At 43.7% G+C, this 288,358-nt stretch overlaps 1 protein-coding gene and 2 pseudogenes across 2 annotated transcripts; 1 reads left to right on the top strand and 2 right to left on the bottom strand.

Moving 5' to 3' along the window:
- Positions 1-433: 433 nt before the first annotated feature.
- Positions 434-207,475, bottom strand: EYA2 (EYA transcriptional coactivator and phosphatase 2). 2 transcript variants are annotated; one of them, XM_063958925.1, is made up of 17 exons: positions 207,112-207,475; positions 128,390-128,508; positions 116,601-116,645; positions 114,046-114,094; positions 110,954-111,096; positions 102,771-102,887; positions 67,921-67,988; positions 66,991-67,168; positions 66,456-66,598; positions 60,898-60,981; positions 27,579-27,668; positions 16,152-16,210; positions 14,997-15,157; positions 4,092-4,206; positions 3,673-3,794; positions 3,229-3,329; positions 434-1,237 (listed from the first exon to the last, which is right to left on the bottom strand). In XM_063958925.1, exons 2-17 carry the CDS (start codon positions 128,496-128,498, stop codon positions 1,157-1,159), a joined length of 1,665 nt encoding a protein of 554 aa, XP_063814995.1. In that variant the 5' UTR covers positions 128,499-128,508; positions 207,112-207,475; the 3' UTR covers positions 434-1,156. The 2 variants fall into 2 exon arrangements, with proteins under 2 accessions (XP_063814995.1, XP_063814996.1); XM_063958926.1 differs by lacking the exon at positions 102,771-102,887.
- LOC134897139 (5S ribosomal RNA) lies at positions 144,115-144,234 on the bottom strand (annotated as a pseudogene).
- On the top strand, positions 145,569-145,688 carry LOC134897141 (5S ribosomal RNA; annotated as a pseudogene).
- Positions 207,476-288,358: the final 80,883 nt, after the last annotated feature.

Below are 288,358 nucleotides of genomic sequence, written 5' to 3' on the forward strand. Positions count from 1 at the left end.
TACTGAGTGGTGGTCATTTATTTATACTTTACTTGACGTACAGGCAAGAGCCAGGTGCTATAAATGGAACATATGTGGATTATACAATATAGTCAGGGCAACCATTAGACCAGAGTTTCCCAAAGTCCTCCATTACAGTCCAGGTTATAAGGATAACTACGGTTGAGCGCAGGTGAGTTAATTAATACTCAGTCATGGATATCCTTAAAACCTGGAATGTAATGGCAGAATTAGGGAAACTCTGTACTAGACCATTATGTCACGCATTCAGTATTTAGCCACTGCCTAACCACTGGCCTAATTTTACCCAAGGGTAGCGCTAAACCTGAATATTGTAAATTCTATATAGTTTTATAAATTCTGGGACAGTTTTGACAGTTTTTGTTGTAGCCTCTCAGTACATAAACGTAAATATAAAGACACAAAACAGGTGTAGCTTCCCCCAAAATGTAAACGTAGTTTTTTATTTAATGCCTTTCTTTCATGACAACACACTGCTTTTATATATACATATAAAAACCAGAGATGGTCGCATAAGGCACAGAGCAGACACATGCGGAGTCCACATTCCATCTATACAAGTGTGAATTATAATCATCAACCAGAACTAATGTACACAATGCAGCTAATCTCAGTTCTTGCCATGAAGAAAAGATTTATTAAATAAGATCCATGTACACCTGCCTGCCCCATGTGACAGGTAAAAGGGGCATAATAACAGGACAAAAAAAAAAAAAAAAGAGTCCATAAATTAAACAAAAACAAAAAAATACAAAAAAATCATCTATTTGACTCCTCTGTCCATCATGTCCTATGAAAGGTAATTGAGTAGTAGAGAGAATCAATGAAAGTGGCCTTTCCTCGTCATATCTTGAACATGTCTGACCCGTGAAATCAAGTCTCTTTGTGCTTATAAATAGTCTTAGTGGCAAAGAAACAGCTCACTTTTAGTCCGGGTTCAGCTATAAGCATTTCATTAAATAATCAATTGCAGGATCCAATATGGTGACACCAGGCAGGCAGTGCCCGTCAAATGGACGTGGATGTTTTGTCCTGGGCTATGTAGGAAAGGAATGCCCCCCCGGGCTCCTGTGCTGGACTTCTGCAGTCAGTTGACATGTTTGAGTGCTCGGTAGATATCGGTGAGGAGAGCGTGCTACAAGTACTCCAGCTCCAGAGCATGTTGTAAGGCCTCCAAGTCAGCATGGCAGGAGATTCGCCAAAATGGCATGTTGTGCTGTGTTGGGAAAGGCAAACACGTCATGAATTACATTCCAGATCGGAAGACAGTTCTTCCAGAGAGACTAGAACAAGCAAGAAGGACAATGATGGTGTCTCTCCTGTATAGCATCATAATAACACAATGCATCATCACTATTAATGATTCCCCAGAAGAATTGTGAAAAATAAAATTTTCCTAAAGAATTCTAACATTTTCTCCTCAAAATGTTTCCATTATTTACATGAATGGTGATCTTCCTTCTATTTACAATGAACCACTAATACAAATGTGTTTACTTCACCAAAATTCATAAAGAAACTAACTGGTAGACTAAAAAATGTACTTTTACAAATAACTTTGTATGTGTAGAAACATTACTCCCACAGACTATTCACACCCATTTTTAATGGATACATTTCTAAACTGTCTTCATTTCCGATTTGTTTTACAAATACCTTTATTATTTGTCAATTCTTTGTTAAAGAAGAAAACATATAATATTGTCCTACATTGTACTGTACGGGGGATAGGTTTAAAAAGTTGAGAAATCTGGAAAAATTCTAAAGATGGGGAATCATTTAAAATGATTTTCTAGGTATTGTTATATCTGGGATATATAGGATTATGTCTCATTGTATTACATGTCTGGAGAAACAATTTTTGTTTCCCTGTTTACGGATATGGGGGCACAACTTCACTTACTGCAGCAGAGACATTAGTCTAACCTTGTACTTAATATAATAAGTTATTCTGTATGACCAAAGTAAATGGATTACTTCTGACACCAAAAGTAAATATTCTCAGTTCTTACAATCATTATTTGTCAACCATACCAAACACCAGGCAGCAAGAAGTGTAACAGTTTATTTATGCTAATGATTTAATGATTGAATTACTATCGGGGGGAGATTATCCACATTATTAGGCTCACCCTGTCCCGGTAAATCGCAAGTCCACAAGAGTGGGGCTAAAATAACCATGGTCTGCATTATTTTAGTCCCACCCCCTCCATACAGACCAGGATTTAAGGCATTCGGGCAGATGTATTAAGCCTGGAGAAGTGATAAAGCAATGATCAAGCAGTGTAAGTGCAAGGTGATCACGCACCAGCCAATCAGCTCCAATGTGTAAATTAACAGGTAGGAGCTGATTGGCTGATGCATTATCACCTTCCACTTATCACTGCTTTATCACTTCTCCAGGATTGATACATCTGCCCCATTATCTCCCTATACTGCCCACATTACTAAGAAGTGAGCAGGATGCAGGAGAAGTACCCACAGAGTAGGTAAGTATGATCTACCAAGCTTTAATACATTTCCCCCTCTATTCTAACAGTCTGGCAAGCTATTACTGAATACAGTATGAAAAGAATAAAAGGTACAGTATTCACTAGAAATAGAGACTGAGCTATGCGGAATGATAAAGAACCTGTACATCCTCTCCACTCCCAGCAATGTATTAACAACAGTATGCAGCCAAACTGGTGGGATCTGGTTAAATGAACATAACTAATAAAGTTACAAATAGAGTCTAGGGGATCTGGGTTATAATATATTGTTTAATAATACTGAACAGTCCCCAGTCAGGAAGTGCAGTGAACTGTTGTGACGCTCAGTAATGCAGCAACTACATGTGTTGTGTTACATGTGGGGAGCCGTAACAGAACATATCAGAGTAGTTTCATGGTTCCTGGGGGAGCTGCTTTTGTAGTAATACAGACTTTTGTGCGTGTTTAATAATATTGTTTTATTTTGGGGGGAGGGGCGGTAAGTTGGGTTTTAGGACACTGAAAAGTACCTGTTCTATTCTGGGAATGACCTGGTAGGAAATGGGCGTCATCAGGGGACAGCACAAAGAAAGTAGAGGGATTTGCTAGAGGAAATTGCTCAGGATACTCCTGGAAGTGCCACTTTTTACAACAGAAGGAACCAAATCATCATGTTTCAGGCTGAGGTTAGAAATTAGAGTTTATCGCTATGAGAGATCATGTGGCCGTAAATTACCTTTTTCGCTGCCTGTTCCTCTTCCACACCATCTCCAATTACAACATACACTGCTTTCCTTCCAAATCTCTGCATTATCCGCTCGAAGCAGCACTCCTTCCCTGCAAAGACATGCAGACATTTCAGCACTTATGGAACTATAGAGGGAGCAACCAGCCAGTGCAAATGGGGCAGGTGTATGACACAGAGCAAGCAGAAGGTGCAAGTTTCTGTTTTCAGACTGCTCAGTTTCTACATAGATTTCAGTGAAATGTTTTTATACATGAGCCTTAGTACATAATAAATCTACTGGTAATCAGAATTCTGCACGTGTGAGCGCTGATGTCACACAACAGATGTCATATTATATATATATATATATATATATATATGTACAGTACACACACACACTTGCTCTTTATCGGTCACCAATGGGCAGCCTACTGTAAAGGACACAAAACATACCTGTCTTTGTTGCACTGTAAATATTTTCAATGGGGAAGACGGCTCCCAGCCCGTACAGCAGGACTTTGGCAATGGCCGGTATGAGCTGGGTGGTGGTGACTAGCACATTCACACAGTTTGGCCTGCAGAGGAAACACGACAGATGCAAATTCAATCAATAACATGATATCTTCATACCTTAAATACAAATTCACATGACAGAACATAAATGTCTGAGCTAATTCAGGCCTGAATAATTCTGCTTGTACAGCAGAAGTAGGAAACTTGTGGCTCTGCCAGCGTTTGGCATACTGGGATTTGTAGTCCCATAACAGCAGGGAAGCCAAAGGAAATCCCACACTATCCCACAGCATGACAGCTTAAGGACTGCATGCTTTCCATGTACAGTGTACAGTATATAGTTTTTCAATCCTGCTCACCTGGAATGTATGAGATTCAGGGCCTTCAGAGCGTGCGTCAGCCATAGATCAGTCAGGGCTTCCATTTCTGCCCGTAATTGAAGCCACGTTTCTCTTTTCGGGGCACCTATTAAACCTACGGTGACAGAAAACTGTCAGACCAGAGTTACCACTGTCAAAGTCAGAAAAATATCATGCTACACATTGCCATATATTCACCTCATGCGCGTGCCTGCTGCACGTGCACATTCTCTCCCGTGCGTGTGGATATACGCAGCCGTGTGATGGCGCCTCGGCCATGCGCTCGAGCGCGTGGTATGTGCATTTACGGTAGAGTTTGTGTGCGTCTAGCGGGCGACTTAATCGTTTAATAATAGAACCAAATAGCATGTTTTATAGATAATGTTCCCCTTAATAATGACTGTAAGTTTGTTTAATGTAAATGGTCGCTGGACAGAGGAATTCCTCTTTGTATGGTACGAAGGGTCAGACAGGGTTTGAACAGCTGTGTCTGGTACCTAACTAAAGAACATTTTATTAGAAAAAATCCGGTGTTGGTTAGGTAAAGATTAATCGCTCCTGCGTATAGTTATGGCCATTAGTAGATTCTGGACATTTCATATATTTGCGATTCATTACCCATGCGGCGGGAATCTTCAGATTCCCTCCCACTTGAGCAGTTTGATATAGTCACAGCCCACCTGTTCAAACTAACCTATGACCTTTTGTTATGATGCGAGGAGACATTCCTGTGTCCAATGAACAATGAGATTATAGGTCCCTTTGTAGTATACTGTACTCAGTGTATATAAGATCAGCCAGCCTGAGCAGCTCTCGCTCACTCCACAAACGGTTTTCATATTGACTAACTCGGAGCTGGTACCAGGCTGCGCAGCGATCATTCCCAGTGTGTGTAAGTAATTCTCTGTAATCATCTCGCTCTTTGTTTGTATTGGCCACATTCTCTCTCTCTCTCTGTTTAGTATAAGATTGTAACAATATTGTACATTTCTGTCTAGATAATCTGTTAGAATTATATGTTAGTCTGTAGTGTATGACTTGTAACTGTTTACCTTTTTCAATATAACTAAAAGCTTGTTAGTAAAGGTGTTGGATCCTTAGCACGGTATCGTGTGTTCATTACATTGCAGTGGGTAATAGGAGCGTCTCGATCGCTCAAACAGCTTTAGTGTTAACAAGGTTAAGCAGCGTTATATCGCTACAGTGTTTCAGTACAAGGTTTACAGTATAAGAGTATCCTTTCTGTGTGTTACATTCAAGGTTTATTGATTGTCATCTTGTAAGCGTCTGCGCCGCTCGTGACCTCCTCGTGGTCCCGAGCGTCCGCTACGCTGGTAGCGTAGCATTACGGTAGTCGCTCGCCTATAGCGTGCTCGACACCACACATTAAGCTGTGAGCGAGCGTGCCGCATGTGCGTCTCGATCACGGCCGAGCGTATGCTACGCTAAGTGCGTACCCTTACGGTACCCCATACGCCAATTGCGTACTCTGTCTCTTACCCATTATTGTGAAGCTTATAAGGTAATTTAAATCAGCATTATCACCACAAACCCAGTTCTTAAGATGAATTAGATTCTACAATAAGGCTTTTTAAGACCTTTAGGGGCAGATGTACTAAGCCTTGGAGGTATATTTACTAAAAGTCGATTTTGATTTTCAGTCGATTTTCAGACGATTGTGTGTGACAGGTATTTACTAAAGTCAAAATCGACTGAAATAGAACTTTACACTTAAAAAGAGCTACAATAAAACCTTCAGTACTTTAACACAGAGTTCAATTCATAACCCATTTTTACTAATAGTTGATTTGAAAATCAACCCAAATTCACTGTTTTCAATAGAACGATCAGAAATAGCTCTATTTGATTTTTTTTTTTTTTTTCATGTAGAATTGTCTGAAATCTCAATATGATGGAAAAAAAACCCTATGCTTTATGGTAAGAAACGTGGAGCACTCTGGATGTATAAATCATGACATTGTAAGGCACAACAATGTTTTTAAAAAAATAGTGGATATGCAAATTATCCCAGGAATGAAGGTGTTTGTGGGTATTGCAGTGCATGTAATCTGTTTTGACCAATAGAAATGCTTTTGTCTATTTTTTTAAAATTTTTGATCGATGTTGTCAATTTTGGGTCGATTTTTGCTGAATAGAAAATCTTTAGAACTTTAAAATAGAACTCACATCATACACCAATTTTTACAAAGAACCCCAAATCGACTCTTAGTAAATGAGCTATTTGGAATAGAACCACTGTACTCAATTTTGTGGGGATGTTAGTTCTATTCTGGTCGATTTTTGAATAGAACCAAAATCAACTTTTAGTAAATGTACCCACTGGAGAGAGATAGAGTGGGGAGAGATAAACTACCAACCAACCAGCTTCTAACTGTCATTTTTCAAACACAGCCTGTAACATGGCAGTTAGGAGCCGATTGGTTGGCACTTTATCTCTCTCCACTTTATCACTCTCCAGGGTTTAGTACATCTCTTTAGATTTTCTAGTGATTTCCTCAAAATCAAGCCTGCCTTGCAGTGTCCTCCTGGGCTGATCTCACTGTGCTACTAACTTTACTCCAAGCAGACATCTGCCATAAATCGGTCTCTGTTTTTCTTCATAATTCTGTCAAAAATATCACATAGCAACACTATTTTATCTGAGGATCCCGGTACAACATTCTACATAAGTGTCAGATGCACAGATGGCTGACTAGATACCCTTTCCCAGTCATCTGTGCAATTTCATCAGACTCTGTTGAAGCTGCAGTATATGGTACATTGTCAAGGGTCAATATAAGTAGACAGAGATATTGAGATGGAACTTGGAAGGGGAAGTAGCAATAATCCTTGTAGTATGACAGTGACAAGAGCTTGCGTGTAATAATGAATGTTTAGAGTACTGATGAGATCTAGCCATGAAATACCTGTGCAGTGAATCTCGGCAATAGCCATTTAATATGCTAATTAATGGAGTTAACCTCTCCATTGCTGGCTAATGGTATTTGGCTTCCAGCAGCGAGATTTCTTGCCGCTGCACCCTGGTCTAATAAATCCATTACAGGTTGAGTATCCCATATCCAAATATTCCGAAATACGGAATAGTCTGAAATACAGAATTTTTAGAGTGAGAGTGAGATAGTGAAACCTTTGTTTTCTGATGGCTCAATGTACACAAACTTTGTTTAATACAAAAAGTTATTAAAAATATATTGTATTAAATGACCTTCAGGCTGTGTGTATAAGGTGTATATGGAACACAAATGCATTCTGTGCTTAGACTTAGGTCCCATCGCCATGACACTGTATCTCATTATGGTATGCAATTATTCCAAAATACGGAAAAATCCGATATCCAAAATACTTCTGGTCCCAAGCATTTTGGATAAGGGATATGGCATTTAAAGTGTACTAGACACAAATGAAATAAAATCAATACAGGTTTGTAACATGCAATAAAAATACATGGAACCAATTAAACACAATAATTACATTTGTACGTATTTCTGGAGTTTTTACAGCTTTGGCAAAGGTATTTATTGTTTTGGTAAAAGCAATTGAATACTATAAATTTGAAGCTGATCACTAGTTGGTATAAACAATGTCAATATTTAATGATGTTCCAAAACCCTAATGTTATTACATGGAAAAATTACCTTCTTAAACTAGATTAATTAGATTAAGAATTTAATATAATACAATGCAATATAATTTGCATGTGCTGACTAAAATGAACTATTTACAGATAGTACACCTTTTCTTAACTAATGCTGTGCTGCAACAGACATTAGTGATATAATGTATAAATAATGCTGTTCTGCAACAGCTGACAGTGATATAATATATAACTAATGTTTTGCTGCAACAGACGGCAGTGATAATAAGAATTTACTTACCGATAATTCTATTTCTCGGAGTCCGTAGTGGATGCTGGGGTTCCTGAAAGGACCATGGGGAATAGCGGCTCCGCAGGAGACAGGGCACAAAAAAGTAAAGCTTTACTAGGTCAGGTGGTGTGCACTGGCTCCTCCCCCTATGACCCTCCTCCAGACTCCAGTTAGGTACTGTGCCCGGACGAGCATACACAATAAGGGAGGCATTTTGAATCCCGGGTAAGACTCATACCAGCCACACCAATCACACCGTACAACTTGTGATCTAAACCCAGTTAACAGTATGACAACAGAAAGGGCCTCTTAAAGATGGCTCCTTAACAATAACCCGAATTAGTTAACAATAACTATGTACAAGTATTGCAGATAATCCGCACTTGGGATGGGCGCCCAGCATCCACTACGGACTCCGAGAAATAGAATTATCGGTAAGTAAATTCTTATTTTCTCTATCGTCCTAAGTGGATGCTGGGGTTCCTGAAAGGACCATGGGGATTATACCAAAGCTCCCAAACGGGCGGGAGAGTGCGGATGACTCTGCAGCACCGAATGAGAGAACTCCAGGTCCTCCTTTGCCAGGGTATCAAATTTGTAAAATTTTACAAACGTGTTCTCCCCCGACCACGTAGCTGCTCGGCAGAGTTGTAATGCCGAGACCCCTCGGGCAGCCGCCCAAGATGAGCCCACCGTCCTTGTGGAGTGGGCTTTTACAGTTTTAGGCTGTGGCAGGCCTGCCACAGAATGTGCAAGTTGAATTGTGTTACAAATCCAACGAGCAATCGACTGCTTAGAAGCAGGTGCGCCCAACTTGTTGGGTGCATACAATATAAACAGCGAGTCAGATTTTCTGACTCCAGCCGTCCTTGCAATGTATATTTTTAAGGCTCTGACAACGTCCAACAACTTGGAGTCCTCCAAGTCGCTAGTGGCCGCAGGCACCACAATAGGTTGGTTCAGATGAAATGCTGATACCACTTTAGGGAGAAAATGCGGACGAGTCCGCAGTTCTGCCCTATCCGAATGGAAGATTAGATAAGGACTTTTATAAGATAAAGCCGCCAATTCAGATACTCTCCTGGCAGAGGCCAGGGCTAGTAACATAGTCACTTTCAATGTGAGATATTTCAAATCCACCTTTTTCAATGGTTCAAACCAATGGGATTTGAGGAAATCTAAAACTACATTTAGATCCCACGGTGCCACCGGAGGCACCACAGGAGGCTGTATATGCAGTACTCCCTTGACAAAAGTCTGGACCTCAGGGACAGAGGCCAATTCTTTTTGGAAGAATATTGACAGGGCCGAAATTTGAACCTTAATGGATCCCAATTTGAGACCCATAGATAATCCTGATTGCAGGAAATGTAGGAAACGACCCAGTTGGAATTCCTCCGTCGGAACCCTCCGATCCTCGCACCACGCTACATATTTTCGCCAAATGCGGTGATAATGTTTCACGGTGACTTCCTTCCGTGCCTTAATCAAGGTAGGAATGACTTCTTCTGGAATGCCTTTCCCTTTTAGGATCTGGCGTTCAACCGCCATGCCGTCAAACGCAGCCGCGGTAAGTCTTGAAAAAGACAGGGACCCTGCTGTAGCAGGTCCCTTCTCAGAGGTAGAGGCCACGGTTCGTCCGTGAGCATCTCTTGAAGTTCCGGATACCAAGTCCTTCTCGGCCAATCCGGAACCACTAGTATTGTTCTTACTCTTCTTTGCCGTATGATCTTCAATACCTTTGGTATGAGCGGCAGAGGAGGAAACACATACACTGACTGGTACACCCAAGGAGTTACCAGTGCGTCCACAGCTATTGCCTGTGGATCTCTTGACCTGGCGCAATATTTGTCCAGTTTCTTGTTGAGGCGAGACGCCATCATGTCTACAATTGGTCTTTCCCAACGGTCTATTAACATGTTGAAGACTTCTGGATGTAGACCCCACTCTCCCGGATGAAGATCGTGTCTGCTGAGGAAGTCTGCTTCCCAGTTGTCCACGCCCGGGATGAACACTGCTGACAGTGCTATCACGTGATTCTCCGCCCAGCGAAGAATCTTGGCAGCTTCTGCCATTGCACTCCTGCTTCTTGTGCCGCCCTGCCTGTTTACATGGGCGACCGCCGTGATGTTGTCCGACTGAATCAACACCGGCTTTCCTTGCAGGAGAAGTTCCGCCTGGCTTAGAGCATTGTAGATTGCTCTTAGTTCCAGAATGTTTATGTGAAGAGACTTTTCCAGACTCGTCCATACTCCCTGGAAGTTTCTTCCTTGTGTGACTGCTCCCCAGCCTCTCAGGCTGGCGTCCGTGGTCACCAGGATCCAATCCTGAATGCCGAATCTGCGGCCTTCTAATAGGTGAGCCTTCTGCAACCACCACAGAAGTGACACCCTTGTCTTTGGTGACAGGGTTATTCGCAGGTGCATCTGCAGATGCGACCCTGACCATTTGTCCAACAGATCCCTTTGGAATATTCTTGCATGGAATCTGCCGAATGGAATTGCTTCGTAAGAAGCCACCATTTTTCCCAGGACTCTTGTGCATTGATGTACTGACACTTTTCCTGGTTTTAGGAGGTTCCTGACCAGATCGGATAACTCCTTGGCTTTTTCCTCTGGAAGGAAAACCTTTTTCTGAACCGTGTCCAGAATCATTCCTAGGAACAGCAGACGAGTTGTCGGGATTAAATGGGATTTTGGAATATTCAGAATCCACCCGTGTTGTCTTAGCACCTCTTGAGATAGTGCTAAAGCTGTCTCCAGCTGTTCTCTGGACCTTGCCCTTATTAGGAGATCGTCCAAGTATGGGATAACTAATACGCCTTTTCTTCGAAGAAGAATCATCATCTCGGCCATTACCTTGGTAAAGACCCGAGGCGCCGTGGACAATCCGAACGGCAGCGTCTGAAACTGATAGTGACAGTTTTGAACAATGAACCTGAGGTACCCCTGGTGTGCGGGGTGAATCGGAACGTGTAGATACGCATCCTTGATGTCCAAGGATACCATAAAGTCCCCTTCTTCCAGGTTCGCTATCACTGCTCTGAGTGACTCCATCTTGAACTTGAACTTTTTTATGTAGAGGTTCAAGGACTTCAGATTTAGAATAGGCCTTACCGAGCCATCCGGCTTCGGTACCACAAATAGAGTGGAATAATACCCCTTTCCTTGTTGTAATAGGGGTACTTTGACTATCACCTGCTGAGCGTACAGCTTGTGAATGGCTTCCAACACCCTCTCCCTTTCGGAAGAGACGGTTGGTAAGGCAGACTTCAGGAAACGATGAGGAGGATCCGTCTCTAATTCCAACCTGTACCCCTGAGATATTATCTGCAGGATCCAGGGGTCTACCTGCGAGTGAGCCCACTGCGCGCTGTAATTTTTGAGACGGCCCCCCACTGTCCCCGAGTCCGCTTGAGAGGCCCCAGCGTCATGCTGAGGTTTTTGCAGGAGCCGGGGAGGGCTTCTGTTCCTGGGAAGGAGCTGCCTGTTGGTGTCTCTTCCCTCTTCCTCTGCCTCGTGGCAGGTACGACAAGCCCTTTGCTCTCTTATTTTTGTAGGAGCGAAAAGGCTGCGGTTGAAAGGTCGGTGCCTTTCTCTGTTGGGGAGTGACTTGAGGTAAAAAAGTGGATTTCCCGGCAGTAGCCGTGGCCACCAAGTCTGATAGACCAACTCCAAATAACTCCTCCCCTTTATACGGCAAAACCTCCATGTGACGTTTTGAATCCGCATCGCCTGTCCACTGTCGTGTCCATAAGGCTCTTCTGGCTGAAATGGACATAGCACTCACCCGAGATGCCAGTGTGCAAATATCCCTCTGTGCATCACGCATATAGATAAATGCATCCTTTATTTGTTCTAACGACAGTAAAACATTGTCCCTATCTAGGGTATCAATATTTTCAATCAGGGATTCTGACCAAACTACTCCAGCACTGCACATCCAGGCAGTTGCTATAGCTGGTCGTAGTATAACACCTGCATGTGTGTATATATTCTTTTGAATAACTTCCATCTTTCTATCTGATGGATCCTTAAGTGCGGCCGTCTCAGGAGAGGGTAACGCCACTTGTTTGGATAAGCGTGTGAGCGCCTTGTCCACCTTAGGGGGTGTTTCCCAGCGCGCCCTAACCTCTGGCGGGAAAGGGTATAATGCCAATAACTTTTTTGAAATTATCAACTTTTTATCAGGAGCAACCCACGCTTCATCACACACGTCATTTAATTCTTCTGATTCAGGAAAAACTGTTTGTAGTTTTTTCACACCATACATAATACCCTGTTTTACGGTATCTGTAGTATCAGCTAAATGTAACGTCTCCTTCATTGCCAAAATCATATAACGTGTGGCCCTACTGGAAAATACGTTTGAATTTCTACCGTCGTCACTGGAATCAGTGCCCGTGTCTGGGTCTGTGTCGACCGACTGAGGCAAAGGGCGTTTTACAGCCCCTGACGGTGTTTGAGGCGCCTGGACAGGCATTAATTGATTGTCCGGCCGCCTCATGTCCTCAACTGACTGTTTAAGGGAAGATAAACCATCACGTAATTCCACAAATAAAGACATCCATTCTGGTGTCGACCCCCTGGGGGGTGACATCTGCATATTTGGCAATTGCTCCGCCTCCACACCAATATCGTCCTCATACATGTCGACACCACGTACCGACACACACCGCAAACTCACAGGGAATGCTCTAATGAAGACAGGACCCACTAGCCCTTTTGGGGAGACAGAGGGAGAGTCTGCCAGCACACACCACAAAGCGCTATATATACAAGGGATATCCTTATATTAAGTGCTCCCTTATAGCTGCTTTAATATATATATATATAGCCATTAATGTGCCCCCCCTCTCTGTTTTACCCTGTTTCTGTAGTGCAGTGCAGGGGAGAGACCTGGGAGCCGTTCTGACCAGCGGAGCTGTGACAGAAAATGGCGCCGTGTGCTGAGGAGATAGGCCCCGCCCCTTTTTCGGCGGGTTCTTCTCCCGCTATTTTTCCAGTCAGGCAGGGGTTAAATATCTCCATATAGCCCCTATGGGCTATATGTGAGGTATTTTTAGCCTTGTATAAGGTTTATATTTGCCTCTCAGAGCGCCCCCCCCCAGCGCTCTGCACCCTCAGTGACTGCCCAGTGAAGTGTGCTGAGAGGAAAATGGCGCACAGCTGCAGTGCTGTGCGCTACCTTATGAAGACTGAGGAGTCTTCAGCCGCCGGTTTCCGGACCTCTTCACGCTTCAGCATCTGCAAGGGGGTCGGCGGCGCGGCTCCGGGACCGGACTCCACGGCTGGGCCTGTGTTCGATCCCTCTGGAGCTAATGGTGTCCAGTAGCCAAGCAGCAAATCCACTCTGCATGCAGGTGAGTTTACTACTTTCCCCCTAAGTCCCACGTTGCAGTGATCCTGTTGCCAGCAGGACTCACTGTAAAGAAAAAAACCTAAACTAAACTTTCTCTAAGCAGCTCTTTAGGAGAGCCACCTAGATTGCACCCTTCTCGTTCGGGCACAAAATCTAACTGGAGTCTGGAGGAGGGTCATAGGGGGAGGAGCCAGTGCACACCACCTGACCTAGTAAAGCTTTACTTTTTTGTGCCCTGTCTCCTGCGGAGCCGCTATTCCCCATGGTCCTTTCAGGAACCCCAGCATCCACTTAGGACGATAGAGAAATAATATATAACTAATGTTGTGCTGCAACAGCTGGCAGTGATATAATATATAACTAATGCTTTGCTGCAACAGATGGCAGTGATATAATATATCACTAATGCTGTCCTGCAACAGCCGGCAGTCATTTGCTATAATATATAACTAATGTTGTGCTGCAACAGCTGGCAGTGATATAATATATAACTAATGTGCTGCAACAGCTGGCAGTGATATAATATATAACGTGCTGCAACAGCTGGCAGTGATATAATATATAACTAATGTGCTGCAACAGCTGGCAGTGATATAATCTATAACTAATATTTTGCTGCAACAGACGGCAGTGATATAATATATCACTAATGCTGTGCTGCAACAGCCGGCAGTGATTTGATATAATATATAACTAATGTTGTGCTGCAACAGCTGGCAGTGCTATAATATATAACTAATGTGCTGCAACAGCTGGCCGTGATATAATATATAACTAATGTTTTGCTGCAACAGCTGACAGCGATATAATCTATAACGAATGCTGTGCTGCGACAGTGGGCAGTGATATAATATATCACTAATGCTGTGCTGCCACAGCCAGCAGCGATTTGATATAATATATAACTAATGCTTTGCTGCAACAGCTGACAGTGATATAATCTATAACGAATGCTGTGCTGCGACAGTGGGCAGTGATATAATATATCGCTAATGCTGTGATGCAACAGCTGACAGTGATATAATCTATAACGAATGCTGTGCTGCGACAGTGGGCAGTGATATAATATATCACTAATGCTGTGATGCAACAGCTGGCAGTGATATAATATTTTACAAATGGACCAGCAGGCAATGATATTTTTTATTGTTATGTAATGTCAATATCTTATACTCCAATGCAAGTGTATATTTGTAAAAAATATTCAGGCAATTATTGTCTCCTACACATTAATAGTGTTCAGTCCTGTATTTTCTAGTTGGCATCAGCCACTTTACTTTAATGAGCTTTATAATTGACAGAGTGTATTATAATAGTATTCCAAAATATATAGATTTGCGTTTTCTGCTTGGCAGGGATATTATGAATACATGGAATTTTGGCGGCACTACAACTCGCGCTGCTCACGGTCTGATCTTATCCTGGACTTGTGGCCACATTGTGGGGTTTTCCTGGAAGCTGCAGGCAGACTATAAAGGCCACATTTAGCCTTCATACAGGTCTTTTCACGCATTGGCTCAGAAGACAAAAAGATCAGACCCACCGTTACATTATGTTAGTGTTAGCTTATAAAATTAAAATGGAAACTAAGGTATGGAAAGGAAATGCACCATATTTAAAATAGTCTCCTCTAACATGAATTATATATTTAACCCACCTCCAACATTGTTTTTGTAGGTGCTGTACATCTCCTTCACTCTTCGGTAGCGAAACGCTAATTTCCTCATCCAGTCAACTCCCCCATGGACCCCTGATCCCAGACAGAGATTTGCTCCAGCAGCTGAACTGTGGAAACCATCTGCGGAAAAGTTATATGTGCTGGGGAGAAAAAATGGGAGGAGAGTGTTAGTTCAATTAAAATCCAGACAGAGTGAACACATATTCTCTGAGCTCCATCTAGAACTATAATAAGTGTCTAACAATGCCGGTATCACACCTTGCTCTTTTCTGACTTCTAATAAGAAAAATGAAAACACATGATTATTAATGAGAGTCACTAAGCATATTAATAGCTAGGGTTATCATACAGGTGTAACTATTGCGATCATTAAGCAAACAGGTTCGTACACTTGATGAATAGCACTCTCGATTGTTTGCGTTTGAAAAGGTCATTCATTCTGACGTTTCAGTCTGCAAATAGCACTTCATGTTTACAACCGTTATTATCAGTCACTGCTCAGTTATAACAGGTGCCTCGGGACACTTGCAGGGGTGCCCTGGGTTGGTGGTCCAAGACCAATTCTAATTATTCATGGTCAATATAATAGGCAAAACCAGTGCTGGTGGCTGCCAGTCATAAAATATGTGGCCAAACAGAAGCAAAGCTTGTCCCTCACCACACAGCTGGCCCTATGTTATGACATATAAACACAATTTACTTAATTTAATATTACTTTCTAAATTTCTCAGTAAAAAACATTTGGCCTAGGGGTGCCGTGAAAAAATTCTGAATCTCTAGGGCGCCGTGATTCAAAAAAGTTTGAGAACCACTGAGATAGACATAACCGGAGATTTACAATGGGTTCCAATGGCACCTCCCATATAATGGCCATCATTACTGCAGCATTTCAAATGGAAAAAACCCCCACATATAATTAAACAAATGACATCATAATGTTTCTTATACGATGTGAAAATGAATCAGTACATTTTTCTATGAATTGGTTGAGTGAAGAATTTGCATGTTCAGAATATGTCATTTATTTTAGGGACCTTTTTCTGGCAAATGATTTATTTGTAGATGTTAATTTAAATAATAAAGCATAAGGATGAGTTTCATGGTAACGTCCTATTAGATTCCCAACTTTCTCACCTCAAATCTTGTCCATTGTCATCTGACGAGACGTCGTCTATGTGTATCTGGTCACATTCCTACAATGCAGGACAGCAAATTAAATATATCACATATCTATTACTATACATTATCACCATGTCAATAAAATAATTGTCCTAAATAAAGAGTAAAAAGAAATATGATCACACATCTTATATTTCTATGTCCATACAGGGCCGGGTTATCCACAAGGCCACCTGGGGCCTTCCTCTCTATCGCCTGCGGCATAGTATATGCTGACAACAAGGTTGACGGCACATATCCTAACCTTAGTATCGTACATACGGCTGCCCTGTTGGCGACAGCAAGGGAGCATTATTCACTGTGCATCCAGGGGAGGAGCATGTTGTGGATGGAACTACGCTTTTGGTTCCTGCTCCACCCACACCACGCCTCCTGTCTGGAGGCACTACTCTCTCTCACAGCAGTGCAAGATCTGCAAGCTCAAGGAAGGGATATTTGTATAGAGGGGGGATGAGATCTGTGTGCGTGTGAGGGAGGACAGAATGTACATGTCTGGGAGTGCTGGGGGGGGGGTCTGTATGAGGGGGCTTGGAATACTGCATGTGTTTATATATGCATTAATACGGGACTCTGAGTCAGTATCCTAGGGCCCTGAGGGGTCTTAATACGGCATTGTGTCCATATAAGGAAGATATTCTTAAATTTCATTCACTATTCACATTCAATGTATTTATTAGTACAATGGCCATTAGATGAAATTTAGTAAAATATCCCATTTGTGACACTGTTAACAAAGTCTGTAGCTTGGCATCTTTTGATTTCTCAACATAGGTTGAAAAGTTAAATTATAGCTCTTTCTTATTTATTTTCATAAAAAATACCAAAGTCTTTCAATACTGTACAAAGTGTTGAGCTAAATTATCAAATAGAAGTTTCCTCTACATAGGGTGGTGGATGTGCGTGTGACAAGTACATTTTTTGTTAAGGGGGGTACACACGGAGAGATCTGTGCTTGAAATCTAAGCAATCTGACTAGATTGCTTAGAAGTTACACACGGATCTCTCCGTTTGTATGCCTCACAGCGATAGCGATGCGCGGCCTAGCGCGTCGCTATCGCCAGTGCAAGATTAGCCTGCATGTAGGCACAATCTAGCACATTGCTCATTTCACCCGGCGGGTGAAATGAGTGCCCCCCCCCCCTTGCTCAGCACACATCTCTCCCCGTGTGTACTGCCTTTTATTGTGTTTGGTATTATGGTATTATATAATTGTTTTCTACCTAAAAGATAAGCCTAATTAGGCACTTCGATATTACATCCATCTTTTTAAAATAATAACTTTCTCGTGTTAAGTTTGAACAAAAATTGATATGTTAAAGCTTGTACAAATATCCCGCACGTGACAATGGGATAACCCCAATTCAGATCAGATTGCGTCTGCTGAGTTCAAATCTGCCAGAATCCAGCATTATAAAGAATGGTAAAATATTCATCAACAAGTCATATGCTTATATTTGTATAAAATATAATAATAATTTAGTATAATGTCTTAGCAAAAAAGCTTAATTAACAGAATACAAACACAATATGGGAAATCTAGCGATTTCAGCACATACAGGGGGTAATTCCAAGTTGATCGCAGCAGGAATTTTGTTAGCAGTTGCGCAAAACCATGTGCACTGCAGGGGAGGCAGATATAACATGTGCAGAGAGAGTTAGATTTGGGTGGGGTGTGTTCAATCTACAATCTAATTTGCAGTGTAAAAATAAAGCAGCCAGTATTTACCCTGCACAGAAACAAAATAACCCACCCAAATCTAACTCTCTCTGCACATGTTACATCTGCCTCCCCTGCAGTGTACATGGTTTTGCCCAACTGCTAAAAAATTTCCTGTTGCGATCAACTTGGAATTACCCCCACTATTGGACTGTCTAAAACAGTTATTATAGTGACAAAGGAAAATAAAGCAGATATTACAGTTTGGCAACGGGTATAATTTTATATTTATGTACTTGGAACAATGGATGCGGAGTTGTGTTTAGATGAAATAATTGTACTGGGTTTGTGGTGATACATGCTCCCGCCCTCCCAAGGGGGTCTGGAAAGATTCTAGGGGGTTCCAGATTGTTCACTTTAAACCAAAATAACAGTTTTACATTTTAATACAAAATAAAGTATGTACAAAAAAAAATATTTTTACAAAGACAAAATAAAAACGTAATGGCATAATTCATAAAATAAAATACGTCAAAAGAGAGGATTATTAAATAACAGGTTGTTGAAAGTGACCTTTGTAATGAACTTTAGGTATCCCTGAAACACATATGGCCCTGGGACTGGCAGGTAGACAACTGCCAGCTGATTGGATCAGTGCGTTCTTTATACAGGTCTGGCACATGCACATTTCCTGGCTGCACTATGTAAGGGGAAAGGTATTTGTGTGGACAGCAATCTGCTTTTCTCATTTTCCAATTGTTGAACACACTAATGTGCGACAACACTAGCTATCACATATCCGGGTTAATAGAATACCATGACACTGGGTGAGACACTACCTCATAGCCCACGGCTGGCCCTATCATGTTACCAAGTTAAACACGGCGCTGGATGTGGTTGGACAGAATCACTTCTCATGTGTACAGTGTGGCTGGAGCGTTGGGGGGGATGTAACACATGGTCCACTCTGGTCTGGTAAAGCCAATGCTTACACATTAGAGCTGAAATATCCGCTCTGCTACAATAACAAATACTGATAAATGGATAATAATCAAATAAAATACTGAAGAAGAAAAAAAAAAGATTACAATTAGAGGAACCCTAAAGCGAGAACTTTGACACACATTTTTAGTTGACTGTGCAGCTATCTAAAAGTTCTAGACTAGATATTATTTATTTATTTATTTATTTATTTATTAACAGTTTCTTATATAGCACAGCAAATTCAGTTGCGCTATAGATATTAAGTGACTTCAGTCAATGGTTTTCTTCCCACGTATACAGCGGTGTAATCAGCGTACTGGTCAGTTTAGTGTAAAGTGCGTGCAAGCATCAACCAACCATGACTGTTGAGAACGGATCACATAAAGCTGCTAAGAACTAATTGTTATCCCTTTACTCAAGCACAATGGCTGCCAAGTGGCTAAACAATTCTCTTCTTAAATACGAAAATACCACTGTCCCTACCTTCAGATTTATTAGTCTATTGCCATTTTATATTTGTAAATATCAAACTTGTGCCACATGGCTCATTATGACTGTTCTCAGTGATGACTAAACAACTATATATGATGCTTTATACAAGTACATAACATAGCTTGTATAACATACAGTATAAACCTCACATGTAGGTGTTTAGTCATACTTGTTCACCAAGCCCAGCCAACTCTCTTCCTAACCCACTGTTCCACGCTCACTGTCTACCCCATCTGTGTCACCCCTTTCTTTCTGCCCTTCCCCTTTAGAATGTAAGCTCTCAAAAGCAGGGTCCTCTTCCCTTATGTGCTTTTCCTTCTCTTACTTAAACTATCTTCTACACCATACTCAATTCAACAGCACCAAATGCCTTGGTTTTCTGCCAATTTGATACTTATTTCAGTGTTGTCTGCTGATGCAACTATGTTTATATACCCTGTACTTTGCTTATTTGTTTAAGCTTTGCTTATTTGTTTATGTACTCTGTAATTGGGCGCTGCAGATACCTTGTGGCGCCATATAAATAAAGGATAATAATAATACCTCCCAACATCTTGGAAGAGGGAACCGGGACATCTGCGCACGCCAAAGGTGCACACCCAAAAGCAGGGGGTGTGGCTCCTCAGCTAGGAGGCATAGCCTCATGGTAAAACTGGATCACGAGCCATGCCCCTGATTTTCATTACTGTGGGGGCATGCCCGATGCTCTGGGAGCTGCTGACCATGCCGCCTGTCTCTCTCTCTCCTGTAAATAGATACTATGCACACAGCATCGATCCCCCCCCCCCCAATGCAAGACACTGCGTTCCCATGGGTGGGGTGACTAGACAGTGCCTGAAAACCAGGCCTTTCTGCCAAAATTGGGACAATTGGAAGGTGTGGTATAGTCCTTACTGAGAATATTCATAGTGAGTGATGTGGCACAAGGTGGCGGAAAATAATGGGGTGATTTATTAAGCCTTGGAGAGAGATATAGGGTCTATTTACTAAGCCTTGGATGGAGATAAAGTGGACGGGAATAGAGTACCAGCCAATCAACTCCTGTCATTTTTCAAATCCAGCCTGAGACATGAAAGTAAGGAGCTGGTTGGCTGGTACTTTATCTCCGTCCACTTTATCTCCATCCAAGACTTAGTAAATAGACCCCATAGTGGAGAGAGGTAAGTACCAACCAATCAGTGCCTGTCATTTATCAAACACAGCCTGAAACATGGCAGTTCGGAGCTGGCTGGTTGGTACTTGGATCTCTCCAAGCTTTGATACATCTCTCCCATAGTTTTCAAAACAAAAAATGTTGGTGAGTGTAACCAATGCCCAGAGGATGAACTGGACATATTAATCTAGCTGTTTGAGATTATAGGAAAAAAAACTTAATCTATATTGTATATAGGTTTATCATTGGTGTAGCATGAGTGGCCGGCGACTGGGATCCCGGGGGCCAGCATACCGGCGCCAGGATCCCGACCGCCGGCATACTGACAGCTGGACGAGTGCTAATGAGCCCCTTTCGGGCACGGTGGCGCGCTACGCGAGTCATGCTGTTTATTCTCCCTCCAGGGGGGCCATGGACCCCCAAGAGGGAGAATATGTGTCGGCGTGCTCGGTCGGCATCTCGACGCCGGTATGCTGAGCGTCGGGATCCCGGTTGGCGGCATACTGAAGACCACCCGTTTATCATATCCAACAGACGGCAGCACTAGAGTTATGTGTAGATCATTTTTCCTCCTTATGTCACTCAGAAACACAAGCAATTGTTTAATAATACACTGTGGAAGATGACCATCAATCCTAGTGACATATGTGTACTCTGGGGGGCTCCTGGCAGCCAGATCTCTGAGTAAATTCTTGCCAATAAGGGTAATTTCAGGAGACAATAGTGTTTTGGTAGCCAGTAATTAAAACGTCTCTGTGAACTGGCACAGAGCCCAGAGTAAAGCTGTTCCTGCAGGTAGTGAGCGTTGTGTAATACACAAAGTAGGTACATTATGTGTTTAGTGGATAGAAAAACGCCAGGAACATTTTTTTTTTTGCTCTCTCTATTTTCATCTAAAGAGATTTTTTTGGTGCTGTATTTTTTTCAGAGTCTAGTGTGACCCTTCTTTGGGTATGCCAATATCCAAGTATTATATATCATTCTCTTTACCCACAGTTTATTCATGAATAAGAGAAAGATGTGTCGGAACAACAAACACATAGCAAGGAAACACTATTATTTATAAATAGCATATGTTAGTAAATATTGTCAAACTGAAGTATTTCGTTTGTCTCAGAGACGTTTTCATTATCGTCTTGAATTAGTGTTCTACACAGTCCATGAGCAACTGGTTCCTGGTAAAATATACCAGGCAAATGTGGCCTCCAGGTGGCACTTCTTCAATGAAATACGTCCATATGTTTTGCTGAAAATGTAGAAATACAAAATACCCATAGACTATGGGGAGCAGGTTATTTCTTCAGTTATCAGACTTAGGGGTCTATTTACTAAGCCTTGGATGGAGATAAAGTGGATGGAGATAAGTTCCAACCAACCAGCTCCTGTCATTTTTCAAACACAGCCTATGGCATGGTAGTTAGAAACTGATTGGCTGGTACTTTATCTCCGTCCACTTTATCTCAATCCAAGGCTTAGTAAATAGACGCCTAACTCATCTGTTTACCTGGAAAAATAATTTTCTGATAGTAAACTTAATTTGAAGCTTATGAAGTGTTCCAAATTCAGCAAAACACAGGTTTATACAAAAGACAATCCTCTCTATCCTGCAGAGTTCTCTATAACCTAATGCAGTGACCGGGAACCTGACTAATTTAATAACGTGAATGCGCAGGTCATTATTGAATTACACTGCTCACAGCTGTTTGTTTAAAGAATGTTAACTCCCCACTGGTCAGGTCTTCATTGCAATTATATTAAGTGTGGATACATGTTGCAAGGATTAACTCACTCTGTGCTGGAGGGTCCTGTGTCATATGCTGCAGTGTACCATAATAACTGCATGTGATGTCACCTAAATGTGACATATCTATAGCTAGTATCTGTTCATGTACAGTAAGAGGAGTTTTCTGTGCAGATTTTCTTATTACAAGCTATGATACAAGCTGTAAGTAGGCTTTTTTCCTAAATGACAAATAAGATATATGGGCATTAGATCATATACAGATGACCATATTTTTGTTAGTTTAAATTTAATGTTGCTGATTTGTATAAATTACGTCAGAAGCCACCCTTATCAATGTTAGGCAATGAGGCCTAGCCCAAACCATCTAGACAATATCCACATTTAACATTATTAGGTCATGACCGGATGCATTCTGATAAGCATCCTATCTCACATGAAACCATACATAAACCATCTAAAAAAAAACACAGTTCTGCAATGAACCCATGCTCAAACATGCTCCAATACATCTAGATAACACGTCAATTCACCAAGAGACCATGCCTAAACCACTTCCCAATACATCTAGACTCACTCATTTTCTAGGAGCCAATGCCCTTTATGAACTCTGAAAATCCCAGCTGTTGGGACATATGATTCAAAATATGAATGAAAGCTGCCATCTTGCTAAGCTCACAAGAGCAGGGCCTTCTTTTCTCATTTGCCTTTCCTTTTCTTACTTAAACTTATACTCCATACTGCCTTTGATGGAACCTAACCCTGGGTTTTCCATACCTGTCCTATATTGTCTTGAACTGTAAGTGCTGTTTTCTTGTTTGCTCATTTGATTATGTAATGTGTAATGGGTGCTGCGGATTCCTTGTGGTGCTATATAAATAAAGGATAATAATAATAATAATAATAATAAAGTGAATTAATGGGCAGCCTAGTCATTCATTTTCATATAGCTTCAAGATGGCTGCCTCCACTAGTCACGTGACCACTGAGATTATAGTTTGTACACAGCACACATACACAAGAAAGCTGCTACAGTCACAGTGCATTAGCTACAGAACAGAAACCACCGTCCGTGAACTCTGAAAAAAAAAATTCTTTTTCCACCCACCTATAACATTATTGTAGAAATAACAGGAACATGCTGGCCGGCTGATATCATATGCAATTAATTTACATCACACTTGTTGTTAATTGGCCCTATCCCTCAATCCGCTGGAAATCCTATTTCCACAAGTTTTTACAGCCTCAGCCCACACATCTGTGTGTACACTCTCCCAGTTGTATGATGCAGGTACTTGGCACTCAAACACGTCTGCAGGGCAGATGTCTGGACAATGTCTTTAAAGAATTAGGTCTACTAGTGCATAGGCGTTTCTCAGTGTCCAGCACAGTGTTAGACCACACGATGGAGCTCTTCATCACGCGGATAAAATCCCCAGCCAATATCCCAAAGTCTCCCCTAAACCATTCATTCCTAGCTGAGCCGTCTTTGGCAGATGTATACAGCAACTAAATCTGACCTCAGGCATTCCTGAGAGTTCACAGGTCTAGTTGGTAAGATTTTCGGTTATATGTTGGCAAAGTAAGAAAGAGCTTTAAGACATTAACTAGGGGAAAGATCATAATGATGTAAAGTTTATTTGATGAAATAGCAAGTGCCAAAAAGTCACAAAATAAGTCTTTTTAGGCACAGACTAGCTAAAGTTGACAAATAAACAAAGTGAGCCTCTAATGTCCAAGAAACACAATTTAAAAGCCCCCCCCCCCCCCCAAAATAAATAAATAAATAAAATAAAATAAAAATAGCCAAACACAAACGCTAGAAAGTATCACGAAAACACAAACAATGAGGTTTTATCATTTCGCTTTCCGGCAGTGAAATAATAACATTGTCCAACCCCGAAGAGACTTTCTGGAATCCGTCCAAGAGAAAACAGCGTAAATACATAAACAGACAACTGCGCTGAAACAAAACAGTTTGATTGGTGTGTGTACTGCTCAGCAAACACTGCCAGGAGCTGGCTTGTAATTTGGCATTTGTGTGATCAGATGGTCAGTGACTTAGAAGAGACTATTTTATCTGGAATTAATCCGGAATTTGGGACACTAAAAACAAATCACAAATAAGGTTTTGGTGATTATTCCCAAAATAAAAGATCTCTGAAACAATAACTCTTGATTAAATGTAGTGTTTTAGCAACTAACCACTATGTCTTGCGGCTGTTTTCGTGTATTCTGAGAAAGTTGACTCTATGTAATCCGTGGATGGAGAGATTGACATCAAGCAGTCAAGGAATTTTTTTTTAAGAGTATGAGTATCCTAACACAGGGGCTACCATTATTCTGGGGTAAGAGGTTGGAACACTGCACAACAGCGGTTTTAAACTCTGATTCATGAACCAGTAGTACTTTGTTTAACTACTAATTTGGTTAGGTCTCTCTATCATTACATCAACACCCAGATGCCCCCTGTTAAAGGCTGGCCACCAATGGTCTGATTAATTGCTGACCACTGAAACACATGGGAAATAGGAAAAGTCACTTGTCCATTTCTGGGCAATAAAGAAGACTGAGCACTGTGTAGAACGTTGCATCAACTACAAGTCCTTGGTAAAATGGTATATAGTAGCATTGTGTTAGTCTTTATCCAGTAACAGAGGAAGGCCAGCCTGGTAAAGGTCAGCTAGTTTTTGTATAACAAATCACATTATAAAGTTCTCTTCCCCCTTTAGTATGTAAGCTTTTACATGCAGGGCCCTCCTCCCTCTTACTCTTCCTTAGCACACTCCAGGGCTGATTGTGGGTAGCAGGCAAAGTTGCTGTATTTGCAGGGAGCAGTGGAAGACTAATTTACTACCTACTACCTTATGCAAAAGCCAGTATCCGCATTAGCATAATGTAGTAGGTAGTAAATCAGTCTTCAGCAACCATCATCATGCTAGGTGCAAGAGATCCGTCAGAAATGGTCTTCCCTTCCCCAAACACATGACTCAGAATTGCATGGAGCATTGGACACTCTCCCACGACACTCCAATAAAACTCCCATGGCACTCCCACATGACAGGGTAGTGTAGTGCGCTTACATTGTCACACCCACAAAACGCCCAGTTTCACGGAAAGACAGATGCAGCAGAGCTCTGTCCAACTCAGAATAGGACGGACATACGCAAAACGTGGAAATTCGTATTTGTGCTGTATGCAGAAACTCCCACTAGGTTCTAAATTGATGCCCACCCATAATTTGCTTCTGTATGCTCCTGCTCGCTTCTGCATGCTGCCCTTCCCCTAACCAGCCTGTGGTGTGATATGAGTATTTGGTACTCATGCTATGGTCTGCCATTCTGTATTGTACTAGCGCTCTAATACACAGTTACTGTGAAATGTTTGCTATGTTTATCCTGTATGGCGCTGCGTACTCTTTGCTCATAAATAAAAGCTAACAACAATAATGGTGTAAATTAAACCATTCATCTACCATGATCTTTCAGGAACAAATCAGTCCCAGATTAGTAACTGGTCACCTCTAGTGCCTGCCTATCAGAGTGGTGAACCCTCGGGTGGTCTACACTCACAACTTTTGTTAAAAAGAGCCATTTACCTATCAACCCTACTTACAAGAGTTTTGGCTTCAGCTATTACAGGCTATGGCCTAGATTTATCAAGCCTTGGAGAGTGATAAATTGCACGGTGATAAGGCACCAACCAATCAGCTCCTAACTGACATTTTTCAAACACAGCCTGTAACATGGCAGTTAGGAGCTGATTGGCTGGTATTTTATCACCATGCTATTTATCACTCTCCAAAGCTTGATAAATGGGGTCCTTAGTGCTCTATGGTTTTATGCTAGATTTTAGTATATTTTGCTACGTATTCTTGCCCTCAGTTCTGTGTGTGTGGGGGATGGGGTACCTCTCACAGATCTCTAAAGAAAATTAAAAATAAAAATACTGTTTTCTGGATAATGGTTGTGATGTAAGTTAGTGGCAGTGAGCAAACCATCTGCAAGTATGTAATGCAATAGATGATCAGGCTAATAACACATGGCAGCAGAACATTACACGTGCATGTTACTTGTGGACTGTATTTGGGTAATGTATATTACAATCACATTGTGTTTAGTATTAATCTGGATTTCTTGCAGATGTGATTTTAAAGTTGTTTTTTTTAACGGATTCAACAATGGGATCATTTATTTATTATTTGCATTATATAAAGAAGTCCATTTAGTCTGCATGCTGCCCTTATACATGATATATTGTTAGTTTATCCCAGGTGTATATTAGGAGGCTCATAAACATCCGTTTTGCAGATTATTTCTATTATATCCTTCATATGCTGTGTAGTAATTGCTGGGGAGACATGTTTATCCTGGGCAATTTATGACGAAAGGCTGAGGCAGGCCTCCAGTTAAACTGAGAAGGAAGGAAGGTTCTGAGTTCAGCAATGTAATTACAAAAAATTGGGAAGAACTGGTGGAAATGAAAAATACAGGAAATATGGTTTACTAGCAGTGTTTTCTTAGTGCTGGACAAACATCAGGTTCATTGCCTGGTGAATCCCTATGTCTGCACAGATGGTCCAGCTAAGACTTTTCACCTGCACAAATCATTAACCTTCATTTCCCACAATTAGATTCTACTCATCTGCAATTCACTTCCCCCACTCCCGCTCGCAAGGCGTCATGTATGACTCACACATATAGCCTTATAATCGTGTTCCTCACTAGGGTCGTCAGGCCAGATATTTAAACATGAACAACAACAAATTACACAAATTGCCTGGATGCATTGTGCAGCTGATACTATACAAACATACAACCTGCATCTTATATAGTTCTGTTTGGTACGTATCCATGTTATTATAGACTGACCAATATCAGAATAGCATTTTGGACAAGTTTCCACACATTACCCCACCGCCTAAAATCATCTTCCTTGAAATGTTGGTTTAAGCAAATAGGTCAGTATTAAATAAAGAAAAAAAAAATAACCAGTGAACTCCCTACCTTAATGTAAGCCGAGCTACAGTATCTTGCAATGCTGAACGCTTCACTGTCTACAAAGGTACATGCCACCAATCTTGGAGTTATGCATGCTACCCCATTCACTTGCTAAGCGTATTTGGGGATTGTATCTAGAAAAATGCTACTTATCAATAACATTGTAAAGTCTTTTTCATGTGACATAAGTATACTGACGTGAGAGAGCAAGACAGATATCTTAAGATACTGGGACACTGGGATTTTCAATGAATCAATCATGATTAAAGAACGATCCCTTGCCTTCAGCAAGGAGCTACAAAATCCCCTCCTCCCACTACAAACAGATGCAGGTGAGGAGTTGGCAAGCACTTACCTCCAAGTCATTAAAGAACAGATGAGTATCAGCAAGGTTGAAGATCATCTCCTCCATCATCAGACCTATCCTGACCGATGTGGTGGTGTCCTGGGGAGACAAGTAGAAATAAATCATTAATGTCAGCATAGGAGAAGCACTTGTGAGACCATACTAAGGGATCTATTCATGAAGCAGTAAAAAGTGTGAAGAAGTGAGCTAGAGGAAAAGTTTCCCATGGCAACCAATCAGCTGCTCTGTATTATTTTATAGTAATCAAATTATAAATGTTACTTCAATGCTGATTGGTTGCCAAGGGCAACTTCTCCACTGGCTCACTTCTCCACACTTTTCACTGCTTCATGAATAGACCCCTAAGTCATTCTTCAATTCTCTACTTCAGGACTTAGAAGCTGTTTTACTGTTCATAAGGCACCGTATTTTATAATAAACGCAAATGAAACTGCTATATTAAATAGGACATGACTTCTCAGTCAGATTTTTCCAACTCTAGGATGGCTATAGCTCAAGATAACCCGAGTCAATGTGTTGGAATGCTGAAAGTACTTGTGGAGTATTTAGAAACTATGACCGTAACATCAGTTTGTAACATTGAAATTACATTTCTAGAACAGTGGTTCCCAAATTTTCTTTAATCATGGCGCCCTAGAGTATCAGCATTTTTTTCATGGCACCCCTAGGACATTAGTTTCATATTGAGAACTTCTGTTTCTCCGCATATTTTATGATTAGCAGCCACCGGCACTGGTTTTGCCTATCACATTGACCATCAATAATTTGATTTGGACCTGGACCACCAACCTGTGGCTCCTCTGCAAGTGTCCTGTGGTACCCCAAGGTGCCACGGCACCCAGTTTGGTGACCATTGTTCTAGTATTTAACATTAACAGGGTACAACAGTTAGAAGGTTACAGAATAATAGCTGTTTGTTTTTTTTTAATTACTAACACATTTATTTTTAGAGGTTTAGAGGTAGTGACATTTATTTTTATAAAGAAAGAGAATAATGTAAAAGAAGCCCGGAATTAGTATCAATAATAATTCATTATATAGCATAGCTATTATACCCCACTATAGAGAATATAAGCAAGTATAATTATTTAAACAGGTAATAAAAGTTGCCTGTTAGCAGTGGGCTCCATGCCTTTTCAGAGTGTACTCTGTAACCCTAAGGATAGTACTGTAGAACTTTCCATGAATTAAGTTTGGTTTCAACTTGCAAAACTGTACAGGTTATAACTTGCAGAAACAGGTTATAATCTTATTAGAAGCTATAAAATATGGGAAGTATAGGGCTACCATAAGCTTTTAAGCACCCTGCCTGAGAGGGTCAAATATACATCATTACCATGGATGCTAATTAGACTTGGCATTCACAACCTTTCACAGACAATACTTTGTACGAGACGTCCTGTTACAGGTATACAGAGAGTTACCAGGAAGTCACTAAGATTATCTGTACATCGCTGCCCCTGCATTGGTGACCAGTCATATTGTATAATACCACAGAAAATCTGTAAATTAAGATTATAAAGAAAAAAAACTTTACTGTTGCAGAACACACAATAAATAGAACTCAGTTATAAATACAATGATGGAAAGACTAATAAGGGACCTATTTATCCAGACCCTTTTTACCTTAAAGTCCTGTGAAAACAACAGTTCCTGCGTTATTTAGGGATGGGGGTTATTCAACAACGGCCTATTGCAGGAGATATCAGAGACACTGGGACTAATTCAGCATGGCTTACAATTGCAAAGATGCTTGCAGCAATTTTGCAAATGCAATCCATAGCAATGACAATGCAGCAGGAGGTGCATACAATCTCCTTCCTGCATTTGCCATAGCAATACTGCAATGTGATTGCAGTCCGGGATGAACATAGTGACCGAGCGTACGCGACGCAGTCCTTGGCCTCGCCACTCCCATAAAATGGGGCGACACGCAATTGTCTATTCCTTTGAGCGCCTCTGCCCATCAATCAGGTATAGGTGTTCACAATACTGCAATATGATCGTAGGACCCATTCTGCCTGCTGGCATGCGCAATTTCCCAATTATCGGGAAACTGTACTTTGGATCCCATAAGCAATCCAAGCTGCATTAGCCCCATTGAGTGATCCGTTGTGGGCATATGTCTCCCTTTTTCCATTGTAAGTTTGCTCCAGAACAAACATCCATAAAAGGAACAGGTCCAGTTGTATCTGACCTTTTTTCCATACCCATCTTCGTTCCTACCTCCCGTGATTTTTACCTCCACTGTGTTCCTTACTTTCCCCCAATTCCCTCCACCCCACAAACTTATCGCACCTTGGTCCTGTCTTTGTTTTCATTGATGAATATGATGAAAGTTGCACTTACACCGTAATTGTGTTGGAGAATGCTTCTATTGTATGTGCAATTTTGTGACTGCAAATAAACATTGATCATATACAAAAAAGAATAAAGCTAAGCGGTGATAAAAATGCTATCACCACCTAAATGTGCGCGCTTTCACGCTGTTAGTGTCCATTAGAAAAAAAACGCCACAAGATTCAAACAGCCTTGGGGGAAGAAGAGCGGACAAATGTCAGTGACATGTCTAGGAAGAGCCTGATGGACGCACAGGCGCTTATTGCAGGGACTTCTCGCCAGCAGCGTCAGATTGCCAGCAAGTGTGAGAGAACCACGATTAAGGGGGAGATGTACTAAGCAGTGATAAAAGTGGAGAAATGAGCCTGTGGAGAAGTTGCCCCTGGCAACCAATCAGCATTGACGGAACATTTATCATTTGCATACTATAAAAGTATACAGAGCAGCGGATTGGTTATCACGAGCAACTTCTCCACTGGCTCACTTCTCCACTTTTATCACTGCTTAGTACATGTCCCCCTAAATCTATAGATTAATAGCTGTGAAAATACATTTCAAATCGCTGTGCACAGAAATGTAAAAGCCACAGTGGTAATCATAAAAGCCATGTGACATTAACTGGAGCAAATCTGAGCTTCAGTGACACTGCACAGGTTAGATGAACAGGTATGTGATAAAGAAATACAGTATATACTGTAGCATATCAATGTACTGTATAGGTAAAACTAGCTAAAAAAAATATGGATGATTTTGTCCTGTATACTTTTCTTGTAAACATGCAGAACAAATATTTGTCTCTATAATTCTGCAATGTTAGGTTTCAGCTATTCCATGTAAATGCAATCTTTACAGTACATCTTAAACATTTGTTTCATGGTTTGTATAAATGTATGGAACAGTTACCTCAAAGAAAAGGGACAGGAGGAAATAGTAAAAGATGAAACACACTTATGAATATGTGCAGCATGTATAATGTATGTGACAACTGAAAAGCTCTATAATATACCAGATGTATGTAGTCAGTAGTCGGGGCAGCACAATGGCGCGTGTGCTTCCAGTGCACTGTGTGTGTGGGCAAACAAAGCGAGCTGTATATCTCCTCTGTAGTCATGTATCCGATGAGTGGGGTCACCAGAGAATTAGCCCCGTATGTTTCAATCAACCTCTGTGGCAGAGTCTGCTGATACGCCGACTACAAACTGCACACTAACCTAATTATTACGCATTCTTGGCGGAGTGAACTTTAATTAGAGAAGAATGGTTGTGATTTAAGCACATGGATGAGTCACAAAGACTGTGGTGAGGAGCAGAGGGGAAACCATACAGGTTCTAGGGCTGAAGCAGGAGACATGATTTCCACTTTAATTACATTGGTACAGCCTCTCAGAAGGGTAACACAAGTGAGTTGCAGCTTTTCATTGACTCCAAAAGCAAACCACAAACTTATACTTATATCAAGTCTACAAGAAGCAGAATGTGCCTTTGAGGCAGTGCCTGAGAGTGGAGTTATGTGGGGCTGATGCAGAATTGAAGTTACGTCCATTAGCGTAACACATGTTAGGGGAGATATATCAAACCTTGGACAGCAATAAAGTGGAGAGAGATAAAGTACCAACCAATCAGCTCCTGTCATTGTACAGGCTGTGTTTGAAAAACTGACAGGAGCCAATTGGTTAGTATTTTTCTCTTTCCACTTTATCTCTCTGCACTGCACATGCTCAGAAAATTAGGGCAAGCAAATAAGACAAGTATACAGATCATATCACTATTTATGACCGGAGAGGCATACAGGGGTGTGTAGAGTCATTCTATGTAGGCATACATGGCCAGATTAGGGTTAAAGTGCGTCGGGACAACAAAGTGAGTTTAAAAAATCTGAAATTCTTTGTCACGGGATTTCACTATAAAAGGAATGAGAGCTAAAATGGGATGCCAGCCATCATGTGACTGATGCCATAATCCCGCCACCACTTGGGGGACTGGCGCCGGAACACAGACAGATGACATCCCAAGGTATGTATCGTGGTAACTGTTAGGCTTAGGGCCCAGGGGGGGTTGGGATTGAGGGGGTAATAGGGCTACATTTTTTGCTGCTCTGCGATCACATAGTCGCCACCTACAGGGGGAGGGAGAAAATGCTGTGCAATTGTGCGTTCGCTTCATGAGCAGAGCTCCACAAACATCAGTTTATGCAGCTTCTACTCAGCCCAGGACTTACTCTGCCGCTGCGATGTGATACTGCTGATCGGGGATGGAGCGGACATCAGACGCCCTCCCTGAAAACGTCAGATCCCGCCTGCGTTTTTCCAGACACTCCTGTAAGACAGTCAGTTGTCACCCACAAATGGCCTCTTCCTGTCAATCACCTTATGATCGCCCCTGCGATTGCTTTTTCCGCACCATCCTGCCGCTAGGCACCGATGCAGCGATCAGGTTTGAATTACCCCCTAGGTGCAGGGGGTTTAGGGTTAGGCACTGGGGGGGGGGGTAGCCCTTGCTGCCACCCCCAGAGGGTTAGGGGTAGGTGATGGGGGGGTTGTAAAATACTTACCCCCTCCTACGTTGGGATCCCGACAACCGGTATCTCATACCTGGTAAAATGATTGCTATAAGACAGTGTATGGTCATCTTCTGGCAGAGCTAACATGCTGCAAAGTGCTGAGTGAGGAATGGCAAGTGTGCCACCCGTTCAGAGTTCTTCCTGATTAGGTTTAATGGCCGATACAAAGACTATGGAACCTAAAATACAAGAGCTCCCTTGCCATGACAGGAGTTACAGTTATAGACAGATGGATGCTTGTGTATATTTACAGGCTGAAGTTTATTGTGAAGTGCATTGTCTGATCATTTCTGTAGGACACACAGTCACACTCTCACTGACACCCTGAGTACCAGCGACGTCTCACATCCAGTGTTCAGACTTGCTCTGGTGACTGAGAGTCCGGAGTAGTTTCAGTAAATATGCGTTCCGTTGTCTGAGTTCTCTCCTGTTTACTTATGTTCCAATTACTCTGACATTCAAATAGCAAGGACAATACAGAGATAAGCCCACATCTTGGATATGCTTTTATAACCATTTCAAGTAACTCCCCCCTTTTTTATTCTCTTGCCAACTACCTGTTGAGTATGTGAGCAAATAATGACACTGCCACAAGGATGAAGGTATTAATTATGTGTATTTATTAAATCAGACTGCTATTCTGTGGGGTTTATCTCCTGGAAATGTCAGCCAAGGGTTAGAGACGGATTAGGAGACAATTGAGGGCTTTCTGTGTAAAAGCCTCCTACTTGCGGTTTTACCTGCACTAATAAAAGTGCTGGAAATCACAGAGAATGTCATGTATTTAATTGCATTTAATTACTTGGGAACTGTTAGACAATACAGCTGTCTGCCGGGTTGGGGCATACATGTTTATAACATATGTTAAATGCTAAATATATTTATGTATATATCTTTATTTTATTTACAAAAATCTCTTTTACGTTTTATTTTATATTTAGTTGTAGAAATCATGACAGTGTATTAGAAAAGGATTCAGGGAAAAAAAAAACATAAAAAATTATTATAGGGGGTGTGGCCTGGCTGCTGTGGAGGGTGGTTGTGCTTCTCCTCTGCTCCTGCAGGCATAGCCCTTTTAGTGTTGTTTAACCCCCCCTATATGCCCCCTAAGTTTGCCAGAGACCCCCCTGTGTCCTTTCCTGCCTGGCTGCTGGTGTCTGGGGGACCCGCGGAGTCGGGGAGCGCTTTTAAGCGCTCCTGCGGATTGCGGCCTTTCCCCCAGACGGAAGCCGGGGCCTGGAGTTCGGTGAAGGCCCGGACCGGCCTTCCGGAGGTGCATCCCTGCCGGGAATCGAGTGTTGGCGGACCCTGCCCTCTTCTGCGGAGCTGCCCGGACCCCCTGTGAGTTACCTGGGGAGCGGAGATCCGGAACTGCCTGCCGGGGTGAGTGTGCTCCACGATTGGAGCTCCGTCTGCGGCCTCCGCGCCTGTTGTCCCTCCGGAGCCGCCGGGACGCCTGACGGGCTCCCCCCCCTGCCACCTCCTTCCGCCCGGCCGCCAGAGTCCCGCGGTGCTGTGAGATCTGCCGCCCGGACTCCTCGGCTTCCTCTCTACCAGCCCGCTCGGCTCCAGCTGCTCTGAGGTGAGGGCTTCATCAGCGGGAGACGCGGCTGTCGTCTGGCGCGCTGCTGCGGGGGTCCCGTGGGCTGCCTGCGGGGGGAGACTGTGCTGGTGTGCTCCACGGCCAGCTGCCAGTCATTGCATGCCCGGGTCCTGGATGAGCGTGGGCAACTGCTAACACTTACTGTGCCAGGTTGGGCCCTTTTCCCCATAGGCTGCCTGGTCGTGCTGTGCGCCCCCTACTGCTCTCCTTGCTGGGTCGGCAGACACTCAGCGCTCCCAGGAAGGCCCTTTGGTGTCGGCACTGCTCCCGCCACCCCCCGCTATCTGCTTGATCTCAGCCTTCCGAGTGGCACCTGCACTTGGTGGTCTGGTGGGGGCTCAGTGGTGCCCAGCTGCCCCTCTGTGTGTCTGCACCCCCCAACGCCTGGATACCCTCGCGGGGTACTACGCTGGGGCCCCCACCTCATCCTGTTGCTACTGTATCCGCACCTCACTATAACTGGACTGCTCCTCATTTACATGCTTATGTGCTCCTGCCCCGGACTCGCTGACGGGATGTGAGTGCGGCCGCTCTCCACTGGCTATGCTGTTCTACTAGTGGGGGAAATGTGCCCCCCGCCATCAGCCCTGCTGCGAACATGGTGTTGTCCTCCTGATATGGTCCTTCTCCACCCCCTCTTCTGATGGCCAGAGGCAAGAAAAATCAACAGGGAAAATCCGCTCGGTCTACACGTAGTACCTCATCTCAGTCGAACCTCCGATCCTACTTATCTGTACCGCCGGTTGCTGATCCCTCTCCACCTGTACCTGCTGTGGGTACTGACCCGGCTACGATGGCTTCCTCCCCCACAACAGGTGACCTTCGGGCTCAAATGACCCAATTGAGGGGTGAGATAGGGGAAATTCTGACTCATGTCCGCTCCCTTCCTTCCAAACAAGATATGCAAGCCCTCGAATGCCGACTCCAGAACTCCATTCAGGCCCAGATCTCGTCGGTGCAATCTGACATTAAACACCTGGGCACTAGAGTCGTCTCTTTGGAAGAGGAAAGGGACACAGTCGAAGACCGACTTATCCAGCTTCGAGATACGGTCGCTCAGCAGGGAGCGGACATGGCAACGATGCAGAACAAGCTCGACGACCTGGACAACAGAGGCCGTCGGAATAATATTAGGGTCCGGGGCCTTCCGGAAGAGGTGCCTCCATCCGGCCTCGTCGATGCGCTCACCAAAATATTCGGTGAAATCCTGGGCCTGGATCCCTCTGATACGATTGAATTTGACCGTGCACACAGAGCCCTTAGGCCAAAAGGCACGTCCTCTGATCTGCCGAGGGATGTCATCTGTAGGCTCCACTATTTCTCACAGAAAGAGGAGATTCTTCGCAAGGTGCGTGACTTGGAAGGAGTCGATTTTAACGGTACCCGCATCCAAATCTTTCAAGACCTCTCCTGGCGTACGCTCCAACAGAGAAGGATGTTGAAGCCTTTGACCGAAGCATTACGCAAACATGGCCTAAAGTACAGGTGGGGATTTCCGTTTTCCCTGCAAGTCTCCCATGCTGGCAAGGCCCTCCATCTCCAATCTCCGGAAGATCTACCTGGATTCTGCTCCACACTGGGACTAGGGGATGTTTCCCTTCCGGACTGGCGAGCTTTCACTCTTCCCGCCTTGGCCTCTACCAACCCATCCAGGAGAGAACGGTGGCATAAAGTCCAGAATCCGAAGAGGAAATCCAAGGGCGAAGACCCCCCCCAAGTGTTCGACGCTACCCGATGAGGGCCCGGCTGTAGGGTCGTGTTGGTTCTTTTTTCTTCATGTCACGACCTTGATGGCCTCTTCTGCCGGGTTTGAGGTCAGACCCTCCTTGCCGGACTCCACTGTTTAGTTTCTCAGTTGATTTTTGCCTCTTGACCCCTGTTTTATTGTGCTTTTCTTTTGCTGTGGTTCACAGGTTGGAGGAGGGGAGATGCCTCGTACTTGTTTGTTCAATCTTCAACACAACTTTTACCATTGTCAACATATATGCTCCTAACCAAGGTCAATTTGCCTTCCTCGAGGCTGTTTTGGACAGGGTGGACGCGCTGAAACAGGGGATCCTGATTGTGGGAGGCGACTTCAATTTGACTCTTGACTGCACCCTTGACACTTCCTCCGTGCCCACGCCACAGCAACGCCGCTTGTCCGGGAAGGTGGGATGCCTGTTACACCTCCATCAACTGGCAGATATCTGGCGTATTCTCCACCCGTCTGACCGGGATTACACGCATTTTTCAGTCCCTCACCGCTCTTATTCCAGACTGGATCTTATTCTTCTTGGTCATAGACATCTGTCCCTGGCCTGTGACGCTACCATTGGCCAAATAACATGGTCCGACCACGCCCCAGTGCGACTTGACATTGCCTTCGGACCCTCATTCGCCCAGCGACGTTCGTGGCGCTTCAACGAATCTCTACTGCATGACCCGTATTGCAAAGCCCAACTTGATGAAGCCCTTGATATGTATATCACGTGCAACGTCTCTCCCGAGTTTTCTGACTTGACGGTCTGGGAGGCCCATAAATGCGTAATCCGGGGTAAGTGCATCCAGTTGGGCTCCTATCTAAAGAAACAACGTCTGGGCCAAATTGAGGGACTCCTGCGGCAAATAGAGTCACTCGAGGCTGCCCACAAGGCTACCCTCTCCCAGGATACCTATATAGATCTGCTCTCTGCCCGTTCGTCTCTGAATAAATTGCTTTTGGATAAAGTGAAATTCTCCTTTCAGAAGTGTCGCAATCGGTATTATCGATGGGGCAACAAGCCGGGCAAAATGCTTGCCCGGGCTCTCCGGAGCCGGAGAGCGCTCTCGTTCATCCCCTCCATAAAAGATGCGCATGGGCGCTCCCTCCATGACACGGATAAGATCGCGGAGACTTTCTGTTCATACTACACTTCCCTCTACAACTACAACTACACTTCCCTCCCTTCTTCCGACCCGACCGGAGCTAGATCATGCGACGTGGGCGCTTACCTCACAAAGACAGGCTTCCCTAAACTCTCCGAGGAGGAGGGGGAGGCGTTGGAAAGGCCCTTTACTTCCCAGGAACTTGAAGAGGCCATCAAATCTACTCCTTCTGGGAAGAGTCCGGGCCCTGACGGATTCCCCATCACTTACTATAAGTCCTTTCGGGACAAACTGCTTCCTCTTCTCTTAGACGCGTGCAACACGGTATCTGATACTAATCCTTTCTCTAAGCAGTCTCTTGAGGCTCACATTGCAATTATACCTAAGGAAGGCAAAGACCCCACCCTGTGCCCCAGCTACAGGCCCATATCTCTTCTTAATGTGGACGTCAAACTTTCCGCCAAACTCCTAGCCAATAGGATCAGGTCCCTCCTACCCTCCCTTATACATAGCGACCAAGTGGGGTTTGTCCCTGGCCGGGAAGCAAAGGACAATACGTCCAAGATCATTGCACTCATGCACCATGCCTCCCTACAGGGCTACCCGGCAGTCCTCTTATCCACTGACGCTGAAAAAGCGTTTGACAGAATAGATTGGGGCTTTCTGGCCGGAGTGCTGCGGCACATGGGTTTGGGTCCGATCTGCTTGCATCGCATCTTGGCTCTCTATACCTCCCCTTCGGCCAGAATCGTGATTAACGGTTCCCTGTCGGGGTCGTTCGCTATTAATAATGGAACTCGGCAGGGCTGCCCTCTGTCCCCCATGATTTTTATTCTCTGCATGGAGGCCCTAGCTAGGTCTATTAGGTTGAACCCCGACATTTCTGGGATCAGGCTTCAGGATACTGACTATAAGCTTGCCCTCTTCGCTGATGACCTACTGACTATAGTCACGAATCCTGTTGTTTCCTTGCCTAATCTGATGGCCGAGTTCAAGCTCTTTGGCGAGCTCTCTAACTTTAAAATCAATTATTCGAAATCTGTGGCCCTGAACCTTACTGCCCCGCCTGCCATGGTATCGGGGCTCCAAGCGGCACTCCCCTTCACCTGGCACACTTCTCAATTGAAATACTTGGGGACCACTATTACCAGGGACCTTTCCCGTCTCTTTGACACCAACTTCACTCCTCTTCTAGCCAAGCTCCGTGCGGACCTCCAGTCATGGACTTCCAAATCCTTTTCTTGGTTGGGTAGATTGGGGGTCCTCAAGATGAACTCTCTCCCTAGGATCCTATACTTACTGCAGACCCTGCCGATTTTGATCCCTTCCACTTGGTTTAAGGAGATCCAACGGTTATTCAGAGAGTTCATCTGGGGGGGCAAGAGACCTCGCCTGAAGTTCTCCACAATGGTTTGGCAGAGGGGTAGGGGCGGCCTCCGTCTGCCAGATATCCGCGGTTATTATCAGGCCTGCCACCTCCAACGGATTCTTTGGTGGTCCAGAGCCGCTTCATCGAAACAGTGGGTGCAGATTGAGAGCCAGGCGCTTTCCCTGCCTATCGTCGTTGCTCCGTGGCTAATCACCCTCCCAGCCACCTCCCATCCCACTGTTGGCCCCACTTTGGCATGCTGGAAGGTGGTGAGGAAACTCCCCTCTGTGTCCTCGCCTACTTCCTCCTACATGTCTTTCTTATTTAATGAACGATTCCCCCCGGGAATGGATCCGCGGGCCTTTCAGCACTGGTTTAGCCTAGGCCTCTGTAGGGTCGGCAGCTGGTGGACAGGGGCGGGGTTGTCTCCTTTTCGGACTTACAGGCGAAATGGCACTTGCCACCTGGGGACTTTTGGCGCTACTTACAGGTCCGGCACTTCTTGGTCTCCCAAGGTAACCTGGGAGGGAGGCCCACGGCCCTTACGCCGTTCGAGCGCCTCTGCGACGGTTCATCACCCCCGACTAACTCTATCTCCCTGCTATATAACCTTCTCTTGGCTGACTCTAGCACAACTCTCCCATCCTATACTGAGACGTGGGACAGAGACTTCGGACGGGTGCTCGGGGATGATGTCTGGGAGAAAATATTCAAACTGGCCCATGCTTGCTCTCCTAGCACACTGGTTGTTGAGACCCAGTACAAATTGATTTCTCGATGGTACAGGTGCCCTGACATTCTTTCTCAAATGGGCCTGGGCCTCCCTGACACCTGCTGGTGTTGCTCTTCGGGCCCAGGGAACCCGCTCCACATATGGTGGTCGTGTCCCTTACTCCAACCGTATTGGAAGGAGGTACTTTCACTCACTGCTGACATAACGGGGGAGACGGTGCCAAAGGATCCTCTGTTTTGGCTGTTCCATTACTCGTCCAGACCTGTCTCGGGCTACAAGCACTCCCTGCTATGCCATCTCAACAACGCTGCCAAAGCGGTGATCCCTGTCCGTTGGCGCTCCTCCTCTCCTCCAACTGTTAGGGACTGGCTGACCAGGATAGATTTATACATGGACTTAGATGATATAATGACCTCCGCTGATGGAGACTACACATCCTTCAGGGACAAGTGGGCCCGCTGGCTACTTTTCAAAGACTCCCCAACCTTTAGGTCCACCCTCGCTTCCTGCTCGCCCCCGTCTTCATAGACGCTTCCTTCCCTCAATGTACTGCTCTCCACTCTATGGCTAGCATGAGGTCCGCGCATGGACCAGGTGAACTTGACTCTGTACCTGACCTGAACCTGATTTGAGTTTGCTTCTGATGCTCCTTCTTTTCTTTCCCCTCGTCTTCTTCTTTTTCTCTGTTACTCTCTGTACCTCTTTTCTTTTTCTTTCCTTTTCTTCTCCACGTAGCTTTTTGTTTTTGATTAACACGACCAACATGATGTGTTTGCCTCCAAATAGTATATATCTGTGTGTAGTGTTGTTATATTACCTTGATATAGGCCTTTCTGCTAATGGCTAAGGTGGCTTAACAGTCCTCCAGTTATTTTACGACAATGTTCTCCGCCACGATTGTCTGTATGTTACTGTTTGTTACTGTAATTGGTCTTTCAATAAACACATTTTGCACTAAAAAATTATTATAATGCCTTTTTATATAATAAACCATGTCATGCTGACATCCCTCATGTTATAATTTTATATTTACCATACAGTCTATTTATGTCCTGAAGTCAATCACATTATTATTATTATTATTATTATACTTTATTTATATGGTGCCACAAGGGATCAGCAGCGCCCATTACACAGTACATAAATGAGCAAACAAGAAAACAGCACTTACAGTTCAAGACAATATAGGACAGGTATATAAAACACGGGGTTAGGTGCCATTAAAGGGAGTATGGAGTATAAGATTGTGTAAGTAAGAAAAGGAAAGGCACATGAGGAAAGAAGTCCCTGCTCTTGCGAGCTTACAATCTAAAAGGCTTGTCACATCTGTAAACATTGATTGCCCATTGAGAAATATGGATGCCCCTTTGTCATACGGTGTGAATGAATTATCTGTGGTGTGATGTGACTGAGGGGGAGCTGTACTAAGCCTTAGGGAACGATGAAGTGGGAAGAGATAAAGTATCAACCATTCAGCTCCTAACTGCTATGTTATAGGCTGTGTTTGAAAAATGACAGGATCTGATTGGCTGGTACTTTATCATTTTCTACTTTATCACTCTCCACGGCTTAGTACATCTGACCCTAAACTTGGAGACTAGGAAAGATTCACATTTTGTCTGAGATTTGTTGATGATGAAGTATTAGCAATATCCTGAGGTTATAGTAGTAGGACCTGTTAAGCTGGCCACTCATAGTAACAGGATGTTTTGTGGTGTTAATGAGGATCAATAAAAAAAAATAAAAAAAAATAATAATAATAATGTACAATTCTGCAATTTCTGGTATTGAGAAAAAAAAGAAGAAAATAAAAGTAACTCTAAATAATAGGGGGGTATTCAATCATACTTGACAACTTTCTGGGTGCCCCCTATGGGGACATGGCATGGCCAACTGGGTGGCAGCGGCATAACGAGAGAGAGGCAAGCAGGGAATGTGCCCTGGGCACCAGGACAGAATGGGCCGCACACACACACACTGGGGGGAAGATGGAGAGCCAAATGGGGGAAGCAGAGGGCTGGAGGCAGCTTGCACCCAGTAAGAAATCCCTGGTATTTTGCAGCTTGAAGCCATAGCCTCCTTTCCAACTTGCTGCACCCTTACACTACTTGTCGCTGCCACACGGTGATGACTTGTGTGTGTGTGTGTGTGTGTGTGTGTGTGTGTGTGTGTGTGTGTGTGTGGGGGGGGCGGGTCAAAGTCTCCCCATTCCCTGTTTAGTCTAGTGTGCCAGAGCTGCTATGTCAACACTGCATATGTGTGGAGGGAAATTCTGGCTGCTGCACCTGGCAGTCCCACCATGGAGCCAGTGGAAGACAGAGGCAGCAGGTGCAAGGTAATTCTCTGACGGTGAGTGATGGCCTGAGAGGCACCCTCCATATGTACCCCGCTCTCCTATCATCTATATGTATCCTGTACTCCACCCTCATGCATATGTATCCCCCCCCCCCAAGAGGCTTCCTGCTTCCCACCACTCATCCCCTGCTCTTCCCTAATCCATATGTATCACCCCTACTTCCCTCTCTCTGAAACCATGCCCCCCTCCCCATGATGGCCATGCCCCCTTTTCAGAAGCACACGTGCAAGGATACTTTATTTTCTTTCTTTTAAGTGTGAAGGGGGGGGGGGGGGGGGAGCACCATTTCTCATCTCACCCTTGGCAAAAAAAGTTCTAGTTACACCTCTGCTGGGTGGTGCAGGGGAACGTAATGGTGCAGTTTCATCATTGTGTCCCTGTCCCCTCTACACACTGCCGCTATTACATGCATTGAAAAGCAGGGGTGGAGCCACAATGCCATGTTTTAGCAAGACTTATCACGGACCGCCCACCTAACTAGGGAAGTAGGCAGCTGCGAGGTGATAGGGAGAGCAACCCAAGATTCAGGAGCTTTCGGGATGTACCGGGATCTTACGCAAGTGTGATTCAATTAGCAAGGTGCTGGCATTCTGATTGTTTCTATAGCCCCTTATGATCACCAACAGATTTTGTTCCCACATCTTATAGAGGTGTGCAGTAAAATATGTGATGTTACTGTAATGGAATTATTGGTGATGTTGCACGATAGCTTCTATTATATTGTTCTCCACCCAAAAAAAAGTTTGTTACACTTGTATTGTATTGGATATATGGCGCATTTATATTTACCACTGATTTGTTTTAGCATTACCTACAACTCTGTCTAGCCGCTTTTGTTTCAAAGCTATCCTGAAAAGTTTACCCATCATGCACCATGGCACCCGATACATGGGAATGGATACATGGCAGTGGATACACTAAGAACTTGAAGCTGAGGGTGGTCGAAGCACTGTGAAATACAAATGTATGTTTTGTAGCGAGGCCAGAACACAGATTTTAAATCTATGTAGTATGTTCACAGACTACAGGGGTGGTTCAGTCGCTGACCAGCTGTAAATTCTTACCATTATTTGAGTGTGGACGCTATAACTTATAAGTACACCAAATTCTACAAAGCAGCCAGCACAGGGAGGCCATAGATAACATTTCCCATTGATTTATGCCGTGGCTTGAACTCCAAATATCCTTTAAAAAGCATAATTAATAAAAAAAGGAGAGAAATAGCTGTTTTTTTGGTGCCTGGTTTTTTTGAGCTTGATCCCAGTTCTAGAAAAGTGCTTTTTGATTTAGTTCAGAGGAGTTTGCAGTTGTGCTGCCCATTAAAACACACACACATAAAGTTGAGTGACATCTCGCCGCTACATTCCTGCAAGCCTCTTGCCAAGAGATAATTTCACTCGATGTTTATGGGACGGCAAGCTTTGGGACATCATTGACACCCTGCTAATGCACTCTGGCAGGTAATGTTTGACTTTTTGGGCTGGCTGCTGGCCAGGAGAATACTTTAGAGCAGCCGTACTGAAAGAATGAATCTATGCCCGTGGCATTTCACAGTTTAAAGTACCACTTGTGGGCGCCTTCGACAACAATTTGGTATGAGGGGAGAAATAGAGATAAACAATACCGTTGGTGGATAGTATATATATTAGACTCATGGCTCTAACATCTCTAACATGAAGTCTGATGTATGTTTAACTCCATTCTCTTTCTCTATGGCAATATTATTGGAAACTGTGTGGATTTTATATATAGTCCAAGTTAGTTACAGCTGCTTTAAGTGTTCTGCCCTCCTGGGCTGTACTCACAGCCAATCCCATAAAAATACATATGAAAGAAGAAATAACATGTAATACATTAATAACAACACATGCAACACCCATAATTTTGCCAAGACTGGGCCTGTATGGACACACTGAATAAATTTGGGCCTGGACACTTCTTGGAGGTCATGCATAAAGATCCGTATGACAGAGAAACAGCAGTAATTAGTCTCAGTAGTCAATGAGCCCAATTGACGACTGGAAAAGTTTTCCATGGAGTGAGATCCTAAAAGTGTCATGTTATTATAGATCAGTATACTCAAGTTACGCATAGGACAAACTTCTGTTCATAGAAGAATCAAATAAGGATAAACCTTAGACATGAAGTTATACTTCTCCCTTTAAATTAACCGGAGAACATATTGGTCTTCAATGAGTTAAACTTGAAGGTGTAAATCCTATTGTTCTTCTCCTTAAATAAAAACAGGTAATGAGCACATGAGAGGATTAACTTAAATGTTTTCCATCCTTCAGAGAGATAAGATGTGAGCAAACAAAGAATTACCCCAGATCTAGGCTCTGCCCTTTAAAGGGACATCTTCCTTTATAGAATATTCCCTGGCAGCCATGTTTACCGGTGCATATAGCCAGGAAAGTATCATACACATTATCATCAGGTACACAAATTCCACCTGCATATATAGCCAGTTTGAGCCATTTTCCATTAAGTAATGGATAACAAGAAGATAACCTGATAGATTATTGGGCTGGAATGCCACACATCAGAAGCCATGTACAGTGGGGGTTAATTTAATGCACTGACCCTCATATGCACTCCATTATTAAGCCAAGCTGTACTTTCCTCCAGAGAGTAACAAGATTTTCTTCCATTTACGCATAACTGTGGCACACAGCCTATCTGCTGTTACATTCTTTTTTCAGTTTTTTTTATTACGTGTCCCTCCGCTATTTATCCAGCCAATTTCTAATTACTCATTGCCAAAGGACCTAGCTAGACAGCTTCATCTCATATGATGGGTAACACTTGCCTGTTGTAGAAACCTCTGTAGGCAACATGGGCTAAAGAGGTCAGAAACCCAACTAATAATTGTTCAGGATGGTGCCAGTGCAAAGTGTTTTTTTTTTAAACTTCTGGGTAAGAGCCTAGACTTGTGTTTGCACCTGCTTGTGTGGAGAGCTGGTCAGCTAATTGGGTGTGCAGTTTTTGCAGCTCACAATTGATCCTTAGTGACAGAGGAGGAATAATCACAAAACTAATACTGTATACATTATGCATTGTTTCCCTGATTTTTATACAGCATATTTTGATTATGGTTATCCTATAACAAAGATATGATTAATGCAGAGGTGTATTAATAGAGGAAGGAGCTCCGCCACTCTCCAGCAGGTAGTGGTGTGTGTGTGCACTAGCAGACACTAGCGCTGTGCTAAAGTCTACTAGAAAGGTGCAGGTCTCTGGGAAAATGGCACGGTGGCCATTTTCCTGGTGATTTCCCTACTGAGCATGATCAAAACGAAGGGAAAATGGCTGCCACAGAGTGGTAAGCATAAGAGAAACAGGTGCCTGATTTGTGGTGTGGGCACCCTCGGACCCTGGTGTCCCGTGTGCACCGCACACACTGCACCTATTACGGATACGCCATTGATGGCCTGTTATAGTGGAATACATGGAATGGGTGGCACTCGATATCCCGGCTGTCGGGATCCAGGCGCTCAGCATACCGGCTCTGGGATCCCGACCGCCGGGATACAAACAACTATTTTCCCTCTTGGGGTGTCCACGACACCCCTGGAGGGAGAATAAATAGCCCACCGTGCCCGCAAGGGGCTCTTTTGCGCTCGCCCCGCTGCCGGCATTCCGGCGGTCAGGATCCCGCCAGCCGGCCAAGCGTATTAGACCCCATGGAATAAATGTATTGGATAAATGTCTATGACCTACAAGTGAAGTGTTCTCTCTCTGCACACCGCGCTCTCTATGTTGCAGTGCATACAAGTTATGACTCTATTGATTGGAGACGATACAAGATTATTTGGCATTGCAGCATTGCATAAAAAGTTTTTTCATCTGTGCACACTTTCCTCTACTAACCACTACACTGTATATACAGTATATGTGATGCGTTTCAGATTCTATTTAAGGTTATATGGCCCTAAAATCGTCTGTAGTACACAGGATTATACACAAATGTAATTATGTATTAAGTCCCAATCCACAAACAAATATACAGTTTTAAGGAAACATTTATATAGATGTGACATTTCCACTAGTTAAGAGTGTTGGGGTCTATTTATTCAGCTGTGACCAGCCAGAAAGCCCAGATGCTGGTATTCTCTAGAGAATGACTATCATTCATAGAACTTTTATGAAAGGGTAACATTTCTCCAAAGTTTTCCTAGTTGCAAGAGCTTACCCATGTCCCCACGGTCCTCTTTTGGGACGAAGAAATGACTCAATTTGTAAGTTTTGCTTTTGATGCATGAAATATCAGGATGGCTTTACTCACTGTTTATACGAGGTCCTGCACCAACAGAGAGGCTTCCCTGGACCCATTACAAGGTCATTTCAGCCACGTATGGGCATAGTGTAAAAAAGGAATAATGTTTTCCTCTGTTGCTACAGCGTCAGGCTGACAGCAATAGGAGAACTGTCATCACTAAATTTCATATGGTATTATACAAGTTTAGGATGGCTGATGATCTCCACCGGTGCATGTGTAATGTCATAGGCTAAACCAGAACTGGTAATAGAGCATGTGGTACCGAATTTCATTGTGAACCATTCATGGCCTACATGATCAGATCTGATACAGGCCCCCATTTATCAAGCCTTGGAGTGTGATAAACAGCACAGTGATAAAGTACCAACCAATCAGCTCCTAACTTCCATGTCACAGGCTGTGTTTGAAAAATGACAGCAGCTGATTGCCTGGTACTTTATCACCGTGCAATTTATCACTCTCCAAGGCTTGATAAATCTGAGCCACAGTATCAGCCTCCACACGAGCAACTTCTCCACTTTAACTCTATCCAACATTTGATTAAGAGATGGGATGTACTAAAGCAAAAATGCGGTAAAACCCCCGAAAACGGGGGTTTTACCGCATTTTCATATTTACTAAGACCCTACCGCAGCGTTTTCGGCGTCCAGGGTTTCGCCATCTCTGGATGGCGAAACCCTATAGAAGCCTATGGGCTTCTTTTCGCCGACCGCCGCAACCCGCCGACACCGTCGCCCCCCGCCGCAGACGCCGACCCCCCTTCCCCCTGGCTTACCTTCCTCCAGGCTGCCCTGGACCCGGAAGGTAGTGTCCTCCTCCCCCTAGCAACGCAGCCGGACGTCCTTCCGGCTGTAGGGGGGAGGAGGAGGTGCCGGGGACAGCCTGCTGCTGCTTCCCGGCATCTAGCCTGTGTGGGGACCCCGGGGAGGTGACGGAGACCCCCCGCAGACCACCTAACAGGTATCGCGGGGGGCCTCCGTCACCGCATCGCGATGTTGATCGCATATGTTAGTACATATGCGATCAACATCGCTGCGGTAACCGGCGAGGGGCGGCGATGTATGTTAATACATCCCGCCCAAAGTGAGAAGTTGCACAAAGCAATCAATCAACATCTACCATTTATCTAGCACAGTCTGTGACAGGACAGAAGTGTGTTTCACTGAAGAGTCAGGAATTACACGATTACAATGCAAAATTTATGGATTCCATTTAACACTGCAAGCCAGTCATTTCCCACCAGATAGTATGAAGTGCACAAACTGCATCAGAAAGATCACAGATATGTTGGTTATTGTGCAGAATTCTCGGAATCTCTAAAGCAATATAGTACCATAACTAGAGTTATGTTTGAGAATTCATGCTTAGAAATAATTCTTCAAATAAATTGATTTAACCTAAAAATAAGCAGTAATTGCTATGCAGGTGGTTATGATAGGGTGACCATATTATCCCTTTTACCTGGGACGCTCATAGATTACATCGGTTCTGTGGCTGATTAAACCAGCTGAAATGTAGGCTTGAAGTCAGCCAGCCACAGAACCTGTGTAATCTATGAGCATCCCAGGTAAAAGGGATAATATGGTCACCCTATAATAACCACCTGCATAGCAATCACTGCTTATTCTTAGGTTAAATCAATTTGTTTGAAGAATTATTTCTAAGCATGAATTCTCAAAACATGAAAGGAAAAAATACTGACGACTTTATTGAGTTGTAATAGCCCCTGCCACAGGGGTAACAAACTCTGCATAGTAATCATGGGCCTCAATGTACTTTTGCCACTGTAGTGGGGGAAGATATCAGCAAAAACTCTCAGGAGAATTTAAGCTGTGCACTTGCCAAACCAAGCAGCCTATTATTCTTATTCCAAAACCCATAAAATAATGGAGAGGTACAGGATATGTAACCTGCTATTTAATGCACAGGGGAATTATCCAGGTATGCAGAAAGAGGGTGAGGGTTGGACATTTATCCGTGACCAACACTCTATTTAGAAAGCACAAAAGCAGCCCTGCTCTCCAAACAAGCAATTTGCTGTACGTTCTCAGCCGACATTTAAATCACACTTATTAATCTTAAGAGCCCAACGGAATATAATTGAAAGGTACTTTGAGTAAGTGGGGAGGACGGAAGAGCCAAAAGTCTAACTGAGTGATTCTCTTGGCATAGTATAATTAAGGCTTCAGAATGCATTCTTAGGGTCCTTTCATAGGAAACTTTCTACTGTATATCCACAGAAATCTATGCTGCGAGTGGTGGAAAAAGTGCAATGCATTGCAGGCATTTCTGTAAACTATAACCCAACAGATTTCTAAGCATGAAATAGTAGCTTTTATCGTTGTAGTGTAAATTACATTTCTGAAGGTGCACAAGCCCAGGGCACATGCTGTTTAGTGATGTCACGCAACCTATTTTTGCACAAAGGCGCCCGATTATAGAAAGGTTCATAGATTTGCAGGCAATATGGTCTTATCAGACTGGGAATATTACTTGCAGTAACTGCAAACATGGTGCATTTAGGTAGGTGTACCCTACTCTACAGGTAGGTGCACAGCCGTTTCCTGACTGTATTTTCTGGCTCTTCAGAGGTATAGTAAGTTTTTATACCTAAGGGGACGCACTTTGCGCTTACCATTTCCACTGTTGGGAAACATATTTCTACACAGATTTTTTTTTTTACTAATAAAAGCAATTGAGACAGTTGGGGTTGGGGGGATTTATTTATTTTAAAAAGCCTTAGTAAGTTTGTGAATGGTTGTTGTGGTTGATAGTCAATGTTGTACCCTAATGCAATGTTAGCAAATGAGTCTTAGGGCCTGAAATTGAGGTGGACACAGAAGCTCCCAAAGTAGCATCTATTGGCGGTCACCCATCTGCAACATTATGCATGCAGTAATACTGTTTGGTGCGTCCTTAGATGCCACCATCAGTCTCACCATATCCATCATGTATGGCCTCCTATGTGAGAGGCCCAGCATCTGTGTATGCAACCACTTTCACTGACACACTTGTGACACTTACATAACACGTCCATACCCGTGCATGCACTAAGTCACCTTCCTGTCACTGCCAAGGAACACTTTCTTCATTTTCAAAGCATATCTTCCTCTGGGGAGAGAGATAAACTATCAACTAACCAGCTTCTAACTGCCTTATTTCAGGATGTGTTTGGTAGGAGTTGGTAGTTTATCTCTCTTCAAGCTTTGATAAATCTCCCCCTGTGTGCGCCTGAAATTACAGCTGTGACTCTGGGCCTAATCATGTTTGTACACTAATGCATGTGTAAGTGCGATTGTCTGGGCTATGGAACCGCTAATGTTAGCAAGTGAGGCTGCTGCCAATAAATGAAAAGAGACGCCTACCGGAGCTATCATAATCTCATTCGCAATTGCATACACATTTGTAGCTCACACGCAAAACCTAGGAACATCGGAGCTAATGGTTGGTCTATGGCTACGCAGACTGGACACAGCAGTAGCGACTCAGATTCCATGTTTTTGTACATATGAGCTCACAGCTGTCAGCAGATACACACCCCGACAACGGCCATGACACACCTGTACTTTCCCACCCACTCCCTGTAAAAACCTCCAAAACTGTCACTTCCTGTCAATCACTTTGCAACAAAAATCCTCTTGCAAGCGGGATCGTAGTGGCACCTTCGCACATGCGCATGCCGTTCGCAGCGCATGCTGATTATCACCCTGTTGCGACAACATCAGTCATTGTGTACAAACATGAATTAGGCCCTCTGTACGGATACAATCATCACACATCCTCGGTGGAACTTAGGGGATAATTCAGTCCTGATCGCTAGGAAGCGAATTTTGCAGTCCTGCGATCAGATAGTCGCCGCCTACAGGGGGGAGTATATTTTTGCTGTGCCAGTGTGCGATCGCTTGTGTAGCAGAGCTGCACAAACTGATTTTGTGCAGTCTCTGCGCAGCCCAGGACTTAGCCGCTGCAATCACTTCAGCCTGTCCGGGACCAGATGTGACGTCACACACCCTCCCTTCCAACGCTTGGACACGCCTGCGTTTTTCCAGACACTCCTTGAAAACGGTCAATTGCCACCCACAAACGCCCTCTTCCTGTCAATCTCCTTGCGAACGCCCGTGCGTTCGGGTCTTTTGCACCATCCCGTTGCTGACCGGCGATCGCCGTTACTGCGGTCCGTCGCGCCTGCACATTGTGGAGCATATGCATGCGCAGTTCAGACCTGATCGCCCGCTGTGCAAAAACGCACAGCAGCGATTAGTCGCATGCACAGTAGCAAAACATTGCTCCACTAAGCTCCACATCGGCACTGTGTACAGGAAAGAGGCAACACAGAGAAACTGGTTATAAACAATCTTTGCTTTATAAATAAAGCAACGCCCTCTACAAAGACAAAGACACACACAAAGAAAATGCAGTATGGAGATCTACTTAATGGTGCTGGTAAAATGAGATGAAACTGAGCCCCCATGCATGTAATTTATTTGTAGTCAAATTAGCCACAGATGTTCAGCAATTAAAGGGTCAAGACATTGAGTATATTATACGTGGATCTTGTAAATAAAACATGTTGCACACTTGACAACACATAGTTTAAGCATGCAGTATGCAGATTTCTAGCATACAATTCTATTTGTGCTTCTTAGGAGAAATATATACTGGTATAATATCAGTAACAATGGCCCTCATTCCGAGTTGATCGGTCGCAAGGCGATTTTAGCAGAGTTACACACGCTAAGCCGCCGCCTACTGGGAGTGAATCTTAGCTTCTTAAAATTGCGACCGATGTATTCGCAATATTGCGATTACTAACTACTTAGCAGTTTCAGAGTAGCTCCAGACTTACTCTGCCTGTGCGATCATTTCAGTGCTTGTCGTTCCTGGTTGACGTCACAAACACACCCAGCGTTCGCCCAGGCACTCCCACCGTTTCCCCGGCCACTCCTGCGTTTTTTCCGGAAACGGTAGCGTTTTCAGCCACACGCCCCTGAAACGCCGTGTTTCCGCTCAGTAACACCCATTTCCTGTCAATCACATTACGATCGCCGGAGCGAAGAAAAAGCCGTGAGTAAAAATACTTTCATCATAGTAAAGTTACTTGGCGCAGTCGCAGTGCGAACATTGCGCATGCGTACTAAGCGGATTTTCACTGCGATGCGATGAAAAATACCGAGCGAACAACTCGGAATGAGGGCCAATGATTTAATGTTGTGAAAAGATAGCTGTACCAGCCACCGCAAACTTGTTCCTTACATACTCGCTCTTTTACCACAGGCAGAGCCTCGGTCGGTTACATTTGTGCTGTTTCCTAAACGGTTTAATATGACCATAACTGAACTCATTAAACTTTCTTTTTGGTGAGCATGAAGGAACAAGTGAAGGGTTTAAATCATTTTAGAAAACTCCCTGCTTGTAATCTAGCTGTATAGAAATACAACACAGACGACATATAAAATGTCTTAAGGGGGGTACTCACCGAGCGATATTCTAAGCAATCTGACTAGATTGCTTAGAATTTCAGCATTATCACTCCGTGTGTACCCCCCTCAGCGATAGGGCTGCGCATCGCTATCGCTGCTGCTAGATTGACCTGCATGCAGGCCAATCTAGCGGTTGCTCACTTCACCCGCTGGGTGAAGTGAACTCTCCCCCCGCATGCTCAGCACAGATCGCGCTGTGCTGAGCGGCGGGAGAGATGTGTGCTGAGCGGTTCGCTCAGCACACATCTCTCCTGCATCGGCCCGTCCTATATGGGCCTTTACAGTTATTCCATTTAAGATAGAGATCCGCAGGATTGGATTAACTCCGATTTTTCTTATTGGCTATCCAAAACACGTGACAGCCAGATAGCCAATAAGGTTCCATTTTGAGATCCGAGTAATTCTGAAGTGATCAGTAAGATTTACCGGCGGCCTGGATGCCAGCCGTCAGTATACCGACAGCGGCATCCCGGCCGCCAGTGGGGTGAGCGCAAAGAGTCCCCTTGTGGGCACGAGTGGGAATAGACCCTGCGCGTCAGGATTCCAGCTGTAGGCATTGCCGGCTGTTGGGATTCTGGCGTTGGTATCCTGCCCGCGGGATCCCGATAGCCCGCAAATTAATTGTATCCCATTACGAACCTGCACATTTGTGCTTTTACTAGAATGGGCAATAAGCTCCAAATGAATCACAATGATTACTTTATTTTCTAATTCATACAGTATGGAATTTAGATCTTAAGCTCTGTTGGATCAAGAATGAAGTTGCTAAATTGTCTCAATAAAATTATGCAGAATGTGTTGGTGCTAAATAAAAAGTGAATGTTTGAAAATTATTAAACGTGTTTTACTATTTTGTGTAAATCCTGTTTTATAATCACCAGGTAAAAAGCTCACAAATCCTAAACCTGTGGTGTAGTTAAATGCTATAAAACTGACGGAACAGATATTTTTAACTGCAAAAGAATTGCCTGCTTTATATTTTATGACATACCAGAAATACCCTCGGCGTGCACAGAAAAACCTTCAACTTCCTGGAAAATCCTTTCCAAATTGTATTCATCTTGTCCTAATCTGCAATCTATGAGTGAATTAAGCCATATTTGTTTTTGGAGACCTGTTTCTGTAGGATTTGGAGGGTCTGTGTTTATCTACGGAAGGCCTTACCCTGACTTCCAGGCAAAACTGAGGCCTGAGCAGGCTGGGGGTGTCCCCAGGTACTCAGCACAATGTAAATAAACACAGCTGAGAGAGGAGGAACTTAGGAGGTTTTCTCATCAGAGAAATAAAATAAACAGATGTCCTTAAGCACTTTGGCCTGTGTTTGTCAAAGGAATTGGAAATGCTTAGATGTATCTACAACAGAGGTGAGACAGGGCTAAATCTCCAGTATGCTTTATACAAAGCGACCCTACCACGCTCAGAAGGAGCAGCGACCCTGTCGCAGACATCTTTCTATAAGGACACTGCAGAGTCTGCATACAGCAATAAACCAAAAGCTGTTTATAAGTAAGATCAGGGCCACCATCAGAAATTGTGGGGCCTGGGACAAAATAGGCAGCCCCCCCCCAAAAAAAAAAAAATATCATGCCCCCACAGCTATGCCCCTGTTACCATATTATGCCCCACACAGTAATGCCCCTGTCACCATATTATGCCCCACATAGTAATGCCCTTGTCACCATAATATGCCCACACATTAATTATGCAGTACCTGCTCATTGTCAGGGGGTTCTGCTTGCTAATTATCAAGGGATGTTGCTCGTTGTTGGGGTAAATCGCCACCGCCCCCCTCCCCCGCCGCTGCTGCCGCCGCTGATGCCTGTTCACGCTTGCCTGCTTCCTTTCAGTAGTTAGAACTATTGAAGACGTCCCTCCCAAAATGGCCACTGCCTCAGAGGAGACTGTTATTAAAGATACTAGAGTCTCCTCAGTCGCTATGGAGCTTACAGTCTAAAATAAACTACCAAATAAACCCACTGGTATCCATTCTGCACATCCAGTTTCACTTCCAATATATCTGTAAACTGCTGGAGGAAATGAAAGCAACTACATAAAAACACAAGTAAACATACAAACTCCACACTGATAATCCTACCGTACCACCTATGCAAGCAACTCTCTGATCAGCTGCTACCACGGGATGCGGTCAACATCCCGCTGGATGGGATCCCGGCGGTCGAAATACCGACGCCGTTATCCCGACCGCCACAATCCCGACATATTCTCCCTCCGTGTGTGTCCACGACACCCATAGAGGGAGAATATAATAGTGTGCCGAGCGCAGCGTGGCGAGCGAAGCGAGCCTGCAAGGGGCTGCGTTCCGCTCGCCACCCCTGTCGGGATTGTGTGGTCGGGATTCCGGCGTCGGTATTTCGAACACCGGGATCCCGTCCAGCGGGATTACTACTGTGTGATATAAAGTGAATAAGGGACACTACTGTGTGATGTAACTTGAATAAGGGGCACTACTGTGTTACGTAACATCAATAAGAGGCACTGCTGTGATGTAACGTGAATAAGGAGGGGGGGGGGGAAGAGTAGGCTTAAGTTTTGCCTAGGATGCCAAGAAACCTTGCACCGGCCCTGATTACTGGTTTAGACTGACAACCAGTATGTGAACCATACCACCATTGTATAGACAGAAACACAAGGAAACTCGCTCAGGATAAGTGCACAAGTTCTACAAGTTCTTAGGGTCCTGACATATAATTGGCTTATATCTAACTGGAGATGAGCCTCAAAGCATATTTTATTAGCTAATGGGCAAAACCATGTGCACTGCAGGTGGGGCAGATATAACATGTGCAGAGAGAGTTAGATTTAGGTGGGTATTGTTTCTGTGCAGGGTAAATAGTATACTGGCTGTTTTATCTTTACACTGCAATTTCAATTTCAATTTGAACACACTACACCCAAATCTAACTCTCTCTGCACATGTTATATCTGCCCCCCCCCCCCCCTGCAGTGCACATGGGGGGTCATTCTGAGTTGATCGCTCGTTGCCGGTTTTCGCAACGGAGCGATTAAGGCAAAAATGCGCATGCGCATGGTACGCAGCGCGCATGCGCTAAGTATTTTAGCACAAAACTTAGTAGATTTACTCACGTCCAAACAAAGAATTTTAATCGTTGAAGTGATCGGAGTGTGATTGACAGGAAGTGGATGTTTCTGGGCGGAAACTGACCGTTTTCTAGGAGTGTGCGGAAAAACGCAGGCGTGCCAGGATAAAACGCCGGAGTGTCTGGAGAAACGGGGGAGTGGCTGGCCGAACGCAGGGCATGTTTGTGACGTCAAACCAGGAACGAAACGGGCTGAGCTGATCGCAGTGTAGGAGTAAGCTACTCAGAAACTGCTAAGAATTATTTATTCGCAATTCTGCTAATCTTTCGTTCGCTATTCTGCTATGCTAAGATACACTCCCAGAGGGCAGCGGCCTAGCGTGTGCAATGCTGCTAAAAGCAGCTAGCGAGCGAACAACTCGGAATGACCCCCATGGTTTTGCCCATTGGCTAACAAATTTGCTGCTGCGATCAGATCTGAATTAGGCCCTTTAACACCTGGGGAAACCCATAGATTCCAGCATTTTGCGCTAAGAGTTAGCGCGTGTTAACCCATGGTTTACTGTATGGGAAAAATGCTGATTCATTTCATAAATCCGGGGGAGAAAAATGGAGATATTCCACCTTACTGTACGGTGGGTTGCTTCATCACAGATACTTGGACAAATGTAGGCATGGGTTACCAGAGAGGGAGGTGTCCGCTGTGCCAGAGCCGGCCCTAACCAATATGATGCCCTAGGCAAGATTTTGGCTGGTGCCCCCTAGCACCACCGCTAGTTCCGCCTCTGACCCTGCACCCCTTTCCTAGCACCATCACCCCCACCCAAAGCAGTCCTTTTTTCTTTTTTTTCCTACCCCCTGTAATTTAAATAAGAACAGTGTGCACATTCGGCGCACTGCCCAAAAAGGTATGTGTTTTTGCTGGCAAGGGGCATGGCCACACAATAGTACCCTGAATTCAAATTATGCCTCACAGTAGTGCAACTTTATTCACAATTTATCATGCGATAGTGTCCCTTATTCACATTACATCACACAGTAGTACCACTTTTCCTTATATACGTTACTCCTCACAGTAGTGCCCCTCATTCACATAACATCATACTGAATTGCTCCTTATTCACATTACACTACACTATATTGCTCTTTATTCTCATTACACCACACCATATTGCTCCTTATTCACATTACACCTCACCATATTGCTCTTTATTCATATTAGACGACACAGTAGTGCCCTTTTTATACATTACGCCGCGGCCACACAGTAGAGCACCTTATACACATAATGCCACACATTGGTAATGCATTTATACACATAATACCACACAGTAATTCCCCTTACACATATGCCGCACATTATTAGTGCCCTTATACAAATAATGACACACATACAGTAGTGCCCCTTACACATATGCTACACATTAATTCCCTTATACACATAATGACACATATAGTTCCTGTCGTGAGTCAACTGGCAGCTCTGCTAACGTCGGGTGCCTATTTTTTATGAAAATGCATCTTATTTGCATTGCTATGTGGGTAGGATGCACAAGCAGCTGATGCTGAATAAAATCATATGCGGCATGCCTATATACTGTGTGCGACTGTGGCTGTATCTGCATACGAAATGCTACACACAGAATATAGGCATGCCGCATATAATTTTAATCAGCAGAAGCTTGTGCCCCTAGGCTTACCAGATGCCCTAGGCAATTGCCTAGTTTGCCTATGCCTAGGGCCGGCTCTGCGCTGTGCACATTAGGCCCCATGTGCACCCACTCGATGACAGAGTGGCCCCCAGTGCAGCAATTGGTGAAAAAGAGAGCCCATGGAGGAGCAGGTATTGAGGCTAAAGCTGGGTACACATTAGACGATATGTATCCAGCACGACATCGTGGGCGACGGGACCCAGCGGGGGAGCCAGCATCGGCAAGTGCACACACACTTGTGATGACAGGAGCGATGGCGGGGGCCATGCTGCCCTGACTAGTCATAATGCTAGACTGAGCTGCATGCAGGTACGATGGGCGATGTCTCGCATCATCAGCGACATAGTGGGCACACACTCGACGATTTCAACTATTTGTCATTTAAAAAATCATGTAATGCGTACCCAGCTCAAAAGTGAAAGTCAGCGACAGAGAGGTAAGAAGACAGACATAGGGGTAAAAAAGAGCAACAGACTGAGGGGCAGGTGGGACACAGAGGGGCAAGAGAGTGATGGGGGCAGGATGACAGAGAAGGAGAAGACATCCTTTTATATATAGAAAAAGGGCAGTGGGAGAGAAAGAAAGAAAGAAAGAAAGAAAGAAAGAAAGAAAGAAAGAAAGAAAGAAAGAAAGAAAGAAAGAAAGAAAGAAAGAAAGAGACAATATGAGGAGAAAAAGAGTAGTGTCAGATAAAGGGAAACGGAGAGAGATGGGTTAAGGCCAGTACTGACGGGAGAGATGTGTGCTGAGCGATCTTAACACAGACCGCTCAGCACACATCTCTCCCCCCGCTCAGCACAGCGCGATGTGCTGAGCGAGGGGGAAAGCCGACGGGGGGCCGCTCACTTCACACAACGGTGAAGTGAGCGACCCGCTAGATTGAGCCTGCATGCAGACTCAATCTAGCACTGGCGATAGCGATGCGTGGCTATCGCTGGGGGGCATACACACAGCAGATCCGTGCTTAAAATCTAAGCAATCTAGTCAGATTGCTTAGATTTTAAACACCGATCTCTCCGTGTGTACCCCCTTAAGAGAGAATATAGGGGTAAAAAAGAGGAACAGACTGAGGGGCAGGTGGGACACAGAGGGGCAAGAGAGTGATGGGGGCAGGATGACAGAGAAGGGGAAGACATCCTTTTATATATAGAGAAAGTGCAGTGGGAGAGAAAAAGAAAGAAAGAAAGAAAGAAAGAAAGAAAGAAAGAAAGAAAGAAAGAAAGAAAGAAAGAAAGAAAGAAAGAAAGAAAGAAAGAAAGAAAGAAAGAAAAGAAAGAAAATACTGTATGAGGAGAAAAAAAATTGTGTCAGAGAAAGGGAAACTGAGAGAGATGGGTAAGAGAGAACATGGAAAGCAGAGATGAAGTAAGCTGGAGACAAATACATTGATAAATATTTTGTCCTTGAACCATGGCCCTCATTCCGAGTTGATCGCTCGGTATTTTTCATCGCATCGCAGTGAAATTCCGCTTAGTACGCATGCGCAATATTCGCACTGCGACTGCGCCAAGTAATTTTACAATGGAGATAGTATTTTTACTCACGGCTTTTTCATCGCTCCGGCGATCGTAATGTGATTGACAGGAAATGGGTGTTACTGGGCGGAAACAGGCCGTTTTATGGGCGTGCGGGAAAAAACGCTACCGTTTCCGGAAAAAACGCAGGAGTGGCCGGGGAAACGGGGGAGTGTCTGGGCGAACGCTGGGTGTGTTTGTGACGTCAAAACAGGAACGACAAGCACTGAACTGATCGCACAGGCAGAGTAAGTCTGAAGCTACTCTGAAACTGCTAAGTAGTTAGTAATCGCAATATTGCGAATACATCGTTCGCAATTTTAAGAAGCTAAGATTCACTCCCAGTAGGCGGCGGCTTAGCGTGTGTAACTCTGCTAAAATCGCCTTGCGAGCGATCAACTCGGAATGAGGGCCCATGTCCTTACACAGGCTTGTTTTACTGGCCATGATACATGGTAAATAGACGTTCCTTATAGCACCAACCAAGTTTCATTCTTACACTCGCACTCCTGGCACCTCTTAATGCACATGCAGGTTTTAATGAAGTGTTAGTATCATGATTCATTTGGTTCAGTTTGGTTTTTCAGTCTATAAATAGATACTCATTCCCTTTACGGTTACGAGCAGTGAAACAGCTATATTAGTGTTTTAATTGATGGCTTGTGATGATAACAGCAGACATGTTACCCATTTAAAAAGCTGCTAAGCAGGATTAATTGGAAGCTGTTAAAATAGGAAATAAGTCATCACATTTTATGCACTTGACTTAAACAGAACTGGCTAAAAAATGCATATTGCAAATCCTCCTGTATATATGTATATATTTTACTCATTATGTGGCTGATTCTGAGTTAGAAGAAACAATAAAATAAAAAATAAAATAAAAAGTAATTTTGCACCTGGATAAACCATGCTGCACTGCAGGTTGGGCAGATTTACAATGTGCAGAGAGATTTAGATGCAAGAGGGGCATGTCCAAACTTAAATCTAAACAGCAGTGTAAAACTAAAGCTGTCCAGCATTTGTGGGCTACATGCAAAAGCTGGCAGTAGGAATGGGCATCAGTAGAGTAACATTGATGTTCACCATCGATTGTCCCATTGACGGTTAACTTTGATGGTATAAAACCATCTGCAAGGAAACCATCATTGGTTTTGCCAACCGATAAGTCATCCCTGCTTTACTATTCACTAGGCTTAGTGCCAATTAGAGCCAGGGGGTGGGACTTAGTGGGTATTGGAGGCGGAGCTATACTCTGTAGAAAGGAAAAACATAGGTTGGTTCAGTATCATTGATGGCAGGAACCCATCTGCTTCTCCCCCAACAATGGTAAAAGTATTGAACATCGGTTATAGACCATGAATGTTTACATGGGAAAATATGTATTTGCAGCATGTCTTCCTGAGGTACAGAGTTACATGCTTTTTTTGGTTGTGGCCAAATTCAAGTAGGCTAAAGGACCTCTGACAACACAACCACATGACCTGCAAAGGCAGGGGGAGGAGCAAGGTCGGCTCAAGTTGTACCCCCGGATCTTGCTTCGCTTGCCACACTTCAGGCATGGTGGCTTGCTCCACTTTGCTCACCACAGGTTCCTATTCCCAATAGATGTTCACATGGATACTAAAAGTGCTAGCCCACTGACCTCATCTCTCCCCCTGCTGTCACTGGTCACATGGTGGGGACATCAGAAGTCCTTTAGCCCACTTGGATCTAGCATCTACCTGCTTTTTATTTACTTTGCTCCCAACTCAGAATAAGGACCTACTGCATATCTGCAATATTGTTGACTCAATGGCTTTATTTTAACATTTCCTTATAACCAGAGAAATACAGTAACAGTCATAAGAATAGATTATTGCCAGTATGATCAGTTAAAAAAACAACAACAACTTGGTGCTTCAGTAACACTTAAGGCATTTCCCAAGGCCTTATTCAGGATTGTTAGAAAACCAAAAAAGTACAGAACTGGGTAAAACTATGTGCACTGCAGGTGGGGCAGATGTAACATGTGCAGAGAGAGTTAGATTTGGATGGGGTGTGTTCAAATTGAAATTGAAATTACAGTGTAAAAATAAAGCAGACAGTATTTACCCTGCACAAAAACAATATAACCCACCAAATCTAAATCTCTGTTATATCTGCCACACCTACAGTGCCGCATGGTTTTTCCCATTAGTGTGCTTTTTTGGTTTGCTAACAAACCTGTGTAACCCCCTCAGTTTAGATGTGGAATACATGTTTTTCCATATACGATCACCCTATAAGATGATATATGGAGAAGGAAAGCAGAACATTACACATTACTAGGACCATCTCAAACCCCGCACAAGAGAAGTTATTCTAAAGATGTATAATTATTAGGGTTGCCACCTCATCCCTTTAATTCTGGACACAGGTTCTGTGGCTGATTAAAACCAGGTGAAATGGAGTATTGAAGTCAGCCAGGGATCTATGGAAAACTAAGGTATAACAGAGGCACATGGTGCTGGGTGGCTTTGTAGTAGGCTTACCATGTAGTAGGTCAAACAGGAAAGCTATAGGGTCTGTTCATGATTAGAAACAAAGTTTTTATTTCTGGCTTATTGTGAAATACACAATTGCATACCGTTTAATTATTTGTAGGATGATGTAGTCTTCAAGGGATCACCTAAACCAGAGGTTCCCAAACTCAGTCCTTATAGCACTCTAACAGTTCACGTTATAAGTATATCTGTGCTTGAGCACAGGTGACTTAATTAGTACCTCAATAATTTTGATATAACCATCTGTGCTCAAATCCTGGACTGTTTTGATGCATTGAGAACAATGTGGGAACCACTGACTCAAACACAGTAGAGGTAGATGCTTTGTGGGTTGTACCAATATTTATACTATCAATTCAGAAGAATCAAGGCACATCATTATGAGGCACCTTGAACCTAAAACAGAGGTTCTCAAATGCAGTACTCAAAGCCCCCAATGGTCCAGGTTTTAAATACATGTATATCCAATGGTCAGCACAGACGGTTAAATCAAATTGACTGAAGTACAAATTAAGTCACATGTGGCCATGCATGGATAAAACCTGGACTGTTGGGGTGCCTTCAGGACCGTGTTTGAGGACCTCTGGCCTAAAGCCACACTGATGTTACTAGTTACTTGACAGGTTTCGTTATCATGAATAACTGTTCAATATACAAGCTTACTGCATTAACTGTGAGTAGGTGACACATTCACTTAGGACTAACATATAGCTCCATTTTCCCCATATTGTTCTAGAGTAAATGAAACAAGAATGAGACAGAAGCTACGCCCCTGACGCTGGAAACATAGGTACTGTACATTTGTAGCATCAGAAAATAAACTCAGGGTTATGGATATAAGTGTACTAAAGAGGTGCAGCCCCTATACTTACAGTAAATGCAGATGGGGAAGAAGCAGAAACAAAAATGATTTGCATTATTTACACTTACCTTTCCATATCTGGTGGCAAAAGTTCCCGTGAGTAATGAGTGGAAAATTATTATTGTCTCATCCAAATCCCACACGAACACGCGCTGTGACAGATGAGAATAGGACAATTTAGTACAGGGGCAAAACAATTCCTCTGTTAAACATTTTACATAAACCAGCGGCATGAATCTGGCAGCTGGGTGATTGATACTATAAAGACACAGGTTACAAAGCATTATGTTGTCAACTGAATTTCCATACATCATACTGGCTAATGTTTCCCAATCGCCGGTGAGGCAGCTAAGTTATTACCAAAACCAGAACTCCTGACTCATTTACATGTATGTAGGCCATATTAAAAAAAAAGTAGCATCTTATAGGATATTTTAAGCACATACTGTATTATCCCAGCATATGTACAGTGGGGATATTATGAAGCATATGTTTACAGTGCTGATTTCATGGACGCCAACATATTGTGAACATAAGGCTTTTGTCACACACTATGCTGCATCAATAAGGCTAGTGGTAGTTGTTTTATTCTTTCTGTGTACATTTATTTCTGAGCTATCCCTTCAATAAGGGACACATATGAATTACACAGGTTCTGTGGCTGATTAAAACCAGCTATAATGAAGACTTGAAATCAGCCAGCCACAGAACCTGTGTAATCCATATGTGATCTGGATTCTCTAGCTACGGGCAGTACTAATGCATGTAAACGTAACTGTAGAACATGAAGAATGGGGTTAATTTAGAACTAATGAGGGGCAAGCAGGATTCAAGTCATCCAGAAACAACTCAACTAAGGCTGGTGCTTGCTAAATAGAAACAACGCACACTTGTCACATGTGTACCTGCATAAGCTATGAACAAAACATTTCATCATGTTCTTATACTGTTGTGCTGGTATAACTAAAGTAAAGATATGTAGCTTACTCTGGACTAGTGGAAAAAAACAAAACAGTTCTTTTAGTGAACATATAAGAGAATACAGGTTGAGTATCCCATATACAAAATGCTTGGGACCAGAAGTATTTTGGATATTGGCTTTTTCCGTATTTTGGAATAATTGCATACCATAATGAGACATCATGACGATGGGGTCTAAGTCTCAGCTCAGAATGCATTTATGTTTCATATACACCTTACACACGCAGCCTGAAGGTTATTTTTGCCAATATTTTTAATAACTTTGTGCCTTAAACAAAGCTTGTGTACATACATACAAGTAATTTATGTTTCATATAAACCTTATACACACAGCCTGAAGGTCATTAAATACAATAGTTATAATAACTTTGTGTAACTATTAAACAAAGTTTGTGTACATTGAGCCATCAGAAAACAAAGGTTTCAGTATCTCACTCTCACTCAAAAAATTCCATATTTCAGAATATTTGGATATGGGATACTCAACCTGTAATGGGTTATTTTATTGATGCATGTTGGAGCCTTAGAAAACATACACTATAAACTGGCCTTTACTGTACATCTGAATTTAAATCTATCATTTCCTACTGTAGGTTCTAGTAACTATTGTTGGTCATTTAGAAAGGATAATGTAAAATTGATAGGGGAAAGTTGCATAATAAGCGAGAGATTAAATGTACATTGAGCAGTTTATCAAGCTTCGGCTAACCACTTCACCCTAGGGTGAGATCACTGTGCGTCCACTGAATCTCTGACACAGGGATGAGGTCAAAGTAAACAAAATGGCCGAACATTCATGAAGCTTTCTCATATGACATTATCTGGCCTTATGGTGATCAGTAAGTGGACAGGATTATGGTCACATGATCCACAGATGACTGAATATAGTCAGTCACATGACACTGCCCCATTCATGATGGTGATAAATACACAGGTATTTGATTAAAACTAATTCAATGAAAAAGCGTTATTGTTTCTTGTCTGTTTAAGAAAATAAAAAAAATAAAAAAACTTTCAGCATGTTGCAGAAACAAATCAGTGCAGGTAGTAGAAGTTTTGCTATAATCTTCACAATTGCTGCCAAGCTCACTACAGGACATTTATTCAAATACATACAAGGCTTTTCAAGCCATAATATATTTAAAAATAAAAATCCTTTGTTAGCTGGCCAATTTTTCGTAAGCTAGTTTGCAAAATCTTGTCTACAAAAAAGAAGCCATGTGGAAAACGCATTAAAAAAAAATGGGATTAGTTTGATGTAATGACAAACTGTCTTGCCTTACTTTCTATTGTCTGTGAAGCTGATGTATTACACTGTGTCTCATTTTATTTTGTAGATCTGTGGAAATACAGTGGAAACATTTCTATACAAAGCCGCATTTATGCAAAAATGTGTGCAAATCCTTAATAGCAATTTAAGTGACAACTGTTTGTGTGACACACTAAACAGAGACGTATATGTGACTTACTATGAAGGCTGGAAGAATGGAACCAAGGGGGTCTATTTACTAAGCCTTGTATAGAGATAAAGTGGATGGATATAAAGTACCAGCCAATCAACTCCTAACTGCCATGTTACAGGTTGGGTCAACTCCTAACTGCCATGTTACAGGTTGGGTCAACTCCTAACTGCCATGTTACAGGTTGGGTCAACTCCTAACTGCCATGTTACAGGTTGGGTCAACTCCTAACTGCCATGTTACAGGTTGGGTCAACTCCTAACTGCCATGTTACAGGTTGGGTCAACTCCAGTCCTAACTGCCATGTTACAGGTTGGGTCAACTCCAGTCCTAACTGCCATGTTACAGGTTGGGTCAACTCCAGTCCTAACTGCCATGTTACAGGTTGGGTCAACTCCTAACTGCCATGTTACAGGTTGGGTCAACTCCAGTCCTAACTGCCATGTTACAGGTTGGGTCAACTCCTAACTGCCATGTTACAGGTTGGGTTTGAAAAATGACAGGAGCTGGTTGGCTGGTACCTTATCTCTATCCACTTTATCTCCATCCAAGGCTTAGTACATAGACCCCCTAGTCCCAGCCAGTCAGCTCCTAACTGTCATTTTTAAAACCTAACCTGTGACATGGCAGTTCGGAAGCTGATTGGCTGTTACTTTATCTCTGTCCACTTTATCTCTTCCCCAGGCTTAGTAAATAGACACCACAAGCCCTGGGGTGTGATCCATTGATTGAAGGGCTTTGTGAGGTGCTCAGATATCAACCCCATATGTCTGATCATTAACCCTAATTACAACTCCAAACCAGTTATTTACAGTAACTTACATATTCATTAAAACACTCAGGGGGAAATGTATTAAACTTTGGAGGGAGATGTACTAAGCCTTCCAGTGTGGTAAAGTACAAGGGCCTAATTCAAACCTGATCGCAGCAGTAAAATCTTTCTCTAATGGGAAAAACCAAAGTTAGATTTGGGTGGGTTATTTTGTTTCTGTGCAGGGTAAATACTGGCTGCTTTATTTTTACACTGCAATTTAGATTTCAGTTTGAACACACGCCACCCAAATCTAACTCTCTCTGCACATGTTATATCTGCCCCCCCCCCCCCCTGCAGTGCACATGGTTTTGCCCATTAGAGATATATATTGCTGCTGCGATCAGGACTGAATTAGACTCCAAGTTAGAAGGTGATTGGTTGGAACATCATCTCTCTCTGCTTTATAGGCATCCCCCACAGTGAGCCCTAACCCTACAGTAGACATGCCCTTACATTAACTTATTGCTTGTCATACTTACACAACCAAGTTTTAAGCATAAAGGTTTACCTCATCAACCATTCTCCTTATTATCTGGCACTGACATGACACCATTACTGTGAAGCACACAATGAAATCCGGATGTAGCATGCTTGTAAGTAACCCCATAGCGGGCCAACGCACACTAATTTCAAATCAGTAAAGCAGAAAAATGTATGTAATAAAATACTTGCCTACTCTCCCAGATCGGCCGGGAGGCTCCCGAAAATCGTGTGGCGCTCCTGGCACCACAGAAAGGTAGGCAGCCCGCAGCCCCCCCACAATGCCTGTGAAAGTAGGCGGTCTAAGGAGGCTGATGACACAATCCATTGTGAATTACGTCATCGTAGCCCTGGCCCCTGCTTTGCAATGCCGGCAATGTGGGCATTGCACAGCGGGGAACGTGGCCGCGATGACCTGATTAAGTCTCTAGGACCACAGTCCGCCCCCTTTTCCATAGCCCCGCCCCATGTTCAGCTGACCAGGCTGCTACCTCCCGGAAGAAGCAAGCCTGGTACACAGGTGTATTCATTATTGTCTGACACATTTTGAAAGATCCACAGGTGGAGATAATGACTTCACTTGTAATATTGAGGAGACCTATAACACATGCACTGACCCTAAGGGCTGCAGTTGGGAAACACTGGGTTACAAGATAATTACACACAAACATGATACAATTGATTTTTTTTATCAGATTTATGTTATCAGGCATTGGGATTAATGTAGAATATGCAGCATGCGTACTGAATTTAGGAGACTGCAAAATGTAAACAAGATCCATGGATTGCAATATGTAACACTGATTAGCGTGGCCAGAAGTCTGACAGGCTGGATTCTGGTTAAATGTCTTTCATGTCTTTCTGCACAATAAAGAACGCTTAACTCTAACAAAGTCAACCAGGTAATTTATAGTATCCCATAGATCCCACTTCAATCTAAGTCAACGGTAGATAAGGTAAGTCTCATAGCAGATGGATTTTCATCTTCAGCTGTTGAGTGTGCCAACATTTCCCTGCAGGTCAGTAAATCACAGCTTATTATTTGTTTCTGCACATTTCAGACATTGTTTGGCATCCGTTGTAATCCGGAACATCTGGATTGCTTTGGCACCAATGTCTGTTGCAAGATTACAACTGTCTTCACTGGCAGTAATGCCCACTGAAAAACACCTGCCCCTGTTTCTTTAAAAATCCCTGGGCACATTTGTCTATTGTTTGGTGCAATATTATACACAAATAGTCTAGCAAGGGCTCCTGTCACTTATTCATAAGAAAACAAAATGAAATACATCTATTTATAACCATGATGGACTCAGTGGGGTCATCTAGAAGTCCTTATGGAGTTACTGATTTTGTGCATCTTCAGAAATTAGTTCAGGTACGTTGCTTCCACTCATTCATAGCCTTAACTAATGTTTCCCAAATGTAGTTCATAACGTACCCTAATGGTCCAGGTTTTAAAGATATCCATGGCTCAGCACAGACGGTTAAATCAAACTACTGAACTACTTATTAATTCACCTGTGGCCAAGCATGGATATACTTAAAACCTGGACCATTAGGCTGCCTTGAGGACCACATTTGGGAACCTCTGGGCTAAACTGATACATGCAAATGACGTGCTAGTTGCACAAGCTTTTGGTGCAACAACACACAAATGTGATATAATAATTAGCACAGATGGTTAAATCAAATTGACTGAGGCACTAATTAAGTCACCTATGGTCAAGGATGGATATACTTAAAACCTGGACAGTTGGGGTGCCTTGAGGACCGTGTTTGAGAAACTCTGGTCTATTCTCAAAAAGTGTCCCATTTTACTGGGCTTCTTCCTCCATGAATTGTCTTTGTACAAAAGGGTAATTTCATAGCAAGAGGTGTAAGTATGTACCTCAATTTCATTGTCCACTGCAGGCGATGGGTCATTATTTCGTTTAGACCTGCCTCGTAACTTTACATCAGATCCTCTTTGTTGGCGCTCAGTTTCTGAATCTTTAATTGGAGTGGAGGGACCATTGTGAGCATTGTATTCTCCTGCAGATAAATCATTTTATTTGGTAAATATAAAATATATTGCCTCTTCTACACATGGATATAGTTGGGGTGTCACACAACCTGGATGCAGAGTGAAACTAAAACAGCAAATTACAGTTACATTAATAGAAATTACACAAATTAGCATCCTGGAACAGCCACTGCCACAATCTATTTGTGGAAGAAATTTAAACATGGCAGACTTAAAGGTTGCGCTGCGCATCCATTACACTGTGAAATGCAGCGCAAGGCTCTATAGAAATGAAATCGTTTTACTCGTTTCATGCAAAACCATGCTGTAAAACGTGTCTAGACTGCTAAATAATGCATAAGATATTTCTTTCACTGTTACGTATTACCTACAAAGAGATGAATTGCAGACAGTTACCTACCTGACAGTGAGTCGGAATTCTGGTTGGAAATATGGTGCGACGTTTCCTGCAGGGAGTACGTGGAACTGGAGATGGCTGTTGGACTGATGCTGTTTGTGGGTACGTATGGGGAGTTGTATGACGTGCTGTAATACTGTGTATATTGGCCTTGGCTAAAGCCAGGATAGGATGAATATTCCTTCAATCAGAGAAATGAGACATATTATATTTTCATTCAGACCAGCTGATTTATTTATTTTAAATGAGCACACATTTTTTTGTATAATAACTAACGCATCAGTTATTTATATTATTACAATTTCAATGCATTTATCTGCATGGGAATACTTAAAGTGTGCTCCGTGGTACACACGGGAGAGGTAGAACATGTAATTTATCCATAATATAGCACAGTCTATGTCCTGGTACCATATTAGTCTCCCCGTACTATAAACCCATATCAGCATATTCTGCATCCTGAAGGGAACTGGAGTGTTGGCTGAATTCAATCACACTGTCTGCCAAAATCTCTCTTAGAGGGGAGGTATTTGCTTTACCAAGATGAAACCAGGATTCTTATAAAGCGGTCACTGGGCCAGAGGAGCTCACAAGGAGTTATTGTGCTTTTAGAACAGCACAAGTTCCATGCAGTATTGTACAAGCTTACACTCTTATTGAGGGACACACATTTTTATCTACTGTGTGGTAGGCAAACTAATTACAGACTGGACATAAACTTAGAACATTCTTAACAAAAACAAAGAGTATTGTTATATAGGGAGAGAGTTATCAAAGCTTGGAGAGAGATAAAGTACCTACCAATCAGTTACTGTAATTTTACAGGCTGTGTTTAAATGACAGTTATAAGCTGATTGATTGGGACTTGATCTCTCTCCAAGGTTTGATAAATCTTCCCCCAGTCTGTTGGAGAGATTAGTGTGAATAGCTCACCTGATGCACACCGCTGAAGGCTCCAGAGTTAGTCAAACCATTGGTTCCTTGGTAGATACCTGATGGACCTAGTGGGAAACAATACAATTCAGAAATTTACTTACATATATATATATATATACATACACAGTATACACCTGTATACATATTTAGACATGCACATAAGCCGAGCAGTGTACCAAGTGTTGTACTTAGTTACTGACTTGAAGCTTTTCTTTTTATATCTTAAGATCTTTGAATGACACGTTGACCGCTGCAACTTGCAGGTTAATGTATGCACAACATGCATCCTATTTCCAACAAAGATTTCATATATTTAAGTATGCCCCAGTTATTCTGAGTCTCTAACTCTGCTCCGTTCTGTTCTGAGGTCACAGTCTCGGCAGGAATCCCTGTGGAATAACTTCAAAGTATAATCAACAGCCTGAAACTCTAGGTGAGCACAACGTGATCAGACTTTTAAGTTCTAGTAGAAGGAACCCCATAGTGCCCAGAGAACTGAGATCTAACACAGAGGAGGGATAAGATAGTCTAATATAATCTGTACAGAAATAGTTACATCTGTAAGACTTTTCTTAATAACCTGAAAGGTTGCTATGTCTTACAAAAAATATATTTCTGTCCAGCACAAGTCAGCGTGATAAATTCGTTTTTTCGGGCTACAATACATCAGAATTTTGACATGATATAAAATCTTACTGTATATTGTATTATTGGAGTCTTCACTGTATTCAAAATGACAGTTAGGAGCTGGTTGGCTGGTACTTTATATCCGTCCACTTTATCTCTCTCTAAGGCTTAGTAAATAGACCCCTTAATAACCAAGCAGCATGTTTTTGGACAATGTGGGACAAAACCCACACAAACACAAGCAAAATATACAAACTCAACATAGATACAGCCCTAGTGGGAGTCGTACCCAAGACCCCTGTGCTATGAGGTAGCAATGCCAACCACTGTACCAATATACTGCCAACCCTTCTAAGGCGCATATGTAATAGGGGCTGAGTTTGCTGGATGAGCAGGATGCCAACTGATCTCTGAGATTTTTTTTAAGCGTCAATCGTTTACAAGGTATGGTTTTGCCTTCTAAATGATTGCCGCTTTAAAAAAAAAAAAAAGTTGAGACTGGCCAGTATCCAGCACCTTCAGCAAACTCAGACCCTATTACATATGCCCCTATATGTTATATGTATGCATCTGTCTCTCATGTATTTGTTTATCCTCTCATACAAAATGTTGCCGCTTTACAAATAAAATGTATTAATAATAATAATAACAATAATAAAAATAATAATAATAATAATTCATCTTAGTTCTTGAACTGCTCTAAGCAGTCAGGATAGATGTCAGTTCTTAGATATGCGTCTATTTAGCAATATCGTATAAGAGGATTGCTCTTCTATCACCATTTATGGCAAAGATAGAAAAAAACACATTGCCAACATTTATCAATACTCAACTACTTCTGAAATCCTGGCCCGGAGCACTAAGGCATGACTTACTGCCCCATCAGGCCTGTCTCAGGAGATATATACATGCTTGACGAGGCTAGCTAGACTGGACTTTCAGTTCTATTTAGTGTACAAAGACAAAATATTTAAAAAAAAACACATCAAAATATAAAACATATTTTAATATAATTTGCAGTTGATATATATTTATATTTACCATTGGCAGGGATCACCTTTACAGTGAGTAATAAACAAAACCCTCAGTTCTAAGCATGTGAGACAGAGCCCTAAATAGCACAGAACAGAATGCCTGTAGTCAGTATCTGTAGCCCCACTTTCTTAAGAATGGACAGGGCCTCAGTGTCTTCTCTCGATGTCCTTTTCCTAAAGAACATGTTTGTTTTTATATAAGATGCTAGATTAGCTGGAGAATGAACAGCTGAACAAATGCTGGCATGCCAGGGACCGTCGCACACAACTCACACTAAGGGACGCTCTTTGTCAGCAGGGATACGGTTCTAGAGCTGATCTGCTACCACATGTACTATAGCAGGCGAAGCATAGAAAATGGAGCATTTGAAATGCTAGACCGAGCCACTCTTCACGGGGGTATCTGAAATGCCTAACGTAGGACAATGAAAATGAATGCTCTATTGTCTTGCAGGCTAGTGATAATTTGTTTCTCTATGGCTGCATATTAGTTTTACGATGTTGGCAGGAACTACACTGCTCACAGCAATTAGTAGTGCTTGTATTTGGCACATAAATCCAGAGATATTCAGCTATAAATCCCTCATTCAACACAGTCACTTTCAGATCTATTTACTTTACAGAATGAATAGCTAAAGGGGCACTATACATAAACTATAAGGGCTGGAAATACCTCCAAAAAAGGTGGAGACGGCTATTTTGATGTCTGAACTAATACTGAGTGCAGTGTGCCTCATGCCTCAGAGATGCTACAGGTTCCTAGTGAACTGATCAGCTGTAGTCTCATGAACAAATGGTCTAGACCACAAAATAGCCATCTCCAGAGTAGAGACTTCCACTCTAAGGTCTGGTACACACCTGAGCGGCGGCCAGTCGTCCCGATGGTCAGGCTAAATACACCTTCGGCCCGGACTAAGTGGAATTTGCTGTACACATATGTTGGACGGAAGGACATATTGTTCTGTCATTTATTTGCACTGCTTCAGGTCGCCAGCGATATCTTTCGTCGGCCCTGCAGCGGGGCCGACCGGAAGAGGTCGCTATTGACATCAGAAGTTTGCAAATCAAAGGTACACACATAGCGTTGTAGACAATTTGTCTTGCCGACACAACAAATCGTGCCAACACCACTGTAGTGAAATAATGTTATTAACTTGCAAAACTTTACCAGTAGTAGGCAACCTGTGGCAATCCACCTACTGTGGAACTACATATCTCAGTCTGCTCTGCCATAGATTTAACATGCCCTAACAGAATACCTGTAACAGGGCAGGCTGAATGTGTAATTCACAGCAGCGGAAATGACACAGGTTGTCTACCCTGGTCTAGACCAACATTCTGCAACAGTGTACATATATACAGGCCAGCACAGCAACGTACAGAAACACAAACTTGCCATCTACACTCAAAGGAACTATCAACTATGTTCTCTCTTCCTCACCAGCCCAGCATTTGTGGAATACAAATAATTTTGTGTTTTCAGCTTTACAATATAATAATATACATTAATCTCTTGTTCTCTAGCTATATATATATTTTATTAATAGAAAACATATGCTCTAATAGTCAAAAATAACACAATGTGATTGGAAAGAACTTTGTTTATTTTCAATTAACTATATATCTTTGAGAAAAGTTACTGCTTACATAATGAGCGCTATAGTCCCTGTAGAAGAATGTTCGGTGGAGAGCACATTCTGCTAGGATGTTGTGTGATTTTGGCAAGATCCCCCACCCTTTCTCTAAAGTGATGTGTAATGAAAGATATGAGCAATCTGCTAATTCTTCTGGACGCTGTTCTCGCTAGGCTGTACCCCTCTAATTTAATTAATAGGGTATGTTACTTATCCGCAGGACTGAGTCCTATTCTCTGCTCACATTTTTCTCTTTACATTTCTACATTTGGAACATGTTAACCAAAGCCGTGTAAGCCATATTATATTTTCTAAATACTAAATGGGAGTAAATTAGGGCTCAATACAAGCTTCAATACAAGCCTCTGTAAATGAATTCATTCAAGAAACTGCTTGCCGAGTACCCCAAATCTACACAGAATATTGGAACTAACCAGAGCATAGTATTACCCAATATCCTGCAGAGAACACAACAGGACATGAAAGCATGTAGAGTACAGGTGGATTGAGATGGAAAACCAGCCCGGGAAATTTATGGAAGCAGCCCTAATGAGGGTGGGGTCTGCTGTGGGGGTGGGGTCTGTTGAGAGGACGGGATTACGCCTCATAGTGTCTGTTTCTGAGTTGGACGGAGTTGCGGCCTTCCTTGCATCTTTTGCTGCAGTTGCATCTGTGACTATATGCTAATGACGATACAATGCAGTTCCCTGGTGTATATCTGTGCATCCAAATATGAAAAGACTGAGATGCCCACTTTCAGTGTCTACAGATGCTGCAGTCACGCTTTGTGCATCTTTAGACACCACCATCGGCCTCACCATTTAAACTTTCACCAGCCTTATGCTAGATGCAGATCATGCCTCTGAGTATGGCCTCCAATGTGAGCAATTCAACGTTTCTTTATGCAGCCATTTTTAGCAACACGCCCACACTACGTTACATTTGTATCTGATTAGCCAGCCCCCTGTAAACACACAGGAATGACCAACAAATTTCTAATACACTTCTTGGGGTGTGTGTCTGACTTTGTACTGCAACTCTGTACAAACACCATTGCGGAGCATGCATGTACGGTGCAACTCAGACACAAGCACAGATGGAAAACATTGCACAAGAGAAAAATAAAACACATTGGCCCCCAGAGGGGAAAAAAGATTAAATGTATAATATAGTTTTTGGTATTACAATTTGTTTTCAATTTGCATTGCTGTTTGAAAGACCCAGTGACACCAAGAGGTTTTATCATTCTTGGCTGTAACATCTATATATCTATTTATTTATTAACATTTATGTAGCGCTAGCATGTTCCATTGCACTTTCTTTCAAGGACGGGCAGGGGCGGATTGGGAACTGAAAGTGGCCCTGGAAAAATTTGTAGAAGTAGCCAAACATGGTCAGCACCAGAGATATACCGTGTAACCATGGCGGCAGCACCATCCCTCACATGTACAAACAAAACAGGCCCCACATGTACTTCGGCCCACCAGGAATCTTCCCTAATACCCCTTTCACATCGCACAAATAACCCGGTATCGACACGGCATATTACCGTGTCGAACCGGGTCAGTGTGCGATGTGAAAGGTCCTTTCACGATTTAGCGGGTCGCCTGACCCGGTAATTGAACCCGGTAAAAAAGAAGGGTTTTACCCGGGTTGATTACCGGGTCAGGTGCGGTGTGAATGGGAGCCGTGTCGATGCGACACGGTTCCCATTCACAGCATAGGGAGAGGCGGCGCAGGAGATGAGCTCATCTCCCGGCGCCGCCTCCACCCCCGCCCCTGCTGCTGGTGCTCCCTCCGCTGCTATGGCAACCGACCCGGTATATTGCCGGGTCGGAAAGCCAGCAGCGGAGCGCAAATGCCGGATCCCACCCGGTAAGTACACGTTTGTCTTACCGGGTAGGATCCGGCATTTGCGGTCTGAATGTAGTATAAGAGTCCTATGGCCAATCCGTCCCTGATACAGCCTACAGAAGGTATGCAAATAGGGCAATGCCTCAACACAGTTGGGACAGCCTTTCCTTTTTCATTTAGGTGAAATACATTGCATTCAAGTGATTTTATTGCAGTAAATTTATAGAAAAAAAACAACAACTATATATTGTTTTATGTACAACTGATCAAATAAATGGGTTAGGTAAGTGGTTCCCAAACTTTTTTGAATCACGGTGCTCTAGAGTATCAGAATTTTTTCACGGCACCCCTAGGCCAAAAGTTTCTTAAAGATATTTAGAAAGTAATGTTAAATTAAGTTAATTGTGTTTTATAATTGACAACCACCAGCAATAGTTTTACCTATCATATTGATAATAAATAATTGGAATTGGTCCTGGAGCCCCAAATCAAGGCACGCCTGCAAGTGTCCTGAGGCACCCCGGGGTGCCTAGGCACACAGTTTGAGAACCACTGGGTTAGGGTCTCTCACTCTCCCTGCCTCTGTATAGAAGTGTCCTCACTCAAACTTGTTTACTGTACTATCATCGTCACTGCAAATAGTCTCAATATATCTGTGCACTATTTATACAACCTTCACATTTTAATGTGATACAATATTTTTAAACTCAACATATTTTGTACATATTGTACAAGCAGGTAGAATTCTCATACGCTCTTACATCAACTAATAATGGATTCATAGCGTGACAATGTTTAACGAATAAGTCATTTACCTCCATGTAAAGACCTTCAAGCTAACATATCACTTGCAGAAAACAATAGCTGGACTGGCGTGGCACAGAAACACATTAGAAAGTACATATTATTTCTGGAAAGTATAGAACTGAAGAAACTTTGAAAAAGAGAGATCTCACGCACCATTATTTGTGAAACATTAATTGTACTGTAGGACGTGTGATATGACCCCTAACAAATGAGGCCTCCTTATACCCGTAGGACTTTCTCTGGGGCTAAGATTCAGCTATGCCGCCATAATCTTAGACTAAAACTAATGTAAACCATATGTGCTTTTAAAAGTCTGAAAAAAAGAGGGACTTATTTTATGGAGAGTTTGATTTTATGAAGCAAACCTTTTTTTAATTTTTATTTGTAGTTGTTAAGGGTATGTATATCACATCACAGTTGTTTCAAGATTCATTCTTGCACATTGTTTTGTAGGCAAACATTCTATGGCATAGCTTTGTCTGCATTAAAAACCTGTGCACAGGAATGCATTTGCTATATTGTTGGCTCACTGGCAGGACCCTTTTCTGTATATAGCATATATCTTAATTAAAATGTCTTAGAAAATAGTGGTCCACACAACGGTATCACACAACGTATAACTTATAATATTGATCAAAAATATAATGCAAACTGTATAATATTGCATCATGATTATCCAGTACTGCCTCTATGTAGAACAAGGAAGCAGCATTGCTAGCTAATCCAACCGCACCTGAATGACCCACAATGTATAATATTTTATAAGAATAAGCAGCACTGGTGATATATAAATATTGCGCAATGGCAGCTAAGCATATAAAATACTAGCTGTAAAGATTGGCATTGCCTGGCTTTTATTTATTATTATTTTTCTCTCTGTCCACCAACACTTTCTATTTCTTCATCATCTCTCTCCTCCCCCACTCTCTCCCTTCTCGCAACTCTTTCTCCCTTCCTCACTTTCTCTCTCTATCACAGCTCCCTCATTTTCTCTTGTGAATCTCTGACACTAATGGGATTTGGTCAGACTTCAATCCAACTGTCATTACATTCCAATGTGATGACATCATTTTTATCAGTAGTCGATTCTATTATATAGATTGTGTAATGATAGTCCAGCATTGGTATTACAATGTTTAGAAAATTCTGTAATGATAGTCTAGCATTAGTGTTATATATAAAATTGTGTAATGTCAGCCAACAATGCTGTTTTTCTTAGAATATAGGGCAACAATAGCCCAGCACTATTTTTAATATAGAATATTGTGTAATGACTATCCAGCATTGTATAATAAATAATAGCATTAGTGCTCAGGCATTGATAGTAGAACACTGATAAGTGAGGTGCGGTAAGGTCAATGGCCTCCCCTGCCTACCCTGATTGCACGTCATTGACACTGGTGTTATATAGACTACAGTGTAATGGTACTGCAGCATTGATGTTATATAGAATATTGTGTAATGTCTCCAGATTGCCATCAACTGCACCAAACCTCTGGGTTGCACTCGCATTGCTTTTGTGGATATTATGACTGCATGTGCAGCAGTGGTTATATACTGTAGCTTGTATCTTAAGTTCCGCAATGTTTTGTACTGTTTTGTTTTTTGGACTTTTTTGTTTTGTTTGCACTGCTTCTGTTTATGTATAAGGGGGTCATTCAGATCTGATTGCTGGGCTGCAAATTTTGCTGTTCTGCGTTCAGTTAGTCGCCGCCTACAGGGGGAGTTTATATTCGCTGTGCAAGTGTGCGATCCCATGTGTATACCGAGCTGCTAAAATCCACTTTGTGCAGTCTGTGCACAGCCCAGGACTTACTTCTCCAGTGTGAACACAACAGGCTGATCGGGGCCGGAGCTGACGTCAACCACTCTCCTTTAAAACGCTTGGGCACGCCTGCGTTTTTCCGAACACTCCCGGTAAACGGTCAGTTGCCACCCATGAACGACTACCTCCTGTTAATCACCTTGCAAACGCTCGTGCGAATGGAAATTTCACACCATCCCATCGCTGACCGGTGATGACCATTGTTGTTATCCGACTTGTGAGCGCATTGTGGTGCATACGTATGCGCATTAAGTACCTAATCGCCTGTTGTCCGAAAACGCACAGCAGCGATCAGATCTAAATGACCCCCTATGTAAGGCACTGCAGACCATTTGGGGGGTATCCAATAAGCCCCTTTTCGGCCAATAATAATGGGCGTTTATCGCAATTAATGACTGATTAGACCCGCGATCGTGCAATAACACATGGGAACGGGGATAAGTCCCCAATCCCATGTGTCATCGTGGCTCTGGCAGGACACTTATCACGGATTATGCTTCGGGTGTCTAAGGCACTGAAGCATACTGTAATCCCTGATAAATGCCGGCATCGGTAGAAAGAGCGCGCCACATTAGGGCTAATTGGATAGCCCTTGGCGATACAATTACCCGCGGTCATTGACAGTGGGTAATTGGATAAACCCCTTTGTAGTACCATATAAATAAAGCATAATCATCATCATCATCATCATACTTTTAATAATGTCCATATTATATACAAAGATGCAAAATATCTGGAGCTACCTAGAGCCTTGTGGAACTGCATACCACCATAGACAAATTCCAATAGTCAGTACATCACAGCTTTCCTTCAACATCTTACATATCCTATAACTGAATAGTGACACTCTAACTAGCTCCTAAGAGTGTTGTTTGTATCAAACCAAACGTACAGTACATTATTACACAGAGGGATGTGTAAGGATGCTGGCATGCTATCGAATACCGCACATTTCATTTTTTTTTTACTAAAACACACAACTGGGTTTCACTAGATCAGATTTGCAGCCACCATGGCTGTTTTGCATTAATGCAGGGTCACAGGTTAAATACAGCAGAAGCAAAGGAATTTTTCCTTCAATTTCATTTATTCAATGTGCTTGACTAAGGATTCTGCCATAACACAGACTCACAGAGGAACAGTGAGGTTAAGTAACTTGCTAAGACCCATGAAGTTAGTGTCAGGAGCTGATTTTAAACTGAGACATCAAGTCTTTGTTCTAAATGAAGAGACGCATCACTGGCAGCTTGTCCAGTTGATTTGTTGTGGTTTGAAACTGAATAAGAAGGTGGTGTAAGTGTAGTAACACACATTCAAAACTCTGCAACATGGCTACATTGCCTTTACACAGGCCAGCTAGCTCCGTGCAGCCAATCACGAAGCAGACCCAAAGGCAATGAGTCGTTAAAGGGATCTGGGTTATGCTGCAGGATGTAATGGAGTCCAAGCTTGCTGGAGATGCGGATGCCGGTCAATATCTGACGTTTTTTTAAAGAGGCAAACATTTACAAGGAAAAATCATGCCTCTATATATATATATATATATATATATATATATATATGTAGCAATAGAGGAATAGGCGCCCTTGGGGTGTACTTCCTCCCAATAGTAAATAGGATTCAGCAGGAATCTCTAGACATGTATAAATATATATTTGCTCAATATTTTAGAGCATAAAAATCACATTAACATGTTCCATATAAAATTTATTAAAACATAAAAACACAAGCAATGGTATCCATCCTTGACAAATGACACCAAACAATTATACAGAGGACAAGTAGAATAACTTTTACAGACTCCTCCTTCTCCTTATAGCAAGTTTGGAGATTGGTGTGATAAATAGAAAAACCCAACGCGTTTCATCTTGCTCAAAGACTTCATCAGGGGTATATCTTGAATGCTTGATAAATATTGATAGTGTGTCAATGAAATAACAAATAGGCGTTCAGGATAATTGAATACCACCCACACATCAGTGGGATATATAGGTGAAAATTAGATTGGGCCTTGTGGTTCAAATGCTTGACTGACAAGTTCAAATACACAGGTCTAACAAAGGTTCATATAGATGTGTGACCCTCCAGCAGATCAGCAGTGTTAGCTCAGTTCCAGTATATATCTACTACTTAAAAGTGAAAATGTGCCCTTCTGTCTGTCTTTCTATACAAATCCACAGTTTACAAGCGAAGATTGTGAAATTTGGCATACGAGCGTATTAAAACACGGCGGAGGCAACTAAAACAATTAGAAATCCCTAGCACCCCTAGGAGGGCGGAACAGCAGCACAGAGTATATCAGGGCACAGCATAACTCCGGAATTGCTGGACCCATGTACTCCAAAATCGGTACACATCTGCCTTACACTTTGGAAACATTCACTGTGGGGGGAAGATACCCCTAGCACGCCTGGGGGGGACCGCAGCACAGCGTATGTCAGCAGACAGCATAACTGTGGAAGGCCAGGAGCACTTTACACCAAACTTGGTACAATCTGGGAACAAACTCTGCGGGGGTTAGACACCACTAGGCAGCACAGAGTATTTCAGGAGACAGCATAACTCCGAAATGCCTGGACCTATTTACAAAAAACTTGGTACACATATGACTTGCAAGCTGGGAACAAACACTGTGGGGGAAAGACAACCCCTAGCATCCCTAGGAGTGAGGCAGCAGCACAGAGTTTTTCAGCAGACAGCATAACTCTGGAATGCCTGGAGCAATTTACACCAAACTTGCTACACATATGACTTACACTCTGGGAACAAACACTGTGAGGGTAACACACCACTAGCACCCCTAGGGGTGGGCCAGCAGCACACACTATATCAGGACATGCATGATATGTCAGTGATGACAGGGCTTCATGTGACAGGGCCAGTGACATGATGTGAGGAGGGGAATGGAGGTAGCACAAACCCACACACTGACAGTTATATAGTGGAAGTAGCACGGTCCCCCAGCAGCACAGAGTATATCAGGAGAAACATAATGTGCTATGCTATATAAGAAACTGTAAGAAAAACGATAATTTCACTGGGGCACTGACATGATGTGAGGAGGGGAATGGAGGTAGCACAAACCCACACATTGAGAGTTATTTAGTGGAAGTAGCACGGTCCCCCAGCAGCACAGAGTATATCAGGAGATACATAATGTGCTGCGCTATATAAGAATCTGTAAATAAATGGATAATTTCACAGGGGCACTGACATGATGTGAGGAGGGGAATAGAGGCAGCAGGAAGCCACAGACTGAGAGTTGTATAGTGGAGAGAGCAGGGTCCCTTGGGAGACCAAAAAGGGGTCCGGCCACTACACAAAGTGTGTCAGGGAAGCAAGATATGCCTATATACAAGATCTCCAACCAACATAAATGAACAAACAACTATCATTCTAATTTACCATCCTCGTCCCGTAGCAAAGCACTTGTATTCAGCTATCTACAATGTTATTTATACTGTGTTTAATATTTACATTTATTTTTGTAAACAGACATTCTTAAAATCCCGGGCAACGCCGGGTACTCTAGCTAGTACAGTATATACACAATAACAACTTATTTGGACACTTTACCTTTAGGTTTATGACATTGGTGACCAGTGTTGGTTATCTGCACCATGGGGGGTGGGGTGGCTGCACTGAGGAGTCGCTGCTGAAGTGAGTGAATTGGTGCTCACTCAATCAGCTTGGATCAGCTTGTGTCGAAGCAGTCGCGTGGCTCTGGACAGTCAAGGTCTCGCGGGATTTGACATCGTTATCCCATGATACTCTGAATGCACTGAAGTTCCTCGGCACCACAGCCACTGAGGAGAGAATAGATAAACCCGAGCCACCGGAGAGGAATTAACCAGAGACAGCAGCTAAATGCCGTCTCCGGTTTTATGTTAATAGCAGTCTTGAGTCTCGGGGGTAGTGTGTGGGCCCCTACTATAATCTGGCCCTGCTATTCAGGGATCACTAACTGCTTTTCAGAGCAGTGGTGATCAAAGGCTCCTCCAACCTTCCCTCTGCCCGTGGGACACTGAGGCCCGCAGGTGGAACAGTGGGACAATGTCCGAATAGCGGTATTGTTCCACTGGAATTGGGACAGATGGGAGGTGTGCCTTAGAGTGGCTGAACCAACTGCTTGACCATCTTGGTTCTTGTCCAACATATAATACTTGATTTTCTTCCATCTGTCATGCTCTAATTGAGTCTCTCTTTCCTACAAAATTCTAATTTGAGGTACTGGAGCCAATCCCTCCCCTCCTCCTGTTTTATACAGTATGTAAAGATTTGGTGCATGCTTTTGTGTCCATGATTTCTATTTGCCATGTTTTTCCTGGGCCTACCAGACTGTACAATTTTTCATAACAAAAAAAGAATATCTGTCTATCTATCTATCTATCTATCTATCTATCTATCTATCTATCTATCTATCTATCTATCTATCTACAAGGCTTTTTTCAGGGAACAAGTAATGTGGTAAGAACTTATAGTAGCAATAAAAAAGAGGACTATGAAGCACCACCAGTAAACTCAGGTGCATATTAAGAGAAGAGTGGCCCATGTGCAGTCTCTAGCAGGCAGTGGCAGTGACTCTGAGCACTAGGTGTTGCACACCGGTCTCCAGGAAAATGGTGCGGCGGATATTTTACCAGCAATTTTCCCTACTGTGCATGTGTAAAGCAATTCCCTCTGATATATGCCTAGTTGGTCAGGGGGTTCATCCTACAGCAGGACCCAAAACCAGCACAGTCTCCATATTTACACCCTATCAAGCTGGTTTGGATGAACTGGATAGAAGGGTGAAAACAAAGCAACCTACAGTAACATAGTAACAGTTTCTGAGGTTGAAAAAAGACAATTTGTCCATCGAGTTCAGCCTATTTGTGGTCTCCTACTTTGTATTATTTTTAGGACTAATTTTTTCTGTTGCTAATGTCGGCCATTGTGTCTCTACATGTGCCTCATATATTTGTGGGAACTTCTGCAAGAGTGTTGGAAAGAACTTCCTGAACAATATTTGTATCCCATTGTAGAAAGAATGCCATAAGTGTTTTCAGAGGTTACATCTAAAATATAAGATTTTACTCACCGGTAAATCTATTTCTCGTAGTCCGTAGTGGATGCTGGGAACTCCGAAAGGACCATGGGGAATAGCGGGCTCCGAAGGAGGCTGGGCACTCTAGAAAGATTTATGACCACCTGGTGTGCACTGGCTCCTCCCACTATGACCCTCCTCCAAGCCTCAGTTAGGACACTGTGCCCGGACGAGCTGACATAATAAGGAAGGATTTTGAATCCCGGGTAATACTCATACCAGCCACACCAATCACACCGTACAACTCGTGATACTATATCCAGTTTGACAGTATGAAAACAACTGAGCCTCTCAACAGATGGCTCAACAATAACCCTTTAGTTAGCAATAACTATTTACAAGTATTGCAGACAATCCGCACTTGGGATGGGCGCCCAGCATCCACTACGGACTACGAGAAATAGATTTACCGGTGAGTAAAATCTTATTTTCTCTGACGTCCTAGTGGATGCTGGGAACTCCGAAAGGACCATGGGGATTATACCAAAGCTCCCAAACGGGCGGGAGAGTGCGGATGACTCTGCAGCACCGAATGAGAGAACTCAAGGTCCTCCTCAGCCAGGGTATCAAATTTGTAGAATTTTGCAAACGTGTTTGCCCCTGACCAAGTAACAGCTCGGCAAAGTTGTAAAGCCGAGACCTCTCGGGCAACCGCCCAAGACGAGCCCACCTTCCCTGTGGAATGGGCTTTCACTGATTTAGGATGCGGCAGTCCAGCCGCAGAATGCGCCTGCTGAATCGTGTCACAGATCCAGCGAGCGATAGTCTGCTTAGAAGCAGGAGCACCCAGCCTGTTGGGTGCATACAGGATAAATAGCGAGTCAATTTTCTTGACTCTAGCCGTCCTGGAAACATACTTTTTCAAGGCCCTGACTACGTCCAGTAACTTGGAATCCTCCAAGTCCCTAGTAGCCGCAGGCACCACAATAGGTTGGTTCAAGTGAAAAACTGATACCACCTTAGGGAGAAACTGGGGACGAGTCCTCAATTCTGCCCTCTCCATATGGAAAATCAGATAAGGACTTTTATATGACAAAGCCGCCAATTCTGATACACGCCTGGCCGAAGCCAAGGTCAATAACATGACCACTTTCCGCGGGAGATATTTTAGATCCACGGTTTTTAGTGGTTCAAACCAATGCGATTTTAAGAAACTCAACACCACGTTGAGATCCCAAGGTGCCACTGGAGGCACAACCGGGGGCTGAATATGCAGCACTCCTTTTACAATGTCTGAACTTCAGGTACTGAAGTTAATTCTTTCTGGAAGAAAATCAACAGAGCCGAGATCTGTATCTTAATGGAGCCTAATTTTAGGCCCATAGACACTCCTGCTTGTAGGAAATGCAGAAATCGACCTAGTTGAAATTCCTCTGTTGGGGCCTTTTGTGGCCTCACACCAAGCAACATATTTCCGCCATATGCGGTGATAATGTTTTGCAGTTATATCTTTCCTGGCTTGAATCAGCGTAGGAATGACTTCCTCCGGAATGCCCTTTTCCTTTAGGATCCGGCGTTCAACCGCCATGCCATCAAAACGTAGCCGCGGTAAGTCTTGGAACAGACAGGGCCCCTGCTGCAGCAGGTCCTGTCTGAGCGGCAGAGGCCATGGGTCCTCTGATATAATTTCTTGAAGTTCTGGGTACCAGGCTCTTCTTGGCCAATCCGGAACCACGAGTATCGTTCTTACTCCTCGCCTTCTTATTATTCTCAGTACCTTTGGTATGAGAGGCAGAGGGGGGAACACATAAACCGACTGGTACACCCACGGTGTTACCAGAGCGTCCACAGCTATCGCCTGAAGGTCCCTTGACCTGGCGCAATATCTTTTATAGCTTTTGTTGAGGCGGGACGCCTTCATGTCCACCTGTGGCCTTTCCCAATGGTGTACAATCCTTTGGAAGACTTCTGGATGAAGTCCCCACTCTCTCGGGTGGAAGTTGTGTCTGCTGAGAAGATCTGCTTCCCAGTTGTCCACTCCGAGAATGAACACTGCTGACAGTGCTAACACATCGGAGAATCCTTGTGGCTTCTGCCATCGCCATCCTGCTTCTTGTGCCGCCCTGTTGGTTTACATGGGCGACTGCCGTGATATTGTCTGATTGGATCAGGACCGGCCCTTTGAAGCAGAGGCCTTGCCTGACTCAGGGCATTGTAAATGGCCCTCAGTTCCAGAATATTTATGTAGGGAAGTCACCTGACTTGACCAAAGTCCCTGGAAGCTTCTTCCCTGTGTGACTGCCCCCCAGCCTCAAAGGCTGGCATCCATGGTCACTGGGACCTAGTCCTGTATGTCGAACCTGCGGCCCTCTTGAAGATGGGCACTCTGCAGCCACTACAGTAGAGATACCCTGGTCCTTGGAGACAGGGTTATCAGCCGATGCATCTGAAGATGTGATCCGGACCACTTGTCTAACAGGTCCCCCTGAAAAGTTCTTGCATGGAACCTGCCGAATGGGATTGCTTCGTAGGAAGCTATCATTTTTCCCAGGACTCGCGTGCAATGATGCACCGATAACTGTTTTGGTTTCAGGAGGTCTCTGACTAGAGATGACAGCTCCATGGCTTTCTCCTCCGGGAGAAACACTTATTTCTGGTCTGTGTCCAGAACCATCCCCAGGAACAGTAGACGTGTCGTAGGAAACAGCTGTGTCTTTAGACTGTTTAGAATCCAACCGTGCTGTTGTAGCACTTTCCAAAATAGTGCTACCCCGACTAGCAACTGCTCCTTGGACCTCGCTCTTATAAGGAGATTGTCCAAGTACGGGATCATTAAAAACTCCCCTTTTTCGAAGGAGTATCATCATTCCGGCCATTACCTTGGTAACACCCTCGGTGCCATGTACAGTCCAAACGGCAGAGTCTGGACTTGGTAATGGTAATCCTGTACCACAAATCTGAGGTACTCCTGGCGAGGATAGTAAATGGGGACATGCAGGTAAGCATCCTTGATGTCCCGGGATACCATGTAATCCACCTCGTCCAGGCTTGCAATAACCGCCCTGGGCGATTCCATCTTGAACTTTAATTTTTTTATGTATGTGTTCAAGGATTTTAAATATAAAAAAGGGTCACACCGAACCATGCAGTTTCAGTACCCCAAACCGTGTGGAATAGTAACCCCGTCCTTGTTGAAGTAGGGGCACCTTAAGTATTACCTGATGGGAATACAGCTTATTAATTGCCTCTAGCACAGCCTCCCTGCCTGAGGGAGTTGTCGGCAAGGCATATTTGAGGAAACGGCGGGGGGAAGACATCTCGAATTCCAGCTTGTACCCTTGAAATACTACTTGAATGAAACAGGGATCCACCTGTGAGCGAGCCCACTGATCGCTGAAATTTTTGTGACGGCCCCCCACCGTACCTGGCTACACCTGTGGAGCCCCCGCGTCATGCTGTGGACTCAGGGGAAGCGAGAGAAGAATTATGATTCTGGGAACAGGCTGACTGGTGCAGCTTTTTCCCTCTTCCCTTGTCTCTGTACAGAAAGGAAGCGCCTTTGACCCGCTTGCTTTTCTGAAGCCGAAAGGACTGTACCTGATAATACAGTGCTTTCTTAGTCTGTGAGGAAAACTGAGGTAAAAATATTTCTTCCCAGCTGTTGCTGCGGATACGAGGTCCCAGAGACCATCCCCAAATAATTCCTCACCCTTATAAGGCAGAATCTCTATGCGCCTTTTAAAGTCAGCATCACCTGTCCAGTGACAAGTCTCTAATACCCTCCTGACAGAATGGACATTACATTCATTTTGGATGCCAGCCGGCAAAATATCCCTCTGTGCATCCCTCATATATAAGACGACGTCTTTAATATGTTCTCATGTTAGCAAACTAGTATGTTTGACAGGGTCACCGACCACACTGCAGCAGCACGCTCTGCAGGTTTCAGTCTAGTACCTGAGTGTGTAAAAACAGACTTCAGGATAGCCTCCTGCTTTTTATCAACAGGTACCTTCAAAGTGGCCGTTCCTAAAACGGCAGTGCCACCTATTTTGACAACCGTGTGAGCGCCTTATCCACCCTAGGGGATATCTCCCAGTGTAACTTATCCTCTGGCGGGAAAAGGTACGCCATCAGTAACTTTTTTGAAATTACCAGTTTCTTATCAGGGGGAACCCACGCTTCTCACACACTTCATTCATTCATCTGATGGGGGAACAAAACACTGCCTGCTTTTTCTCCCCAAACATAAAAACCCATTTTTAGAGGTTAATGTCAGAAATGTGTAACACATTTTTTATTGCCGGGATCAAGTCACGGAAGTTCCTAGTGGATTGTGTATATGTCTCAACCTTGACGACACTGGAGTCAGACTCCGTGTCGACATCTGTGTCTGCCATCTGAATGAGCGGGCGTTTTTGAGCCCCTGATGGCCTTTGAGACGCCTGGGCAGGCGCGGGCTGAGAAGCCGGCTGTCCCACAGCTGTTACGTCATCCACCCTTTTATGTAAGGAGTTGACACTGTCGGTTAATACCTTTCACCTAACCATCCACTCTGGTGTCGGCCCCACAGGGGGCGACATCACATTTATCGGCATCTGCTCCGTCACTATATAAGCCTCCTCCTCAAACATGTCGACACAGCTGTACCGACACACCGCACACACACAGGGAATGCTCTGACTGAGGACAGGACCCCACAAAGCCCTTTGGGGAGACAGAGAGAGAGTATGCCAGCACACACCAGAGCGCTATATAATGTGGGGATTAACACTATAACTGAGTGAATTTTCCCCAATAGCTGCTTGTATATACAATATTGCGCCTAAATTTAGTGCCCCCCCTCTCTTTTTAACCCTTTGAGCCTGAAAACTACAGGGGAGAGCCTGGGGAGCTTTCTTCCAGCTGCACTGTGAAGAGAAAATGGCGCCAGTGTGTCTGAGGGAGATAGCTCCGCCCCTTTTCCGCTGCCTATTCTCTCGCTTTTTTCTGGATTCTGGCAGGGGTATTTACCACATATATAGCCTCTGGGGCTATATATTGTGGTATTTTTGCCAGCCAAGGTGTTTTTATTGCTGCTCAGGGCGCCCCCCCCAAGCGCCCTGCACCCTCAGTGACCGGAGTGTGAAGTGTGCATGAGGAGCAATGGCGCACAGCTGCAGTGCTGTGCGCTACCTTGGTGAAGACTGATGTCTTCTGCCGCCGATTTTCCGGACCTCTTCTTGCTTCTGGCTCTGTAAGGGGGACGGCGGCGCGGCTCCGGGACCGAACACCAAGGACTGGGCCTGCGGTCGATCCCTCTGGAGCTAATGGTGTCCAGTAGCCTAAGAAGCCCAATCCGGCTGCAAGCAGGCGAGTTTGCTTCTTCTCCCCTTAGTCCCTCGCTGCAGTGAGCCTGTTGCCAGCAGGTCTCACTGAAAATAAAAAACCTAATTCTATACTTTCTTTCTAGAGGCTCAGGAGAGCCCCTAGTGTGCATCCAACCTCGGCCGGGCACAAGATCTAACTGAGGCTTGGAGGAGGGTCATAGTGGGAGGAGCCAGTGCACACCAGGTGGTCATAAATCTTTCTAGAGTGCCCAGCCTCCTTCGGAGCCCGCTATTCCCCATGGTCCTTTCGGAGTTCCCAGCATCCACTAGGACGTTAGAGAAAAGGTAGCTAATGATTATAGTTTTTTTTTTAATCTCCAATTGTTAATTTGTTCTATGCTTTCATTTAATTTGTTCTATTTTTTAATTTAGTACACTGAGGCATTAAAGTGCATTCATTTTAATAAAAACTGGAAACGTGGGTATGTTCTAAAACTTTTGAACATAGAGTAGATTCAACTATTTATCAAGAATTACAGTTCTCTTGACCCAGCTATGTTCTTGTACATCTGTACCACTGAATAAGAAAAGGGAGCTACAATATTGTCTTAAATTTAAATTTTTCAATGTTAATATAATCATTGTATCCCTACAGCACTGATATGTGTTTATTTTCTGATGTATTCTCCTCTCAGATGAGCAAGTAAGATTATAAAATACACTTTCTGTGCTGTAGAGGATAGAACGGAAAGGGTTTACCCCCCAAGAACCGAAATAAAACCAGCAGAAAGAATTCCACGGCTTACATGTCATGTTTCCTATAAGCAATCTCTGAGCTTTTCTTGCATGAAACTGAATAGTTAGCATATGTTTTTAAACCTCTAAATATGCTCAAAACCATCCCCTCCTGAAACCTTTGAGAATAGATTTTACACCCTTCCCCACCCCTTCCCAAAACCAGCAAGGTCGGGTAAACCAATGTCTTGGATGAATTAAAACCACAGTTCTATTCCACAAGCAGAAATAAAACCAACCATTGACCTTATCAAGATGGGCCCCCTACCATCAATGAGCTCCCACCCAGTGAAGTGCACAACCAGCTTGTAAGATAAATCTTTCTCATGATCAGATGTCATCAGCCGAACCTATTAATGCTTTGTGTGTCTATTTGATCATTTATTGATTTACTTATATTTATTTACACACACACACATTCACACTAGGGTTAATTTTGTTTGAAGCCAATTAACCTACCAGTATATTTTTGGATTGTGGGAGGAAAGCGGAGTACCTGGAATAAACCCAGGCAAACACGAGAGACTATACAAACTCCACACAGTTTGGGCCATGGTGGGAATCAAACCCATGACCTCAGTGCTGTGAGGCAGTAATGCTACCATTACACCATCCGTACTCACTGGCGAGGATAGGTGGGAGCAGAATTAGTTGTGATAGATGACAATAAGGACTCATCAGTGAAGTGGATACATTTCTCTGTACGAGGCAATGCAATTATGTGAGTGCTAGGGAGAACTGCGCTACTAGGGAAACCATGTGTTCTCTGTCCTAAAGCGGTCTCACATTGCTTTCTTTCCACTCGTCCCAAAACAAAGGACATCATTGGTTTCTATGCAATAGCTACGGATGGGCGGAACTAAAGTTGCCGGCTGCCGGGATCAGGATACCGACGTCGAAATCCTGAAACCTGGTGAAATACTGGCGGTTGCAATCCCAACCGCCGCCCGGAATCCCCACTCAGGTGGTGGTCCATGCCACCAACCGAGGGGGAATATCCCTGTGAAGACACTTGCATCAATATATAACCCTTCTGGTTTTATTTATATGTATAAAATACATCTAATAAAAAAACAATACTCACATTGGTGTATATTGTATTGTTTTTTTATTAGATGTATTTTTATACATATAAATAAAACCAGAAGGGTTATATATTGATGCAAGTGTCTTCATTCATAAACGCACCTGAACAAATCAGCGCAATCAGTCACTTTTCTTTTTTATTTCAAAACATATATGAAATGCCCACGGAGACATATTACTATGGGGGCAATTCAATTCATAGGATCTCTGGCAAATGTCTAGTGTGCACTGTAAAAATATTAGTGATGTGCACCGGAAATTTTTTGGGTTTTGTGTTTATGTTTTGGATTCAGTTCTGCGGCCGTGTTTTGGATTCGGACGCGTTTTGGCAAAACCTCCCTGAAATTTTTTTGTCGGATTCGGGTGTGTTTTGGATTCAGGTGTTTTTTTTACAAAAAAAACTCAAAAACAGCTTAAATCATAGAATTTGGGGGTCATTTTGATCCCAAAGTATTATTAACCTCAATAACCATAATTTCCACTCATTTCCAGTCTATTCTGAACACCTCACACCTCACAATATTATTTTTAGTCCTAAAATTTGCACCGAGGTCGCTGGATGGCTAAGCTAAGTGACCCAAGTGGCTGACACAAACACCTGGCCCATCTAGGAGTGGCACTGCAGTGTCAGACAGGATGGCAGAATAGTCCCCAAACATCACATGATGCAAAGAAAAAAAGAGGTGCAATGAGGTAGCTGTGTGACTAAGCTAAGCGAACCAATTGGCCAATACAAACACCTGACCCATCTAGGAGTGGCACTGCAGTGTCAGACAGGATGGCAGATTTAAAAAATAGTCCCCAAACAGCACATTATGCAAAGAAAAAAAGAAGTGCACCAAGGTCGCTGGATGGCTAAGCTATGCGACCCAAGAGGCCAACACAAACACCTGGCCCATCTAGGAGTGGCACTGCAGTGTCAGACAGGATGGCAGATTTAAAAAATAGTCCCCAAACAGCACATGATGCAACGAAAAAAAGAGGTGCACCAAGGTCGCTGGATGGCTAAGCTAAGCGACCCAAGTGGCCAACACAAACACCTGGCCCATCTAGGAGAGGCACTGCAGTGTCAGACAGGATGGCACTTCAAAAAATAGTCCCCAAACAGCACATGATGCAAAGATAAATTAAAGAAAAAAGAGGTGCAAGATGGAATTGTCCTTGGGCTCTCCCACCCACCCTTATGTTGTATAAACAGGACATGCACACTTTAACAAACCCATCATTTCAGCGACAGGGTCTGCCACACAACTGTGACTGAAATGGCTGGTTGGTTTGGGCCCCCACCAAAAAAGAAGCAATCAATCTCTCCTTGCACAAACTGGCTCTACAGAGGCAAGATGTCCACCTCCTCCTCATCATCCGATTCCTCACCCCTTTCACTGTGTACATCCCCCTCCTCACAGAGTATTAATTCGTCCCCACTGGAATCCACCATCTCAGGTCCCTGTGTACTTTCTGGAGGCAATTGCTGGTGAATGTCTCCATGGAGGAATTGATTATAATTCCTTTTGATGAACATCATCTTCTCCGCATTTTCTGGAAGTAACCTCGTACGCCGATTGCTGACAAGGTGAGCGGCTGCACTAAACACTCTTTCGGAGTACACACTGGAGGGGGGGCAACTTAGGTAAAATAAAGTCAGTTTGTGCAACGGCCTCCAAATTGCCTCTTTTTCCTGCCAGTATACGTACGGACTGTCTGACGTGCCTACTTGGATGCGGTCACTCATATAATCCTCCACCATTCTTTCAATGGTGACAGAATCATATGCAGTGACAGTAGATGACATGTCAGTAATCGTTGGCAGGTCCTTCAGTCCGGACCAGATGTCAGCACTCGCTCCAGACTGCCCTGCATCACCGCCAGTGGGTGGGCTCAGAATTCTTAGCCTTTTCCTCGCAGCCCCAGTTGCGGGAGAATGTGAAGGAGGAGCTGTTGACGGGTCACGTTCCGCTTGACTTGACAAGTGTCTCACCAGCAGGTCTTTGCACCTCTGCAGACTTGTGTCTGCCGGAAAGAGAAATAAAACGTAGGCTTTAAACCTAGAAATCGAGCACGGTGGCCAAAATGTAGTGCTCTGATTTCAACAGATTGACCACCCGTGAATCCTGGTTAAGCGAATTAAGGGCTCCATCCACAAGTCCCACATGCCTAGCGGAATCGCTCCGTTTTAGCTCCTCCTTCAATCTCTCCAGCTTCTTCTGCAAAAGCCTGATGAGGGGAATGACCTGACTCAGGCTGGCAGTGTCTGAACTAACTTCACGTGTGGCAAGTTCACAGGGTTGCAGAACCTTGCACAACGTTGAAATCATTCTCCACTGCACTTGAGTCAGGTGCATTCCCCCTCCTTTGCCTATATCGTAGGCAGATGTATAGGCTTGAATGGCCTTTTGCTGCTCCTCCATCCTCTGAAGCATATAGAGGGTTGAATTCCACCTCGTTACCACCTCTTGCTTCAGATGATGGCGGGGCAGGTTCAGGAGTGTTTGCTGGTGCTCCAGTCTTCGGCACGCGGTGGCTGAATGCCGAAAGTGGCCCGCAATTCTTTGGGCCACCGACAGCATCTCTTGCACGCCCCTGTCGTTTTTTAAAAAATTCTGCACCACCAAATTCAATGTATGTGCAAAACATGGGACGTGCTGGAATTTGCCCACATGTAATGCACGCACAATATTGGTGGCGTTGTCCGATGTCACAAATCCCCAGGAGAGTCCAATTGGGGTAAGCCATTGTGCGATGATGTTCCTCAGTAAGAAGTTGTCAGCTGTGTGCCTCTTATGGAAAGCGGTGATACAAAGCGTAGCCTGCCTAGGAACGAGTTGGCATTTGCGAGATGCTGCTACTGGTGCCGCCGCTGCTGTTCTTGCTGCGGGAGGCAATACATCTACCCAGTGGGCTGTCACAGTCATATAGTCCTGAGTCTGCCCTGCTCCACTTGTCCACATGTCCGTGGTTAAGTGGACATTGGGTACAACTGCATTTTTTAGGACACTGGTGACTCTTTTTCTGAGGTCTGTGTACATTCTCGGTATCGCCTGCCTAGAGAAGTGGAACCTAGATGGTATTTGGTACCGGGGACACACTAACTCAATAAATTGTCTAATTCCCTGTGAATTAACGGTGGATACCGGACACACGTTTAACACCACCCAGGCTGCCAAGGCATGAGTTATCTGCTTTGCAGCAGGATGACTGCTGTGATATTTCATCTTCCTCGCAAAGGACTGTTGGATAGTCAATTGCTTACTGGAAGTAGTACAAGTGGTCTTCCGACTTCCCCTCTGGGATGACGATCGACTCCCAGCAGCAACAACAGCAGCGCCAGCAGCAGTAGGCGTTACACTCAAGGATGCACCGGAGGAATCCCAGGCAGGAGAGGAGTCGTCAGACTTGCCAGTGACATGGCCTGCAGGACTATTTGCTTTCCTGTCTAAGGAGGAAATTGACACTGAGGGAGTTGGTGGTGTGGTTTGCAGGAGCTTGGTTACAAGAGGAAGGGATTTAGTTGTCAGTGGACTGCTTCCGCTGTCACCCAAAGTTTTTGAACTTGTCAATGACTTCTGATGAATGCGCTCCAGGTGACGTATAAGGGAGGATGTTCCTAGGTGGTTAACCTCCTTACCCCTACTTATTACAGCTTGACAAAGGCAACACACGGCTTGACACCTGTTGTCCGCATTTCTGTTAAAATAATTCCACACCGACGAGGTGATTTTTTTTTGTAATTTGACCAGGCATGTCAATGGCCATATTCGTCCCACGGACAACAGGTGTCTCCCCGGGTGCCTGACTTAAACAAACCACCTCACCATCAGAATCCTCCTTGTCAATTTCCTCCTCAGCGCCAGCAACACCCATATCCTCATCCTGGTGTACTTCAAGAGTGACATCTTCAATTTGACTATCAGTAACTGGACTGCGGGTGCTCCTTCCAGCACTTGCAGGGGGCGTGCAAATGGTGGAAGGCGCCACCTCTTCCCGTCCAGTGTTGGGAAGGTCAGGCATCGCAACCGACACAATTGGACTCTCCTTGGGGATTTGTGATTTAGAAGAACGCACAGTTCTTTGCTGTGCTTTTGCCAGCTTATGTCTTTTCATTTTTCTAGCGAGAGGATGAGTGCTTCCATCCTCATGTGAATCTGAACCACTAGCCATGAACATAGGCCAGGGCCTCAGCCGTTCCTTGCCACTCCGTGTCGTAAATGGCATATTGGCAAGTTTACGCTTCTCATCAGACGCTTTTAATTTAGATTTTTGGGTCATTTTACTGAACTCTTTTTTTTGGATTTTACATGCTCTCTACTATGACATTGGGCATCGGCCTTGGCAGACGACGTTGATGGCATTTCATCGTCTCGGCCATGACTAGTGGCAGCAGCTTCAGCACGTGGTGGAAGTGGATCTTGATCTTTCCCTATTTTACCATCCACATTTATGTTCTCCATTTTTTAATGTGTGGAATTATATGCCAGTAATAAATCAATAGCAATGGACTACTGTACCGTACTGCTATATATATGCTGGTGGTCAGCAAAATTCTGCACTGTCCTCCTACTATATACTGCGCACAACTAAAATGCAGCACAGCTATGGATGGATAGTATACTTGACGACACAGAGGTAGAGCAGTGGACTACTGTACCGTACTGCTATATATATACTGGTGGTCAGCAAAATTCTGCACTGTCCTCCTACTATATACTGCGCACAACTAAAATGCAGCACAGGTATGGATGGATAGTATACTTGATGACACAGAGGTAGAGCAGTGGACTACTGTACCGTACTGCTATATATATATACTGGTGGTCAGCAAAATTCTGCACTGTCCTCCTACTATATACTGCGCACAACTAAAATGCAGCACAGGTATGGATGGATAGTATACTTGACGACACAGAGGTAGAGCAGTGGACTACTGTACCGTACTGCTATATATATATACTGGTGGTCAGCAAAATTCTGCACTGTCCTCCTATTATATACTGCGCACAACTAAAATGCAGCACAGGTATGGATGGATAGTATACTTGACGACACAGAGGTAGAGCAGTGGACTACTGTACCGTACTGCTATATATATACTGGTGGTCACAGCAAAATTCTGCACTGTCCACCTACTATATACTACAATGCAGCACAGATATGGAGCGTTTTTCAGGCAGAGAACGTAGATATTTTCAGCACACTGAGCACAGATATTTTCAGCACACTGAGCACAGATATTTGCAGCACACTGAACACAGAAACTGAGAGAACGCAGCCACATCCTCTCGCTATCATCTCCAAAGCACGAGTGAAAATAGCGGCGACGCGCGGCTCCTTATATAGAATACGAATCTCGCGAGAATCCGACAGCAGGATGATGACGTTCCGGCACGCTCAGGTTAACCGAGCAAGGCGGGAAGATCCGAGGCTGCCTCGGAACCGTGTAAAATGGGTGAAGTTCGGGGGGGTTCGGATCCCGAGGAACTGAACCCGCTCATCACTAAAAAATATTCCACCATAATGATAAATTAATCTAAAATATCTTCATTTTTACTCCTGGAACGGTTATATACTGTATAGTATATATTTGTAAATATTATTGCAGGCTTTTTAACAACAACCACAACAACACAACATCAACATCAAAAGCAATAATAATAATAATAATAATAATACTATTATTTGGGATGTAGTTGAAAGGTCTACAATGACAATGTAGAAATTCATCATGTTGACACTACAATGCTGAAAGTAAAAATGTCGATAGACAATGCGTCAACATTCTCACTGTTGACAGACTGCAGGGGAGGTTAGGGTTAGGCACTAGAGGGAGGGTAAGGGTTAGGTATAGGGGAGAAATACTTACCAGAAAGCCAGAGTATTGGAGGTCTGACCTGGAAGTGACGATCATGACCGCTGGAACCCAGAAGATGCTGCTGTAGCTGCTGCAGGTTAGTCAATGTTGGATCACCATGGACAACATGTCATCTGTTGACATGTCCTACCACACCCCTTTATTTACATTGTTCCCTTGTCCACACAGACCCTGTTACATTAGCCTTATCAAATTTTCCTTTCTTTTAATCAGCTAATCAACAATGATTTCTAATTTCTAGCTTCACTGTACAGATGAATTGAATGCTTGCAACTTTGCCTAAGCAAGCATATAATACATCAAGGGTGACTCCAGCAGCTAAAGGGTCAAAATAAAAAGAAAAACTAATGGTGATCATTCTTGCTTAATCAACATTCTCTAAGAGTCAGCGACAAAGCCAAATATCAATAGCAAGACTGCAGGGCATGCTTTCCTAATGGGTCTAAATTATTCTGTCAACTGAAAACAAGAGCTTGTAACTTCAGCGCCAAAGGCAACACGCATTCCCGGCCTTATTACCATTTCACAAGGTACAAATAATTCATGATTCAGTATCATCGCAGGAATACAAGTCACTGCCACCCTTTGCACTGCTATTAATGCTAAAAAGACACAGAAGAAAAAAGTTTCAAAACCCACTCCCTTCTCAAACAAGTGAAACTAATCTAATGCATTTGAAAAATGGTTCCATATTGTCACAAAAATTTCTATGACATTGTATATAGAAAATGTATACTAACAGCACCGGGTCGCCTGCTAGGCTATGTAGGCGGGAGCCCAGGGCCTGGGGGCCAGGCCAACACTTACTGCCTGTGGCTCCCTGGATTATCTTTTTACAATTTTATATTACTGCACTGTGATTCACGCTGTCTCACCGCAGGCCCCAGAGTGAGGAGGTGAAGTGCGGGGGATGGTTGGGGGACATGCGGCATGACATGAGGACCTTTGTTGCACACTGGTGATTATCTGCCGGCGGTGCTATTCCCCCCCCCCCCCCCCCTCCTCTCCATCAATGTGCATGTATGTAAAAATAGCTCAACATTAAAGTAATGTCTGCTATTAATAAACACCTTAAGTAATTAAAATACTTGCTCTCTAAAAATGCTGCTTAAGACTCCGTATTTGTTTCTAATTTCAATATTTTTATTTTTAGTCTTCAGTTACAGTATAATGGTAATAAATGTATTTCCACTATCTGTGCTAAACAAAGATGCAGCTAGGGCTAAGGTAGTGTCATAAATCTACCAAAAATATGAGAATAAAATGAAGACGAGTTCAGTACTTTATTGTTTTCATCTATTAGTCAAAAACTATAAAGAATAACTCCCCTGGAAATGTAACTTATAGACAATGACTATCTGCTGGAATATGATACTCCTTTGCCACCAAAATCCCGGACAGAGCTGAGATTTGGAATACGGTTCCAATCCAGGGCAGACCCAGGACAGACAGCATTCACACTGCGGCTCAGACCCGGGTTATTCCCAGGCCGGTGCCAATAGTACGTCACATGGGTCAGAGGCGCTTTACATAGAAACATAGAAACATAGAATTTGACGGCAGATAAGAACCACTTGGCCCATCAAGTCTGCCCCTTTTTTTTTTTTTATCCTTTATGTAATCTCAACCCTTTTTGAACCCTAATTCTTTGTAAGGATATTCATATGCCTATCCCATGTTTAAATTGCTCTACAGTCTTAGCCTCTACCACCTCTGATGGGAGACTATTCCACTTATCCACTACCCTTTCTGTGAAGTAATTTTTCCTTAAATTTCCCCTGAACCTCCCCCCCTCCAGTCTCAGTCTATGTCCTCGAGTTCTAATATTTCTCTTCCTTTGAAGAATGTTTCCCTCCTGAACTTTGTTAAGACCCTTGATATATTTGAAAGTTTCTATCATGTCCCCCCTTTCTCTTCTCTCCTCCAAACTATACATGTTAAGATCTTTTAGCCTTTCCGGGTACGTTTGTGATGTAGGCCATGCACCATTTTAGTTGCCCTTCTTTGTACACTCTCTAATGTATTTATATCCTTCTGGAGATATGGTCTCCAGAACTGGACACAGTATTCCAGATGGGGCCGCACCAATGACCTATACAGTGGCATTATCACTTCTTTTTTCCTACTACTGATTCCTCTCCCTATGCAACCAAGCATCTGACTTGCCTTTCTCATTGCTTTGTTGCATTGCTTTCCTGCCTTTAAGTCACTTGAAATAGTGACTCCTAAATCCCTTTCCTCCTCAGTAGTTTCCATTATAGTACCCTTGATACTATATTTAGCCTTTGGGTTTTTGAGACCTAAGTGCATGATTTTGCATTTTTTAGCATTAAACTGTAGTTGCCACGTTCTTGACCATTTCTCAAGCCTACCTAGGTCATCAATCATTTGTTTTACCCCTCCCGGTGTGTCTACCCTGTTGCATATCTTTGTATCATCTGCAAAAAGGCATACCTTCCCTTCAATACCATCTGCAATGTCACCAACAAAGATATTAAAGAGAACTGGACCAAGTACAGATCCCTGGGGTACTCCACTGGTAACATTTCCCTCCATAGATTGCACTTCATTAACTACAACTGTCTGTTTCCTATCCTGCAACCAGGCTCTTATCCATTTAACCGTTTTATAATCCACCCCCACGCTTTCAAGTTTATTTAGCAGTCTGCGATGTGGGACAGTGTCAAATGCCTTACTAAAGTCTAGATATGCTACATCTACAGCTCCCCCTTGATCTATTATTTTCGTCACAGAGTCAAAAAAGTCAATAAGATTTGTTTGGCATGATCTACCACCAGTAAATCCATGCTGTTTTGGATCCTGTAAGTGGTTTGATTTAAGATATTCCACAACTCTTTCTTTTAATAGCTTTAAGAGAGGAAGGGGCCTGCGTGCAATCTCCGATTGGGCCTCCTCCTCTCCGGCCGTACAGTAGACTCTGGCATTGTCCCAGACCCTACTGCACATGCGCAGGTCTCTGTGAACATGTTGCCTGCGTCGCATTCCAGGGACATCTCTATAGCCGCAGTGACTATTTTTCGAGTGATATTTGCCACTCTGCAGCCAGCACCGGGCCAACGGAGAGGTGAGTTTAATTAAATGGGTGCAGGGTGTGCGGTGTTTGGGCCCCCCTGGACCCAGGGGCTCGTGTGCACTAAACACCTTGGACCCATTATAATACGCTAGTGACATGGGTGCAGTCTCTCTCTTCTGTCAGCACTGTGAGATAACATCTCCAAGCACCGGAAAATCCAGAACTCCCCAGGATTGGGTAAAAATTGGAAAGGACTGGACCCCAGAACACTGGCTGTAATCTCTCCCTTCCCGGTGACAGCTGTCACAGACACGGTTACATTTTGTACTCAATCCCCATGATGTAAACGGGACCCGTTTACACTGCCCCTTAACCTGGGTCCTTCCTGGGCACAACCCTGGGTGCTACCTAGGTTGGATTCCCAGTTCACTGGGGGTTTTTTTTTGGGAGTCGTTTCCACTGAGCCGCATCCTGGGTTATCACGGCAATCACCCGGGTTTTAGTTGCAGGTGTAAAGGGGTTTAGTGGCATGACACTGACTGTATGGGTCAGAAACAAGGTGGATGACGACCATTATGCAGAAACCATTATCCTGACTCTACTGACAACAACTATCAAGGTTTAGATAAATAAAAAGAAAGCACTACAATTCAATTATTTGAAACATGCTGTTTAATATTAAATGTCACAGCATATTCTATAGTTTCTGGCAATAATTTGAAAAATCAAGGGGAAAGGATAGGATGACAGCTTGATGGGGACAGCATATGATTGGACAGAAGCATCACCCATCCAGTTATATGCAGCTAAGATCCACATTACTTGCTACTCCAACAAACGCCATCAATTTTAAAAGGGGGAGTTTTATAATAGCTTGGAGAAAGATAAAGTACCTACCAATTAGTTTCTTACTGTCATTTTACAGGCTGTAGGGCAGATGTACGCATAGGTGTAGAATGGGTGCAAGGTGTGCAGTACACACGGGTCCCTGGGTCCAAGAGGGCCCACACACTGCACACCCTGCACCCATATAATGATGCTTACCCCTCCAGAGTCCCACGGTGGCTGACACTGCAGACATAAATTACTGGTAAAATGGGCACCATGGTCATTTTACTGGTGATTTGGGCATGCTCAATAGAGATGCCCCCAGGAACAAGGCACAGGCGCAGTAGACTCTGGCTTTACTGTTGCCAGAGAAGAGAGGGTCCACACGAAGCCTGTATATGGGCCCTCTCCTCTCTTACAATGCCCATGGTACTAGGGGGTCTATTTACTAAGCCTTGGATGGAGATAAAGTCGCTGGAGATAAAGTACCAGCCAATCGGCTCCTAACTGCCATGTCACAGGCTGTGTTTGAAAAATGACAGGAGTCGATTGGCTGGTACTTTATCTCCAGTGACTTTATCTCCATCCAAGGCTTAGTAAATAGACCCCTAAGCCTTGGATAGTGGTAAAGTGGAGAGAGATAAACTACCAACCAATCAGCTTCTAGCTGTAATTTTTAAAATGCAGCCTATGACATGGTAGTTAGGAGCTGATTGGCTGGTACTTTATCTCTTTCCACTGTATCACTCTCAAAGGCTTAGTACAGTGGTTCCCAAACTCAGTACTTAGGGAACCCCAGCAGTTCACATTTTCCAGGTCACCCGGCAGGTGCACTGTGTATCACCGGCTGTCACATTTTAAAAATCCACAGGTAACCTGGAAAACATGAACTGTTGGGGATCCACGAGGACCGAGTTTGGGAACCACTGTCTTAGCACATCTACCCCTGTGTTTGAAAAATGACAGTAAGGAACTGATTGGTTGGTACTTTATCTCTCTGCAAGCGTTGATAAATATCCTCATAATGCTGTATAATACTTTCTATTCCTAGTCCTTATATGATTGACATTATTCTCCTTGAAGTAAATAATGCAACCATTGACTTAGGGGCAGTATGTATAGAGGCTAGCAATTCCATCTGCTATATTTTAATACAGTTGTACATTTCCATAAATGATAACATGTGAATTTCAAATGTTATTATGAGAGGCTGGCTGGCAAACCATAGGGGGTATTTTCTTTCAAAATAGTTTTAGTCTCCTTTTAAAACTTCAGGCTCCATCAGGGGTTAAAAGTCAAACACTAAAAAAAGCCCCCACGGGACTAAGTTAAATATATAAATATGTCACAGAGCTTTCAGCTGTCGGTGGCTGTCAGTCAGACATATAGTGGTCTCATCCCAGAGAGGCGGAAATGAGGGGGAAAAAAACTTGGTTTATGGTAAAAAAATAATGATTTATTTTTCTCTCACCTCAGGGAACATGCTTCCCTTAGCAGCAAAGGGTAAAGCCTTGCAGCACAGAAGCGTGGGAAAGACAGTGCATTTATGTCACGTTGCATACCATAACAGGTATAACATCACCTTCCCAACCTTGTTACAGAACTGCACTACCTCAATGACCTGTATTTAGCCACAGGAACATCTTACTAATATTCTCAGCGACTAGCCCTAACCATGCATGAGTACACGTCCACATGAAGCAGATTCACAGCCACGGAGCAGGAGCTGGTCACACTGCGTGCAAGTCTGAACAGTGTAGAATGACAAAAATGTAAAGAAGATCATTCATTCAATAGCCTCTTAGCTGTATTGCTGAGAATTCAGGTGCTGTATAAATCACACCACAAAACAACTTGTTTCTTTAAATGAGCCTCAATGGTCCGCCAAGAGCACCTCAAGCTGTATGCATCCTTTCCACACTTTGGGAGTAGCCCCTGCAAACTGAGGGCACATCATTATGTGGAATGATGGGGAAAGCTTTAGGAGGCATCACATCCAGGGCCATCTTAACAGCAGTATAGGCCCCTGGGCAAAGCAGTGCACTGGGGCCCCTACCCATCCTTCAGCGGTCGGGGCGGGGGTGCTATCAGCGGCAGCTTTGATGTCACGTGGGCGGTAGGGGGTGTTCTTGCTTCCAGTCAGCATGTAGGACCTGCAGCAGTAATTTCTGCTAATTACTCCTTTACTGCACAGATGGTGGGAGATGGGGCGGGAGGGAGAACACTAAACTGTTAAAGGGGGCACTGGACTGAATGAAGGGACCCCGGTAAATGACTTCCAGGGTTGTAGGGGGTGTTTAATACACAGGTGAGGGGTGGAATTTTCCAGGGGGAGAGCAGCTTGCTTGACTGCAGATATCTCCAGATCCTGGAAATCGATTTCTTAGCTTTCAGTGGGATAAAAAGCAAGAGAGCCCACCTTTCAGGAGGTACTGGGGACTTGGGGATCATATGGAGTACTGTACTGTAAATGCAGCATTGCACTTTGTAGATGCAGAACTATGTAGACACCAGATTTCATTATTTGGAGGGAGATTATTGTAATGAGATAAACGGGTGGAAAGGGAGCATTGTCAGTGGCATGCCTTGCTGTACATGATCATTAGCCCTTCCATTATAGTGGAAATCCACCTCAGGCTGTCTACCATGGAGATGATGCAGAGGTCAGAGACACACAGGCTATTTTTTATTTAAGCAGTGTACTGGACAATGTTCTAGTTTAGATTGTTTACTACAGGTGCAAGTGCGCCTGCAAATGCGCTTTTCCACCAAATAGATCTTATTTAGTTCTAAGACTTTGACAGAGAATGTATTTTTAAGTGCACTCAGTGTAATGGGATAAAAAAGCTTCACGCACATAGCAGACATGTGATAAAAACAGCTTGGATGTCCTGCATCCCATGATCAATTTGAGCCTTGCATAGGGCTAAACAGATCAGAAGCTATCAAAAACACTGAACGCTTGATCCAATATAAAGGGGTGGCGCTAATAGGTAGTAGGAAGTTGCACTTGGATGTGATAATTTTCTTATTGGCTTAATGGGCAGTTGCCCAAGGGCCCCAGGAGTATAAGGGTCCAAGTCTGATAGCTGAGGGTCCCCTTTTTCCAGGGGTACCAGATTTTTTTTAAATTGTCCCTGGGGAACCGTAGATATCCGACTTCAAAGCAGTGGTCCCTATCTGAGCCAGTTAATTGCTCTTCCCAGCCGGATGTCTCAGATTCTGCCTGACATAAGGTGGGTACACACTGATAGATATATCTGCAGATCAATCGATCGGCAGATATATCTATGGACGGATTGGACAGTGTGCTGTGCATACACACTGTCCGATCCGTCGGGGACTGACATCATGAATTGGGTGCGCGTGTACACCCGCCCGCCCAGTTCAGCTGTCAATCACCGCCGGCTGCCGCAGCATGTGTATGGGCGGTAGGCTGATCGCCCGTACACACACAGCGATGCGCCAATATGTCGGTAGATACATTAGCCGTCGGCTGTGTTGCAGGGTCGATGCGATATCTCTGTGAACGACAGAGTTCACAGACATATCGCCCGTACACACTGGCCGACGGACCTGCAATATATCGGCCGTTCAATAGATATATCGGCCAGTGTGTACGGGCCATTAGAGTTTGCCTGAGGGTATTCTCCAAAAGCTGGGACTCTCCCCTTTTGGTGGACACTGGCAGCTTGTCTCTACTATGCCCAGAACCAGAGATATCAGCCTTCCAGCAGCTGGTCCCTGCTCCAGCTCCACACACCTTTTATGCAGTTTTATACACCAACAGCATATGCTATACTTGTCGTGCTGCATTCCTGACGATGCTGGGCTGCCCCCGAAGACTCTGCCTGCGCTGCTGGCTCCTCTTGAGTGACATGAGCTGGGTGCTGCACTATAATTCACAATGCAGCACCTTGCTCCCTGTCACTAAGGAGGAACTGGCATTTTGGTGCACTCCTTGGTAGGGTGACACCCTGGTGCAGTCTTCACCCCCTTAGAGATGCCTCTGTATCTACATACAAGTACAACTTATGAAATACAATTGTGAAGCAATGTATTCATGAGGTTTGCCCCAAACACTGATGTAAGTTTGCAATTAACAGACTAGACACACAGCTGTACACAAACTCTTTTGGACAGAACTTGACACAGTAATAAATAAATAAAAATATTAACAAGGATTAGAAAATCAATGAAGAAAATGCTTATTTAACAACATCACCTTTCCACACGTAATTTTTTATAATATTCCTTATGGGCAATACGGACGGTGTAATGGTTAGCATTACTGCCTCACAGCACTGAGGTCATGGGTTTGATTCCCACTGTGGCCCTAACTGTGTGGAGTTTGTATATTCTCTCCATACTTGCGTGTGTTTCCTCCGGGTGCTCCGGTTTCCTTCCACAATCCAAAAATATACTGGTAGGTTGATTGGCTCCCAACAAAAATTAACCCTAGTGTGAATGTGTCTGTGTGATAGGTAATATAGACTAATTTCCACTGGAGCAGGGGCTGATGTTAATGGGCAAATGTTCTCTCTGTACAGCGCTGCGGAATATGTGTGCGCTATATAAATAAGTGGTAATAATTATGTTTTTAAATATTTGTACACATCTTTTTTTTGTAACAATTGGAACCAAAAGCGCAAAGTTATCAATTCCACTAAACATGCGTTAACCAGCGAGCTGGGTCACACACGTCCATATCGCCTGTGATTGGCCTGACAGTAGTAAGTTGAGACGTACCAGGGTGAGACAATATTGCTGTTGCTGTAAGGTTCTGTGCTTCTAAACTATTATTATAGAGTAGTTCAGTCAAAGCCAGCTCCTACTGCCCCAACCACACCAATACCCAATTCCCAGCCCCTCACATGAAATCGCATCTTATAGATTCCACAGTCACTGCCTGCATAAAGCACAACAAGGATGCTTCTTTCAGAGACAGCCTTCATTTTGTGACAGGCATACTCAGTGGTGCCCCCCAGATCCCGGTGCTCTAGGCAGGAGCCTTCAGCTTCCTAATGGCAGAGCTGGCCCTGAGTGCGGTGTAATTGGGATGTTGTCTATATGACTCTAGATCAGATTAAATAACGTATATAGCGAGAACCGCTGAACATACCGTGCATCTGATACGTGTATGGAGCCTGGCCTGGGGGTGGCGTGCTGAAACTTGAGCTATAGCTGATAAACCCGCTTTGTCCGGGAGAGTGGCTTAAACTGTCTTCTGTTTTGATACCTAAAAAACAAGGGGACAGAAATCGACATGAATACCTGCCCTAGTGTATACTCTTACAGTAATATGTAAGAAAGTCCCCTGGGAAACTGTACTGCAGAATGACGTGAGCACCTGTCCTGTTTCTACAAGAAGACAGATACTGTAACAGGCACAGCAAGCCTTACACCCAGTGGGGCAGATGTATTAAGCCTGGAGAAGGGATAAAGAAGTGATAAACGCAAGGTGATAATGCACCAGCCAGTCAGTTCCTAACTGTCATTTTTAAAATCCGTAATGATTGGCTGTTGCGTTATCACCTTGCGCTTATCACTGCTTTATCACTTCTTTATCCCTTCTCCAGGTTAATACATCTGCCCCATTGTCTGCACACTGCAGGTGTCATCACATGACCCTTCATGCTAAGGCATTATCTGAAAAACCTAACTCCAAGTTCTTATTGTTAGGAGTGTTATCATTACCATTAAGAAAATCACCTTTGTATCATGTATATAATATAATTTGACATATATTAAAATATAATATGTATGACAGGGAAATAAGATTCTTTACATTTTCCAGGAACTAAGTATTAGTTAAACTGCTTTTTACTGTTATCCTGGGAACTTGGTAAGTACTGTAGCCCATTTATTATTTATTATACAATACTATATACATTAATGACTAATGTGAGGACATTATGTAATTATTAATGTTCTAGGTCTCTCATAAACCATTTCCACTATAATATGCAATTGGAAAGCACCTAATAAGAGTAAGCTCAGAACATAGAACGTTTTGAAGAATGACAGTTAGGAGCCGGTTGGTTGGTACGTTCTCTCTCTCCAAGCTTTGATAATATACCTTTCACACAAAAAACCTGGGTCCATCCTGGGCTACTGACCACAGTTTCAAGCCATGTCGCAGCTGCTTGAAACCGTGGTCACAGGCTGGACCCGGGTTATTGCCAGTCATCCCTTTACCAGCTCTTGGAGATGACATCATTTCCTAGCGCCGGTGATCGGGCTCTCTGCTACTTTTAGCATGTTTGAGCCTGGTCATGACCTGGGTCGAATTCCAGAGGCACTGAACCCATTTAGTCTCTCTTGTACCAAGGCAGGACCTGGGTTGCCCTGGCAGGGGCTTGGTGTGAAATGGGTATAAATCTCCCACCTAGTTACCTACCTCACACACTACTGCTCTGTTTATTGTTTTTTTTACTCAGGTATGGGTCGTTGGGTAGACTCAACTTAGGTCGACAGTCATTAGGTCGACCACTGAAGGTCGACATGGGCATTAGGTCGACATGCACTAGGTCAACACAGGAATTAGGTTGATGTGTACTAGGTCGACAGGCGAAAAGGTCGTCATGAGTTTTTGGACTGTTTTTGGTGTCGTTTTATTCGTAAAGTGACGGGGAACCCCATTTAGTGGACCGTGTCCCCACGCATGGCTCGCTTTGCTCGACAAGCTTCGGGCAAGGTGCCTCACTCCGCTACCGCTTCGCTCGGCACAGGTTACCGTTCCAATCGTAGTCCATATGGATCGTCAACTATGGAAAAATCCCAAAAATGAAAAGAAAAATTTGAAAAATGCATGTCGACCTTTTGACCTGTCGACCTAGTACATGTCGACCTAATGACCATGTCGACCCAATGCATGTCCACCTTCAGTGGTCAACCTAATGACTGTCGACCTAAGCTGTGTCGATCTAACAACCTAACAACCGTATCCCTTTTATTGTATGTCTGACATTATTCATGGGAGCAAGGAAACATTGCTTTATCTCAATTACAGGTGTCACGTAAGAGAGTATGAATGTGTTAGGCACAACAGTATGTCATTTAAAGTTGTACCCTACATGTAAGAAAAAAACATCTATTGGCTGGAAAAAATGTCTCTGCCCCAAATCCCAATTAAAACAAACAGAAAGCACTCAGAAAATGCATCTTTCCCACCCCTGTAATCTCTTCTGAATAACCTCTTTCCACATAATATAATCTTGGTTTTAAAAATGGGGGTATAACTACATTTACACAATAAAAGGCACATCTGATATTTGTATTACAGGACGCACATACATATTGTAATGTGTCACACCCATCCTACAGTACTAGCAAGTGTGACATTCTCACTGGTGGCTCTTCCTAATAGTAACAGATTATCCCTTGCGCAGGATATTTTGACATTACTCATCTCCAGAGACAACACATGTTCACAGAATTCAAGGAACAAGTATCTGATTTGACATCTGAAGGAGGAAGCTAATATCAGTGGTTGAGCACATGGCTGTAGAGAGCCACGCCCGGGCCCCGGCAAAGGGGAGGCGTGGCTTAAAAAAGGGGCGTGATGATGACACCCTTTACTATAAAAATATGAATATAAAAATATAATTGCGTGCGCTCCACAGGGGGGGTACATTCAGTAAATAGTAAATAGTAATATTAAATAGAAAAATATATATTACTTAAGTAATACCTCCTAACTGTCTCGATTTTCATGGACAGTCCCATTTTTTTGTGCCTGTCTTGCTGTCCCACCCACAGCAGCAGTGTCCTGTGGTGGTGGTGGTGGTGGGAGGGTAGTTTGGAGGCTCCTGTCACTCACTGCACTGCAGCGGTGAATAGATGCTGTGCGCATGCTCACAGTGTCTATATGGGCATGCCAGCTTCTCATAAAGTGCTGGGTATGCCCCCTAAATTATGAAAATGGGGGTGTGGCTCACGATCATGGCTCTTGTGAAGCCACACCCCTTTTGCCCAGGCCATGTCCCTTTTGTCTGTGTGAGGGTGTCCTGCTTTGGCAGCAGCTGATGTTGGGAGGTATGATTAAGTGTATTTTTATATTTCATGTGTAATTCACGAACGTCCCAGTTTAAGGGATATATTAAGCCTATTTTTAGGGCATACTAAAACTGTGGCATGGAATGCTGTTATGTGTAGTTCAGCAACAAATGGAGTGCAACAGGTTGTATACCCCTGGTCTATAAAATGACAGTGAAGAAGACCCACTCTTTGATGCCAATACTAATGTTTCCTATTTTAGTTAATGCAGAGGAATATTGTGCTCCTAATGTCCAGTAAGTGGTAGAAGAAGCCTGAGGATTACTGGTAACATAGAAAGAAAAAGCTTAACACCAAATTAATTTTCCCCACAATGCTGTGTTTTGTCTAGGAAAGAGAGCTGAATTTAAATTGTTCCGTATAAACAATAACACCTCATTGTTCTGGATTAGCAGCCAGGTGGGAGTTTTCATATGCATTGCATGAGCAGTGACCCTAATAGGTAATCTGCACGATTTCTAAGCAACATATGGGGCTGCCATGTGTCCGCCCTAAAGACACAATCCAGTAGCAAATGGTTCTACTTTCACCTGCTCTATGAGAAACAACTGCTTGGTATTTTCCCTGGAAACTTTCCAGTCCTCAAACAGTAGAGTAACTCTAAAATAACTAAAAATGGATCGTCTACAGAATCATGCTGCAGCTTCACAATTTACTAAACAAATATAGCAACACATCCACTTCTATATCTCTATAAGTCACAGCAGTAGAAACCGCATTCATTCAACGCTAACAGTTTCATTACAATAGTGTAATTTGCACAAAAGTTTTATATATATATATATATATATATATATATATATATGTGTATATATAGCAGTGCTGGACCGGCACGCCGCATAAAATCAAACTGTGCCGGTTGCCCTAACATATACCAATGTATAGATATAGGAGGTAATTGGTGTGGCACTCAGCGTCAAAAAACACACAAACGGGTTACTGTGTGTTTTTTGACGCCGAGAGCCGCACCAATTGCTTCCTATATATATATATATATATATATATATATATATATACACTGTACACTGTACACACACACACATACATACAATAAGAGGTGACATTTTATAGATCTGTTACCCTGTTGGCTAAAATAATATGGCAGCCTCGTATAAGAAGTTCACTTATTCCTACTGTTGACTCTTTGAATCAGGATTTCATTTTCTCATGCCTCTGCACTGATTTAAAGGACGATTTCCCTTGAGCATGATTAGCAGTACACACTACACAATTTAATGAACGATGGAATTATATATTAGCTTATATCAGGTCGCATGCAAAATCGTCTGTTTGGCCCTGCAGCAAGCCAACTGGATGGCGTTACATGTGACCATGGGAGCGCGAAAATCACCCGTACACACTAGGCGATATCGCTCCAGTGTGTACCTGGCTTTAGTCATTTAAAAGTTTCCAACAGTGGAGGTTATTCACTGACCAAGTGCAACAAAGGCAGTAACCTATAGCAAGCAGCCTAGTCCAATATATAAAGCAGATGTCTAATTGGCTACTATACACTTTGTAAGTAGAGGATAACATGAAATGTATGAAAGCATTGGTAACAAGACAGATGTCTATATACATTATTTACTCTGGTTTTATTTTTAACATTTGCAAAACAACTTTTAAAAAATAATTTTAATTTTCTGTTAGTGTGAACCACGGCCATTTTTGTCAAAAACAAAACACATTTAACAAATGAGATGTTCTGAGATCTGCCATTCTGTCAGACTAAATTCTCCTGATCCACTTCAGGCTAGTTCACACTAGCCAATCCCCGCCAATATTGGCGGAGGCGGGGGTCCGGCATCGCCAAGTGCATACACACTTGCTGATGCGGCCGGGACATCTGCAGCATGGCATCTGCAGCATGGCTGTCGTTGATGAGGACCTCCCTCGTCTGTACATGTTCAGACGAGGGAGGGGGTCGTTAACGATTCGTGGGAGCGCGCCTCATTAACGACATTGAGTGTACACACTGGAGGAGATTGTGAAAGAACTCGCTCAGGTCGGCCCTCCCGAGCGAGATCTTTCACTTTTTCGTCTAGTGTGTATGGAGCTTTAGACCAACATCCAGTCTGAAGCCGTGCAGTCTCAGTCATTGCAGTCATGGCTGGATTAAGCATTTGGGGGGCCCAGGTCACTTAAGACAGGATGGCACACTCCCACTTGTAAGCACCGCCCCCATGGCTGTGTCTCCTCCCCCCCCCCGCACCAACATGATGCAGCAGCGCAGGCCCTACCTGCACTCCTGCAGCAAGGGATGACACTGGAGCATCCTCTCGGGCAGTGCAGGGACCCATTCTGCTCTTCTCCAACCTCAGACTCCAGCAATAGCTCTCCTAGCAGCAGAGTGGCAAGTCATTCGTTACCACCCTGTTTGTCTCCCTTTTCTAAGCCTCCCACTTCACGTCTCTTCTCGGTCTCCCACCTTCCTGCATATCTTTTTACCATAGGTCCTTACACCCACCCTTTCGCTGCCCTATTGGTCACTTACTTAGCACTGAATTCTAATTAGTTCAAAACAGTGCTTTGGAAAGTAGGTGATTCGGCAGAGCGGCGGAGGCTACAGACAAGCAGAATTATACCCAGAGAGCAGTGCCAGAACTGGGTTAGAGCAGCTCCATCTGAGCGGTGAGGAAGGGTGTGGGTAGTGACGGGGAGACTCACCCCTAATGCCTCTCACAATTCCTAAGTATACAGGATTTAGCTGTGTTTCTAATCTATCCTTTCACTTTGTTTTAGGGATAAAAAAATATGAAAAACGTTTAATAAAAGCTCTGCCTCTCTACCAAAAGTATTAGTCCAAATATTGCCTATATTTTACAGAGATATTTCTCACAATGTAACTTTTTATGTACCCTTCCATTTGTGCAAAGAACACAGCAGAGCTTCACATTGATTCATATGTACTGTAAAAACAAATTCCAGCGTTTAAGTCATTGGTCCCTGGAAGTCTAAACAAGTTCCAAAGTGATGCCCTACTAAGAAGAACACTTGATAGGTAAAGGGGTTATTCCAATTAACCGTGAAAGGGGCAAGTTACCATTGCAGTGGCGTAGAAACACCGTCAACGGCACCACAATTTTCTCCCCTTGTAGCTCGGTCTAACCCCAGACTCGCAGATTTTTGTATGTAGCCCTATGTAGCTGGTCCATATGACTGAAGGATATTAACATAAAGTGTTATTTCAACTCACTTGTTGCTGCCACATTGTCCCATACTGTCCAAGGGGATGCGGTCAAGATGCCGCCGGCCGGAATCCCGGCGGTCGAAATACCGACGCCGGAATCCCGACCGCCACAATCCCGACATATTCTCCCTCCGTGGGTGTCCACGACACCCATAGAGGGAGAATATAATAGTGTGCCGAGCGTAGCGAGGCACCGTGCCCGCAGCGTGGCGAGCGAAGCGAGCCCGCAAGGAGCTGCGTTCCGCTCACCACCCCTGTCGGGATTGTGTGGTCGGGATTCCGGCGTCGGTATTTCGACCGCCGGGATTCCGACCGGCGGCATTTAGTACTGATCCCTGTCCAAGTGTTGGTCAGCATTGCCTTGTATATTCAGTGTTAGTGTGAGGCAGAGGCACTGTCTGAGTCCAGCCATCCAATTAGCTGGACAATATTTACAAATGAAGCAAGCAAGCCACATGCATACCTTCAAACATGACCCATTCCAGGAGGGAAAAAGGGGTCTATTTACTTAGGCAGACATTTACTAAGCAGTGATAAGAGTGGAGAAGTGAGCCAGTGGAGAAGTTGCCCCATCAACCAACAGCAGCTCTGTATAATTTTATAGTATGCAAATTATAATGCTGATTGGTTGCCATGGGGACTTCTCTACTAGCTCACTTTTCCACTCTTATCACTGCTTAGTAAATGTCCCCCAAAGACTTGGATGGAGATAAAAAGGACGGAGATAAAGTACCAGCCATTCAGCGCCTAACTGTCATTTTTCAAACCCAGCCTATGACGTGGCAGTTAGGAGCTGGTTGGCTATTACTTTATCTCTGTCCTCTTTATCTCCATCCAAGGGTTAGTAAATAGACCCCAAAATGCGCTATTCCTGGACTAAGAAATGTGTATCACCACAGTTGATGGCAATCATACTGTACATTAAGAGAAAGTCCAGGAACAGTGCATTTTGTCCCTCCTGGAGAGGGTCATGTTGGGAGGTATGCACATGCCTAGTACTGCACTATTTAGTTGTCACAACAGAAATGGCTTCTTATTTTCCGTTCTATGTGAGGAGGAGGGTGTCTTGTATAGAAGGGCTTACTGACTTAGGATTTATTCACAAACCCTTGGGATGTAGCACCACTAAATACAGCCCTGATTTCAGGTCTAGTGTTTCTTCAATGCTGAACCATTTGCCATTGCTCCTAACACTCTTTAGCTGTGTGTGAGATTTGGCATCCTCTGATTTGTAGGACTAATGGAATGAGGGCTCATCAGCTCTGCCAGGAATGAAAGCAGCAGTTTCCCTTGGCAAACGCCTGCGGTCGGATACCAAACATTGTTGCTGGTCAGTGAAATCTTGATTCCATTCTCCAACCTGGTTTCTTTAAATACACTGGAGCTAGAGGTTTAAGGAGGGATGGTAACCCTTTGTGGTCTGAACCATCATCAAGAATATAAGGGGCTGCAGTTCCCAGCTGAACATATCGCATAGTATCACAGATGTATATCCAGAAATGCTGCCATCACACAATTGCAGTTTGTACTTCCCCATCTGTTTTATCCTCAGCCAATGTGAGAGTTCCACTCTGTCACAGACTGTTCTGTCATGTACTCACGCTGCCTGAGGCTAAATTACAAATCCTACTCTTTCTGCAGCACTTCTTTGCATAGGGTGGTATTCAGTATGACAGCTGTTGGGATCCTGGCGCTCAGTATACCGGCACCGGAATCCCGACACCCGGCATACCGACAACTATTCTCCCTCTTGGGGGTCCACAACCCCCCTGGAGGGAGAATAAATAGCGCGGCGCCCGTGCCCGCAGCATGGCGAGCACAGCGAGCCCGCATGGGGCTCATTTGCGCTCGCCTAGCTGTCGGTATGCCGGCGGTCGGTATGCCGGCGGTCGGGATCCCGGCGCCGGTATGCTGTTCGTCTGGATCCCGGCCGCCGGCATACTATACTATACCCCTTTGCATAGGATAGCATTAAATTGTATGCACTATATGAAAACAAGTAATAGGTTACTAATAATGACCATACAATTGCAGACTTGATATGGCGTGTGACTTACTGTATGAGGGGATGCCATACGTTTGTCCTGGGGGAGGGTATGTGGAGTACGCTGCTGCTTGCTGGATTCCTGCACTGTACTGGGTCTGTCCATAGGCGGCCATCGCTTGAATGGATGTGGGTGACACTATATGGGGATAGTGCCTAGCAACAAAACAACCAGATTGTGACTTTTCATCTCAAATAGGTACACAGCTTACATACTACACATGATACATTGATACATATCTTAAGGGATCAGTTTCAATGATGACAAAAAGGATATGAGATGTGAAAAACAGAACGTCATTCATTGATCATATCATTCATTCACTGGGCTACACTCTAAATCAGTGGCTCTCAATCATTTTCCAACTGGGTACCCCCTGCCAGACCATTTGTATCACTTGTACCTCTAACAATTGCAAAGCTAAACATCTGTAATAAATATAATTGCAATTATAATAATAATAATGGGAAAAAAAAAGACACAAGAATAAAATTAATTGTACGACTATAGGGGGTCATTCCGAGTTGTTCGCTCGGTAAATTTCTTCGCATCGCAGCGATTTTCCGCTTAGTGCGCTTGCGCAATGTCCGCACTGCGACTGCGCCAAGTAAATTTGCTATGCAGTTAGGAATTTTACTCACGGTTTTTTCCTCGTTCTGGTGATCGTAATGTGATTGACAGGAAGTGGGTGTTTCTGGGCGGAAACTGGCCGTTTTATGGGTGTGTGTGAAAAAACGCTACCGTTTCTGGAAAATACGCGGGAGTGGCTGGAGAAACGGAGGAGTGTCTGGGCAAACGCTGGGTGTGTTTGTGATGTCAAACCAGGAACGACAAGCACTGAACTGATCGCAGATGCCGAGTAAGTCTCGAGTTACTCAGAAACTGCACAGAGATGTCTTATCGCAATATTGCGAATCTTTCGTTCGCAATTTTGATAAGCTAAGATTCACTCCCAGTAGGCGGCGGCTTAGCGTGTGCAAAGCTGCTAAAAGCAGCTTGCGAGCGAACAACTCGGAATGACCCCCATAGTCCACATCTGCTTTCTTTTACAGGGATAGACTTTTTAGTTTTGTAATCAGGGTCCATCTGTGATATATGGGGTTATAGATCCCTAGCACACTGCTTGCCTTATGTGTCTAATTATCACCTGGGTGGGACACCTTAATAATGAACATATACTGTAGTATATGCAAAGCTAGGGCCAGATTTAGGCAGGTGGGGGACCAGGGCATCCAAGGTTGTGGGGGGCCCCCACTATTGTAGAGAGACAGTGCGTTGGAGTATGGGGGTGTGGCTTCCAGCCCAATGCAGAGCCAGAAATCCAACACCCCCGGAGCTGCTGGACAGCTCCCAGCCTCTCCTGGAGCCGTCAGAGTCTGTGGATGACGGGCGAATGTGCCCGTCATCCATTCTTCACTGTTTTCCAATGCAAAGTAGCGGTGTCAGACTCAGAGTGTCTATCCCAACCTCATGTTACATCTGCCCCACCTGCAGTGCAACATGGTTTTGCCCAATTGCTATCTTTTTTTAGTTTGCTAACAATTCTGAATAACCCCATAGTGTTCAAGGTGCTTATTATTAGTATTTTTGGCACAAGGAATTAGGTATAAAGTTGCAAATTAGGCATAACAATGTGTGGCGCATCCTTAGGGTTGTGCAGATGTCCAATGCTGCATTTTTGTACACAACCAGAGGATCTCAAAAGCAGGCATTGGGCTTCTTTTTACAAAAGACACCTCCTGCTGCATTAACGTCAGATCACCGATCACTTCTGCGCCCACCTCAGAATAAGGCCCTAAGTACTATTGGGATGCAGTCAGGATCCCGCCTGTCGGGATCCTGGCAGTCAGATTACTGATGCAGGAATCCCTACACTATTCAGAATGCCGACACTGGCATCCAGAATAGGTAGACATCCCGGCGTTGAAATCCCAACAGCCGGGATGCTGAACATCTTGAAACCCCGCAGATGAAAACGTAAGCCGGGAAGGGGGAGGTTAGGTTAGGCTGCAGGGGGAGGGTTATGGTTAGGCTGCGCCCCGGGAAGGTTAGGGTACGAGGAGGGGGGGGGGGGGGGGGTTAGGTTTAGGCACACCCTCTGAGGGTTAGGGTTAGGCTGCAGGTCGGGAGGGTTAGGTTTAGGCAGCGGGGACGGGAGGTTGGGTTTAGGCACTTACGAGGCGAAGGTTAGGGTTAGACACTAAGGGGGAGGTTAGGGTTAGGCAGCGGGTACGGATGGATAGAGTTAGGAGGGTAGGGGAGAGGGTATAGCACCCTTTACTCACCCCTGTCGGCTTCTTCGTGATCGGGATCTCAACGTCAGTATTTCAAACGCAGGGATCCCGGTCGACGGCTTTCCTTACCGCACCCGTACTATTAGTACTTTTATAGCATATGAATTGGTATAATGTTGCAGATTAAGACGCATAGTTTAAGAAAAAGTCATATGTAACGGCTAAGTGGCAAAGTCTGTGGCTCAAGAGGCTTTTTGGCACGATTTGAGTGTAGGTATATGTGAACACATCTGTATATGAAGAAACAGTCAAATACTGTATCCCTGCAGTCAATCAGAGTAAAAAATATCCTTCCCACACTCCCAGAATCCCTTCATCTATCTAATCTTGGCCGTCTATGTTTATTTCCACTGAACATCACCATGCTAGTGTAGTAATGTTCCATACAAATGGATAAACATGACATCATACCGGGGATTGGAAAAGGTTACCACAGGCTTCCAGCCAAGCTCTATACAGAATATGTAGGGACATATGTTACTTACATATAGTATGTGTGCTCTCTTGCAAAAATGGCTCTACTCAGATAATTATTAGTTAACTCGCAATGGGAATGATGAGATTTCCTGAGCCATAAAGACCTCCATATTGAATGAGGCATGCCAAACCCCTCAGATCATCTGTTTTTTCTAAGAATATTGACGGAATCTACTTATCTGCAGCTAACAGGTTGCAGCTTACTTTCTGTCACTCTGGGAATACATCTACGTTTATACTGTATGAATAATTGGAGGTCTCTGCACATGCTAACACCTCCACATCGAAGCCTACACAGGATATTTAACATTATCCCCATAAAGCAAGTCTTACCTAGGATAATTCACTTCAGATGCAAATTGCTGGAACTGTTTGCTGTTACCTTAGAGTACAAATAAATATAAATTAGTAATAACTTACATAAAAAAAACTCCTGCTGAACTTCAGTAGTCACTAGATTCTTACTCGGAGTATAAAGCAACAGTATATCCTGTACTGAAAACAATATATATCCTGCAGCCATTACTGAATAAAACAAATATAGCAGAGTATTTAGCAATAGGACCCGTTCTCCTGCAATAAGGCACAAAATATATATAAAAAATGAATTTTACTGGAGCAGCAGATTCCCCGTGAATTGTGCTTGGCAGACATTAGGTGTACCTCACAAAGCAGCAATATGGGGGTCTGCATTAGTTTGTAGTGTGTTGTTTGGTTGTAACAGACACATCGCTCTGCATGTGGGAATTCACATTTTATAAGACAATAACCATGTCAGATGCGGCTTCATTGTTGTCTTTGACTCATCCGCAAATATAGCCTTCAGATAATATTTATCTTTTTGTGTGTTTGTTTGTATGTATGTATGGAACCTCTGGGAAATCAGTCCAGCCACGGAAGACCCACATCAGAAGCAGTCAGATGACAGACTATGGCATTTCATCCAGTGACCGTGGTAGTCATTCCTGGCTGCTCTCCCTCCTCACCATATGTAGCAGCGTGGGAACCAGGAGATCCCCCATATCTGCCCCAATCCTTTCTTTTACATATTTGTTTCAACCTGGATTAATAATTAGTCACAGAAACATGGCAATGCATTGAATGAATATAAAACTGATAGCAAAATGTATCAAAACCTGGAGAGAGAGAAAGTGGAGAGAGATAAAGGGCCTAAGGGGTCTGTTTACTAAGCCTTGGATGGAGATACATTTTCTGGAGATAAAGTACCAGCCAATCGGCTCCTGTTATTTTTCAAACACAGCCTGTGACATGGCAGTTAGGAGCCGATTGGCTGATACTTTATCTCAAGCGAATTTATCTCCATCCAAGGCTTAGTAAATAGACCCCTTAGTCATGCAATTGCAAGTGCGACTTTCTAGGCTACGGAGCTGCTAACGATAGCAAGTGAAGCTGCCGGCCAGAAATGAAAAGAGAGTCCCACCGAAGCCATTGTAAACAAATTTGCAAATGCATACACATTCACATCCTATATGCAAAAGTAAGGAACGTCGAGATTAAGGGTAGCCCTATGGCAGAGGCGTTTTAAGAGAAGAGGGGACCCGAGTGTAACCTTTGTCATGGGCCCTCTCTTCTCCGGCAGCAGTAGACTCTGGCATATTGCCAGAGTCTACTGCGCATGCACCATGTTCCTGGGAACTTGGCATCTTCGCCTCGTTCCCAGGGAAATTTCCAGTGTGCATGCATAAATCACTCGGAAATGGCTGCGGCTTACCCGGAGGGGTAAGTATACTATATGGGTGCAGTGCGTTTGGCGTGGACTCGCCCCCCCCTGTAAGTAGGGACCCATGTGCACCGCACACACTGCCCCTGTTATAGATACACCTATGCCCTATGAATATGCAGACTGGACACAGCAGTAGCGATGCAGGCGAGAAGTTGTTGCACGTATGAGTTTGCAGCTGATGGCAGATACACACCTCAAAAATGTCCATGAAGCGCCTATGTTTTTTTATCCACCCCCTGTTAACACCTTCAAATGGTCCCTTCCTGTCAATTACTTCTCATGAAATCCTCATTGCAAGCTAGCAGTTTGACGCATGAGCATTGCGATCGCAACACATGCACAGCTGGCTGATAATCACTGTGTTGCATGAACATTGGCCATTGCGTACAAACCTGAATTAGGCTCAAAGAACCATCCAATCACCTTCTGACTCTCTACTTTATCTCTCTCCAAGGTTTGATACATTTCCCCTAAATTGAATTAAACTAAATAAAATTCACCAACAATAGAAATTTGCAGAAAAGGTAATTCACATGTATAAGAGATGCATGCTTAAGACTATTCAACCATGTTTGATGGTCACTGAGGGGTCTATGTACTAAGCCTTGGAGAAAGACAAAGTAGACAGAGATAACGCACCAGCCAATCATCTCCTCACTGCCATGTTACTGGCTGTGTTTGAAAAATGACAGGAGCTGGTTGGTTGGTACTTTATTTCTCTCCATGGCTTAGTACATAGACCCTTAGTCACAATGGGAAAGGATTCATGCCAGTTTATGCCAATAAATGTAACGATCTTGATAATAGGGATAGAAAAATCTATTTTTTCATGAATCACGGTTATAACAGGAAGCTGCAGTATTTGTTGGATCCAAAAGTTAAAATAGATGTATGTTATACAAGAGGCTGCTATATTTATCAGGGCTTGATTCAGCACCAGTTACAATGCTTTATCTCTATCCTACCTTTAGAAAAGATATACGTGACATGTACAGTATATTGTTTTAGGTGTCACAGATTGCAGAAGAAGCAACCATCATCTTGGTTATTAATGCATTATCAACAGGCTAGCTGGGAGGGTACTTTACATTCACATATAATTATTTTGAGTTTGAATCTAGATCATCTGAACCTATTTTCTTACCTGAATGTGTGAAGCTGTCTTTGGAAGATACTTTTCTTGCCTTATCTGGAAAAATAATTTAAAGAAAATTAAACTTTGCCCTCAACAAAAGCAAAAAAAAATAAAAAATCGCTTTAATTGCTTATTTCGTTTACAGAGGACGACTGCCAAGAGAAAGTGGAGAATTCCAACTAATTGAGGTTGTGGTTTGGAAGAGATTCATACGTAACCTCTTCAGCTGCTCTTTCATACTGATAGAATTACAGTCATATTTGGTTGTGAAGAACTACAAAACTTTATTTAATAGCAGTTTGCAATGAGGTCATGCCAGACATGGGGGGTATTCTATTAGCTCCGATGATTTCGGAGCTATTGAATTCACCCCCCTGCGTATTCAATTGAGGGCCATTTTCGCCCATTTGTAAGGCATTTTCAAAAATGCTTTTCCACTTTTTTTTTGCGAAAAGGCATTGGCGAAAAATGCCTCAAAATTGGCAAAAATGGCACATGTTTTCGCCCTACAAAAAATAGTGAAAAGTGCAATTTTTTTTGGCGTAGTCGAAAAGCAGTCCTAATTGAATACCCCTAATAGAAATCAATTGTGAAAAAAGTGAAACTTGTGTATTAAAAAGTTAGTAGATCTATATTTTGAAACATATACAGTATTAGTAATATGATGACTGCGTAGTCCATCGAAGTCGCTAACAGCTTCAGATTGATCTTCAAAGAAACTATCGTAGCAGCATTGAGAGACTTTATGATTGGCAAATACGTGTAAGTTACAATATTTTTGCTGATTTGAAGAAATTGTTACCAACATTTTCTAACTGGCTATAAAGGTCTATACAGTGGAAGCTTACTAAGGAATCTCTCTCGTACGTATGCCATAAAATGTATGAAGCACCCCCTAATCTCTGTATATTATTATTAGTATCAGTATTTATTTTTAAGGCGCCACATGCTTTCCGACACACCATTCAAGGACATACAAAAACAGAGAAACAATATCAGTGGCACAATTACATTACTGAAAGTGATTCCCTAAGTCTTGATGGCAAGAATAGAAGAGTTGGGGGGGGGGGTTTGTAACAGAGTTTAGTTAACCATGAGATTGATCCCAGTGAAGGGTGAGCACAGAGTCAGCAAGCAAGGATAGTGCTGGGGATGAAACACGAGGAAGGAGGGCCCTGCACATAACAGATTACATAATATGTGGATTAAATGTCCAGGTCTTGACTACAGCAAATCCGTCATAAATCAGAGCTTGGAGTGGCAGAATTGCGAGGTCATCCATCTCTCTCTTCTTTGATCATATTACTTCCTTGTTATTTTTAAATGTATATTAGCTACAAATTGTTATGTTTGCTTAATTGCACACGGTAGTATATATTCAACTCATAGTTGAACCCCACAATTTCAGATGGCAGCCATGGCAATGATTGTGTATGTCAGTAGGTTTCCCACCGACTTAAGCCTAGATTTATTAAGCCTTGGAGAGTGATAAATTGCACGGTGATAGTACCAACCAACCAGCTCCTAACTGTTATTTTTCAAACACAGCCTGTAACATGACAGTTAGGTGTTTGGCTTGTACTTTATCACCGTGCAATTTATCACTCTTCAAGGCTTGATAAATCTGGGCCATAGTGTGAATGACTAAATGACAATAAAATGTTGCCAAATTTGGACACATTCTAAAAGCAAATCCTCCACAAGTATTGACTTTACACTGTGCTGAGAAAGGACAGAACATGCTGTATTTACTATGGTGGGCAATGAGAAGATGCCAATTATCCAATAAGCAGTTTATTGCTCCATGTGACCTTAGGTGACCTGGCTCCTCTACAGGCCTTGGCTGGGTTTCACTAACCACTTGTGTGACAATATTTGCAGCTAATAATCTGATTACTCTTCTATAACAGAATCATTGCTTTATGAGCAGAATGAGCTCTGTTTCCACTTAAGAGTATTTCTGTTTGCCTCTGAACTAAGGCTTTTGGCTAGGTCCAAAAATATAATGGCTCAGACTCCTATCAGACAGTGGCTTAGTACTTCTGGTGATAAAAGAAATCCATGGGGGCCTAAGATTTACATTTCTACAAGTTTAAATTTCTCAGTTGTTCATTGTACATGTAGACATTTCAGCCCCCGTTAGCATATAAAGATATAGTGTGATCAGAGGTGGAATAAAGCACAACTGAATAATTAAGTGCATAAATATGTTTTCAGTATGATGATTTTTACTCATCTATATTAAGGTAATTAAATACTTGTCATGTTGTTAATGTATGACATTTAAACTAACACTCGCCTCTCAGAACAACAATCACCCATCCCTTGTCTTATCTAGCTGTACAAAAAGCAAGTTCATGTTGATACACTGTCCTACACAAGTCTGATATTATTTATATAAACTAAACCGATAGCTGGCACGCCTATGCTCACACGGGTATTTGCGCCAGTGCCCTCTGAATTACTGTTCCTTGCCAGAGACAGAATCCAGAATACATGTGCATTCGGGCAGTACTCCAAACAGCTTAATTATCAGTCACACTCTACCACAAACTGTAACCAACGTTTCACAACTTTAGTCACGTTCTTTCATCAGGAAACTAAAGTTCTGAAAGTTCTAAAGTTCTGAAACATTTATGTATCCTGATGAAAGAATTTGAGTAAAGGTATGAAACGATGACTACAATTTGGGGTTTGACTGGTAATTAAGAAATCTTGAGTGCTGCCCACATGTACTGTATGTACACACACACACACACACACACACACACACACACACACACACACACACACACACACACACACACACACATATATAAATACTGTATATATATATAGACACACTCATTTCTGTCTCAATATGGGAGGTAAGTACACGAGTTTACAAGAGCTGAATGTATCGAACTATGGACAGTAAACTTCTACCATTCATGGCATCAAACATTGCGGGTCATTCCGAGTTGTTCGCTAGCTGCTTTTGGTCGCAGCGCGGTGATTAGGTGAAAAAACTGCATTTCTCTGCATGCGTATGGTGCACAGTGCGAACGCGCGACGTACTTTCACACAAAACTATGCAGTTTCACACAAGGTCTAGCTACGCTTTTCAATCGCACTGCTGATCGGTGAGTTATTGACAGGAAGTGGGTATTTCTGGGTGGTAACTGGCCGTTTTCGGGGAGTGTGTGTAAAAACGCAGGCGTGCCTGATAAAAACACAGGAGTGGCTGGAGAAACGGGGGAGTGGCTGGCCAAACGCAGGGCGTGTTTGTGACCAGGGGCGTCAGAACGTTTTTTGGTTGGGGGGGGCAGGATAAAATCTCAGTTTGGCGCCCCTGACTTCTAGCCACCTTAGACAGGTCTCTATGAAGCAGCTGGGAGTGGCTGCTTGCACAAATTACACCTGGTAGATCCCCTTATACACATTATGCCAGGTAGAGCCCATTACACACATTATGCCAGGTAGAGCCCAATACACACATTATGCCTGGTAGAGCCACTTGTACACATTACGCCTGGTAGAGCCCCTATACACATTACGCCTGGTAGAGCCCCTATACACATTATGCCAGGTAGAGCCCATTATACATATTATGCCGGATATAGCCCCTTGTACACATTATGCCTAGTAGATCCCATTACACACATTACGCCTGGTAGAGCAGCGTTTACACATTACACCTGGTAGAGCAGCATTTACAAATTACGCCTGGTAGAGCCGCTTGTACACATTACGCCTGGTAGAGCCGCTTGTACACATTACGCCTGGTAGTGCCGCTTGTACACATTACGCCTGGTAGAGCCCATTATACATGTTACGTCGGATATAGCCCATTATACACATTACATGGAGAAGGACAGAGGTACAGATGGCATAGGGAGCAGAGGTAACGAGGGGGGGAAAGGGGGGTATCAGACACAGACAGAGGGGACAGAGGCATGGATAGGGAACATGCCATAGATATACAGACTGTACAGTATATAGCAAAGTGAGCAGAGGCACTAATGGGGAAGAGGACTGAGGCATAGAAAGGGTAGGGGTAAGGCACAGTTGGAGGGGTGGGGAAAGAGGCGCACATGGGGACACAGGGGTAAGAGGCACAGATGGGGACATAGGGGGAAGAGGCAGACATGTGGATATAGGGGAAAGAGGCACACATGGGGACATAGAGGAAAGAGGCACACATGGGGACATAGAGGAAAGAGGCACACATGGGGACATAGAGGAAAGAGGCACACATGGGGACATAGAGGAAAGAGGCACAGATGGGATATAGGGGAAAGAGGCACAGATGGAGATATAGGGAAAGAGGCACATAGGGAAAAGAGACAGACATTTTGGACATAGGGCAAAGAATTACAGGGAAAGAATCACACCTGGGAATCTTGTGAGAGCCTCTATCCAGTCCAGCCAGGAGATGCACAGGGAGGAGGAGGAGAACAGAGGAGCAGCAGGAGACCTGGGGGCGGGGCTACATGCAGATGGGTGAGGAAAGGAAGTTGAGCTTGTCGGGAGACCTAAACATTCCCCTGGGGGGGGGGGGGGGCATACAACCCCCATCCCGGTAACTACAGTGATGTAATGATATAGTGCTGGCAGAGGAGGGCCGCTGGCATTAATAATCCCAGCTCCGAGCTGCTCCTTCTTACCCAGTCGCATGTCTGCAGCCGCGAACATCAGAGCAGAGGCGTCACTAGGGTTGGTGTCACCCGGTGTGGTAACTCATGGTGTCACCCCCCATGGACTTCCTCCCGTATCACACCACATGGAATCCTTAGTAATGTCATAATTCAGGAGGCAGTCAATTGACCATTGGACAAGATCCTGGCAGTCAATATACAGACGCCGGAATCCCGTCACCCGCTGCCATACCGGCTGGTTTCCCCACTTGGGTGGTGGTCCACATCACAGCCCAAGGGGGAATGGAACCCTGTGGTGCCCAACGGTCGCCACCAGGCCCAAAGCACGGAGAGCGCAGCAAGCCCGCGAGGGGACACGCTGCGCCCACTGCCGGGATCTAAGACTTTGCCTTTTATACATAACATCCACAGGAGGAGAGGGGTGCAGTGCTGAACACTTAATTGAGAGGTGGGGAGGAGAAGGAAGGGAGACCGTGACCTCACCTGACTCTAGAGAAGAGCGCCGGGTGGACGGGTGAAGAAGATACGCTTCTCGTTGCCATCGCCGCAACGAGAAGAGGGAGTGAGGTAGACGACGCCGGGAAGAGACGTGCTTCTCACGCTGACGGTGCTGCTGCCTCTACAGTGTGACAGGCGGCAGATGCACAGCAGCAGGGATGCAGAGCAGGGAGAGCAGCTCTCCAGCCCGGCGCCTCCCTGTTTTGCATACCCTTGCTGAGCGGACTACACCGGGCAAGACAGGTCCTCCTCTAGTTAGCAACACAGTACTCCTCCCTCCCAGAATGGCATGTGGTGCTAGCGTGCTTGATGATCACCGTACAGTGCTGCACCCAGCATCCTGAGAGAATACTATGGACCCAGTGGCAGTGTACAGGCAGGCGGGTGTGTGAAGTCGCATTGAAGGCAAAAGGCGATCAGGCATTGGTCAAGCAAAGTAGAGAAGTATTATTGTATATAACCAAAAGTTGGACAATTATGGTCAGGAAGAATCCCAATTTCCCGTCCTACTTGGTGGTGCGCCCAGATCAAGACACAACATGTACTGCTAGGGAGAAAGAAAGAAGGCTCTTTAAGAGTGCGCCCACACAAGAGCATTCTTTCTTTCTCCCTAGCAGTACAGGGTGTGTGAAGTCGGCGGCGATGCGGGCGTGACTGCGGTGCTTGGTGCCGGGGAGGAGTGGGTGTGGATGCGCCGCTGACGTGTCTCTGTCAAGTTAGTGGATGGGATGGGAGTGCGGAGTGGCAGAACTTGCGAGTGGTGGGCACAGATGCAAATATATGCTCTGGCCCACCCTCCCCACCATAAGGACAGAGGAAGTGGATGACTGGGAAGAAGCAGTGGGTGACAGCAGGAGAATCCAATGGTGACTGGTGAGTCAGTGGGTGTCAGGTAGAGGTGGCTAGGAGAGACAGAGGGTGACAGGGAGAGGCAGTGATTGTCAGGGAGCGGTAGATGGGTGAGGAGACAATGGGTGATGGGAGAGGCCGAAGGTGGCAGGGGGAGGCAGTGGATAGCAGGTGGTGACTGAGGAGTCAATAGGTGACAGAGAGGTAGAGGGTGATAGGGAGAAGGTGACAGAGAGTCAGTGGATGATGAGAGTTGCAGACAGGCAGAGGCAGTGGGTGGCTGGGTAGTCAGTGGGTGAGAGAAAGATGGGAGGCAGTGGGTAACAGCGAGAGAGGCTGTGTGTGATGAAGAGACAGGTAGTGACAGGTAGAGATGAAAGGAAGAGGCAGTGGGTGACAAGGGAAAGGCAGTGGGTGACAACGGGAAGCAGAGTGTGACAGGGAGTGGCATAGGGTGAAAGTGGAAGACAGCGAGAGGCATAGGGTGACGGGAAGGCAGACGGTGACAGCGGAAGGGTGACAGTGAGAAGAAAAGGATGATAGGGATAGGCAGCGGGCGACTGGGGAAAGGTAGTGGGTGACTGGGGAGAGACTGTGGGTGACAATGACAGTGTTCTCACCAGAATATGTTTGAATCCAGCCGGCATTATGAAATACAGTAGGTGGGAAGGGGAGCAGGGTGGGGAGGGGTGGACCTGATGTCTGTGGTGGCACCAGGTCTCAGGGGCCCCTGGGGCCATGTTTGCCTTCACAAATGTTATTGGGGTCTCAGGTGGCAGCAGCATGCCTGCTGCGTGTGTGTGAGCAGGAACACAGCCTGATTCTGTGGCTGGGGACAGAGCTGGACTCCCTCCACTGGTAGAGCAGATGCAGGAGAGGAGATGATTTAATTACAATAGTAGTGATGCTTACTTCTGCGGCCGGGTTCTCTTCACGTCTGTGTGGCTAGGCTGTCACAGTGCTGGTGAGCCACGATATTTGTAATTTGCGCACTGTGCAGGCAGGGCTGTTCCTCACTTCAGTCTAGCCGTGATCGTGCCTCCCCCTCACCGCACATCCAGTCCTCGGCCGGCACTCAGGAGGCAGAGCAGAGAGGAGGACTGATAACAGGGGAGGTCCCCATTGCCTCTCCTCCTGACCTCTGTGACTCTGTCCTCCTGACCCAGGATCCACTCCATTGACGGGCGCCTGACACTGCAGAGCGGTGCATCAGAGTAATAATGAGTAATAACTAATACACCAGTGCAAGTTCCGCCACTGGAGGTGCGGGTGTGCGGCTATTGAAGGGTGACACCCGGGTGCAGGCCGCACCCCCCTCTTGACGCCACTGCATCAGGGGCCCCTGTAGACCCTGTGCTTCCTGTAAACCCCCTCTCTACTGTTTAGTCTTAAGTTCCACTCTCAGCTGTACAGCGCTGTCTGTCTCTGAGGTGGGGGGGGGGGGGCGGGGGAGACCCAGCCGGGGGATCGCGGTGAAGTGCACCCTCCTCCACCGCTGTAGCTTGCCACAACCTGTCAGCAGTGTGACAGGTGCAGCAAGCTGCGGAGCGGGGAGAGCGGCTTTTCAGCTAATACAGCAGTACGGGCAGCGCTGAAGCTGGCGGCTGCACAGGCGCCCGGGTGGATGGCGCCTCTCTCGAGTTTTGTTCCTTTATTACAGAGTGGCTCCTTTACTTTCTAAACTAATTTACAGATTATTTTACTGTACTCTCTAGGGATCTGCAGAACATTAGTCTGTTCCTCCTACCAACTAACTGATATATACAGTAGTCCTGTCTGGTGCCAATTGGGTGCCATACTTAAATGAGCTAATTAGTCTACCCTGCAGCCTGGTAGAATTAAACTTTCCCAAAGAGTTACAAAAGATATATAAGAAAATAAAAACATTCTCCAGCGCTGAAAATAGATCCCCGTCATTAAATACGTTTTCTTCAAACCCTTTCGTAGTGTGTGTTCTAATTCTGGTTTGCCATTGCATGTTGATATGAGGCTGAAGATAAATGAAGAACAAGTTTCTTACTAATATGTGAACTATAATTATATAATGTCTATACAGTGTATTTTTGCAACCAAATTTTTTATATTGAAGTAATTTAAATAACTGCCACCCTGTTACATCTGAGGTGTATACTCCAACAAGCAATAGATACAAAATTTATAAGTACAATATCAACAATAAAAATTTATTTTGAATCCATAAAATGTAAAAATAGAAAGAGCATATAAGGTTTAAAAAAAAAAAAAAAAAAAAAAAAAATGAACACAAAATAAAAATAGAAGTTAGTCTCACTTTCCGATCTGATGCAGCAACGCATTTTTGTGGTTTTCTCAGGCAGTTTCATCAGGTACTGTCGAACATACCTGTCAGATACATATTATGGCGATACTCTGCTGCCTAGCCATACTGACTGGCAGCAGGATTAAGAGTCAATTTACTGCTACAGTGGACCAGTCTCTTGACTTGGCTAGCCAGTTCTCACAAGCACAGTGGATCTAGAAGCCTTACTTGCAGGGAATAAAATCAACTTTTAAAAAATGTTTAATATTCTAAAAATATATATATATTAAAAACAGAAAAAAGTGTTATATTATTACAGGGTTTTATTTTTTATGAGTAAAAAGTATATAGGCTTCTTCATGCTTTAGTTAAGCATCATGTTTACAATTAAAATGCCGACATGATTAAGGCCAGATTCAATTAGATGCGGTAATTTACTGTGCAGGGAAAAGGGTGGTAGCTTCGGACTTTAAGGCCCAGGGCTATTCAATTACAGCCCCATTTCCTTAACACGTGTTAAGTAGTTAACCCATAGAATTCAGGATACTTTTCTGGAGCTATGTGTTAACACGTTTGTGGCACCAGCATACAGGGCATTAACGCATATTCCTGTTCCAGCCTCCCTCAGGTTCCAACAAAAATCTGCATTGAATGCCGACAGCATTACTGAAGACTTATAAACTGCTTTCCCGGTGGTGATCGTAGGATAAATAGGCCTGCAGTAAGGGCGTAGCTACCATAGGTGCAGGGAGTGCAACTGTTATGGGGCCCAGAGCTAAGAGGGGCCCACCTTCCCTGTCAAAGTTACATGTGTTATATACATTTTTCACCATTGGGTGGTACATAGGGGCCCTTACATGGTATGTCATAATGTGGATTGGGGGTATTGGGCTGCATACTATGGTTGAGAAAATGATCTAGGGAACTGTTATGGGGCATACAATTAATAGCTGCTGCAGAGAGGTATCTCTCTAGAAGCATTGGGACAGGGGCCCCTTCAAAATGTTGCTATGGGGCCCACAAAGTACTGGCTACGCCCCTGGCCTGCAGTGTATATATCAGAACATACAAACCAAGGGATATATCAAAGATTACTTTTCTTTAGATCTCTTATTAATGTGGAATTACAAGCATCACCAGTTGTAGTACTGTTTTATTTGGTGTTTTTTTACCACTTCTTCCTCTATTTTAACTTTCCTAAAACCAGGAGGTGAGAGGTCGCACACATCTACCCGTCTTGTGAGTGAGCATTAGTAAGATGACTTGGTTCAGAAACCTGTGAGAATACATACGGCCCAGTCTCTTGCCAATAATTTGTTAAACAGATTTTAGTGTCCACATGAAAAGCTTGAATAGCCTAATGGTTTTACAGTCCGGTATCTAACTCTCAAACAATGTGTCCTATTTTGCTCTTGCCAGATAAGACATTCTTGGGCATCAAGAACATTCCTGAGCAGGATTCAGGAAATAATTCTGTGAAATTCTAAGCATAAAGTCGCCAGGGAACTTATTCCCGATGCAATCGATTTACAATAAATTATTTATTAAAGGACGTATTGAGGTTACAATAAAAAGAATGCTTGAAACTTTTGTATGTAAAACAATAACTTTTTTTGTAAATTAAGAAAAATAAATGTCAATACATCTAAATAATGTTCATTATTTTAGATATTGCTGCCAGGGCATTCTAAAAACGACCTATAACTATAAGGAAAACTCACAATAACTGGAACTGCATGGAATAGTAGTGACAGCTAAAGCTTCATCCATTAGTCGTACAGAGAATGTGAAAAGTTGAAATATTAGTCTTACAACCATAAGGCAAAAGGAACATTTATAACATTTAGTTCAGATCAAGTTATTGACAATTATGGGAATAATTTTTTTGTGTGTGTGGGCAGAGAACTCCCCGCTACTGCCACAGATTCATCAATCTGCCTGCTTGCCAAGCAAATTTTCACTAAAGAGGCATTTTGAAAATCATCAAAGCTTTTTATCTCCGTGTTAAGCTCCTCTCAAAACAAAGGAGTACTCCCTTGTACTCCTGTTACCAGATTGTTGTTGTTCACCACTCAGCTGGGAGAGTGGAACACTGTAATAACCAGATGAGTGGAATGCAGTTACAGTCAGAGTGCTGGAACACTGTGTCAGTCAGACGGGAGATTGGAACACTGTGACAGCTAAGTGATTGGAATGCTGCTACAGTCAGGGAAATGTAATGCAGCGATACCCAGAGAGTAGAATGTTTGGATACCTAGGAGAGTGGAACGCTGTAACAGCTAGAAGAGTGGAACTCTGTGACAGCCAAGTGATCAGAATAATTTGACTGCCGCGAGAGTAGAGCTCTGTGACAACCAGAAGAAATGAACGCTACGCCAAATGGGAGAATGAAAAGCTGTGGCAGCTAGGAGAGTAAAATGTTGTTACAGCTAGGAGATTAGAATCCTGTTGCAGCCAGGATATTGGAATACTGTGACAGCCAGTAGTGTGGAATGCTGTTACAGTTAGGAGATTGGAATGCTGTGACAGCCAGGAGAGTAGAATGATGTGACACCTGGGACATAGGAGCACTGCGACTACCAGAAGGAATGAACGCTATACAAACTGGGAAAGTGGAATGCTATGCCAGCCAGGGGAAAGAAATGCTGTGAATCCCAGTAAAGTAGAACGCAGTGAACCTTGGGAGAGTGGAACACGGTGACAGCCAAGGGAATAAAATGATGTGACAACCAAGTGAGTGGATGAACGTGACAGCCAGGGGAATGGAATGCTATGGAATGTATTGCCAGATGGGAGACTGTGACACTTCTATGGACTGCAGCCGATGCAGTCCATAGAAGCCGGGCGTCTGCGTATGCACCGGTCTCAGCACCTGCCATATCCATGCGGGACCCGGGCTCCCTGTCTCCTCTCCGGGCACGGAGGTAGCGGCAGCCCCTTAACTTAAAGTAAGTGGGAGCTGCCGCAGATGGATAATATAGGCCTGTTTCTGAGGTGAGAGTGAATCAAAAGAGTGCAAGTAAATGTGCACCTGGACAAACCATATTACAGTGCAATGGGTGCAGATACATTAATTTTATGGTTTTTTTGCATTCAGGGTAAATACTTGTATGTAGTCCAGAAATGCTGGACAACTTTATTTCTACACTGCAATTTAGATTTGAGTTTGCTCATGCCGCTCTCAAATCAAACTATCTCTGCATATTTTAAATCTTCCCCACAGGGATCCATGTCTTCTGATTGGACTAGTGTTAAGACAATGCAAAAAGCAGATAAACTTATTAAACCCCCTGTTGAAACTAATTGAAATGTTCAGTCCACCAGAGCCAAAACTTTATCCTATCCTAGCTGCCCACGCTAAGGTAGCCAGAGTTGGGATAGGCCCAAAGACAGATCTATTGAGAAAACCTGTCGCATCAACAACATCACATTGTAAAGTCACTGTAAATTCTAAAGCACCCCAAAGGTTAGAGTCTGACAAAACTTGTGTCCATTCTGAACAGAGGAAGATGCCCCAAGCAACAGATAATTCTTACCTGTTATGTCATCAGGAGATGCGAAATGACTGTGAGAAGGGTTGAATTTCAGGTCGTCAGAGCAGCCACTGGTTACAGACAGGCTCTGTGATATCACTAGATCTAGCATTTCCTTGCACCTGAAAGAGAAAGAACACAGGATAATGTATTCCACTGTGCATGCCTAGCGATAATTCCCTGTGCTATATAAATATTAAAACACACCACCTAAATCTCATTCTCTATTTAAATTTCATAAAATAACATTTGCTAAAATTATTCCACCTAAGACAACACTGGATGTAAATGAAGAGCTCACTCCTCAGGGAGTGCACATGTTTGATTGCTGTTTGTCTGGCTTTTGTGATTTGCCATCAGAAATGACTCTGGTCTCCAGTGGATATGAATACACTCCAGCATGTGTTTAATCCAGGGAGTGATTAGACAGCCCACACTCTATTATTCAAATCAAGTGTGACACTACTGTCTGAGGCTGCTTTAATACAACAGAAATGAAAAGAAATAAAAAGTTATAGTTACTGCTGGATTTTTTTTATTTTTTTTTAGGATTTTCTTGTCTGAAAAGTTTAGAAACAACATTCAGCAGGTCTGTCCCTTTGAACTACAACTCCCAGCGCACTCTGGCATTTGTTGTCTGTATGAGATGCCAGTGAACACACACAAACACTTAATAGACTACTGAAATAATCATTTAGTAGTTTTTTTCTGTAGCACTAACAGTAAATAAACATGTAAACAGTACTGGGCTTAATAAGTGTAATTATGACATAATATAAGACAAATGAGAAACACAATAGTGCATTCTCCGTGCCCCTCAAAAGCCAGACATTTTAATAGATAACATGAAAAATCTGCACCTAATTACCATGTAAACGGAACAGAACAAGGACAAACATAAGAGCCAGGCTGCAGACAGGACCATGGTGGCACATACAGAGAACAGATTCTCTACCATTTGCTAGGCCTGTCGTCGCTCACATCCCCCTGAGGCATCAGCATTTAGGAGAAGCATGACTGCTTTAAAAGCCCAGTTTCAGAGCAGTGTCAGGGAGCGGAACCCAAGAGATGACAGCTGGAGGTGGAGGGAGGGGGCACTGAGAACACTTCAAAGGCTCCCTGTACAGCAAATGGATCAAAAGCATATGGATTCCCAAGTTAGTGGCTCCACAGACAGCGGAGCACGACGGCCTACTGACTGCTGAGGGCATCTCACTCTTGGCTGCTACAATCTGTCCAGTAAGCACTAGTCCCTACTTATAGCCAGGTTTCACGTGGAGGACTCCTCTCAAATCATACATCTCATAAACAACTCAACAAATTATGCGTAAAATCACCTAAATGTGTGCGCAGTATCAACAGGACAGTGCTAAATGATGTGTGGGTCCAATTGAGCAAATGAAGTCACAAACTGAGACAAATGTCTGATGGTAACCACATGTTGCACATTGTTTATTACTAAAACACTTTTGAGATAAGTTTAGTGCATTTTACATGCATTTGCTTTTATAACTTCTATGAAATGTGTATTAAATGTAACTAGAAAAGTCCACACAATTTATAATTTTATGTATATCTGGAATGTTTATATGCCACATGACACACAGTACATGTAAGAGAGGCATTGCATGCTTAATCCTTTCCAATATAATCTATATATATATATCTATATATATCTATATATATATATATATATATATATATGAATATGGGTGAATAGGGGTAATGGCGACCAACTGGTGTTTTTAAATATCAGAAATATTCAGCGGACTAAGGTGGTATATATAGTGGACTGGATTAAAAAAACTCTTTTTTTTGGTAAAAAGAAAATAACAATTTATTTTGTCAATCAAAAAAATATATAAATAGTAATATTTTCCAAACTTGCTTTCTAAACAATATATATATAAAGCCGATTCCTCTACAGATATAAAAAATGTATTAAAACGGATTATATAATAAAAAAGCAGTTATAAAAATATTAAGACATAAAATAGAAAAAACTTGAATTAGAAGTTATTAAAAAACAGCTTAACTTAGGATGGAGGGTCATACAGGGGATCCCAACGCGTTTCGTCTGTCTGACTTCATCAAGGGGTAGTAACAGAATGGTCAGAGGGGGCTTAAATACCCACTGATAAGGAGTTAATAGCTATGACATCACTTCCTGTCAATTGGTGTTAATGCAGTGTGTTAACATATAGTGCACATATAAATCATAGAGAGATGGAAGGAGCAGTGTTGAGAAAGGCATGGGGAGGCTTCCCATGCCTTTATACCAAAAAACGAGTACTTAAACATATTAAAAACAGTATTTTCTGAATTTCATATTGCTGATGAGCACTTCCGCCCCACTTCCGGTTCTGGCGGCTTTACAGTGCGCATGCGCAGACGCCACACTTCCGGTTTTCGCGTCTGGTGGACTGTGAGTCTTCAGGGCTTTATGCCCCACTTCCGGTTTCGGCGGCTGCAGACTGCGCATGTGCGGGCGCCACACTTCCGGTTCGCGTCTTGGAGTGGAGGTGTTCAGGGTTCAATGCCCCACTTCCGTCCTTACAATTTGAATAGTTAATTCCCCACTTCCGGTATGACAATGCTAAATTCCTTGTCGTATAAACAACCCTTTATGAAGCTAAGAACACTGTACGCTGTTTACTTAAGAAGTACCGTAATGGTACGCTATTGGCGTAGCGATCGCTCAGCCGTAGGCGAGACGCTCAAGCGTCACGTTCGCTCACGGCCCAGTGATCACAGGACACGTTATTGGCTATGTCTAGGGGAATGATTCGCTATGGCGTAGCATACGCTCGAGACCACGAGGAGGTCACCAGCGATGCAGACGCTCACAACACTATACCTTTATGTTAAAACCTTATACCAATGAAATACACTGAATACCTTAATGTGAGTACAGGGTGTAAGTGCAACCTTGTGTAACCTGACTAACTACAAAGCTGCTTGAGCGTCACCGACGCTCAAGTGAACACTTAACACTATAGAAAATGCACAGATACTGGTTTAGGTTCCAAGGCCTATTAACTGTATTATATCTAATATACTTGTAAAAGGGGATAACAGTACAAATGATACACTACAATATAACAGAGACTTCCTAACCACAGATCTAAACAATAAATACAAAAAGACGATACTACACTGACCTAAATGCAATACAATACAATACTATCTAATACAATACAATACTAGCCTAGTCTAGGGGAGATATGAGAGAACAGAACAGAACAGAGAGAGAGAGAGAGAAATTGGCTCACAGAAAGACAATGATTACGGAGAGAAACTTACGCACAAAGGGTATGATCGCCTGCGCCTCGATATCCAGCTCCCGGCTATCAGCAGATAACCGTTGATGAGAGAGTGAGAGCTGGATGTGGTCGGCCTGCCTATTTATGCCCCACACACAATGCAATCTCCTGGTCCTACAATCCCATTGTCCATTGGCCGAAGGAATTCGGCCCTGCATCATAACAAAAGGTCATAGGGTGATTCATACAGGTGGGCTGTGACGATTTCCAACAGCTCAGGTGGGTGGGAAACTGGGTTTCCCGCCGCATACCTGAGTATGTGTAAATAATAGAAATGGACATAAACTTCTTATGTCCATAACTATTCGCGCGAGCGATTAATACGCTCCAAACCAACACCGGAATATTGCTAATTAAATACTCTTCCGATGGGTACCAAACACTGCTGTATGATTCCTGTTAGACCCTTCGTACGATATAAAGAGGGATTCCTCAGCTCTGGGACATTGTATTTTAACCAAACTTTCAGAATCTATCAAAGGGACCATGATCTATAAACTACATTAATTGTGAAAATATGTAACGAATGAGTCGCACGCTACGACCACATAAACTCTACCGTAAATACGCATACCGCGCCGGCGAGTGCACGCTATTGCGGGTATGCGCTTCCACGGGAGAGCGTACGCACGCGCAGCGCGGACCAGTGTGCGGTGCAAATATGGCAACGTGCATTGAGACATTTTTCTGACTTTGACAGTCCACCCTTTGGCAGTCAATAATAACTGCCACAAAACATTTAAGGAGAAAAATGTAAGTCAGGGGTTAATTGATTTCCATGGTTGGGTAAGGAAGAAGAGAGGAGTAGGTGTGAAAAGGGTATGACCTAGTGAGAAAGTAGAAGCATGTGTGTATGAGTCCATGTTTGGAGGGTCATGTATCATCGTGCCGTACGTGTGGTAAATCAAGCTTCGAGGTATTGCGAAGTATACATTTGAATTCCTTCTTATCCTGTGGTACAGGTCTGTGGATGGGCTGTCAAACTCTACCGAGCTCATTTCGGCTGTGGTTGTAACAAAATGGGGATGCACATTTTAGTTGATGATACATGAATGGGGGGGTATGTGGTTGCTGATATCTGTGCCTGTATTCCCTATCGTCTATGTGTGTCGTTACCTGGGGGTTGTAGAGATGAAGATAAAGAACACTTACGAAAAATGCAATGATATTCTATGTCAGGGAAATGTACATCTGTTGTTGAAGTTGTGTTCGGTATCTGTTGAGAGTCGTCTTCTTTGCGCTGTATTGCTCCTTGGGCATGAGCAAATAGCTTTGTCTGAGCCATCAGATTTACAAAAAATGTTGGGCTAGCGTGAGTTTAAAAATACTAGGGAAACTGGGGATCCATGGCAAAGTTCATCAAGTGTCCATATTTAAAGTTGTCAAATCTTCTTCTTTGGTCAATCCGTTGTCTGTATACATCTCGTCTCGTCAGCTTCCTCGTCCAAGGGGGTCTTTGTATCTTGGAGAAAAGCAGAAAAACAGGTGAAAGAAACGGACCGTATAATCGCATTTTCATCACATTCTGGTTTCTATCATTGGGTCATAAATCAAATCCAGGTTAATTACAGTTTCCTCACTCCTCAAGCTCATCACTTTTGTACTTTGTTTGCACCTCATTAAAGCCTGCCCGCATCTAAATATCAATCCAATCGATATAACGACACCCAAGATACATAGTAGGAACTTTCCAACATCCATTATGACTCCTTGAGCCCAGTCTCCTAAACCGGAGAACCAATTTCGCGGGTTCAACCATGACACCCAACTAGTCAGCTCATTACCTACAGCAGCAAGGGTGAGATTGTGTTTTCGACGAAATTCCCACTTTAATTGCAGAATATCGTCCATCTTTTGGTCTATGACCTCTACCGGATCCTCGGTGCTATTTGTGATATACGTGCAACACTTTATGCCGTACTGTGTTGCCAATGTAACACAATATCCGCCTGTTACTGCTGTAAGATAATTAAGAACCATCCTATGCTGAACTAGTTCTGTTTTATAAGCTTGAAGTTCTCTTCCAGTGTATCTAAACGTGTCATCATACATTTCAGTGATATTATCTAACAAATTGGCGAGCGCGGAAATGTATCTATAATTCATCACACCTCGAGCGGTGCGAGTGAAATCTAACGCTACCAGAACCTGAATCCCGGTGGATTCATGGATAAGATCAGAGGCCGGATGCTCTAACCTTTCTGACAGTTGTCTTTTAACTCGGTGCTCGTAATGAGTGTGAGTATAAGGAGCTTGGGCACCACGGTGTATGTCCTTCATTTTGTCATGTGTAACAGTCATCACTTCAGGCAATACTTTTCCAATATAACACAATCCTTCAGAGTTTGGGGCAAGCCACTTGTACGCCTTTCTCCCGCATATGAAATATGCATCATCGGGGAGAACATATGGGACGGAGAAGGACATGACCATGTTACAAACCTTCCAGGTGAAATCTCCTGACCCTAATTCTTCCATCTGCCTAATGCACGTATCGGTTTGTACGATATGTGCACAGTATCCTGGTGATACCTCTCCAACTCTAGTAATCCTATTTCCTAAGGTATATCGATACCGGAAAGATTTTCCTCTACTGGCTATGTGGCGTACGAGCTCTGTATCTGTAGGCATTCTATCTGCTCTGTGTGAAAAGGTCATGGTAAGGTTGCTCCATGACACTTCCCAATTTCCCGGTTTTCTGGGATTGGAGATGTTAAAACATAAGAGGGACCTATCCACATGGTATTGGTGGAGCTTCAAACTAGGAGGGCTGGAGATGTTAAACCTCCGGTCCACCGGTCTCCCACCACTTAGCTCAAGTACCTCCCCTAACGTTAAAGGAAATGGTACTAGCCCTGATTTACTGTGACCCTGAGGTACTTGAGAGCATACCCAACAATCGGTCTTGTTTAACACATTACCCACTAGAGAGTGATAGTCACTCAATGGATGCCGGTCCATATGGATATTAAAACTAGATTGGCATTTCTTTATGCATCCATCTTCAACCAGATTATCACAGAGCCTACAGATACAATTTTCTTCAGCTAACAATCCATCACAATTTCTTCTATCGGATCGTTTTCTGATACTCGCCTTTGCTTGTTGGTTTGGTTGATCTTGGAAAACTACGCCTCCATCATCATAATCGGAACCCATTCCAGAACCTCTCTCGACCTCTATGGTACTCTCGCCGGAACAGACTGCTCTGGTCAACATCATGGTTAACATCAAAATCCGGATCACAGTCTCTTGGGGCAAGTCCATCTTTGAGGAGGAAATGGAGAAGAATGAGAAGGGGGAAAAAGAAATTTTAAGGGAGAGGGGATGGGAAGTGGAGAAAACAATAAAAGGAAGAGGGGAGTCGACAGCTGCTTTCGATCTTCAAGGCTCAGGAGCCGCCTCAGTCCTCCTGGAACAGACACTCCAGTGATACAACCTCTACCGTCTGTTCCTTATCACGGGACTTCTCGGGATCAGCAACCTTCTTGCAGTGGGATGAATGGACCCAAGTCTCTCTCTCAGCAACCTTCAATGCTGTGGTGCTAGTCAATAAGACCTGGTATGGTCCTTCCCATCTATCAATAAGACAACCTGAGCGTAGAAAATTTCGTATCATTACATAATCCCCAGGTTCAATGTCATGACAATTACTATCTGGTAAATCAGGAATCACCAACTTCAGATTATCATTTTGATTCCTCAACTGCTTACTCATGTTAATCAAGTATTTTACAGTTACTTCATTGTTACATTTCAAATCATCCTGAGGGTTAATCATGACATGCGGTTGTCGACCAAACAAGATTTCAAAAGGGGACAGGTTAAGAGGGGACCTGGGAGTGGTTCTGATGCTATACAAAACAATGGGTAAAGCTTCTGGCCACGTCAATCCTGTCTCTGCCATTACTTTACTCAATTTATTTTTAATAGTGCTGTTCACTCTTTCGACCTTCGCACTCGCCTGTGGACGGTACGGAGTGTGCAGCTTGCTATCAATTCCCATCAACTTACACATTCCTTGAAAGACATCACCTGTAAAATGGGTACCCCTATCACTTTCAATGATTCTAGGGATACCATATCTACATACAAATTCCTGCACAATTTTCTTAGCTGTAAACATAGCGGTATTTGTAGCTGCTGGAAAAGCTTCGACCCAATTCGAGAAAACATCTATACAAACAAGTACATATTTCAAATTTCTACATGGGGGTAATTGAATGAAGTCAATTTGTATTACTTGGAAAGGGCCGCCGGCAGGTGGGATATGGGATGGTTCTGTAGGTATTGCTTTTCCAATATTCTTTCTCAGACAGGTAAGGCATGACATTGCTTTCTTACTCGCATGAGAGGAGAATCCTGGGGCGCACCAGTATGCTCTTACCAATTTGCACATCCCCTCCTTGCCTAGATGAGTCAGCCCGTGAGCTGCTTCAGCCAGACATGGAAGGTATGCCCTGGGGGCCACTGGTTTACCATGTCCATCCGTCCAGAGCCCTGAGGACTCCTGGCCATATCCCTTTGCCTTCCAGACTGCTCTTTCCTGTGTGGAACACAAATTCTGCATCTCACACAACTTCTGTGTGTTGATGGTATTAAATACCATCAACTGTGTGGTGTCTGTCCGTGTGGGGGTAGCAGCTGCAAGCTTTGCGGCTTCGTCTGCTCGGCTGTTACCAAGTGACACTGGGTCTTGACTATATGTATGTGCTTTACATTTGATAACAGCCACTCTGTCGGGTTCCTGTATCGCTGTTAGAAGCCTTTTTATGTGAGCTGCATGCGCTATCGGTGTACCAGCTGCCGTCATGAAATTTCTGAGACGCCATAGCGCTCCGAAATCATGTACTACCCCGAACGCGTATCTAGAATCGGTGTAGATATTGGCAGACTTACCCTTAGCCAATTCACATGCTCTGGTTAGGGCGACCAGTTCAGCAACCTGGGCTGAGTGAGGTGGGCCTAGCGGTTCCGCTTCTATGGTGTCTTGGTCATCTACGACTGCGTATCCAGTACACAAGTCTCCCGAGTCTGACTGTCTGTGACAACTACCGTCCGTGTAGAACGTGAGTTCTGCATCTTCCAGTGGATTGTCACTGATGTCAGGCCTTGCGGTAAAATTTTGGGTCAAATATTCCATACAATCATGTGCATCTTCCTTTGCATTAAATCCTCCTTCCCCATCACTCTCACCTTCCACCCTTTGTGTCTGACCAGGCACACCTGGGAGAAATGTTGCAGGATTTAATGCACTGCATCTCCTTATGGTGATGTTTACGGGGGCCATTAATGCCAATTCCCATCTTGTAAACCTTGCTGATGAGACGTGTCTGGTTTGGGCAGAATTCAATAAGGCAGATACCGCATGCGGTGTATGGATTGTGAGGTTGTGGCCTAGCACGACATCTTCGCTTTTCGTCACTAGCAATGCTATCGCCGCAACGCTACGCAAGCATGTGGGGAGGGATCGCGCTACCGTGTCTAGCTGAGCGCTGTAGTATGCAATTGGCCTGCTGGCATCACCGTGTTTTTGTGTTAGTACACCTGCTGCGCACCCAGCACTTTCTGTTCCGTATAGTTCAAAGGGTTTCCCATAGTCTGGCATACCTAGTGCTGGTGCCTGCGTTAGGCACTGTTTGAGTCTCTCAAATGCTGTTTCAGATTCGTCTGTATGCGAAATCCGATCAGGTTTGTTTGAAGAGACCATTTCCTGCAAAGGTAGCGCCAATATGGAAAACCCTGGGATCCAATTACGGCAATACCCACACATTCCTAGAAACGTCCTGATCTGTTGCTGGGTTTGTGGCAGTGTCATGTCTCTAATGGCTTGGATTCTATCAGCGGTCAGGTGTCTCAGTCCTTGTGTTAGACAGTGTCCCAAATATTTTACCTTAGCTTGGCATAATTGCAACTTGTCTTTGGACACCTTGTGACCTGTGTCTGAAAGATGAAACAGGAGCTGTTTCGTATCCTTCAGGGATGCCTCCAATGAATCAGAACACAGTAGTAGATCATCCACGTACTGTATCAACACTGATCCACTCTCCGGTTGGAAAGACTGTAAACAATCATGCAAAGCTTGAGAAAATATACTTGGACTGTCTATGAAACCTTGGGGTAACCGAGTCCACGTGTATTGGACTCCTCTGTATGTGAATGCAAACAAATATTGGCTGTCAGGGTGCAGAGGTACCGAAAAGAAAGCGGAGCAGAGGTCAATAACAGTGAAAAATTTGGCAGTGGGAGGAATTTGCATTAGGATGACAGCTGGATTAGGCACTACGGGGAACTGACTCTCAACTATTTTGTTAATCCCCCTTAGATCCTGCACTAGCCTGTAACCCCTCCCCCCACTCTTTTTAACAGGGAAGATGGGACTATTTGCTGTGCTGGACGTTCTTACTAGAATGCCCTGTTGTAGCAAGCGCTCTATTACGGGAAAAACTCCTAGCTCCACCTCTGGCTTCAGAGGATACTGTGGGATTTTTGGAGCTATCCTACCATCTTTTACTTGCACAACTACTGGAGCTACGTTTGCCATTAATCCAGTGTCCTGTCCATCTTTTGTCCAAAGCGACTCTGGTATCTGAGATGTCATCTCTTCTACTTGGGATGGATTCCTATTTGTCATAATGGAATGTGACATTAATTTTGATGGGGAGTCTAACATGTCTCGTACTTCCTGAGCGTGATTCTCAGGGATGTCCAAGAATACACCTTCAGGAGTACAATAAATGACGCAACCCATTTTACATAGTAAGTCTCTTCCCAGGAGATTAGTTGGTGCAGATGCAGCCAGCAAAAAGGAATGCTTGGTATGCAAAGGCCCTATTGTAATCTCGGCTGGTTTGCTAACAGGGTAGTGCTGGACTACTCCTGTTACTCCCATGGCTGGAATTGTCCTACCAGTGGTTCTCATGCCCACTGTCGAATTTATCACTGACTTGGCCGCCCCTGTGTCTACAAGAAAGTTTAAAGTTTTACCAGCTACATTGATTGCAATCTCTGGTTCGCTTCCAAGACTGGCAATCAACTTAACTGGCTGCAGATTACAGGTATGGCCACACCCCTATTGGGTATGCTGACCTCCCTGAATCCCATTGGCAGCAACTACTTGTGGGGGAGTTAGCTGGGAACTACCAGAGGCATGCCAATCTCTGTTCGGGGGGTATCTTTTTGTTTCCCCTGTATGTGGCTCAAAACTCCGCCTCTGTGGACCCTGCTCCCAATGTCGTGTGTTGTGTTGTTGTCTAGGGGGTTGAAAAGATCTTTGTACATTCTTTGTTCTACATTCTCGTGCAAAGTGTCCCGGTCTGTTACAAGAAAAACATGTTATTACACTTGCCTTACCCACAGGATTCGGTGGTACATACGCAGGCTGCCTTGTGGTCAGCGCCTGTATACTTACGGACATCAACTTATCACTTTGCGACTCCCTGTGCCTAGTGATATTTCTGTCGTGATCAATAGCAGCCTCTCTCAATGTGGACACTGACAGACCTCGCCAGCATGGTTGCGTGGTCTGTACCCTAGCTTTTAATGTTTCTTTCAAACCATCCATCAGTACAGATACTGCTACTTCTCGATGGTTTGGGTTGGTCTTAATGTCTTCTATACCAGTGTACTTTGCCATTTCTAATAGTGCCCGGTGAAAATATTCTGTTGCCGTTTCAGACTCCTTTTGCTTAATGGAAAATATTTTATTCCATTTAACAACGGCTGGGAAATACTCTTTTAGCTGTAAATTTATCCTTTTTACATTATCCTTGTTGTACACGTCTGTAAGCGGTACATCTTTATCCAATGCACAGTCAGCTAAAAATTGAGTTGCGTCAACATTGGAAGGTAAACAAGCTCTTAGCAGTATCTGCCAATCCTTGTTGTTGGGTTCTACAGTGTTACCTAAATCCCTGATGTATTTTTGGCTAGCAACTAAATCCTTCCTGGGGTCAGGAAATTCGGACACTATTGTTCTTAATTCCATTCGGGAAAATGGAGTGTACATGGCAATGTTCCTTATGGGAGTGGCTCCAGACACATCTGTTTTTCCATTGGGAACTGCTATTACCCTTACAGGAGCAATTCTAACAGCCTCTTCCTGTGTAGATTCTACTGCTTGTTGTGGTACAATTGTTTCAGTGTAGTGCATGGTGCCGTACTTACCCGTTGACACGACCTCACCTATCCCTCCGCTAGGGGCTTTCACTAATCTCGTGGGTGTCGCGGTGCCTACTGTGGTCTCTGCTATGGTGGCTGCAAGAGAGAGAGCTGAAATTGTTGCTGAATCGTCTTCTTGATCACACTCCTGAGGAAGGTTCAAAACAGGGTACATCTTGCACGGGTTAATACTTGCATGAGTTATTTGGTTAACATCATTAACATTTACAGGGTTACTAAGAGTTTGTGTTTTACAACCCAGTGCGTTTCTCTCCGCAATCAACTTCTCTCCTGCAATGTATGGTGGAGGAGGAGCTGTGGCAATCAACTTCCTGACTGCCCCAGATCCTGCCGCCAGAGCCATACCTCTCTGTATCTCACCTTCCTGGTGCCATAACTGTAAACAATCATGATGCTGAATTCGTCTCTTTGTTGATTTTACGAGACATATCCTCCTCCTTAAATTTTGTAACACTTCTGGACTGAAGCTACCTATTCTTGGGAATTTGTCCCTGTCTTGTACAGTCATTCTCTCCCATTCATCACATAAAACCTCTGTGTGACTACCGTATTTTTCACACATTACATATCGTGCCGACCCAACTGGTCGGTTCTCTGAATCAACCCGAACCGAGGTTGATCGCCCCCTACCGGAACAAATGGCCCCCATAATCTGCAGGCGTTGCTTATTCCTCCTTGGATCTTTATCTCAAGGTTTTCAGCGAACCCTTACAAACAAACCAAGATGTCCTTGGGCAGGCCGGCGGTGGTGGTTTATCAAGTACCCCACTTACTTCTCGCCCACGTTGGCCAGTACTGCAATCACTGTAACCAGAGCTGCTGTACCCAACCCAGGGCCCCTGTGAACCTTTATTTACTGGGGCGCGTTCCCCAGCAAGTATCGGTTGTTGGATAGTTCCTGAGTGACCAGCGAACTTCCCTTCCAAAAATAAAAAATTACACAAATCACGTCAGAATGTGCAAATAGCGTTTGTGACCACTTTACTCTAATGGTATTAGGTCAGATTAATAACTACTGCACACAATTACGTGCGGTCCAATCGTTCAGTACACGAGCACTACTTGTCATGTACTGAAAGACCAATGGAATCGATGTTTCCGGCCGCGATTCCTTCAGCAAGAGCTTATGGCCTATATGGGTTCTGCACCAACACCCCAGGCGTTGTGCCACTGGACTTTTATAGCGGACCTTTTACCTTACGACCTCCTGGTCTTGTTCCTTATGACCTCCTGGTCTTGTTACCTTATGACCTCCTGGTCTTGTTACCTTATGACCTCCTGGTCTTGTTACCTTATGGTCCGCTATACTCTAATGCTCAAATATTATTTAACCAGGGATGCCTCCCTAGCCACCGTATATGTCACTTACACGTATGTCCCTTGACGAGTACCCGGCTTTCCTTTTGGTTCCACCTTAAAGTTGTATAAACTTTTGTATACAAAACACACTCACTCAACACATGTACACTTTTGTTTCTATATCTATTTCTGCGCAGAAATTGTCTTTAGGCCAAAAGTGTTACCAATTAGGAGCAGGATCTGTTAAACTAAATTTCAGATTTTTCCAAAAATAGATTTGCGTTATTTACCGCGTCGCGTTATCTACCGCTGTGCGTTAATTATCGCCTTTGCGTTACTTCACTTTATCACAGCTTGAGCTACGTGGGCGTAACCGGACGCTACGTTGCGTAATGAACGCTGCGTGCGTCTGCCTTTTGGATTGCGTACGCTAGTCTTTGTTAGCGACACGTGTACGCAATGCAAAGATCCACCGTAACACAATATATATACTTTTATCAATGTAAATGATCCCTGATCATCTACCGCAATCCACACTGACTGCCTTATCTCCTAGACAAATCGTGTGTTGTTCTATACTTTAACTATTACCTTTACTATGAAATAACAGCAAATCTCTTTTTAGCACTTTCTATCAACTATAAAATTTGGCAAACAGGAATAGTGATATACGAAAATGAAACAGAAAATGCAGATATATGTATGCGTGCGTGTATACGCAAGACAGAAGAGAAATAAAACAGTTTTAAAAGACACAAGCGTTTTGTTCTTACTTCCGGTTCCCGGATTCCTTCAGCACTCTTTATCTAAGCGAAGCAGACGCTTATCCCGCCAGCACTATGAGACAATCTCCCACCCTTTGCTGGGGGATAATGTCTGCTGATCTACCTAGTGCAGATGTGAGAAGTATAGGACGAGTCCCCAATTGACAATGCTAAATTCCTTGTCGTATAAACAACCCTTTATGAAGCTAAGAACACTGTACGCTGTTTACTTAAGAAGTACCGTAATGGTACGCTATTGGCGTAGCGATCGCTCAGCCGTAGGCGAGACGCTCAAGCGTCACGTTCGCTCACGGCCCAGTGATCACAGGACACGTTATTGGCTATGTCTAGGGGAATGATTCGCTATGGCGTAGCATACGCTCGAGACCACGAGGAGGTCACCAGCGATGCAGACGCTCACAACACTATACCTTTATGTTAAAACCTTATACCAATGAAATACACTGAATACCTTAATGTGAGTACAGGGTGTAAGTGCAACCTTGTGTAACCTGACTAACTACAAAGCTGCTTGAGCGTCACCGACGCTCAAGTGAACACTTAACACTATAGAAAATGCACAGATACTGGTTTAGGTTCCAAGGCCTATTAACTGTATTATATCTAATATACTTGTAAAAGGGGATAACAGTACAAATGATACACTACAATATAACAGAGACTTCCTAACCACAGATCTAAACAATAAATACAAAAAGACGATACTACACTGACCTAAATGCAATACAATACAATACTATCTAATACAATACAATACTAGCCTAGTCTAGGGGAGATATGAGAGAACAGAACAGAACAGAGAGAGAGAGAGAGAAATTGGCTCACAGAAAGACAATGATTACGGAGAGAAACTTACGCACAAAGGGTATGATCGCCTGCGCCTCGATATCCAGCTCCCGGCTATCAGCAGATAACCGTTGATGAGAGAGTGAGAGCTGGATGTGGTCGGCCTGCCTATTTATGCCCCACACACAATGCAATCTCCTGGTCCTACAATCCCATTGTCCATTGGCCGAAGGAATTCGGCCCTGCATCATAACAAAAGGTCATAGGGTGATTCATACAGGTGGGCTGTGACGATTTCCAACAGCTCAGGTGGGTGGGAAACTGGGTTTCCCGCCGCATACCTGAGTATGTGTAAATAATAGAAATGGACATAAACTTCTTATGTCCATAACTATTCGCGCAAGCGATTAATACGCTCCAAACCAACACCGGAATATTGCTAATTAAATACTCTTCCGATGGGTACCAAACACTGCTGTATGATTCCTGTTAGACCCTTCGTACGATATAAAGAGGGATTCCTCAGCTCTGGGACATTGTATTTTAACCAAACTTTCAGAATCTATCAAAGGGACCATGATCTATAAACTACATTAATTGTGAAAATATGTAACGAATGAGTCGCACGCTACGACCACATAAACTCTACCGTAAATACGCATACCGCGCCGGCGAGTGCACGCTATTGCGGGTATGCGCTTCCACGGGAGAGCGTACGCACGCGCAGCGCGGACCAGTGTGCGGTGCAAATATGGCAACGTGCATTGAGACATTTTTCTGACTTTGACAGGTATACATGTCCGGGATTGCACGGTGTAATCTTCTTATTGGGAGAGTTTTTTTAAAAAACATGAGCGGCGGCCATTTTTGCGGAGTCCCTGCTGACGGACATGGGTTCTCCATATGTTTTGTTCATTAATAAAAAACAAAGAAAAATACAGTTAATATCGATGCGTTTTTGGAGATTTAAAATAAAGATTATACATAAATGTCTGGCATATGGTCTATCCACTTTTAATACGAAGTAGTATATTAGAACAGCAGTTATTTAGTGGAATACTGATAATTTTTTTTATATATAAAAACTATTTAAATTAGCGTAAAGAATCCAGAGAATGGCTACATTTGATGTATAGCCATATTAGGAGACCGTAATGGGTGTATTTGTGAGATATTCTGCATATATTCCTATAAGTGCTTACACAACATATATCTCATTTATACAGCATATATCTTATTTGTGCAATTTATTTGCATATACTAATAGGTGCTATATTGTGTGCTTGTTTACTTCGGTGATCATACGTATAGCATACGTGGCTCAACCTTAGACACATAGGTGTTTAGAGACCATTTTCTACAGTACTTTAGCTTCCCAGGGGGTCTCCCTCTTGGTACTGTTAAAGCCCAACACTGCTTAGCTTCCAAGATCGGACGGGCTTGGGCGTGGAGCCAGTGTGGTATGACTGTATCTATTGGTTTTAAATAAAACACTCATTTTTGTGCCAAATCTTTTTATTTTTGTGTTCACGTATACAATTATACATATGATATATTTTAAAAGGGGGTGTTGAAAAAATGTAAAATCTGGAAAATGACCTTATAAGAAGGGGGCGATTTCATATCCTTCGTTAAATCCTGCCGGGTGCATGGTGTTTAATTGGAAAATCCAATACATTTCTCTTTGAGATAGTTTATTCGCCAAGTCACCGCCTCTTTCTCCAATCTGTACATGTTCAATTGCTTTAAAAGATAAGTCTTCTGGGTTGGAGTTGTGTTCCGAGATGAAGTGTCTGTAAATAAGGTGGGTGTCGAGCTTGTTTTTGATGCTCCTGATGTGTTCCTGGATTCTTAGTTTAATTATACGCTTCGTTTTCCCCACATATTTCTTTTTGCATGTGCATTCCAATAAATAAATAACTGAGCTGCTGTTGCAATTAAGGAATTCTTTTATCTTGAATTCTTTGGTATCTCCAGAGTCAAAGAAAGTTTTCCTGTTTGGGTTCAGGAACTTGCAGATGTTGCATCGTCCGCATTTGAATGCACCTAAGGGTGCTTTGATCCCTTAGGGAACATTGGAAGATCTTGCTTATGGATCCGGTACTAAAGGCTATTCTCCCGGAAAAACCACAATTAATATTCCGTAAATCCAAGAGTCTCAAAGACCACCTTGCACCAAGCATGCTACCCAATACCATTAAGGAAAAAACTACCCAAACATTTATGAAATGCACAGGTGCATTCAAATGCGGACGATGCAACATCTGCAAGTTCCTGAACCCAAACAGGAAAACTTTCTTTGACTCTGGAGATACCAAAGAATTCAAGATAAAAGAATTCCTTAATTGCAACAGCAGCTCAGTTATTTATTTATTGGAATGCACATGCAAAAAGAAATATGTGGGGAAAACGAAGCGTATAATTAAACTAAGAATCCAGGAACACATCAGGAGCATCAAAAACAAGCTCGACACCCACCTTATTTACAGACACTTCATCTCGGAACACAACTCCAACCCAGAAGACTTATCTTTTAAAGCAATTGAACATGTACAGATTGGAGAAAGAGGCGGTGACTTGGCGAATAAACTATCTCAAAGAGAAATGTATTGGATTTTCCAATTAAACACCATGCACCCGGCAGGATTTAACGAAGGATATGAAATCGCCCCCTTCTTATAAGGTCATTTTCCAGATTTTACATTTTTTCAACACCCCCTTTTAAAATATATCATATGTATAATTGTATACGTGAACACAAAAATAAAAAGATTTGGCACAAAAATGAGTGTTTTATTTAAAACCAATAGATACAGTCATACCACACTGGCTCCACGCCCAAGCCCGTCCGATCTTGGAAGCTAAGCAGTGTTGGGCTTTAACAGTACCAAGAGGGAGACCCCCTGGGAAGCTAAAGTACTGTAGAAAATGGTCTCTAAACACCTATGTGTCTAAGGTTGAGCCACGTATGCTATACGTATGATCACCGAAGTAAACAAGCACACAATATAGCACCTATTAGTATATGCAAATAAATTGCACAAATAAGATATATGCTGTATAAATGAGATATATGTTGTGTAAGCACTTATAGGAATATATGCAGAATATCTCACAAATACACCCATTACGGTCTCCTAATATGGCTATACATCAAATGTAGCCATTCTCTGGATTCTTTACGCTAATTTAAATAGTTTTTATATATAAAAAAAATTATCAGTATTCCACTAAATAACTGCTGTTCTAATATACTACTTCGTATTAAAAGTGGATAGACCATATGCCAGACATTTATGTATAATCTTTATTTTAAATCTCCAAAAACGCATCGATATTAACTGTATTTTTCTTTGTTTTTTATTAATGAACAAAACATATGGAGAACCCATGTCCGTCAGCAGGGACTCCGCAAAAATGGCCGCCGCTCATGTTTTTTAAAAAAACTCTCCCAATAAGAAGATTACACCGTGCAATCCCGGACATGTATACCGGAAGTGGGGAATTAACTATTCAAATTGTAAGGACGGAAGTGGGGCATTGAACCCTGAACACCTCCACTCCAAGACGCGAACCGGAAGTGTGGCGCCCGCACATGCGCAGTCTGCAGCCGCCGAAACCGGAAGTGGGGCATAAAGCCCTGAAGACTCACAGTCCACCAGACGCGAAAACCGGAAGTGTGGCGTCTGCGCATGCGCACTGTAAAGCCGCCAGAACCGGAAGTGGGGCGGAAGTGCTCATCAGCAATATGAAATTCAGAAAATACTGTTTTTAATATGTTTAAGTACTCGTTTTTTGGTATAAAGGCATGGGAAGCCTCCCCATGCCTTTCTCAACACTGCTCCTTCCATCTCTCTATGATTTATATGTGCACTATATGTTAACACACTGCATTAACACCAATTGACAGGAAGTGATGTCATAGCTATTAACTCCTTATCAGTGGGTATTTAAGCCCCCTCTGACCATTCTGTTACTACCCCTTGATGAAGTCAGACAGACGAAACGCGTTGGGATCCCCTGTATGACCCTCCATCCTAAGTTAAGCTGTTTTTTAATAACTTCTAATTCAAGTTTTTTCTATTTTATGTCTTAATATTTTTATAACTGCTTTTTTATTATATAATCCGTTTTAATACATTTTTTATATCTGTAGAGGAATCGGCTTTATATATATATTGTTTAGAAAGCAAGTTTGGAAAATATTACTATTTATATATTTTTTTGATTGACAAAATAAATTGTTATTTTCTTTTTACCAAAAAAAAGAGTTTTTTTAATCCAGTCCACTATATATACCACCTTAGTCCGCTGAATATTTCTGATATTTAAAAACACCAGTTGGTCGCCATTACCCCTATTCACCCATATTCATTTTAAACCTATCCAGCATCTTACCAATGCTGAAAAACTTTTTAGGGGACGGCTGACACCCTTTTTTACCTATAAGGGAGTGTTTTTTACATATAAACATATATTTTATTTTCAGGTGTTGTTTTCCCTCACACGTGGCGCTATACTCCTATTTTCATATATATATATATATATATATATATATATATATATATATATGAAGGCTGCTGGATCGGCACTCCATTCAAAGCTGACATGCTGCCTGCGTGCCCTTGGCAACTATTGCACAGATCCCCCAAGAACTGAGAATCATACACGGCACTGCAGGACTTGTAAATAGTCTATTTACAAGTCCTGCAGTGCCGTGTATGATTCTCTGTTTCTTGGGGGATCTGGGGAGCTATATATATATATTTACTGTGTGGGTGTGGTATGCAATGGTCGACCACACTTAGGTCGACAGTGTCTAGGATGACCACTATTGGCCGACAGTAACTAGGCCGACAGGGATTCTAGGTTGACAGGGTCTCTAGGTCGACATGTCAAAAGGTCAACATGAGGTTTTTAATTTTTTGGGGTGTCATTTTCGCCGTACAGTGAGCGGGACCCCCAAGTAGTGCACCGTGTCCCCTCACATGGCTCGCAATTTGTGCAAGGTGCTCGGCACAGGTTACTATTCCCAGTTGTAGTCCACGTGGATTGTAAAGTATGAAAAAATTCAAAAAAATTTTTTTTTCTTTAAAAACTAATGCCGACCTTTTGACCTATCAACCTAGAACATGTTGACCTAGAGACCCTGTCGACTTAGAAACCCTTTCAACCTAGTTACTGTCGACCAATAGTGGCCGACCTAGACACTGTCAACCTAAGTCTTGGCGACCTAGAGACCAGATACTATACTGTATGTAATATATTTATATATAATTTTCCAGCGCAAAATATTGCAGTTCTGATATATTTAGATCATGCAGTATCCTTTGCCTCCGTTTTTCTCCTGAGGATAAATCTGGAAAGCATAAACAAATTGGGGCGCATAGTAGTGAAAGTACACAACTTTTTATTCCTCTCACACCAGATTATAAATCACGTACAGGATAAACATCTGTGATAAAGTAGATGATGTGCATAAATGTATACTTAAACACCAGCGCTAACCAGCTTCCACAGTATCCCCGCGGGATTACACTATCCACCCGAATCAAGCCTCGTTCTGGCATTTGGGAACTGTGTGTGCCTCACCAGATTAGCTACCTCAGATGTGTGCTCATACACCTAAAGTCCAGTGGCGGATCCAGGGGGGGGGGGCACACGGGCCCGTGCCCCCCCTGTCATGTCTGGCACTTAAAAAAACAAAACAACAACAGTCCCTTGAAAAAAGAAGCGGCGGCGCAGACAGTGCAGTTCACTGGCGCCCGCCGCGATGAAGGGTCTAGTGGCGACGGCAGCAGTACTAATGAGTCAGACTGACTCATTACAGTACGCTGCAGCCGCGGCCAGTGTGTTAGAAGCTGGGAGCCAGTGGGAGGCGAGCAGAGCGGACTGGCGATTCCACCATTGAGAGGAGAGAGGCACAGGAGGACGCATCCTTGTCTGGCATATCCAAAACACCCGGCATCTTTTAGCCACTGATCGTAAGGGCTAAGTCACCATCGTGTCAGTGCCGCGGTGGAGAGATTTCTGCTGGCTGGAGCGGCTTAGTGCTTGGCTATTTTGAACGGGAGCATCAGGAGAGACAACCCGCCTGTTGAAGCTGCTTGCGGCTCAGACGGAAGCTTCCCACCAGTGCTAATACATTCAGCCGCACAGATAGAAGCCGCCAGCCGATTCCAGGATACCGTCCCGGTCTGCAGGTAATGAATATCAGCTATGCAGACTGTGCATACCCGGGGACGCTCGGGCTGCACAAACTCCTCGTACCTGTAAATAGGTCCCTCACTATAAGCATAAGGGACAGAGTGATTAAGTTACCTGTGACCGTTTGATTCTGATACACACAGATATTTAGACATAATTACTGGTGACTTTTGAATATAATTAGCTGGGTGCATTTAAGCTCAGAGGAATATAGTCTTTATTGAACTCTTGGATCAACTTCTGTCAGTCTGGACGTTTTAATAATTAAGCACACATAATGTATGTATGTAACTGTATTAATGTGTGTATATATAGCTAGTTGGTGCTTCCCTCCCCTCGGTAGAATAACCCCCCCCCCCCCCCACACTATTGGCCTTCCATATGGAGGAGACCCCCTCACTGCTGCCCTACCCTCCATATCCCCCTTCCCTCCTCCCACTGCTGCCCTCCCATATGGAGGAGACCCCCCTCACTGCTGCCCTACCCTCCATATCCCCCTTCCCTCCTCCCACTGCTGCCCTCCCATATGGAGGAGACCCCCCTCACTGCTGCCCTACCCTCCATATCCCCCCTTCCCTCCTCCTACTGCCCTTGTTGTGAGGCCACGCGCACCTTCATGGGACCGCATGCCGAAGGCGTGCACAAGGTGCCCCCCCTGTCATTTTTTCCTGGATCCGCCGCTGCTAAAGTCTTTAACCAAAATGGCACCACAAGACACTCTGAGAGGTGTAGTGTACAGACTTTTTCTTTACAGTTTGTTTATTATGCACATTGCAGATGCAACAATACTCAAAGGTATATGCATCAACGCTTGGAAAGAGATAAAGTGCTATGTTACTGGCTGTGTCTTATAAATGACAGTTATGAGCTAATTGGTTGGTGCTTTATCTCTATCCACTTTATCTCTCTCCAAGCGTTGATGCATGGGTTCCACAAGTTTAGTGTATTAGAGATGCCTGGCTGTGATTTTAACTGCACAGGAATTAAACCACATACAAAGTCGAGGTGCAATGGAACTTCTAATACAGAGTCAGACTCAGTTGTGTAAAGATATACATATGTCACACATCAAATTGTTCAATCCAAGCCAGCAATGTAGTTTTGTCCCTCCCAGTGGTAGGAGGATAAGACGTACATTTGGAGCAAGAAAGATGGTTGGTGCAGCTGAGGCTCCTGGGACCTGGTGCACCGAGAGGGGCTGGTGTGACTGAAGCCACAGTGTATAATAATGACACACCTGTATATGGCATAAGGGTGAATCTGAGCAGAGCCGGCCCTAGCCAATATGATGCCCTAGGCAAGATTTTGGCTGGTGCCCCCTAGCACCACCGCTGGTTCCGCCTCTGACCTTGCACCTCTTTCCCAGCACCATCAACCCTCACCCATAGCAGTCCTTATTTTGGTGTTTGAACCCCCTAAATTTTAAATAGGAACAGTTCGCACATTTGGTGCACAGCCCAAAAAGGGGTGTGTTTTTGCTGGCATGGCCACACAATAGTAACCCCAATTCCAATTACGCCACACAGTACTGCAACTTTATTCACATTTGATCATGCGATAGTGTCCATAATTCATATTACATCCCACAGTAGTATCACTTTACCTTATAAACGTTACTCCTCACAGTAGAGCCCCTTATTCACATTATAACACACTGAATTGCTCCTTATTCACATTACACCACACCATATTGCTCTTTATTCACATTAGACGACACAGTAGTGCCCTTTCTATACGCAACGCCACATAGTAGAGCACCTTATACACATAATGCCACACATTAGTAATGCATTTATACACATAATTCCACACAGTAATGCCCCTTACACATATGAGAAACCTTATTAATGTCCTTATAAACATAATGCGCCTTACTCATTATAACAACCTTTATTAATGCCCTTTTACACATAATGTCCCTTACACATATGCCGCACATTATTAATGACCATACACACATAATGACACGTAGTGCCCCCTACACATTATTAGTGCCCCTATACACATAATGACACACACATACAGTAGTACCCTGTTACACATATGCCGCACATTATTAATGCCCTTATACACATAATGATACACATAGTGCCCCTTACACATATGTTGCACATTATTAATGCATTTTTACATGACACACATAATGCTCCTTACACATATTCCAAACACTACTGCACAACCAATCCACTCACACACACACACACACACACACACACACACACACACACACACACACACACACACACACACCACTCACACTGCCACTAACACTGTGGCCTCTGCCTCTGCTTGGATACAGATATGTCCTCATAAATCTTGCCTCAATGCTAACGTTGGCACACCTTTTTTTTTATGAAAATGCATCTTATTTGCATTGCTATGTGGCTAGGATGAACAAGCAGCTTCTGATTAAAATGATATACAGCATGCCTATAGAGACTGTGGGGGTGATTCCGAGTTGTTCGCTCGCTAGCTGATTTTAGCAGCATTGCACACGCTAAGCCGCCGCCTACTGGGAGTGTATCTTGGCATAGCAGAATTGCGAACGAAAGCTTCGCTAATTTTCTCATAACGATTACCCCGCAGTTTCTGAGTAGCTCCAGACTTACTCAGCCATTGCGACCAGCTCAGTCCTTTTCGTTCCTGGTTTGACGTCACAAACACACCCAGCGTTCGTCCAGCCACTCCCCCGTTTTTCCAGACACTCCCGCGTTTTGGAACTCGAACGCCTGCGTTTTTCCGCACACTCCCATAAAACGGCCAGTTTCCGCCCAGAAACACCCACTTCCTGTCAATCACACTACGATCAGCAGAGCGATTAAAAAACTTTGTAATGCCGTGAGTAAAATACCTAACTTTTGTGCAAAATAACTAAGCGCATGCGCTCTGCGAACATTGCGCATGCGCAGTTAGCGGATAATCGCAGTAGAGCGAAAATCGGCAACGAGCGAACAACTCGGAATGACCACCTGTGTGAGACTGTGTGAAATGCTACACACAGAATATGGGCATGCCACATATCATTTTAATCAGCAGAAACTGCTGATGCCCCTAGGCATATCAAATGCCCTAGGCAATTGCCTAGTTTGCCTATGCCTATGGCCGGCTCTGAATCTGAGGGCATGTTGAGGGTCTAATAGTGATATAAATGGCATGTGAATAAACGTATGGCCTGGGGGTGCCATGAAAAAAACTGCAGAGGCTCTAGGGAACCCCAATTTGCGAAACTAGGGAAACCACAGACATATAACTGCATAGTGATGAATATATTCTGATCGATATACAGTTATTAAGAAAACCCTGCAAATGTCATTCTGCTTCACACTGCATCTGCCAATACCAGCTTCACAAATCTACTGTTATGCTAGCTGGAACATCACTGCTGTGCCGATTAATAAACTGGTTGAAATCAATGGCATCTTTATCATTATCCAGAACACAGATCTAGAGGAGTAATATTATGTCCGCACATGAAGTACATTTAACCCAGCAGACAGGAAATGCCTCCTAGATACAAAACTGATAAAATATCCTGGCAACACAGATATTTAAATCTGAAAAAGAGAAGTTGTCTGGGAACACCTTGGGGGAGGTAGTGGGGTCCCAAAAGTAACATTTCTGTATTGCATTATCCGTTTGTTTACAAGACCCTGTCAGTTCCTAGTCTACTGTCAGCTGTGTGCTAAGCAAGGGTTAAGACTTTTGTAAGTGTTCTCCCCTCGCCACACATAAGGAACATATTCCAATAAGTTTTTGGAATAATTCTAGAAACAAGCAATTTGGGTTTGTTCCAAACAATGTATAGACAGAGCTGAAATCAGGAAACGGTTGGAGACGCTGCCTTCCTGGATTATTTCAATGACTTTTGAGCCTTAGCTCGGCTGTAGGAGGGCTGTCTGAGCCACATGGACTGATAGCTGCACTACAGCTTTGCTCCTATTGGAGGTCCCAGGGCCACGGTCCCAGCAGGTTTAGGTTTTTCAGTCATGAAGAGAAATAAATAGCCAGCACTCTCTCCTATTATACATGTTTCCTAGTTTGTGAAGGAAAACTAGTTTGATTGACTGGAAAATGGGTCAGGCTCAAAACATACAATGATATTTAAACCAGTAAAATAAATGAAGCTGTTTCTAATATACAGAAACATCTGGTACAATGCACAAATCTTGCAGAGTGTTTATTCTAAAACAATACAGTAAGAATGTGATGTGGACTGTCATGCGCCTGAGTTTAACGAGGAGTACAGAAGCATCATACGGAGGGCTGGATGTACAGTATCCATTTTTCACCTGTATACCGGCATCTGCGATCGCCGGTATGCAGGTACCTGCAGGGTCAGTGCTTCTGATAAGTGCTGTCTGTTGCAAACAGAGGACTTCCGGGTTATGACTTGGAAGTCCTATTGCGCATGAAAAGACATTGGCTTCTATAAGCAAAGCTATTTAAATAACTGCATTGCCTATCCCGCAAAACTCCGGAACATTTTGCTTTCCGGAGCTTGCTTCATAATGGCATATTGCAAGTTCAAAGTACAGTATACTGTAGGCGTGTTCATGCAAAATGCGTTCCATGCTGGCCGACAGACACATACATGCACCTGTTTGTTGTCTTCAACCCCTGAAGTAAAACGTGGAATGATGATACGTGACTGCTTCTGAATGACTAAATTCCTCCCACTTATGCTAATACTACAGTAATATTGTTATTGCATCCTGTTTGCATTATTACAGTGATATTAGTGACCAATTTACAGCATTAGGATTACTACTAAGTCCACGGCAAAAAAAAACAAAAAAAAACACGTTTCCATTTTATCCTTTGAAGGGGAAGACCATGGGTGTGTGCACTGATTAAAACTTTAAAAAAAAAGTAAAAAAAATTCATAATAATAAAAAATAAATAAAAATAAATATATATATGTATGTATATATATGTTCCACACGGAACGGCACTCCCTCCTCCACTTGATATTAGCTCCATGGAAATCCAGACAGACGAGAAGAAAGGGGCGGCACTCGGAGACTTTAAAGTTGAAACAGTGTATTTCACAAATAGACCTATTTGTGAAATACACTGTTTCAACTTTAAAGTCTCCGAGTGCCGCCCCTTTCTTCTCGTCTGTATGTATATATATATATATATATATATATATATATATATATATATATATAAAAATTTTGTCTGCATTATACACTGTAACTTGTGACATATGATCTGTCTTGAAAGTTACCGTGACCTATTTTTTACCCATCTTTATGAATAGACTCCTTAATCTATTCATCAACTTCCAGAGGGAGCGAAGTGTGTAGTCCACTTCCTGTTTCCGCTGCTGCCTGCCCCCTACAACCCTCCACTTGCGGCTCTTGTGCCCCCTTACGTTAAACACCGATGCCACTGTCTGCAGACACAAACACTTTCTGCTGTCTGCAGACACAAACACTTCCGTCTTCTGTCTTCTGCAGCAGCTGATCATACACCTGACTATAATCCAAGAAAATCCATGACTTTGTGCAAGTGTACCTAGAAGAATTGATGCTGTTTTGAAGGCAGAGTGGCCACACCACATATTGATTTGATTTAGAATGCTCTTCTGTTCATTTACTTTACATTTTGTTAATTGATAAAAATAAACTATTAACGCTTCTACTTTTAAAAGCATTTTTTTGGACTTTGCAGCATTTTTTCCACACATGCCTAAAACTTTTGCACAGTATTATATATATTTTTATATATACTGTGTATATATATATATATATATATATATATATATATATACAGACAAGGGTAGCGTCCGGCACTCTCATCAATGTAAGCAACGGACCTGGGTGCCCTTCCAAAAGCAATACACAATGTAACGGATGGCACTCCAGGATGCAGATTGAATGACAACAGGCAAGAAACCAGGGATGTAGTCAACGTTTCGGAGCCTGTGCTCCTTTATCAAGACCTTGATAAAGGAGCACAAGCTCCGAAACGTTGACTACACCCCTGGTTTCTTGCCTGTTGACATTCAATCTGCATCCTGGAGTGCCATCCGTTACACTGTGTCTGTCTATCTATCTATCTATCTATCTATCTATCTATCTATATATACGTATGTAAATATATATATATATATATATATATACATAAACATATTATATTGGCAGCACAGCTTGTTTTCTATTATTTATCATAAAATCACGTATCGCCAAAATGTATAAATTATATCTTCCGCAGCTATACTGGCCCGGAGCCTTACAGTTTAACTAACTGCTTCGGAGGAACAGCCACAGGACATGCGTGACCCCAGCTAGCCGACTAAAACATGCTCAGCCTTTTATTGAACCAGTGTAATCCTTGTTAACAGGCTTCACCATGATTTGTGTAGGGAAGTCTCTGCTGGTAATAGCTGGCAAATATTATTACTTCCTCTGCTATCCACAGCAGTAACCCCTTGACAGATATTTTGTCAAAATGGGTCCTATCTATAATCTTTGGCAAAAATGTCCGTTTTCATCAGAGAAAGTGCAGTTCTCACTTTAGTAAATAGAACTGTAACTCACACCGACATAACTAGCCATGGAAATATCTAGTCCTGCAAAGTGCTATTGAATCAATGGACAAATAGGCCTGTCTACCATGATGCATTCACTGTATGTCATTAATAGATATGGCTTCCTAACAACAATGTTCACATGATAGGATTGAACCCATTAATTTCACTCTAGAGCATTTGTTTTGGATCTTTTGAGCTAAAACATTAAGTGATCGGGGGTCATAATCAGCCATCACATGCGACAACCAATATGTTCTGCTTTTACCAATATCAGGAAGTCCCCATAGCCTCAGGGTAGAATAACACATCAATCCGTTGGGAGCCCTGTCCGTACATATTGTTTTGTTTACGCTAAATCTTCATTCTGCTAACTCAATTTGTCAGCCCCCACAGCCAAGCGAGGTTTAAAAAAAAAAAAAGGCAATTTTTGGTCCCAATTCTGCTGAACCTAAAAATGTTTTGCAAGAACATCTCATTGGTTTTCCGCCCCCATCTACAACAGAGTGGAGAAAAAAAACGTGGAAAGAGAACAGATGTTTGAAAAGTACTTGTCTCATCTAATTACATTATTGTTCTGGGATTTCATTAGTTGCTGTGTGATTGATCATTTTCTTTTATGAATGATTCTGTTTAGAGTCATAATTTAGAAAACAAGAAGAGAACTTTGTAGCTTCCTATTTAATATACTGTAACTGCATATTACACCACCCCCTGCACTAGAGTCTGCATATTTGAAAACATTAAATAAATGATACAGATGGATCGCATCATTTTCACATGCCACATGGCCACTGACTGGCTTCTATGAGTAGTTCTCAAACGTCCTTTGCATTATGGAATATCCACAAGCTCATTGGTGAAAGCCATTAATAAAAATGTCATACATAAAATGTAAAATAATTATAGATGGCAGAAAAAATAAGCCACAGCACCAATCTGTTAATTCAAAAAGTGTATAAAGCACAGGGAGGAAAATATTGCACATGATATTTATTGCTTCAGATCTACTCAGACGCATGGAGATACGTACACCCAGGGCCATCTTAATAGCATTGTAGGCCTAGGTCAAAGCAATCCACTCGAGTCCCTACACACTCATTTGTGGGAAGTAATAAACTCCCCCCCCCCCCCAAAAAAAAAAAAACCAACAACCCATGCCCCTACTGCAGTCCTACACCATCTCACCACATGCTTCCATCCAGTGAATGGCTGCCAGCACTCTGATTGGTGAATAGCTTAAGCATCAACCAATCAGCATGCTGACAGCCATTCACTGTCAGCAGGTAGAGAATGCTGCACTCTGATTGTTGGATAGCAACCAGAGCTGACCAGTGTGCCTATACGTTAAGATAGCCCTGCATACAACTTTATTTATATGTGCGTGGTACAGGAGTGTCTACTCCCGTAGGGTATGTCACAGAAGTGGTTGCAGACTCAGATGCTTAATCACACTGGAGGCTATACTCTGCTGGAGATTCTGTACCTGACATGGGACTTGTGCAGATATGAAGCTTCTGCTGAAAGAGAGGTAGACACCCCTGTTAAATTACATTCACACATATCCTGTATAATATATTTTTTTTAAATACTATATTTTTGTAATCACATTTTCTAATAATAAAAACACATTTTGATCATTTATAAAGTGCATTTATCTTACTGTATGATACACATTAGTCCTGTGTGACAAAACCTCTCACCATCTTTAGAGAGCAGGTTATATACAAGCCAACAGAAGCTCTTTCTGTCCTGGGACTAACAAAGGTATGAGGAATAACCTAGTGAGAACCATCTGATATCACCAAGTTGTTTAAAAGGAACTTCTGGCAGAAACCCTTATTCTCCACGCCGCTGTGATATGATTCAAGCATGTCTGATCCCTTAATAGATATAGGACTGTGAGGGCACCAGGAAAAAAAGAGAGTAAGTAATTATCATACTAGATACAACAAGTAGGTGAGAGAGTAGATATATCATACAAAACAGTGGCACAGTGGTTAGCATTGCTACTTCACAGCCCTAGGTTCATTGCTTTCATTGTGACTAGGGTCTGATTGGTGTGGAGTTTGTATGTCGTCTCCATGTTTGCGTGGGTTTCTTCAGTGTTCTTCCGTTTCCTAGTACAGATTCCTAGTACCCTCTATTTCTCACTCAAATTCTGATAAGAGCATTGTTATCATACAAAAACTATAACTGTTATGCTGAGCATACACTCAACCAACAGACATTTTATCTGACCAACTGATACCATCAGATATGTGAGATATTACATATTACAGTGTATGGCCACAATATCTGTGTTCCTCCCCTCAGGAAGAAACATTTCCCCATTCCTCCCCTGTGAAGGAACAGGGGAAATGTCGGACAGTCTGCCACAGTGGTACATACACTGCCAGATGCGGGCAACCAACTATCGGATCTTTGAGATATGCTGGACAATATCAGCATGTCTGACAGACTGATATTTACTGCTCGGTCTCAGCTCGGTTCAATTATTGGCCCAATCAGCTGATTGGGCTGATAGTTGACCAGTATATGCCCAACAATATGCATCTTATATATCTCCGGCTCTCATAAACTACAACTCAAAGCAACACCTGTGAGCCACAGGTTTTCTAAGCCCGATGTATGGCAAAGTTTCCCAATCTCGACCTTTAAAGTCCAAGGTTTAAGGATATCCATAGCTGAGCACAGGTGACTTAATTAGTACCTCAGTCAATTTGATTTAATCATCTAGACCCAAGCAAGGATATCCTTAAAACCTGGACTGTAATGGCAGAGTTGAGAAACTGATGTAAGGGTTATGGCTAAAATAAACTATTAATGAATGAGTGTAGAGTTGCACTAATGCTTATGAAAGGTAATTTTGTGGAGATGCACTTAATCAGTGGTTCTCAGCTACAGTACTCAGGTACCACTAACATGCCATGCTTTGTGGATTTCTTTATTCATGATCAGGTGAGGTAATCTACAGTATGTTGCTGGGTCATTATCCCAGATGCTTTCACAAACAGAAAACATGACCTGTTGGGAAAACCTGAGGGTTGAGGTTGAGAATCACTATAATGTAAGCTACTGATTGCTCTGAATTAAATCTCACATAGACAGTAGCACCGAGAGGGGCGGAGTGGGTACTAATTACCCAGGCTGGGTTGCTGGAGGGGCCCGGGTCTGCTGAGCCCCCCATCCCACTCCTGCTCTCCCAAGTATACCTATATTTAAGACTAGCGCTGTCTTCCAAGTGATATCTTATAATCACTGGAAAGATGGCGCTGGCTGAGGAGGATAGACCTCCCTCTCATAAGCAAGGCAAGAAATGGCTCATCCACGGCTCCCCTTTTTTTATACCAATATCTCCTAACCACAATGTTAACATTTTCACTATGTCAACCATGTCTGCATCATGACATATGACTGCATGCCTATGAAACAAGTGATAAGAAGCAGATGTTTAGTCAAGACACAAACAATTTGATGAAGACACCAGGTGCCACCCAGCTCCAATGATTAGGCTTATTATCACTTTAGAGACCAAGGACAGTGGTGAAGAGGCTCTATGGTGAGTCAGCCAAAATCTGCTGATCTACAGTATGTTCCATTTTGTACATTTGTCACATGACTTCCTTACCTGAGGAAGGGGAAGGCGGAGCTGCATTTTTCCAGGACAAAGTAATCTGACATTTGTTTTTTATTACCACATGGTATGTCTGTTTCTGAATAGGCTTCTGAATGTCAGGTATGGTCCAATGGAAGACAGAATATGTGAAGAACTTGAGGACATGGGAATTGGTAATGAGAAAGATGAGGTGATGAACTTTCTTTTAAGTTGGAGCTATTTTTGGGCAGAACCTAGGTATATAGGACAGAGCATTCACCTGGCCACTGCCTCTCCAACTTGACATAGAAGAGGAGGGCTATATCTTGTGATGGCATGGAGATAAGATTAAGGCAAGTATGCTCCCTGGTTTCCAGTTTAAATGTCTCCCCACGCATCCCTATCCCATGCTGATTTGTGAGCGTCCTGAGGAAGCGCAGTATGCCTCTCATCAGTGCATTTTACATTTTTACCTTTCTGGAAATGTTACTATACTATAATTCAGATCCTGACTATGGCTGACGTGTTATTCCAGAACCTGTCTGCATTGTTTCCTACTGACTTGGGGAACAATTCTCTAATCCAGACCAGGTGCAAGGTCATTGATTCTAACACCAACTAACTTCCACAACAATAAAACTAACCATATAAGTTTAAGCAATTGCTGACAAGTGAACCTGGGAGCACTGTCTGATCTCCTATTATTTGTTTCACACTCTGATTTATGACTGAGTCACGGGAGCTATTCCACACTCCAATAGCGCCTCAGATATAGCTGTGAAGTGCTGTGCACTGTCAGTGAAATTAGTACTGGGAACTCACCTGGAGGGTCAGTCATTAGAGGTGTCAACAGATATCCAGACATTTACAGTATGACCAGACAGTAAGTGCTAAGGTATAATTCTATCATGGGCATGTCTATAGTGGGTGCAGGGTGTGCCGTGTGGGGAAGGGGGGCTGCACCCAGAGTTTTTCCTCTGTGGCCGATGCCATCTTTCCAGTGATATATTCGGAAAGATGGTGCCATGCATTGAAAGCAAATACTCCGGACCTCACTGTTTTCTGCACAATTGCTATCTTGAATATGCCTCTGAATCATGTATACATACAAGTAGTTTTACAATTAATATTATTTGTTATGAGAAATTAGCAAGGTTACCAGAAGTAACTATTTTGTCATCTTCTCATTTGTGTAATGCTGGGTACACATTAGACGACATGCAAAGGATACGTTGTCGCTCACAATTTCCCTTGAACGCCCTGGAACTACCGGACAAACGATATTGTGCGCACACACTGAACAATTTTTACAAATGATATACATGAATTGTCCAACACTACCAAACTGTTGGGTTTCAGCCTAAGTTAAATTAGTCATTCGGCACAATATGGTCCTAGTGGCTAACGACATTATCGAAACATGTACAGATGACAGAGGACGTCACTAACGACCTGCGAGAGCACGCATCGCGAGCGATATAGTGCATACACACTGGACGATAAAACAAATTTGGTCGTTATCTGCAAATTCATTTAAAATATCATCTAGTGTGTACCCAGCTTAACTCAACAAATGAAACCTGTGATTCACATCATCACAATGTCTACACCATATGAAAGCAGGGCATGCTGTGACTTATAGTTCCATAATTCCTACAGGTTGCTTCCTTCTGGCCTAAATCATAAGATGTTGCGCTCTCATACCTTACGATGTTACATGGCATATATAGAGTTGTACATGTAATGATCCATACAAGCACTAAGGAAGGACCTCACAGTGATCTACCCAAACAAATCAATAGAATATTTTTTCATTTGCCACAATTGTGTCGCCACGGTAAACTCTTTTACTTTTGAAAGCAAAAAAAAAGGATATTTATAGATTTTCCCCCTCATTTTATAATGATGGGACATGTAAAATAAACTGAGAAATCATTTCAGATGTAATAGTTGGCTACAGTTTCTTTCATACAATAATGATTTTTACACTTATTACAAAGTGCTGTTTTCTCCCTCACACCATACAGTTTGGCTTTTAACACCCTCTATTGTGGAGCACTCATCGTTACCCTTTTCTTGGCTTTCACTTTCAAAATACATATGGAGAGCAAATGTTCCCAAAATGATGTGAAATTACGGCAGAACTTGGATAACAAATCATTAGTGCTGCAATCCTTGATACACTTGTGGAAGGGGATTAGCCTCATCCATACTGCAGTGATTACAACAACATTGTCTTCCTGTTACAGGGGATTTTCTACATTACAGAGAAAAGTATGTTTTATCCATCCAAGAAGAGATTGTGTGTTATGTGAGGGAAGTATGACTTGTACATCATACGTAACAGACTGGAAGCCAAAAAGGTTCCAAACGGGCAGGGTAAAGCACAGTGTATATACTGATAGATAAAGGAATCAGGCTAATACATATTATGAGGCCCATTTATCAAGTTCTAGCTGTTTAAAACTTGTTTACGATAAGTTTAGCTCCAGCCAATCAGCTCCCAACTGTCATTTCTCAAACACATGGAGCACCATTTATCATATGCAACAATTTTAAATAGCCTAAACTCATGGATTAATGGGCCCCTATATATCAAAAGGGGGGAGGGGGGGGGGGGGGATTGATGTTGACAGAATCCAGAGGATGGTGGATCATTTCTGTTCTGCGTAGGGAGGCCAATCCCGGGCCATTTTTTCAATCTCGGAAATTGGGATTGAAAAATGATCAATCCCGGGATTCTCGGTATACCCGGGATTGGTTCCCTAGCAATGGCCGTTTTTAGCAGAATTGCGATCAGGCTAAAAAGTACTTTCACACAAAACTATGCAATTTTACACAGGGCTGTGCAACGCTTTTCAGTCGCTCTGCTGATCGGCGAGTGATTGACAGGAAAGGGGCGTTTCTGGGTGGTAACTGAGTGTTTTCCGGGAGTGTGCTAAAAAACGCAGGCGTGCCAGACGAAAACGCAGGAGTGGCTGGGGAAACGGGGGAGTGGCTGGCCGAACGCAGGGCGTGTTTGTGACGTCAAACCAGGAACTAAACAGACCGAGGTGATCGCAATCTAGGAGTAGGTCTGGAGCTACTCAGAAACTGCAAGGAATTATTTAGTAGCAGTTCTGCTAATCTTTCGATAGCAATTCTGCTAAGCTAAGATACACTCCCAGAGGGCGGCGGCCTAGCGTGTGCAATGCTGCTAAAAGCAGCTAGCGAGCGATCAACTCGGAATGAGGGCCAATATCCGCAGCTGTCCCGCCCTACCCAGACCACATAAAAAACATCCCCCAACTCACCGGGAGGGAGGGTAGGTCCACCTGCTGCAGCATTGGTGTGCAGGCGTTGAGGTCCTGGTGGAGGGCAGTGGGCGCTGTCTGCGCAGCGTGACGTGAAGTCAGAGGTCAAGCTGCGCAGACAACCGCACACCGCCAGCTGCTGTACACAGCCGGGAGCAGGGGGAGCCGGGCAGCGTCTGAGCCTCCTGACGCTCAACGCTGCCCAACATTGAAAAAACAAAGAGGGTTTCCGAATTTTGTTTTATCTCTGTTGTTTCCAATTGTTTTGTTTGATTTTATCACTGTTTCATACATGTCAACTCTCCCAGATCCGACGGGAGGCCTCGAAAATTGTGTCTCTCTCAGCTCACCCGAAGGGTAGGCAAGTATCCTAAAGCCAGCATCACCCCCCTCAGCCTCCAGCAAACCCCACAGCCTCCCTGCACATGTCCTTTAAAATAGGTAACCTGGGGAGGCCGATGGCGCGAATGGCGTCATCATAGCCCCCCCACCCTACTTTTCAGTGGCAATAAGTTAGACATTGAAAAGCGGGAGAAAGGGCCATGATGATGCAATCACGCGTCCACCCCGCCCATCGATGCTGAGGTCAGGCCTTCTGCTGTACCGACCTGGCTGCCGCTTCCTGCATGGGGCATCCAGAAAGTCGGTAAATATGTGTTGTTTAAAATTGTAAAGCGCAACGGAATTTACTGTGCTAAGAAACTGTTAATAAATAAATAATAAATAATTCAAGAACATTAGTATTATTTGTTAAAATAACTAATCTGTACATGGCGCACAATCAATGTGAGTAACTGCGCTCTCCCATACCTTATGTATATCTTTACAAAAGAGTCCTGCATCTGTGATGTTACAGTCCCCTTCTTTATTTCCCTGGTTATTAGACTTGCCACCCCCTCCCTGGGCACTGATTCCCCGGTCATAGTGCACAGATGAAGAATTGGAGGTCATTCATTACAGGAGGCAACAGCTGGGAGACGGACCTCCCAAAACTTCCTGCAATTAACAAGTGAAAGATTAGAGGAAGATACAGCACAAGGCCATCTCTGGGAAGGTGGGATTTTGGCTTTCTGGCTGCTCAGGTTTCTGGTTGATCAGTTCAAGGTAAGGAGAGGGATGAAACGCTCTTTTCTTTTCCGAATTTACCTTGTAAAGAACAAGGGACTCTTATTTTCCAGCTACTGAATGAGAAGATTTGAAAAGAATTAGCAGAGGGAAGACTGCACTTAATTAAAAAAAAAAAATTATGAAGTTTTAAGTGTCCTGGGAAAAAACTTTAAGCAGGTGATGGACAAATATAAGTATTGTTCAGATGAAACCTTGTGTTGCAAGTGGAACAAAACAGTAGCAGCAGCCCATGGAAGCTTTTACCCCTATCACTGTAAAACACAGATTATCGGGGCTATACCAACAAGGGGGAAGGGGGAGGGGGTACACACAACAAGCACCACAGATGATATATCATTTATAAGGGTCTCTGTAAACTAGTGATGAGCGGATTCGGTTTTACTCGGTTTTACTCGGTTCTCAAAACCGAATCTTATTGGCTCACTGATGTCACGTGTTTTGCATAGCCAATAAGATTCGGTTTTGAGAACCGAGTAAAACCGAGTAAAACCGAATCCGCTCATCACTACTGTAAACAGGCTGTCAGTGTTCCATATGATATAACAAAGACATTCATTTTATTTCAGAGTTGAAAGTACTTTCCAGAGCCGTAACTAGACTTTTTGGCACCCTGTGCCAAAGAGATAGTCGGTGCTGTCCCCCCTCCCATTTTTCCAATAGGAAAATAAGGCGCATGCCTCGTAGGGAAGGGGCATGACAAGATTGATCCCAGAGAAAGCCCATGCTATGATACCCTTTCCCACATTAAATATATGAAGCTACTCGTACTTTCTAAAAAAATATAATCAGCATTGCAATTGGGTATATCTATATGTAGTGCGTAACCACACATCCAATCTCTTCCAGCCACACACTACATAGATCTGCTCAGCCGCAATGCTGATAATTTTTTTCACAAAGTACAAGGTAAACTTCAAATAGTCAGAATTATCTATCTTAGAATTATTTACCTTTCTATGCAAGGGCAGATAGCTCAATGCCACAGGCAATGGGTTCGAAACCGGGTATGTCAGCATCTTGAAATGTAATAAAGGAGCTCTAAAGGTAAGTTTATGAATGTTGTATAGGTATTAGCGACAGAAGGGGTCAGGGTAGGAGACAGCGACGGTCATGAGATACTGGGCTTCAGCGCTATGTGTGGTGCCCCCTCCGCACACACCTAGTTACGGCCCTGGTACTTTCATTTAAACACAAGGGGCTACAGTTAAACTAGGCACACACCTACCAATATTTTTTTTAATTGTCCCGACAATCGGGCCAATTTTTTCGGCAAATTGATGGACCCAATAACTGCACTACACACTTAAGTTTTTTTTTTAATCAATCGATTTCAAGCACCCCTTTCTTTGCAAATTGGTACAAATATTGTATAGTGTATACCTAGTTTAAGAGTTGTGAGTAAACCCTCCTAGAACAGTATTTCCCAAACCCAGCGCTCATGGTTCACTAACAGTCCAGACATTAAGGATATCCCCGCTTTAGCACAAGTTGGTATATCAAACTGATTGAGGTAATAATAATTAGCTCCTCTGTGCTTATGCATGTACATCCTTAGTACCGGGACTGTGAGTGGGCCATGAGGACCAGAGTTGGGAAACACTCAGGGCCGGTTCTTGCCCTTGTGGCGCCCCGGGCAAAAATATAGGGGCGTGGCTTCATATGGGGGCATAGACACTAGAGGTCAAGAGGTCAATTATGACCCTTAGCGTCTGTGCCACAATGCTGTGTGGTGCGCGAGGACGTCATCGCGCACCGCACAGCAAAGGTCCTCTCCACGAAGGGAAACTAGATGCATAGCGGGGGACCAGCGGGGGGCACTGCTGGGGGCACAGTGGCGGATCTTGCCATGGTGCGGCGCCCTCCGGATGGCGCCGGCGCCCTCCGGAAGTCCTGCTTGCCCGTGGCAAGATCCGCTACTGGAAACACTGACCTACTGTAGAAGGATTTAAAATATGTGGACAGATTGAGAGTTGGGAAGGGGTGCATCCTAGCTCGACTCCTAATAACAGTGATAAAATAAGGCCCAGTAATTATGTACTACACACAACACAGTAGTACTTCCCTCACATGTAAATAGAAATTGTGCTTGCACCCTTTCACTGCAAACCGGTTTGTTACACTGTCCAGGTGCAAATATGCAACGTACTGTATGTAAAACTAACTTTATAGCTATGGAAGCTGCATACACAAACTGCTGATCAGTACTACTACTCAGCAAAGTAAAACATGTAAGAGGTGTAGGTTAAATATAGCTGTGAATGTGAAATCAAACCCACGTTAGAATGACAGCAATTCCACATGACAAGTGTTGTTGCCCAGCATGCCAGCAGGAGATTCCAGGGTAAAGTGGGTTGAACCTCTGATATAATTGTACATAGCGAGTCACCATGAGAAAAGCAGAACGCAGAGGTTACAGAGATACCTCCAGCTGCTGAAATGCGTAAATGGCATCCACTATAACTGTTATACAGATGAATGTTTATCAGATCTGTTCATTTAGCTTAAGCATGATCTATGGCTAAACTGGACAAACACAGCTGGGGGAGATGTATCAAGCAATGTGAAGAGTGGAGAAGTTGCCCATAGCAAAAGGTCAGCTTCTAACATTTGTGAAGTACATGCTATAAAATGCTAGGCAGAACCCAACTGGTTGCTGTGGGCAATTTCTCAGCTCGTTCACTCTTCACACTGCTTGATACATCTCCCCCACTGAAACAATGATTTAGATGAGTACATAAGCTGCTAGGTTGCGTCAACTAACCAACTGTTTGTAAACATAACTCAGAGCCTAAACACTAGGGGGCAGATGTACTAAGCCTTGGAGAGAGATAAAGTACCAGCCAACCAGCTCCTAACTGTCATCTTTCAAACCCAGCCTGTGACATGGCAGTTAGGAGCTGGTTGGCTATTACTTTATCTCTCTCCACTTTATCTCTCTCTAATACTATTAGTTAGAGCAGGTCTATGACTGGGGGTGGGAGGGTTTATGAAGCAGTTTATCCTCTGCACAACATATCAAATCTTTTTTGTATATACACAAAAAACCAAAACAAACAAAAAACAAACAAACAAACAAACAAACAAAGTACGCACATGGGGCCTAATTCAGACCTGATCGCTAGCAGGTGATTTTAGCACTGCTGCGATCAGATAGTCGCCACCTACAGGGGGAGTGTATTTTCGCTTTGCAAGTGTGCAAACGCATGTGCAGCAGAGCTGTACAAACAGATCTTGTGCAGTCTCTGCGCAGCCCAGGACTTACTCAGCCGCTGCAATCACATCAGCCTGTCCAGGACCAGAATTGACGTCAGGAACCCTCCCTGCAAACGCATGGACACGCCTGTGTTTTTCCATCCACTCCCTGAAAACGGTCAGTTGCCACCCACAAACGCCTTCTCCCTGTCAATCTCCTTGCGATCGGCCGTGTGAATGCATTCTTCGTACAAAGCCATCGCACAGCAACGATACGCTTTGTACCTGTGCGACGCGCCTGCGCATTGTGGTGCATGCGCAGTTTAGACCTGATCGCAGGCTGTACGAAAATGCAGCCTAGCGATCAGGTCTGAATTAGCCCAATGGAAATCTGTTTCAAAGGAACAGAAGAAACTTTAATTATTGATTTTTCTGTTCAGTTGGGGGTACCTGTTTTTACTACCACTACTGGAAGACGATCACTAGTATTGCTTGTTTGCGAATCTACACGTACCAGTAAACTTGGATACATTTTCTAAATGTGGACCTACACATACAATTGGTACTGCAAGAGAAACAAAGGGGACATGGCTTTGCAGGGATGCCGCAATCTCCTGCCACGCCTCCCATTTTCGTCACTGATACCCCTTTTCCTCTAGCTCAAAAAACATGGGTAAATGCACGAGTTCAACCCGGTAAGCTGTGCAGTGTAAACGGAAGCCGTATCGATGCGACACGGCTCCCGTTCACAGTCTATAGAAGGGCGGTGCTGGGAGATCATGTGATCTCCCAGCGCCGCCCCTGCTGCATCGGCACCAGTATCACCAACCCGGCAATATGCCGGGTTGGTGAGCGCAGAGGGAAAGGGGGCTGAGCACGGGCAGCAGCTGGGTAGCACACGTGTCAGGCTCCCGGATGCGACCCGTGCTTAGAGGTGGAAAAGGGGTATGAGGGGGCATGCCCAGCACTCTGTGAGCTTCTGGCATGCCCCCAGCCTCCCTGTCTTATGTAAATACAGCAGAGCGGTGAGTGACAGGAGGCTCCCACGTCCCCGTCCCCCCCCAATGCGTGACACTGCTGCCCTCGGGCTCGAGTGGGACAGTCCCAAAAAAATGTACTGTCCCGCTGAAATCGGCACAGATGGGAGGTATGCAGCAGTCGTACAGATAGGACATACAAGAAAATAGTTATCATAGCCTCTTTGTTGGTATCTGAGATGCTTTACTACCCCATGTTTCTACCACCTTTACCTTTATATTCTTTTATTTTTCCCCTTCTTTTTTTGTGCCCTAATTTATTATTGAAAACTCAAAAAATATGAATCATTAAAAAAAGTAGTTAACCAAGTAACATCTACATAGATACAGAGCAGAAGAAAGTATACATGGATGAGCAATTCCACCGGTAGCGGAATCACCTTTTTACAGTGATAAGCTCTATTCATTATACAATTGCCACCATTAATGTGAACAAATCATATAACCCAAGAGCCCACAATAAACTCCATATAAAATACTATCATAATGGCTTAAGTGTTATCTTGTGTAAGTTATCCTATCCTTGATAAATCACAGAAAACAGAAAATATACAGGCAGCGCTACTGATGAAGTGATTGGAATGGAACAATATTAAATGATATAACAATTTATTGTAATAAAACCAATAAAACTACTAAAATTAGCAATTACTCTCCTCACAATTGTATAAAATATATTACATACACCACATTCAGTTGATATTTCTGTATAGAATGGGATCACTCGGTGTCTGTTCCTGTATAGTATGCCCAGACAAGTCCACTAATTCCATAGAGGTTTGGTTAAATTAGCACAGTTCGATTGTTTGAATATTTACCGGTCACCACTTTAGAGGTGGAAAGGCTTCCATACATGAGAGTCCATGTTAGACTTAGAATGTCCTCATTTGTATTGGTGAGTGCTGGAGATATTCTCTTGTTACTGCACGGCAAGCTGGTAGTGGATCCGGGACTGGTTCAGACACACACTGGTTTATCCTTTGATAAAGCTGCTAAACTTATTGGGCAGCAGCGAAACGCGTCAGGACCCCCCTGTTTTACACCATCTCAGTTTTGGCGATCACCAGTGTGTGTCTGAACCAGTCCCGGATCCACTACCAGCTTGCCGTGCAGCAACAAGAGGATATCTCCAGCACTCACCAATACAAATGAGGACATTCTAAGTCTAACATGGACTCTCATGTATGGAAGCCTTTCCACCTCTAAAGTGGTGACCGGTAAATATTCAAACAACCGAACTGTGCTAATTTAACCAAACCTCTATGGAATTAGTGGGCTTGTCTGGGCATACTATACAGGAGCAGACACCGAGTGATCCCATTCTATACAGAAATATCAACTGAATGTGGTGTATGTACAGGTTGAGTCTCCCTTATCCAAAATGCTTGGGACCAGAGGTATTTTGGATATGGGATTTTTCCGTATTTTGGAATAATTGCATACCATAATGATATATCATGGGGATAGGACCTAAATCTAAGCACAGAATGCATTTATGTTACATATACACCTTATACACACAGCATGAAGGTAATTTTAGCCAATATTTTTTATAACTTTGTGCATTAAACAAAGTGTGTCTACATTCACACAATTCATTTATGTTTCATATACACCTTATACACACAGCCTGAAGGTCATTTAATACAATATTTTAATAACTTTGTGTATTAAACAAAGTTTGTGTACATTGAGCCATCAAAAAACAAAGGTTTCACTATCTCACTCTCACTCAAAAAAGTCTGTATTTCGGAATATTCCGTATTTCGGAATATTTGGATATGGGATACTCAACCTGTAATATATTTTATACAATTGTGAGGAGAGTAATTGCTAATTTTAGTAGTTTTATTGGTTTTATTACAATAAATTGTTATATCATTTAATATTGTTCCATTCCAATCACTTCATCAGTAGCGCTGCCTGTATATTTTCTGTTTTCTGTGTTTTCACGGGAGTGACTCTCCTGCTTATGTGGTAGCTGCTTGGTGCAGCAATCTCATAAGAAGCGCCTGTTCTTCTTACCAAGGAGCTCCTTGATAAATCAGCCTACAGTCAAAGTCGGTAACGGAATCACCATTCATAAGACATGTTACTATGTGTATGTACACAAAATTGATAAATTCAGCTTTCAGAATTAACTCTAGATTTTCACAATTTTATTGTAAGATGGGGACATCCTGGAGATATATCTACTTACATTTGGCAAAGGTATGACAATTTGTGTAACTTGGGCATATATACAGTATATTTTTTTAATAAAGTAACGGAATCACCATGCTGTAGTAATGGAATCACCAAGTGGGTAATGACCATTGTAAACTTTTATATAAACCTGAATCTTAAGGTAATATCTGAAAACCTGAATAAATATATGTTTTTACCTTCTTTTTATAATAGAATCACCTTTACTGTTGTACACTTTAATTTAACCATATCATGGAGAATAATTATTTATGGCTGTTAGAGTGCCTTATTTACATTATATTAACATTGATATTTGAGATATAGGGCAGGATCCTATTACATGCGAAGATTTGCTACATGGTTATAACGGACTTTTAGCCTGATAATACTATTGGGCTATCCAATTACAGCCTGTTTTTATCGTGTGGTAAATCACCGTTATTGGGCGATAACACATGGGATTTGTTATAAGTTCACAGACTTGTGTCTCCTTGGGCTGGTTATCGGCGCATGAACCAAAATTCCTGATAGGTGCCGGGCTGTGGAGCTAACAGAATAGCCCTGGGGGGATCCATTAGCTGTGGTTATTCACCGCAGCTAATAGAATACTACTACCCATTATGTGATAATTTAATCAGACACATTTGTATTGCTTTATATGCAAAAGAATGAAAGCCTGCCCATAATATTGTATTCATTCGGAATCCTGACACCCGGTAAAATACTGGCGGTCGGAATCCCAACAGCCGGCTGGAATCCCCACTTGGGGACTTCACGCCATCACCCGAGGGGGAATAAAACCTTGTGGCGACAAAGGTCGCCTTCGGGCCCGAAGCATGGTGAGCACAGCTAGCCCGTGAGGGGACACGCTGTGCTTACTGCCAGTATCCCAGTTCTCGGTATATCATACTGAACCCGTTTTAGGCTCTTTGTCTATATTGTGATGGAACTGCCCGGATGTAATTAACAAAATGCATAGCAAACAGAAACAATTCAGCATAAGGCATGACAGTCGGGACAAACAAGGGCGACATGATGGACAGATATTATTATTATGCTTTATTTATATGGCGCCACAAGGGGTCCGCAGCACCTTAAAACGTACAGAAGCAGAAACAGTATGAGCATTAATAAAAAGTGACTTACAGGGCAGAACATTGCAAGACATGGACAGGTTTAAACATTTCTGCATCAGCAGTCATAATACCCACATAAACAGCAAGGTGGTAGGTGGAACCCAAGGTGGCAGAACCCAAGGGATAGGTGCCGTTGAAGGCAGTGGGGAGTAGATGATGCTTTAGGTGAGGGAAGGAAAAGCACAAGAGGGAAGAGGGCCCTGCTTGTGAGAGCTTACAGTGCAAAGGGCATGACATATATGGTAGAGGACACTGCCTGTAAAAGCTTACAATCTTTTTCTTATATTTCTCTTATTGAAGAGTTGTTCCAAAACATGAGCAATAAAAGCAAAGAACAGTTCCAGTCAAAATAATTTAGTAGAAAACATGTACATAGGGTTCAAGTATAATTAGGACATTAGCCAGAGATACAATACAGTCCCAGGAGGAATGGAGTACCAAAGAGATACACAATAAAACATAAACCATCCATTGCCATTAACACTGCAATCAACTATATCCAGAATAAAAGTTAAAGCGACATTACATTTAACAGCATCAACATAGTCAAAAAGGAACACCATTACTACGAACCTCTAAGTTGTACCAAGAGGTGAGTTGAAAGCATTTCCTGAGGACTTCCTTTATTGGTAGGGATAAGGTGAGTATGTATGGAAGCCAAGTGTTGAAAAACATCTCAACTATTTCTTTATGTAATAAATAATAATAATGTCATTGGAATTGGGTTTGGTGCTATCCATTGTGATAAAATATTTTTTTCGGTGGCAGCAGCGAGTTTAGAAAGCAATAGGCGGTTACCCTAGTGGGTGCTGTTGTGACAGTGCATGGATACAGGCTCAACAACACCCATGTCTTAGAAATCTAGAAGTCCATGTCTTTGATATTGTTTAAATAATCTTGAAGATTATTCCATAAGGTGCGTACCAGTGGGCGATCCCACAAACAATTAGCGGAAGGGGCATTACCGATAAGAGATTTCAACTTCCCAGTAAAATACGCACTGTGCAATATTTTTAAGTGCATCTCCGTGTAAGAGATCGAAACCAACTGCCTAGTCATCTTGACATACAATGGTATTATGAGTTTCTTTGAAACGTCAGGGAAATCTACATGCCATTTCAAGAACCCAATGTTACCTGGGTCAATTTTGAGCGAGGGACGAGAACCTTGAGACTTATGATGCAGCGCACCAATCAGTCCACACTCCATGTTCCTTTACCTCAATGCATGTAATACTCTCTGTACATAACTGAAAAATGGGAAAAAAGGAATCCGCAACATTGGAAATCGTTCCTGAAGTTGGGATCATGCGAGTGGCTGTAAGTTGTGAATATCCAGAAATTGATATACATTCCTTAAGAAGCCCACATAACATAAACGAAAATGTGGAGATGTTCTACTCAGAATGAAACTACACTTTTAAGAGAAAATAACACGTTTTACAATAAAGTCTGCACTACAGCACTACCAACCTCAGCTGTTGGATTATGAAAATGAAAACACATCCATGTGCTTAGACCCAAAACACCCACAAAATCATTTTGCAAACAAAATTCCAACACACTAATTAGTAGAGTCTACAAATGTGTCTAATTACAAATGTACGATGGATTAAAGTTGGGTGATCCCACACTTCATGCATATCTTTTGCAAATAAACATTCTGGGAGCTCATGGTCTTTTTTTTTTTTTTTTAAAAACCCATTCCATCAACTGTGAGATCAAGGGTTTAATATTTGCTCAGCACTATGGAATAAAGAGCGTGCTATTCTGAGAGGGGCCAGGAGAAGAGCCGAGAGCCAAAACACAACAATTCAGGAAGTACTTTGCAGGAAGTATGGTGTCAGAATATGTTACCGTTGGGAGGGCAGCATAAGCCCCCGCTGTACTGTGGGGGATGGGAGGTGGGAACTGTAACCTTACTGTGCAGTGACTGCATTAGATATTCAATGAGATACATTTGTTTCTTGGCCAATGAATGTCACAAGCGGCGCGCCTGTAAAATGAATGAAAACTAAGACTATTTATCATCCATAAGAAAAAAAAACAGACCTTTAAAGAGGTAGAAGTCCTTTGAGTTTCAATTTTAATGATTTTACCATTTCTCTAAAATGTTGTGTCTGACTTCTCTTGTTTTTGCCTTTTTAAAGTCACTTTTTAATTTAAAACATTACACAACAAATGAAAATGGATGCTTATCTCTTCTGAAGTGATAGCATTAAGGAGGATTAAGATAAGACAGTTTCCTGTGTTGTGCTATCCTAGCAATGAAAATAAAGGCTAGCAGTTCATTAGCTACATAATAGGGGGTACACGCGGAGAGATCCGTGTTTAAAATCTAAGCAATCTGACTAGATTGCTTAGATTTTAAGCACGGATCTGTCGTGTGTATGCCCCCCAGCGATAGCGATGCGCAACCCCCCCGTTGTCCCCCCACCCTCGCTCAGCACATCGAGCTGTGCTGAGCGGGGGGAGAGATGTGTGCTGAGCAGTCTGTGTTAAGATTGCTCAGCACACATCTCTCTTCCGTCAGTACTGGCCTTAAAGGCCCATATAGACGGGCCGATGCGGGAGAGATGTGTGCTGAGCGAACTGCTCAGCACACATCTCTCTCGCCGCTCAGCACAGCGTGATGTGTGCTGAGCGTGCGGGGGGAGACGGGGGGGGCGCTCATTTCACCCAGCGGGTGAAGTGAGCGACCTACTAGATTGGCCTGCATGCAGGCCAATCTAGCAACAGCGATAGCGATGCGCGGGGCTGCGCATCGCTATCGCTGTAGGGGGTACACACGGAGCGATAATGCTCAAATTCTAAGCAATCTAGTCAGATTGCTTAGAATATCGCTCCGTGAGTACCCCCTTTAGACATCCTTGATTATAATAACTAAACGCATAGCGCATCTCCAAGATAAGGGTAATATGCCGCTCAGGCCAACATACACTTAAGGGGGGTACACACTGAGAGATCCGTGCTTAATTTCTAAACAATTTGACTATATTGCTTAGAAATTAAGCACGGACCTCTCCGTGTGTATGGCCCACACCGATAGCAATGCGTGGCCCCGTGCGTCGCTATCGCCGGTACTAGGTTGCCCCCCCTTTCCCCTTGCTCAGCACACATCGCGCTGTGCTGAGCGGGGGAGAGATGTGTGCTGAGCATTCGTGCTAGATCGCTCAGTACACATCTCTGGGAGAAATCTCCCCATCTGTACGGCCCTTTACAGTACATGGACAAAGTATGTAGGACAAAGAAATATATGACAAACAGAAATTAAATTTATAGTTTTATTTTAAAATGCCCGAGTACCTCCGTGTAAAAACATCTGTAGCCTGCTGAATAGTCAAAAAGCTGTGCCCCTGTATATGAATTCACCCAGTTCATTTTTTCAAAGCAAGGCTACCAAGCTGTCAGCCATTCAGTATGGTAGCACCTCCCTACAAACATGGCGCATAGCTGCAGAAGAATGACATAGTGCATAATGGACATATTTAAGTATAATTACTCAAGTTATGTAATGTATATTACTCAACGCAGTAACATATAACCTTTAATGGTTCTAATGTTGCCCATTTCTTGAGGTGGGCTTACCTACTTTTTATGTCCCAGCTCTGGGAAATCCCTGAGTGGAGGCCCAAGAGGTGGGGCAGCTGTGGAGGGTGTGGTGATGTAATTTGCGTCTTCATGGCTCGGCCCCCACTGCAAAAATGTTGCAGTTTGCAACATCACAACTGGGACGAGGCCATAAGGTCACAATTTGGAATTTGTCTGGTTCTGGAGTTTGGGAGAACTCCATAAAATGTGGAAGTAAGCAGGGTCGGACTGGCCCACAAGGGTTACAGGGGAAACCACCGGTGGGCCCCACTGCCTGGGGGCCCTCCTCCTCTAGGGATCAGGTTCCAGACTGTGTTCTTGAATTATACATTATACATATGTTACATTATACTGCACAAGACTATGATGTATTCTCTACAGTGGATTGCCAATATTTATCTGGTACATTATCATGCACGCACTAGCACTAGCAGTATTTATATATTTGTCAAGGGGCCCAGCCCATGCACTCACTAATGGTTAGGCAAACCAATTTAGCGGCTGGCCACACCCCCTCTGGAGACTGACCACACCCCTAAACATGGGCCCCTACCACTGCATTCCCCGGTGGGCCCTTCATGCCCCAGTCCGACACTGGAAGTAGGCAAGTATGGGTTAACATATATTTAAGGTCATTTTGCCTGAAATAGCTCATGACAAAGAACAATAGATTAGACTGGATTCATTCTGGCTGTATAGCAATGATCATTTTATCAACATAGCATTTTACAATATATATTTGTTACATTTTTAGTAGCTCTTTCATGTGATGTATTTTGAATCTTTGTTTGTGTTTAAGTGACTCCATTTCTTTTTCTAAAGATGGCCATACACAGGTCAATCCTGCAACTATAGGCCCAAGTTTTGGTTGACATAATCCATGACCAATTTATCCACACAAACTGGTGACAAAATTGAGAAAGATCCAATCGGCCAAGTGGCCAGATCGCGTCAAATATCCACACATAGGTCAATAGCAGATTGTGATCTCTGGGAGGGATTTACCAACACGCCCAATAATATTCCAATCAATAAATGTATGTTTGATTACCACTAGGTATGAGAGCTGTTTTATAATCTGGGGCTAATTCAGACCTGATGGCTGCTGTGCGTTTTCGCACAGCGGGCAATCAGGCACAAACTGCGCATGCGAATGCACTGCAATGCACAGGCACATCGCATGGGTACAAAGGATCGGCGCTCAGCGATGGGTTTGTGCGACGGATCCGTTCGCACGGGCGATCGCAAGGAGATTGACAGGAAGAAGGCGTTTGTGGGTGACAACTGACCGTTTTCAGGGAGTGTTTGGAAAAACGCAGGCGTGTCCATGCGTTTGCAGGGAGGGTTCCTGACGTCAATTCCGGTCCCGGACAGGCTGATGTGATCGCAGTGGCTGAGTAAGTCCTGGGCTGTGCAGAGACTGCACAAAATCTGTTTGTACAGCTCTGCTACACATGCGTTCGCACACTTGCACAGCTGAAACACACTCCCCCTGTAGACGGTGACTGATCGCAGCAGTGCAAAAATCGTTTGCTAATGGTCAGGTCTGAATATATACTCAATTAAGTCAGGACAAGTGTTGGATAATTACACTAATACCGCTCCTTGAGTGGGCAGCATTTTATACCTGAAGGTGCTACAATGTTAGACGTCATTTTAAGGATAAAAAAAAGAGGAGAATGTTTTGTCCTAACATCACATAGCTGTACACTTACAAGTTCAGACAGTTTGTAAAGTTCCTCGTAAGACACTATATATACATGTATGCTTTGTGTGGTAGCCTTTCTGGTTTAATTTGGCACACATGTATAATGTCAGCTTTTATTTGTTTTGCTGACATTATCCAGAATGTAAGTAGCCGGCAACCTTTAGCAAAGTTCACAGTTACCGAACTGACGCTCTTCACGCAGTGCGATCTAAAAATTTTAATTTCCTCTAACCGGAAAACTGTTGTTAATGTTAAAGTGAAAATTGCCAAAATAGATCTTGCTGAAATGTATATTTCTTCTCTGTATCTTTCAAGAGCTTTACAGTGTGTGGTTTAAAAATACAACTCCAGCCAAGGACTCTTTTTAACTATTTCCCCCAACATTTGCTAACAGGGTGCAAACGCCTAACCACTGCATACCTGGAACAAACACGAAAGGACTTAGAGCACATTAGATTTAGGGTTCATTAAAGTACAGTAAAATAAACACAATGGGTTTCAAAACAAGTATTGACACCGCCACCCCCGCACTCCTGAACAGTACATTATTCAACCCTGGATAGTGGAGTCTTCCTTGCTAAACAGATGTAGCTGCCTGGATGGCACTTGCAGCTTAGCCAATAGAAGACCATTATGATATTACCCATCCAGTCAGGATAATCAGAGGTGTATCTAAGGCAGGGCGAGTGGGGCACGTGCCCTGGGCGCCTTGGCAGGCACCACTATGATATTACCCATCCAGTCAGGAGAATCAGAGGCGTATCTGGCACTGTGGGGCACTGTGTATCTGGCAGTGTGGGGCACTGTATCTGGCACTGTGTATCTGGCACTGTGGGGCAATATGTATCTCTCACTGTGGATCTGACACTGTGGGGCAATATGTATCTGGCACTGTGGGGCAATGTGTATCTGGCACTGTGGGGCACTGTGTATCTGGCACTGTGGGGCAATTGTGTATCTGTCACTGTGGATCTGACACTGGGGCAATATGTATCTGGCACAATCTGGCACTGTGTATCTGGCACTGTGGGGCAATATGTATCTGGCACTGTGGATCTGAAACTGTGGGGCAATATGTATCTGGCACTGTGGGGCAATGTGTATCTGGCACTGTGTATCTGGCACTGTGGGGCAATATGTATCTGTCACTGTGGAGCAATATGTATCTGGCACTGTGGGGCACTGTGTATCTGGCACCGTGGGACAATTGTGTATCTGTCACTGTGGATCTGACACTGGGACAATATGTATCTGGCACTGTATCTGTCACTGTGGATCTGACACTGGGGCAATATGTATCTGGCACTGTGGGGCACTGTATCTGTCACTGTGGATCTGACACTGTGGGGCAATATGTATCTGGCACTGTGGGGCACTGTGTTTCTGGCACTGTGTATCTGGCACTGTGGGGAATTGTGTATCTGACACTGTGTAAAAAGGGGACTGCATGCGTACTGTGCAAAAATTGAATGAAGGTGTGCCGAGAGGCGACACAGGGGGTAGGTGATAGTCATGTTAGCACGCCCCATTTTCAGTGGCCACACCCCTTCTGGTGTGTGGTCACGCCCATTTTTTTCGGGGCGTACGCACATGCTTCTTTTTTGTGTGTGTGTTTTTTGTGTGTTTTTTTTTTTTTTTGGGGGGGGGGCACTCTTCATCTTGCCCTGGGCTCCGAAAACCCTAGTTACGCCTCTGAGGAGAATATTCGCACTCATCAGCATTTTACACACTGTTTAACATCAATGGCCTCAGGGGTGTTTTTAAGAGAGGAGGGGACCCACGTGCAGCCCCTGTCGAACATTATGAGGGTTGGGGTACTCCATAGTAGTATTCAAAGTAGCTTTCAGCCCAGTGCTGCTTGTTGTTCAGGAGGGGGGACCCTATTTTTATTTTTTGGGGTCCCCACTTACTGAGGAATTCCTGGGCTGACTGGTTTGGGGATTGTTTAAAGTGATGACAGAAGGACCCCGTACTGAGTGTCTCCCTGCTATGGCATTATCCGCCTGGCTGGTTCAGCCTGCATGGCCGTAACTATGGGGGGGTGGGGGTGGGGGGGGGGGGGCATGTGACCTCGGCGCAGGATAGGAGGGGGCGCAGAGAGGATCAGTTTAATCCCCCTAACACCCCCTCCCTATGCGCTGCGGTTCCTTAGGGCCGACGGAGCACAAGCTCCAGACTCTACTAGCTGCCGCGGCCGCATTGCTGTGATTAAACTGAAATTAAACTACAGCTCCCAGCAGCCCTTGCTGCGGGAGCTGTAGTTTACTTTCAGTTTCTTCTGGTCACGTGTAGTGCCTGCCTCGGCAGAGCCGGTTGAAGAAGGGGCACAGGGAACAAGATGACTCCCCAGCCTCCCCCCGCTGCCATTACTCATCGCAGCAGTGCACTACTATAGTGCACTGCTGAGCTGGAAAAGAAGAGGCAGCCGTAGGTCCGAAAAGGGGGCGGGGCTACACGGCACTGTGCTGTACACAGTGCCAGGCCAGCCAGCATCATCATTGGGAGAGCTCACTATCCAGGACAAGGAGCAGAAGAGCCTAAGTAATGAGTGTAAGGGAAGGGGCACTGTGTGTGTGTGACTACCAGTACCATATACAGTATGTGTGTCTCTATGAGTGTGTGCATGTGTGCGACTGTATGTGAAAAGGTGTATGACTGACTACATATCTGTATGTGTGCTTGTGTCTCACTATATGTAAGTATGTATATATGTTTGACTCTATATATGTATGTATACAGGTGTGTGACTATGTGTATATATATGAGCGAGTGAATGTATGCATGCATGTATATATTCAGGTGTGTGACAGTATGCATGTGTATAGGTGTGTGATTTTATGTATGTTTCAAGGTATGAGTATTTATCTCCCTTTTTTTATTTATCCCCAGCCCAAATAAATTTCTAGCCATCCCCTCGATAAAAATCTTTACAGCAGCTACCAGCCCTTATGGAGTTCACACACACACACACACACACACACACACACACACACACACACACACACACACACACACACACACACACACCAGGATGTGTCCTGCTCAGGTACCTTCCCCAGGGAGGTCACCCCTCCACGATGTGATTGGAGGCTGTCAATCACAGAAAACGTGTAATGGTGCAATCAACGTTCCGGGGACCACCTCCCCTTCATCAGGATGATTGCATCATTACACACTTTATGTGATTGACAGCCTCTGAGTGCCGCCTCGTTTTTCCAAGCACAATATATATATATATATATATATATATATACACTCACTCACACTCTTACAATGAAGGGGAGGGGGGGCGCCAACTTACTGCCTTGCCCAAGGTGTCAAAGATCCTAGTTTCGGCCCTGCAGCCTGGTGCTGGTTTTAGTTAAAAAAGGGGGATGCTATGCTTTAAGTTTTTATAAATTGCAGGGGCGGTGTTATTAGCCAGTGCCTCTCCAGCCACAGACCTCACAGCACGTCACTGCAGATATCATATCATATCATATTAAGTCAGGGGTAGGCATATTGATCTGTTTATGTAAACTGAAAAACCTCCAATGAAACAGTACCCTATTGGTCAAGTGATGACTTGACTTGATTGGTTGATGTGTGCTCCCGCTGGTTAACGATATACAATATCTTTAGTTTTCAACTTGAAATATAAAGATATTGTACGAGACGGCACCTGGATGTGGGAGCATGCCATCACTGCTGAGAAACAAACAATATCGTTTAGTCTGCATAAACAATATCTTCTTGGCTCTGACCTGAGCGCCTCACAATAAAATTTACAGCTTTAATGAAAATAACAGTTTAAGAGGCTCTGTGCTCTGAAGAATGGATCATGCTCCTAGGTATTCAAGTCAGAGACTTTAAATAGAAAGCTCTGAAAAACAGCAGTCATTTTCACCAGGTTATCTATAGCAACAGCGAGAAAATGAGACCTCTCGAAACTTGATTCAAATTCCTTGCAGACATTTATATTTTATCAGACAGCAAAGAGGTTTCCCTGGGAACCCCGGTTTCAGCTTTCAGTGAAGCTACCGGCTCAGATACCCATAGTAATACATGTCAGCAGGGTTACAATTCACCAAGAGACTGAGCACAGTATGTGCAGTGTACAGCAAAAGCATCAAGATGTGTACGCGGGATGCATGTAAGCCTATATAAAAATGGGCCACAAGTCTACAGAGCTTGTTCGGTGGTGATTACCCCCCCCCCCCCCCCCCCCAAAAATAAAAATAAAAATAAATAATAATAAAAAAAATAGGATTAAATGGGATCAAGTGTGGTCGGCTGATAACTGGCCAGTACTGACGGGAGAGATGTGTGCTGAGCGATCTTAGCAGAGACCGCTCGGCACACATCTCTCCCCACACTCAGCACACATCTCTCCCCACACTCAGCACAGCGCAATGTGTGCTGAGTGAGGGGGGTGGGGGGGCGGTCATTTCACCCAGCGGTGAAATGAGCAACCTGCTAGATTGTGCCTGCATGCAGGCCAATCTAGCACCGGTGATAGCGATGCGCGGGAACGCGCATCGCTATTGCTGTGGGGGGTACACATGGAGAGATCAGTGCTTAAGTTCTAAGCAATCTAGTCAGATTGCTTTAAATTTAAGCACTGATCTCTCAGTGTGTACCCCCTGTAGTCATCCGCTTATCATATGTACTAACACCGGCCTTAATTCAGACCTGATCACAGCAGCAAAATTGTTCTGTAATGGGCAAAACCATCTGCACTGCAGGGAGGCAGATATGACATGTGCAGAGAGAGTTAGATTTGGATGGGGTGTGTTCAAACTGAAATCGTAATTGCAGTGTAAAAATAAACCAGCCAGTATGTACCCTGCACAAAAACAAAATAACCCACCCAAATCTAACTCTCTCTGCACGTTATAGCTGCCGCACCTACAGTGCACATGGTTTTGCCCATTAGAGAACAATTTTGCTGCTGCAATCAGGTCTAAAATAGGCCCACAACCAGGTTCACACCAGCAAATCAGAACTGAACAGCTGCAACTGGGCTTGCAGTTCCACTGAAAAGAAAAAAGAAAAAAAAAGATTTTTTTTTTAAAAATACATAGAAAACAAAGGATATTATTTAATATACATAAAAATGTAAGAAATAATTGAAATAATTTTACCCACTAAAATACTATATTTTTGGAAAGCATTTATTTCATTAATTGCCCTCTAGCATCACCATCTCGGAAGAAGGACCATAAATAGACCCATTAGGTTGAAAGCCTGGTATGGTGATATGAGCAGACTACCCCACATTATACATTGTTACCTGCGCACAGGTGGGTGAATTGGTATAACAATTCGTATTACCAGCTGATCCAGTCATAATCAACCTAAGACATCTGACCAAATTTGGCAGCCATAGCTAGCTGAGATCTCTTTATTAATTAGTATCTCAGAAATGTTCAGAGATAAATTTCAGGTACTCACCACTGACTTCTTGTTGCCTTATCCGTCAGTTCCACATGTTTCAGTCTCAGAACACATTAATGTCTACCAGGTTAAAAAATAATGGCTCTTTCACATTCATAGTTCAGTTAAGTAAAACAGGGTTTTCACAGCTTGTTCCAATACAGCACTGTTTCCACTTTGAATTCTAAATTCTCGCTCCAACTCAATATGGAATTACTGAATTCTTAGTGACTTAAAGACTTGTTTCTCACTCATGGGTCTTTAGAACAATAGCCTGTGTGTGTATATCGCAAAACAGAATGGAGTTCCGTATGAGCGGGTACAGACGCCTCCACCCCACCCTTCTCCCAAACACAGCTGTCACCATATACACCAATATGGTGCATGTATGCAGCCTTTACAAACACTATTGAAAACAAAGAACATTACTTATGAACCCAACAAATGTGAACTGATGGTAATGCTTTAAGAAACAAAAGGTAAAGAAAATAAATTATTTAAATAAATGAAGAGTGAAATTTACAAATGCTTATTGTTAGACACAACAACAAATATTATTATTATTATTATTATTATTATTATTATTATCTGTTATATAATGACAGATTAATCTCAGTAGTGCTGCATTTTAAAGTGGAGGGAGCTATAAAGCTTCAGTTATACTCTCTACAATGTAGTGACCACATCACTCAGCGAAAACACTGAGCATTGTGGGGCAGATTTATTAAGCTCGTGAAGTAATAAAGTGGAAGGTGATAAAGGACCAGCAAATCAGATCCTAACTGTCATTTTTCAAACCCAGCCTTTGACATGGCAGTTAGAATCTGATTGGCTGGTCCTTTATCACCTTCCACTTTATCACTTCACCGGGCTTAATAAATCTGCCCCTGAGTTACTTGTAAGGATTCATAATTTGTACTGATACAACACAATGGGAATAACTAAAATCTATTCTATTAGCTGGGACACATTATTGTGTTACAGTAGGTGGACAGTTTCCCACATTACCTGAATGTATTGGTCAATAAATGTAAATGATTTAGGAGGTCAATTTAATCTTTTACTGAATTTCAGTTAATTATCCCACAAAACAAAAATTGGTTATTAATCAAGTACATTTTTCCTAAACGGCTCCATCCAGGACTGACACACACACACACACACACACACACACACACACACACACACACACACACACACACACACACACACTAACAAAACCATAAACAGTCCTAATTTCATAACAGAATAATCATGAATATACATAGTCATAAGACTGACGCCGAAATCCCAACAGATAGGATTCTGACAGTGAGCACAGCAAGGGGGTCATTTCGACTTGATTGCATGCTAGTATTTTTTGCTGCGCTGCGATCAGGTTAGAACTGTGCATGCGTATGCACCGCAATGCGCAGGTGCATTGTACAGGTACAAAGCGGATCATTGTTGAACGATGGATTTTACAAAGAATCCATTCGCACAGCCGATCGCAAGGAGATTGACAGGAAGAAGGCGTTTGTGGGTGTCAACTGAGCGTTTTCTGGTAGTCTTTGGAAATACGCAGGCGTGTCCAAGCGTTTGCAGGGCGGGTGTCTGACGTCAATTCCGGTCCTGAACAGACTGAAGTGATCGCAGTGGCTGAGTAAGTTCTGAGCTACTCAGAAACTGCACCAAAACTTTTTTGTAGTGCTCGGCTGCACATGCGATCGCACACTTGCAAAGCAAAATACACTCCCCTATAGGCGGCGACTATCTATTTGAAGCGCTGCTAAAAAAAAATAGCTAGCAAACGATGAACTCGGAATGACCCTCCATGTCCACTCGCTTCGGGCTAATTTATTCCCACTCAGGGGGTGGTGTGGACCACCCCCCGAGTGGGGATTCCAGTCCCTGGTAGGAATTACAACCGCCAGGTTTCCCTTGGCTGTCAGGATTCCGGTGTCGGTATCCTGACTGCCGGGATCCTGACAGCCGGTAAACTGCTTCCCGTATGTACGTATATAGCAAAATCCAGCCAGGCCAATCCTAGGGGGCCTTCTGGTCACTTTGCAACTTTAAGTTTTATTTATAAATTGTTTTGCTTCAATTCGTGATAGCTGCATTAGCTCTATTCACTTATATTACGTACCAATAGGATGAAGTGGTGACAACAGAGTTTGAGCAAAGTAGCAGCACAGAATAAGTTGCCAGGGACAGGGATGGCCAATAACATGCAATCCTGCCTTTGCACATTCATATACAGCATTCTGACCAGAGCTCCCTGACTCTGAATTAATTAGTACTTGCCATTATACACAAATAGGAAGTGACATTCTGATCGGGACACTGATTGCCTACTTGTAACTGGAGCTTTTATCCTGCAACTTCCCAGTGTACTGTGTGTACCCTCTTCTAACCAAGATGGATTAATACTGCATATTCAGTGGGCTAATGAGAACCAAGAGAATCAGACACTTAAGTATTCTAATTAGATTGCAGACACTGTAATCGGAAACAGAGGGGCTTTGGCATCCTGATTTCCCAGGTTTACTAATAATCAGTGCAGCCCTGCTTCTCTCCTTAATGTACAATGAAGTGAAAGGACTACCACATTACTTAACTCTGTGCAGTACAGGTGAGGTAAGCATACACAGAAACGTACAACATACATACTTACAGATTTGAATATAAAAATGACTTAAGTTGTAATCCTGCTAGCATCCATTGTAAACATTGCCATTGCTGGTATGATAATTGTATACTTCTCTGAGAGCTACTCAATAACTCTCCCCCCCCCCCCAAAAAAAAAAAAAGTTAATGTCTACATTTCAGACTATATAATGATCCCATGAAGCCTATGAAGCCTCTTATGGGCCCTACACATTCGGCGACCCGCTGCCGAGCTGCCCGACGGCCGATACGGCATACGGGCGACCCGGCGGTGGGCAGGAGGTGATGGGGGAGTGAAGTTTCTTCACTCCCCCCATCACCAGGCTCCATAGCAGTGCAAGCTAATACGGATGAGATTGTCCATATTGGCATGCATGTATAAGTGACCCGACACCAACGATGAATGAGCGCGGGGCCGCGGATCGTTCATCGTTGGTGCCTACACACTGAATGATATGAACAAGAATGTTCATATCATTCAGTTATATCGCCTAATGTGTAGGGCCCATTAGTTTCAGAGGTAGACGGTAAGCAAACTGTAACAAATGCAGTCCTGTGTTGTAGCGTATGGAGAGAGATAAAGTACCAATCAATAAGCCTCTAACGGACATGTTAAATGCTGTGTTTGAAAAATGGCAGGAGCTGATTGGTTGGTACTTTATCTCTCTCCAAGCTTCTCCTCCTGTATCTTATATTGACCTTACCCATATTTCCTGTTTTAGTTTTGATGAAACACTACACTCCCCCAATCACCAAATATCTGAGCACACATTTCATCTTGTTTGCCGTAAAGCATAGTGTAGTGTACAACATAATGCTACTGCCACTGCTTCTTAAAGTCTATCTATTTAGTAACCCTAATTTACAAAGATTGCAGATAATTCTCCAAAAGGTGCACCGTGTAAAATTATAAAAGTCACTTCAAAGTTACACTTACTACAACTTTACAACCACAAATTCAATTACTAAATCTTTACTTCTTGATTTAGCCTTTATGGTTTAAATTTAAATCTTATCACTGCAGAGCATGGTGATTCAACAGTTGCAGTACACCCTTTTGTTTCAAAAACTGTGCAGGAAATGGGAAAACTGAATGCTCCAGTAAGGTATGGGTGAGGTGGGCTATCTTTTAGGGTATGTACCGAACATTGGCGCCATCTTGAAATCGGTCATCTTGAATCTAAGTCACTTTTTTCAAATGGGAGGGGGTCCTGTAACATATCAAACAACATCAGAATTTGCTGAAAGTTTATTGCTGCTAACAGATTTGAAATAGCAGTTATGGCTCAAAATTTCCAACACTTTTTTTGTTGCAGGTAACTGTAAGCACTTTTTGGACGACCACTCCGTGACTGGTCAGCCACAGTCACAGTTTCTCAGAATTTGGAAATTAGGCACCTGACAGTGTTATGTGAAATTGGAGGTCTTTCTGGGTGCCGGTTGTTATAATCTGCAGCTATGACACGGAAACTTTGTTCTCCAGACATCAAAATGACCTAAATGGTAGTTCCACCTCTGCTCCTAAAAATGACAATTTGTTTTTAAAAGTTCTGCAAAACTAGATCCACAAGTGCTGAGCAGCAAATGCTGCAAATTTGGGAATTTGCATTGCATACTGTAGTAGATTGTTTTTCTATATCATCCATGCTAATAATACACACACTGAACGCTGAGCATGAAACATACTCTCTGCATTCATTATGTAGTAGGAACCCTCCATGAGGATCTGCAATGAGTTTTCCAGAGAAAACTAAAACCAAAATATGAGATTTCCACATACTGTATGAAGCTTGAAAGTAAACTTTAATTTGGAGTCTTACTTGGACTTTCCACTGTTAGATTGTAATGTGCAATGATGTATTTATTATACCCATCCATCACAAACCACTAATTGCACATCCCTGTGGCCTTAAATAATTGTATATATTGTATAAGACGCAGACAGGTGGGAGGTGCGTAGTGGCGCTGTCAGGTGGGAGGTGTGTGTGTGGGGGGAGCATGGTGCAGTGATCTAGTGATGAGCGAGGTTCGGTTTTACTCGGTTTTACTCGGTTCTCAAAACGGCATCTTATTGGCTATCCAAAACACGTGACATCCGTGAGCCAATAAGATGCCGTTTTGAGAACCGAGTAAAACCGAGTAAAACCGAATCCGCTCATCACTAGATTACACCACTCACTGTGGCCCCAATCCTACTATACAGTTCTTGTAAAGTGGAGTGTGGGGCCACAATGACGCAAATCATGTCATCAAGCTGTCCGGACCTCTCATTTCACTTGGGAAGTGGTTGGGAGCAAACAGCAAGGAGCTCATTTCAGGAGACTTGCCTACTCTTCCTGGAGTCCAGGAGATGCAAGAGTTTCCTGGTCCTTCTGGGAGAATAGGTTTGAATTATTTTTATGAGCAAGATATATAGAAAAAAACACAAATATTTGTACACAACATAGTCCAAAATACACAATCATTGTATAAAACCCTAGTCCTGAATAGCCTACACAGCAGACCGCAATGTGGGGGAAATTGACAATATCTTGGAGAGAGATGAAATACTAACCAATCAGGTTCTAACTGTCCTTTTACAGTCTGTGCTAGAAGCGGATTGGCTGGTAATTTATCTCTCTCCAAGATTCGATATATCTCCCCCAGTAGTGTAAATATAATCAATCATTTCCACTGGACAGAGGTTGCCCTCTTTCTAAAAGTGCAAGTGATTTCTGATCAAACAGAAATGCAGACACAAATCCCCCTCTTACTTCTGTATTCACTTTTTCATTCTGCAGTGACAAAATCTGAAAACCAGAGATTATATATTTTAATGTGAATAATGTTATTACCAGAACAAAAGAAAGTAAAAAATATTTATTATCGCAGGGAGTGTATTTATGAGCAATGTGTAAGAAAAATGTGGTGTACGTTTCAGAGAGGAATGATGCAATAACTGTTATCTCCATCAGCTCCCAGCATGCTGACAAAACACTTAGGAAGAGTGGGGACTTTGACCTTGTCTGACCTCTTCACCTCCACTCAGATATTATTGTTTCCGGAGGGATGGTTGACTTGCAGTGTAGAAATATCTTCCCAGTATGGTGCACAACACTAATTGTATGTTTCAGGGAGCATAGTTTTAATGTTCTGATCCTTTATGAAAATATTAACCAAACACTGACACATGACCCCAAACAACTGTCTTGAATCATCAGTAGTGGATCTGATTGGACAAGACAGAAAATCTTCTTGGCCAATGACCACAGTGGGTATATCTGCCCTATCCACCCACTACTGTGCCAAACTTAGAGACAGAATCTTTGCTAAATACATTTATCAACAACCATAGAACATCTACTAAATGATAATAGGATTGAACCTTTGAAATCACAATTCTTTATTTTGATCTAAAAACCATAAGAATGATTTATTGTTATATCTGAATTTTCCAAAAGAACACAGAAATAATGGCATCAGAACTTAGTGAATATAAGTAAGGACATCAGAACTCAATTTTAGATCAATATAATTTACAGGGGATTATACACTAAAGCTGACGCTACAGGCATACTGTCCTGATCTGCAGGAGACAGATATGTCTACTCAACAACTTCAATATTCTAGATGGCAGACTCCGGCACCGGGATCCTATGGTAATTGGACTATAGCCATATATTCGGAGCCTCCACTTTTTAGATCAGAGGCGCTTGAGATGTATTGGCTGAACCATGGTGGCACATCAGTCACACAATTATGATTTGAAGTGAAATGATGTGACATATCATACATATAAATAGTTTTCCTCTACAGTTGCTTTGGAGTAATAATAATAATAATACGACGATGATTTTATAATGTAATTGTGCACACCAATATTATGTTTTACATTTAGCAATGCTGATTTGTCTGCCTAATCTACGCAAAGAAAATAATTTCCTAGTGCTCAGCAGGAGAGTACTCAGCAGGTCCCACAAGTTTAAAATATAAAGCATGCCATAGTTTTGCTATTAGAGCATGCTACTACTGTGGCAAAGCATGCTGGGATGTGTACAGTAGTTCAACAGCAGCTGGAGGACTGCTTATTGCCCACCCCTGATATAGAGGGACAAGAGATGAAGAATGGAGCAATGCTGGTTTGCTGGTCCCAAATGACAGCTGGAATTATGGAAAGTGGTGGTAGCAGCTAATGTGGCGCATCATTTGAAATGTCTGTGGTGAATTTGCGCAATATGACAAAAACTGTAATATAAATATGCATACAGTAATACACCTAGCACAGTAAGTATACAAACATCTCAGATATTGTATATTGTATATTGGATTGTGGATGAATATGTGTGGCAAACAAATGTATTTTATTACCAATAAATGAAAGAACATACTTTTCTACCATTGCTGTATCAGTAAGAACAGAAGAGAACAGCGTATTATCAGAAGGGGCAATATTTACAAATTCCCTCTGTGATTCCGGTAATGAGGGTGGGGATTGGAACACAGACAATGTGTTACAATCATTTTCTTTCTGACATTTTGGAAGGTACAGTACTGTAAGTTATGGGAATAACACATAACACAGCAAAACAGCTTTAAGCACTATATTAAATGAAGTTCCTTAAAGTAAAGGTTCCGATATACAATTTACCATAATAATCCATAGTAAATTGTTTGTTTACCATGGTACTTTTTGGCAAGGGTGAACTGGGCAGGTAAGCGGTGTCTAGTTAACAGCCACTGTTTTCTGAATGTCCAATACTGCCTTTCTGAGATTCACAACATTGTCTGTTTTATAGATAAAACAATACATTGTAGTAACATAGAAAAACCAATACACTGTAGTACACAACATACTATTTGCTTCAATAGTGTAATAACCTCTATAAACAGTATATGTTAATAAATACCATGTTAGAAATAGAACCGACACATGTGTGCATGCTATATTTACTTCTATTTCAGAGATGAAAAGGACGGCAATATGTGGTTACATTAATAAATCACCCTGGCTTCTGGTATCTTTGTTTAGTGAAGGAGGGGTTAAAGTGATTAATCACTGGCATACTCCAGTAAAAGAGCATAGCTCAGCAGGCGCCAGACAGACCTTTGGCAACACACTGGTTAAACCATTTAGTTCTCCGCACCAAGAACTAAAGAAAGTTCATGTTTTCTCTAAGTCCTTATTCTTTCATCTATCAGCAATCAAGCAACTTTAAAGGGTGCATTGCTGCTGACATGACCTTTTGAAATTGTGCTGGAGTAGTCAGGCCACACCAAGAGAAAATGGTTACCACAACAACCATACATCAAAGTAGTGTGGTAATTGCAGGGTCAATGTCTATCACAACTCCGCTGCAGCAGATCACTACCGGCTAACCGTTAGCATGTCACTATTTCCCACAGCATGCAGCAGACATAGCTTGGTAACATAGCTGTACCATAGCGCCAAAATGAAATGTGCATTTTATTCATTAAAATCATGGAAATATATACCACAACATAATCTTTAATGTACCTCACTATGCTGTCTTATTTTTCCAGCTTTCTCTTACCGTAGACCCTCTGGAATAGTGCAGTAGTCTTGAGTCTGAAAGATTGACTTGTATGATCTTTTTTGTATATTGGTGGGATTTATACATGGTTGGGTGTCCAGGTATATTATTTAATAACTGTATAAGGTCACAATTAGTGGTTAAAAGTGAGGGTATAACAAATACACCATTACACTTTACAATCTAAAGGTCTGTACACATTAGACGATGTCGCTCTGTGAGCGTCGTCATCTAATGTTTCCCCCTCCCAGGCCGGCCGGCCGGTCGGCGGCCGACTGTACATACTGAGCGATATGACCGCTCATATCGCTCAGTGACGTCACGCCTCCGCCAGCTCTGCATGCAGGTCGTGGACGACAGTCCAGATCCTGCATGCATGCACTGGCAACAGCGACGATTGTTGCCGACCCACGGGGCCGCCCATCGGTCGTTGCTGGCGGCATACACACTTGCCGATACAATGAGCGACGTCGCTGAGGGAGGGGGAAAATGAGCAACGTCGCTCATTTTATCAGCAAGTGTGTATGGGCCTTAACAGTGGAAAGTTAGAGTTTATCTGGCAATGTATGGAAGCAAATGACAATCAACCATTTGCTCCCTAATGCTGGAAAACGGACAAAAGCGATTGATCGGATATTTGATAAATCAAATTTAACCAATTTGTCTGAACGACTATTGTCTATTCTCCAGTGTTTTAGGGGTCCTATACATTGTAATCTTGCGAGCAGGGCCTTCCTACCTCTATGACTGTCTGGTATGACCTAATTTTGTTTTATCCAATTGTAAAGCGCAACGGAAATTGCTGTGCTATATAAGAAACTGGTAATAAATAAATAAATGGTCGATTGTCACTTCATCACATACAGTACCAGATTTTTGTTCCCACCAGACTTAATGGACAGATAAATCTTTAGGTGTGTACCCCGTTTAAGATTCAAAAGTTAATGTTACTTTCATGCCTCATCTGTGATAATCTCATATTTAAGTTTTCTCTGGAAAAATTGCTGTCACTTACAGTTCCAGCTACATAATGTACAGTATGTAAGAAAGGCAGAGCTCCATGCTCACGGTTCAGTTTGTAGGAAGCTTGTGTGTATACTGGGGTTTGCGCATATAGGAGGTCATTCCGAGTTGTTCGCTCATTATTTTTTTCCGCTACGGAGCGATTAGTCGCAAACTGCGCATGCGCAATGTTCGCAGAGCGACTGCGCCAAGTAAATTAGCACAAAAGTTTGTATTTTACTCACGGACTAACAAAGTTTTTTCATCGTTCTGGTGATCGTAGTGTGATTGACAGGAAGTGGGTGTTTCTGGGCGGAAACTGGCCGTTTTATGGGAGTGTGCGGAAAAACGCAGGCGTTTCAGGAAAAAACGCGGGAGTGGCTGGAGAAACAGGGGAGTGTCTGGGCGAACGCTGGGTGTGTTTGTGACGTCAAACCAGGAACGAAACTGACTGAACTGATCGCAGTGTAGGAGTAAGGCTGGAGCTACTCAGAAACTGCTAAGAATTTTCTATTCGCAATTCTGCTAATCTTTCATTCGCTATTCTGCTAAGCTAAGATACACTCCCAGAGGGCGGCGGCCTAGCGTGTTCAATGCTGCTAAAAGCAGCTAGCGAGCGAACAACTCGGAATGAGGGCCATAGATGGCAATGCTACAAGTATATATCATTTATTACTTTGAACTTTGGGTTCTGATAATGTTCTTGAATGGATAAACTTCAGAACGTTACACGTGAATTGGGTAAGAAAGAGTGCTCAACATGGTGGGATGAGAAAATATACAACAACAAAAAAACCAACCCACCGCAGTTATGATTTGTTCAACAATGAAATGATCACAGGAGGCTAGCGCTGTAAGACTTGATTATAGAAAAAATATGTTAACATTTTCCAGTAAGAGAGAGCGTCGTGGTAGCTATTTCTGCAAAGAACATTTGTACTGTGTGCAGCCAAAAAGATTAATAGGCTCCATGTGTCAGAAATGTATGTGAATCTACAGAGATCACGCTGCTGGTAGGCGCAACGCTGGCTAGTGGTTGTGCGGTTCGCATAAAACCCCAATTATTTTGCTCTGGGATGATTTTATATAATTTTGTTAGAGGCTGTATAATGTCAAGATATTACAATACCCCTCCGTCTACAACAATTGTATGTTCTAAAATACTCAATGTACAGTACATAGGTAAAGCATATCTCTCAATTTTTCACCTGCTAGAAACTGGACATGACTGGAACAGGAGGAGGAGTGGTTTTGCAACACTGAGGACATGGTTGCATTTTGTTGGGCGGCTGTGCTTTAAAGTGCTTGACCAATACCTATGTTTCCATACCATTTAAATACCACTCCATTGCCACCTGTTCCTAGCTGCAAGGCACATACATAGGGGGGTATGCAATTAGCTTTTTCGCTATTTTTAGTGCGAATGGAGATTCGCCCTATGCAATAGCAGGGCCGGATTTTCGCCTAGGCGAAAAATGTGGCAGGGGCGGAAAACATGTGGATTGGCGAATCCACTTGTTTTCCGTCTAAAATGTAGGCCATTTTCACCGATTTACAGGCATTTTTTGCCAATGCCTTTTCACTTAATAAAAAAGGTGAAAAGGTATTGGTGAAAATGCCTTCAAAATGGCCGAAAACGGCCCTAATTGAATACTCATGTGGGGCGAATTCATTAGCTCCGAAATGATCTGAACTAATTGCATACCCCCCATAGTGACAGCAGGGACAGAAGATAGTGGCAGCAGGGACAGAAGTCCTTGCAGTCGAGATGGCAGGATAGTCGTCTAGAATCAGGATTGAGACAGGTCGGAGGGCTCCCTCATGATCAAGTTCTTTATTTCAAGTATCTAATTACCGGGACTTATACAAACATATATCACATTGGCATCTGTATAATATTTTCATAACAAGCAACTTTAAAGTTTAGCCCTTAAAGTTGTTAATGTATTATAAGGTGTGAGGTAGTGACTACAGGGGCAGGACATTTTGTTTCCTAAAACATTTAATATGTCATATGTAAATCAGTTAAAATAGAAAGGGGAACACAGAGAGAACCAACTATTTATTTACTATCTATAATTATATAATAATTAAAGAAAATAGCAAATTATTTAAAGGTTCATAATAAATGAAGGAAAATACTCTATGTGCCAAAACGGTTTATCAAGTAATGATGTCCCGGATCTGGCCTCCTGGCCGCAGGGTGAGCGCATTTTATATGGGAGACACTGGCACCATAAACGATATTTTTGGCATCTGCTTGACCAGTTAAAATGTGACTTTGTACAATGGGCGCCAATGTGCACAAAAGTCCGGATATTCACTGGCACAGTGGAGGGGATGGATATAATAAGGTGCATTTACTGGTAATTAGCAATAAGTACATATTTATTATGCCACTATGAAGCAATAATCTGTTGCCAGGAGGCGACCTAGTAGTTTCCTTAAAGTTGATCAAAACATAAGAAATGAAAACACCTATGTTAATAAGAAACTGTTTCTACATTTAACAAATCTTCCATGCATTCTACATCCTACATCTATGAGCTAAGTGGACATACCTGGTCTGTACAGTGTGAGTATTAGAGGAAACAGAAATGCTCTGCCATGCATGTAGTGTATAAAGAGGTAACAACAGGTAAAGGCCTGTAACTGCTATAGGGCAGTTATTTACTTATATGTACTGTATTTATTAAAGGGAGAGGAGCCCAAAATACAGAGATAGTGCCTCTCCTTATCCAACACGTTGTTCTTTTTATATAAGCAGCATATAAGCTACACCACTCTAGTACGTTACATAGTTACACTTAGCAAGGTAGCAAAAAACACAAAGAAAATGTCCATCAAAGTTTTTTTTTGTAAAGATTTTATCAATGTTCATTCAAGAGAACCAAAATTCAGTGAGGCAGCTGCTTATTTATCATTATATCGGGAAAATGAATCCCTTCCTGAACCCATACAATGGAAAATGGTATAATTTTTGGATCCATCATCCCTCTAATTACAGTTTGTGATACAATTTCTGGTAAAAAAAAAAAAAAAGGTATCTTATCCATTACTAAATACTAGTTTTTTTGACCTGACATTGGCTATGTCCGTCCCTTTTACTCCCGGCTATGGACGTCCTGCTCCTTTTGCATGCAGTGGGAGCTGTTAGAGGGGAGGGCGCATGTCACAGATGGGACAGATAATCGTCCATCATTAAATAGATAGTTTATGCATGTCATTGTCTTGGAGCCACCTGGCTTCCTATGTTCCTTTCACAGGCATTTCTAGAGAGGAGTAGGCCCGTGGGCAGGCTCCGTCTGGGCCCCCTCCTCTCTAGCCGGCGGTAGCGCTTAGCTCTAGGCACTAGGGTCCCTAGGGGATCCTAGCGCTGTCCCAGAGTCTACAGCGCATGCGCAGATCTCCGGGAAAATGGCGCAGCAGCCATTTTCCTAGTGATTCTTCTACTGCACATGCACGAAACACTAGGAAAATGGTGCCGCGCCATTTTCCCAGTGATTTTGGCTGCATTGCGGGGCTCCGGAGGGTAAGTATGAAAAATAATAGATGCAGGGTGTGCAGCGTGGGCCCCCCCTGGACCCCGAGGGCCCTTGTGCACCGCACACACTGCACCAATTATAAATACGCCAGTGGTTCCTTTGTCACCTGCACAGTTCATCAGACAAATCCTTATACTGACCTTTGATATACAGGTAGTTACATAGTAACTCAGTCACCACTGACACACTTTATTCCTTCATTTTCTTATAAAAGCTGTCCACTTTTGTGGTCCACATTGGAGATGTGACGTAACTAGTGACTAGAAATATAGAAATTGACAACAGATAAGAACCACTTGGCCCATCTATTCTGCCCCAAATACATGTACACTCTCACTTACACACTAGGGTTAATTTCTTTGTCGCAAGCTAATTAACCTACCAGTATACTTTTTCAGCGTACGAGGAATATATAATGCGGTAATATACATTCCATAAAATACTTATATGCCTCTTGTGAAGTATTTATTATAATGCTCCTCTCTCACTGATTTTCACATGTAAATAACTCTATTAGTGAATTAAGTAAGTAACTAACATAGTGAATACAAAACAATTTGTCAGGTGCCTATATGGTTACAAACAATGTACATTTTCCTGGGTAAAAGCTGGAACTTTCACGTAATATATACAGTTTGAAACTAATATATATTTTGACACAATGACCTAATGAGCTCTTTTCTTTATTAAACAAAATCCCCCCCCTCCTCCCAGAATGACATTGATAGGTACATTCTGTATTCTGTACAAAAAGTGCGTGTAACGTGTTTTTTTTTTATTCACTCACCATACAAATCAGTAATTCATTATTCTAATTTTTTCTTACCAAATAATTTGCATGAGAAAATAAATTATTTAAATAGTTTGAGACAAAAAAGCTATAACAGTCATTTTGCTGTGAAAGACTCATAGTCACTTATAGAAATACACTAATTATCTAATTAATAAAGCTAATGCTCTGTACTAACCAGGTGCTTCTCTGATAACGCCACACTGCTTTGTCCCTGGAGTAAATTACAGGTTACTATAGGGGGCGGTGAGTGTCTATTACACAAGATTTACACACAGTCCATAGTTCCACAACCCTGTATGTATACACAATCCTCAGCTACCAACCACAACCTCCTGCTGTTACAGACAGACTATCAGTGAGATGTACTGAATCCCGTTGTAACAAACATTTTCTTTTTCTGATTTAAGGCTGAAAGTCCATTCGCCATTTTCCCATTATGGCGCCAGTTGCTCTTATGCTGCTGAGATAGACGACTCTGATAAATCCCTATCTCAGAATATTTCAGCTGCTACTGAAAGGAACATGACTTAATGAGCTTTAACTCTTCCACCGCCGCTAATATCCCGTAACGCAGCATAACACAAGGTCACAAGAGCTCCTATAACAAGGATGCAGTTAAACTTCCACACACAGAAACAAATGGGGGAGTCTGTCTCTGATATCGCATTTCATTTTCTAGCAAATGATGTGAAACCCACTAGGGACAAGACGACTGTTCCTGGTTCCTGCCCATTAACTATTTGCTGGGCCCGACTCTCCATTCTAGTGTTTGCTGAACCACTAGGCAAGTTGTGATCTTAGCGGGAATGGATTCACATTATGTCACGTAACCTAATTTGCTCAACATATTTTATCAGAAAATGTCTGCAGCGTTAACAAAACAAAACTTTCAGGTCCCTCCATGTCCAGTAATTATACAGCAGGTCTGGTGGTTTCATTTTACACAACAGGAATATGGGACATCCCTGTGGTCAAATCGTTCTTCGGTTTCTTAAGTCCAGTCACCAATTATTTTACAACCTCAAATGAGCTGAAATCTCAAAGTTAAAGACTGTCTAAGCAAGCCCCATTGTTCTCGGTCAAACAATAACCTATGTTTTAAAAAAATAAGCAAGCCAAGGTGAAAAGTTACCCAGGTAAAATGTTTGTCTGCCCTAGCAAGGCAAGCACTCGTGGACACCGCGGTCACATGACATTTAGTTGCTGGGAGTCAAAACTGAGCTCTCACTGGATCCCCAGACTACATGAACTTAGCTGATCAAACACAAACGTACAATAGAAATTAAAGCCATTTACATTTTATACATGGGCAGAAACTTAACAATTCCAAGATACTAGATTCTGGGATACCATTTTTGATAAGTACATTTTTTGTTGTATACAGCTCTGCCCCCATGTTTTAACTAGTCTCTGGCTGTAGAATGAACATAATTTAAGTTTCTCTCTGATACAGTATGACTAGCTGCTGCATAATAATAATGGAATTGGGTAGTAATTGTCCTGTACTTCTGTTATTGCAAATATAGAAATATAACAGAGTTAGGGGCTTGGAGTGGCTGAGCATCTGTACAATAATTGTGTGTGTGTGTGTGTGTGGGGGGGGGGGGGGATTATTCTCATATGAACTGGCCTTTCTATAGAAATAATAATAGTGCTGACTTCCCTATTGGCTATATACTGCTCAGAACACGGTGAAATGAGATAGCACGTCACATGTTCAACACAAAATCCAACCGTCTAAAATACCATAGAGGATTAGGGTGTTTGTGAGAGTTTGCAGTGCTACAAATTGTTGTGCTATGGTTGTTATGCTACAATAACCCTCTCTCAGCTCTGATAAGTGTGCTCGGCAGAAACTATGCGGCTCGGCTAGTGTTTTCACCCTAAACAGCTGCATTTTTGCAGTTGTAAAGGGTTTCAGTGCTCTACCTGCCTGGCTTCTAGATATTTAAGTTGCGGTTTCAATAGAAGTCGAAACAAAATATAAAACGAACTGTGGAAGTCCAAAACAGATAATCTGTTCCAATCATGGCATAGATAAATCCTTCTCACTGAAAACTGTAAAAGCCAATAAAAAAAAAGAAAGAAAAAGAATTATACAAAGCTGGAAAATATGTTGTAGAAGATGAACTGTGATCATTTGGGTTTTTTTCCCTACTCACAGCTATCATTCCAAAGTTGTTCCCTCAATACTACCATAATTTTGGGAAAGGCTAGCCAAAATCCACATCACAAAAGTGAAAAATAAATGAACTACTCTGACTGTAGTAATTTATGTTTTGTCTTTCTTTTCTGTTATTAAGTAAACAGAGCTTTAGAAAAACTGATATTTTTCATTGCCCTTATAATATATGATATGCCTGCTAAGAGAAGGGTTTTCATGGCCTGTCAACAAAAACAGAGATTGTAGAATTTATGCCAGCTGTGATACAATACACATTAATTGCCTCTTTTACCTTAAGAGTAAGAATACAAGTTTTACATTGTTGGGCCGAAGTCTTACTGCAAACTATTGATATCACTAGAATTCATCTTTCACCGTTTTTTTTTGTATTGATCACATCTTGTAATAGATATAAATAAAGCTAAGATCAATGTGTTCATGCTTCCAACATTATATATATCTTACTTGTAGATTACTGTTTTTGTTACCATTGTGTGTAGTGTTAGGAGTTTCCACAGGACTCATATAACGTGTCCCTGAGAACCTCTAGTAGTAATCTAAACACTACTGCAGCCAATGTGTCACTAGCATTCCGAACTCATTACAGGGAATTGTAATTCTGAAAATGTGACATCAATCGCGTGAAAGTTTTCTCATTGTTCATCAGCATTAACTGTCATCCAGGTATTTACTAACAGTTATCCTCCATGATGGGGTAAAGTTCCTGTAAGGTTTCTCAACTAAGTGCCAACATATTACACAACTTAGTTCAGTAACCCAGAGACATCATGCAAATAAATGACATCAAGAAATCCTCCAAAAATTGATCTCATTTTTTACTGAATAGATTTTTACAATATTGTATGACCACAGACAAAATTAATGTGGAAGTGGGTTCCGCAGCTCACTGACATGCAGACACAGCTCCAAAAGACTCAAAGAGCATAATCATTAATGTCTATATTAAAATCACATACATCATATCAAACTAAACTAAAATCACATACATCAGGGTAGCACTAGGGCACAGTGTTTATCACTGTTGTCTCAGCGTGCTGGGACTATGGGTTCAATTTGAGGAGTGTGAATATTCTCCTTGTGTTTGCATGGCTTTTTCTCCTGCATGCCAGAGTCACACTGATAGGCTAACTGTATTCTGATAAAATGGACCCATAGGTTGCATGTCTTTTGCATAATATGATTAGCACTATATAAATCATATATAAAGCAATAATAATAATAATAATAATAATAATAATAATAATAATAATAATCACACAATCACATTTAGAGACCCTGAATAGCAAATGCTTGATGGGGACAAAATTGAAAAAAAGTCCTATGTTTTCATTCACCAAGCACGTAAAGTCCATTCTTACATGTAAAAATTACATATGGGTAATTGGGATGCAGTCAATTTGCCGGCTGTTGGGATCCCGACGGTCAGTATACCGACAGCCGGAATCCTGACAGCCGACAATGCTGCCAGCTGGAATTCCAGCAAAGCAGGACTATTCCCACTTGTGGGGGTCCATGACACCCATAGAGTGGGAATAGATCTTGTGGCAAGCGCAGCGTGGCGAGTTCAGCGAGCCCGCAAGGGTACTCTTTGCGCTCACCCCGCTGCTGGCATTCTGGCGTACGGGATGCCGCTGTCGGGATATGGACAGCTGGCATTCCGCCCACTGGTAAATCATACTGAGTCCGGGTAATTTGCTGCCACAATGTCTCTTCAAGATGACAACACTCTACTGTATATAGCCATGGAAAAGACAATTCTCAGACAAAATAAAAATCTAATGTCAGACAGTATCTCTGTTAAGTATATAAACAAGTATATAAAAAGTCTCCTGTATTGTACAATGATGCTTACAGAGCAGATTAATATTTGACCCCAGTCGGTAATTTGAGATGTGAAACAAACTTTCACAGAATTATGGCACTGAGCAACATCCTGAATAAAGTTCAGAGTATAGAGAGCTATTCTGACATTAAAGGAAGTATACGATGCGCAATATTACCTCCTTCTTCATCATATACAAATACATTAGTTCTATTTTCTGACATATGCAGATGGAAAGAGCAGCCGAGATTCACATACCATACCAATGTAGGTTCTGCATTTGATTTAATGTTACTACTGCAGAATCTCTTCATATTATTATTTCTTTTTTACGTCCATATTTCCCCTGGGGAAAGCATGTGTGTCCTTTCTAACATACTGAGTGTCATCTATCCATATTGGTGCAAAAATGCTTAACTGACATAAACAGCAACCAATCAGCTTTAATCATCTTTCTGCAAGCTAGTGAAAGCTAATCACTAATTGGTCACTATGGGTTACTGCAAGCTAATGCTAAACACCGATTTGTCACTATAAATTACTGCTAGGTACTGAAAGCAAACCACTGACTGATTAATATGGATTGCTGCAAATTAATCAAGGAGGGGTCACTATAGATTACTGTAAACAAATTACGGTAATTACTGACTGGTTACTATGGGTTACTGAAATCTAAGGAAAGATAATCACTGATTGGTCATTATGGTTTACTGTTAGCCACTGATTGGTCACTAAGGGTTTCTGCACTTTGAACCTACAGTAAATACAGAAACAACCTCTATTCTAAAGAACATGCTATGTGTTGTAGTTTCAATGGAGAACGACAGAGGACTTACTAATACATCCCAAGAAAAATAAAATAGGTGATAAAGACAGAAAGGCAGAGAAAAAAGAGCATTATTCATTCTACCTACACACTACCACTAGAGTAGGTAATAGTTATTAACATTTTTACTATTACATTAGCTATCTCAGCACAGCTACTGCACACATTTTGGTAGTTAACAAATTGCTCTTAACCCTATTTTAGGATTACACACCTCCAAACAAAAAAAAGACTTGAAAAGTCACTCAATGTAATGGTAACTCACATAACAAAAAGCAATTTTAGGGCAATGTGCTATCTTTATCAGGTCCGTCTATTAACAGGCCATGGATGGACTGGCCTATGCAACATAGTGCATACTTAACTACTCTCACGGAAGGTACAGGAGACTCACGATTTTTGGGGTACTCCCCTGCACCCCAGGAAGAGTGTGTGGATCTCCAGCTTCCCGCCCACTTTTGAAGGAAGTGGGCAGGATAGGGAGATAATACCGGGATTTGCAGGTGACCGCTGGTCACATAACCGCATTCTCTTATGGAGGAGTCGCAGCATTTTAGCCCTACCCTTCCCGACAGACCCGCATTTCGTGGCATTCCCACAGACTTGTATGACATGAAGAGCCCATCCCCATTATGATTAGCTGCATCTCCTCCCCAGGCTTCTCTCAGAGAGCAGCAACATAATGTACACAGAAACTGCTTTCACAAATGTTGCTCACTATAAATGTTGCTACCTCATTATTTCCCAACCTTGCCCAAGGTCACTGGAAGCAGACAATGGTGCTGACATTAAATGCACTGACTTGCACTGCATTAAACAGCCATTGCAAATGTGTTGTATAAATGGAAGTTCAATTCCCCAGATGGAAACAAAGCAAATGACTTGAAACTCTGCATAGGTACATTAAAGAGGTAACATCACAACATGGGCTAAGAGAACCTTCGGCTAACGTAAGCTGTGTAACATTCATTGCCCAGAATAATACTGCAGTGTTAACCCAATGGTTTATAGATATAAATGTTACACTTGCCAGTGCAATTGATTCTGTAGGGAAGAAATGTGCCGGCCAGCTGTTCTAACAGTGAGAAAACACTTCATACGATGATAGAATGAATGCAATATAAACTCTTCACTGGATGTTATATAAACAACAGGTGGGCTTATTGGAGTAAATGAGCTAGCCTCTAATGAAGTCCAGAATTTCACTCGCCTCTATAATAACTCTTACAGACTGCAAATCTTTGGAAGCCAGAAAAGTTAGTGATGATTCTCATCAGCACTTAGATAATGTAAACTCCCTAGAGCTCCCCCTTGTTGGGGTCTGAAGTCTTATTGCCCTTTTTTATTTTTGCATGTATAAATACATAGGGCTCGGTTCAATTCAGCGTGAATTGAATAGCGCCAGGAAGGAGCTCCTCAATTCAGGGCAATGTTATGCCCGACTAGAGGATTTCTTCTTGCACCCCTCCTGGGGTGCGAGCAGAAATCTGACAAAACTGCAGGCGCAATGGTATTTTCTGGCCTTTACGTGGCGGAAACAGCATCGCGCCCGGCACTTAAATTGGAGAATGCCAACGACTAAACACCCTGTTTAAGGCACGTAAACTGGCATTCTCTGACATAACATCGCGCTGAATTGAATAGTTCCGGGAGCTCCTTCCCAGTACTGTTCAATTTGCGATTAATTAAATTGAGCCCATATACATTGTTAGGAGTAGAAGGGTCATTATAATATCAGTACAGAGGCAGAATAAAGAAGTCTGTTCTTCCTTTCTGGGAGGTTATTATAATTATTTGCAAGGTGTTAGTATTTTGTTTTTCACCAACCTCTATTATATTTTAGCTGGATGCGCACTCTCTCTTCTATTACTACCGTGCGGACCTGGCATGAAATATGCTTATTAAATAAGCATATAAGATCCCCTGTACAATACTGAAACATGACATATCCTCAGTAGCAATTAGGAACTTTAGAATTATTTGGTACAAGTGGAATTTTCTGGGAGGAACAACATTAAATTATTTTTGAATATATATATATATATATATATATATATATATATAGTGAACTCGAGGTGGTGCGGCACTCCACAATGATTTGTAACGCCAGAAGTTTAAGTACTTAAACTTCTGGCGTTACAAACCATTGGAGTGCCGCACCACCTCGAGTTCACTATCTGCTTTATTGTGAGGGCACCCAGTATAATATTCTAACAAGTGGCTGTGCCGGACCCCCTCCGTTGTCTATATATATATATATATATATATATATATATATATATGTATATATACAGTATATATATAGCCCAACGCTTTACAGAGAATATAACTTACCTATGATTTTCACCTGGTAGCCAGGTAAACAGGGAACCCTGGTTGAAATTAAACCCATGGCCCCAGTGCGTTTTACTGGCATCATGAGCTGTATTATTTGTTATTTGTTTATCTGGAGGAGATGACACTGAATATATGTTTGGTGAGTGATTGGTTGAATTAGTGGGAAGGACCATTGTAAAAGTAATATAATTTAAGGTACTGTACATGAGACAAAAACCACACATTTTTTTTTTTACATTAAATAACATCTATAAATGTCTAATTTTACTATACAGAAATGACATATTTTGTTAGCAAGTGAACCCATTGTCAGAAAAAGATTTTTTTTTCTTGACTGTTCCCTTATACAATGTGTTATAATGCAGAGCATTAACAGAAGAGTAATACAGAAGCAGACCATGGAACCTGTCTGTGAAGAACAAACGTCAAGGTGACTTAGTGCTGCAAAAAAAGACTTGGTGCTGTATAGTTTTTACATGAAATTCAATCATAAAAATAATAAGTAGAGCTGCCACTCTACCATCGCAACCCACAAAACATGCTCAGTGATTCTTGGAAGTCAGGACAGTGATCCCCAAGAGAGATAATTTGATTTTTCACTAGTTGATATGGCATTCTGAGTTAACTCAAAAATTATATATATATATATATATATATATATATCTATATCAATCTTACGCATACAATATACCCCGTGACAGATGTTTGTACACCTTGGTTGGTTGTATTCCACTTTTAACCCAAGTCCCTTAGATAAACAATACAAAACATAAAAATGCAATAAAAAAAAACATGTAGCCATTTTTATGGTCAATTTAATTCAAGATATAAATAAACTTTATACTCTCAGAGGACTATAAAATGTTATGATCTTTCTTTGCAATCATTTATTCCGGAGCTTTATAATTCACTGGCGTACCTTTAAGTTATTGGTGAAAGTGCTAGTCTTCTTTTCAAAAATACACTATTGGCCTACAGTACATGCTTAAGTTACTTGAGAATACTGCTATAGAATGTCTACATTTAAGTGCTACAGTAGGTAACGGCAAGCTAAAATCTCCACAACCAATCCATAAACAAGACAACATTGCTGAGGTGAAATCCCCCCCCTACCCTTCCCCCCCAATTCTTTAAAATTCCTAATTAATTACGACCATGGATTAAAAGACACACTACTCTCTTTGCTGCTATGCAGCAAAAGAGACAGAATCCTTTCATTTCCCCTACAGCCAATTATACAACACAGATATGTTTTGTAGATAGATGAGAAACATTTTGGAACAATATATGAAACTATTCATACAGTATTTCAATCAGAAGTATTTTTAGTCAAATCAAAAACTTTTGCCGATTAGCTAAAATCTGTGTTTTAATTCCTATTATGAAAATCTTGTTCACACTAATACATTTGCAAAACTGATACTCTCACTAGATACATCATGAAGACTGTATTATATTTATATGCTTTATTGTAAATGAGCAAACTGCAGTTTTTGGTTTGCAACCAAATTGCAATAATAATAATAATGCTGATCATCTTTTCATCTTTTATGTCATATTACACTTTTAGGCAGTGAAGTTAACAAAATCTGTTAATATTGTATATGTATATATATATATTTTTATATATATATATATATATATATATATATATATATCTATATCTATATCACTCTACTAGACTGATTCTCATACTCAAAAGAATTTAGATTGAAAGAACCGAATTGAAAGCTCTCCTTATCTGATCAGTTTTCTTTGTTACAGTGGTGCAATCTAAGGCACGGATGCATTTTGGAGTGTCATCACCTTTGGGATCCTGTATAAGGGGACTGTCACCACTGCGTCACTGTGGTAATTTTTTAGCTAATTGGATGGCTTATCGGCACCTGATTAAATTGGGGTGTTGGTTAAACACCATTAGACGAGTTAAGATCTATAAATAAAGCAAACAACGTATTGTTTCAGTGAATTTCATGACTACTGATTGTCTCCTTTGAGCATCTAATTGTAGCGAGTAAACTTTGGAAGAGCTGTGTTTGTTATAAGGATTCCTCTCTGTCAACAGCACACTATTTGCTAAATCCACAGGACTTCTCTGCATTGGTTCAAGCATCAAGCCGTTTGTTTTAATAAATCCAGCATTTTCCCCTTCTAACAAAGAAGTTATTTTAGCAACACCTAGCACTTAAATATTATGATAACCAAATATACACAATGATAACACAAAGAATATGTACCTCTTTATCACCTGCAAGTTCTGCATCTAAGCAAGTTTACCACTTTTTATCTGGATTTTAAAGCAATCCAGAGACTGTTTCTTGAAGGTTATGAGACACTTTTCTCCACGTCTACACCTCTCTAGAAACAGATTTGTAGTCCTTCAAAGCTAAATATTAGGTGGCTAACAATGATTAAAATCAGAATCAAATAGTCATACAATATTTATTGATCAAGGGACCTGAAAACATTTGTTTGATACTAATAAATGGTCTACAGTAACAGAAAGCTTATTCACAGAGCGAATAAGATCAGTATGAAAGGTAACGCTCCAAGGTTTCCATAATACTTCCCATTATTATGTAATTCTGATATATATATATATATATATATATAAAGCTAGAATATTTACTATATTAATGTTCATTAACATATATTAGTCATATTCCAGGTATTAATATTTTAAAATACAATACAGATATTTTCAATCACAGAAAGATTAATGAAATGTTGAAGCTAAATAAGTGTATACCCAATTTTAATACAACTGTCTTTATATCTAAATATATAGGTAGCATATAAAGAAATACAGCAATATCTACCGCAGTAAATGTATTTGATAATTATAATAAAGATTAAAATTCAAATATTTTAGTCTTCATAATGATAGTAGTTAAGTGAACTTAGGATCTTAAAAAAAGGTTATGTACAGTACAGTTACGAAATATTAAATATTTTTTGCATTCATTGTAAAATTCCCTGCCTGGAAAATTTCAACACAAAGGTTACTGTACAAAGTACAAGGATATATGAATTAACAATATTTCCATGGTTATGCTAATTTATATTTAAAAAATATATATATATATCCCTAATTGCACACTGCTATAGAATATGCCAGGCGGCTTGTATGTCTAATAATATAAACCATTTTTCCCCCCTGTAAACAATGGAGAAAAAAAACAAGAAAAACTTAAGATGTGCAATGTTACAAATAGTTACTGAATAGTTACATTTGCTCACATGATAATGTAATTTTTTTCTGTAATTTTACAAGAAGCATTCCTCAAACAGGTTCTTTTGGTTATAACTCAATGCTGTATATGCATTTTAACAACCAAATTTAGTCTGAGAGGATATTGTAAAATTAATGGAATTAGTATGAAATAAAGCCGTATTGAAAGTGAATACTAATAACTTCCTTATAATATTTCGCCGATGAGTTAAAACCTCCTGTACAATTCTACTGCCTATTGAGGACTAGTAAATCATTTTAAGAAAAGTCCTCACTGAGCAGCTGGCAACCCATTTTTCATTTTATTGCCTTCATTGACTTAAACTTAACTTAAAAATGATTAAAAAGCTCTGTTACAGATTAAAATGTAACTAGCAGCTTTATCCAATACTGCCTGACATGCATAAACGATTATTGAATTGTATATATTAATTGGCCTTTAATGGAATGATTACTACACTTATTGGAAAGTGGATCTGTACATTACTCTACAAACCATGTATATTTTGCTTTGGGTTATTTTTATGTAGAAGAATATAACATATAGAAATATTACAAAGAATAACGTCATAGTTTTGACAAATTTCACTTTGCATGCTGACAATACATGACATGTAATGGAGCTGATAGTTACACAGTACAGCAGTAAAACATTTTTTTTGTTTCATTTGAAATGATTATTAATGTTTTCTACTTACAGGAGTCAGCCTTTATCTGAGGAAAAAACTATAGACCACTCTTGTGTAGACTTTATATCCTACCACACCATTTGTTCATTTATATTATTTTATTTTTACTAAACAGAATAACCAAAAATCCTTGAGTTTTCCTTGTATCATTATAGAGTGGCCACAATACTGTCAAATTCTGTATGACAGCAGTATGTGTATTAAGTTGGTTTTTATATATTGGGCCATTTCTTTCTTTATTCACTTGACGTAGTCAAATTATTGAAAATATACTTTCAAATAAGCTAAGATATAAACTAAATGGACCTGATTGATGCAAAATTATCATAGGACAAACCTGTTAAACAGTAACTGTTCTATTATATATATATATATATATATATATATATATATATGTTTATATCTATATATCTATATATATATATATATATTTATAGATACGTATATGTATATATAAAGTATATATATATATATATATCAACATATATACATATATCTATATACACATATATGCGTGGGTGTAAATAATAACTAAAAATCAGTCTGTGCATATATATATATATATATATATATATATATATGTATATATATATATACACACACATATCTGCTGTTCAAAAAAAGTTTTTAGTCTGCAATTAGAACCCAAGCAGGGGTAGTCAGGAGACACAGAGGTTCAGTGAGTAGAATACAGTGCAATCACTATAGACTTACCACTGTCTAGAAGAAGACTCTCAGGTTCTCCAGCCAAAGTACTGTGTGCTTGGTGTGCAGTTGGTCAAGTGAGTGAAGTAGTCTGTGTGAAAATAGAAGGCTCAAAATTCAGACTCAGGCTGTGTAGACTCCCTGGATCCACACAATTAAGCAGGGAACGAGAGCAGCTTTGGTAGTTTAGCTCTCCCCAGTGTGGGTTCAAGGCAAGCACTTATATCTGAAGTTTATTGGATGTCATCAGTGGGGAGCTGAACATACAGAACACAAGTGAGAAGTTCGGCTGATCCTCCTGTCCAGGTGCTTGTGTGCTGACTGCCCTCTACAACTTCAGGAGGAGGGAGGATATGGACAGACTGCTTTGGAGAGAGGGGAGGGTGTGTGGGAGAGGAGAGAGACATAAGGAAGGGGGTGGCTTTAGTAAGCTTTCAATCCAAAACAGACAGGTCTCCAAATGCTTTGTAGGACAGGACGATGCTGCAGTAAGACAGCATCAACTGCAATGCATTATCATGTTCTAGTTGTTATTCCCAGCTATCCCAATTTAACCATTTCATCAACAAAGGCATGGAGCCAAAACCAGTGCAGGAATTACATTTCATTCTGACTGTTCCTGGCTAAAACAGCCCAAAACTTCTTCCTGGCATGGAGTATTTGCCAGCTGTTCCCCAGAGGCATTTTATTTTTACGTTTTTGTATTAAAAAATGCTTATTCAGGTCTTGCTGGTAGTAAATAAGATAAAAAATGATTACTCTGTGTTTGAAAATCAAGTTACCACAGAAAGTAATTGGGATTACAGTCCTGGTTTTTTTGTTTTTGTTTTTTTGTGTGAATGTTTTGAATTTAGTCCAGGTTTTTCAGAGAAAAAATTTATGAGCCATAGACCCCCAACATGAGAGTATAGTGTTTTAGATGAGTTACCACAGCATGACAGAAACACAACATATTGTCTAACATCTAGTAGTGTGTCCGCATGGTTTTTGGCTATTATTTCTCAAAAATAAAAGATTTAGGGGCCTATTTATCACCATCTGCATCCAGGATGTGGATGACAGGTGATAAAATCGCCCAAACTCGCACTGCGATAATTGATTACATCGCAGGGATGTATCAATTATCGCATGCAGGAACAGAGCTTGCGGTCAAGCTCTGTCCCTGCGATGCCTCTTCGCAGCATCATTGGGGTATTTTTCATAAAAATATCCCGATGTCCTGTTGTGCATGCGCCGCCCCCACCGACATTGCTGCTACCGCCGTCGCCCGGTCGACCCTCCCCGTCGCGACTAGCCCCACGCGCCGCAGACCCTCCCCAGCAGGATAATATACTCACCTGTCCATGGAGCGCTGCTTCAGGAGGCTGCCCGGCGCTGGGTCCTTCCCTTGCGCTGTGATCCCCGGTGCTGTAAAGTGTGCTGCCAGGCGCCCGGCAGCGCCCACCGGAGCAGCGGACACCGGCTCCCTGGACAGGTGAGTACCGTATATACTCGAGTATAAGCCGACTTTTTCAGCACTTTTTTTTGTGCTGAAAAAGCCACCTCGGCTTATACTCGAGTCAGTCAGTGTGACAGGCAGAGCAGTGTGAAGGAGGGACACGGAGCGCACAGCGCGCTCCTCTCCTGTGTCCCTCCTGCATGTCTGGCGGCAGCGGCGGGTCTATTAAAGGAAGTACCCGTTCGTGACCTCTGATCACGAACCAGCACTTCCTTTAATAGACCCGCCGCGGCCGCCGGAGATGCAGGAGGGACACAGGAGAGGCGCGCGCTGTGCGCTCCGTGTCCCTCCTTCAGAAGACAGTGCGGGATCGATGGAGGGGTAAGTAACAGGCACTGGGGGAGCATATTTGGCACTTGGGGAGGGGGCATATCTGGCAGCATGAGGGGGCATATCTGGCAGCATGAGGGGGCATATCTGGCAGCATGAGGGGCATATGTGGCAGCATGAGGGGCATATGTGGCAGCATGAGGGCATATCTGGCACTGTGGGGCATATTTGGCAGCATGAGGGCATATCTGGCACATCTGGCACTGTGGGGCATATTTGGCAGCATGAGGGCATATCTGGCACATCTGGCACTGTGGGGCATATTTGGCAGCATGAGGGCATATCTGGCACTGTGGGGCATATCTGGCAGTATGAGGGCATATCTGGCAGTATGAGGGCATATCTGGCACTGTGGGGGCATATCTGGCACTGAGGGCTGTGTACGGCTAGAGCTGCATTTCCCAGCCTAGGCTTATACTCGAGTCAATAAGTTTTCCCAGGTTTTTGTGGTAGAATTAGGTGCCTCGGCTTATATACAGGTCGACTTATACTCGAGTATATACGGTATGTGTTTTTCTTTTACACTGTGATCAGCTTGTGTGTCCATCGGACACACATAGCTGATCACTGGAGCCGGGTCCCGCTCAGCTTTCTCTGCCAGGGGCAGAGAAAGCTGGGCAAAAGGGTGCACATCGCAGTGCTGCCCTGTGAACTTGTCAGCCTGAGCTGGCGAGATTATCACAGGGCACACTGCGGTATTTTTAAAAAACATTTTTTTTGTGGGGGGGGGGGGGGGGGGGGGGGGGGAGGGAATCTGGTCAGACCGCATTTCCCATTATAAGTATAGGGAATGCGATGTGGCTTACATAAAAAAGTGAATTAAAGGGTTTGGAGCAGTTTTTCATGAAAACTGCTCCAAATGCCCTTTAATACATTCAGGTGGGGTGGTGTCTTGTAGGGGAAAGTATGCAAAGACTTGGAGACGATATTTAAAGCTAAGTGGATGCATGCAGCAATCATTTTAGTTTTAACTGATGTGTTTTGATGGTCTATCCAGAACACAGTAAGGTGCACTTACTGCTGTAAGGCATGGGTGGGGAACCTTATTTCTACCAAGGGCTATTTGGATATTTATAAAATCCTTTGGGGGCCCTACAAAATGTATCAAAAAATTATAAAAAATTAGCATGCCCCCAGTAGTTATGCCCCAGTAGATATGCCCCCAGTAGTGCACTGCCAGATACACATATGCCCTCACAGTGCCAGATACACATATGCCCCACAGTGCCAGATACACATATGCCCCCACAGTGCCATATATACATATGCCCTCACAGTGCCAGATATATATATATGCCCCCACAGTGCCATATACAGATATGTGCCATGGCACCAGATATGCCCTCATAGTGCCAGGTACACACATGTCCCCACAGTGCCAGATATGCCCCCACAGTGTCAGATATGTCCCCACAGTGCCAGGTACACACATGCCCCCCAACCCACTGTGCTCCTCACCGCTGCTGCTCCAGTCCTCTGGCTGCTGGCCTACTGCTGCTGCTTCTGTGTGTGTGTGTCAGGGGAGGAGACCACAGAGTGTGCCTCTCCTGCCCCTTAGTGCTCAGTCTGGCAGCGTGTGTCATCTGTCAGGCAGGGAGGAGACCACAGCTATGTTGGGCGGAGGCAACGGTGTGTAGGACCTCTAACCAGTCCCTGGTTCATGAGCCAATCAGAGATTGCGGACCGGCAGCGGCAGCTCCTGGTTGGCTGCTGGTCCGTGAGTTCTGATTGGCTCATGAACCAGCGGCTGGTTTGAAATCCTACACGCCACTGCCGGACATAGCTGTGCTCTCCTCCCTGCCCTGACAGATGACAAACGCCGCCGCCTGACTGAACACAAAGGGGCAGGAGAGGCGCACGCTGCGCTCTCTTCCCCTGAAGAGACACACAGCAGCAGCAGCTGCCAGTATAGGTGGATGGCTAGTGGTGCTGTGTACCTGCTGGCCAGTCCGGATCAAGTAGCTTTGTGGGCCTTATAGGCCTGCGGGCCGGAGGTACCCCACCCCTGCTCTAAGGAGACACCTCTGTAACCTAGAAATGCACCTGGCTGAGCGGAGACGTGGAAAAATCTACTGCTCGGTATCACTTCTTGTATGGCTGAGATTAGTTATATTTGTATCACGCTTAGCATTTTGTGTGCTTTCCCTAAATTGAGCAAAGTGCAGTGATAAATGTGCTTCTCAGCAGACATCCAAGTGTAATGTGCAAAATTTGTCCCATTAAATGTGTAAGATGAGAGCTGACCTCCATCAGCTCCGAGCTGGTGCACAAATCAAGTTTTTTATGCTGAGAGATAAGTCTAAAATGCATTCTCTTCATCCCTTTATCCCTCATTATAATCTGTGTTTCTGCGTTGCTACTTGTTGAAAGAGGAATGTGCTGCTGCTCATACTGTAGTCTTCATTTTTTCCGGGGAGGCTTCATGTCATATTCCAAGATGGCCACTGAGATATCTACTGAGCATGTATGGGAGCCATCTTGAGACTTTGTAGTGTGACTTTGCAACTTAGCTCCTGGATTCCCACTCTATGGGTGTCGTGGACACCCACGAGTGGAAATAGTCCCTGTTGGTCGGCATGCCGACCATCGGGACAGTGACCCGTCGGGCTGGTGGAGGAGGTCATGTGACTGTCGGTCAGCTGACCGGCGGTCACATGAATACCACCCCCTGTGAGAGACCTGGTTAATACCTGCTATAAACCAACACTTTGGTTAAGAAACTGGACTGTTCATAGTTTGAGTCAAACACTGGTGTTTGCCCATAATACTCTGCAATAATGTAATAGCCCACTAGTATTAGGTATGCAAGATCTGCAGTCACTGTGTATAGTACATCACCCTTACCTTGCCCCGGCTTGTCATGGGTTCAGGCACAGTTACCAGAGGGTCCCCTGAAGAATCAGGTCTTTAACTACAAGTACATTGTGGGTGTGGACTACAGGTGTCGGTGCAGCGCATAAAGAATTGGGCGCCAGGCCATCTCAGATAAACAGCATAAAGTTTATTTAAACATCAAACAGGGAGATTGCAGGGATAACTTGTGAACACTCCTCCAGCACAAAGCATAAGTTACAGTGGATCCCATATCAGGGCACCTCCTCCAGCGCATCGCTTAGTCGCAGCGGCATATATATGGCGAACATCAGTACGTACCAGGGCATTCTGTGACCAGTAGTGCTACACATCAGGTTGCCGTCTCTCTCTCTCTCTTACTTAGCGAGGATTCTTTTCCTTGGGGGGGCGCTTACTCACGCCGCGTGGCTTTCCGACCACTTCACCCAGATACCTCTCGAGATACTTTTCCATGGGGGCGCTTACTCATGCCGCGTGGCTTCCGACCACTTCACCCAGATACCTCTTGAGACTCACACCATTAGCACACTTTTCTCCTGGCATCACCCTTTCACTGGATTCTGCATACTGCTGCTCTCACACTGCAATGTCTCCCTCTGTCATCAAGTGCTTTGCTGTGGCTGGCATCACTCCCCACCTAAACATGTGGGGAGCCCTCACTGGGGCTACATCTTTCTGGCTAAATTCACCTCACTGTCTGCTCACTCTCCTCACTGACTGTCCTCCCCTAGGCTGCTGCAGGACAACCTTTTTATAACCCTGCATTCCCAGGTACACATTCTATCTGGGATTTCCCGCTCTGTGTTTCCCGCTCTCAGTTTGCAAATGAGTGAGTCATGCCCTTTGCATTTTGCAGACTAATCTGTATAGCTATGAGCTGTGCTGTTAACTCCTTCTGTGCTGCAAGCCATAGGCTGCTGGCACAGTGCTATGCAACTCCAGCAAACATTTTACTTTTATTAAAGTCATGCTGGCACCTGTAGTGCCACAGTTGATTTGGGCTGCAGTTTCAGGGTATCACATGCACCCCTGCTGAAATCTTGCGTGTCCTCACACAACAGCAGTTTTCAACATAACATATAATGACAGTACATGTGACAAAAAAACAACAATTACATATTCAGGAAAACATGGCATGTCAAACATCACATTACATACAAATCACATATTCTGTTGCGGTTTTGAAATGAATTACAGTCCAGAGTCACATGTGATAGTAAAATGTTCCAGACATCTTGTGGCAATTGCGCCAAACACAGAGAACCTGCCCTCGCCTGCCCTTGTCTCCCCCCACGTCTGGGTCAAAAGAGACAGGTGGCTCTCGTGGGCCCCTCCCATTAAACAAGTTTCTCCAACTTTAGGAAAATAGATATAGGGGACTACATTCCCCTTGCGATCCTTGGCTCTTTCGGACACTCAGAAATGGCCAAACACAGTGCCCCCAAGGGTGTTGCTCCGACCGGGTGCACTGCATAGTCCCGATGTCCTGTTACATGAGTTCCACCTCCACAAATATTGCCCTTAGAGCCCCACGTTGGTAACCATGGTTGCTCGTATCCTGTTCGCGGACGCCAAATGTAATAGCCCACTAGTATTAGGTATGCAAGATCTGCAGTCACTGTGTATAGTACATCACCCTTACCTTGCTCCGGCTTGTCATGGGTTCAGGCACAGTTACCAGAGGGTCCCCTGAAGAATCAGGTCTTTAACTACAAGTACATTGTGGGTGTGGACTACAGGTGTCGGTGCAGCGCATAAAGAATTGGGCGCCAGGCCATCTCAGATAAACAGCATAAAGTTTATTTAAACATCAAACAGGGAGATTGCAGGGATAACTTGTGAACACTCCTCCAGCACAAAGCATAAGTTACAGTGGATCCCATATCAGGGCACCTCCTCCAGCGCATCGCTTAGTCGCAGCGGCATATATATGGCGAACATCAGTACGTACCAGGGCATTCTGTGACCAGTAGTGCTACACATCAGGTTGCCGTCTCTCTCTCTCTCTTACTTAGCGAGGATTCTTTTCCTTGGGGGCGCTTACTCACGCCGCGTGGCTTTCCGACCACTTCACCCAGATACCTCTCGAGATACTTTTCCATGGGGGCGCTTACTCACGCCGCGTGGCTTCCGACCACTTCACCCAGATACCTCTTGAGACTCACACCATTAGCACACTTTTCTCCTGGCATCACCCTTTCACTGGATTCTGCATACTGCTGCTCTCACACTGCGATGTCTCCCTCTGTCATCAAGTGCTTTGCTGTGGCTGGCATCACTCCCCACCTAAACATGTGGGGAGCCCTCACTGGGGCTACATCTTTCTGGCTAAATTCACCTCACTGTCTGCTCACTCTCCTCACTGACTGTCCTCCCCCTAGGCTGCTGCAGGACAACCTTTTTATAACCCTGCATTCCCAGGTACACATTCTATCTGGGATTTCCCGCTCTGTGTTTCCCGCTCTCAGTTTGCAAATGAGTGAGTCATGCCCTTTGCATTTTGCAGACTAATCTGTATAGCTATGAGCTGTGCTGTTAACTCCTTCTGTGCTGCAAGCCGTAGGCTGCTGGCACAGTGCTATGCAACTCCAGCAAACATTTTACTTTTATTAAAGTCATGCTGGCACCTGTAGTGCCACAGTTGATTTAGGCTGCAGTTTCAGGGTATCACAATATCAACACTTGCACACAAATCATTCCCAAAACTACTCACAATTCTACATACTACTGACCCAATACCGCCATCTTGCCAGGCCTGCAGAGCCAGACCTAGGCATGGGCAGTATAGACAAAAGCCTAGGGGCACCTGCAGTGGCGTAGCCAGAACTTAGTGGGCCCCATAGCAAGATTTTCAAGTGTTCGCTGTACCAATGATTTTAGAGAGACACCTCTCTGCAGCAATTGTTAATTTTATGCTCCATAATAGTGCTCTAGTTTTTTTTTTATAAACCATAGTAGTGCCTAGTTTATTTTTGAACCATACAATTACCCTAGTTCACATTATGTCACATTGTACAGCTGTCCCAGTATGCAATATGCCACACAGTACCCCCAATTTACATTATGACATAGTGTCCCCAGTTCATATTATGTCACATTACAGTGTCCCCCACTATATTGCGCCACACTATAGTGCCTCCACTTCATATTGCTTTTCAGTTCATTTTATAACACATTACAATGACCAGGTCTAGGGGAATTAAAAGTTTGTAATAGTCCCTAATCCCTATATCAAATGTAACTTTGACAGGGAAAGTGGGCCCCTCTCAGCTCTGGGCCCCATAGCAGCTGCACTGCCTGCACCTATGGTAGCTATGCCCTTGGGCACCTGAGCAGGCTGGACATCTAATTTCTAATTGGCAATTTCAGGCTGTTGCTTTATTGCAGCCACTGTAGCTTTATTGCACTGGCTGATGCAATAATGTTTTATTTTTGCTCATTGCGGCGTAGCGCTCATGATATGATGACTTCATGTAGCACCACTGAGACGGGCAGAGAAGAGGAGATGTAGCAGTGGGCAGCCAGAAGACATCAAAGAAGATAAGTGCGGTGGCTGGAAAGACACTTGTGTGGGCTGGGGCCAGAGCCTGCCGGGATTTACTGATGTTGTTTGAGATATTATATACATTAGTGTGCACTATTTTAACAATGTTCTGGATCTGGGGCTGGAGAGACACTTATGTGGGCTGGGGAAACACGAGGAGGGATGAGGCTGTGTGGGATGAGGAGCACAACACAATGAAGGAAGGGTAGCACAGCGCCACAAGGCCACATCCTTCCACAAGACCATGTCCATTCAAGAGGCCATGCCCCATTTTCATAAATGCAAAAGCTCCCACACAGGAACACGACATAATCTTGCCTAGGGCACCAAATTGGTCTGCCCTCCGTGTGCCATGTGTTCAGTGGTCTCCCACCACAAATTGAAAAATGACACACTACTGTAGATACAGTAAAAGAAAATGTGTTTACTGCAAATAAATAAAACTGACAATCTTCTCAGAGAGACTTAATTATTATTTTTTCTCAAATAAAATTTTATTGAATTCTTAACAAACAGGGTGGGATGGAGAAATGAAATGAAATGAAGAAGGGAAGAATAGGAAGGGAGTTGGGAAGTACACTTAATAATATGCATGGTCATACAATAGAGTACAAAAACCAGAGTAAGGTTCCGATACAAATCATTATATTCATATAATACTATAGATTGTCAATGTATCGGCTTGTGGTAGAGGAACACTAGACAAAACAATCAAATCAAGGTATTAGAGATAGTGATAATAGGCAAAAGTGTACCCCCTACGGGTTCGAGACAGCAGAGAGACATCTAACAGTCGTCTCATGGGACTTTAAGTATCGATAGTTGCTCCAGGGAAACCAACGTAGCCTTGGACAGGATGCCGAGGAGGTATAGACAGTACCTGCAGTTTCAAATTCATAATAAGAGTGGACCATATTTTCAATTTCTTCTATAGTAGGGACCACCGGAGAGCGCCACTGGCGAGCTATCAGAATTTTGGTTAATATAAGAGTGTGGCCCAGTATATAACGGTCACTTGGGGAAAGGTCACCAAAATAAACATGGATGATGGCTAATTTCGGGTGAGGATTCACAGAAAGACTGAGGACCCTTGTAATAAGTGTGAATACTGAAGTCCAGATATTAAAAATAGCAGCACAGGACCAGAAAATGTGAAGCAGCGTTCCCACATTGCCAGAAATACACCAGCATAAGTTAGCCGTAGTAGATTTCATAACATGCAGACGAGTTGGAGTCAAATATAGATGATGAAGGAGTTTGTAGAATAGCTCAGTATGAGATATACATCTGGAGAGGCGAAATCCGGATTGGAAAATAGCTCTCCAATCCTCTTCCATAAGCGTGCAGTCCAAATCAACTTCCCATTTGGTTTGGGATATGAGTTTTCGTTATACCTCCCCTACTGACTATTTTAGAAATTAATCCAAGTATCTGTTTAGGAATGGGCGATATTCCGTGGGACGGCTGTGTGAATCCCTGCAGCCAGTGTCTTAATTGAAGGAATTTGTAAAATTCCTTATGAGACAGGGAAAATTGATATTGGAAGAGGTGAAATGGTAAGAGGGAGCCCGCCACCGTTACTTCCCTAAGAGAAGTAACCCCTCTTGACAGCCAGGTATCTGGGATGAGGGTAGCCAAACCCTTCAGGGAGAGGTCAACAGAGGGGAGGGAAATATTGCTTCGCTTAGACAGTAGGTCCAGCCAAGCTTTCCGTGTATGCAAAACTGCATATGAATTATTGACCACTGTTTTCCCTTCACTTGGCGGAAGCCACAATACATCAATTAGGGGGAGAGGTGCTATCAAACCCTGTTCTAGACGGACCCAAGATCTGAGATAATCTTGTGCAAACCATGCACCTGCCTGGGCAAAGATACATGCTAGTTGGTAGGAGTGCAAGTCAGAGTAGACAAAGCCTCCCTCCGCTTTAGGCATAGACATTGTTTTACGCGCGAGCTCGGTTTCTTGCCCTGCCAGACATATTTTATACATATAGAATTAAATTTGGTCAAAAGATAATTGAGAATCATCACAGGAATAGTCCTAAACAAATAAAGTAATTTGGGGAGAATCGCATTTTCAATGCGGCAATGCGATGCATCCATGACACATGATGCATCAGTAATTTTCGGTGTTAACTGAACTCCTAGGTATTTGAGGCTGCTCTGCTGCCAGGAATAAGTATAATGGGATTTCAAAAATTGTAGTATATCCAGGGCCGGCTCTACCATTAGGCAGCTTTAGGCGGCTGCCTAGGGGCGCCAGCAACTGGGGGGCACCACTGAATTCATCTAGGAAAAAACTAAAGTATGTCTCTGTATGCGGGTCAGTAATGAACTTACAGATGGAGGGATGGAAGACAATAAGAAGCTTACAAATATACATACAGTATCTCTGTGCGTATATATGTACATATACACATACAATTAAAGGGATGTAGTTGGAATCCTGGTTGACGGATTGCTGGAATACTGGTACCAGAATCCCGACACCTGTCAGAATGCTGACGCCAGAATCCCGACAGCTGGCATCCTGAATGTTAGTATGCCAGGGGGTTATGGTTAGGCTCGCGGGAGGGCTAGTGTAAGGTTAATTTCATTCAAAATGTCGGTATTATTGTGGTCGAGATGCCGCTGTCGGTATTCTGACTGGAGGCATGCTGTACCCAACCCCATATACAGTATTATACAGTATATAAAGAATAGACGGCACACAAGGAACTGTAAAGTGAAAAAAAATTGTGATTTTGTTTACAATATATGTCACTTTAAAAGTCCTTGAGTGTTGTCCCTTTTCTCTGTGTATATATATATATATATATAGTGTTCACTCTAGGAGTGAAAATGGGCAGGGCGCGGACTCCGGGGGCACATGTGAGCGCGCGCGGCCGAAATGGGGACGCGGCCACGCAAATTAGGGGCGTGGCCACGCTTACATCATTTTAGGGGGCGGTGCGGCCCACAGACGCTACTATAGAGAGCGTCTGTGGCCCCCAGCCCTCTCCCAATGCGTGAATGGATGCCGCGCGCATGCGCACGGCATTTATACACGCCGGGAGGGCAGGAAGCGGGCGGCTGTTCTAGCAGGGCGCCGCAAAAGGGGCAGGGCGGGTTTTGCCTGCTAAAAAACGGGCAGGGCGCGGCGCCCTGCTAAAACAGCCTAGAGTGAACACATTATATATATATATATATATATATATATATGATGATGCAATTCACCCAAGCCCTCCTAGTGGCCACCTGCATCTCCCCTCCAGGAGATGGTGGTGGTTTTGCAAGTTAGGGGGCACTACCCTGAAGCTTTGCCTAGGGTGCAGAAAGACCTTGCACCGGCCCTGAGTATATCAAGGGGAAAATTGACTGGAAGCGCCTCAGTTTTAGAACTATTTAATTTATAATAGGAGACTCTAGACGCACAATAAGACTCTCCTCTAGTCTCCAAACCTTTAAACGTTCTCTGAAAACTCATCTCTTCAGACAAGCCTACCAAATTTCAGACCCACACACATAACCTTCACAGCTTCCCTATCAAGTTACATCCCCTCTGTACAGTCCACATAAACTCACATTTTGTCTTCCAACATTGCTGGGTGATCATATCATATACAACCCATTAAGAACCTAGCAACCTGGGGAACCATTATGTGACAGGTAGCATCTATCCTTGTGTATCAATGCCTATTTCCCTATAGATTGTAAGCTTGCGAGCAGGGCCTTCCTACCTCTGTCTGTCTGTCTGTCTTTGCCCAGTTTTGTTCTATAATTGTTGTTCTGATTGTAAAGCGCAACGGAATATGCTGCGCTATATAAGAAACTGCTAATAAAAAAAAAATAAAAATAAAAAAAAATAACAATAGAGTTTTCTTCCAGAACATCATGCAGAGCCAGTAACGAATGGGTCGGCTCAACCAATGTGAGGAGGACATCATCTGCGAATAGACAGACCTTGTATTGTCTGCCAAAGAGAACTGGGCCCTTAATAGAGTCCGTGGATCAGATTTTTCCCGCCAGAGGCTCTATGGTGAGGGCGAAAACTAAGGGGTATAGAGGGCAACCATGGCGGGTTCCATTTGTGATCCGAAAGGTCGAAGATAGCATCCCATTCACAAACTCTTGAGCAGATGGGTTAGAATAAAGAGCTGAAATGGAAGAAAGAGCCCCTCCGGTAATTCCAAATATCTGGAGGACTGCATATAGGTAGCCCCATTGTTGTCTATCGAATGCCTTCTCCGCGTCTAGTGATAGCAATAAAAGAGGAGCATCTAAAGCGGAGAAGGCATTCAAGACATTGATAACTCTCCTTGTATTATTGGGGGACTGTCTTCCCAGCACAAAAGAGAGACTTAATTATTAACATATTTACATTTTAAAACAATGTGGAGCTAAAATTTTAGCCTAAGATAATGGTTGCATTATCAGACAATAGTGTAGTCCTCCTAGCTGGGTACTGTATTTTTATATAAATATTATAAAACACTTTCACAATAAGTCATGAGGTACGTAGTTGTACCGTAGTTTTTACTATAGCTGTATTTTGACAGTCTTGGAAAGCACAAAATGTGCTTTTTTGTCTATTGGCTAAACTGGTGGAATCATGACCACCAACATTTCCAGATGACACAATTGATTAAGCAGCCTTGGGGGCTTTTACCTATCTGACAACCTGCCCTGACTATGTAATGACAAAATAAGAAATACATTTTACAGATATGACTTCTGTATATAGCACATAAGAGGAGTTCCTCCTATACCTGAAGCCAGGGCTCTTTCCTCTAAAGGATTAAGGGGGATTTAGTGCCTACTAAAGAGTGGAGACGTTGCCCATAGCAATCAATAAACTTCTACCTATCATTTTATAGAATGTACATGCTAGTTACAATATCCTTACAAGTGCCTTGAGTCCAGTTATACCCCTTTCAGACTGACAGATTCGGGTCACACTCAGGAATGTGTTCCTGGACGCATCCCGGGACACAATCCGGGAATGACCCCTTTCACACTGCACTTAGACCTGGGAAATCCCTGCAAATGCATATGTATGTCATTAGAAATGGACATTTTTCTGGCTCACATAGATGAGGTCACAATAGGCAAGCAAAGGGAGGGGTGGGGCCTGCTCACAACATTGCTGCAGCCATGGCCAACGGAGTACCAGTGTGTATGCCGGAGCTCGTGATTCTTTCTGCTTTACAGATGTTTAATGCAGCCAGTGAGAGCATGATGCAGCTTGTCACACTGTGCAGTATACTGCACATATATTTTATGAGGAGGAGGAGGGCGCAATTTATGGTGGAGAGGGCTGCTAGTCGCCCCCAATATTTTCGCAGGAGGAGAGGCCTCATATCATCCACAATACGTACCATCCTGAGACTGAACACGGGGACCAACCGATCATTTTGGTCCAGAGATCGCCGGACGGAGAAGCCTTTATGAGGACCGTGGAAGCTTACCAGGATGAAGAGTGGATGGCTAACTTCCGTATGTCTCGTGCAACCTTTGATTACATCCTGGAATTACTTACCCCAGCACTTGACATGCAGACCACCAGGCTTAGGAGACCCATCAAGGCACGCAGGAGGCTAGCCATTGCATTGTGGTGGTATGCTACCCCGGGAGAGTACCGCACAATCTTGTGCTTGTTCGGTGTTGGGATCTCCAGAGTCCACAGTCTGTGTTATAGTCCACCAGGTGACTCAGGCAATGGTGTCTACCTTATACAAGCGCTTCATTTCTTTACCACAAGGACAGTGCTTACAGGATACCATAAAAGGATTTGTGAAGCGAGGCTATCCGCAGTGTGCAGGAACGATTGATGGAACACACATCCCCATTATTGCCCCATGTGACAACCCTGCAGACTATTTTAACAGGAAAGGCTGGCACTCAATCATATTACAGGCTGTTGTGGACCACAAATATTTGTAACCCTTTTTTTTTTGGGGTGGTGGAACGAGTTGCATGGGTGTTTTACAGTATACATTTTTAAATGTAACTGTATTTTAGTTTCCTAGATGTGTTTATTGGCTGGCCAGGACGATCTCATGACTCCCGAGTTCTTGCCAATTCAGATCTTTTCAACATCGTAGAGGAGAAGCAGGGTGGCTGGCTGTACCCCAAAGAGGTAACTTTTTTTTTTTTACATAATCTCCTATGTGCTGTATTTTAGCTGTAATGGTTGCATATCATTGCCTACATCATTTTTTTAACCCCATCTTATTACAGTTTTGACTGTCTCTTCTGCAATATATTCTTTTCCCCATTTTAAAACAGTTTCTAAGATCGTGAATGGGGTGGAGATCCCCGTCCACATCATTGGGGATGCAGCATACCCTTTACGCCACTGGATTATGAAAGGCTACACCCAACAGGTCCAGTTGAGCCCTGAAAAAGAAACGTATACACACACCCTGAGTTCGGCAATGATGGTGGTAGAGAACGCCTTTGGCAGGTTAAAAGGAAGATGGCGTTGTTTGATGAAGCGAAATAATGTTGACCTAAAGATCATGCCTAATGTAGTAGCTGTGTGCTGTATATTGCACAACATCTGCAAACTTAAAAATGAACTATTTCTTCCTGAGTGGACTGTGCTGGACCCTGAGGTTGGAAACCCACTTGTTGAATGTGCATTTTTTGGTGCAGACACAAACTCCACAGCAGAACAAATCCGCAATACTATTACGGCAAACCTTGCAGCACTGTTACAATAGTAGTTACAACTAGAGATGTGCACCGGAAATTTTTCGGGTTTTGTGTTTTGGTTTTGGATTTGGTTCCGCGGACGTGTTTTGGATTCGGACGCGTTTTGGCAAAACCTCCCTGAAAATGTTTTGTCGGATTCGGGTGTGTTTTGGATTCGGGTGTTTTTTTTTCAAAAACCCCTCAAAAACAGCTTAAATCATAGAATTTGGGGGTAATTTTGATCCTATAGTATTATTAACCTCAATAACCATAATTTCCACTCATTTCCAGTCTGTTCTGAACACCTCACACCTCACAATACTATTTTTAGTCCTAAAATTTGCACTGAGGTTGCTGGATGACTAAGCTAAGTGACCCAAGAGGGCGGCACAAACACCTGGCCCATCTAGCAGTGGCAGTGCAGTGTCAGACAGGATGGCACTTAAAAAAATTGCCCCCAAACAGCACATGATGCAAAGAAAAGAGAAAAAGAGGTGCACTGTGGTCGCTGGACGGCTAAGCTAAGTGACACAAACACCTCAATATCACAGGAATTATTTTTTCTAATCAATGGTATTATTGGTCCAAATCACTGGAAGAAAATGACAAAATCATAGGAATTATTCGTTCTAATCAATGGTATTATTGGTCCAAATCACTGGAAGAAAATGACAAAATCACTGGAATTAAATGGCAGTAATGTCGGGAATTATATCAAATGGCAGTACCACTGGACATATACGGAAGTGTCAGACAGGATGGCACTTAAAAAAATAGTCCCCAAACAGCACATGATGCAAAGAAAAGAGAAAAAGAGGTGCACTGTGGTCGCTGGATGGCTAAGCTAAGTGACACAAACACCTCAATATCAGAGGAATTATTTGTTCTAATCAATGGTATTATTGGTCCAAATCACTGGAAGAAAATGACAAAATCACAGGAATTATTCATTCTAACCAATGGTATTATTGGTCCAAATCACTGGAAGAAAATGACAAAATCACAGGAATTATTCGTTCTAATCTATGGTATTATTGGTCCAAATCACTGGAAGAAAATGACAAAATCACTGGAATCATTTGGCAAGATCACTGTAATTAATAATTAATTATAAATCACTGATATTAATTGGTAAAATCTCGCTATCGCCTGCCTAGTGAAGTGGAACCTAGATGGGATTTGGTACCGGGGACACACTACCTCAAGAAATTTTCTAAGTCCCTGTGAACTAACAGTGGATACGGGACACACGTCTAACACCAACACAGCTGCCAAGGCCTGAGTTATCCACTTTGCAACAGGATGACTGCTGTGATATTTCATCTTCCTCGCAAAAGGACTGTTGGACAGTCAATTGCTTACTGGAAGTAGTACAAGTGGTCTCCGACTTCCCCTCTGGGATGACGATCGACTCCCAGCAGCAACAACAGCAGCACCAGCAGCAGTGGGCGTTACACTCAAGGATCCATCGGAGGAATCCCAGTTAGGAGAGGACTCGTCAGACTTGCCAGTGACATGGCCTGCAGGACTATTGGCGTTCCTGTCTAAGGAGGAAATTGACACTGAGGGAGTTGCTGGTGTGGTTTGCAGGAGCTTGGGTACAAGAGGAAGAAGGGAATTAGTTGTCAGTGGACTGCTTCCGCTGTCACCCAAAGTTTTTGAACTTGTCAATGACTTCTGATGAATGCCCTCCAGGTGACGTATAAGGGAGGATGTACCTAGGTGGTTAATGTCCTTACCCCTACTTATTACAGCTTGACAAAGGCAACACACGGCTTGACACCTGTTGTCCGCATTTCTGTTAAAATAATTCCACACCGAAGAGGTGATTTTTTTTGTATTTTGACCAGGCATGTCAATGGCCATAATCATCCCACGGACAACAGGTGTCTTCCAGGGTGCCCGATTTAAACAAACCACCTCACCATCAGAATCCTCCTTGTCAATTTCCTCCTCAGCGCCAGCAACACCCATATCCTCATCCTGGTGTACTTCAACAGTGACATCTTCAATTTGAATATCAGGACTGGACTATGGGTGCTCTTTCCAGCACTTGCAGGGGGAGTGCAAATGGTGGAAGGAGCCACCTCTTCCCGTCCAGTGTTGGGAAGGTCAGGCATCGCAACCGACACAATTGGACTCTCCTTGGGGATTTGTGATTTAGAAGAACGCATCGCCGTGCTTTTGCCAGCTTAAGTCTTTTCATTTTTCTAGCGGGAGGATGAGTGCTTCCATCCTCATGTGAAGTTGAACCACTAGCCATGAACATATGCCAGGGCCTCAGCTGTTCCTTGGCACTCCGTGTCGTAAATGGCATATTGGCAAGTTTACGCTTCTCCTCAGACGCTTTTAATTTAGATTTTTGGGTAATTTTACTGAACTTTTGTTTTTTGGATTTTACATGCTCTCTACTATGACATTGGGCATCGGCCTTGGCAGACGACGTTGATGGCATTTCATTGTCTTGGCCATGACTAGTGGCAGCAGCTTCAGCACGAGGTGGAAGTGGATCTTGATCTTTCCCTATTTTACCCTCCACATTTTTGTTCTCCATCTTTTAATGTGTGGAATTATATGCCAGTAATATATCAATAGCAATGGCCTACTGTACCATACTGATATATATATATACTGGTGATCAGCAAAATTCTGCACTGTCCTCCTACTATATACTGTGCACAACTACATTGCAGCACAGATATGGATAGTATACTTGACAACACAGAGGTAGAGTAATGGACTACTGTACCGTACTGCTATATATATACTGGTGGTCAGCAAAATTCTGCACTGTCCTCCTACTATATGCTGCGCACAACTACAATGCAGCACAGATATGGATAGTATACTTGACGACACAGAGGTAGAGCAATGGACTACTGTACCGTACTGCTATATATATACTGGTGGTCAGCAAAATTCTGCACTGTCCTACTATATACTGCGCACAACTACAATGTAGCACAGATATGGATAGTATACTTGACGACACAGAGGTAGAGCAATGGACTACTGTACCGTACTGCTATATATATACTGGTGGTCAGCAAAATTCTGCACTGTCCTCCTACTATATACTGCGCACAACTACAATGCAGCACAGATATGGATAGTATACTTGACGACACAGAGGTAGAGCAATGGACTACTGTACCGTACTGCTATATATATACTGGTGGTCAGTAAATTCTGCACTGTCCTCCTACTATATACTGCGCACAACTACAATGCAGCACAGATATGGATAGTATACTTGACGACACAGAGGTAGAGCAATGGACTACTGTACCATACTGCTATATATATATATATATATATATATATACACACACACTGGTGGTCAGCAAAATTCTGCACTGTCCTCCTACTATATACTGCGCACAACTACAATGCAGCACAGATATGGATAGTATACTTGACGACACAGAGGTAGAGCAATGGACTACTGTACCGTACTGCTATATATATACTGGTGGTCAGCAAAATTCTGCACTGTCCTCCTACTATAGTATATACTGCGCACAACTACAATGCAGCACAGATATGGATAGTATACTTGATGACACAGATGTAGAGCAATGGACTACTGTACCGTACTGATATATATATATACTGGTGGTCAGCAAAATTCTGCACTGTCCTCCTACTATATAATGCGCACAATTACAATGCAGCACAGATATGGATAGTATAGTTGACAACACAGAGGTAGAGCAATGGACTACTGTACCGTACTGCTTTATATATACTTGTGGTCAGCAAAATTCTGCACTGTCCTCCTACTATATAATGCGCACAATTACAATGCAGCACAGATATGGATAGTATACTTGATGACACAGAGGTAGAGCAATGGACTACTGTACCGTACTGCTATATATATATATATTGGTGGTCAGCAAAATTCTGCACTGTCCTCCTACTATATACTGCGCACAACTACAATGCAGCACATATATGGATAGTATACTTGACGACACAGAGGTAGAGCAATGGACTACTGTACCATACTGCTATATATATATATATATATACTGGTGGTCAGCAAAATTCTGCACTGTCCTCCTACTATATACTGCGCACAACTACAATGCAGCACAGATATGGATAGTATACTTGACGACACAGAGGTAGAGCAATGGACTACTGTACCATACTGCTATATATATATACTGGTGGTCAGCAAAATTCTGCACTGTCCTCCTACTACATACTGCGCACAACTACAATGCAGCACAGATATGGATAGTATACTTGACGACACAGAGGTAGAGCAATGGACTACTGTACCGTACTGCTATATATATATATATATATATATATATATATATATATATACTGGTGGTCAGCAAAATTCTGCACTGTCCTCCTACTATATACTGCGCACAACTACAATGCAGCACAGATATGGTTAGTATACTTGACGACACAGAGGTAGAGCAATGGACTACTGTACCATACTGCTATATATATATACTGGTGGTCAGCAAAATTCTATACTGTCCTCCTACTATAGTATATACTGCGCACAACTACAATGCAGCACAGATATGGATAGTATACTTGACGACACAGAGGTAGAGCAATGGACTACTGTACCGTACTGCTATGTATATACTGGTGGTCAGCAAAATTCTGCACTGTCCTCCTACTATATACTGCGCACAACTACAATGCAGCACAGATATGGAGCGTTTTCAGATAGAGAACGTAGATATTTGCAGCACACTGAACACAGAAACTGAGAGAATGCAGCCACGTCCTCTCGCTATCATCTCCAATGCACGAGTGAAAATGGCGGCGACGCGCGGCTCTTTATATGCAATACGAATCTCGCGAGAATACGACAGCGGGATGATGACGTTCGGGCGCGTTCGTGTTAACCGAGCAAGGTGGGAAGATCTGAGGCTACGTCGGAACCGTGTAAAATGGGTGAAGTTCGGGGGGGTTCGGATCTTGAGGAACCAAACCCGCTCATCTCTAGTCCAAATCACTGGAAGAAAATGACAAAATAACTGGAATCATTTGGCAAGATCACTGTAATTAATACAGGTTGAGTATCCCATATCCAAATATACGAAATACGGAATATTCCGAAATACGGACTTTTTGGAGTGAGAGTGAGATAGTGAAACTTTTGTTTTTTGATGGCTCAATGTACACAAACTTTGTTTAATACACAAAGTTATTAAAAATATTGTATTAAATGACCTTCAGGCTGTGTGTATAAGGTGTATAAAAAACATACATGAATTGTGTGAATGTACACACACTTTGTTTTATGCACAAAGTTATAAAAAAAATTTGCTAAAATGACCTTCAGGTTGTGTGTATAAGGTCTATATGAAACATAAATACATTCTGTGCTTAGACTTGGGTCCCATCACCATGATATCTTATTATGGTATACAATTATTCCAAAATACGGAAAAATCCCATATCCAAAATACCTCTGGTCCCAAGCATTTTGGATAAGGGATACTCAACCTGTAATTAATTATAAATCATTGATATTAATTGGTAAAATCTCGCTATCGCCTGCCTAGTGAAGTGGAATCTAGATGGGATTTTGTACCGGGGACACAATAACTTCATCAATTGTCTAAATCCCAATGCACTAATGGTGGAAAACGGGCGCACGTCTAACAGCGCACTGATTATACTGAGAACTGATTATACTGATCAATCACTGATTATAATGAGCACTGATTTTACTGAGCTCTTATGATACTACGGAGAACTGACACTGAGCAGCGAGAACAGCACTGGACTATTGTACTGTAGTATACTGGTCACCACAATGCTGCACTGTACTACTATATACTGCTCACAACAATGCAGCACAGATATGGATACTTGAAGTGACACGGAGCTGCAAGATACAGCAATGGCCTACTGTACTGTACAACTATATACTGTTGGTCACCAAAATGCTGCACTGTACTACTATATATACTGCTCACAAAAATGCAGCCAGATATGGAATGGATACTTGCAGTGACACAGAGCTGCAAGATACAGCAATGGCCTACTGTACAACTTTATACTGTTGGTCACCAAAATGCTGCACTGTACTACTATATATACTGCTCACAAAAATGCAGCACAGATATGGAATGGATACTTGCAGTGACACAGAGCTGCAAGATACAACAATGGCCTACTGTACTGTACAACTATATACTGTTGATCACCAAAATGCTGCACTGTACTACTATATATGCTGCTCACAAAAATGCAGCACAGATATGGAATGGATACTTGCAGTGACACAGAGCTACAAGATACAGCAATGGCCTACTGTACTGTACAATTATATACTGTTGGTCACCAAAATACAGCACACTGAGCACAGATATTTGCAGCACACTGAGTACAGATATGGAGCTTTTCAGGCAGAGAACGTAGATATTTGCAGCACACTGAGCACAGATATTTGCAGCACACTGAGCACAGATATGGAGCTTTTCAGGCAGAGAACGTAGATATTTGCAGCACACTGAGCACAGATATTTGCAGCACACTGAGCACAGATATGGAGCGTTTTCAGGCAGATAACGTAGATATTTGCAGCACACTGAGCACAGATATTTGCAGCACACTGAGCACAGATATTTGCAGCACACTGAGCACAGATATGGAGCTTTTCAGGCAGAAAACGTAGCCACGTCCTCTCCGTTCAATCTCCAATGCACGAGTGAAAATGGCGGCGACGCGCGGCTCTTTATATAGAATACGAATCTCGCGAGAATCCGACAGCGGGATGATGAAGTTCGGCCGCGTTCGGGTTAATCGAGCAAGGCGGGAAGATCCGAGGCTACCTCGGAACCGTGTAAAATAGGTGAAGTTCGGGGGGGTTCGGATCTCGACGAACCGAACCCGCTCATCTCTAGTTACATCCCTTTTATCATTATTAGAAAAGTTGAGTATTGTAAAAGTCATCACAACATGTTAGGTTCATTATATTTTGTTTATTATGTTTACCACTTTTGTGTTTTAGGTGCAATTTGTAGGCACAAAAATAAACACATAAACAGCATGGCCAGTATTTACTAAGAATCCGAGTTTGTCCGATTTGTGTTTTTTTTCTAAGTCCCAATCCGGGAATTCACTAAGCACCAATCTCGGCAGTGTTTGGACTATTCGTAATGGTTTGAATGACAACGTTCAGAAATACGAATGAATAGACCATCGGTCAAACGCGGCTGTTATTTCATAGAATACGGGCATTCACTATTCATTCGTATTTGGGTGTTAGTTTCTGAGTGCTCAAGTGCGGGTCTGTTTTTTTTCGATTCGTTAAAAAAAGCAGCAATAAAATAGACCTGCTTTTTCCAGTCGAGTTTGGATAACCATGCACGGATCAGTGAGATCTGTGCATGGTTATCTATGGGAAAGGGTCTGTTTAGTGTAAAATCTGAAAAAACATTTGCGTGGGGTCCCCCCTCCTAAGCATAACCAGCCTCTGGCTCTTTGAGCCGGTCCTGGTTGAAAAAATATGGGGAAAAAAATGACAGGGGTTCCCCCATATTTAATCAACCAGCACCGGGCTCTGCGCCTGGTCCTGGTTCCAAAAATACGGGGGACAAAAAGCGTAGGGGTCCCTGGGGAGATAATGCCACAGACGGGGGACACTTTGATATCGGTCCCTGCGGCCGTGCCATTAAAACCCCAACTAGTCACCCCTGGCCGGGGTACCCTGGAGGAGTGGGGACCCCTTCAATCAAGGGGTCCCCCCCCTCCAGCCACCCAAGGGCCAGGGGTGAAGCCCGAGACTGTCCCCCCATCCAAGGGCGGCGGATGGGGGGCTGATAGCCTTGTGAGAAATTGTGAATATTGTTTTTAGTAGCAGTACTACAAGTGCCAGCAAGCCTCCCCCGCATGCTGGTACTTGGAGAACTACTACTAAAAAATACCCCAATAAAAACAGGACACACACACCGTGACAGTACAACTTTATTACATATATGCACACCAACATACACACATACTTACCTATGTTCCCACGAGGCTCGGTCCTCTTCTCCATGTAGAATCCTAGGGGTACCTGTGAAAAAAATTATACTCACATAATCCAGTGTACCTTCTGTGCTTTGTATAATCCACGTACTTGGCAAAATAATAAAACGGAAACCCGACCACGCACTGATAGGGGCCCCATGTTTACACATGGGACCCCTTTCCCTGACTGCCAGGACCCCCCCTGACTCCTGTCAAAGAGGGTCCCTTCAGCCAATCAGGGAGCGCCACTTCGTGGCACTCTCCTGATTGGCTGTGTGCTCCTGTAGTGTCTGTCAGGCAGCACACGGCACAGATACAATGTAGCGCCTATGCGCTCCATTGTAGCCAATGGTGGGAACTTTGCGGTCAGCGGTGAGGTTACTTTCTGTCAACCGCTGACCGCAAAGTTCCCACCATTGGCTACAATGGAGCGCATAGGCGCTACATTGTATCTGTGCCGTGTGCTGCCTGACAGACACTACAGGAGCACACAGCCAATCAGGAGAGTGCCACGACGTGGCGCTCCCTGATTGGCTGAAGGGACCCTCTTTGACAGGAGTCAGGGGGGGTCCTGGCAGTTGGGGAAAGGGGTCCCATGTGTAAACATGGGGCCCCTTTCAGTGCGTGGTCGGGTTTCCATTTTATTATTTTGCCAAGTACGTGGATTATACAAAGAACAGAAGGTACACTGGATTATGTGAGTATAATTTTTTTCACAGGTACCCCTAGGATTCTACATGGAGAAGAGGACCGAGCCTCGTGGGAACATAGGTAAGTATGTGTGTATGTTGGTGTGCATGTATGAAATAAAGTTGTACTGTCACGGTGTGTGTGTCCTGTTTTTATTGGGGTATTTTTTAGTAGTAGTACTACAGGTACCAGCGGGCCCGGTTTTTCACCGCATGCTGGTACTTGTGGTTCTCCAAGTACCAGCTTGCGGGGGAGGCTTGCTGGGACTTGTAGTACTGCTACTAAAACAATATTCACAATTTCTCACAAGGCTATCAGCCCCCCATCCGCCGCCCTTGGATGGGGGGGAAAGCCTCGGGCTTCACCCCTGGCCCTTGGGTGGCTGGAGGGGGGACGACCCCTTGATTGAAGGGGTCCCCACTCCTCCAGGGTACCCCGGCCAGGGGTGACTAGTTGGGGTTTTAATGGCACGGCCGCAGGGACCGATATCAAAGTGTCCCCCGGCTGTTGCATTATCTCCCCAGCTAGTGGAGCCCGGTGCTGGTTTCAAAAATACGGGGGACCCCTACGGTTTTTGTCCCCCGTATTTTTGGAACCAGGACCAGGCGCAGAGCCCGGTGCTGGTTGATTAAATATGGGGGAACCCCTGTCATTCCCCCCCCCATATTTTTTCAACCAGGACCGGCTCATAGAGCCCGAGGCTGGTTGTGCTTAGGAGGGGGGACCCCACACAATTTTTTTCAGATTTTTTAAGACTTTAATCAACTTTTTATGGTACACAATGAAGCCCTGCACGGATCTCACAGATCTGGCCAGGATTCCTTGTGTTTTGTCAGGCAGTGTTTTACTCATCACTCCCGTAAAACACTGCCTGATATTACGAATCACATCGACATCAGAAAAAACGATTGTGCAAAACTCGCCAGCTTAGTGAATAACCGTATCAGGATTCAAAAAGTTGCAGTAAAATGCACCCGATACCATTCGAGTTCAAACACCCTTAAAAACGGCAAAAACACGAATATTAGTAAATAAACCCCCATGTGTTTATATGGTGAATAATAGTTTCTATTAGTTCTCAAACAAAGAAAACATGGTCTACTGATAGGCACATATGGGTACATTATGCATATAGTTTCACATAACTTTTGAATTCCCCCCAAAAATGCACACTGGTAGGCTAGTAGATACAATTACACCAATGTATAACCACAGTGTCCCTGCAGTATATTACTGTATAAAATACAAATATAAGTGTTTGTTTGGAGGTTTGTAGACACTATACAAAATAAACATTAGAAACCATTTAAACCATTATAATGGTTGTGCATAAACACTTTGTTATTTTCCACACTGTGGTTATTTATCAACAAGTGATAAATTTCACTGTGAGTGATAATTCGCTCCAGCCAAACAGCTCCTAACTGTCATCTATAAGAAAAAAAAACATCTGGGAGCTGTTTGGATGGTGCAATTTATCACTCACAGTGAATTGTATCACTCCTTGATAAATGTGCCCATAAGTTCAAATTAAATTGCGGTGTACACCAAACTCTGAACTTTGGTGGTCATTCCGAGTTGTTCGCTTGCTAGCTACTTTTAGCAGCAATGCAAACGCAAAGTCGCCGCCCTCTGGGAGTGTATCTTATCATAGCAGAATTGTAAACGAAAGATTAGCAATTCTGCTATTAAATATTTCCTTGCAGTTTCTGAGTAGCTCCAGATCTACTCCTAGATTGCGATCACCTCAGTCCGTTTAGTTCCTGGTTTGACGTCACAAACACGCCCAGCGTCCGGCCAGCCTCTCCCCGTTTCTCCAGCCACTCCTGCGTTTTCTGCTGGCACGCCTGCGTTTTTTAGCACACTCCCGGAAAACACTCAGTTACCACCCAGAAACACCCACTTCCTGTCAATCATTCTCCGATCAACAGAACGACTGAAAAGCTTTGTTTGCCCGTGAGTAAAATAGCTTAGCGCGTGCGCCCTGCGGTGCATATGCATGTGCAGAACTGCCGGATTTTAGCCTATTAGCAATTCTGCTAAAAATAGCAGCGAACGAACAACTCGGAATGACCACCTTTGTGCATTAGATGCTGCAGACCTTGGGGCATAGTATGGGCCAGGATTAAATGTGGAAAAACCCTGCTCAGGGTATTGTGAACTGTGGTGTTGGGTTGGTGCTCTTGAAGTATTGATCAAACGTTCAAAGAATGCCATGTTTATTTGTTGCAATTCCTTAAGACGCTCATGCTGCTCTCTACTCATGCGTTCCTGCATTGTTATGACTTGGGTAATAAATGTGTCTTGCATTTGGCGCTCGCCCTCTATAAACCTTTCGAGACTTGCATCCTCCTGTGCGGACATAGCAGTGTCCATCTCTCTGAGTTGTTCAATAAGGACATTTGTCATGGCTTTAGCTACTGGCTCCGCTTTGTTCAGTTTCTTCCTTCTAGGCGGAACATTGAAAACTGTGAAGATAAGATTAAAAAAATGAGCGTACATAAAAATAGCAGTGTTAGCAAACCTGTTTGTGGCATTAACCCACCTACACACTAGCTTAACTCTGCAACAAGTTACAATGATCTATATATAAAGCCAGTGCCGTAACTAGGCATTTTAGCGCTGTATGCAAGAAACGACATTGGCGCCCCCCCATGTAGGATAGGGGCAGTGCGCGCCGTAGGCGCGCAAAAATATATATAGAGGCGTGGCTTCATGTGGAAGGGGCGTGGCCACAAAATAATAGCAATTCATACTACGGTGCACAGTAGTCTACATTATTCAAATTACGCTGCACAGTAGCGCCACTACACCAGGTAGAGCCCCTTTTATACATTACAGGAGACAGCGTCCCCCTTATTACACATTACAGCAGACAGTCTCCCTTTTAACACATTGCGGCAGCCAGTCCCCCTTTTTACACATTGCGGCAGACAGCGTCCCCTTTTTTACACATTACAGCAGACAGCGTCCCCTTTTTTAACATTACGGCAGACAGCGTCCCCTTTTTACACATTGCGGCAGCCAGTCCCCCTTTTTACACATTACGGCAGCCAGTCCCCCTTTTTACACATTGCGGCAGCCAGTCCCCCTTTTTACACATTGCGGCAGCCAGTCCCCCTTTTTACACATTGCGGCAGCCAGTCCCCCTTTTTACACATTGCGGCAGCCAGGCCCCCTTTTTGCACATTGCGGCAGCCAGGCCCCCTTTTTACACATTGCGGCAGCCAGTCCCCCTTTACACATTGCGGCAGCCAGGCCCCCTTTTTACACATTGCGGCAGCCAGGCCCCCTTTTTACACATTGCGGCAGCCAGTCCCCCTTTTTACACATTGCGGCAGCCAGTCCCCCTTTTTACACATTGCGGCAGCAAGGCCCCCTTTTTACACATTGCGGCAGCCAGGCCCCCTTTTTACACATTGTGGCAGCCAGTCCCCCTTTTTACACATTGCGGCAGGCAGGCCCCCTTTTTACACATTGCGGCAGCCAGGCCCCCTTTTTACACATTATGGCAGACCGTGTCCCCCTGAGAGAGAGAGAGAGAGAGAGAGAGAGAGAGAGACATACTTACCATCTCGCCGCTGACAGGCTCCTCGTGCAGCTCCCTCGGTGCAGGCAGGTGAGAAGGAGGAGGGGGGACTGGAGCCGCAGCAGCGCTATTTCATTGGTAGTAAGCGCCGCTGCAGCAGCCCCCTCTCCTTCCGTATTGGCTGCCCGGCGCTGCTGTGGATGCTGGGATGGAGGAACCGCATCCCAGCATCCACAGCAGCGCCGGGCAGCCAATACGGAAGGAGAGGGGGATGCTGCAGCGGCGCTTACTACCAATGAAATAGCGCTGCTGCGGCTCCAGTCCCCGGCCCTCCTCCTCCGCTGCCCAGCGCTGCTCTCCTCCAGTCCTCAGTGCGGAGGCGGCGCACGGCGCAGACTTCAGAGGCGGCATGTAATGAGTCAATTTGACTCATTACATGCCGCTGGCCGTGCGCCCTCAGGGCAACTGCGCTGTGTGCCAAGCCCACTTGGCACACACGTAGTTACGGCCCTGTATAAAGCAGTGAAAATTATATCCCGTGGTTCTCAATGCAGGCATTCTGAGCGTGGCAATCCTGAACATATTTGGTCATTGTGGTCCCCCCCCCCTACCCTGCCACCAAGTACATACATAAGTACATAACTCTAAGTTCCTCTGGGTGGTGGATAACCCCACAGCCTATCCCTAAGCTTCCCCACTCCCTACCCTAACCCCCCTTCCCTGACTGCATACGCAACTCCCGTGGTCAGATGTTCAGGATCCTGACTGCCAGTATCGTCACCACGGGTGGCATTCAGTATGCCGTCTGTTGGGATCCCAGCGCTCAGTATACCGGCGACGGAATCCCGACACCCGGCATACCGACATCTATTTACCCTCTTGGGGGTCCACGACCCCCCTGGATGGAGAATAAATAGCGTGGCATGCATAGCGCGCCACTGTGCCCGCAGCGTGGCGAGCACAGTGTGGCGAGCGCAACGAAAGAAGCTCATTTGTGCTCGCCCTGCTGCCGGCACGCCGGCCACTCATACTACCCCCGTCGCCACATGTTGTGAAAAAATTGGGGAAGTGCAGCAGTGGAGAAAACGGTCATCCACCTTTAACACTGGCTGATATTTAACCCTATACTGTGCTATGTGTGTTTTAAATTGAAAATATATACTTACTGTTTTTCTGCAAAGTTGGGGTGACGGCGACGGCACTTTGCACAGTCCCACTGTCACTGGTCTGAGCTTCCACGACGTCATCAATGGTGTCAGTTATGCTGTCATCATGGCTAGATGTATGTGTGGACAGGTGGGTGGATGTGTCATGTTCATGTTCGCTGTTCTCAGGTGTGTCCTCAATTAACAGGGGTGATGGCGGGCAGACTTCACTGGTTGTCTGTGTATCTTCAGGATCTTGACTGCCTTCTGTAGCAATGTACTGTGAACTGGAGACAGACTCACCGGATTGCAGATAGCTGTGTGTCCTAAGTATTGCCACTCGATCCGGCCAGCCCCACTCTTTTTATGGTTGTTGTCATGCACCTTCAAGAACTGATTTTTCATAGTCTTCATTTTATTAACAACTTGCTGTTATGTCCGGATAATTCCTCTGGCTTCAAGCAGCTTTGCAATGTTTTTATAAATAATAGCATCCTTCACTGTGTCTGTGATCTGTCCTATTTATCCCCCCCCCCCCTTCCCTTATGCTAAGCAGCTCTCTGACCTCCTGATCTGTCCAGGTCACCATTTTGCCAGTCTCATCCGCTTTCAGGATGCTTCCCTGGGCTCTGGATGATGACATCCTCTTTTCTGAGCCCAAGAAAGCTCCAATGAGAGGCCTTTTAACAGTCCCGTTAGGGCCCATTCACACTACACTGCATCCTGGGACGATCCCGGATTCAACCCTTGTCGAGACCTGGGATGAAGTGCCAGGACGCTTGTCCTGGGATATTCCTTCAGGACCCTTTCACACTGAACAAATTCCCGGGTTGATGCGCATTCATGTGCAATAACCCAGGAAATATTTGTCAGTCTGAAAGGGGTATTAGAAAGAGCGCTATACAGTATAAATGAAATATTTATTATTATTGTTGTTATTATTATAATTATTACAAAAACTAAGGATCTAAAAATGTTGAGATTACCTAAAGGATAATAAAAGGAGCAGACTAGACGGGCCGAATGGTTCTTATGTGCCGTCAAATTCTATGTTTTTGTGTTTCTATGTTACAAGCTCATTAGTTGCTATGGGCAACATCTCCACTTTTTAGTAGGCTTGATACATATATCCCTAAATACATTGCTAGGTCTGCGACAAAGCCATTGACTGCACATAATAATTTGCTAGATTATCCTGCGGTGTTGCTCCTTGAGAAGAGACAAAACATAATGGGGTACATCCATGAAATAGTGTCCCATTGCAACCAATCACATTTTTTCATTTTTTGGTCAATTTAAAAATGAAAGTGAACATCTGATGGATTCCTCAGGTTTTCCCTGAACACAGGATTTCCTTTACTTTGATGTATGTTTTTAACATAAATATTATAGTATTAATATTGTACCTTTAAAGCACATGATGTAAAAGTAGTAGGACCAGTTGTTCATGTGTCATTGCCTTGATTTATAGATTATTTCTGATGAGTGACATGAAGTTGGCATAGCAAGTATATATTTCTTCTCCCCCAACTGACGTGAGTGCGGAAAAGTGCAGCGGAGGACATGACATTATATGAAAGTATATGGTATCATAGAGCCATAGGCGTTTCTATAAAGGGTGCAGTGTGTGTAGTGCACATGGGCCCCTAGGTCCAGGGGGGCCACACCGCACACAATGCACCCATATAACCAGGGCTGTTTCTAGCCAATTTGGCTCCCAGTGCGAGATTTCAAAATGCGTCCCCCCCCTATATAGATATAAAATGAAAAAGTATGCGCGTGCTGCTCCCGGCAACGTGGCGTAGCCTCAATAAAATGGGCGTGGTCTTGTTAAAAATGTAATTATGCCATACACCGCAATGTCCTTGATCATTAAATCCCATTTTACACATGACGGCAAGCAAGAGTTCCTATTTTACACATGACGGCAGGCAAGAGTCCCCATTTTACACATGACGGCAGGCAAGAGTCCCCATTTTCCACATGAAGGCAGGCAAGAGTCCCCATTTTACACATTATAGGAAAAGTTCCAATTTTACACATTATGGCAGGCAAGAGCCCCTTTCTACAAAGAGAGGGGGGGGGGGGGAGAGAGAGAGAGAGAGAGAGAGAGTGTTATACTTACATTTGCAGAGGCATCAACCAGCCAGCTGTCCTCTTCATCCCGCTTCCCGTTGTGGCTCTGTGACCCGAGCCGGCCCGCATCTCCCTTCTCCTGGCTTTCTTACCCGTGTCCTGGCTCCCCCCTCCTCCCAGTCATTACTACTCTGTTCATGGGTCGGAGTTTCGTGTAATGACGAGTTTGCGTCATGACGTCACGACGAAAACGCGTCATTACACGAAACTTCCCCAAGTTCACACCTGTTGAAAAGACGGCAGTTTTCGACTTTTTCAGGTCTGAAGGGGTTCCAACCTATTCAGTCCCCAGCTTTTTTATTCGACAAGTCGGGGAATTCGACTTGTCGAATAGTACGTGAATCCGAGGGAAACGGGACCAAATCCGTTTTGACCCCGTTTCAGACCATCTCTGTCCGACTTAAAAAAAAGTCAGACTGAGATGAGGTACCTGAGAGGAGGAGAGGGGGGAGAGCCGCGGGCAGACGGGGGAGAGCCGCGGGCAGACAGGGGACAGCAGCGCTACAGTACAGCACTGCAGGATGATGTGGCACAGCCGCCACTCACGGCAGGGTCCACCAGGCTCCAGCAAGTGAGGTCACGATTGCTGGAGCCGGATGGACGCTGCTGTGAGGTCTGGCAGCTGTGGATCCGACCTCAATGGAATATACCCCTATAGCTTGTTACATGCTAATTATGCAGCATTCATGGGTTGGTGACAATTGCTCTAAAATCAAACATTTGGAAATTCCCTCTCCCACTTTTAACTTTGGAACTGGAGATCAGTGTGTTGATTTGCTGTATTCATCTAGGAAAAAGACCTAAAGTATTTTAAGGTCCATTGTGGGTTCCACTCCAATTATATTTGCGGATAAAGCTGTTATAGGATAAACCTTATTTACTATACACCTTGGCTGTATGGAGTCCCAGGAGGCCCTATTCCATCTATACATTTGTGATAATCCATATGTTGGATAAAACTATTTTGGACAAAAATATCCTGTCTTGGTTTTTGATCAAAAATCAGTATTTACTTTTTTTAGTCTTATTCTGATCATATATCTTTGGAGACAAAGGGGGTAATTCAGGCCTGATCGTAGCTGCAAATTTGTTAACAGTTTGGCAAAACCATGGGGGTGATTCAGACCTGATCGTACTCAGGTTTTTTTTGCAGTACTGCGATCAGTTGCCGCCTACAGTTGCCGCCTACAGGGGGAGGGGGTAGTTGATTTGCAGGGGTGCGAACGCTTGTGCAGAGAGCTGCACAAACAAACGTTTGTGCAGTCTCTGCACAGCTCAGGACTTACTCAGCTGCTGCGATGATCCGGCCAGGAGCTGACGTCAGGAATCCTCCCTCCAAGCGGCTGGGCACGCCTGCGTTTTTCCGGACACTCCCTAGAAACGGTCAGTTGACACCCACAAATGCCATCTTCCTGTCAATCTTCTTGCAATCACCCATGCGATCGCTTTCTTTGTTAAACCTGCCGCTGTCCGGCGATCCCTGTCGCCGGGGGGGTGACGCGCCTGTGCATTGTGGCGCATGCGCAGTTCAGACCCGATCGCACTGCTGCATAAAAAAAAAAATAGTGTGCGATCGGGTCTGAATGACCCCCCATGTGCATTGCAGGTGTGGCGGATATAACATTTGCAGAGAAAGTTAGATATGGGAGGGTTAATTTGTTTCTGTGCAGGGTAAATATCTGCTGCTTTATTTTTACACTGCAATTTAGATTTCAGTTTCAACACACCCCACCCAAATCCAACTCTCTCTGTACATGTTATATCTGCCTCCTCCCCCCCCCCCCCCCACAGTGCACATGGTTTTGCCCAACTGCTAACAAATTTACTGCTACGATCAGGTCTGAATTACCCCCATAAATCCATCTGTCGGACAAAGTTGTATTTGAAATTATTATACTGGACAGATATTATCCTGTACTTACCTTCTATGTGTTCTTTGATACCTAACCCTGAAGAAGTCATCAGTCCGAAACGCATAGGGTTTTATCAGTTTAAAGTCCATTAGTCTAATTCGGTGAGTATCCTTCCCCGAGCTCACACCTGAACAAAGTGGAGGAAGGTTACTTCAACATCTCTCCTGTATTGGTTGTGTCCCGGTGATCTCATTTATGTATGTAAAACGACTGTTTTTAAAAGAATACAGAATTATATTTTAAAATTGAGAATAAACATTTGGTATATCTTAATGATTGGGCATTTGGCCTTCTTGGGGCGATTTTTCTGGTTAGAGGGTATTTTCACAGGATTGCCTTCTTACTTAAACACTGGATTAGATCGGCAATTTAAGAAGAACTTTACATATAAGAAAATATCTGTCTTCGAGAAAATGTATTCTTCCGCGGGACATTCACGTGTGAACATTTGATAAGCTACAATCCCATTTCAATATGTATTAACGCATTCTGGAATTGTTTTTATGTGTGTATATATATATATATATATATATATATACATATATACACTGCTCAAAAAAATAAAGGGAAGACTAAAATAACACATCCTAGATCTCAATGAATGAAATATTCTTATTAAATACTTTGTTCTTTACATAGTTGAATGGAAATCAAATGTATTAACCCATGGAGGTCTGGATTTAGAGTCACACTCAAAATGAAAGTGGAAAAACACACTACAGGCTGATCCAACTTTGATGTAATGTCCTTAAAACCAGTCAAAATGTGCTCAGTAGTGTGTGTGGCCTCCACATGCCTGTATGACCTCCCTACAATGCCTGGGCATGCTCCTGATGAGGTGGCGGATGGTCTCCTGAGGGATCTCCTCCCAGACCTGGACTAAAGCATCCGCCAACTCCTGGACAGTCTGTGGTGCAACGTGGCGTTGGTGGATGGAGCGAGACATGATGTCCCAGATGTGCTCAATTGGATTCAGGTCTGGGGAACGGGAGGGCCAGTCCATAGTATCAATGCCTTCATCTTGCAGGAACTGCTGACACACTCCAGCCACATGAGGTCTAGCATTGTCTTGCATTAGGAGGAACCCAGGGCCAACCGCACCAGCATATGGTCTCACAAGGGGTCTGAGGATCTCATCTTGGTACCTAATGGCAGTCAGGCTACCTCTGGCGAGCACATGGAGGGCTGTGCGGCCCCCCAAAGAAATGCCACCCCACACCATTACTGACCCACTGCCAAACCGGTCATGCTGGAGGATGTTGCAGGCAGCAGAACGTTCTCCTTGGCGTCTCCAGACTCTGTCACGTCTGTCACATGTGCTCAGTGAGAACCTGCTTTCATTTGTGAAGAGCACAGGGTGCCAGTGGCGAATTTGCCAATCTTGGTGTTCTCTGGCAAATGCCAAACGTCCTGCACGGTGTTGGGCTGTAAGCACAACCCCCACCTGTGGATGTCGGGCCTTCATACCACCCTCATGGAGTCTGTTTCTGATCGTTTGAGTAGACACATGCACATTTGTGGCTTGCTGGAGGTCATTTTGCAGGGCTCTGGCAGTGCTCCTCCTGTTCCTCCTTGCACAAAGGTGGAGGTAGCGGTCCTGCTGCTGGGTTGTTGACCTCCTACGGCCTCCTCCATGTCTCCTGATGTACTGGCCTGTCTCCTGGTAGCGCCTCCATGCTCTGGACACTACGCTGACAGACACAGCAAACCTTCTTGCCACAGCTCGCATTGATGTGCCATCCTGGATGAGCTGCACTACCTGAGCCACTTGTGTGGGTTGTAGACTCCGACTCATGCTACCACTAGAGTGAAAGCACCGCCAGATTTCAAAAGTGACCAAAACATCAGCCAGAAAGCATAGGAGCTGAGAAGTGGTCTGTGGTCACCACCTGCAGAACAACTCCTTTATTGGGGGTGTCTTGCTAATTGCCTATAATATTCCATTTGCACAATTGCATGTGAAATTGATTGTCAATCAGTGTTGCTTCCTAAGTGGACAGTTTGATTTCACAGAAGTGTGATTGACTTGGAGTTACATTGTGTTGTTTAAGTGTTCCCTTTATTTTTTTGAGCAGTGTACTTATGTGTATTATGTACTGTATATATGTATGTATGTATGTATGTATGTATGTATGTATGTGTGTGCATAAAAAATATCTATATACTGTATATCTATATAAATATTTTATATATAGAGATGTGCACTGGAAATTTTTCGTGTTTCGTGTTTTGATTTTGGATTCGGTTCCACAGCCATGTTTTGGATTCGGACGCGTTTTGGCAAAACCTCCCTGAAATTTTTTTGTCGGATTCGGGTGTGTTTTGGATTCAGGTGTTTTTTTTCAAAAAACCCTCAAACAGCTTAAAGCATAGAATTTGGGGGTAATTTTGATCCTATAGTATTATTAACCTCAATAACCATAATTTCCACTCATTTCCAGTCTATTTTGAACACCTCACACCTCACAATACTATTTTTAGTCCTAAAATTTGCACTGAGGTCGCTGGATGACTAAGCTAAGTGACCCAAGAGGGCGGCACAAACACCTGGCCCATCTAGGAGTGGCACTGCAGTGTCAGACAGGATGGCACTTAAAAAAATTGCCCCCAAACAGCACATGATGCAAAGAAAAGAGAAAAAGAGGTGCACTGTGGTCGCTGGACGGCTAAGCTAAGTGACACAAACACCTCAATATCACAGGAATTATTTTTTCTAATCAATGGTATTATTGGTCCAAATCACTGGAAGAAAATGACAAAATCACAGGAATTATTCATTCTAATCAATGGTATTATTGGTCCAAATCACTGGAAGAAAATGACAAAATCACTGGAATTAAATGGCAGTAATGTCGGGAATTATATCAAATGGCAGTACCACTGGACATATACGGAAGTGTCAGACAGGATGGCACTTAAAAAAATAGTCCCCAAACAGCACATGATGCAAAGAAAAGAGAAAAAGTGGTGCACTGTGGTCGCTGGACGGCTAAGCTAAGCGACACATACACCTCAATATCACAGGAATTATTTGTTCTAATCAATGGTATTATTGGTTAAATCACTGGAAGAAAATGACAAAATCACAGAAATTATTCGTTCTAATCAATGGTATTATTGGTCCAAATCACTGAAAGAAAATGACAAAATCACAGGAATTATTCGTTCTAATCTATGGTAGTATTGGTCCAAATCACTGGAAGAAAATGACAACATCGCTGGAATCATTTGGCAAGATCACTGTAATTAATAATTAATTATAAATCACTGATATTAATTGGTAAAATCACGCTATCGCCTGCCTAGTGAAGTGGAACCTAGATGGGATTTGGTACCGGGGACACACTACCTCAAGAAATTCTCTAAGTCCCTGTGAATTAACGGTGGATACCGGACACACGTCTAACACCAACACAGCTGCCAAGGCCTGAGTTATCCGCTTTGCAACAGGATGACTGCTGTGATATTTCATCTTCCTCGCAAAGGACTGTTGGACAGTCAATTGCTTACTGGAAGTAGTACAAGTGGTCTTCTGACTTCCCCTCTGGGATGATGATCGACTCCCAGCAGCAACAACAGCAGCGCCAGCAGCAGTAGGCATTACACTCAAGGATCCATCGGAGGAATCCCAGTTAGGAGAGGACTCGTCAGACTTGCCAGTGACATGGCCTGCAGGACTATTGGCGTTCCTGTCTAAGGAGGACATTGACACTGAGGGAGTTAGTGGTGTGGTTTGAAGGAGCTTGGGTACAAGAGGAAGAAGGGAATTAGTTGTCAGTGGACTGCTTCCGCTGTCACCCAAAGTTTTTGAAGTTGTCAATGACTTCTGATGAATGCGCTTCAGGTGACGTATAAGGGAGGATGTTCCTGGGTGGTTAATGTCCTTACCCCTACTTATTACAGCTTGACAAAGGCAACATACAGCTTGACACCTGTTGTCCGCATTTCTGTTAAAATAATTCCACACCGAAGAGATGATTTTTTTTTGTAATTTGACCAGGCATGTCAATGGCCATATTCCTCCCACGGACAACAGGTGTCTCCCCGGGTGCCTGACTTAAACAAACCACCTCACCATCAGAATCCTCCTTGTCAATTTCCTCCTCAGCGCCAGCAACACCCATATCCTCATCCTGGTGTACTTCAACAGTGACATCTTCAATTTGACTATCAGGAACTGGACTGTGGGCAGAGCCGACCCTAACCAATATGATGCCCTAGGCAAGATTTTGGCTGGTGCCCCCTAGCACCACCGCTGGTTCCGCCTCTGACCTTGCACCTCTTTCCCTGCACCATCACCCCTCACCCATAGCAGTCCTTATTTTGGTGTTTGTACCCCCTATACTTTAAATAGGAACAGCTCACACATTTGGCGCACAGCCCAAAAAGGGGTGTGTTTTTGCTGGCAAGGGGCATGGCCACATAATAGTAACCTCAATTACGCCACACAGTACTGCAACTTTATTCACATTTGATCATGCGATGGTGTCCATAATTCATATTACATCCCACAGTAGTATCACTTTACCTTATAAACGTTACTCCTCACAGTAGTGCTCCTTATTCACATTACACCACACCCTATTGCTCTTCGTTAACATTAGACGACACAGTAGTGCCCTTTCTATACGCAACGCCACATAGTAGAGCACCTTATATACATAATGCCACACATTAGTAATGCATTTATACACATAATTCCACACAGTAATGCCCCTATCACATATGAGACACCTTATTAATGTCCATATAAACATAATGCGCCTTACACATTATGACAACCTTTATGTCACGATCCGGGTATCTGGACGCCATTTCTTACCCATCAGATGCCTCCTAAGGCTGGCTCAGCGCTCCAGGACCGGATGCCATCTGTTATCCTGATGTTTACATTCCTGTATCCTCTCCTGTCACTCTGAGACGCTGTCACAGTAAACGCCATATTACACCTGGCATGGCGTCTCCCGCGGCCTCCGCCGCCGTCCCTGAGCTTCTGCATGCAGAATGTCTGAGTGGCGATTACGTCAGCCGCGGCCTCCGCTGTGTCCGCGTGGTTGGATGTGCACCTGTCAGCTTGGCGCCTCCTGTCTCCGGTGGACGGCGCCGCCATTACTGTTTTCATTACCACATGGATTACAAACCAAACTTCCCTCCAAGTGTCTGCATGGGCGCAGCCATCTTGGATTCTGTCAGCTGAGCATTTCCACCAATCTGTTCTCAGTATTGATAATCTGCATAATTGCCTAGCCAATCCCTTCCTTGCTGCAGGTATAAATACACTGTGCCTGAGCAAGGAAGGCGTCAGTGCTTTGGTTGTCAAACCTAGTTCCTGTTTGTCTCTCTCCTGTGATTGTCTTCCAGGTTCCAGCTCCTGTCTCAAGACTTCCACCATAGAGACCCGCACCAGCATTCCACCTGCGGTGTAGCCTGACTCTCCGATCCATTGTGGATTCATCTGTTTCCAGCTACAACATTACCTGCTTCCAGCCCAGCTTCCAGCAGAGTACAGCTTCTCTTAAAGGGCCGGTGTCCTTTCTACAGTTTACCACTCTCCACCGGTATTATTATTTCTCCGCTCTCAAACTCTACATTTCATTCATATTGCATCGCTCTCAAGCTTCATTTATTATTTAACTGGTTCCAGCCAGTATCCACTCCGTGCCAACATCTGTCTGGTTCCAACCAGAACCCACAGCAGCTATTTTATTTACAGCAGTCCAGCTTTCACTGGAACACCAGCTGGTACGATCTTGGGCTTTCTTCATTGCTACAGTCAGGCCTGGTAAGGACTTTCCAACTTGCAGATAATAAGAACTGTCTCATACTACCAGAGCTCTGTGGCCCCTGCCATCCTGTAGTACCCAGGAACTGTATTATTTCTCTGCTGATTTTATGTTTCTTTTACTGCTACTGTGATGCATGGAGTTTGTCATAAATAAACATCATTGACTTTTATTCAAGTTGTCGTGGTCACGCCTTCGGGCGGTTCTTCTTCATGTTACTTACATGTCCAGGGGTCTGATACAACCTCCCAGGTTCCGGTACATCTCAGCCCCTACAACTGAGGCTGCCTCCCGTCAGCTCAGGCCCTCAGTTGTGACAGTAAGCACTGACCTAATGAATCCAGCCGGAGACCAGGATCAAGCGGCCAGGCCGATGCAAGAACTGGCAGCCCGACTAGAACATCAGGAGGCTGCACAGGGCCACATCATCCGCTGTCTCCAGGATCTCTCTACTCGGCTGGATGGGATTCAGACAACTCTCCGTGGATCAGGCGCGTCTGGTGCGTCAACCACAGTGACTCCAGCTATAACCCCACCCACCTTACCCATTTCTGCTCCACGTCTTCATCTTCCAACGCCAGCAAAATTTGACGGATCTCCAAGATTCTGCAGGGGATTTCTCAACCAGTGTGAGATTCAGTTTGAGCTACAACCTGGCAATTTTCCCAGTGACCGTACAAAAATTGCCTACATTATTTCTTTTCTCAGTGGCTCAGCCCTTGATTGGGCATCACCGTTATGGGAGAGGTCCGACACCCTGCTATCTTCTTACACTGCATTCATGTCAACATTCAGGCGCATCTTCGACGAGCCAGGCCGGGTAACCTCAGCTTCATCCGAGATTCTCCGTTTACGCCAGGGGTCACGTACTGTAGGACAATATCTGATACAGTTCCAGATCCTGGCATCCGAACTGGCATGGAACGACGAGGCCCTGTATGCTGCATTCTGGCATGGCTTATCTGAGCGTATTAAAGATGAGTTAGCTACCAGAGACTTACCCTCTAAGTTAGATGAGCTAATCTCACTCTGCACGAAAGTTGATTTACGTTTCAGAGAGAGAGCAACTGAGCGTGGAAGATCATCTGCTCCGAAATCTTCTGCTCCTCCTCCTCGCCAACTGTCACCAACTAAAGATGAGCCCATGCAAATTGGCCGTTCCCGTTTAACTCCTGCTGAGCGCCGAAGACGTCTCTCCGAGTTTCTCTGTCTTTATTGTGCAGCTCCGCCTCACACCATTAATGCCTGTCCCAAACGTCCGGGAAACTCCAAATCCTAGCTCGCCAAGGAGAGGGCCGGCTAGGAGTAATGATCTCCTCTCCATCTCCTCAAGATTGTAATCTCCCAGTCTCGCTTCAAGTTGCTCAACGTTATCGGAACGTCATTGCCCTCCTTGATTCTGGAGCAGCTGGGAACTTTATTACCGAAGCCTATGTTAAACGGTGGTCCCTACCCACCGAGAGACTTCCTTCGTCCATTTCTTTAACTGCCGTGGATGGCAGCAAAATTTTTGATGCAGTTATTTCTTTAAGGACTCTACCAGTTCGTCTGAGAGTGGGAGTTCTTCATTCCGAACTTATTTCTTTTTTAGTGATTCCAAGAGCCACACATCCTGTGATCCTGGGCCTTCCATGGCTCCGTCTTCACAATCCTACAATTGATTGGACGACTACGCAAATCCTGGCATAGGGTTCCTCCTGTGCTGAGACATGTTTGTTTAAAGTATTACCTGTCTGTTCTTCCTCCCCCAGGTCGTCTGATGTTCCACCTCCTGCATATCAAGATTTCACGGATGTGTTCAGTAAAGCTTCTGCTGATATCCTTCCTCCTCATAGAGAATGGGACTGCCCGATTGATCTCGTTCCAGGGAAGGTTCCACCTCGAGGCCGAACTTATCCGTTGTCTCTGCCTGAGACGCATTCTATGGAGGAATACATTAAAGAGAACCTAGCAAAGGGGTTCATTCGACCTTCTTCTTCCCCAGCCGGCGCAGGCTTCTTTTTTGTAAAAAAGAAAGATGGTGGTCTGCGGCCGTGCATCGACTACAGAGGTTTGAACGACATTACCATCAAGAACCGTTATCCTTTACCCCTGATTACTGAGCTCTTTGACAGAGTTAGCGGAGCTACCATCTTTACAAAGCTGGACTTGAGAGGTGCATACAATCTCAACCGGATCCGTGAGGGTGACGAGTGGAAGACCGCCTTTAACACCCGTGACGGACATTATGAGTACCTCGTCATGCCCTTCGGATTGAGCAATGCTCCAGCTGTCTTCCAGCATTTTGTCAATGAGATCTTCAGAGACATTCTATACCGTCATGTCGTGGTCTATCTAGACGATATCCTCATTTTTGCCAACGATTTAGAGGAACATCGTTTTTGGGTTAAAGAGGTTCTGTCCCGTCTCCGTGTCAATCATCTCTATTGCAAATTAGAGAAATGCGTCTTTGAAGTCAAGTCCATTCCGTTTCTAGGGTACATCGTGTCCGGTTCCGGACTAGAGATGGATCCTGAGAAACTACAAGCAATCCAAAATTGGCCGGTACCCTTAACCCTCAAAGGGGTCCAGAGGTTCTTAGGGTTCGCCAACTATTACCGAAAGTTTATACGAGACTTTTCCACCATTGTGGCGCCTATTACTGCTTTCACTAAGAAGGGTGCTAACCCGTCCAAGTGGTCTGAAGAAGCCATGCAAGCATTTCATCTTTTAAAACAAAGGTTCATCTCTACGCCTGTTCTGAAACAGCCTGACATCGACTCTCCTTTCATCTTAGAGGTGGATGCCTCCTCCGTTGGAGTAGGAGCGGTGTTATCTCAGAGGGCTAAAGATGGCCATTTACACCCTTGCAGTTTCTTCTCCCGGAAGTTCTCCCCAGCTGAGCGCAACTATGCCATTGGCGACCAGGAGTTGCTAGCCATCAAGCTCGCTCTAGAAGAGTGGAGGTATCTGTTGGAGGGAGCTTCTCATTCAATCACCATACTTACAGACCACAAGAACCTTTTATATCTGAAAGGCGCACAATGTCTCAACCCTCGTCAGGCCAGATGGGCACTTTTCTTTTCCAGGTTCGACTTTAAACTCCAGTTCTGTCCGGGCTCTCAGAATCGCAAGGCCGATGCCCTTTCCCGCTCATGGGAGCAAGAAAATGAGTCAGAGTCTTCAGACAAGCATCCTATTATAAATCCGTTGGCATTCTCCACAGTAGGGATGGACTCTACGCCCCCATCAGGGAAAAGTTTTGTGAAACCGATGCTAAGGAAGAAGCTCATGCATTGGGCCCATGCTTCCCGTTTTGCCGGACATACAGGTATCCAAAAAACCCTGGAGTTTATCTCTAGGTCCTATTGGTGGCCAACTCTGAAAAAGGACGTCTTGGAGTTTATTGCATCTTGCCCAAAGTGTGCTCAACATAAGGTATCCCGCCAGTCGCCTGCGGGGCAACTGGTTCCACTATCTGTTCCCCGTCGACCTTGGACCCATTTGTCGATGGATTTTATTACAGATTTACCCATGTGCAACAAGTTCAATACCATCTGGGTGGTAGTTGACCGGTTCACCAAGATGGCACACTTCATTCCTCTCACCGGTCTTCCGTCAGCTTCCAAGTTGGCTCAAGTATTCATACAAGAGATCTTCCGACTCCACGGTCTTCCTGAAGAAATTATCTCAGATCGAGGAGTTCAATTCACAGCCAAATTCTGGCGAAGTTTATGTCAAGTCCTCCAAGTCAAGCTAAAGTTTTCCACGGCTTACCATCCTCAGACCAATGGTCAAACCGAGAGGGTGAATCAGGACTTGGAGGCCTTCCTCCGCATCTATGTGTCCTCCTCTCAAGATGACTGGGTTCAATTACTTCCCTGGGCCGAGTTCTGTCATAACAACCAGTATCATTCTTCATCTGCTTCAACACCATTCTTCACTAACTTTGGATTCCACCCTAAAGTCCCTGAGTTCCAACCGCTTCCAGCAACTTCTGTTCCCGCAGTGGATATCACCTTGCATCAGTTTGCCAATATCTGGAAGAGCGTACGATCAGCTCTGCTCAAGGCATCGTTCAGGTACAAGAAGTTTGCGGATAAGAAGCGTCGAGCAGTTCCTGCTCTCAAGGTGGGTGATCGGGTATGGTTATCCACGAAGAATTTGAGGTTAAGAGTTCCCAGTATGAAGTTTGCACCTCGCTATATCGGTCCTTTCAAGATTGAACAAGTCATCAATCCTGTTGCTTACAGACTTCAGTTGCCTCCCTTCTTAAAAATACCCAGGACATTCCATGTTTCCCTGTTGAAACCGCTGATCTTGAATCGGTTTCATTCCTCACTTCCTCCAACTCCGAAAGTCCAAACTCAACGAGGCGTTGAGTATGAAGTAGCCAAGATCCTGGACTCACGTCACCGTTACGGTCAACTACAATATCTTATTGACTGGAAGGGTTATGGCCCTGAGGAACGTTCATGGACCAATGCTTCTGATGTCCATGCTCCTGCCTTGGTCCGGAGATTCCATTCCAAGTTTCCTCAACAGCCAAAGAAGTGTCCTGGGGCCACTCCTAAAGGGGGGGGTGCTGTCACGATCCGGGTATCTGGACGCCATTTCTTACCCATCAGATGCCTCCTAAGGCTGGCTCAGCGCTCCAGGACCGGATCCCATCTGTTATCCTGATGTTTACATTCCTGTATCCTCTCCTGTCACTCTGAGACGCTGTCACAGTAAACGCCATATTACACCTGGCATGGCGTCTCCCGCAGCCTCCGCCGCCGTCCCTGAGCTTCTGCATGCAGAGTGTCTGAGTGGCGATTACGTCAGCCGCGGCCTCCGCTGTGTCCGCGTGGTTGGATGTGCACCTGTCAGCTTGGCGCCTCCTGTCTCCGGTGGCCGGCGCCGCCATTACTGTTTTCATTACCACATGGATTACAAACCAAACTTCCCTCCAAGTGTCTGCATGGGCGCAGCCATCTTGGATTCTGTCAGCTGAGCATTTCCACCAATCTGTTCTCAGTATTGATAATCTGCATAATTGCCTAGCCAATCCCTTCCTTGCTGCAGGTATAAATACACTGTGCCTGAGCAAGGAAGGCGTCAGTGCTTTGGTTGTCAAACCTAGTTCCTGTTTGTCTCTCTCCTGTGATTGTCTTCCAGGTTCCAGCTCCTGTCTCAAGACTTCCACCATAGAGACCCGCACCAGCATTCCACCTGCGGTGTAGCCTGACTCTCCGATCCATTGTGGATTCATCTGTTTCCAGCTACAACATTACCTGCTTCCAGCCCAGCTTCCAGCAGAGTACAGCTTCTCTTAAAGGGCCGGTGTCCTTTCTACAGTTTACCACTCTCCACCGGTATTATTATTTCTCCGCTCTCAAACTCTACATTTCATTCATATTGCATCGCTCTCAAGCTTCATTTATTATTTAACTGGTTCCAGCCAGTATCCACTCCGTGCCAACATCTGTCTGGTTCCAACCAGAACCCACAGCAGCTATTTTATTTACAGCAGTCCAGCTTTCCCTGGAACACCAGCTGGTACGATCCAGGGCTTTCTTCATTGCTACAGTCAGGCCTGGTAAGGACTTTCCAACTCGCAGATAATAAGAACTGTCTCATACTACCAGAGCTCTGTGGCCCCTGCCATCCTGTAGTACCCAGGAACTGTATTATTTCTCTGCTGATTTTATGTTTCTTTTACTGCTACTGTGATGCATGGAGTTTGTCATAAATAAACATCATTGACTTTTATTCAAGTTGTCGTGGTCACGCCTTCGGGCGGTTCTTCTTCATGTTACTTACATGTCCAGGGGTCTGATACAACCTCCCTGGTTCCGGTACATCTCAGCCCCTACAACTGAGGCTGCCTCCCGTCAGCTCAGGCCCTCAGTTGTGACACTTTATTAATGCCCTTTTACAAATAATGTCCCTTACACATATGCCGCAAATTGTTAATGCCCTTATGCACATAATGACATACACAGTGCCACCTACACATTTGCTGCACATTATTAGTGCCCCTTTACACATAATGACACACATACAGTAGTACCCTGTTACACATATGCCGCACATTATTAATGCCCTTATATACATGACACACATGGGACCCCTTACACATATGTTGCACATTATTAATGCATTTTACATGACACACATAATGCTCCTTACACATATTCTGAACACTACTGCACAACCAACCCACACAGCACTCACACTGCTACTAACATTGTGACCTCTGCCTGGATACAGATGTGTCTTCATAAATCTTGCCTCAATGCTAATGTCGGGCCCCTTTTGTGTAATGAAAATGCATCTTATTTGCATTGCAATGTGGCTGGGATGCACAAGCAGCTTCTGCTAATTAAAATGATATGCAGCATGCCTATATACTGTGTGAGACTGTGGCTGTATCTGCATATGAAATACTACACACAGAATATAGGCATGCCGCATATCATTTTAATCAGCAGAAGCTGCTGATGCCCCTAGGCATATAAAATGCCCTAGGCAATTGCCTAGTTTGTCTATGCCTATATTCGTCTCTGACTGTGGGTGCTCCTTCCAGCACTTGCAGGGGGCGTGCAAATGGTTGAAGGAGCCACCTCTTCCCGTCCAGTGTTGGGAAGGTCAGGCATCGCAACCGCAGACACAATTAGACTCTCCTTGGGGATTTGTGATTTAGAAGAACGCACAGTTCTTTGCTGTGCTTTTGCCATCTTAACTCTTTTCAGTTTTCTAGCGGGAGGATGAGTGCTTCTATCCTCATGTGAAACTGAACCACTAGCCATGAACATAGGCCAGGGCCTCAGCCGTTCCTTGCCACTCTGTGTCGTAAATGGCATATTGGCAAGTTTACACTTCTCCTCAGACGCTTTTAATTTAGATTTTTGGGTCATTTTACTGAACTTTAGTTTTTTGGATTTTACATGCTCTCTACTATGACATTGGGCATCAGCCTTGGCAGACGACGTTGATGGCATTGAATCATCTCTGCCATGACTAGTGGTAGCAGCTTCAGCACTAGGTGGAAGTGGATCTTGATCTTTCCCTATTTCACCCTCCACATTTTTGTTCTCCATTTTTTAATGTGTGGAATTATATGCCAGTAATATTATTATATCAATAGCAATGGCCTACTGTACTGTACAACTATATACTGTTGGTCACCAAAATGCTGCACTGTACTACTATATATACTGCTCACAAAAATGCAGCACAGATATGGAATGGACACTTGCAGTGACACAGAGCTGCAAGATACAGCAATGGCCTACTGTACTGTACAACTATATACTGTTGGTCACCAAAATGCTGCACTGTACTACTATATATACTGCTCACAAAAATGCAGCACAGATATGGAATGGATACTTGCAGTGACACGGAGCTGCAAGATACAGCAATGGCCTACTGTACTGTACAACTATATACTGTTGGTCACCAAAATGCTGCACTGTACTACTATATATACTGCTCACAAAAATGCAGCACAGATATGGAATGGACACTTGCAATGACACAGAGCTGCAAGATACAGCAATGGCCTACTGTACTGTACAACTATATACTGTTGGTCACCAAAATGCTGCACTGTACTACTATATATACTGCTCACAAAAATGCAGCACAGATATGGAATGAATACTTGCAGTGACACAGAGCTGCAAGATACAGCAATGGCCTACTGTACTGTACAACTATATACTGTTGGTCACCAAAATGCTGCACTGTACTACTATATATACTGCTCACAAAAATGCAGCACAGATATGGAATGGACACTTGCAGTGACACAGAGCTGCAAGATACATCAATGGCCTACTGTACTGTACAACAATATACTGTTGGTCACCAAAATGCTGCACTGTACTACTATATATACTGCTCACAAAAATGCAGCACAGATATGGAATGGATACTTGCAGTGACACTGAGCTGCAAGATACAGCAATGGCCTACTGTACTGTACAACTATATACTGTTGGTCACCAAAATGCTGCACTGTACCACTATATATACTGCTCACAAAAACGCAGCACAGATATGGAATGGATACTTGCATGGACACAGAGGTGCAAGATACAGCAATGGCCTACTTTACTGTACAACTATATACTGTTGGTCACCAAAATGCTGCACTGTACTACTATATACTGCTCACAAAAATGCAGCACAGATATGGAATGGATACTTGCAGTGACACAGAGCTGCAAGATACAGCAATGGCCTACTGTACTGTACAACTATATACTGTTGGTCACCAATATGCAGCACACTAAGCACAGATATTTGCAGCACACTGAGCACAGATATGCAGCTTTTCAAGCAGAGAACATAGCTATTTGCAGCACACTGAGCACAGATATTTGCAGCACACTGAGCACAGATATGGAGCTTTTCAGGCAGAGAACGTAGCCATGTCCTCTCCATTCAATCTCCAATGCACGAGTGAAAATGGCGGCAACGCGCGGCTCTTTATATAGAATATGAATCTCGCGAGAATCCGACAGCGGGATGATGACGTTCGGCCGCGTTCGGGTTAACCGAGCAAGGCGGGAAGATCCGAGGCTGCCTCGGACCCGTGTAAAGTAGGTGAAGTTCGGGGGGGGATCGGATCTCGACGAACCGAACCCACTCATCTCTAATTCTGCACTGTCCTCCTACTATAGTATATACTGCGCACAACTACAATGCAGCACAGATATGGATAGTATACTTGACGACACAGAGGTAGAGCAATGGACTACTGTACCGTACTGCTATATATATACTGGTGGTCATCAAAATTCTGCACTGTCCTCCTACTATATACTGCGCACAGCTACAATGCAGCACATATACGGAGCATTTCAGGCAGAGAACGTAGATATTTGCAGCACACTGAACACAGAAACTGAGAGAATGCAGCCACGTCCTCTCGCTATCATCTCCAATGCACGAGTGAAAATGGCGGCGACGCGCGGCTCTTTATATGCAATATGAATCTCGCGAGAATACGACAGCGGGATGATGACGTTCGGGCGCATTCGTGTTAACCGAGCAAGGCGGGAAGATCCGAGGCTGCGTCGGAACCGTGTAAAATGGGTGAAGTTCGGGGGGGTTCGGATCTTGAGGAACCGAACCCGCTCATCTCTAGTCCAAATCACTGGAAGAAAATGACAAAATCACTGGAATCATTTGGCAAGATCACTGTAATTAATAATTAATTAGAAATCATTGATATTAATTGGTAAAATCTCGCTATCGCCTGCCTAGTGAAGTGGAATCTAGATGGGATTTTGTACCGGGGACACAATAACTTCATCAATTGTCTAAATCCCAATGCACTAATGGTGGAAAACGGGTGCACGTCTAACAGCGCACTGATTATACTGAGAACTGATTATACTGATCAATCACTGATTATAATGAACACTGATTTTACTGAGCTCTGATGATACTACGGAGAACTGACACTGAGCAGCGAGAACAGCACTGGACTATTGTACTGTAGTATACTGGTCACCACAATGCTGCACTGTACTACTATATACTGCTCACAAAAATGCAGCACAGATATGGATACTTGAAGTGACACGGAGCTGCAAGATACAGCAATGGCCTACTGTACAACTATATACTGTTGGTCACCAATATGCAGCACACTAAGCACAGATATTTGCAGCACACTGAGCACAGATATGCAGCTTTTCAAGCAGAGAACGTAGCTATTTGCAGCACACTGAGCACAGATATTTGCAGCACACTGAGCACAGATATGGAGCTTTTCAGGCAGAGAACGTAGCCACGTCCTCTCCATTCAATCTCCAATGCACGAGTGAAAATGGCGGCGACGCGCGGCTCTTTATATAGAATATGAATCTCGCGAGAATCCGACAGCGGGATGATGACGTTCGGCCGCGTTCGGGTTAACCGAGCAAGGCGGGAAGATCCGAGGCTGCCTCGGACCCGTGTAAAATAGGTGAAGTTCGGGGGGGGATCGGATCTCGACGAACCGAACCCACTCATCTCTAATTATATATGTGTATAATTACACACACATACTCCGGTCCCCTTTCTGCCACTCTCCCCCCTGCACTCCCTGTCCCTCTTATGGAGCACAAGGGGAGCTCCTTCAGAATTTTACTATAGGGCCCACAAAGGTCTACTTACACCCCTGTTTGGAATGACAAGGTAGCCTGAGAATCTTTTAACGTTGGGCATATTTTTAGTTGGAAATGCATTTTAGTTGCAACATAATGTGACCAGAACACACCATAAGACTGTGCTGATTAATTTGGAATACGACATTTGTATATCTGTGTGTGATGAGTCTCTGAATCTGTATACGAAGTGCTACAATGTAGCAGCAGCAGCAGCTTGTTTCCAATGCAAGTTCTGTTGTGCTCAGTATACAGATTACAGTCACACATAATATACAAGTGCCATACAGTATATCAAATGATTCAGTACAGTCTCCTTGTGCGTCCTAGTCACATTGCGTTGTGATTAATATGCATTTTTGGAAAAAAAGACGCCCTACGTTGGCAGAGTTGCACAGGGCCTGGGTGTTTCACTTACACCAGGCTTCTCACACTGCATGGCATGTTAAGGCTAGATGTACTATATAAGGACGCATCTGAATACACAGACTACATTTGTAATATAAACATAAATATAAGTGGAACAGCAAGTCTTATAGTGAACACTATGCCCCACACTTAATGCTACGTACATTTCTCTATCATCTTCCCTCCCTGACTAGCAGGTCATATAAGTTCCCTGATGCTAACAATAACCATCTACTTACAGAGTACCCATAAGCAGCAATGCTTGAATTAGACATTACTGTGGTGCTTGATCAGCTAGCCACAGAGACAATGTGAGACCACTTTTTGGGGACTGTCCCACCTGTGGACTACAGTGACCTGCGGTCCACTCTCACTTCTCCTCTGCAGTTCTTTTTTTTGGACATGCAAGGAGTCCCTAACTATGGGGTGTGGGGGTGGGGGGTAGGATGGGGGCCACCACTCCACACCATTGCTGCACCTGGGGCCACCACTCACTAGTTCCAGCTAGTTGTGCTTGTAGAAGTGGAACAGGGAGGAAAGGGGTAAGCCAACACTACCCGAGTAATAGTTTGTGTAATTGCAAACTGAGGCTGACATGCGCAGAGACAGACGCCTGTCAGTACCCCCATTACACCTCCCAAACTGTCCCAAGTTTCGTGGGACAGTCCCGTTTTTTGGGACTGTTCCACCTATGGGCCACATTGTCCCGTTGTAGGTGGGGGCAGTTGGGAGGGCTCCCTATCACTAGCAGCTCTGTGGTGAATAGACGACAGCGTCTGTTCATGCGTGACAGAGTGACCTGGGGCATGCCACCAGCTCATAGAGCACTGGCATCAATCAAATCTATCAATTATTATTATTATTTTTATTTTAAATCTGCATATTGCTTTTATTACAATTTGTTCTCTTATTGAACCCAAATCCATAGTATAAGGATACAACTTTTTAATATTTACTAACATTTTCTCCTGGAAAAAAAAAAAAACAGTTATATTTTTTAGAGATGAGCGGGTTCAGTTCCTCGGAATCCGAACCCCCCCGAACTTCACCCATTTTACACGGTTCCGAGGCAGACTCGGATCCTCCCGCCTTGCTCGGGTAACCCGAGCGCGCCGAACGTCATCATCCCGCTGTCGGATTCTCGCGAGATTCGTATTCTATATAAGGAGCCGCGCGTCGCCGCCATTTTCACTTGTGCATTGGAGATGATAGGGAGAGGACGTGCAGCGTTCTCTCAGTTGTGTTCAGTGTGCTGCAAATATCTGTGCTCAGTGTGCTGCAAATATCTGTGCTCAGTGTGCTGCAAATATCTACGTTCTCTGCCTGAAAAACGCTCCATATCTGTGCTCAGTGTGCTGCAAATATCTGTGCTCAGTGTGCTTTATTGTGGGGACTGGGGACCACCAGTATTATATAGGAGGAGTACAGTGCAGAGTTTTGCTGACCAGTGACCACCAGTATTATACGTTCTCTGCCTGAAAAACGCTCCATATCTGTGCTGCATTGTAGTATATAGTAGGAGGACAGTGCAGACTTTTTCTGTGACCACCAGTATATATATAGCAGTACGGTATAGTAGTCCACTGCTCTACCTCTGTGTCGTCAAGTATACTATCCATCCATACCTGTGGTGCATTTAAGTTGTGCACAGTATATATAGTAGGAGGACAGTGCATAATTTTGCTGACCATCAGTATATAATATATAGCGGTACGGTACAGTAGTCCACTGCTCTACCGACCTCTGTGTTGTCAAGTATACTATCCATCCATACCTGTGGTGCATTTAAGTTGTGCGCAGTATATATAGTAGGAGGACAGTGCATAATTTTGCTGACCACTAGTATATAATATGTCAAAGTCAGAAAAATATCACGCTACACACTGCCATATTTGCACCTCATGCGTGTCCCCGCTGCGAGTGCATGGGCTCTCCCGTGCGTGCGCATACTCGCTGTTGCGTGCACCCGCAGGCGCACGGTATGCGCATTTACGGTAAAGTTTATGTGCGTCTGGCGGGCGACTCGTTCGTAACATATTTTAACTATATAATGTATTTAGTAGATTATGGTCCCTTTGATAGAATCTGAAAGTTTAGTTAATGTAGCATGTTCATAGACAAAGAGATCCCTCTTTGTTTGATACGAAGGGTCAGACAGAGGTTATACAGTGGTGTTTAGTATCCATCGGAAGAGTATTTAATTAGCAATATTCCGGTGTTGGTTGGAAGCAGATTAATCGCTCGTGCGAATAGTTATGGACATAAGAAGTTTATGGACATTTGCTATTATTTGCACTTTATTATCCATGCGGCGGGAAACCTAGTTTCCCACCCACCTGAGCAGTTGGAAATAGTCACAGCCCACCTGTATGAATCAACCTATGACCTTTTGTTATAATGCGAAGACGAATTCCTGTGTCCAATGAACAATAAGAATATAGGGACCATTGTACTGTATTATGTGTAGGGTATAAAAGGACAAGCCGATCTGGGCCAGCTCTCTATTCTCTTCAACGGTTCTCACCACTGATAATCGGGAGCTGGATATCCAGAGGCGCATGCGATTGTTTCCCTTGAGCGTAAGTTTCTCCGCAATCATATTGTCTTTATTGTTATAAGCCATTCTCTCTCGCTCTCTCTCACTCTCTCTCTCTCTCTCTCTTTCCCCCTTTAATAGTAATTGTACCTTTATTGTATTTCATGTGTAGTTATCTGGTTAGGTAGTCGATGTTATTTTGTTAGTGTATGACTTGTATTGTATTATTCTTTTGCAAATAGAACGTTCATATAAGGTGTTAGAACCTAATACCGGTATCTGTGTATTTATTATATTTCAAGTTAATAAGGTTACACTGTATTACATTTACACTCTATCACTGCACCAAGGTTTATTGCATAAATACATTGTTTATGGTATAGTTATAAAGGTTTAACATTGTGAGCATCAGCGCCGCTTGTGATCTCCTCGTGGTCCCAAGCGTCCGCTACGCTAGTAGCATATCATTACGTTAGTCGGCAGCCTATAGCGTGCCTGCCTGTGATCTCTTGGCCGTGAGCGAACGTGACGCTCGAGCGTCTCGACTACGGCTAAGCAATTGTTACGCAACGTGCGTACCCTTACGGTATACCATACGCCAATAGCGTACTGTGTTCTTTCACCTTTTAGAGGGTTTTAAGTAAGATAAATATTAGGCTTTATCAATTGGCGGCTCGTCCGTCCTTCACATATCTGCACTAGGTAATTTCAGCAGACATTATCCATCAGCAAAGGGCGGGAGGTCATATTCCTCGTAGTGCTGACTGGATAAGCGTCTGCTTCGCTTAGTAAAGGGTGCTGAAGGAATCCGGAACCGGAGGTAAGAACAATACGCTAGTGTCTTTTAAAACTGTTTTTTTCTCTCTCTGTTCTGTCTTGCGTCCGCACGCACGCATACATCTGCATTTCTTTTCATTTGTGTATTTTCACATATCACTCTCCTGTTTGCCATTTCACAATTGATAACGCGCTAAGAAAGATTTGTTGCTATTAGTAGTTAAAGAGTAAAAGTAATACATTTAAGGGGTAATTTGTAAAGCACGCACACAGCTTTGCCTAAGATACAAGGAAAGACCTGGGTGGTGCTCGGTAGATGATTGAAGACCATCTACATTGATAAACGTGTTAATTGTATTTCTGTGGACATATCTGGCTGGCATACACGTGTTTCTAACAAAAGGGTTAGACTAGTGTACGCAACGTAAAGGCCGACGCACGCAGCGTATATTACGCAACGGAGCGTCCGGGTACGCCCACATAATTCAAAACACGATAGTATTATTTTAACAGGCGAAAAGGTGGCAACGCGATAAATAGCGCAAGTTAATTTTAGTGTCCGAAATTTAAACTAATAGATCCTTCTCTAAATTTACGACTCATCTGGTCTAAAGGAAAGAAATTTCTGCGCAGAAATAGAAACAAAAGTAAAGTGTACATGTGGTGAGTGAGTGTTTGTATATATATGTTTTTACAATTTTTGGGTTGAACCACAAGAAGTCAAGTTCTCGTGAGGTACATACATGTAAGTGACGTGCATGGTGGCTAGGGGAGGAATCCCTTGTTAAACATAAATTTGAGCATTAGAGTATAGCAGACCAGGAGGTCTACTGTAGCACAGACCAGGAGGTCCGGAACAGACCAGGAGGTCCAGGTACAGCAGACTAAGAAGTCCGCTATAGAGAAAAGAGCACAACCCAGGGGGTTGGTGCAGAACCCATATAGGCCATTAAAGCTCTGGCTGAAGGAATTCGCAGCCGAAATTTTCGATTCGACTGGTCGCTCCGCACATAAGATTAGTTGCTTATGTGCCGAACGATTGTACCGCACGTAATTGTGTGCATTAGTTAGTAATTTGACCCAGTACCATTTGCGTACGCTAGAGGGGTCATAAACGCTATTTGTACATTTTAACGTGATTTGTGAATTTTATTTTATTTTAAGGGAGGTTCGCTGGTCACTCAGGGACTATCCAACAACCAATAGTTACTGGAAAGGGTCAATGCTCTGTGGAACACACTCACATGTTCCAGTAAATAAAGGTTCATAGGGGCCCTAGGTCGAGTACGCCAGCGCTAAGGCAGTGTGTGGGCGTATTGGTCGGCGTGGGCGAGTGAGTGGGGTACTCGGTAAACCGCCACCGTCGGCCTATCTTGAACATCTTGGTTTTTGTAAGGGTTCACTGAAGACCCTGATTAAGGTCAGAGGTAGTGAAAGCAACACCTGCAAGTTATGGGGGCCAGTTGTTCAGGTAGGGGGCGATCAACCTCGGTTCGGGTTGATTCAGTAAACCGACCAATCGGGTCGGCAAGGTATGTAATGTGTGAAAAATACGGTTCACACACAGAGGTTTTATGTGATGAATGGGAAAGAATGACTGTACATGACGGGGAGAAGTTCCCAAGAGTAGGCAGCTTTAGCCCAGATGTGTTACTAAATCTAAGGAGAAGGATATGTCTCATTAAATCAGCAAAGAGACGGATCAAACATTATGATTATTTACAGTTATGGCAACAGGAGGGTGAAATACAGAGAGGATTGGCTCAGGCGGCGGGATCTAACCCTATCAGGAAACTGATAGCTACGGCACCACCGCCACCTTACATAACGGGAGAGAAGTTGGTTGCGGAGAATGACGCACTAATGTGTAATAAACAGGCACTTAGTAACTGTATAAATGTTAAGGATAATATGAATAAGATGAGTAATGCAAGTATTAACCCGTGCAAGTTGTACCCTGTTTTAAACTTTCCCCAGGAGTGTGATCAAGAGGACGAATCGGCAACAATATCGGCGCTCTCTCTAGCAGCCACCATATCAGAAACAGCAGTAGGCACGTCCCAACCCCCGAGATTAGTATCAAAGGCCCCTAGCGGAGGGACAGGTGAGGTCGTATCAACGGGTAAGTACGGCACCATACACTATGCTGAAACCATATCACCACAGGCTGTAGAATCTACTCAGAATGATGTTATTAAACTTAATCCCGTTAGGGTAATAGCAGTGCCAAATGGGAAAACGGACACTTCAGGAGTCACTCCTGTCAGAAACATTGCAATGCACTGCCCATTTTCCCGAATGGAATTAAGAGCAATAGTGTCTGAATTCCCTGACCCTAGAAAAGATCTAGTTGCTAGCCAGAAATACATTAGAGATCTAGGGAATACTGTAGAGCCCAATAACAAAGACTGGCAGATATTGCTGAGGGCATGTTTACCCTCCAATGTCGACTCAGCACAATTCTTAGCTGACTGTAAATTAGATGAGGATGTACCCCTTACGGATGTGTACAACCAAGACAATGTAAAGAGGATAAATTTACAGTTAAAAGAGTATTTTCCAGCTGTAGTTAAATGGAACAAAATTTTCTCCATTAAACAAAAAGAGTCAGAAACAGCTGCTGAGTATTTTCATAGGGCACTACTAGAAATGGCTAAATACACAGGCATTGAAGACATTAAGACAAATGTAAATCATATAGAAGTAGCAGTATCTGTGCTAATGGATGGTTTAAAAGAAGCATTAAAGACAAGAGTACAGACCACGCAACCATGTTGGCGAGGTCTGTCGGTGGCTACTTTGAGAGAGGCCGCTGTTGATCATGATCGCAATATCACCAGACACAGGGAGTCACAAAGTGATAAGTTAATGGCCGTAGGTATACAGGCCCTGACCACAAGGCCACCTTTGTATAAATCTCCAAACCCTGTGGGTAAGTCAAATGTGGTAACTTGTTATTCCTGTCATAGAGAGGGACATTTTGCATGAGACTGTAGAGTGAAAAACACACAAAAATCATATCAACCCCCTAGACAACGACATGACACACGAAATTGGGATCAGGGACCGCAGAGACGGAGTCATGAGCCACATGCAGGGGAAACAAAAAGGTATCCCCCAAAAAGAGACTGGCAAGTCTCTGGTAGTTCCCATTTACCCCCTTCTCAAGTAGTTGCTGCCAGCGCGATTCAGGGAGGTCACCATACCCAATAGGGGTGTGGCCATACCTGTAATCTGCAGCCAGTGAAATTGATTGCAAGCCTTGGAAGTGAACCCGAGGTCACAATTGATGTAGCTGGTAAATCATTAAATTTCCTTGTAGATACGGGGGCGGCCAAATCAGTGATAAATTCGACAGTGGGCATGAGAACCACTGGTAAGACAATTCCAGCCATGGGAGTAACAGGAGTAGTCCAGCACTACCCTGTTAGCAAACCAGCAGAGATTACAATAGGGCCTTTGCATACCAAGCATTCCTTCTTGCTGGCAGCATCGGCACCGACTAATCTCCTGGGAAGAGATTTATTGTGTAAAATAGGGTGCGTCATTTATTGCACTCCTGAAGGTGTATTCTTAGACATACCTGAGAATCACGCTCAGGAAGTGCGAGACATGCTAGACTCCCCATCAAAATTAATGTCCCACACTGTTATGATAAATAGGAATCCATCCCAGGTAGAAGAAATGACATCCCAAATACCAGAGTCACTGTGGACTAAAGATGGACAAGACACTGGATTAATGGCAAACGTAGCTCCAGTAGTTGTGCAAGTAAAAGATGGTAGGATAGCTCCAAAAATCCCACAATACCCTCTGAAGCCAGAGGTGGAATTAGGAGTATACCCCGTAATAGAGCGCTTGCTACAACAGGGCATTCTGGTAAGAACATCCAGCACTGCCAATAGTCCCATCTTCCCTGTGAAAAAGAGTGGGGGGAGGGGTTACAGGCTAGTACAGGATCTAAGGGGGATTAACAAAATAGTTGAGAGTCAGTTCCCTGTAGTGCCAAATCCAGCTGTCATCCTTATGCAGATCCCTCCCACTGCGAAATTTTTCACTGTTATTGACCTCTGCTCCGCCTTCTTTTCGGTACCCCTGCATCCTGACAGCCAATATTTGTTTGCATTTACATACAGAGGAGTCCAATACACATGGACTCGATTACCACAAGGTTTCATAGACAGTCCAAGTATATTTTCACAAGCTTTGCATGATTGTTTACAGTCTTTCCAACCAGAGAGTGGATCAATATTGATACAGTATGTGGACGTTTTACTACTGTGTTCAGATTCACTGGAAGCGTCCCTGAAGGATACGAAACAGCTCCTGTTTCATCTTTCAGACACAGGACACAAGGTTTCCAAAGACAAGTTGCAATTATGCCAGCCTAAAGTAAAATATCTGGGACACTGTCTAACACAAGGACTGAGACACCTGACTGCTGATAGAATTCAAGCAATTAGAGACATGACTCTGCCACAAACCCAGCAACAAATCAGAACATTTTTAGGAATGTGTGGGTATTGCCGTAACTGGATCCCAGGGTTTTCCATTCTAGCATTACCTTTGCAGGAGATGGTTTCATCAAACAAACCTGATCGGATTTCGCATACAGACGAATCCGAGATGGCATTTGAGAGACTCAAACAGTGCCTAACGCAGGCGCCAGCATTAGGTATGCCAGACTATGGGAAACCCTTTGAGCTGTACGGAACAGAAAGTGCTGGTTGCGCGGCAGGCGTCCTAACCCAAAAGCACGGTGATACCAGCAGGCCGGTAGCATACTACAGCGCTCAGCTAGATACGGTAGCGCGATCCCTCCCTACATGCTTGCGAAGTGTCGCTGCGATAGCATTGCTAGTCACAAAAAGCGAAGATGTAGTGCTAGGACACAACCTCACAATTCATACACCACATGCAGTGTCAACCTTGCTGAATTCTGCCCAAACCAGGCACGTCTCATCAGCGCGGTTTACAAGATGGGAATTGGCATTAATGGCCCCCGTAAACATCACCATAAGGAGATGCAGTGCATTAAATCCTGCAACATATCTCCCAGGTGTGCCTGGACAGGCACAAAGGGTGGAGGATGAGAGTGATGGGGAAGGAGGATTTAATACAAGGGATGACACACATGATTGTATGGAATATTTGACCCACAATTTCACGGCAAGACCTGACATCAGTGACAACCCACTGGAAGATGTAGATTTTACTTTCTACACTGACGGTAGTTGTCACAGACAGACGGACTCGGGAGACTTGTGTACTGGATACGCAGTCGTAGATGACCAAGGCACCATAGAAGCAGAACCGCTAGGCCCACCTCACTCAGCCCAGGTTGCTGAACTGGTGGCCCTAACCAGAGCATGTGAATTGGCTAAGGGAAAGTCAGCCAATATCTACACCGATTCTAGATACGCCTTCGGGGTACAATGAAAATCATGACTGGGACATAGCTATACCGGGATATACTTTATTTAGGAAGGACAGAATTGGAAAAATCGGAGGAGGGGTAGCAATGTATGTAAAAATGCCATAAATACTACATTAATACAAAGTATTGAAGAAAAAAACTGAGGCCCTTTGGGTGACCATAGAAACAGGGGAAAAGTTGATTATTCGTATTGGCGTGATATACAGGCCACCAGGTCAGGAAGAGGAACTTGACAAGAACCTATTGCAGGACATAACTAAAATGGCATTAAAAGGAGAGGTAATAATCATGGGAGACTTTAATCTTCCTGATGTAAACTGGGAGGTGTCTGTTGCTAGTTCCACTAGAAGTAGGAACATTTTAAATTCCCTTCAGGGAGCATCCCTCCACCAATTGGTGAGGGAGCCCACTCGGAAAGACGCAATATTAGACTTAATACTTACAAATGGAGACAGATTATCGGACGTAAAAGTGGGTGAAAACCTGGGATCCAGTGATCATCAAGCAGTATGGTTCAGCATTAAGACAGAGACTGACTCGTCCCATACAAAAACAAAGGTGTTGGATTTTAGGAAGGCTGATTTTGTAGGGATGGGAAAATGTGTAAACGATTCTTTGGCAGAGTGGAGGAACTTGGAAACAGTGCAGGAGAGGTGGGAAACATTCAAATGTGCAATATTGAAGGCAACAGACCTTTGTATCAAAACTGTTAGGAAAAACACAAGGAAAAGGAAGCCAGTGTGGTTTGCAAAAGAAGTAGCAAATATTGTGAGAGCAAAAAAGATGGCTTTTAGGAAATATAAGCAGACACAAAATAATGAAGACAAAAAGATATATCTTGTTAGACAGAAGGAGACAAAGAAGGTAATCAGATGTGCAAAGGCACAAGCTGAGGATAAAATGGCCCAGTCAGTGGGTAAAGGAGGCAAAACTTTTTTTAGGTATATAAGCGAAAAGAGAAAAACAAAAGGCGGAATTATAAAACTAAAGACGGACACTGGGAGTCTTGTTGAAGGAGACAATTTAATAGCAGATCATCTTAATGATTATTTTTGCTCAGTATTTACTACTGAAAGAGAGGGGAAGGGGCCACAGTTAAGTTGCAGGGATATTCAGGAAAATGAAACAAGTACATTTACAGAGGAGAAGGTCCTAACAGAACTCTCAAAGCTGAAAGTGGACAAATCTATGGGGCCAGATGGGATACATCCAAGGATATTAAAAGAACTTAAAGAGGTGCTGGTAGCACCATTGACAGAATTATTCAACCAGTCATTAGCTACAGGAGAAATTCCAGGGGACTGGAAAAGAGCAAACGTAGTCCCACTGCACAAAAGTGGAAGCAAGGAAGAGGCAAACAACTACAGACCAGTGAGTCTTACATCAGTAGTAGGGAAATTGATGGAAACACTCTTAAAAGAAAGAGTTGTAGATTATCTCAAATCCGGCAATTTACTGGATCCCAAACAGCATGGATTCACTGGGGGGAGATCATGTCAAACAAATCTTATTGACTTTTTTGATTGTGTGACTAAAGTGATGGATAAAGGTGGAGCCATGGATATAGCTTATCTAGACTTTAGTAAGGCTTTGACTAGAGATGAGCGGGTTCGGTTTCTCTGAATCCGAACCCGCCAGAACTTCATGGTTTTTTTCACGGATCCGAGCAGACTCGGATCCTCCCGCCTTGCTCGGTTAACCCGAGCGCGCCCGAACGTCATCATGACGCTGTCGGATTCTCGCGAGACTCGGATTCTATATAAGGAGCCGCGCGTCGCCGCCATTTTCACACGTGCATTGAGATTGATAGGGAGAGGACGTGGCTGGCGTCCTCTCCATTTAGATTAGGGTTGAGAGAGAGAGAGAGAGATTGACCTGAGGCTGTGATACTGTAGAAGAGAGTGCAGAGTTTAGTGACTGACGACCACAGTGACCACCAGACAGTGCAGTTGTTTGTTTTATTTAATATATCCGTTCTCTGCCTGAAAAAAACGATACACACAGTGACTCAGTCACATACCATATCTGTGTGCACTGCTCAGCCCAGTGTGCTGCATCAATGTATATATATATCTGACTGTGCTCAGCTCACACAGCTTATAATTGTGGGGGAGACTGGGGAGCACTGCAGTGCCAGTTATAGGTTATAGCAGGAGCCAGGAGTACATAATATTATATTAAAATTAAACAGTGCACACTTTTGCTGCAGGAGTGCCACTGCCAGTGTGACTAGTGACCAGTGACCTGACCACCAGTATATATAATATTAGTAGTATACTATCTCTTTATCAACCAGTCTATATTAGCAGCAGACACAGTACAGTGCGGTAGTTCACGGCTGTGGCTACCTCTGTGTCGGCACTCGGCAGCCCGTCCATAATTGTATATACCACCTAACCGTGGTTTTTTTTTCTTTCTTTATAGTCATACTAGTTACGAGTATACTATCTCTTTATCAACCAGTCTATATTAGCAGCAGACACAGTACAGTGCGGTAGTTCACGGCTGTGGCTACCTCTGTGTCGGCACTCGGCAGCCCGTCCATAATTGTATATACCACCTAACCGTGGTTTTTTTTTCTTTCTTTATACATACATACTAGTTACGAGTATACTATCTCTTTATCAACCAGTCTATATTAGCAGCAGACACAGTACAGTGCGGTAGTTCACGGCTGTGGCTACCTCTGTGTCGGCACTCGGCAGCCCGTCCATAATTGTATATACCACCTAACCGTGGTTTTTTTTTCTTTCTTTATACATACATACTAGTTACGAGTATACTATCTCTTTATCAACCAGTCTATATATTAGCAGCAGACACAGTACAGTGCGGTAGTTCACGGCTGTGGCTACCTCTGTGTCGGCACTCGGCAGCCCGTCCATAATTGTATATACCACCTAACCGTGGTTTTTTTTTCTTTCTTTATACATACATACTAGTTACGAGTATACTATCTCTTTATCAACCAGTCTATATATTAGCAGCAGACACAGTACAGTGCGGTAGTTCACGGCTGTGGCTACCTCTGTGTCGGCACTCGGCAGCCCGTCCATAATTGTATATACCACCAAACCGTGGTTTTTTTTTCTTTCTTTATACATACATACTAGTTACGAGTATACTATCTCTTTATCAACCAGTCTATATTAGCAGCAGACACAGTACAGTGCGGTAGTTCACGGCTGTGGCTACCTCTGTGTCGGCACTCGGCAGCCCGTCCATAATTGTATATACCACCTAACCGTGGTTTTTTTTTCTTTCTTTATACATACATACTAGTTACGAGTATACTATCTCTTTATCAACCAGTCTATATATTAGCAGCAGACACAGTACAGTGCGGTAGTTCACGGCTGTGGCTACCTCTGTGTCAGCACTCGGCAGCCCGTCCATAATTGTATATACCACCTAACCGTGGTTTTTTTTTCTTTCTTTATAGTCATACTAGTTACGAGTATACTATCTCTTTATCAACCAGTCTATATTAGCAGCAGACACAGTACAGTGCGGTAGTTCACGGCTGTGGCTACCTCTGTGTCGGCACTCGGCAGCCCGTCCATAATTGTATATACCACCTAACCGTGGTTTTTTTTTCTTTCTTTATACATACATACTAGTTACGAGTATACTATCTCTTTATCAACCAGTCTATATATTAGCAGCAGACACAGTACAGTGCGGTAGTTCACGGCTGTGGCTACCTCTGTGTCGGCACTCGGCAGCCCGTCCATAATTGTATACTAGTATCCAATCCATCCATCTCCATTGTTTACCTGAGGTGCCTTTTAGTTGTGCCTATTAAAATATGGAGAACAAAAATGTTGAGGTTCCAAAATTAGGGAAAGATCAAGATCCACTTCCACCTCGTGCTGAAGCTGCTGCCACTAGTCATGGCCGAGACGATGAAATGCCAGCAACGTCGTCTGCCAAGGCCGATGCCCAATGTCATAGTACAGAGCATGTCAAATCCAAAACACCAAATATCAGTAAAAAAAGGACTCCAAAACCTAAAATAAAATTGTCGGAGGAGAAGCGTAAACTTGCCAATATGCCATTTACCACACGGAGTGGCAAGGAACGGCTGAGGCCCTGGCCTATGTTCATGGCTAGTGGTTCAGCTTCACATGAGGATGGAAGCACTCAGCCTCTCGCTAGAAAAATGAAAAGACTAGAGCTGGCAAAAGCAGTAGCACCGCAAAGAACTGTGCGTTCTTCGAAATCCCAAATCCACAAGGAGAGTCCGACTCCAATTGTGTCGGTTGCGATGCCTGACCTTCCCAACACTGGACGTGAAGAGCATGCGCCTTCCACCATTTGCACGCCCCCTGCAAGTGATGGAAGGAGCACCCGCAGTCCAGTTCCTGATAGTCAGATTGAAGATGTCAGTGTTGAAGTACACCAGGATGAGGAGGATATGGGTGTTGCTGGCGCTGGGGAGGAAATTGACCAGGAGGATTCTGATGGTGAGGTGGTTTGTTTAAGTCAGGCACCCGGGGAGACACCTGTTGTCCGTGGTAGGAATATGGCCGTTGACATGCCTGGTGAAAATACCAAAAAAATCAGCTCTTCGGTGTGGAAGTATTTCACCAGAAATGCGGACAACAGGTGTCAAGCCGTGTGTTCCCTTTGTCAAGCTGTAATAAGTAGGGGTAAGGACGTTAACCACCTCGGAACATCCTCCCTTATACGTCACCTGCAGCGCATTCATAATAAGTCAGTGACAAGTTCAAAAACTTTGGGTGACAGCGGAAGCAGTCCACTGACCAGTAAATCCCTTCCTCTTGTAACCAAGCTCACGCAAACCACCCCACCAACTCCCTCAGTGTCAATTTCCTCCTTCCCCAGGAATGCCAATAGTCCTGCAGGCAATGTCACTGGCAATTCTGACGAGTCCTCTCCTGCCTGGGATTCCTCCGATGCATCCTTGCGTGTAATGCCTACTGCTGCTGGCGCTGCTGTTGTTGCTGCTGGGAGTCGATGGTCATCCCAGAGGGGAAGTCGTAAGCCCACTTGTACTACTTCCAGTAAGCAATTGACTGTTCAACAGTCCTTTGCGAGGAAGATGAAATATCACAGCAGTCATCCTGCTGCAAAGCGGATAACTGAGGCCTTGACAACTATGTTGGTGTTAGACGTGCGTCCGGTATCCGCCGTTAGTTCACAGGGAACTAGACAATTTATTGAGGCAGTGTGCCCCCGTTACCAAATACCATCTAGGTTCCACTTCTCTAGGCAGGCGATACCGAGAATGTACACGGACGTCAGAAAAAGACTCACCAGTGTCCTAAAAAATGCAGTTGTACCCAATGTCCACTTAACCACGGACATGTGGACAAGTGGAGCAGGGCAGGGTCAGGACTATATGACTGTGATAGCCCACTGGGTAGATGTATGGACTCCCGCCGCAAGAACAGCAGCGGCGGCACCAGTAGCAGCATCTCGCAAACGCCAACTCTTTCCTAGGCAGGCTACGCTTTGTATCACCGCTTTCCAGAATACGCACACAGCTGAAAACCTCTTACGGCAACTGAGGAAGATCATCGCGGAATGGCTTACCCCAATTGGACTCTCCTGTGGATTTGTGGCATCGGACAACGCCAGCAATATTGTGTGTGCATTAAATATGGGCAAATTCCAGCACGTCCCATGTTTTGCACATACCTTGAATTTGGTGGTGCAGAATTTTTAAAAAAACGACAGGGGCGTGCAAGAGATGCTGTCGGTGGCCAGAAGAATTGCGGGACACTTTCGGCGTACAGGCACCACGTACAGAAGACTGGAGCACCACCAAAAACTACTGAACCTGCCCTGCCATCATCTGAAGCAAGAAGCAACCCTCTATATGCTTCAGAGGTTGGAGGAGCAGCAAAAGGCCATTCAAGCCTATACAATTGAGCACGATATAGTAGGTGGAATGCACCTGTCTCAAGCGCAGTGGAGAATGATTTCAACGTTGTGCAAGGTTCTGATGCCCTTTGAACTTGCCACACGTGAAGTCAGTTCAGACACTGCCAGCCTGAGTCAGGTCATTCCCCTCATCAGGCTTTTGCAGAAGAAGCTGGAGACATTGAAGGAGGAGCTAACATGGAGCGATTCCGCTAGGCATGTGGGACTTGTGGATGGAGCCCTTAATTCGCTTAACAAGGATTCACGGGTGGTCAATCTGTTGAAATCAGAGCACTACATTTTGGCCACCGTGCTCGATCCTAGATTTAAAGCCTACCTTGGATCTCTCTTTCCGGCAGACACAAGTCTGCTGGGGTTGAAAGACCTGCTGGTGACAAAATTGTCAAGTCAAGCGGAAAGCGACCTGTCAACATCTCCTCCTTCACATTCTCCCGCAACTGGGGGTGCGAGGAAAAGGCTCAGAATTCCGAGCCCACCCGCTGGCGGTGATGCAGGGCAGTCTGGAGCGACTGCTGATGCTGACATCTGGTCCGGACTGAAGGACCTGACAACGATTACGGACATGTCGTCTACTGTCACTGCATATGATTCTCTCAACATTGATAGAATGGTGGAGGATTATATGAGTGACCGCATCCAAGTAGGCACGTCACACAGTCCGTACTTATACTGGCAGGAAAAAGAGGCAATTTGGAGGCCCTTGCACAAACTGGCTTTATTCTACCTAAGTTGCCCTCCCACAAGTGTGTACTCCGAAAGAGTGTTTAGTGCCGCCGCTCACCTTGTCAGCAATCGGCGTACGAGGTTACATCCAGAAAATGTGGAGAAGATGATGTTCATTAAAATGAATTATAATCAATTCCTCCGCGGAGACATTGACCAGCAGCATTTGCCTCCACAAAGTACACAGGGAGCTGAGATGGTGGATTCCAGTGGGGACGAATTGATAATCTGTGAGGAGGGGGATGTACACGGTGATATATCGGAGGGTGATGATGAGGTGGACATCTTGCCTCTGTAGAGCCAGTTTGTGCAAGGAGAGATTAATTGATTCTTTTTTGGGGGGGGTCCAAACCAACCCGTCATATCAGTCACAGTCGTGTGGCAGACCCTGTCACTGAAATGATGGGTTGGTTAAAGTGTGCATGTCCTGTTTTGTTTTTACAACATAAGGGTGGGAGGGCCCAAGGACAATTCCATCTTGCACCTCTTTTTTCTTTTCTTTTTCTTTGCGTCATGTGCTGTTTGGGGAGGGTTTTTTGGAAGGGCCATCCTGCGTGACACTGCAGTGCCACTCCTAGATGGGCCCGGTGTTTGTGTCGGCCACTAGGGTCGCTAGTCTTACTCACACAGTCAGCTACCTCATTGCGCCTCTTTTTTTCTTTGCGTCATGTGCTGTTTGGGGAGGGTTTTTTGGAAGGGACATCCTGCGTGACACTGCAGTGCCACTCCTAGATGGGCCCGGTGTTTGTGTCGGCCACTAGGGTCGCTAGTCTTACTCACACAGTCAGCTACCTCATTGCGCCTCTTTTTTTCTTTGCGTCATGTGCTGTTTGGGGAGTATTTTTTTGAAGGGCCATCCTGCGTGACACTGCAGTGCCACTCCTAGATGGGCCAGGTGTTTGTGTCGGCCACTTGGGTCGCTTATCTTAGTCACACAGCGACCTCGGTGCAAATTTTAGGACTAAAAATAATATTGTGAGGTGTGAGGTGTTCAGAATAGACTGAAAATGAGTATAAATTATGGTTATTGAGGTTAATAATACTATGGGATCAAAATGACCGCAAATTCAATGATTTAAGCTGTTTTTTAGTGTTTTTTGAAAAAAACACCCGAATCCAAAACACACCCGAATCCGACAAAAAAAATTCGGTGAGGTTTTGCCAAAACGCGGTCGAACCCAAAACACGGCCGCGGAACCGAACCCAAAACCAAAACACAAAACCCGAAAAATTTCAGGCGCTCATCTCTACTTTTGACACAGTTCCACATCGCAGATTGCTAAATAAACTTGAAAGTTTGGGATTGGATATTAGAATTATTGAATGTATAAGATCTTGGTTGAAGGATAGAAAACAGAGAGTTGTGGTAAATGGAGTGCATTCACAGGAGGGAAATGTTACCAGTGGAGTACCCCAGGGATCTGTACTTGGACCAGTGCTTTTTAATATCTTTATTGGTGACATTGCAAATGGCATTAAAGGGAAAGTATGCCTTTTTGCAGATGACACAAATGTATGCAACAGGGTAGACACACCAGGTGGGGTAAAACAAATGATTGAGGATCTAGGTAGACTAGAGGAATGGTCAAGAGTCTGGCAATTACAGTTTAATGCCAAAAAATGCAAAATCATGCACTTGGGTCTCAAAAATCCTAAAGCTAAATACAGTATTAATGGCACTATACTGGAAACTACTGAGGAGGAAATGGATCTAGGAGTCACTATTTCAGATGACTTAAAAGCAGGTAAGCAATGTAACAAGGCAATGAGGAAGGCTAGTCAGATGCTTGGCTGCATTGGGAGGGGAATCAGCAGCAGAAAGAAAGAAGTAATAATGCCACTGTATAGGTCATTGGTACGGCCTCATCTAGAATACTGTATTCAGTTCTGGAGGCCATATCTTCAAAAGGATATTAATACATTAGAAACTGTACAAAGGAGGGCAACTAAAATGGTGCATGGCCTACATCACAAAACATACCCAGAAAGACTAAGAAATCTCAATATGTATAGTTTGGAGCAGAGAAGGGAAAGGGCGGACATGATAGAAACTTTCAAATATATGAAGGGTTTTAACAAAGTCCAGGAGGGAAACATTCTCCAAATGAAGAGAAGCAATAGGACACGAGGACATGCACTGAGACTGGAGGGGGGGAGGTTCAGGGGAAATTTGCGGAAAAATTATTTCACAGAAAGGGTAGTGGACAAGTGGAATAGCCTCCCATCAGAGGTGGTAGAGGCTAAGACAGTAGAGCAATTTAAACATGCATGGGATAGACATAAGGATATCCTTACAAAGAAATAAGGATCAAATAAGGTTAGTGTTAAAAAATAATATAAAAAAAAAAATAAGGGGCAGACTAGATGGGCCAAGTGGTTCTTATCTGCCGACAAATTCTATGTTTCTATGTTTCTATGATTTCGGAGCCCTATGGTGCCTCAGAAATTTCATGACGGCAGCTGGTACACCGATAGCGCATGCAGCTCACATCAAAAGACTTCTAACAGCGATACAGGAACCCGACAGAGTGGCTGTTATCAAGTGTAAAGCACATACATATAGCCAAGACCCAGTATCACTTGGTAACAGCCGAGCAGATGAAGCTGCTAAGTTAGCAGCTGGTACCCCCAGACAGACAGACACCACACAACTGATGGTATTCAATACCATCAACACACAGAAGTTGTGTGAAATGCAAAATTTGTGTTCCACACAGGAAAAGGCAGTTTGGAGGTCAAAAGGATATGGCCAGGAGTCCTCAGGACTCTGGACAGATGGACAGGGTAAACCAGTGGCACTCAGAGCATACCTTCCATGTTTAGCTGAAGCAGCACATGGGCTGACTCATCTGGGCAAGGAGGGAATGTGCAAGTTGGTAAGAGCATATTGGTGCGCCCCAGGATTCTCATCCCATGCAGGTAAGAGAGCAATGTCATGCCTTACCTGCTTGAGGAAGAACATCGGAAAGGCAATACCAACAGAACCATCCCATATCCCACCTACAGGCGGCCCTTTTCAGGTAATACAGATTGATTTTATACAATTACCCCCTTGTCGAAATTTGAAATATGTACTTGTTTGTATAGATGTGTTTTCAAATTGGGTCGAAGCATTTCCGGCGGCCACAAATACCGCCATGTTTACTGCTAAGAAAATTGTGCAGGAATTTGTGTGTAGATATGGTATCCCTAGAATAATTGAAAGTGATAGGGGTACCCATTTTACAGGTGATGTCTTTCAAGGAATGTGTAAGTTGATGGGAATTGATAGTAAGCTGCACACTCCATATCGCCCCCAGGCGAGTGCGAAGGTGGAAAGAGTGAACAACACTATTAAAAATAAACTGAGCAAAGTTATGGCAGAAACAGGATTGACATGGCCAGAAGCTTTACCCATTGTACTATACAGCATCAGAACCACTCCCAGGTCCCCTCTTAATCTGTCCCCCTTTGAAATTCTGTTTGGTCGACAACCGCATGTTATGATTAACCCTCAGGATGATTTGAAGTATAACAATGAAGTGACTGTAAAATACCTGGTTAACATGAGTAAACAGCTAAGGAATCAGAATGACAATCTGAAGTTAGTGATTCCTGATTTGCCAGATAGTAATTGTCATGACATTGAACCTGGGGATTATGTAATGATACGGAATTTTCTACGCTCAGGTTGCCTTATTGACCGATGGGAAGGACCGTACCAGGTCTTATTGATTAGCACGACAGCATTGAAGGTTGCCGAGAGAGAGACTTGGGTTCATTCGTCCCATTGTAAGAAGGTTGCTGATCCAGAGAGGTCCCGTGATAAAGAACTGACGGTAGAGGAAGTTGTATCACTGGAGTGTCTGTTTCAGGAGGACTGAGACGGCACCTGAGCATTGAAAATAATAAGATCAGAGGCAGTTGTCGATCCCCTGTTCCCTTTTATTGTTTTTCTCCACTTCCCATCCCATCTCCCTCAATTATTTCTTTCCCCCTTCTCATTCTTCTCCATTTCCTCCTATAAGATGGACTTGCCCCAAGAGACTGTGATCCGGATTTTCCTGTTGACCATGACGTTGACCAGAACAGTCTGTTCCGGCGAGAGTACCATGGAGGTCGAGAGAGGTTCTGGAATGGGTTCTGATGACAGAGATGGAGGCGTAGATTTCCAAGAACAACATAATCACAGAGTAAAGGCGAGTATCAGAAAACGATCTGGTAGCATTGACAATAGAAGAAATTGTGAAGGATTGTTAGCTGAAGAGAACTGTATCTGTAGGCTCTGTGACAGTGTAGTTGAGGATGGGTGTATCAAGAAATGCCAATCTAGTTTTAATATCCACATGGACCGGCATCCATTGAGTGACTATCACTCCTTAGTGGGTAAAGTGTTAAATCAGACAGATTGTTGGGTATGCTCTCAAGTACCTCAAGGCCATAGCAAAACAGGATTAGTGCCCTTCCCTTTAACGATAGGGGAGGTACTTGAGCTAAGTGGTGGGAGGCCGGTGGACAGGAGGTTTAATATCTCCAGTCCTCCTAGTTTGAAGCTCCACCAATATCATGTGGATAGATCCCTAGTATGTTTTAACATTTCCAATTCCCGAAAGCCGGGAAATTGGGAAGTGTCATGGAATAACCAAACCATGACCTTTTCATACAGAACCGATAGAATGCCAATAGATACAGAACTTATACGCCACATAGCCAGTAGTGGAAAATATTTCCGATATAGGTATACCCTAGGAAGTAGGACCATGAGAGTTGGAGAGGTATCAATAGGATACTGTGCACATATCATACAAACTGATACGTGTATTAAACAGATGGGAGAATTAGGGTTAGAAGAGTTCACATGGAAAATGTGTAACATGGTAATGACATATTCAGTCCCATATGTTCTCCCCGATGATGCATATTTCATATGCGGGAGAAAGGCATATAAGTGGCTTGCCCCAAACTCTGAAGGATTATGTTATATTGGAAAAGTACTGCCTGAGGTAATGACCGTATCCCACACTAAAATGAAAGATATCCACCGTGTTGCCCAAGCTCCTTATACTCATACTCATTACGAGCACATCGTTAAACGTCATCTAATAGAAAGAACAGAGCATCCGGCCTCTGACATGATCCATGAATCTACCGGGATTCAGGTTCTACTCGCATTAGACATCACTCGCACCGCCAGAGGAGTGTTGAACTATAAATACATATCTGCGCTTGCAAATTTATTAGACAATATCACTGAAATGTATGATGACACATTCAGGTATACTGGAAGGGAGCTCCAAGCTTATAAAACAGAACTGGTTCAGCATAGGATGATTCTCAATTATCTCACAGCTGTGACGGGTGGGTATTGTGTCACACTGGCAACGCAGTACGGCGTAAAATGCTGCACTTATATTACGAATAGCACCGAGGACCCGGTCGAGGTCATAGACCAAAAGATGGACGACATTCTCCAATTAAAGTGGGAATTTCGCAGGAGACATAATCTCACCCTTGCTGCTGTGGGTAATGAGCTGACCGGTTGGGTGTCATGGTTGAACCCGCGAAATTGGTTCTCTGGTTTAGGAGAATGGGCTCAAGGAGTCATAATGGATGTAGGGAAGTTTCTCCCAATGTATCCTGGGTGTTGTCATATCGATTGGTTTGATATTTAGATGCGTTCAGGCTTTAACGAAGTGTAAACGAAGTACTAAGGTGATGAGTTTAAGGAGTGAGGTCATTATAATTCCAATGGATTTGATTTATGACCCAACGATAGAGACAATGTTGTGATGAAAATGTGATTCCACGGTCCGTTTCTTTCACCTGTTTCTCGTTTTTCTCCAAGGTAAAAAGACCCACTTGGAAGAGGAATTTGACGACCTTGTATGCAGATAACAGATGGATTAAAGAAGAAGTTTGACAACCTTTTACACAGACAACTGATGGACTATGCCATAGACCCCCATATCCCTAGTACTTTTAATTCTACGCTAGCCCAACACTTTTTGTAAGTCTATGGACATTGATAAAGCTTTGCTTACGTTTATTAGCAAAAGCACAAAGAGACTACAGTCAACATGTGCATCAAGACAAGACAAGACAAGACAAGACCTCAATCGGCAAATGTATATTAAACTCACATAGTTTATCAATGCATTTACCATAAGTGTTCTTTATCTTCATCTCTACAACCTTCAGGTAATGACACACATAGTCGATAGGGAATACAGGCACAGATATCAGCACTCACATATTCCCCCCCATTCATGTATCATCAACTAAAATGTGCTCCCCCATTTTGTTGCAACTAAAAGCCGAAAAGAGCTCGGAAAAGTTTGACAGCCCATCCACAGACCCTTACCACGGGATAAGAAGGAATTCAAATGTATACTTCGCAATACCTCGAAGCTTGATTTAAAACACGTACGGCACGATGGTACATGACCCCCCAAACATGGATTCATACACACATGCTTCTTTTATCTCACTAGGTCATACCCTTTTCTCACCTTCTCCTCTCCTCCCCTACCCAACCATAGAAATATTTACACATGACATATATATTTTTCTCTTTTTGAAATGTTTTAGAAAGTGGCAGTTATTGGTGACTGCCAAAGGGTGGACTGTCAAAGTCAGAAAAATATCACGCTACACACTGCCATATTTGCACCTCATGCGTGTCCCCGCTGCGAGTGCATGGGCTCTCCCGTGCGTGCGCATACTCGCTGTTGCGTGCACCCGCAGGCGCACGGTATGCGCATTTACGGTAAAGTTTATGTGCGTCTGGCGGGCGACTCGTTCGTAACATATTTTAACTATATAATGTATTTTGTAGATTATGGTCCCTTTGATAGAATCTGAAAGTTTAGTTAATGTAGCATGTTCATAGACAAAGAGATCCCTCTTTGTTTGATACGAAGGGTCAGACAGAGGTTATACAGTGGTGTTTAGTATCCATCGGAAGAGTATTTAATTAGCAATATTCCGGTGTTGGTTGGAAGCAGATTAATCGCTCGTGCGAATAGTTATGGACATAAGAAGTTTATGGACATTTGCTATTATTTGCACTTTATTATCCATGCGGCTAGTTTCCCACCCACCTGAGCAGTTGGAAATAGTCACAGCCCACCTGTATGAATCAACCTATGACCTTTTGTTATAATGCGAAGACGAATTCCTGTGTCCAATGAACAATAAGAATATAGGGACCATTGTACTGTATTATTTGTAGGGTATAAAAGGACAAGCCGATCTGGGCCAGCTCTCTATTCTCTTCAACGGTTCTCACCACTGAAAATCGGGAGCTGGATATCCAGAGGCGCATGCGATTGTTTCCCTTGAGCGTAAGTTTCTCCGCAATCATATTGTCTTTATTGTTATAAGCCATTCTCTCTCGCTCTCTCTCACTCTCTCTCTCTCTCTTTCCCCCTTTAATAGTAATTGTACCTTTATTGTATTTCATGTGTAGTTATCTGGTTAGGTAGTCAATGTTATTTTGTTAGTGTATGACTTGTATTGTATTATTCTTTTGCAAATAGAACGTTCATATAAGGTGTTAGAACCTAATACCGGTATCTGTGTATTTATTATATTTCAAGTTAATAAGGTTACACTGTATTACATTTACACTCTATCACTGCACCAAGGTTTATTGCATAAATACATTGTTTATGGTATAGTTATAAAGGTTTAACATTGTGAGCATCAGCGCCGCTTGTGATCTCCTCGTGGTCCCAAGCGTCCGCTACGCTAGTAGCATATCATTACGTTAGTCGGCAGCCTATAGCGTGCCTGCCTGTGATCTCTTGGCCGTGAGCGAACGTGACGCTCGAGCGTCTCGACTACGGCTAAGCGATTGTTACGCAACGTGCGTACCCTTACGGTATACCATACGCCAATAGCGTACTGTGTTCTTTCACCTTTTAGAGGGTTTTAAGTAAGATAAATATTAGGCTTTATCAAATATATAGCAGTACGGTACAGTAGTCCACTGCTCTACCTACCTCTGTGTCGTCAAGTATACCATCCATCCATACCTGTGGTGCATTTTAGTTGTGCGCAGTATATATAGTAGGAGGACAGTGCATAATTGTGCTGACCACCAGTATATAATATATAGCAGTATGGTACAGTAGGCCATTGCTCTACCTACCTCTGTGTTGTCAAGTATACTATCCATCCATACCTGTGGTGCATTTAAGTTGTGCACAGTATATATAGTAGGAGGACAGTGCATAATTTTGCTGACCACCAGTATATAATATATAGCAGTACGGTACAGTAGGCCACTGCTCTACCTACCTCTGTGTCGTCAAGTATACTATCCATCCATACCTGTGGTGCATTTAAGTTGTGCGCAGTATATATAGTAGGAGGACAGTGCATAATTGTGCTGACCACCAGTATATAATATATAGCAGTACGGTACAGTAGTCCACTGCTCTACCTACCTCTGTGTCGTCAAGTATACTATCCCTCCATACCTGTGGTGCATTTAAGTTGTGCGCAGTATATATAGTAGGAGGACAGTGCATAATTTTGCTGACCACCAGTATATAATATATAGCAGTACGGTACAGTAGGCCATTGCTATTGATATATTACTGGCATATAATTCCACACATTAAAAAATGGAGAACAAAAATGTGAAGTGTAAAATAGGGAAAGATCAATATCCACTTCCACCTCGTGCTGAAGCTGCTGCCACTAGTCATGGCCGAGACGATGAAATGCCATCAACGTCGTCTGCCAAGGCCGATGCCCAATGTCATAATAGAGAGCATGTAAAATCCAAAAAAACAAAAGTTCAGTAAAATGACCCAAAAATCTAAATTAAAAGCGTCTGATGAGAAGTGTAAACTTGCCAATATGCCATTTACGACACGGAGTGGCAAGGAACGGCTGAGGCCCTGGCCTATGTTCATGGCTAGTGTTTCAGATTCACAAGAGGATGGAAGCACTCATCCTCTCGCTAGAAAAATGAAAAGACTTAAGCTGGCAAAAGCACAGCAAAGAACTGTGCGTTCTTCTAAATCACAAATCCCCAAGGAGAGTCCAATTGTGTCGGTGGCGCTGCCTGACCTTCCCAACACTGGACGGGAAGAGGTGGTGCCTTCCACCATTTGCACGCCCCCTGCAAGTGCTGGAAGGAGCACCCACAGTCCAGTTCCTGATAGTCAAATTGAAGATGTCACTGTTGAAGTACACCAGGATGAGGATGTGGGTGTTGCTGGCGCTGAGGAGGAAATTGACAAGGAGGATTCTGATGGTGAGGTGGTTTGTTTAAGTCAGGCACCCGGGGAGACACCTGTTGTCCGTGGGACGAATATGGCCATTGACATGCCTGGTCAAATTACAAAAAAAATCATCTCTTCGGTATGGAATTATTTTAACAGAAATGCGGACAACAGGTGTCAAGCTGTGTGTTGCCTTTGTCAAGCTGTAATAAGTAGGGGTAAGGACGTTAACCACCTAGGAACATCCTCCCTTATACGTCACCTGGAGCGCATTCATCAGAAGTCATTGACAACTTCAAAAACTTTGGGTGACAGCGGAAGCAGTACACTGACAACTAAATCCCTTCCTCTTGTAACCAAGCTCCTGCAAACCACACCACCAACTACCTTGAGTGTAACGCCTACTGCTGCTGGCGCTGCTGTTGTTGCAGCTGGGAGTCGATCGTCATCCCAGAGGGGAAGTCGTAAGACCACTTGTACTACTTCCAGTAAGCAATTGACTGTCCAACAGTCCTTTGCGAGGAAGATGAAATATCACAGCAGTCATCCTGCTGCAAAGCGGATAACTCAGGCCTTGGCAGCCTGGGCGGTGTTAAACGTGTTTCCGGTATCCACCGTTAATTCACAGGGAACTAGAGTATTGCTTGAGGTACTGTGTCCCCGGTACCAAATACCATCTAGGTTCCACTTCTCTAGGCAGGCGATACCGAGAATGTACACAGACGTCAGAAAAAGAGTCACCAGTGTCCTAAAAAATGCAGTTGTACCCAATGTCCACTTAACCACAGACATGTGGACAAGTGGACCAGGGCAGACTCAGGAGTATATGACTGTGACAGCCCACTGGGTAGATGTATTGCCTCCCGCAGCAAGAACAGCAGCGGCGGCACCAGTAGCAGCATCTCGCAAATGCCAACTCGTTCCTAGGCAGGCTACGCTTTGTATCACCGCTTTTCAGAAGAGGCACACAGCTGACAACCTCTTACGGAAACTGAGGAACATCATCGCAGAATGGCTTACCCCAATTGGACTCTCCTGGGGATTTGTGACATTGGACAACGCCACCAATATTGTGCGTGCATTACATGTGGGCAAATTCAAGCACGTCCCATGTTTTGCACATACATTGAATTTGGTGGTGCAGAATTATTTAAAGAACGACAGGGGCGTGCAAGAGATGCTGTCGGTGGCCCGAAGAATTGCGGGCCACTTTCGGCATTCAGCCACCGCGTTCCGAAGCCTGGAGCACCAGCAAACACTCCTGAACCTGCCCCGCCATCATCTGAAGCAAGAGGTGGTAACGAGGTGGAATTCAACCCTCTATATGCTTCAGAGCATGGAGGAGCAGCAACAGGCCATTCAAGCCTATACAGCTACCTACGATATAGGCAAAGGAGGGGGAATGCACCTGACTCAAGCGCAGTGGAGAATGATTTCAAAGTTGTGTAAGGTTCTGCAACCCTTTGAACTTGCCACACGTCTTGTCAGTTCAGACACTGCCAGCCTGAGTCAGCTGGAGGGATTGAAGGAGGAACTAAAATGGAGCGATTCCGCTAGGCATGTGGGACTTGTGGATGGAGCCCTTAATTCGCTTAACCAGGATTCACGGGTGGTCAATCTGTTGAAATCAGAGCTCTACATTTTGGCCACCGTGCTCGATCCTAGGTTTAAAGCCTATGTTGGATCTCTCTTTCCGGCAGACACAAGTCTGCAGAGGTTCAAAGACCTGCTGGTGAGACACTTGTCAAGTCAAGCGGAACGTGACTCGTCAACAGCTCCTCCTTCACATTCTCCCGCAACTGGGGCTGCGAGGAAAAGGCTAAGAATTCCGAGCCCATCCGCTGGCGGTGATCCAGGGCAATCTGGAGCGAGTGTTGACATCTGATCCGGACTGAAGGACCTGCCAATGATTACTGACATGTCGTCTACTGTCACTGCATATGATTCTGTCACCATTGAAAGAATGGTGGAGGATTATATGAGTGACCGCATCCAAGTAGGCATGTCAGATAGTCCGTACATATACTGGCATGAAAAAGAGGCAATTTGGAGGCCCTTGCAGAAAATGGCTCCAGTGTGTACTCCGAAAGAGTGTTTAGTGCAGCCGCTCACCTTGTCAGCAATCGGCGTATGAGGTTACTTCCAGAAAATGTGGAGAAGATGATGTTCATCAAAATGAATTATAATCAATTCCTCCGTGGAGACACTCACCAGCAATTGCCTCCAGAAAGTACACAGGGACCTGAGATGGTGGATTCCAGTGGGGACGAATTAATAATCTGTGAGGAGGGGGATGTACACAGTGAAAGGGGTGAGGAATCGAACGATGAGGAGGAGGTGGACATCTTGCCTCTGTAGAGCCAGTTTGTGCAAGGAGAGATTGATTGCTTCTTTTTTGGTAGGGGCCCAAACCAACCAGTCATTTCAGTCACAGTCGTGTGGCAGACCCTGTAGCTGAAATGATGGGTTTGTTAAAGTGTGCATGTCCTGTTTATACAACATAAGGGTGGGTGGGAGGGCCCAAGGACAATTCCATCTTGCACCTCTTTTTTCTTTCATTTTTCTTTGCATCATGTGCTGTTTGGGGACTATTTTTTAAATCTGCCATCATGTCTGACACTGCAGTGCCACTCCTAGATGGGCCAGGTGTTTGTGTCGGCCACTTGGGTAGCTTAGCTTAGCCATCCAGCGACCTTGGTGCGCCTCTTTTTTTCTTTGCATCATGTGCTGTTTGGGGACTATTTTTTGAAGTGCCATCCTGTCTGACACTGCAGTGCCACTCCTAGATGGGCCAGGTGTTTGTGTCGGCCACTTGGGTCGCTTAGCTTAGCCATCCAGCGACCTTGGTGCACCTCTTTTTTTCTTTGCATCATGTGCTGTTTGGGGACTATTTTTTGAAGTGCCATCCTGTCTGACACTGCAGTGCCACTCCTAGATGGGCCAGGTGTTTGTGTCGGCCATTTGGGTCGCTTAGCTTAGCCATCCAGCGACCTTGGTGCACCTTTTTTTTCTTTGCATCATGTGCTGTTTGGGGTTGGGGACTATTTTTTGACGTGCCATCCTGTCTGACACTGCAGTGCCACTCATAGATGGGCCAGGTGTTTGTGTCGGCCACTTGGGTCGCTTAGCTTAGTCATCCAACGACCTTGGTGCAAATTTTAGGACTAAATATAATATTGTGAGGTGTGAGGTGTTCAGAATAGACTGGAAATGAGTGGAAATTATGGTTATTGAGGTTAATAATACTATGGGTTCAAAATGACCCCCAAATTCTATGATTTAAGCTGTTTTTGAGGGGGTTTTGTAAAAAAACACCCGAATCCAAAACACACCCGAATCCGACCAAAAATTTTCAGGGAGGTTTTGCCAAAATGCGTCCGAATCCAAAACTCGGCCGCGGAACCGAATCCAAAACCAAAACACAAAACCCGAGAAATGTCCGGTGCACATCACTAATATTTTTCTTGCACCAAAAGAAAGCAAAATTACAAATGAGAATGACCCTTATATAGCGCCTGCTTTTTTAAATACTGTAATGTTAAAGAGCAAATTTCTCTCTGTAGAAGAACAGAAAACAGAATGATACTGCAAGTGTGTGCACAGTAACTACAACGTCCAAGATTTGCCTTAACCTGGTCATGCTGTAACTTGTAGTCCCAGCAGATGCCTAACCCTGCCTTAAAAATTTACTATTAAGCTATTGTGTAATAATAATATAGCTATACATAGGTAATACCCCTTTCACACTGCCAATGCCGGATACCGCCTGGCAATTGAAAACGGGCCCTTCCCGGGTGGGATCCGGCATTGGACGCTGCTACTGGCTTCCCCGACATGGCAATATGCCTGGCGGGTTGCCATAGCAGCGGGGGCCGGAGCTGGAATTGGGGGCGGAGCTGGGAGATGAGATAATTTCCGTGCCTCCTCTCCCTGCTGTAGTGAATGGGTGGAGCCCGTTTACGCTGCCATTGACCCGGTATTCCACCCCGGAATAACACTGCTTTATTCCCAGGTTGAATTGCCGGGTCAGGGAACTCGGGATTTCAGCTATGGCGCTTTCACACCACACGCTGACCTGTGTCATCCCGGCAATATGTTGGGTCGATACCGGGTTATTTGTGCAGTGTAAAAGGGGTATAATGGACTTACATCAATGTATGCAGGGTTTGGATATATAATAATTATGAATCTGATCATCTCATGAGATCCACTTGACCATCGCCCCACACAGGCAGGTAACACAGGGCAGGGAGCAGCTATGGCTACCTCCAGCATCCTCTCCAATCTGCTGCTGAGGCGGTTAGGGGGAGCTTATTCTCCATCTTGTTACACCCCTCTGTGATACTTTGCTACAATCTCAGTACTCAGAACATAAAGATCCACATATGCTGCTCCCCAACTAATAGCATATGGGCTCACCTGGTACGGTGATGCCCATAGTAAAATTATAAAATTAACCAAAACTCAATTCCAAAACTTAAGCAAATTAAACCTAATAAATCAAAATTAAATAACCGTTCTGAACCGGCCACCGAATAGCCGACACAAACAAATCGTATTAAAACTTTAAAACATGCCTCCCACAGGGCGGGAGGGTGGGCAACGATAAAACTGGAAAGAGGCAGAAACTTCTAGGCTGAATTCCTACATCCCTAGCAGCACCATCCCTGACTCTATCACCACCAATCAAATCCAAACAGCACATACACAATGTTCCACCCCCAAAAGCCTTAACCCCTGACAAGCCACAGTGATGCTTTGGCTGACATGCTAAAATGCCCAGTCCGGTGAGTTTATGCTGTTCTGGCACACAGGATGCCCTACACAGTCTTAAACTTCACACGTCCAGATGCATCCGCACATCATTCAAGCCCACTTATCCAAATAAACAATGACACTGACAACCAAATGTGGCGTGAAAGGGGTCGGCTTTTATTGACTGAGAGGAAGGCCTATTAAATCTAAACTTGGATGAAAAACTCCCTCTCTAACTAAGGTGGTGGGGAGAAGAACGGTTAAAATATTTATCACACATAACATAAAGCAGACAGCACATGAAAATAAAATATCTCAAAATTACAATTGAAATAATATCGCAAATGTTCCGGTATCGGCCTTCTGCCACCCTCCCTGAGGGCCTTCTGCCCAGATGTTCAGGGATCGGCCTTCTGCCACCATCCCTGACTATCCCGAATCCAATGCAACTATGGGCCATCTGCCTTTTCCTCCATGGCCAGGGGTCGACCTCCTGCCACTACCCCTGCCACAACACAACTCGTAAGGACAGAGCTAAATTCCGCCCCTACGGAATAAGAAATAAGGCATCACCGCCCATAGTAAAATTATAAAATTAACCAAAACTCAATTCCAAAACTTAAGCAAATTAAAGCGTAACTCCTCAAACGGGAAAGGGGGCATCAGCCATTCCGTTACGGACATCCGGAACATGTTCGGCTCGCAACGTGATGTTGTTCACCAAACGTGTCAAAACTATTTGGGCAAGAACCCTAAATACCGACAAGGAAGTAGACCTCAGTCTCATTATGGCAAAGACAACTCCCGTGTCGTCACGCTCCAATCTAACCTCCTTATTGCGCAGGCAGTGGTCCCATACTTCCAATGCCATCTTCCAACGCCAACCTAATAGGAAAATGCAGAGCAACCCCAGTTTCCTGTTAAGCTATGGACAATCCAATCCCCCGGCAAACCCGCAGCGCACCCCCTATCCGAGGAATAAGCGCCAAAGCGAAAGGTCCCAGCGGCAACGTGATGTTGTTCATAAACGTGTCAAAAATAATCGGGCAAGAACCCTAAATACCAGCAAGGAAGTAGACCTCTGTCTCTACATGGCAAAGACCACACCCATGTCGTCACACGCAAATCTAACCTCCTCGGTGCACAGGCAGTGGTCCCATACTTCCAAAGCCATCTTCCAATGTCAACCTAATAGGAAAATGCAGAGCAACCCCAGTTTCCTGTTAAGCTATGGACAATCCAATCCCCCGGCTAACTCTCAGCGCACCCCCTATCCGAGGAGTAAGCGCCAAAGCGAAAAGGTCCCTGCTGCGTCCGTCAAAACTCCAAGACCATACTGGGCACAGCCGGTTCTAGCTACAAAACATACCCCGTTAAATTGGAAAAGAAAGGCGTCCCAAACGCGCAATTCCTACAAATCCCATTAAATAATCTCAAAATGACGCAAACTTCTAATTCCTACTGACGCTTTTAATTCCCTACAAAAACACCCTGCCAGTGAAGTCAAGCGAACTCACTCTAAATAGCGCCGTCTGAAGAGCGCATTTGCCTGTAACTAGCGCTAACAATACCCCATCATGAAGACTGCGCATATTATCTTCTGTATGCCTGCAAAGACCCGCCGGAGTATCAATTTGGATACACCCATACACCAAAGAATCCATAGGACCTTCTGTCTTTTCACCCGCAATTGTCACTCTACAAACCTCAAACAATGCAAACGAGCAGTGTAGCAAAATCAGACCAATCCGAATGGGGCAGGGTAAAAGAAAAATCCTACATGTAGTGCATAATTTGAATACCCCAATACACCAAAGAAAACATAGGACCCTCTGTCTTTTCCCCGCAATAGGCACTCTAAAAACCTCAAACCATTCAAGCTAGTAGTTTAGTAGAAACATACCGCTCCGAATTCGGGGGGAGGTTAAAAGAAATTCCTCCAGGTAGTGCATAATTCCCGCTCCCCCGAGGCCTCTTGTAAACCCAGTGTAAGAACGTGCTAAAAAATGCAAGCTACGCGCAAGAAATTGAACAACCCATGGGCAAAAATACGAAACGCCGACGGGTGCACAGGAAGGAGGTTGAAATCCGACTCGACAACCAATATGCACATGAGCTCCCGCTGCCAAACGATCTGACCCTCTCCAATGCAGAGTCAAAGGACATGCAAACCACCCTACAATGTACCCCCTGGATAGCATCATTCACTGATGCCCCCTAAATGATCTGAAGGATCCTGCATAAGCCCAAAGGTCCCATCGACCTTTCACGGGATAACCCCCACCGGTGACAGCATGGAGTCCCAACTGGGAGCCACCCAACAGGCCCCACCATGCGTCCGAAATGAACCACAGCAGAGACCGCCGTCTTCGAAAAGTCCAGGAAATACACACGGAGCATAATTGCCACATGAAACAGACCGGCAATATGTAAGGGGAAGCCAACAGTAAAACCTGGTCGCAGCAACCCCGCGTCAGCCCGACGCGGATATCTACGCCGCCCGGGGAAAAGCGCCAGCTATTTAATCGAAGAGCGAGCCTTACCCCATGACGGAGCCTGGCGGACCGCGGTTCAGCCGAGACGACTGCATAGCAGCCCCCTTTTGTTGCTGGATTGCTGCAGACTTAGATAGCGTGGCTCCCCGCCACACCTAATGACGGAGTGCCGAAACGACACTTCCCTTCCAACTCACACTGGCCAATGTGACATGCAAAGCAGTTACCGCTCCCCGCACACGACGGGCCTGCCCTAAAGCTATAGCACCACGGGCCAGGCAGCTTCCCACAACTATAAAGCCGTAACCTTCAGTTGCGACTCCGGCGACCTGGGTAACGAGAAAATGCCACGCCCATGTTGCTACCCTATAAAAAAACCTCATCGTATTGTCTCCGCTTATCCCCAATATGTAGTGAAACTAATATGAATCAGAGATCGGTAGCACGTAACCCTCCTATATTCCAGGGCCGAAAATTCAAGCAACAAACCGCAAATATACACATCCATGTACCAGAGTCCACTCCACTACCGAGGCTACCCACACTCTCCCTGGACCAGTCCAGATCCTAAGAAGACTCACCATCCTGCGCAGCCACGGCCGCAGATGCTGTTCCGCATTGCCCACGTACGGACGCTACTCCTCTGTCCATGGCGATTTGCGACCTGTGCTCTGTGGAAACAAAAGAGACATCGTTTCCGGACGCAGGCGCCCCGCTCAGGCCGGAAACCAGGCCCAGGCAACCAGATAAACGTATTGATGTCAACACCGGGTA

The sequence above is a fragment of the Pseudophryne corroboree genome, chromosome 3, assembly GCF_028390025.1.
Source record: "Pseudophryne corroboree isolate aPseCor3 chromosome 3, aPseCor3.hap2, whole genome shotgun sequence".
Taxonomy (NCBI): Eukaryota; Metazoa; Chordata; class Amphibia; order Anura; family Myobatrachidae; genus Pseudophryne; species Pseudophryne corroboree.

Excerpts from the sequence above, each read along its gene's own strand:
- EYA2 (XM_063958925.1), bottom strand. The coding sequence starts at position 128,498 with ATGCTAGATCTAGTGATATCACAGAGCCTGTCTGTAACCAGTGGCTGC. Across the intron at positions 116,646-128,389 it reads ATCTCCTGATGACATAACAG|ATAAGGCAAGAAAAGTATCT; the intron begins GTAAGAATTATC and ends TTATTTTTCCAG. Across the intron at positions 66,599-66,990 it reads GAATTCCGACTCACTGTCAG|GAGAATACAATGCTCACAAT; the intron begins GTAGGTAACTGT and ends ATTTATCTGCAG.